The 288358-nt window shown below is 40.1% G+C and overlaps 2 protein-coding genes and 1 non-coding gene across 4 annotated transcripts; 2 read left to right on the top strand and 1 right to left on the bottom strand.

Annotated features, from left to right (window-relative positions):
• Nucleotides 1–102979: 102979 nt before the first annotated feature.
• LOC131744303 (small nucleolar RNA SNORA70) lies at nucleotides 102980–103114 on the bottom strand. The gene has a single exon (XR_009332090.1). It is a non-coding gene; the product is annotated as a small nucleolar RNA SNORA70 (small nucleolar RNA).
• A 7519-nt stretch (nucleotides 103115–110633) lies between these two features.
• Nucleotides 110634–195040, top strand: LRP12 (LDL receptor related protein 12). Of its 2 annotated transcripts, XM_059042544.2 has the most exons (7): nucleotides 110634–111000; nucleotides 148921–148977; nucleotides 173533–173668; nucleotides 182175–182377; nucleotides 184021–185125; nucleotides 186634–186766; nucleotides 190990–195040. In XM_059042544.2, exons 1-7 carry the CDS (start codon nucleotides 110922–110924, stop codon nucleotides 191854–191856), a joined length of 2580 nt encoding a protein of 859 aa, XP_058898527.1. In that variant the 5' UTR covers nucleotides 110634–110921; the 3' UTR covers nucleotides 191857–195040. The 2 variants fall into 2 exon arrangements, with proteins under 2 accessions (XP_058898527.1, XP_058898529.1); XM_059042546.2 differs by lacking the exon at nucleotides 148921–148977 and having other exon boundaries at nucleotides 110838–111000.
• A 9583-nt stretch (nucleotides 195041–204623) lies between these two features.
• DPYS (dihydropyrimidinase) lies at nucleotides 204624–284307 on the top strand. The gene is made up of 10 exons (XM_059042548.2): nucleotides 204624–204915; nucleotides 217327–217485; nucleotides 222240–222419; nucleotides 223679–223868; nucleotides 236711–236867; nucleotides 238101–238242; nucleotides 240665–240807; nucleotides 271850–272057; nucleotides 282187–282308; nucleotides 283885–284307. Exons 1-9 carry the CDS (start codon nucleotides 204652–204654, stop codon nucleotides 282301–282303), a joined length of 1560 nt encoding a protein of 519 aa, XP_058898531.1. The 5' UTR covers nucleotides 204624–204651; the 3' UTR covers nucleotides 282304–282308; nucleotides 283885–284307.
• Nucleotides 284308–288358: the final 4051 nt, after the last annotated feature.

Raw genomic sequence — 288358 nt, 5'->3', positions numbered from 1 at the left:
CCCATACACAAAAGCTGTTTGCAAACCACAGTCCCCTAGCATGTAAGCATCATGAAGGCAGGAACTTTGTCCTGTTTTCTGCTGCCATGCCTAATGCATCTCTCAAGACAGAGTAGATTCTCCGTAAGATTTTCATGAATTTGTGAAATAAACAATCATGTTATTATTGTCAGTAACCAGGGTCACACGGTTAGCCGCCAAGGAACATCATCTCTAGACAACTACCCAGATCATTTTTATTTATTGTAACCAAGTTATTACAAGAGAGTGTCTTACCTCATTATGTTGCTTCTAAAGGATGCTACACTTGGAGAGGAAGTGAGAAACATTGTTCTGCTAAAATAGAGAACAGGAAAGGGTGCCTTCAATTTGAAATGAGCTCTTGTTATGAACCTAAGAGACCTGACTCAAAATATACCTCTTCTGGGATTCATGCTTCTTGGTCTCTACCCACACTGTAATTATGCTTGTCTCCACGCCCCATCACAAGACGAATTTACTCACCAGTGTGTATAACCCTGCAAATGTTGTGTTTTCAAATCTAGAAGCTTCTCCTGGACTGGAACCAGCTGACTTCTTCCTTCTCTCCCTCCTTCCTCCCTTCTCTCCTTTCTTCTTTCCTTTCTTTCTTTCTTTCTTTCTTTCTTTCTTTCTTTCTTTCTTTCTTTCTTTCTTTCTTTCTTTCTTTCTTGTTTTGGCAGTAATTTATATATTTTTTGTTTTTAAACAAACTTTTTGAGGCATAAGTGACAATATTTTAATGTAAATCCCTGACATTGTGTTATTTCACTCTAAATACTTTGAATTTTACCATGTTAAAAAAGACGTTTTGTCATACAACCACAATGCTGTTATTACACCTAGCAAAATAATAATGATTTCATCTAATACCCACTCCACATTCAAATTTCACTAAAAGAACAAAAATGTCCTTTTAGAGTTGGTGTGTTCAATTCAAGGTCCACCTGCAGCCTTTAATGTACTGAGGACAGAAACTTTGGGTGCTGTCACTCTACTTCTTGGCCTTAGTGCAGCAGGTACTTACTGTTCAGCAGGCACCCAGTGGAACAGACATTTTTCATGGAACAAATATTTATTGGCCCTCCATGTGCCAAACAGTGTCTTAATTGCTGGTGAGCCAAATATAAATAAGATATACTTTTTGTCCTCAAAACCTCAAAATTTGGGTGAACTAAAATGCATTTTTTTTTTTTTTTTTTTTTTTTGTGGTATGCGGGCCTCTCACTGTTGTGGCCTCTCCCGTTGCGGAGCACAGGCTCCAGACGCGCAGGCCTAGCGGCCATGGCTCACGGGCTTAGTTGCTCCGCGGCATGTGGGATCTTCCCGGACCAGGGCACGAACCCGTGTCTCCTGCATCGGCAGGCGGATTCTCAACCACTGCGCCACCAGGGAAGCCCCTAAAATGCATATTGAAGTAAATGAATGAGGACAATCAAGGTGAATCTATCAAGCCTAGTATCTGCTATTTTTCCTTCAGAGAAGGCTTTGGGGCAGAGTTTGATGACTTTTCCTAGTAGCAGCATCACTTTATCATTTCATATAACTAAAAATGTGGATTTCAAGTTCCATTGTGTGAGCAAGACCTCAGAAAATTTGCTGAACACACATTATTTTTTGTTGGTCGTGGTTCAGAGCTACTCTTTGTATTTAATTTTCAAAAAGAAACTGGATATTTAAATATTAGATCACCCTGCTCAATGACAAAGCCCATCATGTAGTGGCTTTCTGTCATCCACAAGGTAAAGGGTCACCTCCTTCAGCAGCCTGCCAGACCCTCTATAATCTGGCCTTGCCTACTTCTCCAGACTCATCTCCTGCCTCACATCTTAGGCTCCACCCAAACTGAAGAGCTAATTTACTCCACCCCAAAATCCTCCCGTATTCCTCTTAGGACTTATGTCCTTGGCCTCCTCCAGGCCTCTGCAAGGAATACTCTGCCTGCCCTTTTCATGTCCTCTGCCCCAACACCTGGGCCCTACACATTATTTAAAACTCAGTTCAGGTGTCCCTTCCTCCAGGAAGCCTTCTGTGACCTCCTAGGCTTAGTTGGCCACCCCTCTTTGGGCTTCTAGGATACCTTGTATAAATCTCATTTAGCACATATGCAGCATATTGTGCTGAAATAATCTGCTGACAGTCTGGCATCTTGCTTTTTCCCTCCCCGTAGACCACACATGACCCTCTCCAGGGCCGGGACTATGTACCCTACATCTCAGTTTCCCCAGGGCACAGCTGAGGCCTGGTAATCGGATGCCCTCAAGAATTCTTTAGGGAGAATTCCTAGAAGATGACAGTATGAATTAAGTAGAGTTACAAAATTTTAAGAGATAAAGATCGGGGCTTCCCTGATGGTGCAGTGGTTAAGAATCTACCTGCCAACGCAGAGGACATGGGTTCAAGCCCTGGTCCGGGAAGATCCCACATGTCATGTAGCGACTAAGCCCGTGCACCACAACTACTGAAGCCTGCGCGCCTAGAGCCCGTGCTCCGCAACAAGAGAAGCCACTACAATAAGCCTGCACAACACAACGAAGAGTAGCCCCCGCTCGCTGCAACTAGAGAAAACCAGCACATAGCAATGAAGACCCAACGCAGCCAAAAATAAAAAATAAATAAAATAAATAAATTTTAAAAAGAGAGAGAGAAAGATCATGATGTTCTTTTCAACAACTTCATGATGTTGGAGCCAGAAAGATGTAAGGGAATGTTCTAGTGTAAACCTTTTATTTGGCAGTAGAAGAAACCTAAGTAGAGAGGACATGAGTATCCATGGACACCCAGTGTCAAGTCCCAACAGAAAAGACACAAAGCCCTTGAGTAAAATAATTCCGAGAGAGTGTGTTTGTTTGACAAAAGGACTATTTACAAAAAAAGGGATGGGGTGTAGGGGCACCACAAGGAATCATTTAGTAACCTGAAGTTAGAAACAGCAGAGGAGTTATTAACCATTCCTAGGGTAGGGGAACCAACTTGTCCCTGTTTGCCCAGGACTGTCCCAGTTTTAAAACTCAAAATCGTATGTCCTGGGAACACCTTCAGTTCCAGCAAAAGAAGATGGTTGATCACCCCATCTAGTGCTGAGGTAGAAAAGAAAGGAATGGTCATTGAAACCTGGAAAGAAAGACAGTCCCCTTATACAAGGAAGCAAGTGATCTTCAGACAAGGCCACATTTAACTCAGAGTGACCTCAGACGGAGGAGGTCAGGGGAATCGAAACCCTGACGTCACTCTCCTCCCTCCTTCTAACCTCCTGCAGAGACTCTGCGTTGGGCTCCCCACGAGCCAAGGCCAACAGGAAGCCGGGTCGCATTGGCCAGCGTTCAGGGCGGAGAGCAGGATGCAGGAGAGTAGAGGATGCACGCAGAGCCACAGAGCACTCAGCTCACCCCACAGGCGCACAGAAGAGCCTGAGGAAGACGCCCAACTCCCCATCCAATAGAGGCCTCACAAGTCTTAATGCAAGTAATGGGATGGTATTACTCAAGCCCTCAAACCCTCTCCATGATTTCCAAACAGTTCCAACAAATGTGGGTGGGGGAAGGGTGCCTTTAAATTCTTATGCTCCCCTCTGGCTCCCATCTCTTCAATCTACTCATTGCCTTGCCATCCCATAGTCGTTATCTCTCGTCTGCGTTGCACAGATTCAGATGTAACTTGCAGCCCCTTCCTGAAATCCCACAAAAAACATTCATGCGCAAAGGCAGTGTTTGTGTTGATCAGGTCACTGTATTGGAGATTTGTAGGGAGACCAAACGATGAGTTTACATCTCCAAGAACTTTAGGTTGAACTTCAAGCATCCTTGTGCTTGGACTACCTAATGCTCGATAGTTGCTCCGCCTCACACCATGTCTTCACGCCTCTTCCCTCCCATCCACCTCTCCTCTCATATCCTCAATCAATAGCACAAAGAATGCCCCTTGAGTTGAACAGTTAGCCATTTCCTTCCAGGCTTCTGCAGGACCAGTCAATACCCAAGCCCTCCAGATCTCACCTTCTGCCCCATGAGCCATCCTACCAGCACCAGCTCCCTTCCTGCAATGAATTCTGCTGTCAGTTGTCAGTGGAGTTTTCATGTCCCGTTGTACATTATTCTAGAGGAAGCCACTGATTTTGGTGTAATCCTTTGAGAAGTTTATTAATCAACTTGCATAAAAGTCTCTATCAGTGGCTTTCTTATCTTGTGGAATCCAATTCTTCCTCTGAACACATCGCAGTGCATTACTCCGCTTAGATTTGGCACATTTGAGCATCTTGTAGTCGCTGAAGTAACACAGTCATGGCCTGCTGAGCTTGTCTTTTCCTTTCAAAAGGCTGATTCAGGCAGCTTAGGATCTCAGCTCTTTCAAGTTACTTTGAGATGAACCTTACTGCACACAAACTGCCAGTCCAAACATAATTTTGATTTCCAAATCCCATAGGTTCTGTATCTTAAAGGGTTATATTCAAAATGCCATCTGCACGCCCAAGCCTTTTACCAACTTTACGTTTGCCTCTAATGTAGGCAAACCATGAACAAAAGGCCAAGTCCTTTCAGGAAGGCTCAGAACGTTAGAGAGGAGTTTCATTTTCTACACGCGAGACTTGATACAGAAAGCCAAAGGGAAGTGGTTGGAGCCGGCTCAGAGCACTGGGCAACTGCTCCCAGTTTATGCTGGTTATTTTGCGGATAATAAGAGAACGTGCTCGCTCACAGCTTGACTTCAGGGTGGAGGAGTATCTAAAGGAGACCGGGACAAATTAAATTATTATTAAGTCATTTAAATCATAGAGTATGAGATTGCAAAGCTCTCACATTGTTTTGCCTTAATTCAAACTTCAGTGTTATATAGATATTTGCATCTTTAGGACCTACTCTCAGTCTTGCATTTGCTATCTTATTGGCTGGATTTGGTCAATTTTAAAGATTCTTGAAATTAAACATAATTTGACATTATGTCTTTTTCTATACTATTATCCATACATCTTATTGTTGAGTTGTAGAAGGAGTTTGTGTTTCTTTAACTTTATACACTACATATACAGAGTCAGAGAGGCATAAAGGAAGAGAATTCCTGTAGAGAAGATTCCTTGGCTTTAGCATTAGCTCTCTGAACTTTGGAGACTGAGCTTTAGTTGTTGTTAGGCTGTTTTTAGCTGTAGATTATGGAAACACCTACCACAAAGGAAACAATAAATGTCCTTATGGTTTAAACCCCTTTTAGTTGGGTTTCCTGTTATGTTATGGTGCTGGGTCTGGCATCTCTGCAACTTCCTTGAAGAGAGACTTAGCCCTCGTGGTTACAAGGTGGCTGTCACAGCTGCAGCCATCTTACTTGGCTAAAGTCAAAGGCAGGCAGCAATTGGGTAGCCAGGCGGTAAGAAAGTACTATCCTTGTATACTACTCTCTTTTTATCACTGAGGAAAAATCCTTCCCAGAAACGTCCTCACCCATCTCATTGGCCGGAACCAGGTCTAGCTTAAAGTGAGGCTGGGAAAGTGGGAAATGTTATCAAACTTTATAGTGGCAGATAGACAGGGGAGAAGGTTTTTCGACAAAACTGGGACAGATACTGTTCCTGAAAACTTCACAGTACCAAATGAGACCCCTCCTGGGAAAATGCTCTAGAGCTGCTCTATTTAAACCTTTTCCAGAGCTTCATGACTCTGTAATAATTCAGAAGCATATAGCAAACCAAGCAGTAACCCGCATAATTCACATGGTGACTATAAGGAAACTTTCCTATAAGGAAGTAATTCACAAAGAAAACCAGAAAATGGAATACAGAAGAAGGTTCACGAGTGCTTCAAGTTGCCAACCAAATGATATCCTAGGCCTTTCATCACCCAGGTGATCACTTACTAGTAAATCTAAAGTGGAGGAGTGAGCAGCAATTCTTTCACAAAATCACAACGTGCTCTGCATTAGGAATAGACTGTCCCGATGAATTTAAATCGGAAAACAAACTGGTAAAGGTCGCCTTTTCTGCCTTTGCAGAGCTCTCCCTGCCCTTTCCTTAGCCATTCCTGGACCCACTTCCTGAGCACAGTCCTTGCAGATTCGGATGCCTAAAGCTGAGTTAGTCAAGGCAGAAATTAAGCTCCAGCTTAACAATAAGCATTTGGTGACTCATCGAGGCATGCATGAGGGAAATGTCACCAACTTGGCAGACACAAGTGTCTGAAAGAAAACATTCCAATAGAATATACTGAAACACACAAAATCCGAGCACCGAGCCAGGCTTCCTGAAGCAATCTAAGCATATCCAGGGGGTGGAAAGATCAGAAAGATAAAAAAAAACTATAAGATACTTAGAGTAAAATTCCAAATTCATGCTTCTTTATTGGTATGTGGAAATGTCACATCTAGCATTGTGGGACATGGCACATCTGTGCTAAGCAAATTTAGGTTAGGTATATTCAGTAAATGCTTTTTTTTTTTTTTTTTTTTTTTTGGCGGTATGCGGGCCTCTCACTGCTGCGGCCTCTGCCGTGGCGGAGCACAGGCTCCGCACGCGCAGGCGCAGCGGCCATGGCTCACGGGCCCAGCCGCTCCGCGGCACGTGGGATCCTCCCAGACCCGGGCACGAGCCCGCGTCCCCTGCATCGTTAGGCGGACTCTCAACCACTGCACCACCAGGGAAGCCCCTGAATTGTACATTTCAAAATGATTTAAATGATAGATTTTGTTATGTGTAAGTGCTTTTTGATTGACGTGATAGGATTTTTTTTCTACCAACAAATATCCATCCGCTTCTCGACTTAGCCTGGTCAGAGATAATCCAATCAAGTCCAGGTGTCTAACATTTTCCCCTGCAGTTTAACAGCTACGTACACTTGCTGTTCATTTAGCTGATAGACACGGAATCAGAGAGCCACCAGGGGCCTGTCCTTGGCTTTCTTTCCTGGACACTGGAGGGAACAGAGCAAATGGAAGCAATAAAATGAGGGTATAGGGCTTCCCTGGTGGCGCAGTGGTTGAGAATCCGCCTGCCGATGCAGGAGACGCGGGTTCGTGCCCCGGTCCGGGAAGATCCCACGTGCCGCGGAGCGGCTGGGCCCGTGAGCCATGGCCGCTGAGCCTGCGCGTCCGGAGCCTGTGCTCCGCAACGGGAGAGGCCACAGAGGTAAGAGGCCCGCGTACGGCAAAAAAAAAGGATGAGGGTATGAGGGGCAGCCTCCTTAGAGGCAGGAATTAGCAAAGGAGAGGGCCTTGTGGAAGAGGCCATAGGGCGATCCCACCAGGCAGGGGATACCACAGCGGGCCAGCCTTGGGACCCCAGGAGCCTCCAGGCAGAGGGCTTGCAGCCCAGAGCCTCTGATGCCCTCACTCAGCCACCCTGGGAAACTGGTGACTGAGGGGCTGCTCCCAGGCCAGTGTAAGCAGAGTGGAGCCCGGAAACCAGTGGTTCTCAATCACGGACATTTTGTCCCCCTGGCAGGGCATGTTTGGCAATGCCTGGAGACATTTTTGGTCACCACAGTGCGGGTGGGGTGCCCTGCTGGTATCCAGTGGGTAGAAGTTAGGGATGCTGTAAACATCCTACAAGGCACAGAACCTCCCCCCATCCCGACAGAGAATTATCCAGCCCCTCGTGTCAGTGGTGCTCAGGTTGAGAAGCCCTGCCCTAAACAAGGAGAGAGGAAAGCAGAGGTTGGGAAAGAGGCAAGAGCTGCATGGGACTCACTTCTTTGTCATCAGCACTCAGTTAGTTACATTGAGTGTAATAAACTCATCGTAAACCCAGCTGTATCGCTAACATATTGTAAAAGCTTGAATTCGATCAAATCCCTTTATCTCGTTCTGTCTCGACTTCCTCACTTGCCCATTGGGGACAACAATTAGGATGGTAACCCTACCTAATGGGGCTGTTGTAAATAATTCCGATATTATTTTCTGAGCTTCATTATGCACTTCCACCAATATTATTTATCTCCCAGAATTTTTCAAGGACAAGATGAAATAATGCATGTGAATTAATTATGAAGCTTTAAAACACTATGCAAATAAAGGGGTAAAGGATTAGAAAGCCGCCGGTGTGTGCTTCATATATAACTAAATGCAAATATTTTAAGAGGGGAGAAAATAGTGTGCCCATTTCTTATTGACTGTTTTCTATTCATTACAGTTGGATAACTAAGTTACTTTAAAATGGTATTTCCCACTCTACTGCCCATATAAGAGAGTAAAGGCTTTTTCAGTTGTAATTTTAAAAACAGGGCTTAGTCATGGGACTTCTTTTCTCTGTCTACATCCATTTCCTAGGCGAGCTCATCAATATCAAGGCTTAAGTACCAGCCTACAACTATTTTCTCCAGTCCAAAACTTTCCTCTGAAATACAGACTCATAGGTTATCATTAAATATCCAGTTGGCATCTCAAACTTAGCATGTTTCAAACTGAACTCCTGATTGACCTTAAGTAGTAACTCCATCCATCTAATTGCTCAGATCAAAAATGTAGGAGTCATCTGCACCCCCATTTCTCAAATCCCACATTCAGTAGGTCAGTAAACATATCCAGCAGAATCAAAGGACTTGTTGCCTTGTCCACCGTACTGATCTTGATGAAAGCTACTGTCACTTTTCTTCTGGATTATTGCAATAGTTTCCAAATGACCTCCCTACAGCTGAATTTCAACAGATTAGTCAAAGTGATCCTATTACAGAATAAGTCAGATCTTATCAGCCTTCTGCTGGAATCCTGCAATGCTTCCCATCCGGCTCTGAATGAAAGCTCTGGTCCTACAGCATCCTCTGAGTCCTGCCTGTCCAGCCCCTCCCTTACCTATTTGGCCATATCTCTCACTTTTCTCCCAATTCTACTCTTCCCCAGTCTCTCCAGCCTTTCCTGGTGGCCTTTGCCTTTGCTGCTCCTTTATCTGGAACATTCTACCCTCACTCAAATCAGGGCTTATAGGTCACCTCCTCACTATTCTATTTAAAATTGCAAACATCCCCACCCCCAACCCTGCACTCACATTTCCTCTTCTCTGCTTTGTTTTTCTCCATAGTAATTCTTTGCATATGACAAGCTACTTACGTTACTTAATTATTGCTTTGATTCTCTTCCCCCACCAGAATGAAAAAAGTTTCAAGATGGTAAGAAGTTTTGTCTTTTTTGTTCATTACTTTATTCCTAGAAACTACCCCAGTGTTTCTTGCATAGTAGGCACTCAATATTTATTAAGTAAATAATGAATGCAAGGACTATTAGAACAGACACACACTCACCGCAATGATAAACAATAATTTTTGAAGGGACAGTCCAATTTTATGTAAGAAAAGGAAAATCGTTCACTAATGTTACCTAATCTGTATAACCTTCCCATCTGAGCAGAGATATGCCATTTAACACTGGTTTAGAGAGAAGCTTCAGTTCCCCTTAACTGGTTCCATTCAATGTCCTGGAACCTGCAGATACATAGAAAACAAGACCCATTATAATATCCATCCAGCCAAAACTTTATCCTCTACCACCTTCATTTGCAGAAAAACCTGGTGAAAGTCTATAGTTACACTTCTCATTTACTTTGGACACATCAAATTCTTTAGCAGAACGTTCTCTCCAATGCTCCCCGAACTCTTCGTCAGCTAAAGGGCCGTAGTGTAAGAATTTATTTTTAAGTTGTCCAGAGAAAGCATTCCAGGTGTTAGGATGGAAGGAGGGTTCTTCTAGATGTGTGTGATTTGGCCACAGCTCTGTTTATGTCATGTTTTTGAAATGTTAAGGGGCCTCCAGAGCTCACCTGCTGCAATCCAAACAGGTAAATTACATGTCCTGAGGCCTGTGTGGTTTGGTGTAATTATTCCAAGTTTGGTGTCAAGTTCCTTAATCTCTGGAAGCCTCTGTTTGCTCATCTACAAAGTTGAAATGGTAATACTATCTCAGTACCTGCCAGGATTGGAGATGGTTCTTTGTCTAGACTGAGCCTCACTTTATTTCTTTTAGTGCAGAGAGTAGGAAATTGCAGGACTCCAGAAGCCAGAGCCAAAGAAGTCTTCTGTCCCTTTATTTCCCATCCGAGAAAAAGCTATGGAAATTCAGATATTACCCTCCCTGGTCCCATCTCTCTGCCAAAGTTGAACTACTTTGCCGTCTGGCAGTCCCAAGCCTCGAGACTGGAACAGCTTCCTTGGTCAGAGAGAAAGACCCAGAGGAGTTTGTCTGCAACCCTCATACAACTTTGACACGATCTGGCAACTGCTTTGAAGGCAGAGGATGTTCTGGCCCTTTAATAGATTCCCAAGAGGAAATGGTGGACCAATGGAGACAGCCAGTCATATCTCTCTCCCATCGTTTGGGATATATTTATTTTTTGTTGTTTTGTCCTTTAATAGAGACATGGCAATCAAACTAGCATACTTTTAAACACAGAGACTTTTCCCAGGAAATTTGCAAACACTGCATGTTTTCTTTTTTTCCTTTTTTTACTACATATGGTCTATCTTCTGGGAAAGGACACAAGGATCTTTATAAGAAAAGCAACAATCGCCACAGCCTGTTAACTCTGCATTCTAGAAAAAAAAAAAAGTAGAAAAGAAAAAGAAATTACATGGTGAATATGTGTGTGGTGAGGATGCTTAAAGCTCATGAAGAGGTTTTTGCCACAAGAGCTAAATAATAATCACGTGTTTCACAGGAGCACTGTAAGGGTTTAGTGATAGCAGTGTACAAATTCATAGCACAGTGCATAAGCACTTTGTGCTTAATAGGTGGTAGTGTCCTTCTGCCGCTTTCCGTATATTCATATCAGAATGATGTCTAGTGAAGTTGAATACTTCACCAGCTCCCTAACATCTCTCACTGCCCCTAAAAAATGGGGAAAAACATGATGAGGCCCTTTATTTAAAAAGCAAGCAAAAGTGGGGTGAGGCAAGGGCTGTGGAAACAGGATTTGTTTTCTCTGTGGACTGGTTCCAAGGCATGCACATGGTGTCACATGGACAAGTTAGAAATGTAACTGGTGGAAATAGAGCTATTAAGACATTTTTGTAACTACAGAAATGATTAAATTATTCTTTACTGATAGAGGAGCAAATAAATGAATTATGATACATCCCTCCTTTAGAATACCAAGCAGATGTTACCAAGAATGAGATAGAGCTTGATGTAGAAATTTGATCTTATTTAACACATATATGTATGTAGACTATGTATGATATACATATATGGTTACACACATACATAATATACATACATGGTATATGTATGCTTATATACTTGTGGGATAAGTGTGTTTACCTGAAAGGCCACAATTCAAGCAGTTAAATAAAAAATATTTGATGAAAGGAGAAAAGTAGATATTCACTTCTTAGGCCATGCATGTGGCAGAAACATTTAATTCTCATCGACTCTTATTGGCTATCCATATGCTTCTCCAGTTTTCCATTTTCCCATGCATTTCAGTGGAATTGTGTGACTGGTTCCTGCCCATGAAACGTGAGCAAAAGAGACATACATCACTTTCTGTCTGGGATACTTAAGTTGTGAGTCCTCCAAGCAATTTTCCTGCCACAAAATGGAAGCAGCCTGGATCACTAAGTTCCCACGGAGGACTGTTTGCAGGGTACTTAACTTGAACTAAAGAAGCAGTGTGAGAGTGTGAGTGTGTGTACTGGGGGAGGGAGCTGATTGTGTAAAGCCACTGAGATTTAGGAGTTAATTAACATAACGTATTAGTTATCCATTGGACATAACCAATCTCCCCCCACCCCTCCAAGCTTAGCAGCTAGAAGCAACAAATATTTATAATCTCCCTGGTCAGGAACTCAGGAGTAGTTCTCACTGAGGATCTCTCATGAGGCTGCAATTCAAAGTGTTGGCCGAGGTGTAGACATCTCAAGGCTCTACTGGGGCAGGAGAATCTTCTTCCAAGACCACTCATGTAGCTGTTGGCAAGTCTTAGCTCTTTGATGGCAGTTGGCCTCTCTATAGGGTTGCTCCAGGCAAGGCAACTTGCTTCCTTAGAGTGAGAGATTTAAGAGAGAGAGAGAGAGAGAGAGCACAGGATCCCAAGATGGAAGTCACCGTCTTTTTATAACCTAATCTCCAAAGTTGTATCGCATTACTTATGCTTGTTCTGTTTGTTTGAAGTGAGTCATTAAATCTAGCCCACACTCGGGAGGATGAGAATTTCAAGACTGTGACTACAGCAGGTGGCTCACTGGGGCCATCTCGGAGGCTGACGACCACACATAGCATAGCCCAGTCTGCCCTGAAAAATGCACTATTCTCCTCCACTGCATGACATTTTTTTAGCCTGAGTTACTTTTATAATATAAAAACCAAACATTGAAACCTTCTTCTATACCATGTTAAAAAAAAAAAAAAAAAAAAAAAGCTACCCGGCTAGAATCTCAGTTCCTTTCCCTTTAAAAACTATAGTCGCCTAATGCGCTAGCCAGATGGTAAGATTAGCCATTTTGCATCTCCTCAAAGTAGCTCATTACTCTCCAGTTCTTAAACACGCATCTTGGAAGTGACTCATTTTATCCCTGCTTCATTTGTACTTTTGTCACACTCAGGACATCTCCTTCGCTACCATCTAAACTACTGGGAGGTCTCCTGAGCATTTTCTCCAGAAAAAAAATCTTTCCATTTCCTAGGTGTTAATTGTATAATGCAGCAGCCACTGAAGTGAAAAAACGAAGTGAACCAGATAGTTCTAAAGTCAGATCCCCAAAGCTTACACCAAGCTTTGGAATTGCTGCCCTTCAGTAATTAGCTTCAGATATGCTCAGGGCTGCTACTATATAGACACCTCACTGTTTACCCTCATCTGTACCACAGCTCTTCAAAATTCTAAGATAATAAGGCAACCGGGAGATTAAGCTAAACTGGGACCTGTCAGCTCACCAAGCCAGTAGGATTTGGGTCAGTCTTACAAGATTGTCACTCATCTCAGGTAACTGTCGTTCTTGATGAAACAGGAAAGGAAGAAAGTGAGTATAATTACATAGTGAATGCCTTGAAATAAATGGTAAGGATAAAAACTTCAAGAGTTTTCCTCCATATTTGGAAAGAGGCGAAAGTCCAGAGACATCTTTGGTGAGAGAAAATTCGGAGGTAAAACTAAGCTGATGTAGGAGACAGGATCTAGGAAATAAGATCAAATAGAATAGGAGGCCCTGGGGAGATAAGATTGGACCTTGATGGGGTTGTAGATTTCAACCTTCTAAATAGCAGTCATCAAATCCCACCCACGCCATTTTGAGAGTGGACTTGCTTTGACCTTTGTACTCTTTTTAAGAGCTGGGTAAGATTCAAGTGAATCTAACAGCATGGTAAAGTTGGCAGGTGAGGATAAATCATGTTTAATAGTTGCAGTTTGTAAAATAACGGATCCTGTGGGAAGAGAGTGAGGACATTTTACCATAGCTGAGTAATCCCTATCATTTCCTCGATTTTCCTCTAAAAATCCCACATCAGCAATGTAATTGTCTGCCCCACTGTCTCCCTTCCACCCCAGATGGAAGAGAGAGAGAGAGTGTTGAAGAGAATAATAATGTGACACCAATAAAGTGTTCTCGGCAAAGCCCTGGGTCGGGCTGAGGAGTGGGGTGGAATCCAGAGGAGAATGGAATACAGCACCACTTTTGGGCGCCGTCCTGGATTTCAGGAGGCCAGAGCGCCTCAGCAGAGCCCCCCAGGGCTGGGAGAGGGCAGATTTACAATGCTGGACTTAGTCACCATCCTTCTTTCAGAGCATCTTGCTTCATGTTTATTTGACTTACTGGCTTTCACTCAGGTTTCATTTGAAAGAGCTTGGAGGTGAAAAAGGAAAAACATGTTTTAAAGAGAAATTGTCTGGTGGAAAATCCATCGAAGCTTGACATAGGAAAGGGGAAACTATCAAAACTAGAACCAGTAACAGGCTCGTATTCTGATAATGGCTCAGGACCTTCCAGGAGACATAAAAGCAGTTCACCTGGGCTTTCTGTATTTGCGTTGGTCCCTCAGGTCTTCTAGCCTCAGAGTCCACGGATGAATAAGGATTTCCTGATTGTATTAGGATTAAATGAGGCTGCATGTGACGTATCATCTACTAACAGTGGTCTGAACAACATAGAAATATGACAGTTCCCCAACGCCATTAGGGATCCATGTGCCTCCCAGACACTTCTCCACCATCCTTAGGGTCTGGCCTGCATCCTAACTCCCCACAAAAGTGACTAGAGCTCGAGGACCCAATCTGGTTTTCCAGACAGCAAAATAGACAGAGGAAGAGAGGACACACACCAGCTGTTCTTTCAGGAGGTTGCCGGGGCTGCCTGTGTCGGTCCACTGCTCCACAATGACGCTGTTTCATTCCTCGCGCACCCCTGGCTCTCTGACCTCAGCTGGGCAGCGGGTGATTCTGCTTCAGACGGCAGGTCTGGCCAGGCTTGCCACCACACGGCAGCTCGGACCCAGGTCTACGCCGTGTGTGGTCACGCCGTGGCACGGGATCGACAGAGTCGCCAGCTTCACAGGACATGCGTTTCCCACGGTGGAGGTCAAATGCTCCCAGAAGGTCAGATAGAAACATGCAGTGCCTCTTAGGGTCTCAACTTTGAGCTGGTACAAAGTCACTTCTCTCCATATGTCACTGGCACGTCACATGGCCCAGTTCAAAATCAATCATATGGGAATGTATACTCTTCCCATGAAAGTTGAAGGAGAGCAGTAAATCTTTTCTCAATAATAATATTATATTATACTATCTGTGCTAGGGGTTCCCAAGATCACCCACTGATTTGGTGATTCACTAGAAGGACTCAAATGTCATTATACTCGGTTACGGTTTATTATGGTAAAAGGATACAGAGCAAATTCAACAGGGGGTGAAATCCAGAGGACCCTAGTGCTAACTTCCCAGAGTCTCTCCCAGTGGAGTCCGCTGGGACATACTTAATTCTTCCAGCAATCGGTCGTGACAACCCATGCAAAGTGTCGTTAGTCAGGGAAGCCTGACTGAGTCGAGGGGTCTAGTGTCCGTCAGGTAGGCCTATAGTGCCTGTGGTACTAATTGCAGTCACTGAAGCTCCAGACCCCAGAAGGAAATTGTTTGTACAAAATATCTAGATGAGCTGGTACTGTGTGATTGAAAGCCCAGAGCATACAAAACACTCTTATCAGTCAGAGCATTCCAAGAGCTCAATTCCCAGGAACCAGCCAAGGGCCAGGCATGGAGCAGATCCTTCCTGGGAATGCGCAAGTTCTGAGCAATTTGGCGCTGCTCAGTTAACACTTTCCGGCACACCGTCCTGTACAGCTTCCTCTGATAAAGGCCGAAACGTAATCACATTGGCCACACTTAGTGCAGGGGAGTCCGGGAAGGGCAATGTTTACTCCAGGTGAATATACACCAAGCTAAGAAACAGGACTGCTACTCTCAAAAAGTTGCAAAGAGACTTGGAGGTGCCACATGGACCACTTGAGATGAGCTGGAAAAGTGGAAGTAAGAGACAGATCAAAGTCAGGGAAATACTACTACTTGACCAATGACAATAAAAATAATACCATATTTTACATCAGCTAAGATGCCATTCATTATGACACGTTATGATTTTAATACTGCTAAGAAAAGGGAGAAATGCTGCCAATTAAATAATGACATAATGCTTTCACTTTACCTGTTTATCGAAAAGCATGAAACCCATAAGCATAGCTCAGTGAATTTTCATGATGTGAACACACCCATGTAAACAATACTCTGACCAAGAGCTAGAATATTGCCAGATCCCTGGAAGACCCTTAGGCCTGTTTTCAGTGATCCCTCCCTCCAAAGGTAACCATTATCCTGGCTTCTAACAGCATGGATAATTTTTAGTTAATTTTGAATTTTATACACGTGGAATTGTACATGATGTGCTCTTTTGAGTCTGACCTGGTTCGCTCTACATTATGTTGATGACATTCACCCATGTTATTGTACATAGTTGTAATATAGTCATTCTCATTGCTGTGCAGTATTCCATGCATGAACGTACCACATTATAATTATCCATTGCATCATGAATGGGTGTTTGGGCTGTTTACAGTTTGGGGATACTACAAGTAGTGCTGCTGTAAACATTCTTAGATGTTTTATTTGATGGACATTTAGATGCATTTCTGTTGGGTACATAGAATCCCTGGAGGGAGAACCATGAAGTCAGAGTAGGTATGTAGCAGATACTTTGCCAAAACAGGTTCCAAAACGGTTACCCAACTTACAGCCCCACCAGCAGTGTGGAAGGATTCCAGCTGCTCCATAACCTCAGCATATGATATTGTCTTGTCTTTTTTTTTTTTTAACCATTCTGGTGGGTATGTTGTGTTATTGATCATGGTTTTAATTGCATTTTCCCGAGGACTAGTACAGTTAAGTCTTTTTTGTATGTTTCTTGACCACATGATATCCTAATCTGAGATATGGCCATGCTTTTGCCCATGTTTCCATTAGAATATCTGTCTCATTATGGATTTGTAGTTCTTTTATTATCTGAAATACAACCCTTTGCCAGATACTCATAGGGTAAATATTTTCTCCCACCTTGTAACTTGCTCCATCATTCTTTTAATGGTTTGTCTTGCTGAAGAAAAGTTCTTAATGTAGTCCAATGTATTTCTGTTTTTCTTTAGAACTAGAGCCTTTGAGGTCCTGCTTAGTAAATATTTCCCCAACCCAGGCTCATGAAGATGGTCTCCTGTGATATCTTTCAGTAGTTGCATTGTTTTATCTCTCACACAGATGCCACAAGGCACCTGAGGTTGATTTGGATGATAGACGGAAGAATGTGGACATCCCAGTGACAAATGTTCACATCCAATTGATTCAGAACATTTTTTATTTTTATTTTTATTTTTTTATTTTTGCGGTACGCGGGCCTCTCACTGTCGTGGCCTCTTCCTTTGCGGAGCACAGGCTCCGGACGCGCAGGCTCAGCGGCCACGGCTCACGGGCCCAGCCACTCCACGGCATGTGGGATCTTCCCGGACCGGGGCACGAACCCGCGTCCCCTGCATCGGCAGGTGGATTCTCAATCACTGCGCCACCAGGGAAGCCCAGAACATTTTTTAAAAGGCCATCACTTTCCCACTGTACTGCAATGTCACCTTGTCATAATCAGCATTTAAAAATTGTTTTGTTATTGAAAGAGCTCTTCTAGAATTATGTTTGATAAAACCTATTACATATCACTGTTTTGCATTTAAACAAAATGCAAAAGGAAAACAAAAGCAAAATAAATAGATTAAAATATTCCTAAGACTTTCACTCATTCAGACTATGACCATTTAACTTTTCAACTCAGCCATTGGTGACTGTTCTTCCACAAAATGTGGTCCTCTGTGCCATCAAGAATGCTGGCAATGCAATAAAAGAATGCTCCATTGTTGCCCCAGGATTTTTCTGAACACTTTTATTTCAGTGTGCAGAAAATGACATTAAACCATGTTAGCCAAAGCCACGGTGATTTTAAGATACATCCTGATTTCAGAACTGTTAAAATGTGAAAATATGGGTGGCTTAAAATCAAAGAAATATAGTTTTTGTCTTGGGTCAGCCTACCAGAAACCTGAAACAGACATTCAAGTGCATGTGAGGAAGTACTTTATGGAGGAAGTGCTTTTTAGGGAGAAAAAATATCCCATAAGGAAGGGAGAGAAGCAGGATGGGAAAGGGAATGAGCTAAGCAAGAATGTGATCTCGAGAGAAGTTTGTCTCTTGCCTGCTCCATGCTGGGAGGTGACGGAGGGCAAAGGTGGCAGGGACGGCCTGCAGCCTTTTGTAACCCATGTCAGTCAATCATTGGCTGCCAGCAGCAGAGAGCAGGGTGTGTTGCAATCCCCCCTTCGCGTTTCCTCTCTCTTGACAAGAGCAAGTCTTTAAAAAGGGGATTAATTGTGATCTTTCAGCATTAACACTGAAAGCAGCTGGAGGATGGGTACATGGTAAAAGGAGTATAGGCTGGGCACCAGTAGTGTTCACTACAGTCATAATACCTAAAATTAACTGAGTACTTACTACATACATAACAGGCACTCTCCCCCTCACCTTTTTTAAAAATAAATGTATTTATTTTTGTCTGCATTGTGTCTTTGTTGCTGCATGCGGGCTTTCTCTAGTTGAGAGAATCCAGTTGCAGCGAGCAGGGGCTATCCTTCGTTGCAGTTGTGCAGGCTTCTCATTGCAGTGGCTTTTCTTGTTGCGGAGCACGGTTTCTAGGCAGGCGGGTTTCAGTAGTGTAGGCACATAGGCTCAGTAGTTGTGGTTTGCAGGCTTAGTTGTTCCGCGACATGTGGGATCTTCCTGCACCAGGGATTGAACCCGTGTCCCCTGCACTGGCAGGCGAATTCTTAACCACTGCGCCACCAGGGAAGTCCCACACTCTCCCCTTTTAACAAATGAGGTAACTGGAGTTTGGAGAGGCCAAAGGTGATGATAAATGCTCACCATTAAAGGTACATGGTGAAGTACCAGGGTCACACAGCTAGTCAGTGGCAGAGTTGAACACAGGCAGTTTGATTCCAAGGCCCTTGCTCTTAATTTCTATAATGTATTGCTTCTAAATAAACTCAAACAGGCAGATAATCAAGTGCATTATTTACATGGTGGAAAGGAGAAGCCCCTTGGGCAGTCAAAACTGGCCAAATAAGCAAGACAGAAAGATTATATACAATTTTTAAATGCTGATTATTTTTCCAAAGTCACAATTTTGTTTTATTCTCAATCCTGTTTTCTTTACATTTCCAGACAGATTCTCATCTCATCTTTGAAGCCAAGGGAGATTGATAAAAGTAATTAATACTTTACCAAGTACCTCTAATTGTAAGCATTTATCATCACCTTGGGTTTAGCCCTCTTGGACAGTTATGAGTTGCCCTCCAATGTTTTCCATGTAGAAGGAGCAGTTAAGGCTTTGTCTTGGGATCATGGAAGATCTTTGCAATTCACACGACTGATTTTCTTATTGTGGCAATGATTACTCTGGTTGTTTGTGATTTTAGTTTTCGTGAGTTCCCTTTGACATTCAAAGCCATTTTCTTCCTACATTTCTTCAACAGCTTTAAATAACATTTCATAGGCACAGACAGAGGAAAGCTAAGAATCACCTTTGTGTTTATTTGATGGACTTGCCCTCAAACGAAGCACAAAAGTTGGGTCTTTACAAAACTTCTTAGTCCCATATTAAAACACTCATCTCATTTTTTGGCCTCAGCCATTGCCGATTCATCTTCCTTCTTTCCCATCCCTCCCTACCCTCCATAACCTCATCTGGAAAAAGAAGGCAGCACTTTAAAGTGACAAGCCTCATGTAAACCAAGTCAACATATAAATCTGTAGCCTGAAATACAAACCAGTGACCAAAGAGGCTTGCATTCGAATCCCCAGATCAATTCCGGGGTACCCCAGGCTTCTCTTACAATGAGCAATGCTAGCTCAAGATTATCGGGGCTCTCCAGGGATTGTGCTAAATCCCAAGGTAGCTCTTCTGGTTACAGCTGGTAAAGATCCAGGCCCTTGTAACTAAGTTCGTGCTTCACAACTGAGGCAACTGCTAAGTAATCTAAAACCCCCAATGTTTCCTTGATAGCACATATCAGAGGGAAAAAAAATGGTGCTAAATGTTGGCAGGAATGAGCACTGGCAGTCATCTGCGGGCAGAGTTTCATAAAAGCCAAGTCACTCGAAGGGCAAAACTGATCTCCATCTTGAAAATTCTGTTTAGCTTTCAAATGGCAAGTAAGACATCCAGAGAAATGTTAACAACCCACGTTGGTGCTTCAGAGCCTGCTGTTCAGCATTTTTCACCACGCTTAGAAAGAGTCAGGGTCGGGGCAGGAGGGATTGTTGTCTGCAGGACAGCTCAAGGTAATGATCAGAGGGGATAAGCTTGATCTCCAGGATCTTCTCACTTCCTCTTTTTAAGTGATTCTTTTCTTTATGCAGCCAGTGCCTCTAATTCTCAAGGGTCACCTGGTACTCTGGACCTCATTTTCCCCTTTCTTTTGTGTGACAATTCAAAGAGATTTGAGCAGAAGTTAATGCCTCAATATAAAGAAATAGAATCCCTGATGGTGGTTTTGGGGGCCTCCTCAACTCCTACTCATACTTCTGTGTTTTTCCAGCTGCCGCTGTCGTGTTTCTTAATCTTGGTGGGAAAGAGGGCAGCTGAGGGTTGGATTTCCTAGCTGATGAATGTAGACCCATAAGAGTACAAGGGGGCTTCCCTGGTGGCTCAGTGGTTGAGAATCCGCCTGCCGATGCAGGGGACACGGGTTCGTGCCCCGGTCCGGGAAGATCCCACGTGCCGCGGAGCGGCTGGGCCCGTGAGCCATGGCCGCTGAGCCTGCGCGTCCGGAGCCTGTGCTCCGCAGCGAGAGAGGCAACAACAGTGAGAGGCCCGCGTACCGCAAAAAAAAAAAGAGTACAAGGATTTGCTTCCGGGTGTAAGGAAATGGAGCAGTGTTGAATTTTTTCACAGAGATTCAAATGAATCTGAATCTAAGTGTCTTTGTTTTGTAAGCTAATAAACGAATCCCCTTAATCCTGGAATAAATGATTCCAATATTTATAAAGCACTTAACAAAGGGCCTTTTCAAATATTTTCTCACTTATCTTTCCCTAACTCCGTGAAATAGAATGACCTGTGTGTCACCATCCCCACGTAGAGATTAACTGACAGGCCCACACCTATGTAAGAGTTAGTGCATCAGTCAGGGTAAGGCTCAGTCTTCTGGCTTCAAGCCTGCAGTCCTTCCGCCAAATCTCTCTGATTTGTGGGGTAACATAAGGACTCAATATTTGTGCTTCTAGCTGTGATTCTGAGATTTAAGCACATACTGAAATCTGTGACAGCAGTTACTTCATCTTCTGTTTTTACGAGCTTGGTTTTAGAGATTGGTTTGTCGACCAGTCTATTCAACTAATTTCATGGGTCTCCACAATTTTTCTTCCTAGAGCTATTGGTTTTTGCCTCAGCTGGCTCAGCTGATTCCCCCTGTCTTCTGATAAAACACACAGATGAATGATCTCCTCCACCTGGGAAAGCAGTAAGGTGAGACATTGAAATGACACAAATGAGATACAGCAAGAGGAAAACAGGACAGAAAATCTTTTTTTTATTACCTACAACTCAAAGGAGACTGCTTTTATGATAAAGCTACTCTGAATAGCTTCTTTAAAAATCCTAGTGAACAACAGTGAGAGATTATTTTGGTGAAAGGGCCATTTTGAAGAATTCAAGAGCAGACATGCAAAGCAGAGTCAAATCCAAGGAAGAATATGGTTGTTATGGGAGGTAAGCTGGATAAGCCATCCTTTCCTTCCTGGAACTCCTGACTTAGCTAATAGTTAGTATAGAAAACAAGCGTATTCTATGCTTCATCAGTAGAATCGGTGCTTCACAAACAGAAAAGAGAAACATCCCCACCCTCAGAGACAGACAATGAACCAGAAAGTAATGAATAATTCAATCTGATAGTGTGTTACTGCTGTGGAAAAAGAAAAAGCAGAGCAAGACATGAGGAATCAGGAATGCTAGTATTTACGGCTTGCAATTTTAAATAGGGTGATGGGGTAGGCCTCAGTAAGAGAGTGATACTTAAGTGAAGACTTGAAGGTGTGATGGTTAGCCAGGAAACGCCAGTGCAAAGGCCCTGAGGCAGGTTTGAAGAAGAGCAAGGAGGCCAGTGTGGCTGGAACAGAGAGAGCAGGGGGAGGTGGAACAGCAGGTGAGGTTCAAGAGGAAAAGAAACCTGCCTTTGCCGGGCCTCAGAAGCCATTGCAAGGATTTGGGCTCTCACTCGGTGAGAGCCACGCCTACATTTTTCTGGGGAGACAAGAGGCGCAGTTGCCCCAGATCACTCTAGTGGATGTATTAAGAATACCAGGTGATGCAAGAGGAAAGAGATATGGGAAAATATGTATATGTATAACTGATTCACTTTGTTGTAAAGCAGAAACTAACACACCATTGTAAAACAGTTATACTCCAATAAAGATGTTAAAAAAATTTTTTTTAAAAAAAGAATACAGGGAGAAAGGGGAGAAAGGATGGAACTAGGGAGACTGGTTTGGAGAACACTTAATGAATTCTTAATATTTTCTTTTGTAGTCTAGATATTGCTGATACAACAAGTTTTTATTACTCCCTTTTACAAATTTTTCAAAAATGGTCTAACATCTGCCTTAGAATGTGGAGATACTTGGAATCCACTGTTCTCAGCTTTGGGACTTCAGACAAAACCCAAGACAGAAAAAGTCCCATTTTAACCCCCTGCTCCACTCACCTTATGTTGCTGGAAAGGGCTTCTCCTCTGGGGCCTGGCTATCCCAAGGGCCATTGCCCCTAATGTGTGCCAGCTGCAGGGGTAACCAGGTGATTTCAGAGTCAGCAAATCTCACTCTACACAGGCCATAATCAACAAGGCCCTAATTGCATCTCACTTGTTGCCTATTGGATACCAGGACCTGTGCTAGGGATATTTAAACACCTCCCTCACCAAAAAAAAAAAAAAAACTCTGATCTTTAAGAGACCATGGTCTAGTAGAAAAAAACAGACCTGTAAGTAATAACTACAATAGCAGGGGAAATGGTGGGTATGTATGTCAAGCAGTGGATGAACCAAGTGCTATGGGAACAGAAGGTGGGGTGTTTCACTCTGCCTGGCTGACGGAAGAGGACTCCTCAGAAGAGGCAGCATTTGAGCTCTGCCTTGGACGTTCCACTGGGTTTAGACAAGTGGGTGTGGGGAAACATATTCCAAGAAAAGGAAACAGTTTGACCTGAAGCATGAAGGCTGGCCATTGGAGAGCATGTTCAAGGGGAGGGGTCTCATGGCTGCCTTGTTATCAAAACAAGGGCTGAGATGTGAGGAAGGGTAAGGGGGCACAGGATGCGGGGTGGGACTGGGAGGTGTGCTGGGTGTGGGTCGCTAGGGACATGGACACAATGCCAGCAGCGGGGAGCCAGCAGCAATATTTAGGCCGGGGAGTGATAGAATCACATCTCAGATTTTAGGAAATGATCTGGAAAGTGAATAGGAAAGGGGAAAAGAACCCCCAAATGGCATCATTTAAGATAAGTGATAACAGGAGACCACCGCTGGGGCGGTGACCCAAGACGGGAAAGGAGGGGACAGAGTCAAGGGACATTTTGCAGGTAGAATATAAAAAAGCTGAAGTATGGTCATCATGTAAATGACAGAGAAAAGAAGAGATATGCAACAAAGTGGCAGTGATACCACTAGCAAGCTAATAAACACTAGGGAGGGAAGTCAAGGTCGATGATCATGGTTTTCTGCCTATTAATACTATTTTCTTCTCTTAACAAATGCTTATTACTGTGCAATGTTTCTGTACCACAAACATATCATGCTACCAGACCTTGAATGTAAGAAACCAGATGAGTAGGCAAGCAGAAAGAAAAGGCAAAACTGAGAAGGTGTAGGCAGGTCAGAGGCCACATGCAGAAATCGGTTACGATCTCAGGAACTTCTAGAAATGTCCTAGGCAAGCAAGGTGGGAGTCCAGAGTCTGTAAGACCCAGCTGAGCACGTGGAAATGTTGCTCTGGGATCTCAGGACAATGGCCCTGTGCCCCTGTTTTGTTCCATGCTGTCCACGGAGGATGGAGAGCCCTGGTCAGTGGGTGTTCGTAGCAGCAGAAAGGTCAGAGCCTGGGATGGTTCCTACCCTTGCCTGCGGGCTATCCCTGCTCCTAAGAAAGATACTTTCTACCAGACTTGCTCTTCCACGTAAATCATATTTTGTCATGCAGTGAAACCAGTCTTTTCCGTTTTGAATATTTTAAAACATATCGGCGCATGCGGAAAATACGATACTGCTTTTTAATTACAGAGCAGCAACTTCCTCTGATAATGGGCCCTAGAGAACACAGGGAAGAAGGCACTCAGGCTGTGGAATTCCCTTACTGCCCCTCTTTGCTCTTTCTTGTCTTTGGAGAGAGAGGTGGAGACAGAGAGAGGACGAAGCATTTCAGGGAGAGAAAGATGTGGGCAGATTAAAAGGAGGGTGGGAAGGCAAATGGGGAACGAGTCAGGAAGGGGAAGGGGAGAGAGGAGAGAGGCAGTGCTGAGGCCAATTAAAATGCCTCAGAGCAAATTCTGCATGAAAATTAGGAAGGAAGGAAGGAAGAAGGAAGGGAGGGAGGGAGGGAGGGAAGGAAGGAAAGGAGGAAGAAATAACATATGACATAACATAACAAGGTGGGAACTCGGGGTGTAGACCAAGCTCAAAACCAAACTGCAATTCTACGTTTCCGTTCCACATGAGGCTGACCTTGAGAGTCTACCTAGAGCGAGTGACAGAGGTAGAAACTGCATCTCATTTTGAACGAATTGTGCCTGGAATTAGGCAAGACAGATGTTGCCTTATTTATTGCCTGATTTTAGCAATTTCAAGCCAGCATTTCCACTGCACATATGCCTCCCCTTTCTCCATTAGTTTAAAAGCATCAGCTTGCTCTTCTGCCACCTCGTCCTCTCCTCCTGTTTCCCTGAGCCCTTCTCTTCAGGCCGACTCCTGTGTCCCAGGTGCAGTCCACTTCCGGACCATTGGTGTGGCAGGAAGAGCTGGCAGACACATCAAGATCACGGTCCTTGTTTGCTCTCTGTCTTTCCATCGTCGCCAGTAGCTTGAGATGCCAGCTTTGTGTTTTGGACATAGAAAAACTAGCAGATGCAGTTATGCCTGTATGACTTTCTCACCGAGGTTCCAGAAGGTTGAGACTCTGGGGTTCTTACAGGTCTGTGGACAACTCCCAGGAGGCTGTGCTGGGAGCGGGTAGTTTCTCTGCAGCCGGAATGCCCGCTGGTATAAGACTTGTTACGTTGTGGCCACGTCCTTCATCTCTCTCGGCCTGATCTCCTCTCCTGTAAGAGAGGAGATAACGATGCCAAGGCTCCTTCTAGGATCAGATGGGTTAGAGTATGAGGAAGTGCTGTGTAAACTGTAAATGCTCAACCAGGGATTTTTCATTTGTGTTTCAGGAAAGCCTGGGATTCCTCAGGAGAGCCTCGGCGGATGAGGAGAAATGACCGGTCTGCCTTCCTAGCAGCCCACCCCCAGTTCAACCAGAGAAGGTTAGCTTCTGTTTGAGTTTTGCATACAATTTAATTCACAAAAAAGCATTCAGTAACCTTAAAAACTGGAAAACTGTTCTACTCCACAAATTATTTCTTTTCTCCTACTTTTTCCAGCAGTCTATCCCTGGTTGACACAAAGCCTTCCCTCACTCCTGTCCGGTTTTTTGTTTTTTGGGGTTTTTTTTAACATCTTTATTGGAGTATAATTGCTTTACAAGGTTGTGTTAGTTTCTCCTTTATAACAAAGTGAATCAGCTGTACATATACATATGTTCCCATATCTCCTCTCACTTGTTTTTCCCTCCCACCCTCCCTATACCACCCCTCTAGGTGGATACCCTGTGCTATGTGGCTGCTTTCTACTAGCTATCTATTTTGCATTTGGTTGTATGTATAAGTCCATGCCACTCTCTCACTTCATCTCAGCTTACCCTTCCCCCTCCCCATGTCCTCAAGTCCATTCTCTACACCTGTACCTCTATTCCTGTCCTGCCCCTAGGTTCTTCAGGACCTTTTTTTTTTTTTTTAGATTCCATATATATGTTAGCATAAGGTATTTTTCTCTTTCTGACTTACTTCACTCTGTATGACAGTCTCTAGGTCCATCCACCTCACTACAAATAACTCAATTTCGTTTCCTTTTATGGCTGAGTAATATTCCATTGTATATATGTGCCACATCTTCTTTATCCATTTATCTGTCGATGGACACTTAGGTTGCTTCCATGTCCTGGCTATTGTAAATAGAGCTGCAGTGAACATTGTGGTACATGACTCTTTTTGAATTATCATTTTCTCAAGGTATATGCCCAGTAGTGGGATTGCTGGGTCATATGGTAGTTCTATTTTTAGTATTTTAAGGAACCTCCATACTGTTCTCCATAGTGGCTGTATCAATTTACATTTCCACCAGTAGTGCAAGAGGCTTCCCTTTTCTCCACACCCTCTCCAGCATTAATTGTTTGTAGATTTTTTGATGATGGCCAACCTGAAAGGTGTGCGGTGATACCTCATTGTAGTTTTGATTTGCATTTCTCTAATGATTAGTGATGTTGAGAATTCTTTCATGTGTTTGTTGGCAATCTGTATATCTTCTTTGGAGAAATGTCTGTTTAGGTCTTCTGCCCATTTTTGGATTGTGTTGTTTGTTTTTTTGATATTGAGCTGCATGAGCTGCTTGTAAATTTTGGAGATTAATACTTTGTCATTTGCTTCATTTGCAAATATTTTCTCACATTCTGAGGGTTGTCTTTTAGTCTTGTTTATGGTTTCCTTTGCTGTGCAAAAGCTATTAAGTTTCATTAGGTCCCATTTGTTTATTTTTGTTTTTATTTCCCTTTCTCTAGGAGGTGGGTCAAAAAGGATCTTGCTGTGATTTATGTCATAGAGTGTCCTGCCTATGTTTTCCTCTAAGAGTTTTAGAGTGTCTGGCCTTACATTTAGGTCTTTAATCCATTTTGAGTTTATTTTTGTGTATGGTGTTAGGAAGTGTTCTAATTTCATTCTTTTACATGTAGCTGTCCAGTTTTCCCAGCACCACTATTGAAGAGGCTGCCTCTTCTCCATTGTATCTTCTTGCCTCCTTTATCAAAGATAAGTTGACCATATGTGCGTGGGTTTATCTCTGGGCTTTCTATCCTGTTCCATTGATCTATATTTCTGTTTTTGTGCCAGTACCATACTGTCTTGATTCCTCCAGCTCTGTTTTTCTTTCTCAAGTTTGCTTTGGCGGGCTCTCCTGGTGGCGCAGTGGTTGAGAGTCCGCCTGCCGATGCAGGGGATATGGGTTCGTGCCCCGGTCCGGGAAGATCTCACGTGCCGCGGAGCGGCTGGGCCTGTGAGCCATGGCCGCTGAGCCTGTGCGTCCAGAGCCTGTGCTCCGCAACGGGAGAGGCCACAACAGGGAGAGGCCCGCATACCACAAAAAAAAAAAAAAAAAAAAAAGATTGCTTTGGCTATTCAGGGTCTTTTGTGTGTCCATACAAATTGTGAAATTTTTTGTTCTAGTTCTGTGAAAAATGCCTTTGGTAGTTTGATTTGTTCCTAGGTATTTTTTGATTTCCTCTTTGATTTCTTCAGTGATCTCTTGGTTATTAAGTAGTGTATTGTTTAGCCTCCATGTGTTTGTATTTTTTACAGATTTTTTCCTGTAATTGATATCTAGTCTCATAGTGTTGTGGTCGGAAAAGATACTTGATACGATTTCAACTTTCTTAAATTTACCGAGGCTTGATTTTTGACCCAAGATATGATCTATCCTGGAGAATGTTCCATGAGCACTTGAGAAGAAAGTGTATTCTGTTGTTTTTGGATGGAATGTCCTATAAATATCAATTAAGTCCATCTTGTTTAATGTATGATTTAAAGCTTGTGTTTCCTTATTTATTTTCATTTTGGATGATCTGTCCATTGGTGAAAGTGAGGCGTTAAAGTCCCATACTATGATTGTGTTACTGTCAATTTCCCCTTTTATGGCTGTTAGCATTTGCCTTATGTACTGATGTGCTCCTCTGTTGGGTGCATAAATATTGACAATTGTTATATCTTCTTCTTGGATTGATCCCTTGATCTGCCCTGGTTTTTGAAAGGAGGATGATAGTCCTTCCTTAACTCCAGCCATGATCCATCACCTGCCATGGATCTCCCTTTCTTCTGTGTGACCATCAGAGAAGGTGGACTACAGGGGTCCCCACCCCATGCGAAGGGCCCTTCGGTGTTCCAGAATGTTCATCCGGTTGCCCTTCAGCTCTACCTCCTCTCAGCAACATCGCCCACCTCCTTTCTTCTCCCGTCGAGGTATTTCACTGGAGCCCTTACACTGCAGCTCCTGCCTGCCCACCTGCTCCCTCCTTGAGTGAGCAAGCCAGCCAGAGAGGGGTTACAAGGCTGTGTCCACACAGAAATGCCACAGAGTGAACTTCAGAAGGGCCTGAGAGCCAAACACAGGAGGGGTTGGGGAGGAACCCGTAAGGAGGGTGAGGACAGAAAGAGTAAGAGACTTGAGAGGGATGGAGAATGGAGGCGGGTCGGGGGGAAGGCACCCCTCCTGAAACAGGGAACCGCCCCCCCTCCTCTGGCCATCCTCTCTTGATGACCACCTCTCCTGATGGGACACTACCCCAGGACTGGGCAGGCAAACGAGCAAGCCGTCTCCTCTGCCAGATACCCGCCCCCCCCAGCCTCCCCTCCCTGGGCAAGGCCCTGCATGAATTTATAGTTTGATGCTTGGCCTCCCTCGCCCTCCCTTTCTAATCCCTCCCCCACAGCCTCACCTGTCCGGATGCATTCATGATGAGGTGTTAAGTGGCTTAATGAGTTGACTCTCTTGAGAAAATTTGTACTTTTAAAGAGGCAGCTCTAGCTCGGCTAAGCAAACATTCAACACAAGGGATACAACATGAAGACTTAGATGCCAGCATTAGGCCAGCAAGGGTGGTAACTGGCTGCTTAAAATCACAGCCCTGAGAATTCTGCCTTCTCTACCTAGCGCCTGTGACACCTGTACCTGACACCAGTTCTTTGGCTGACAACTCTTTCTGTATATTCGGTTACCCACCAACATCCCCCTCCCCCGGGCCTCCTTCCTAAAAAAATGACCTAGCCCTTCTTAGGGGTGGGGTGTGGGAGTGTAAGGCCCTCTTCCACAGCCTCCCATCTGTCCCCCCTTTTCTGTCTCTCCCAGTCATGCCAGGTTATGGCTAGAAAGCTGCAGCCTCTGAAAGCATGTAACGAAATAAGACCAAAAAATGGGATGTCTTGGTTGCTACTTTGATGAGCGTGCCATTCTTCCAGTACACAGAACTGCAGAAAGCATTTGAACACATTACATGACCTTCCATCCAGCCCCTAGGATAACAATATAATTAACTTGCTTGGCCACCCGGATTCCCCTGAAAAAAATTTAGAACTCTGGTCTATGGGCATATTTATGGCCTGTATTCCTTGGAATAGAGAATTGTTATTTTCCATGAGAATTGCAAACATCTTTATGTTTATTTTAAGCTGTCTATTCTCTGCATTCATAATTCTTTAAGTATTAGTTATGGCTTGTCTGGGATTGAAGAACAAGAAAAGAGGCTACTACTCCGAAGTAAATAATGTCATATGTAAAAAGCTCTAGCTGGGTAAAGAAATTGTAAAGCTAAAGAATTCAATTCAGTTTCCAACTCCCTCTGGGCTATGTACCCTTACAAACCCTTTGAGGCAAGTTTCGGAATTCCAGCAGGGTTGACTGGAATATTTTTTAAAACATTGCTTGAATTTTGTGGGGATGGGGTCCCCGGGATTCCACAGGAGATAGTCCAAGGTTATACTATCGCTTTCCCACAAGCAAGTGTCTTCTGGATTCAAGAAATAATCCATCTCTAAATGAATGAATGGTCTCAATCTATTGAAGAATCCCAAGAAGTCAGTTTTTCCCCAACCCAGTTTCTTAATAGAGCACCCATTGCTCGTTATCATTGGAGCTTAAAATTTAAGTCCATTTAATGTTTTCTGTACAGACTTGCTCCAAGATGCCTCTGATGACCTAAATGCTGTGGTCACAATCCACTGTTGTCAGTTATCTGGGAAGCTCCCAACACAGCAAAGTGAGGACAAACACAGAATTCTTTCAGACAGTCATCTGGAAGGAGAGAGGAGGACCGTCCTGTCTCACAGGGTTGGCGCTGTAATCTGGCATCTGCACTGTAAGCCTAGCTAAGTCTCGCTGCCTTGAAAGATGCCTAATGAAGTGGCCAGAAGTGAAACAAAGACAGTTCTGCCCTCCTATGCCTTGGCTGTGGTTGTGAATACCTCTCTACAGGAGAAGAGCTAAACATATTTTCAAAGTGATAGTAACTCCTTGCCCCTAAGCACAAACACATTGCCTACAATATATGAGCTACCTTACTGTCATAACTCCTGCATTGCTGTTTATGCTGTAATGAGAACAAGGTCTATTCTCATACATTATTGTATTCAATCCTCATGATAAACGCACGAGGGCAGGTGTTTGACCCTTATTTTACAAAGTGGTTGTACAAGTTCATACAACTATTAAAGTAAAGTGAGGCTTGGAACAATGGATTCTCATTCTGATTCTTGGTTTTGTGCTACTTTTATTACTATACATTGCTTCCTAGCCTGACTTTGCAGTAATCTCCTTAAAAATCCAGAGTCAGGGGATAGGACTCTTTGCACTACTGCTGAGGATAGGGTTAACCAAAAGGGAGAAGAGAGTTGGCCAGATGTGTAAAAACCCTTAAGGGCTGAAGCGAGTTATATTTCTAGATGCTCCGAAGGACAATTTGCCTAAACGAGTGAGTGATTCACTGTCTGTTAGATTATGGGATTCAATACAGATTAGGTGCTGACAGAGAGTTGCAAACTTGGAGACTAATCAAAATAAAATTAATCGCTTAGGCTTTCATTTTAAGGCATACATTTTAGGATTCTGTAGGATTTCGTGTTTAAGGGTAGTTACATTGGATGGCTCTTAGGAGATAGATTGGACAAGTCACAATGGACTGGCCAGGTTCAAAGGGGATAGGGATCCCATTATTTGCTTCTAATCTTACCTTTATGGTGTACAACATAAAACCGAACCTAGGAATTTCCACTCATTCTAACCTAGAAATTTTTACTCCTGAGACTTTTCCATTATTTCAGGCAACTGTTTTTAACAGAAAAGGTTAAGGCAATTACTTTCTAATAAAAAAAAAAATCTTTGTAAAGTATAACACATATACAGAAAATTGCATATCATATGACAGTATATGACAGAATCCTATCATAATTACGGGAGTCAATTTTCACAACTGCACACTCTGTCACCAGCACCCAAGTCAAGAACATTATCAACACTCAGATTTCCCCCTCATCTTTCCTTTAAATCAGCACTCTTCCTGCAAGGGTCACCTCTCTCCTAACTGCTAGATTTAGTCCTTCCCTCTGAAATAAACAAGCTAAGCTACTGTTAAAATATTTCATTTTGAAACACTTCTCATCTGTGTGAAAGATTAGAAAACCTCAAATCATTACCAAGTTACAGCAGACTGCTATGCTAACAACTAGTCAGTATAGTAAAACCACAGAAGACCTATTTTCTAAGGCTTTTTATTCTTCATAGAGATCACAGGGTAGAGACTCTGACATGCTGTATTTGGAGACAGTCAGGCCTGACATCTGAATCTTCGACTTTTTTACAGAAAGAATTCTTTTGTAAGATGATAAAGAAGAGTAAATATTTTCAGAATGTTTCAAGAAATACTTTTGTAATCTCTCCTATAGGAGGTTAGGTCAAGCTCTGCATTTCTATCCATCTTCATTCTTTCTGTCTGTTAAAATCTTGATCTATTGTTCAGCACAAGGATTATTCCCCTGTCAAACCCAGAGCTGCATACGTGTTGTTAGAAAAGTAGTTAGTATTCAAGACACCAGGAGAAGCCCTTTCTAAATTAAATGAAATTTCAGTATGGTGATATAATACCAAATCAGATTGTCTGATTTTAACAGAGATTTGGTTAAACTCAATTTTATATGTAATTTTCTATTTGTAGAAACTAATAGAAGGAAATTGTAATAGACATGAAAGAGAACAGGAATCTTACAGAGTTTGTCATATTCTGCTATGTATTAAAATGATAACACTGATTTCATGGTCCACTATTTCATTAAATTTCCTGCTGTCATTAATGCTTTTATAATTAAAATAGCCTTAAATTTAATTCAGAACTTACTACATATTTACAACTTTCACCTAACACTTGGCAATCAGATTTTAGAGGGTTTTCCCCTTAAAGGGATGTGATTAACCTTTGCCCCAGAGCCTGTATTTGATTTTGGCAGCCCCCAAAACAGGAAAAAAGAGCTTATTTGATGGGAATTTTGCTTAAAATATTTCCTAGTAGGTAGGATTACATATCAAATAAGGCTTAGTGTGTTTAAGGGATTTTCTTTTGAATTATTAGTCTGTTGGGGGCTATCTTTTCATTGAATGCAGCACTGACATATAATATACATACATATATATATATACATATACATATATATACATATATATAATATACATACATATAATAATATGTATGTGCATATGTAAAAACATACTGTATATAAACATATATATATGTGTCCCTTCTCTATTTACTGTGATGTTTCCTTTATTATAAATGTTTGTGTCTATAGATACATATGTATATATGTATATATATATTTGTATGTATGTGTTATATGTATGTATTTGTGTATATGTACATATACACACACGTGTATTTGTATGTATATGCATTGTATACATATAAATATACACATAGCATATATATCATGTGTACATATGTATATGTACAAATACGTATATATACTATATAGATACACAAACATTTGTAATAAAGAAACTATCACAGGTGACTAGAGAAAGGAAGCACATGGGTTTATATACAGTATGTTTATATATAGTATGCTTATACATACACACATACACATACATATAATAAGCTGACTTCTTATAAGTCAAAAGCACTTTTTCCATAAATCAACCCTACTTACCATATTTTTGTTGGTGCTGACAGATCTCTTTTATTTATGGTATTAAATAGCTATTATAGTTATTGTCAAGAAGCAGGCAAGGTTTAAGATTGTACACTTAAATTACAAGCCAATATGCCAGCCTGTTACTCTTTCATGAATGCTGTCAGAAGACACAAGAATCCTGGGTCAGACAAAGAACTGTCCTCTTCATGGTAGAAGCAGTAGCCAGCATGTCAGCATTATGCTCCTGTGACCTCTCCATCTCCCCAAGGGGTGAAGCAAAGGGCTCAGCCTGGGTGACGGCACACACAGCGGGCAGCAGCGACTGGAGAGGAATGCTGAGATTGGGCTGTTCTCCACTCGAATAGTAAGCAGGAGGAAGCCTGTTTTTCCCCTGGGTAGAGATGTTATCTCATCCCTCAAAGTAGCTTACTGCAAACCCAGGCCTGAGAGCTGGCCAGAGTAAAGCATGGCCAGGCCAGGGCCTTGAATTCTTGGCATCTCCAGCAAGAATAGGCATGGACACTTAGGACTGATGGTGGATTGTCTCTCACAAAAGGTGTATATGAATGTCCTTGGGTTTTAAGTACTTGTCTTATATCCAGCAAATTTACTGAACTCATACTTTGAATGGCTTTTCAATTGATTCTTTTGGATAAGGTACAGTCATTATTTCCTTTGTACACTTTTTTTTTTAACTTATATGACAGTGTGGTCAAATAACATGGTCAAGGTTACCTAGCTAATAAATCCCATGTCTGGAATTTAAACCCTGGTATTCCAGCTTCAAGTGCTTAATGTTTTCAAAATAAATTTTCTATTTTATTTGAAAATATATTTTTTTATAATAGCATTTACATCGCCATATAGTATTGCCATCATCGGTTTATATGTGTGTCTCTGAACTTGGATTCTAAGCTCTTTGAACAGAGGCTGAGTTTGTTCATCCTGTCAGCTTGGTGTTTTGTGCAGCGCCAGGATAGATATGGATGAATGGATGGATGGATAGATGAACGGATGGCTCAGTGGATCGATGGCTCAGTGGATTGATGGATATATGACTGCTTCTTTGATCTACATTTTCAGTATATCTAAGAATGCTTCTTTCTTTGTCAAACTTGTTCTAAAGAAATTCTCTGTCTAAATATTATTAGACGGCATCTGGATAAACAGAAAGCAATAGCATGAATTTCTAAAGTGGCCCGGCAAAGGTGAATAGATCTGTTTGATTTTAATGAAGACTATGATGTTGGACGGGGCTGATAAATGTGAGTCCTCACATTTGCTTTTATTTAATTAAAAAAATGCAGCAAAGTCAGCATACTTTAAGCACCATAGTCTTAGCTTTTATTTCCTGATTACCCATGACCTTTATATAAAATGAAGACCAAAAGGGCCTGTCCCTCAAAGAGTTTACAATTTGCCTGAGCCTAGTGCTGATGTGAACTGTCAAGGTGAGTTCTCAGAAATGTACATCTGATCATGTCACTCCCCTCTTTAAGGAGGAAATACACATACATCTTTCAGAAGTTCCCCTTTGCCTTCAAGATACAAAGAGCTTGACAAGAAATCAAAGCCTCTTTGATCTGCCCACTTCTCAAGCTTTGCCACTTAGCACGACATATCCCGGAACCTAAGCTTCAACAATGTTACAATGATTGGAGTTTCCCAAGCAAGTCCCGGCCCCCATGCCTTCGCATACCCTGCTTCGTCTATCTGGACCATCTTTCCATGTGCCACTCCCTGGCCACTATTTAGTCATCTTTCGAGATTCATTTCAAATTTCACATTTCATAGAAGACTTTCCCTGAATACTCCTCACGGGAAACTCACCATACTCATTCTTATGTCTCCACTGAATATAATCATACTCCATTCTGAGCACCCATAACACTTTGTTGCAATTACTAAGTTGCAAATCTGTGCATTCCTACTGTGTCCAATTCATTGTTTTGTCTCTAGAGTCTAGTACAGAACTTGGCATGTGGTAGGTACGTATAACTATTGGTTTCTCTTCCCTGCTCCATCCTTCCCTTCATGGCCAAGGTCTTATTACCAGTAAGGGTATTCGTGAGCGTTCAACTCTGAGACCTACTTCCTGTGAAAACGCATAAAGAATTGGCATCTTCAAGTAGCTCAGTGTGTTCTGTTAATGCTCTTCAGCAACCAGGAAGTCTACAGAAAAGGCATTATACGTTATATGTGACAACACAGATCCTAGGGGTGTGGGGGGAATGGGTGCCCACGTATATCACAGGATGTAGAGCAACAGTGACTGCGCAAAAGCAGAACCCACCTTGGGTGGATGCTCTGGTGTGCTTCCGTATACCTCCTGGGGTTTGCGGGACTGATGGCTCAGCTGCTTGAGTACCTCTCTGGAAATTGCCACCATTCTGAAGGTCAGCCCAGTTCCTTAGCTCTCGTTAGGATTGGCTGAGGATTTCTGCATCGTCCCAAAGCACTGCCTTCACTCCCTCACTGGGGTGTCTCCTCCGGGCACTCCCCAATAAACGTCCTGCTTGGAAGTCTCCATCTCAGAATCTGCTTCCTATAGGAGCCCCACCGTAAAACAGAGGGCTTAGAATGTGGTAGAATTCCCCATTTGTGAGCTCATGGAAAGTGCCCTATCTCAAATATTTCTCCCGTTGCTTTGTGTTTGGAAGGTTTTGGAATATTTTTAATTCTGTTATCTAAATGCTTCCCGGGAGTGATATCTGAACCTCCTTTTAGCTAAAACAACCAAATGAATGAGCAAATGGACCCTGTTTTCAAACGTTTTGTTTCTTTTCTGTTTATCTATTTATCAACAGTATAACTCCAGATCATAACTTCAATTCAACATGAGTGAACCAGTGTTTAAAAAAAAATGAGCTGAAATACTTATTACCCCAAAAAAACAAAGAAACATGATTTTTCTTTTGTTAGGTCATGCACTTTTACTGCAAAATACGTATACGATGTTTAGTCCTGGTTTCTTATTCAGTTACTGAAAATAGCACATGGTGCCCCACTACCTTCATGTGCCGCAAGAATGGAATCGACTCTAATCTCTTCCTTTTAGTCTAAGAAATAAGGAAACTGAAAAAGGAAGGAACAGAAGCCAAAATTATGATGCTTCATCACCAGGACCTCCATCCATGATTATCACACGTACAGGTAAACTGAAGTAACCTGCTGATGTAAATAAATGCGCTTGTGTTCTTTTTAATTAATTAATTAAGCTCTCTCTTCTCTGACATAAACTGGTTCTTAATTTAAACCAACAAAATGTCAAGGCCAGAGGATCCGTATCAACCTGTTGACTGGCTTCAACATTTGAAGTGCCAGAAGGAAAACAAAGTCTTCTGCAATGGTTTTATGAAACTGTATGGATACAGATGGCTTTGCATGAAGGCGCATTTACACTGACACAGCTAATTTAGAGCAAAGCTGTAAGGCAGGCAAACTGTTTTGGGAAGCCTCCACAGCCTTTAAAAAAAAGATCCCCTTTACCTTCTTTCTAGAATCTTCATTCTTCCAGAGGACCCAGTACAGATCTGCTACTTTGCCCTTCCTTTCTTCCTAGGAAGACAAGTCAGACATAGAAGCATGTCTGGGGGGTCTGTAAGAAATTCCCAAATCATTCAAATACCTAAAAAGCTTTGTTATAAATACAGATGTAGATTCACATCATTAGATATTCCAACTCCTCCCCAGGTCTGGGGTGAGGCCCTGGAATCTGTATGCTTAACAAGTACCCCAGGGGCTTGGGATGGTCAGTGAGATTTGGGAACCACTAATAGGTGGATTTCATTCTTATCAAGCATCTAACACTTCATGATTAGCCTTCTTGAAGGATTTGCCTTTTAAGGAGCATCTTAGAGAAAGGCGGTGCTTAACTCAAGGGAGTATCAGAGCTAACAGTGGAGAGGATATTTGGGGTAACTGGACAATCCATGTCCAACTTATCAAATCAGACCTCACAGAAATCATCTACTCCATCTGCCTTTTGAGGTCCACTGAGGTCATTTGTGTCTGTCTCAATGTCCAAGATAAAGGAGAAACAGAAGAGAATAGCTGCCTCTGTTTGCCCCCCCCCCCGCAGCTCTCCTTCTTCCTCTTTACCCTCACCCTTTCTCCCTTCCTCTCTCTCATTTCAGAGATTTATGTACTAGTCCTTTCCTTCCTGAAAAAAGAAAAACAATCATCACAAGATGCTGTAATTTATAAAGGAATTCAAAGGACAAAATTAAAGAGCTCAAAATTAAACTGTATACTTGAGGACAGGGAACCCAAAATGGCTTGGTTATAAAGGGCTGCCAGAGGAGGTGGCAGCCACTTCCTCATGACTAACCCCAGACAAGTGGCCCCCATGCTCTGAGATTGCGTGCGTGTGTCCTCGCTGCCCGCACTCTGATACAGGCAAACAACACTAGGTCCTGGTACCAGTTGTTAAAAATAAACTGGGAGCTCTCAGAGGAAAGACAGTCTTTGCGTGAAGACACACCATGGGGTCCGGCACAGGGAACAATCTCAGGGGACACAACTGGCCCAACCCCCCAGCCAGCCCCTGAGAAAAACGCAGCCAGAGTTTGCTGCTTCAGAACCTTAAAAGGGACGACAAAGAAGCAATATTATCAGTTCCCTCTGTGATCGTCATTTTTGTCTCGGGGTTTTAAGGAGAGACCAAGCCAGCCCTGACGGGGGTTAGGAGTCAAGCGTCTGTAATTTTCTTGCATTTGACACATGGGTTCAAAAAAAGTCCCCACCATTTTCTGAGGATATTTTTCTCTGCATCTTGAGCTCATGGGTAGTTGAAGGGAAGATTAATCCAAGGGCTTGCTTTACCTTGTTAAAATATTACATTGGAAGACATGTTTAATGCCCAAGAATCCTGCTGGTCCTCTTTATTAAGCTCTTTAAAGAAATACTTTAAACAGTGAGCAGAGCTGAATATTACAGTTTGCATTTAAGCTCAAGCTTCACTTTACTGTCAGGGTGCTTACAATCAAGGTTGGATGATCCCTGAGGACATTTACACACAGGCTCTGTAATCTATATGTCATCCCGAACTTTTCCAAGAATAGAGAAATGGGAAGGGTCTGTAGGGAGAGGAAAACAGCTGAGTTGCCCTATTCTCTTCTCGACCACACTAAGTGTTCCTTAGAACAGGATAGAACCCAAACTAGCAAATGTTTATGAAGTGCTTATTATGTTAGCACTGTTCTAACTCATGTAAACCAACGATATTATGAGGTGGGTGCTACTGGGAACTCTGTTTTACCGATGAGGAAACTGAGGCAAGAAACTTGCCCAAATAACCTGCCCAGGAGCCACTGAAGTCCACCAGATGGTCATTCAGGGTATCGCCAATTCATCAGATCTCCCCCAAGGCCCCTCCAGCCTGAAAGGCACTACCTAGCTTGTTGCCAGCATGCCATCCTTACTGAACTCTAATCTCTTGCCCCTGCGCTCCCTCTTTGATCTCAAAGCCACGTATGATCCAAAGGGAAGTCAACACATCCCAGAAGAAAGAACTTTCCTTGCCTTCAGAAGAAACTGCTCTTTTCCTGGTTTTTTCCTGAGTCATCTTGGACAAGTCTGAGCCTCCATATTCTTATTTTTAAGGAGGGTCGTTATGAATCTCCCATGAGTTAACATACGTGAAAAGCAAACTGTAAATTGTGAAACGTTGACCAGCATTGGTCATAATTATTAATAAAATGCGAGACATGTTCAAAAGCAATGAAAGAAAACACGACTGGGTCTAACACAGTCAATATATTTGGTGGAAAACCAGGTTACGTTGACAGTTAAATAAGGTAATAAAACAGACTAGGATATAAATATATTCCTAGGACCCCCGAGTCAGTCATATTGAAAGTAGGTAATGAATAAATCTTCGTGATCATCATAAATTATATCTGTATACTACTTTATAGTTTATAGAGCTCTTTGATGATGGCGTTTACTTTATTATATGAAGTTATGTAATATAGGCAGAGTATTGTCAAGTGGAATGTGTGAGCCAGGAAAATGATTGCTGTGGGCAGACACGTGCAGAGAAACATTCACTGCAGTGGACTAATTACAGCTCCTTGGGGCATCCTGAGCCCTTAGAGTAACCTGACTGACTTTTTGAAATATTATAGTAAGGGAATGAGCATACTAGAGGAATCTTAGAAATATTTCCCCCATTCTCACTCCAAGCCCTCATTTTCAGATGTTTTTGTGAGAGATTGGTCCTCTAGGAACTATATGTGTACTAATTCCTGCTGTCTGTGTAACTCAGCAATCACCAGGCTGAAAATAAAGGCATGGCAAGTTCACAGCTGGTTTCCCAGGACGCTTTATGTGTGGACTTCAGGATCCTTTACAGGAGAAGGGGTTCCAGTGAAGGATCCTGGGAAAATAGGATTCATCCCACGATGGGAGGATCATATATTTTATTTTATTTTATTTATTTATTTATTTTGCGGTATGCAGGCCTCTCACCGTCGTGGCCTCTCCCTTTGCGGAGCACGGGCTCCGGACGCGCAGGCTCAGCGGCCATGGCTCACGGGCCCAGCCACTCCGCGGCATGTGGGATCCTCCCGGACCGGGGCACGAACCCGTGTCCCCTGCATCGGCAGGTGGACTCTCAACCACTGCACCACCAGGGAAGCCCTTTTTTTAAAAAAAAAATGTATTTATTTATTATTTTAAGATCATATATTTTAGGGGGTGCAGGCTCGAGCCTGCTTCCTGAGGAAGTCTCTCGAAGACCCCTAACACTCAGAAAGAACAAGGACCAGAGAGTGACAAGCATATCAGTTAGGGTGTTTTCAGCTGCAAATAGCAGAACACTTAACTAAAAGGTGTGGTTCAAACAATACAGATATTTATAATGTCACATAATCATTAAATGTGTCTGGTACGTAATAGGCTTTGTAGAAATATTAGTTGTCATTACTGCTGGTAATAACAATAATGATTACTATTATTACCATCATTATAACTTACCTTACTTATAAGGTAAGTCAAGGCAGGGAAGTTCCAAGTTGGGTGCAATGGCTCAGGGACCCAGATACTTTTCTTCATTGTGCTCTGGCACTCACAATGTGACATTGATGCCTCCCCTCGTGACCCCGAAAAGGCTGCAATGGTTCCAGAGGTCACATGCTGACAAATCATATACGGAAAAGAGAAAAGGGATGCTTCTTCATATCTAGGAAGAGAAACCTTTTTCCAAACTCTTAGCAGACATTTCTTCAGGTCCCATGGGTCAATATTGAGTTACTTGCCTATGCACTAGTTGTAAGGGAGACTGGGAAAAGAGTAACTGGCATTTCCTGTAGTAGGAGAAGGGCTTGTCCAATTAGGAAAGGGAGAGGGAAGAGCCTGGAAAGGCGAATAATAGTGTCAGCCACCCATTATATTATGTTAGTTCTCCCCTCCAAACTGCTCAGAAAGGGTAGGGGAAGCTGACAGTCGTGTAACACAGGGCCTTTCTTCGGAGGTAGGTAATTCCTAAGAGAGAAAAAAAAATGCCTTTGAACAACTTGAGGTTGGCATGAGGAGCTTTATAATTTGGAGTCAATCTTTTCCCTTCTGTCTATGTTAGGAAAGAGATCATCATAATAGGAGGAGCAAAACCCCTTAGGAAATGTCAACTTTTGTAACGGAGGCGCCTGGAAACAGAGCAGACCACTTCCATCACAGCACCCACCAGAGCCCATCACACAGACAGCCATGCAGGGCAGCAGGACCCCAGAGGAGAGGGCCTCAGCAGGAACTCACCACCACTGGAGGACAGGGAATAATCTATGGGAGCCCCTCTGACCACACCCTTCACTGCCCCATTGCCTTGTAAGCCCTGATGTCCAGAGAAAAAGAACAGATGAAATGGAAGAAATATACCAATCCCTAGGACAAAACATTGCTTTGTGGAATCATCCCACGGCAGAAATGACTGGACATTGAGGCAAACTGGTTCGGACAGGTTATTTTGAAGAAGCAGACATTGGGGTTGAATTCCTATGACTCTGGAGTGAAGTGCTACTCTAGTTTATTTCCACAATATTCACCCTTAAGGTGTGTTTATCAAGGATTTGTCTACAGTCTGCAAACTAATGGGGAGTCTAGGCCTCAGGGAGATCCAGGCAAGCAGTCGACTCAATGTTAGCCTCAGTGCCAACTACCACAATGTAAGAAGGACTAAGTCACTGGCCTATGGGCATCAGAGCACATGGCCCCTGGTTAAGAACGAAGCCTCCAGTATCAGATTACGTGTCAATTCCCATTTATTATATGTGTGAATTCTGGCGGATTACTTAACCTCTCTAAGGCTTAATGTCCTTACCTACAAAAAGAGAATAATGAATATACCTTCCTTAGAGGGTTGATGAGATGATTAAATGAATTAACACATGTACATTTCTTAGAATACTACTTTACATATATAAATATTAGTGACTCATTATTAGAGGGCAGGTGAAGAGAAGACCTATAACCAGTCTGAAATCAAATAACGAATAACTGACTTGTTTGTGGTAAGTCAGTTAACCAAAGGACCTAATGCGAGGGGGTGGAAAATCTTGGGGGTACAACATTTTTTGCCTGCGACATACGTTACTGTTGTTGCATTAACGGGGCTTTTATGAGGCTACTTCCCTATGTTGGGGATGAACGTCAAACCTCTATGGAACAATTTGGAATGTCTCTGCGATGTGCAGGGCAAAGAAGCTGAGCTGGAGAGGGTTGGATCAGTTGCAGTGCTGACACAACTGCCAACCTGAATGGAGACAAGGCATGTGTACCTTTTAACCTCCCTTATGTTTCCTTGAGGAACAAGACCTGTGTAATGTAAGGATGCACATGGAAATGAGGAAAGCAAGAATATCTGTGGAACCTGAAGACACCTGAAAGATTAGGCCTCCCAGAAGAGGAACAGAGCTCATGAGCTGGGAGATTGGCTTGGGATCTCAGGCAATTCTAGATCCCCATTACCTTGTACCCCCTCAGCCCCTGAAGTTCATAGAATTCTACTAGTATAATGAGTCAGCTTTTCACTGTCTCTCCTTGAACCTCTCCCACTGTGACAAACAACTACCTGTGGCATCTGGTTTCCACTTACTTGTCACTTTGGTTTACTCAGGACTTCTGCTTACCTACCATTTCTGTTATTCACGATCTTTCATGGCCCTTCTGCCCTATGAATTTGCCTTCATTCTCTAGGTTTCTTTTCAGAAGTTCTGATTTGTTCAATTTAGTCTCCATTGTTCTGGTTGAACAAAGTTCTTGCTCCACAGCCTCATAGCTTATGGATTGTCTTTGGCATAATGGCCACATCTGGTCTAGCCATCCATGGCCAAGAAGACAAGCCAAGGTCACATGGTGCCAACGGGAACATATTTGCCTGATGAACTGCCTAGCACCTTTCTTCAGCAAGGAAGGAACGTGGCCTCTGAAAGAGGACCCTAGACTTTGCAGGCACCCTGAAGCTTAGGCTATCCTCCGCAGCAAGTTTCTCAAACTAGAAATTAGAACTAAGTAGGAAAAAAAGCATCTGAGACCTTCAAACTCAGAAAAGGGTTGAGTTTTAGTGCAGTAAGGACTTTGGCATTTGGCTGAGCATAAAAGGACCTTCTGAGGGCCAGGAACACAGACAAAACCAGACAATACCAAACCAAGCCACCTAGGACACTAGGAGGGAGGAAAGCCATACCTTGGTACCAACTTTACATTAGAATGAAGATCTCTGGGAGTTTCGTGAAGCATGTTGATTACTTCTGTTGGCATAGGAGATAGCAAAGCTGTAATTCAGAGAATTTATTATTATTGAGTTGTTTGTTTTTTCCATATATTTTAACATTTTCTTATTCCTCACTTTTTAATCTTCACGTGTGAAAATTACAGCCTATCTTACCAATGGTGAGGGACAGACCAATGTAAGGGAAGAGAGATACACACCCAGTGTGAGAGTCACACGGAGAAGGCAAATCTCAGGACCTGTGTCCCTCATCCTAGAATTTGTTCTTTGGGGCTTTTATTTGTTTTGGGTTTCGTTTTACACAGCCAAGTGTGGCCTATAGAGACATGACAACTCAATATACTATGGTATCCTGGATGGGATCCTGGAAGAGAGAAAAGGCATTTGGTAAAAACGAAGTAAATCCAAATAAGCTATGTACTTTAGTTAATAATGTATCAATATCGGTCCAATATTGTTACAAATGTACAATATTCATGTAAGTGTTAATAATAGGGGAAACTTGGTTTGGAGGTGGTGGGGAGAGGCATATGAGAACTTCCTGCTTGAACTAGCTGTTCAATTTTTCTGTAATTCCAAAACTGTCCTCAAAAATAAAGTCTCTATATATTTTTTAAAAAGACCCATCCCTAGCAATACATAATTTAGACACTTATCCAGTTCACTTGAGTGGCGAGTGAGTCTGGACACTGCAAATACTTCTGTATAAGGATAAAAGATGAATTGTGCAACGAGCAGAGGATTGTGAGAGAAAACGTTAAGATCATCATTTGTTGGGCCACGACTTGACCTCGTCAACCATCAAGTATCCAAACTGCCATCCTTTACTCTTCAAAATGCAACCTTAACTTACTCACAGAAAAACTTAATCAGGAGAAACAGCAGGCTGTAATTCTAATGCCATGACTCTGTGCTTCAAATCCTCGCAATGGGTTACTTAAAAAAATAAGAGTAGAACGTGCCAGACAGGTGGTACTGGATGGAGGGCTGGAACACGACAGTGAGTTCCTCATAATGAGAAAGCTTCTAACAAAAGCTGTTTCAGACATAATCAGCTCAGGAAAGAAACTCGGCAGAACAGAATGAACATTCTAATTCAATTTATATCATTATATTGATGACGCAGTTATACAGTGCTTTTTTTCACCAAGGCTGTCAAGCCTATCAGGCTAAGTTCTGCACAACAGAATTCAGAATGTTGAAAAGGAGAGCTGCTCTGTAAAATTCCTCACCGTCAAAAGTCTTTAAGGAAACACACAAAAACCACATTTTTGGGTAGATATGACTCAGGAATTGCAGCCGCCCCAGGAGAAACGTTGATCAAGATTTTACTTCTCGTTTTTTTCCAGCTGGTTCTTGAAAGAGAACTGCCGCTCCGGTTTCCCAGTTGTTGTGGCCAAGGATGAAAAAGTAAAAGCCCAGCTCAGTGTTGGACACGCTGGTGAGCCTCGCACAGAGGCTGAACGTGAAAGTGATGTGTTGATGGCAGCCCATGCAGAGTCCGTTCTGCTGCCCTGCCCTGCTGCTTGTTTCCGAGTATACTTTTCTGTCTTTATTAAGGTTATCCCAATTAATATAAGCTCTCTCCAATCCTAGGGTAAGAGGGATTCTTATTTTAAAAAATAAAACAGACAATTTCACAGATGTTCTAAAAGCCAGAAATGAAATAGTCAGGCCACGAAGGAACAGGAAGTGGCGGGAGAGGGGGTGATAGCAAAGCTATGCCTTCCATTCCCCAGTGGATCCCTCGGTCTCTCAGCTCTGTTCCCCTCTGGCATCTGCCTTCCACCCCCTCCCTCTCTGCAGGCTGCCTCTCGGGCCTTTTTCTGGGCCTGTCTGCTCTACCACAGTTCAGCCTGTGTGTGACTTTGGCTGGTCCGATGCTAACTCTGGATTCGGCTCTGCACAGCTTTTCGACTTAGGCACTCACCACGTGGCTGAGACTTTCAGTGTCTCAGTTCCAGGGCCCCGGGGGAATGTCCCGGATGGCTGGGGTCCACCTACCTTGTTCAGGGACTGAGGGTAAGGAGAAGGTGATGGGGAGAGTAGGGTCCCTACGAATGGAATGTGAGAGGGCAGGAAGTGATTGACTTATCAGGGTCCCCATCTCCCCTTTAAAACCTTATATTAGGGCTTCCCTGGTGGCGCAGTGGTTGGGAATCCGCCTGCCGATGCAGGGGACACGGGTTCATGCCCCGGTCCGGGAAGATCCCACGTGCCGCGGAGCGGCTGGGCCCGTGAGCCATGGCCGCTGGGCCTGCGCGTCCGGAGCCTGTGCTTCGCAACGGGAGAGGCCACGACAGTGAGAGGCCCGCGTACCGCAAAAAAAAAAAAAAAACCTTATATTATTTTGCTAATCACTGGCATTCCTTATATAAAAACAGAAAACTAAGATAAGCAAACATATTTTTAAATCCATCTAATCCCAGATGGAACTACTGTAAACGTTCTGGCACTACTTTTCAGAATGCTAAAAATTCTATATTTCTGTGTATGAATTCATATACATGTTAATATTTTTATAAACAAAAGCAAGACCACTTTCTACACACTACTTTAAAATCTGCTTTTTCACTTAAAATTATATGTGAGTATATTGAATATATATCCGTGCTCATGAATATAAATCAATAAATATCATTGTTAACTGCTGCATAATATTCACTTTATGGATATGCCATAATGCAAACGGGAACTTCTTGTTGATATTTAAGTTGTTTCCATTTTTTCCTTGTTATTAACAATAACACTCCAGTCAACATCCTTATATCCAGATGTCTGTACAGTCTTCCGAAACTTTCCTTAGTATAAATTCTTTCAAGTGGATTTGTTTGGTTAGAAGACATACGACATGTGACCTGAGTATTTTGCACAAATGTGGCTCTGATATACATCTCCATGGGTACTCTATCTATATGATGTACCAATTTCTCCATATCCTGAGTACTGTCTTTTTCTTTACCTCAGTTTCTCCTTAACTGGCTTATTTTTCCCCTCATTTGCCATCCATGTGGCAACTCCGTCTAAAGTCATATGGGTTATAGGTCCCTTTAGACCAAGGATACCGCATCTGTGACTCTCCGTGGCCAGATGTTTCATTTGAGAAAGGATTATTTTTAGTCTGAACTTTCTCTTTCTCACTGTTTTTGTAACTTGCTAAAATATTTGTATTGAGCATCTGCTTTTCCTTTACTGGCTGAGATGAATCCAGAAGTATAGCTTTCCTTCTCTATTTAAAGCTGTCAAATATACCATTGCCAGGTTTAGCTCAGAGAATTTACTGAATGTTTATCTTTGGTCAAATAGCACAGGCATACCTGCTGAAAGAAATTGACAGCCTGGTAAATTATCTGAGGGTCTTATACTGAATCAGGCTTTGCCAAGATGGTATCTGCTTTTTGTTTAGGGGAAATTCATTCATTCATCTACCCATTCACTTACTTATTCATTTATCCATTCATACTTTCCAAGGAGGATTAAGCTGTAAGTCTCTGGACTCTCTTAGGGGATACTTTTTGACAAAGTCATCTTCATATAGATCTTTTAATATTACATAGTTTACCAACAAGGACAAATGAGAAACAGGTATTTATGCAACAAATTCATGTGATCAATGACAAAATATTTTAATGATTTTTAATAAAAGCAAAACAAATATGAGAAAGCAAAAAAAAAAAAAAAAGAATCATCTGTAATCATATAATCCAAAGATAATCAACAGGAACAACACATTTCTTTCTATTTTCTGAATCTTTATCTTTAACAGAATCCCAAATAATAGCTGCCAAAGAATCACTTCCAAAGGGCTTCAGGATGCAATTGAAAATGTCTTTAAATTGGTTGTTTACATAAAATGAATGATAATTACCCAGCAGGAAGGAAGAACAGTGGGTGTCTGGGCAGAGAGAGAGAGAGAGAGAGAAGGAGGGAAGGAAGGAAGGAAGGGAGGGAGGGAAAAGAGACAGGGAAAGGAAAGAATATAAGGCCAGAGAGAAGTGGAGAGGAAATAAACTAAAAAAGTTATACACAAAAGGATGAAAATTGCTGGTGGCTTACAAAAGCAAAGGAAAGAATGCAGAAGAGGGCTTCCCTGGTGGCGCAGTGGTTGAGAATCCGCCTGCCGATGCAGGGGACACGGGTTCGTGCCCCGGTCCGGGAAGGTCCCACATGCCGCGGAGCGGCCGGGCCCGTGAACCATGGCCGCCGAGCCTGTGCGTCCGGAGTCTGTGATCCGCAACGGGAGAGGCCATAACAGTGAGAGGCCCCCGTACCGAAAAAAAAAAAAACCCTAAAAACATAGAAGTGGAGACAGGAGCCAGCATCAGAGCAAATCCTTTTCTTAATCAGAGTTCTTTTAAAGGTTGCTAGTGATAAAAACTCGATGTGAAGTAGGATACACAAAGAGCGAAGATTATTTGGAAGCATACTGGTGTATTTCTAGCAACCGAAGAAAAGATTAAATAAACAGTCCATGCAGAGTTAAGCTGTGCCTCCCGAACAATAGGGACTGGGGACTCAAACCCACTAGGATTCTTAAAGCTTTTTTTTTTTTTTTTTTTTTTCCCGGTACGCGGGCCTCTCACTGCTGTGGCCTCTCCCGTTGCGGAGCACAGGCTCACGGGCCCAGCCGCTTCGCGGCACGTGGGATCCTCCCGGACTGGGGCACAAACCATGTCCCCTGCATCGGCAGGCGGATTCTCAACCACTGCGCCACCAGGGAAGCCCTCCGCTAGGATTCATGTAGTGTATCTCTTATCTTTGCTTTTCTCCATGTATCACATGTACCTTTTGCCACTGCAGACCATCTGATCCCATATAATAGAAAACATAACTGCCAAGAGTTGGCAAGCTTCCTACCCCAAGCCTCCTACAGCCTAAGAGCAACTCACTCTCTTTCCTCAATTCCAGTTAGGAAAATCCCAGGAATTATTTTGAGTTGCCCATTTTGGATAATCGGTGCACACCTGAACCATCAGCTGTGGTGAGATAGGTGATGTCAGGTAAGAACATGGCAGCTCCCTCTAGAACCACATAGCTAGAATGGAAGGAAAAGCAGTTCCCAGGAGAGAGTGGGATTGTTTCCAGAAGGCTCTGGACAGACAGACTAGTGTTGCTCACTACTGTTCTCAAAGCAGCATGATTCCAAACCATTTGGAAGCAGTTTAAAATGTTTTTTAAAATATTTATTTATTTATTTGGTTACACTGTGTCTTAGTTGTGTCAGGCGGGCTCCTTATTTGCAGCACATGGGCTCCTTAGTTGTGGCAGGCGGGCTTCTTATTTGTGGCTCCAGGACTCCTTAGTTGCGGCATGCGAACTCTTAGTTGCAGCATGCATGTGGGATCTAGTTCCCTGACCAGGGATTGAACCCGGGCCCCCTGCATTGGGAGCACAGAGTCTTATCCACTGCACCACCAGGGAAGTCCCTGGAAGCGGCTTGAGAGATAAGAGCTGATTATGGTAGCTTTCTGTCTCCCTAGAAAGTGTAAAACAAGTAGGCTCCTCCATGGGTCACCCCACCAGTGTCTGGTTTGGGGGCTCCATTTAATGCCTGGCAGATGCCTCCACAAAGCTGGCACAGTTTCAAGAAATACCGAGCAGCCAGGAAGACAAGTTCCTCCAAGGCCAATGTAAGTGTTTTCCTGTTCAAGAGCCTTTCACAACTCTCAAACTTTTGAAACGGATCCCTGAATACTACAGTTCATGAGTGAGCCAGACCAGTAGAGGGCGTCTGTGAGGCGTGGAGGATTGGGCGGGGACATCATGGTTGCCGGGTAATTCCCCTGCGTAAAGGTTATGCCAAAGCCCCAGGGAGTTACTCATGAAGAGCTGGGGGAATGGGTAGGAAGTCAGGGAGACGTTGGAAAGGAAGGGAACCAGCCTGTGAGTCAGGTCTTCACTGTGAAACAAGAAGCCCTTGCTTTTGGTGACATGGCTCTAGGAGCGTTTCATTTACCCTTAGAAAACACTATGCACCCTGGGTTTGGGTTTGTTTGTCTTTTTGTTTCTTTTTTTCCCCAATCTCAGACTAGGCTCTTGTTATCCCTTCATTTACCTGGTACTTTATGAGTAAGTAAAGTAAGATTTTCCTTCAAGGACATTCCAACTGTCTCTATTACCCAATTTTTAAAAAACAGACCATCATTCTAGTCCATCTGTCCTGCTGGATTATAAACTCCATGAGAGCCAGGGATCTGTTCAATATCATTTGTACTACTCTCTCTTCTACCTTTCCAGGCTCTTGGTGAAGTGTGGCCAGGAAGACTCAGTAAATATTTGTTCAATTGAATCAATATACAATCATATAATGCTTTGACGTAATAACAATGCCTACATTTAAAGGAGGCTTACAACATATTCTCTATAGCAGATTTTTCTAGTTCACCCTTTCAGTTTTAAAATCTTATTCAATTCACTTCAACCAATGTTTATTGAGGGGCTTACTCTATATAAATCATTGTACTAGACACCCACAATATAGGTTCAGTGAAATTACTGCTACATCTCCAAAAAGATGGATGCTCATAAAGAAAAGTCAGACTGCTACAGAAATAAGGAGTAGGCAGACTAAAATGTGACCACTATTTGCTGTCAGGGTGTGGGGGATGAAGCTGACAGCTTCAAGCTGGCTGCAGATCTCAGCCTCCTTCAGCAGCTCTTGCATCAAGAAACCCAGCAGCTAAACCCAGTATTTTGCTGCTGCTCTTGTTGCTGTTTTAAGAACAAGCTGGTGAGTCAGAAGGGCCACGTTTTTTTTCCTCCAGTGTGTTCTCCAGAGAAGGGCATGGAGAGTTACTCCATTTGAAGAGTCACAATTAATGCGGAGCCACTGCCTTATATTAACTAGATTATTCAGGAACCGCTTTGCAGACCGCTTAAAACTCTGATGCACTTAACTGCACAGTTGGATGGTTAAGAACATGGTCTAGTTTTATTTTCTTTTCCTTATGTCATTCCCTTTTGGGGAGTTGAAACATTCTTTTTCCTTTGGGCCAAAGCCAGTTTTGTTTTGTTTTGTTTTTTAATTCAGTGTCATATGCATTGCCAAAGAGGGAGTGCTTTCCCTTCTCTCCAGAATAGGAGGCTCCCAATGTTGAAAAAATTTCAGGGAAAAAGTAGCAAAGTCAATTCAAACCAGAAACCTAAACATCCCAGACCATCCAGCTCCAGAAATGCCATGAGATTGAATTTTTGCTTCTTAGCCATCCTGGGAATAAATGAGTATGACACAGCTATGACATTAGGAGGAAAGATACAATATTCAATAGACCTATCACAGGTCTTTCATCACCCTGACAGATGTGGGACCCAGGGAACAGTCACCAGAAATGTTACTCTGACCATATCTCATTTCTCAATTCTGCCGCTACATCTCATGGAGGCCTGGCCTCTTTTTGCCTCAATTATATATTGATACAAAGGAACAAGTAAGTCCTGCATTATCTTCTCCTATCCTTCCATCAGAAAAAAAATAATGTCAAATACCAGATAGCAGTTGAGATTTATGTATAAAAATATATTATATATACACCTAAGTATTACGTATATTTGTGTGTATATATGTACTATGTATATATAACATATGTGTATGGGTATGTATGTATATAAATGTTTTATTTCTCCGATTGGATTGTGGACTGCTAGAAGCCCCTAATTCAAGCCTCAAATACTTTATTCCTTCACACTATTCCTTGGCTTTTTTCCTTCACTTTCCTCCCTGTTCTCTGGCTCTCTAAGCTTTAGTCATAATGGCCGCCTGTCAGCTCCTACACCAGACCAGGATGCAGCTCTCCTCAGGGAATAACTAACTACGCCCTTCTTTCTGACTGGGATGTCCTTCTTCGCAGCCCCTGTCACCGACCTTTACGTATTCGCTACTCTGCTTCATCGTTGCTTCATACCATTTCCTCAAGAATCTTCTTCTGGAGTCCCTCACACTCTGTCTTGGTCTGTGAATTTTTTTTTTTTTTTTTCAGTACGCGGGCCTCTCACTGTTGTGGCCTCTCCCATTGCAGAGCACAGGCTCCGGATGCGCAGGCTCAGTAGTTGTGGCCCACGGGCCCAGTCGCTCCGTGGCATGTGGGATCCTCCCAGACCGGGGCTCGAACCCATGTCTGCTGCATTGGCAGGTAGATTCTCAACCACTGCGCCACCAGGGAAGCCCCAGGAAAAAAAAAATTTTTTTAATAAATTTATTTTATTTATTTTTGGCTGTGTTGGGTGTTCGTTGCTGCGTGCAGGCTTTCTCTAGTTGCGGCGAGCGGGGGCTGTTCTTCGTTGTGGGGCACGGGCTTCTCATTGCGGTGGCTTCTTTTCTTGCAGAGCACAGGCTCTAGGCGTGTGGGCTTCAGTAGTTGTGGCTCGTGGGCCAGTAGTTGTGGCTCATGGGCTCTAGAGCGCAGGCTCAGTAGTTGTGGAGCACGGGCTTAGTTGCTCCACGGCATCGTGGGATCTTCCCGGACCAGGGCTCGAACCCATGTCCCCTGCATTAGCAGGCGATTCTTAACCACTGTGCCACCAGGGAAGCCCCCCAAAAATAAATTTAAAAAAAAATCTTAGTTCTTAAAATTTATCCATTTATTTTTTTCTTTCATTTGCTTGATTTTTATAAAGCAATAACTTTGTCCAAGGCACAGCTGACACAGCTTTTGGTTTAAGATCATCCTTATTAGTCGAAGAAGTGGTCACCATGATGATACTTAATATTCCATGTGAAGCAAATTTTTATCCTTGATTCCTGCAAACAGAATACATTATGAGTCTTTCCTTATTTTACCCTCCAGACATATCCTCTATGATATTCTTAAATAGGAAGATTTTAGCATCTTTGGTCATAGTATAGAAAATAAGTTTGAAATGTGGCTAGTTACATTAAAATCAGTTCTACTGATGAACATCTTTGCTAATTTTGCACTAACAACCATTTAAAATTAGATATAAACTAGCCCATCAAAAAATAGAGTAAAGCTTTCTAACATACTAGCAGTATATAGTTCACAGTTCAATGTTTCCATTCAAAATAGTAAGTATTAAGATTCAAAATCTTAATTTATGTTTCCTACTATGTACAACGCCTGGCTTTGTTGGCATTTGTTTGTTGGATTTTATTTTTATCAACTCTTCATCATCTGAATAGTTATTTACTTTTCAAGTTTGATCATAAAAGAAATTATTTGAAATATTGCAGTGAGTCATTCAGCAGAACAGGCCTTTCATATATTTCACGGAAGATTGCTATGTGTTTGGCTCTGATTGTCAAATCAAAGTGGGATATAGCTCTAACCAATACAATAATTATTATATCCCATCCTAATTATGAGGCCCAGGAATACAATCATCACTACATAGAAACTTTTAACAGTTTTTCTCAGCACTGAGCTTTCTGTTAACGCCATTACAATTAAATGGGCTTAATCTAGCCCTAAACTCAGTGATAATAGCTGATTCACAGCCTTTGTAGGCAACATAAAGGATTTCTGAGCCAATATACAGCAAACAATAAAAGTAAAAGAATGCAATCATCTTGTGACCTGGTTTACTAATGGATTTCGTGTTTCTCTTGCATTCACCAGTGATCATTACCATTTCCTGGATAAAAGAAAATGCCAATGTCTTGGATGTAGCAACTTTACAGGAATATATGAAAGACATATAATATGGAAAACTTATGGAAGAGCCAAGTCCCAGTGAGAATACATGCTAAAAGAAATGGTAAAGATAAGATATGATAAAAACCCGAAGAGGAAATCCATGAATAGTAATAAAACTCATATTTTTTGAGAGCTTACCACTTTCTATCTTCTCAACAATCCTATGAAATAGGTCTTAGTATCTTCATTTTATAGACAAGGCAACTGAAAAATAGAGAGTTTGTGTAACGTTCCTAATATTATATAGCTAGAAGCGGGTGAATCTGGGACTTGTACCCAGGCAGTCTGCTTCCAGGGGCCAGGCTCTAAACCCCTGCATACACTGATGATGATTCTACTCCAAAATGAAGTTGTATGCACGTTGCTTTCCATGGAATTTCATGTTCTCTAACCCAGCTGCCTCTGGTAACTCTAAAACTGACCTACACGACCTGAAAATGATTATACTGGTGTGAATGGACATGTGTGTGGAATTATATCATCTTCTTTTAAAAATTCTTTGTTTGGTGATTCTTCTAAATTCTTCTTGTAGCCTGCTTTTCACCTTTTGCTTTTATCTGGCTTTATTTCTATGAAATACCCATGCTGGTGGTCTATTTAACTAATTAGTGAAAGAGTGACATACTTTCATGATTATTGCAGTAGTCGTAGTCTCTTTTATGTTGTACAGTTGTGCGATCAATGCACCTTTTAAATTCTATGGAATGTGGTCCTCCTCCTAATTGCAGTAAATCGGTTCCACTAATCACTTTGAGCTGTTGGCCAACATAGTTATAGATTTCTACCAGGTGTTCCACCAGAAGATAATCACTTAACAGTACAGAGCATTTCAACAGTGCTGAGTCTAAAACAAATCCAATGGTAATTCCAAAAGCTGGCTTCATAATTCATTCATTTATTTATTCATTCACTCACTCAGAAAAATGCATTGTGCATTCTGTGCATACCAGCCATTGAACTAAACATCGGGAAAATAAAAGGCATAATATGCACTCCCCTCTCTGCCTTCAAGCCTCTCGCAATTTAGTGGACATTATAATGAAATAAAGTATTTTATGGCCCATGAGAAAAAAAGGATATATAAAATTTCCCACAAGAGCCCAAAGGAGTGAATGACTAACTCTGCTTCGGAGTTATGAACTCAGAGTCAAAAAGGAGATAATGACACTTGAGCTAAATTTTGAAGAACGTGTAAGAATTTGCCAGTTGTTCCTGGTGCAGTTTCCAGGAACATCAGCACACTTTATGTAGTTGACATATGGGGTGCACACGGGGGAAGGGCTGTAGACAAGGCTGTGGGGTAGAGCCGATTTATATTGTGAGGGATCTTTTATCTTAGGAGACGAATTTAAACTCTTGTTCTTAATAACAGTAAAGAAATATGAAAAAATTTTAATCGGACAAAATACATAGCACATTGTCTTGTAATTTTCAGGGTCCAAGTCTTTCTCCCTCACTAGACCTGTCACAAGGGCCTTCCCATCATAGGTGCTCCATAAAAGTTAAGTGAATCCTGAGTGGTTGGATTAATAAATTGATGGGGCTTTTTTAAAAGATAATTTGGTCAGCCATGCAAAACATAATTTGATTAGGGTCAGTTAGAAGGCAAGGAGAACCATTTAGAAAACTTGTATTTGTGCAGCTGTGACATAATGAGAGACTGAGCCAAGCCACGACAATAATAAAAAACATGCCAAGCCATCAAAGCACTGTAGTGAAATGGGCCGCCAGACACTACCAAATGACCCTGAGAAATCCTATGAACAGGTGTGAGGACATCCTTCAGGCTGGGAATAATATCATTCCAGTTACCCAGCTCATTGAGGGGAGGGCACTTACCTGTTCTTCCACCACCTCCTTAATGTCCCATAATCTTGTTTGGGGCCAAGGCTGTCAGACCCTTCATAAGTAAGTGAACTTCCTTGAACTTAAAACTGTGTCCCTTGATGTAACCCACATTTTCAGAAAACACTTTAGGTATAATCACATTGCTTTGATATGATGCTTATCTGAGCTGTCAGAAATTCAAACTATGTCTTTTCTTGGTCTAACAATAGTGACTTCCAACATCAGCACGATTCTGTAGCATCAGTGGCAACGGTAATACTAAGCCAAAAGGCTTATAAATAAGAGAGAGGCTGAGACTTGACAATACATGGAGAATGTAGATGAGAAACTGTAGTAAGGGCTTGGTGCACGTTTAAGTACCATGCTTTGTAGCCGGAGCAGGAACCTTTGATGGCCTGAAGAGCTAAGGGATAAACAAAACTATTGCAAAGCAAGTGCTTAGGGAATGTAATAGACCGATATTAAAAACCATTACAGGGCTTCCCTGGTGGCGCAGTGGTTGAGAGTCTGCCTGCCAATGCAGGGGACGCGGGTTCGTGCCCCCGGTCCGGGAAGATCCCACATGCCGGGGAGCGGCTGGGCCCGTGAGCCATGGCCGCTGAGCCTGCGCGTCCGGAGCCTGTGCTCCGCAACAGGAGAGGCCACAACAGTGAGAGGCCCGCGTACCGCAAGAAAAACAAAACAAAAAACACATTACAGAAGGCAAACTACCCTCTTACCACAATACTATTAGGACTGTATATTTATACAGATGAATAGAAATTGTTCTTCACCTGATTCTTGGAAGCATCTCTTGAAACAAAAGCAGTAGAAACATTTTTTTTAAGCCATGCTATTTTCACTCTCTAAAGTTCTTCCTATGGACTCAACTTGTTCTTGCTTAAAAACTTTTCCTCCCCAAACTCAAACCAGGAACATAAGCAACTATTTTCACCATTGCCTGTATCCCCCCATCATCTTTAGAAGCCCAAAGGGCCTCGAAGTCATACCATTACTAGGTAACTTGCCAGGGACAAGTGAAAATTATGAGTGGAAGAAATCAAATGCTAAGAAGTGAATGTCTTTCCATTTTAAGCACAAACATGATTAATTCTCACATCACATACTCATAAAGAAAAGCGTGATCAATATTAGACCGGTATGCTGAGACAGAGGCAAATGACGTTTGAGAAATCATCAAACTTGGAACTGAAAGAAGAAACCAAGAGAAAAGAGCTGCTCTTGAAGGGAGATGATGAGTTTGGCCTCAGGCAATGCTGGTTTTGAAGGAAGGAAAATACTCATATCTTGATAAATTGTCTTTCCTCATCCTCTATTTCGTTTTAGATAAGAGTTTAACAAAATGCAGAATAAAAATTAAAATGCTTTTATGTTTTTAGTTGGCATTTTAAGAAATTAAATAACCAAGAGTACTACAAAATAATTCCGTTCAAAATTGCGATTTTTTTGTAGATGACTCTTGTGACAAAATTTCCATTTTATCGCTTGTTCTTAAGATCTACAGCTTGGTATTTCCCTCATCAGAACCCCACTCTTGAAGAGTCACAGGAAACAGGACATTTTCCTATTTAAAACTTAAAACTCACCAACCTAAACACATACACTGTGACAATCAGAATAGCTCCGTAAGTTGATGAATAAAAATAGGAGTATACATCTGTTCTAATTGGCATTTCCATCTCAACTGACTCATTTCTGGGACCTGACACGCTGTGGTTTGCCAGTAGGTTCCCATGCCAGCGCTTGGGCCAAGGTGACACCACGTAACCTTTCTCTCCATGGAATCATCAGCACCGTCAGTTTGAACAGACATCCAGAAATAGGTTAACAGATTTTCTTATGAAGACCCAGCAGAAAATCATATTATTTCCCAATGCTTGTTAGCATCAAAACATAATGATGCCTTTAATTATTTGGGGGGGAAAGGGTCACATTGATGGGCCCACACATTGGCTTGTTAGTTTTTTTTTTTTTACCAGTGAATCAGTTGATGTGGAATTGTTGCTTCATTTAAGTAGCTAAATGTCAACAAGGTACTTAAAAATACCAAGTATTCACACAAATCATCTCTCTCTCTTTACTTCACACACACACACACACACACACACACACACACTTAAAAGTTCTGTGTGTCTGTTTATGCATGTGTTTAAGAAAGAGATTCATTTCTGAGTGAGTTGAAGGTGTGAAATCTAGCTAAAGACGTCAAGCAAGTGGGGGAACGTTGGGTCTGCAGTCAAGGAGGGAGGTTCCGTGTGTCGATAAACGGCATAGCATCAACACTGAAGATTTGTCATTGAATCAAATCACAAATGGAAGAAAAAAGTGCCTCCGTGAGTGTCATTATTCTAAATTTTATGTTTATTTCAAGTAAACTGATTGAGTTACGAACGTAGTGAGCATTCTTCTTTGGTTTTGTTTTTGGAGGGAGGGTTGTTCGTTTTTGTTTTTGCCTGGTCAGAATCCAGTCTCCTCTGGGGATCAGGTGGCATAATACCTCCCTTTTCTGGGTGAGCACACCTGCAGACTCCGATCTGTGCCAATAAAAGTCAGTGCGAAGACTTCTGTTATCAGGAAAGATCATCCACTTCCAGCTACTAAGCTGGAAGACAATGAGCCTGAAGCTGTTATTCAGTCTTATCTTCTCCACCCCTTGGGGAGAGCTTGCCTTGAGATGATGTTAACACGGAGGAAAAGAACAGAAAGAGACGGAGGGACGGCTTCCTGGCAGCGTCATTTGGTCTATCTGATCAGGGCGTGCCTGAAGCTGAACTACCTCTGAACCTATTCAGCGTACAAAATAAATTAATAAATAAGAATAATGAAGAATTTTTAACTACCCATAATCTTACTAAACCAGAAATAGCATACTTAATATTTTTGGTGTTTTTCCTTGCAGTCTTTTACATATATGCATACATACAATTGTATATATGTTTATATAACATATGGTCTCTCTTTTAGGACAGTGTCAGAAGTTGTGGCATCGATTCATTCATGGTTAGCAGTGTGAAATGTAAGACATTAAACCAAGACTGTAGTCAGGGAGAGGTCTGAGAAGATTTAATGAAGAGAAAAAGTGAACTTTATCAGCTGCTATGAGGGCCGAGAGACCTTCCAGAGAAGTGATACATAAATCTTAGGAAATTAATTAATTTCTTAAACAGTATCTGAGACAAGAAATAAAAAGAATAGGAATAAAATTTTAACATAAATACTTGGGAGAACATTAAATTTAGGGAAAAACAAAATTTCACAATCAACAAATTCCTAACTACAATACTTAAAGAAAAGGAGCTCAAAGATAAATACCATATGATTTCACTCATATGTGGAATATAATCAACAAAACAAATGAACAAACAAAACGAAACTCATAGATAACAGAGAACAGATTGGTGGTCATCAGAGGGGAAGGGATAGGGCAGTGGTTGAAATGGATGAAGGGAACCAATTGTATGGTGCCCGATAGTAAGTAGACTTATTGTGACGATCACTTTGTAGTATATACAAATATTCAATAACTGTATTGTACACCTGAAACTAATATAATATTATATACCAATTTTACCTCAGTGAAAGCAATTTTTTTTTTTTTTTTTTTTTTTTTTTTTTTGCGGTATGTGGGCCTCTCACTGCTGTGACCTCTCCTGTTGCGGAGCACAGGCTCCGGACGCGCAGGCCTAGCGGCCATGGCTCACGGGCTTGGTTGCTCCGCGGCATGTGGGATCTTCCCGGACCAGGGCACGAACCCGTGTCTCCTGCATCGGCAGGCGGACTCTCAACCACTGCGCCACCAGGGAAGCCCAGTGAAAGCAATTTTTTAAAAAAGGAAATCATCTTCTGTGCCTTATCCTATGGGCCAGGCACTGAATTAGCTGCTCTCCTTGCAAAACTTTTGCAAGATTGGTATTGGAATCCACATTAAGTCTTAAGAGGATAAAAGAAAAAAACTGCTGAAGGTTACAAAGCTATTAAATGGCTGGTAGGCTTTGAACCCAAGTCTCTGTCTCCAAAGTACATATATAATTCAAATCAGTAAAGATGAACTCTTTTCAAAAATTGATTGGCATAAGACTTTCATTTTTTAGGACTTAAATATGATGATTTAAAACTTGACTTCTTTCTTGACTTTTAAGCAAACGTCCCTTAGGCCCATCCTCAGACTGAGCACTCATTCCCAGCACATAAACACAATCTTCCTCAAGGTCAGAGGCCACATCAGAACGGAACATCACATCTTTGCCGATTAGTAAGTATCAACGCTGGGAGCATTCAGCCTGGGTTTGCATCCCTTCTCTAATAGCTGTGAGGCCTAAGCAAGTCACTTATTCTCTCCGAGCTTCAGTTTTCTCATCTGAAAAATGAGGATAATAGTAGTATCTCTTTTTAGATGTGTTTGAAGATGAAATTAAATGGTATTAAAACAATTAGCCTAGTGCCTGGTAAATAGCAGGGTTTTATCTGGACCAGTGTATGTAGTCATCTACAGGGATACAGGAGTTAGATCATTTTTTAAAGCAATCTACAAATATCCTACATTGAGACAGAAATCCCCAGAATTAGTTCAGGTTGATTTAATGTCCCAGGAGTTATGAGTAACTACTGAGGCTGCTCTGGTGTCTTACAAACCAACAAAGCCTGTAGGGACTTAGATAATGATCACTTCATGTTGGGACTTGGGCACTTGTTTAGACAAATGCTAAAAGCTAATTACACCCACCTTAGCAGGCTGAGCTGGAAGGACAACACAGCAGCTGGCAAAAAGGGAATATGCCGCTATGAATCTTCCACTCTCTGTGACTGGGGCCACTGGGGCCTTGGCCTTGCCGATCTTTCACTATTTAAGGATCAGAGTCATGCTATTTACCTTAGTCTGCATCTTGAAGAATATGCAATAATACATCCAGGCACTGTTCTAGGGACTGGGGATGCAAAGATGAATAAGACAAATAAAGACCATTCTCCTAAGCAGCTCCCATTTCAGTTAGAGATACAAATGACTAAAAAATATGATTTTGAATACCAAAGTTACGAAGGAAATGAAATAGGACTTTGGAATAGAGAATGATGGAGGGGGCGTCTAGAGCCATCTTAGGAAGCAGATCTGAGGAATAACATCTGAGATGAGACCTCAGTACTTTAGAAAGTACGTGGTGATACAGGAAGAAAGGGAAGTGAACATTAAAAAAGCGAATTACATAAAAACCACTACAAAAGCCCCTGGAATGGCTCAGAGATATTTATAGGATTGCAAAATTAATGCATTTAAATACATTCATAATGAAGCATCTTATATCACAGATGGAAAGTTAACTATAATGATGTGTCCAGTCCTGAAGCATTTTGTCTGGACATAGCATTCTGTCTGTCTGCTTCGATTTCCTTCCATCTCTGTTAAAAACCAAAGTATTGTCCCTAAGTGAAAAGGACTTTTACATCTCTAAGCCTCTGTATTCTCATCCATAAATGGAAATAATAATGCCTCAGACTTGTTCCATGGACTTGTGGTGAGGACAAAAAGAGAAACTGTGTACAAAATACCTAGGCCAGAGTAAATTGATCAACAGTGGTAGCCATCTACAGAGCATATGCTTCCCATCCACCTGAAAAAAAATGACAAATTTGTGTGGCTTTGAATAACATGGGAGAAACTCAGAGCTATGTGATGTTTTTTTAATGTACCCATGTGGGACTTTTTTCATAAAAGTTTAAAAATCTGAGATCTTTATAATAACAGAAATATAAGAACAGGAAGGCCAAATAAGAAAAAGAAAAACAGAGTGGGTCAGGAAAGAATGAGGAGAATAAAAAATAGTGACATCAAGGCTCCAGAAAAAAAGAGTGCAAGTCCCAGAAGGATCTTGATGCTGCCTTGCCATCCAGGGAAAGCGCCACGTTCCTGAGTCATAGAATCTCACAGGACTTGTTCCTGAAAGAAACATCAAGGAGCCTTACTAGAAAAACTAAGAGGCCTGGATTCATGATTTCCCATACACAACATTGCTCTCCATCTCCTTTGAATTAAATTAGTTTGTATGTTTTATGAGCAGAAGCATCGTAGCAAAGCATTCTGGGAATTCGTTTTCATTGATTCCATTATGGGGGTTAGTTTTCATTGATTCCATTATGAGGGTTAGTTTTCATTGATTCCGTTATGAGGGTTAGTTTTCATTGATTCCACAAACATCTGTTGAGCCAGCTATTGTGATAATTATTATTATCATTATTACTATTATTATTATTATTATGTGTCCAGTATCATAAAGGGCTCTGAAGTTGGGAGGGTTGGAATCTTCCCTTCATTGACTCTCACCACATCAGGGCAAGTGCCTCTGGGTGTGTATTCCTGGTGGGATAAAATCGGCTTACACAGGGCTTGTGCACTAGTTCCCAAGTGAATCGTGAATTAAAAGAAATGGAATATTAAACCATTGCTGTAAATAGTGAATTAGCATATTCCCTATGGAGTGTGAAAAGGAGAGTGAGAAGCCTGGCTAATTCTCAGCCTCCCAAAGGAGCTTCGACAAAACTAGTCAGTTATCTAACAACTTAACATTTTTCAGTGCTGTTTAACATTCAACGACTGTAAAAGGAAGCCAGCCCTGGCTACTACTAAGTAAAACTAACAGAGCACAATCGAAAAAGATGTATGGTTTTAGCATCATCGAACATGCATTCCCAACAAAAATCAAATGGAAATAAAGAAATGCTATTTGCGGCTTAGCAAATACTTTGGTATCATCTATAATTCACATTACAAAACCTTTAAAAACATAGAGCAAAGCAAAAAGCAAAACATTCACTCAGTAGTGAAATCAATATAGCATATACCATTTCAACATTGTGCATTACAAATACCTCGGCTTTCTTTCCGATGGTTTTAGCGTTTGCATTTTAAACGGTTGTGTTTTCCACCTGAGCCAGAGTTATGCATCTTTTTCCTAATTAGTCTTTGGTAAACTTCAATTTCCCATCACTGCCACTTGTTTTGCTCAAATAAATCTAAACTCAGGTAACTACTTAAAAATAAACCTTTCGGGGGGAGGGGGTAGAATCTTATGCGCAAAACATGTAACAGAAAGTTTCATTCAGGTTTGAATGAGGGAGTCATATACACAAAAGCATAATAGGTTTATTTATAACTAAGTCACTTTCATAGAACTTTAAAACAGAAATTAAAATTCTGTGCATCAAGCACAACAGTAGATTTAACCATATGGTATTTCACTTGGTCTTTAACAGTGGTGTTGGTACTGTTATTCCCACTTTACAAATTGACAAAACTGACAAGCTGAGTGCTTAAGTAAATTTCCCAGGTCGTTTATCAGGAATTCAAATCTATGTCTGCCTGGCTCCAAAATCTATGTATACTGGACAATATCATGCTACTTATATTATCGTGGCTCCCTTTCAGTCTTCCCCATGCAATGACACTATGGCACAAACCGAATCATACCCTATTGTCTATATAATTTCTCTAGAACTAAAGAACTGGAACGTTCTCTAGAAATAATCTGATTAAGCATTTGATATCAGATAAAATTATGGCATTTATCTTCAGTGCTCAGAAGTGATAGTAATATCACTGAAATTTTCAATCATGTAGATTCTTTTTCTAAAATGTAGAAACCTTTGATTTATTTCAAAAGCTAGGTGATCACATATAATTAATATGATAATTTTGGAAGAGGACTTTAATAACACATTTTTAAAGGAAATATATATATATATGTATATGTATATAAACAGATCTATAAGAGAAAGGAAGTGTAATGAAAAACACCCCTGAATACAACTTCCGGAACAATGTTCATCTGTGTGAATGCGATTCCCCCCCCCCCCCGCATTTACCAAAGGATAACTCAAGAATACAATAAATGGTGCTCTCAGGAGTTAGACAATAGAGTAGCCCAGGATTAAGCACTCCAGGCAAAAGGAAACTCTAAGCGGAGTAATGAGTCTGAAACACCTGTAGAGAGAAGAGAAAAACGAAGCTGTAGCAGACAGCTCAAATTACCAAGCTTAGATTTTGCTAGCAGATCTCAATGTGTTTTTCTCCAAAAGAGACGTGACAGATAACATTCTCGTTCACGACACACTCCTATGGGCATACCACAATTCGAAGAAGCCCAACTCTATAATAATTCACAATCACCTTTTCTAATATCTAACTATCAGCACATTAGGAAAGGTAGTTGCTTGCAGAAGGTTGCAGCCTACCTAAGACAGGCCTCAGGTTATGTGCAATTCCCCAAGACTGACTTGCAACACTGCACCTTTCATTTCTGCTCAAGAAACCACCTCAGATGCAAGAGAGACGGACAAACTATGGAGAATCAATCTGCTCTGATTCATATTGAAAAAAATAAAATGCTTCACAAACTCCTGCACTTTATTATGAGCACTAAATTACATGAGACACACCTAAATGTGACTGCACGCACAGAGTTGATTGGGACACACCCGGATGTTGACTCCACATCAGACAGCCTTACGGCAAGTAGTACAGTTCCGAGAAGAATTCTTTTTTTTTTTTTTTTTTTTTTTTTTGTGGTACGCGGGCCTCTCACTGTTGTGGCCTCTCCCGTTGTGGAGCGCAGGCTCCAGACGCACAGGCTCAGCGGCCATGGCTCACGGGCCCAGCCGCTCTGCAGCATGTGGGATCTTCCTGGAACGGGGCACGAACCCGCGTACCCTGCATCGGCAGGCGGACTCTCAACCACCGCGCCACCAGGGAAGCCCCCGAGCAGAATTCTAAGTGTGTTTGTTAGAAAGGGAATTACATGATGCAATTCATGTTTTAGAAAGTCCCCTTTGACGATAGTGAAGAGGATAATGTATATCCTGTCCCAGTCCCAGCCTGACATTCCAACCACCATGCACACAGCCATTGACCAATAGACATGAACCACAGATAGTCCTCATATGTTCCTCACATGATCACCCCCTGGCCTAGTTCTACCCAACTCTAAATTCTTCACTCATCCCCCAACTCTGAACCCTACCTTTGGCACTTTGACCTTGGTATTTGGACTCTCCAACATCTAACTCTCCACACTCCCTGGTGGACTCATATTTCAATGCGCCTATTTACTCCCTTCATTTCTAGACCACCTTTTGCTGGAGAGTTTGTGCTGGCCTTGCCTTCTCCTACTCAATTCCCACCACTGTCCCCTTGATGGAAATCCCAACTGGGTCAGCCCCAGGTCCTCTCTAAGGAAGTGGCTGCAAATGATGAGATAGGGGAAACAGAAACTGGAGGCAAAACAAACAAAAAACGAGTGAGAGCAGCATTACAAGAGTTCAAATCAGAGACAATGGGGGAATAAACTAAACTTGGAAATGTAACACTACACAGAAAAGGGCTGAGTTGATAATGACTAATTCCTTGCTGAGAAATGAATTGTGAAAGTGTACTGAAGCACTGACCTAGGCAAATATATACTACATACACACAGAGAATAAATAACATAGAATGAACTCCTGGTATTAACTCTAATCCCCCCACATTTGGGAACTTACTGAAAAATAACAACAAAAAACTCTTAGCCACACATGCCTTTAAAATATGATTCTGAAATAGTCTTTTTTTATCTTGCTTGCTTCCATGAGAAAGAACAATTTGTGGTTTCAGGGCTTTTTCAGTCATTGTAGAAACTTCTTACTGCATGCAATTTCTCAAGTTCAAACTCTAAGCACATGATCTTAGAGGTCACAAATCGACCTCCGTGTGTTTTATAGGGTCATTTTTTCTCTTAGCTCAAATTGTATCTTAAAGGGCATCATAACTTGATGGGTGTTGTGCTTGGTGGCAATAAAGACACCAATATCTTACTTGCAGCCTGCTTCACACTTTTGTAGCAACCTCCTGGTCCCTGTTTACATTTATGTTATTTGCTTGGCTCCTGTATGCATTTCAGTTTACTATCTCCAATATTATTTTCAGAGCTTTATCTATATAGCTTTCTTTTTTTTTTCACGGTACGCGGGCCTCTCGCGTTGCGGAGCACGGACGGGCAGGCTCAGCGGCCATGGCTCACGGGCCCAGCCGCTCCGCGGCACGTGGGATCTTCCCGGACCGGGGCACGAACCCGCGTCCCCTGCATCGGCAGGCGGACTCTCAACCACTGCGCCACCAGGGAAGCCCCTATCTATATATCTTTCCATCTGCTACTACTCAGACCTAGACATTATGGGATTTAAAACGCCTTCACTCTCCTCCGATTCTCACTCTCCAAAGCTGTCTGCTGCTGTCTTTTATCTAGGAATTCTCTCCCCGGCCTCCTCTCTCCTCCCTCTCCCTCCATTTCTCCCTCCCTTATTCCTTCCCACAGCTTATTCAAGGACTATAAAGTATTTAGACTGAGCACTACCTGGTTGCAAACCCAGGACCCCACCTTGCTCGCCGGGTTACAGCATAAGGTACGAGACCCCCAACAGGGTCCTGATCAACAAACTCACCAAAGGACACAATTCAGTAATTTCATGGCCTCCCATCTACAAAGCCTGAATGAAACTGTTTTCCAAAGAGGCTAATTCACTACAGCATTTGAAAACTCTTTCACGCAACTCAGTTCGTTTGTAAACCATGTGACTGTGCAGGATTAGCCACGTTTGTAATCAAGCATCTAATCTCATCATATCCCATGTACACCATCAGCATCACAAATTGTTTATATTATTTATCTTCAGACATAACCTAATTTTTTAAATGTATCTCTCAACTTGGGCAAAAGAAAATGTAGCAGCACTAATAACATTTTTCGTTTGGGTGAGGGTGAAACGGACACGGCTCATTCTGGCAATCACCCTACTCTCCTGGTAACAAAGGTAATCATCATAAAAATCAAAATTAATAAACTGTAGTTGCAAACCTAATAACTGGTCATCAGCACATTAATTTCCCTATACGCCAAACTGACCGTATTGTTTATTTGTTGGTGACTCTGAATGAAATGGGTTGCATTAAGGCAACCATCTGCTCTGTTTAAGTGGAATTAAGACAAGAAGCAGCGAGTTTATAGTCGGTATGACTTAAACTTATGTAACAGAAGGCAAATGATCTTCCGTTTGGAAGGACGGAAGAATATTCTCTTAAATTCTCTTAAATCCATTCTCTTTAAGAATATTCTCTTAAATTAATTAACTTAAATTAATGCTTTTTCCATAGCAATTCAAGTCGTATTTTTCATCTGTCTCCAATGGACATAATGAAGGCTGAATATTCACACTTTAGGGACTTGAACATTGGATTTGTTGCATTTCATCTCTCTTCCGTGCTTCAACTGTTATAAGAAGCAGCAAACATTATATAAAGCTTTCTAGGCCAGTTGGGTCATTCAATAATTATTTTTACTTTCTGCTCTGTGCAGACTCTTGATGGCATCTTGTTTATACAGCTTCTTGTTGACTGGATACCTTAGGGGATTCTTTTGATTCTTTCATGGCAGAAGTGAGGCTGTTCCCAATTTTTAACATGAATGGCCATCCTCCTGCGAGCTCACTAAATAGACTGTCAGTAGTCATTCTGGCAGAGGTAGAACGTAAAAGCACTAGGAACTAGCTGGAACAAAACAGAGAGCTCTCAGAATCAATACAACTCTGGACAAGATGTGCTGTTGTTCACAAGGCATTTTTCCACGAGAGCCAACAAATTATTAGATGCTTTATGTATGTACACACAGACCTTCACTATTAATATGGTTTCATTTCTTAACTAGTTACACTTTTTCTAGAGCTTTAAAAATTATGTCTTTTTCCACTCTTATGGGTAATTCCCTATTACTGCCTGCAAGAGTAATCAAATTATTTTTATCACTTCTTCCAGGTCATTAAAAAGGACAGCCAGTGGAAGTGGCCTCATAATAATTATCCCACTAACTTTACCCTAGACAACTTCCTGCTGTCCCAATTCACAGCAGCACCATCTTTCATTATGTTTTTTGTGCCTTGCCCCCTGCACCATCCATTCTCCACACAGCAGTTCCCAGCAATCTTTTAAAGCATGTCACTCCTCAGTTTAAAACCCTTTATGGGCCTCCCATTATACTCAGGAAAAAGTCCAAAATTTTTAACCCTTCTCAAGGGCCCTCCATGACCTTGTTCCTACTCAAGTCTCCAGCATCACATTGTACCAGTTTCCTTCTCATCTAATAGTCTAGGCACCTTGGCCACCCATTCGTTTTTAAAACATGCCAGGGCTTCCCTGGTGGCGCAGTGGTTGAGAATCCGCCTGCCGATGCAGGAGACACGGGTTCGTGCCCTGGTCCGGGAAGATCCCACATGCCGTGGAGCAACTAAGCCCGTGAGCCATGGCCGCTGGGCCTGTGCGTCCGGAGCCTGTGCTCCACAACGGGAGAGGCCACAACAGTGAGAGGCCCGCATACCGCAAAAAAAAAAAAAAAAAAACATGCCAAAATCTACTTCCCCTGAGCGTCCTTACATGTACATGGGGAATGCCAACTGCATCCTAAAGCTTAAGCTTTATTTTACATGTATTTCCTCCTTTTTCCTCTGAATTTTATCATAACATGCGACACAATTTAGGTAGTTATTTGCCTACTGTCTCCCCAGTTTTACCATGAACTCCATAAGGGCAGACCTGTGTTCATCCTGTTTACAACTACAGCCTCTTCTACACATCGTAGGCACTCGATGAATATTTATGGAATGGATAAGTTTTTCAAGAATAAGCTGACATCTGAATCGTTTAGCATTTTATTGTAGTTTTTTTAAAGGTAAATAATACATTGCTTGCACTGTTGTATGTCAAAAGTTTTACTTCAGAAAAACATAGCTCTTTCTCCTTTTCGGTCCTCTGAGTAGAATGTACCCCCCAAATTGACACTATATAGAGAATATGTTTGTGACACAAAACCGTGAAAGTTTCAAGTTTGGGTCATACACTGAAGGGACAGTTTCATTTTCCCTGTCATCTGCCCACACACGTGATAGGTTCTGCTAGGTCATTTTTCATCTCTCATGAGGTTACAAAAGATGTAATAGTTTGTGCAGTCTTTGAGCATAGAAATACTGAGTTAAACAGGACTGCATCCAGTGATAAACTAGTAAATGTTGAACAGCCAGCTGGGTACAGGGTGAGGAGAGCTGTGACTTGTAGCACTTGCTAGTTTCTGGGATGTAAATGTTCCCACCCTGGCTAATTTCAAGCTGTGCTTCATAACCGACTTGCAAGACTCCTGAAAATGTAACAATTGGCTCTTACAAGCCCATACAGCATCTCTAGCGCACCACTGGCTGTCATGCTGTAAAATTACCCTTCTTTCACGTGTGCCCGTGCACACCCACCCACCCTCACACACACACAATCGCATAGGATACAAAATAAATTTAATTCACTTGCGAAAGATAATGTTCTTGTGATATAACATAGAAGATGAAAAAAGAAAAATAACTTGAAGCTTATTCTGTCAGTTTACTGTGATAACGTTTCTTTGTAATCATTTGATTTCTCCATCCTATTTCCATCTAGTGTCTGCCCCAAAGCAGTTTCACAGCTGAGACCCCATGTGTTTCACTTTATTCTACACTTTAAAGTAGTCCAGTTGCAAGGGTTAACTATCACGATAACACTCTCTTCCTAGTTACTGGGAACAATGGCTGACCCTTCTCTCTTCTCCCCCCACCCACTGTCCACTCTAGGTCATTTATCATGGAGGATACCTGAGTGTTTACCGTGAGCCACTTGCTGGACTGATGGACTTTGGGGAATCTGACAGGCAAAGCCACGAGGTTCAAGGAGCTCACAGCCGGGTAAGGAGATGGGCAAGGACAATCCCAGGCAGGAAATCCTAGGGCAGAGGTAACCACAGGGGCCTAGAGGATACAACAGAATGAGCATGTAACATCACCAACATTGAAGAAGCCAACATTGAAGGTGGACTTTAAGGATGAGTAGGAATTGGCTATGGAAAAAAGGAGGGGAAAGGCATTCCAAGAAGAAGGACGAGCAAGGACAGAATTATGTTTGGGGGAGGTGCAGTCATGATGAACGTAACTGAAGCACAGAGTGTGGGAGGAGGAAGTGAGGAATCCTGAGGCTACAGAGACAGGCGCCAGTACAGGCCGGGCTTCTAGCATCCTGGTGTGCCATGCAAGGGAACTTGGCTTTTAACCTGAAAATAATGCAACAGGGAGAATCTAAGACTTTTAAATGGGTAAGTGATGGGCTTGATGCTTTAGAAAGATTATTTGGGCCACAGTGAGGACACTGGATTGGAGTGGGGTGAGAAGGAGGTGGAGGCCACCTGTTAGGGCCATGCCCTCAGCCCAGTAATCGGCTTTCCTTCCATCACTGTTTGCCCCCGAGTTCTCGGTTCTTCTGAACTCTCTGCAGCTCCCAAGTTGCTTCTTTTTATGTTGAAGAAAAATGGTGCCACTCCATTGTCTCCTTTGGTCCCTAATTCTCTTTCAGGCCCACTTTCTCTAAAACACATTACTCAACATGAGTCAGCATTTTGCATAATAAACTTCAGAGAGGAAAAAGGCACAGGCCTCACAAAGTAAAAGATGCCCAGCTCAAACTTAAGTTTCACCAAGGGAGTATCACGGCTGTTTCAGTTGTCTACAGCTAGTTCACGAAACAAGCCAAATTTCGTGGTGTCGGGCGACGACAATCATTATTATCTCTCACAGTTCTGAGGGTTGACTGGATTCAGCTAGCCAATGTGGCTCCGGTCTTCATGCTGTTGCAGTCAAACGGTGGCTCGAGTGGAGGCCCCTCCAAGGCCTCCTTACCCACATGTCCGGTGGTTGTTACTGACTTGTTGGTTGGCATCTTTTTTTTTTTTTTTTTTTTCTGGAATAGACACACACTGTTACTGGGGTGCCTGGCACCCATGCCATTGGCCCTTTCCCGCTATGAATGCCCAACGTGAGTCTGTGATACTTTGTCCACAGAACATGCAACACCCTCCGACTGCCATGTCCTCTCCCTTCTTAGTGCGCCTCCATCCAAGTTGAATACTGGCCTAGACATAAATCTCGAGCTATAAATCAGCAAGCAAGAACAGGCCTTAGAGAATCAGCCCCATACTAGAATGGGATCATGTGCACTTGAGAGCACTCATGAAGCCCCCCCAATGCATTTTGCAGTGTGCTCAAAGGGCGGGTCACCCCCGGTCCCACCCTAGCCAGCTGACCACAGCTCTGTTCTCAGAAGGAAGGGAGTGAGGTTGGGGTCTTTTTTTTTTTTTTTTTTTTTTTTTTTTTGTGGTACGCGGGCCTCTCACTGTTGTGGCCTCTCCCATTGTGGAGCACAGGCTCCGGACGCACAGGCTCAGCGGCCATGGCTCACGGGCCCAGCCACTCCGCGGCATGTGGGATCTTCCCGGACCGGGGCACGAACCCGTGTCCCCTGCATTGGCAGGCGGATTCTCAACCACTGCGCCACCAGGGAAGCCCAAGGTTGGGGTCTTGAGAGAAGCTGTCAACTAGGCCTCTCTATAGGGCCTAGGCTTCCTCAGAACATGGTGCTGGATTCCAAAGTGAGTGTCCCAAGGGAGAAAGTCAAGCCTTTTCCAACCTAGACTAGATTTCACAGAGAGTCACTTCTGCCACATGGTATTCTTTAAAAGGGGGTCTCTGTGGCCACTCCACAGGGCAAGGGAATAAGCGTTCACTTCTTGACAGGAAAAGTGTCAAAGAATTTACAGATGTGTTTTTAAATCATCACAATCATTTTCATGTGTTTGACCAATGCAAGAGATATCCATTTTCATTTTGGTGTACCAGGCGGGAAGTGAAAAAAATATAACCATAACCAACAATTTCTAGAATACATTGAAAGGGAGCAAAACTTCCCATATATGCCCTCCGATAGAGGTTCAAGTCTTAAGAGACTTGACTGAAAGATAAAGACGCAAGCAAAACCTGAGACCAGGTCCTAAGGGTCCCTCTCAAGAAGCAAACACATAAGGGGCTGTAAGAAGAGAATCCAGGACTGCTCCCTCAGCATGGGAGAAGGGCTAATTCAATTTCCAAAGTGAGAAGAAGCTAAAGACTGACAGCATAATCTTTTTACTTTGAGATAGACAGATATGTATAACAGGTTGTAAATACTTGTCATTATAGACTATGGGTTGAGTAATCCTCCAAAAATTCCTCTTATCACCTTCACAAAGGTGATAAAGAACACCTCTAGCTGTTATGTATATAGATACTTGGATCCCAAAGTGGACAAAATGAGGTAAGAAGCTTTCCTAACAGAATTTTCTGTCAACAAGATTTATTTCTGTCCAGATGTGATATACTTTACACGGCTACCTTATAAAATGAAGAATATTTAAAATTCACAAAGCTTACAAGTAGGTTAAACTCATGTAATTTACAATATCTAAACACCCAACAGTTCTGTTTGTTTTTGTTTTTGTTTTTGATTCTGAATAGAACAGGAAAAAAGTGAACACACTAGTTGTGCTACGTTAAAGGCCGAAGGGAGCTGTTCCTTCTACCTAATTTTGACAGTACAATTGGGCAATAAGAAGAAAGCACTTCTATTCTTACCCTTTTATAGATTGTCCAATTTCTCAATCTGTTCTTCAAATAAGGTAATTTGGCTTAAAAGAATAGAATCAGAGACCATTCCTAAATTCACCAATATTTGGTAGCCCTATATTGATTGATCTAGTAATGGTAATTTTGATAAATGGCTCTCAGATTTTAAAGCTCATAAGAATCATCTATGGAACTTATTTAAAAATGCAGATTCCTGGGTAACATCACAAAGATTCTGATTCAGCAGTACGTTTGAGATGAGAATTAAAATTTATTTAAGTACCTGCTATGTGCCAATCAATGTTCAAGGCAGACGGGATACAGCCATGAACAAGAGAAAGTCTCTGCTCTTCTGGAGCTGACATTCAAGACAGGGAGATGAACAATAAACAAATAAATATATGATATGATTTTAGACCATGATGTGCTATAAAAGAAAAATAAGCATTCTAAGCAGGTAAAGAGTAGTGAACCATAATATCTTATTTATTTTAAATGGAAGTGTCTTTATTTTTCATCATAAACATTAACACACCTAAAGAAAAAAGTAAAACACTGTATGTATAAAATCAAAAGTGAAAGTTCCTTGAGAAATAATAATTATTAAATTATGCTCACTTCTCTATCTTGTTTCTTCTGAAACATTTGAACATAATTGTGCAGAGATCCTAAGATTCATTTGTCCATTTAGCAATTATTTATTGAACACCTATTATGTGCCAGCCACTGTTCTAGGAGCTGGGACAAGCAATGAGGAGGCAAAGACTCTAAGGCTTACAGTCTTTCAAGTGAGAGATTGTGATAAGTGCTCTAAGGAAAAATTAAGCAGGGACGGTATTCAAGGAGTGGTGGGGGATAAATGGAGACAAGAATGAAAAGAATTCTTGGCAAATAAAAGCAAGAAATTTTATACCAGAAACAACAGAGAAAGAGTAGGACTATAGAAATCTTAAAGTGAAGAGAGAGAACTGAGCGTGTGCATGTCTGATGACCCCGCCTTTCTCACTGCAGGAGAAGGTCTTTTCCCAGAGAGTTGATAAAAACTGGAAATAGACCTGAGGAACCTGGGGTGAAGGGTCAACTTTGAAAAGACTGTCAAGGAAAAGCTGATTAAGAGTCAGCAAGTTAGGAATCAAGAGATCACTAAAGAACAGAAAAGCTCTGGAAAGCACCTCCAGCCTTGAAAACTTGGTCCAAGCTCCTGCCATCTCTCTCTGAACCACTCCCATCTCATGTCCCCACAGCCCTCAAAACCTCCAACCTCATCTCGCATAGCCACTCCTTTCCCTTCTCCACCCTGCAGCCTGGACCATGTGTCTTAGTTTGTGTCTTTTTTCACCCATCAGGCTGATCTCTCGCCGAGTTCTTCCAATCTGGAAACTCATGGCCTTCAGCTCTGGGGAAACCTTTCAAATTATTTCTTTGACAGTTGCCTCCCTCCATTTTAAAGTCCTTTTTACTGTGAAATATAATATCAAATAAAAACCATAAATTTATAATATGACATATATTCGTAAGTAAAGGCTTCTCTGTCCACTACTCAGGTCAAGAACTAGAACACCACCATCATGTTAGAAGCCTGGGGAGACTAATTCAGATAAGACGGCCAGGGAGGACGTCTCTGAGAGAGAACATTTAAAGAGAGACTTGAATTGAACTTGAATATCTGGGGGGAATGGCCTTCCATGCAGAAGGAACGATAAGGATAAAGTCTCTGAAACAGGAAAAAAATTTGACATGTTCCAAGAACAGCAGGAAGGCCCATCAGGCTAAAGGAGAGTGAATGAGAAGTGTGGTGGGAGATGAGCCCAGACTGAAGCACAGAGCAGACCATAGGGAATCACAGACCATGGTAAGGATTTTGGAGTTTATGTTGCATATGATGGAAACCACTGGAAAACTTTTGAGTAGTATATTATATGATACGATATACTACCTTTCAAAATGATCATTCAGTTTATTATGTGGGAAATTGAAAGAGGGTACAGTGGGGGATGGGAGAGACAAGCCAGCAGGCTATTTCAATAGTCCAGGCAGGAGATGGTGGTGGCTATAGTGGGAGTATTGAAGATGAAAAGTGATTGGACCCTAAATATTTCATAAGACGAGCCAATAGGATTTGCTCACGGATCGGCTATGGAGTATGTAAAAAAAGAAAAAAAAAGATGGCTCTGAGTTTTTGAACCCGAACAATTAAGTGCATAGTGGTACCATTGACCGAACTGGGGTACCCTAGGGGAGGAGCAGATCTGAAGGAAGACATACGCATAAGAGTTAAGTTTGAAATGTGTATTAGATGTTTAAGCGGAGATGTTGAGGAGGCAGCTGAATATTAAAGACCGGCGTTCGGGGTAAAGGTCAGGGGGACTCAAAAGTGGAAAAGTTCACCTCAACAGTGAGACCAGATTAAGAAAGCAGAGGAATGAACTTTTTGGTTTTCTGCAATTGATAGTTAAGGAGCAAGGGAAAAAATCAAGGAAAAATAAGCCACTTCAGTAGGAGAGAAACCAAGTCAGCATGTTGTCTCTGAAGACAGTGAAGAAAGTTTTTCAAGAATAAGAAAGTGATCAGGAGTTCTCTCGTGGCCTAGTGGTTCGGATGTGGCCAGGGTTCAATCCCTGGTTGGGGAACTGAGATCCCACAAGCCTCGCAGCCCGAAAAAAAAAAAGAATAAGAAAGTGATCAATAGGTTAAAAGGCTGCTGGAAGGTAAGAACTGACCACTGGGTTCGACAAAACTGAGGTTATTAGTAACCTCTGTAAATAAACTTTTCTTGGAGGAGTGGGAACAAAAGCCTGATTGAATTTGACCTGGGGAAGAATGAGAAGAGAAAATATAGAGAGATTTTCAAGGGGGGTTGCTGAAAGGGGATTAGAAGTATATGGGACAGTATGGGAACAGCAGTCTAGAGAACAGATTTAAGACTGGAGTTAATATAACACGTTTATATCCTGAAGGGAATGATCCAGTTGACAGAATTTGATGATGCAGAAGATTCAGGGGGATAACTGTAATGAACAGTTCTTGGGTGGGTCAGAGGTGATAAAATCCAGAACGCAAGTGGAAGAACTGCCTTACAGAGAAACGGGGACAGTTTCCTCTATTGTAACAGCAGGAAGGGCACAGGAATATAGATTTTTCATGACCCTGGGTGATTCTGATGTGGGTGAGCCCCTAACCACATTTTGAGTAAATACTAAGCACTTCTTATACAAGGAGGGAAAATGGATTCATGTGCCAACGGGAGATGAGGAGTGGGGCAGGAGTTGGGAAGAGAAAAAGTGACTCTTCAAAGTGGGGCAGTTTCACTTTCAGTGCCACCTGGGCTGACAGTATCACCCCTAAAGTGGAGATGCAGCTCAGAAGAGGAAGGGGTTCCGTGAGAGTTTGCTCTCACCACTCAAATTCTATGGAGAGCCCAGTCTAGCCCCCTGCCCACAATACCACCCCCCAGAACAGTGCCAAATCCCTTCCCAGTTGCTCCAGACCAGCAACACTTAGCTTTCTGGAGGTCGCTGACTGAAGTGAAGTTCTAATGAAAGTTTTGAACCTTCTCCCCAGAAAAAAACTTAAACAGTCACTAGAGCTCTTTGATCGCAAGTCACAGAACCACTTTTGATTGCACTGACAAAAATAATTTATGGAATCATATGGCGAATTCACAGATACAGAGGAGAGGCTGACAAATTGACTAAAAATTAGGAACCAAGCAGTTCTAAAGGGTCCCAGTTAGAGGAATTGCTCGGGCCCCTCTGCTACAATGAATAAATACCAAATGATTTCAGTCTTGTATTACCTGGTTCATTATTCACATTAGAAAAATGTGATAGTTTAATTAGTTTCACATGGGTCATATGCCTAGGCGTGGGCTGGATATGTGTAGGGCACCTTCATTAATAGCCTACCAGAGTGTTTCTAATGAGGAAGGAGTTATACACCAGAAGAATATAACTCATCAATGGGGGTGATGTTATTACTGAAAGAATGTGGAGTGCAGCAGACTAGAGTACCAAAAAAACTAATGTTTCAACTACTCATAAATACAAAATTTTACATATAATTTTGGAAGGTTCACAGACCTTCTGAAACCCATACATGAATCTTCTGGGATTCCAGTACCCACCGGGTCAAGAACCCTTAGTGTAGACATAACCATTGAATATCCTTGGTTATCACTTTGCTGAATGCATAGACTACTGAGGTATTCTGGAGAAAATAAAGTGGTGGCTTTTCTCCCTATCTCCTCCCACCTCTCCCAGTCGCAAGAGCCTGGGTTGTCCACACCCTTCTGAAGGAGGAAGATGGCATTGAACTGCTGACAAGACTTTACTGTAGCCCTGCATGTTACAAGAAAAGGGCTCAAATTCTGCAACAAGAAGACATGGGTTTGAAGCCCATTGCTGTAACCTCAAACCAAGAGAACCTCTTTGAGTTTCAGGTTTTGCCCTTAAATTTCCCTACTTGCCTCAACATTTATTATGTGGTTCTGTGTAATTATCTCAGAATATATTTTGTAAACTATAAAGTTAGGAACAAGTTTTAGATATAATTTGTATATCTATATGGATATAGATCAATAGATTATAGTTAGATATAGATAGATAGATAGATAGATAGATAGATAGATAGATAGATAGATAGATAGATAGACAGATAGATGATAATTTCAGTGGTTGTCAAGTCTGTTTAATAACAGAAACATCTGGGAATTTGTTTAATTCAAATACTCAGGTTCCTTCCCAGACATATTAAATCAAAATCTCTAGGGGTGGGGATATATATGAAGACATATATGAAAGCATCTCACAGTATTCTGCAGTTAGCTAGATTTAGGGTCCTGCCATATTTCAAATCAGAATTATTCATTGTGATCTGCTGTTTGTTGACAATTCTGAAAAAAGTCAATATTACTTTGTGAGGCTATCTAGATTTTGACTAGGTAAAGAAATATACTATTAACTTATTCTGTACCATAAGACATAGACAATCATATAGAGTCAGGGACTCCAGCAGCCCCACTGAGGAAGTGCCAGTATAGCAATAACTTGCTTAGAACAAATTCTGCTCTCATTTATATGCTAAGAATCATTAAAGTAAGATTTTACAGCTTGTGATCATTTTAAGCACCATCAATTTATGAGTATGGCTGTTTCCACCATTTCAAAAACTTTGCAGAGAAGTCGATAGCTTCCTGCAGTCCTTTAGTATGGAGATGATGTAATGTATTCTTCAGTTGCGGAAAAATGAGAGAAATTAATGAGAATGTAAAATACAAAATAATGGTGCCAGGCTTATCTATAACAACATTTTTTAACATCAGAGGTAGTTTTATAGTTAAGGTATGAGAATTCATTTTTTTCCTTCAGTCTTCCTTAGAGGAGAAATAAATTGCACGAAGTATTTAAAGATCAAGGCAGAGGAGACCTTCCGTAAATACCTTCAGTTTCCTCAAACTTCTCTAGTCTCAGCTTTGCACTGTTTTATACTAGATCTTAATAATGTCCTCATGCTGTTTCACATTTTTAAAGATGTTAACTCTTATAACATAAGCCATAGATAAGCATGACAAAGGCCCTGTCATCTTTCTTGTAGTGAGTATTAAGTTTTCTTCCTGAAGGCGATGTTGAGTTCAGTTCTATTTTCCTGAGAAACTAAAGGCAGCATGTTTCCACGGAGTGCTTTGCCTGGGTGGCTGCTTCCAGAGAGGAGAACCAACTCCTTCCTTGCTAACATCTACTAGACAGAAGGCCATCTTAGACATGCCAGTGTGGAGTCAGGAATACTGTAAATCGGGAGGCTGATCCTTGAATTAATCAATACAAATGTTTCAAGTTTTAACATTTTAAACAAATCTGACTACAAATGTAAATGGAGAAATGAAAATACCTCCTTGCATAATTAGGCTATCTCCCCTTACAGGTTTAGGTACAAAAGACAACCCCCGGTGCTGCACCATGCAGCACCGGGACACCTTCATCACAGATTAGAAAGAGTTCAGTCTCTCCTCCTCCCAGATCCTCCTCTCCTGAATGTTCCAAAAGCCCCCCATACTGCTTTCTAGAATCCAAAGTTCCATCTGATCTAACCTTAAGTCACATCGAAGCCAAGCTCCCTTCAGGCTGATGGAAGCTCAGCATGAAGTTTGGGTTTCTCCAGAAGTTAACACAATGCTGTTTTTGCCACCATCACCTAGACAGCACATTGGCCCCTGATGTTATCACTAATTGCTGATGCTGTCACCACTACAAGAGCTCATAGTCGCCACCTATAGAGACCTAAAGGGACACTCCTGGTGGTTTTGACCCTGTTGTTAGACCCTTGAAGCTAGAGGATTCTACCACCTCTACCATAAGCTGGTTACTCCAAGTTAGTGGTTCCCAACCTTTACCTTTGATCAGAGTGACTTGGAGGACTTATTAAAATACAAAATGCTGAGCCCCACCCTCAGAGATGCTGATTTGGTAGGTCTGGAGGGAGACCTTAGAACATGCATTTCTAACAAGCTCCTGGGTAATTCTAATGTTGCTGTTCCAGGGACCACACTTCCCCAGAACAGCGGCCTCAGACAAGCCCCTTCCCAAGACTGTCTGAAGCAATTCTCCATTTGTTTCTGGTGTTGCTTCTCCAAGGGGATAAATCCTGGCTGGTTCACCCCAAAGCAAGCAGCTGAGCGAGCTACCACCGTGGCAGAGACTCCTGACAGGTCTGCACTAGTGCTTCTTAGAGTGAGAGAGGAAGAGCCTTCTCTGGCCTGGGTTCCTTGCCTTGCAGTTTTAGAATCTGCTACTCAGACACTTCCCCAGCACTCAAGTCTGCCATCTGGATGCAGGTATACATAGGTTCTGGTGTCTACTGCCTCACTGGCCCCAGAAAAATCATTGTGCTTTAACCATCTGTCTCGTTACCCAAGCCAATCCTGTAATTTTAAGTCTTTTTGCCTTTTACAGTAATTTTATCTCATAATTTTATCAGTGAAGTTTCTATACCTACTCTAGCACTAGACCTTACTCAGGACCAACAGCTCTGCCTCAGTAGGTTTTTATAACACTTTTTTGTGACATCTCAATCCTTTCTGTCCTAGAGGGAACCTGGGTTCCTAATGCAATTTAGTTCACCCCTGTCTTAGCAAACTTTGAGCTCCATGTTTGAGATGCTGGAGAGAGACCAAGGGTAGCTAAGGGCTTCTAATACATTTTATCTCTTTAGGTGATAATCTCTAATTAATACAGTACATTTTTTGTGGAGACACGTGTGCATGTACATACACACACACACAGGAAAAAAGAAATTACAGAACAAAGAAAAAACATGCAGGGTTTTCCTTTGTAATGAGATTGCTGTACACCCTGGCAGTCCCATGCATCATAGTGGATTGGGCATTAGGTTATAGAGGAATCAATAGTTGTCAGCTGTATAACACATCCCAACCCCTGACACTTAGTAATAAGCATCGTGATGTCGTCACAAATATGAGCATCCTTACCAAGTAGATAAGTAGACAGGTAAATCTTTTTTCATGATTGTTGGCCTTTGTTATTTCAGCATGGCGTTTTATTATATATACACCCCTCGTAGGCTTGGAAATAAATATTAATAATAACAGAAGCCTTGCATTCTGGCCAACATTTCCTTATTTGATATGCATAGAGTTTTAAATGAGTTACAAAGGCAAAATTTGTTCAAGGTTATTCACTATCAATGTTTACTCTGTAAAGTGCCTTAAGGCATTCTCAGCATAAAGGGTATTCTATAAAATGTTACTTTCTGTTCTTGTCGCTAATCTAATAGAATACCTTCTGGTATGGCTTAAGGTAAGAATAAATCCCTCGAGGGAGGGAGACGCAAGAGGGAAGAGATATGGCAACGTGTGTATGTGTATAACTGATTCCCTCTGTTATAAAGCAGAAACTAACACATAACTGTAAAGCAATTATACTCCAATAAAGATGTTGAAAAAAAAAGAATAAATCACTCATCATCATCTTTCACACGTAAACAGCAATGAGGTAGAAAATTAAAAATTGATAAAATATAAGATTTTTCTATTGTAGATAAAAATCAAATTTGTATTTGATAATTGAAACATCTTAAATGCAAGATTAAAATCTCATCCACAACCTTTAAAAAAATATTTTGAGTAGTAAGCTTTGATTTTGTTTTCATGCTACTGTACAATTAGTACTCAATTATGCATAGGTTGTGCTTCTACAAATTTTTTTCTTCTGTGAAATACAATACCTATATGCACAAAATAATAATGTGGAGTTCAATGAAGCATCACAAAGGGAAGATCTATATAACTATAACCCAGGTCAATGGCGACTGTCAAGATAGGGGGATTATTCTGCAAGTCAACAGACACTGCCAGCACCCCAAAGCTTCCTACCCATCCGCTTCTGAGCACTAACCCCAGGCTTCTAGAGATAACTACTATCCTGACCTGTACAGCCATCACCACTCTGCCTGTTTTCAGATGACCACCTGAGCTTGCATCCCCTAAACCCTAGGGTATATATAGCTTTGCCTCCTTTTTGAACTTCATATAAATGGAAGGACACACCATGTGTTCTTTTGTGTCTGGCTTCCTTCACTTATCACTGTGCAATGCACCTATGATGAGTATGCAGATACAATTCATTCATCTTCATTGCTGTAAAGTATTCCATCATATGAAGTAACACAATTTACATATGCATTCTAGTGTGGATGGACATTTGAGTTGTTCACAGTTTGAGACTGTGAAACACTGTAGGTGTTCGGAGGAGTATATTTTTCAGTAAATCAATAGCAGTCAGAAATGTGGTACAACACTTCCCAACGGCAAACCCTCAGTGCTGAGCTCTAATGAGGCTAGCACAAATGTGAGCGTCATCACTAAGTCTATAAGTAGACAGGCAGTCCTTGTACATAATTCTTGTCACAAGCTTGCTAGCATTTCTGTTGAGTTGTACCTGGGCGAGGAATTTGTAAGTCACAGGGCGTGCGTGTCTTCAACTTCCCATCGTTTATGCCAAAGTGTTGTATTAATATGTACTTTCACCAGCATTAAATAAATGTTCCGGTTGCTCTTCATCCAGGCCTCAGCTCAGATTTTATCTCCTTTAAGCATCCATTCCTGGCCTTTCTAGTTAAAGTAGCTGTCTAGTTAAAGTACTCCTCACACCCCCATGCCCCTTACTCTTTTGTCCAATACTCTAATTTATTTTCTTCCTGCCACTTCCCAGTATCTGAAATCATCTTATTTTTTCCGGCTCTCCTCTACTGGGAGGTAAGCTCCATGAAAGAGGGACTTTACCTTGCTAGTGTCTGGCACATAATGTCTGGAACATAATAGACTCTTGATAAATATTTGTTGAGTGAACAGTTGGGAACTTCCCGTATTTAGTAAATATGCACAGTAATGCCAGTAGAAAAGATTTTACAGAATATAAACTTCGCAATCCTTTTTGAATAAAAGTTTCACGCTCCATGTAATATGTTTAATAGCCAGTGTTCAGGAAAATAATTGTCCATTTAGATTTTCCCATAATATGGCCATCATGACACGGGTTGAATAATTTTTCTTTTCTCACGAACACAGTGGACACCAGCATTTCATATCCACTGTGAGAAAACTGATGCTTATAAATCAAGGCTTCCTATTTCGTTGAAGTACAGTCCATAATAATCAATTGATGAGCCTGCTATAAATAATAATGCATGGTTTCTCAAGGAACCTAGCATGTAACTGATGAAGAAGCTATAGGCCTGTGGTTTTTTGATATCTATGGAATCATTCAACCAGCTTTATTGTCTTGTTTTTAGCTAGCACTTGAAATAAAGGTTCATGAATCTTTAATGTGCATCCAGCCTCTGTGGAATAGAGAATTAGTAGTGTGTGACTCTTGGAATATGCTCAGCCCTATCTTTACATTTCTACTGTAAAGCCATGGTGACAAATACCCAGGGAGGTAGCCAACCATGAGCTTTTTCTGTGTCCAGAGCCATCCTCAAGTGAATCCAAATACTTGAGGCAGGCAATGATGTATTAGACTATATTTTCACAAATACAACACATACACACACACACACACACTAAATGGGCTATCCCCAAATCACCAAATGCTCAGCTAATGCGGCTATGGATCAGAGAGGGATGTTTATATTCTAAGTTCTTGACTGGTCCATGGTTTCTTTTTTTAAGGAAAGCTGACCTTGTGACCTAACTACTCTGGCTACAGTGAATTGGAACAAGGATGGGTAACAGACGCAAGGCTGGCAAGGGACATGTGAAATGCATGAGAGCTCTGCTAACAGAGCTGCTATACCTGGGAAAGTCACCAACTAAATAAGTCAGGTTATCTCTATTGTAGAGTTTAAATGCAGGGCATGTGTAGCGTTCGAGGGAGATGGGGAAAACGTGACAGACTATGTGATTTTAAATACATAACTTGGGAACTATAAATCACAGTTGTATTTCCTCTATAATCCTGCAAAATTATTCATGAGCATGGAAAATAAAAATGAATAAGAACTATGAGCATTATCTCATGCAGAGATCTCCTAATCTCTGATTTAGGGCTTTGTGCAACTTTCTCCCAGACAATGACAAAAATATCAGTTGAGAGGAAAGGCAGAGCAGACAGAAATCGAGAGAAAAGGCAGGAAGCACAGGTATGAGACGATACAAGCTATTAGGTAGTAGAAACCATAAGTGAGCAAAAATCAATAGGTAACAAGTAGGAGAAAAGAGAATACTAGCTGTAAGGGCTACAGAGGTTGTGACTGAGAATAAAAAAGCAGAGTCATAGTGGTGACATATTAAGTAACAATACTGCTAAAGAGGCAAAAACTATCACTAGAATCACGACTCACAAAAGTTCTTACCATTTCCGTAACTCCTGATCATGTGGCTGCAGTGTTTATTGGTCTTCCCTTCATTAAAAATTTCTTGTACTCAATAACAGCCTGAGGGGCTTCCCTGGTGGCGCAGTGGTTGAGAATCCGCCTGCCGATGCAGGGGACACGGGTTCGTGCCCCGGTCCAGGAAGATCCCACATGCCGCGGAGCAGCTGGGCCCGTGAGCCATGGCCGCTGAGCCTGCGCGTCCGGAGCCTGTGCCCCGCAACGGGAGAGGCCACAACAGTGAGAGGCCCACGTACCACAAAAAAAATAAAAAATAAAAATAAAAAAAAATAAATAAAAAATAACAGCCTGAGGTGGGAATTCACAATCTACTACCACCAACCCCCAAAAGTTTCTGATCTAGCAGCCCGGGGGCATGACCTAGGAATCTTCATTTTATGTATCTGAGCCTGATATTTCAATGACTCGCCCCTTAAGAAACATTAATCTAAGATATCCTGAAGTTGTATATGTTCCTCGAAACTGGAAAGAAAAATCTGCCTAAAATAGATCCCACGTGTGACTTTAATTTTGCAAAGATAACCCAGAGTTGGAGCATTTAAAACACATTACTGTGTTAGTTTTGTGATTATTTTCACATTAAATCTTACTGCTAGAAATGTTAACATTTCAAGTATTTCAAGTTAAGTCCCTCCCCATCTCAATCTCCATGGACAATATCAGACTTGTCTCCCTCTATTCCCTCGAAGAACTCTGCTCCAGGCAAATGCACTGATTCCCAAACACAGATCAGTATTTTTTATGTCTGAACCCACTCATATTCCCATCTACCCTATCTGCACTTAGGAGAATAGTGAGGAAGGAGCTGTAGGGTTGACCTGTGTGGAATACGGGGTAAGGAGAGTGTTAGGTCCCACAAGACTGAGTTTGGGGGTTGGAATGGAAACTAGAACTTCCTGCTAGAGACAGGCCAACAGGCCAACAATCAAGACAATAGTCAAGTCAATATCTACTGGTAAATACTGAGTTTGAAGACTGGAGAGAGTAAATCCAAAACCAGCGCAGAAGCTGGAGTCAGGAATCAAGGCAGAGTCTCAGAGCTTAGAAGGATAGAACGGGCAGAAATAGAGTCTAAGCACCGAGAAGTCTAGTCAGATGGCACAGGCACCACTGGGTGGTTGTGACTTAAATTCATGGGCTGATGAAAACATGGTGAATGGATGATTCAGGCCAGAGTAATGACCCTCGTGTATTAAATCATCTCCTAACAACCTACTTAAAAGTCTCAGATCCTTGTAGGGCTAGATGTTTGCCAAGACAGTCTTTGCCCAGGTACGGGTACTGTTTGTGGGCAGGATTTCTTTATGCCATTTGACTGGTAAGCAACATCTGCGTGTAGATTGGTGTCTCAAAATCTTCTCCTGTAAAATGGGAATTATATTAGTACCAAATCTATACATTAGTGAGGATTAGAAGAACTAATATAGGAAATTAGATCATGTGTATGTGCCTGGCACTTAGCAAACACCTCAAAATTATTGATTACTGCTGCTGCCATTGTTGTTTAACTGTCATTGTTGCTATAATTAACTATTATCTATGTACAGTCAGTTATCTTGACATCTCCTTTATGCTAGATCTCTTGATACTGACTTCTTGCCAAGATTATGTCACACATTGTTGGCTGTTTCCCTCTAGATGCTATATTACAGACTGAACTCCCTCCCAGCAATTTCCATGTCTGATCCTGGCGTTTGATCTATACTATGGTCTGAATGTTTGTGTCCCTCAAAATTCGTATGTCGAAATCCTAAAGCCTAATGTGATGGTATTGGACGTGGGGTCTTTGGGAGGTGATTAGGTCATGAAGGTGTAGCCCTCATGAATGAGATGAATACCCTTATACAAGAGGCTCAAGAGAGAGCTCCCTCACCCTTTCCAACATATGAGGATACAATGAGAAGTCTGCAAGCAGAAGAGGGCCCTCACCCGACCATGCTGGCACCCCGATCTCAGAATTTTCAGCCTCTCAAACTGTAAGAAATAAATTTCTGTTGTTTATAAGCTACCTAGTACACGGCATTTTGTTTTAACAGCACAACCTAAGACAACCCACTACCTACTACTTCCTGAGAGTGTTACCTGTCCTACCAGGTAACAGGCCATTCCTAATCACATCCCCAGATAATACAAATTCCTTCTCCCTTACGAGACATTTTTGAAGCCCTAACTGAAATACTTCCTTCTTCAGAAAGCCTTACTAACCTAAAGGGTTCTCCCCACTCTCTGGAATGCCTGCTATATGTAGTCTGAATAATTAATCTGCCAATTAAGCACTTACTGCCTTGTGAAATCTTTTCAATGAGTCTCTCAAATTGTTATTTAAATCATGTATTATTATTTAATTTATCACACATCTGTCTTGTGTACCAAATAAGACAGTACCCTCCTTAATGATAGCAACTATATCTTATTCATCTTTGTACGCCCTACAGCTAAGCATCATGCTTTGCACAGAGCTCAATAAATATATGTGATTTGATTTGAAATGCTTAAGTTAGAATACCATAAAAGACTACGCTGTTCCACACACTGAGGAAGACATTAAGAGTTAAAGAGGCCATTAAGGACTAATCCCATAACTGAGAGGAGAGTAAATTGCTTACTTTTAGGCAGATGTGCTAACTTTCTGGGCCACTAAGTTTCTATTTAAGCAATTTACTAAAAGTAAGTTACCAAATGGATCCAGGTAGCTCAAAAAGGTTAATACCTGTTACTTCCTTCTAAGAAGTAAGCTATGCATCCCTTCTCTGCTCTGAGTAACCTCAGCCAAGTCCATCTACTGACGATAAGATATTAAGAATTACATTTACACAAAGTAACCATTTGGACTGAACTTACATAGCTGACCAGAGCAGTTGTATAAGCTGCCTGATCGCAGTGCACTGCTGCTACCCAGTTGCTACCGACTTGCCATGATATAATCACTCTTCCCTTCTTACCTTGTATTCTAAAAAGCTCATATGTAACATGCGAGAAAAGGAAAAAGAACTAAGTCAATTGATGCTGGAATTGCACTCAGGAGTAGGGATACAAAGAGATTTAAAACATGAAAATGTCATGCCTGCTTTGGGGAGCTGTCATCCTATTTGAGGGTGAAGAGTTGGGGAAGGATGTCGATAGGAAACACATAAGCAATTATGTACAATGTGGTACATCCTGTAAGAGTGATGCTTGCAGTGCATTCTGGGAAGAAGAGTGAGGAGGCCTGCCAGCCTTAGGGGACAAGTGAGAGCAGCAGATATCTGAGAGACGTGCACGAACAAAGAAATGGTCTGATTAGGAAATGGCAAGAATCATGGAAATGCAGGATAGAAAAAGACCTTAGAAATACTTTAATCCAAGCTGGGAATTTTAGAGACCGAAAACCAAAAACGAGCCCACGGGATGTTAGGTGATATGTAGTTATACAATTAAGAATGGCAGAAAAACTAATCTTGAACCTGCATCTGTCTGACCTATGTTAACTCTAATGTGCAGTCTACCTCAATAAGCTGCATATTTCATAAAAGTTCAATGCAAAACCAAGGATTGGTAAGTGAATGCTGATCAATTGGATGGACGTTCCCCACCAGCTGTGTTCGTTCATTCACTTACTCATTCACTCAACAAATATTTATTGGCATCGACTAGGTGCCAGATCCTCTACTAGGAGATAGGAAGCTCGCACCGCCATAGCAACCAAGCCAGTCAAAAACCAGGGCTTGAAGAGGCAAGGAAAGGATTTTCCCCCAGGGACTCTGGAGAGAGCACAGCCTTGCTGACTCCTTCATTTCATCCAAGTGATGATTTTGGACTCCTACTCTCCAAAACTGTGAGAGAATAAATTTCTGTTGTTTAATCCACCAAGTTTTGTGGTAATTTGTTAAAGCAGTCACATACACCAATACAAACACTGATATACATCTTTTCCCATAGAGATTGTTTTGATTTTACTTCTGGCAATTAATACCTTTGGACAGATTCCTAGAAATGGAAATATGGGTCAAAATATATGACCGTTTTTTCGCTCAATGAAGATTACTAAATTGATTTTAAAAAACAATTTATATAAACACCAATATAGTAGGAGGACATCTATTCACTGTACCCTCTCCATCACTATTTTCGTAAATTCTGATGTATGCTATGTTGATATGCGGAAATAGCACTTCAATCTTGTTTTAATTTATATTTCTTTGGTCGCTAATGAAGTCAAATATTTTGCCATATTTGTTTATCGTTTTTTTTGCATATGTGAAGGTAATTTTTTAGAGAGATTTGTATATATTCTTTCCTTAGTAAAGATATTAAACTTTTGTTTCTTAAAGGTGCTAAAAATATCTTACTCTATGGCTTGTCAGTTTATTTAGGTATTTGTTTTTTAAGGGGCTGTGCACTTTTAGCTACACGAATAAGACAAAGCAGTTGACCTTTTCCATGGTGCTTTCTTCTTTTGCTTGTAAGCTTACAAAGTCCACCCCTTTCCAGAAGCCCGATAAAAAGTAAATCCTATTTTCTTTTAGATTATCCATGAATTGACTTTATATTTACCCTCCTGCCTGAAATTTACTCTTTTGTATGGTGCAGAGTGAGTAACTAAATTGACTGTTTTTTCACAGTATAACAATGCCAATTGTTGCATCATTTATTGACGAATCAGCTTGTTCTCCACTGCTTTGCTATGCCTCTTTTGTTATGCACTAAATTCTTATATATAATGGCATCTGTTTCTGGTCTGCATATTGTGTTTCTCTGGTCAGACTGTCTATCATTGCATCTGTATCATAGAGTCTTAAACACTGCATTTTGAAATTTGTTTTCAAACATGATAGGTCTCATCCCTATCCATATTACTTCTGTTTTTAAAGTATTTCTCTGCATTGTTAATCTTTCAGTAACTTTTCAAAAACCATTCTAAAATAATTTTATATTCTTTTGAAACAAACTTACTCTCTAGTTTTCTCCACAACAAAAAATAGAGTCACAAATCCATAATAAGTGCTTAAACATACTAGCTGTTATTAATACCACTAAACAACAATTTTCATAAAAACCCACTTTTTGTCTATCTGGTTTCTGTGCTATGTAGAGTAGTTTTTCCTTTTGGCAGTTAAAAAACAACCAAGTCTATGAATTATAGCCAGTCTTCTTTTAGTGAACAAAATTATTGCTAGCATCCCTCACACACACACACACACACACACGCACACACGCACACATGCACGCACACACACATACTTGCTAAGTGGTATCTGTTTTAAAAGACTTTAAAATATATGATTAAGAGAGTGGTTCTCCTCACAGTAGGCTGAACTGACCCAGAGTCTTTTACAGGACTCTTCTCAAGTTTCTAAAACTGCTGAGCTGTATTTGCCCCATAAGCCCTGAAACCACATGTGCACTTTAATAAAAATTAGGTTAATGGTGAAGTTTGTCTAGTGTGAGAAACCACTCACTTCTACATACTACTAAACATCTTGCAATAACTTTCAAAATCTAACTATGCAATATGCTTATTAGAGATAGCTGGTCTCCTAGACTCCTCCTGATCATATCTTGCCATCCAGGAGCAAAGCTAATCACTTAGGGATCATCTATTTGTGCAGTTAAATGTTATTTCTTCTACATTTATTTTTGTCTCATATGAGCTAAGTGCTGGAATACAAAAATTAATTAGCAAGAGAAGTAGACAAGTAAACAACTACAATGGAACTCTGAGACAACAGCTCACTTCCTTTCAGTGGAGTCAGCAGGTTTTTTATCTTGAGAATAAGGCAGGGTGGAAACCACAGGGATCCCTCTCCTAACCGCATTTAGTTTTCTTTGAAATAACTACTGCCACCTCCTATAATGACAATACAATAGGACGCAAAGTATGACAATAGACTACAGATGAGATGATATTTAAATTGGGCCTCAAAGAATAAGTAGGAGGGGGGTTTTTTTGTTTTGTTTTTTTGTTTGTTTTTTTTAATGTGGAAAAGAATGGGAGGCATTTTGGGAAAATGGAACATGAGGATGAGGGGGAACATGGAATGTTCTGGGAAAAGGAACTACTCCAGGATAGCAAATGTGTAAAATGTCAGTTATAAACACATATGGAGAAGATAAGATATATCATAGAGGCTCAAGTCTTAAAAAATAAGTTGGAGATTGGTTATGAAAATCCTTAAATGCATTTGGTCTCTATATTCTTGTCAATGAGAGTCATACTCGGCTCTAAAGTAAGAGAGTAAGACAAGCCATCAGCCCAGCCCTTCTAGCTTTCACTGCCCCCACTTCACTAAGGCTATGTAGAGCAGTTTCCATGTGGCAGATAAGTGGTTTTAAAAGTGTTAAAAAATATAATGCTGATGGACATATAGAAGGTTGATTAGAGAGGATTAAGACTCGTGGCAGCAGTACCATTTGGGAGACTGTTCCCACAATTAAAGCAAGAAATGCAAAAGCTCCGAAAGAAGGAATTGGCAATGGTTTACTGATTATAAAATTATTTACAAAAAGAGATAAATCTGTGATTTGGAAAGGAAGGAAGGAAGGAAGGGAGGGAGGGAGGGAGAAAGGAAGGAAAGCAGGAGGTAAGGAGAGAGAGAAAAGGAGCCAGAGGGAGGAAAGAAAGGAGAGACAGGCTATAGGTAACCAGAAATGAAGGGTTTGATTGGGTTTGATTTTCGGGAAAACTTCACATAAAATTACATAAGGATAGTAGCTTCTGCTTTTATAATTCTTAAAGACTATAACAGAAGAACTTCTGTAAGCAGACATTTGGGATTTGCCTTATGACACCAACGCTCACACAACTGAGAGAATTAAGGCTGATCATTAAGGCTGGCAATCAGGGTTTTTCAGCTCTTGTGGATTTAATAACACTTAATTTGCAAATGCTTGTGCCAGAAAGACTGCATCTTCACAAAAATCAAAAATCAACAACATGAAATCATAGCAAATAAACAAGCACAAATATTTGATTAAATAGCTGAAGAAAAACAAAAACCTGAAGAAAACACTCCAGTGATTCTGTATATCCAAATAAAACAATCAGGAAAATGCTGACTAGAATGCTTTGCAGGATGCTTTAAAGGATTCTTGGAAAAACTGTGGCTGTACCTAATCTCACCTTCTCCCTCAAAGTCTCAAAGAAAGAAGCATCTTTCTGGGTTTGGGTTAACCTCTCTGCCTGGGTTTCTGAATCCATTTCTTCCCATCTCCTGAATCCATTTCCTCTCATCTCCAGGAACTTGCTGTGAAGGTATTTCCTCTTTCTCCTGTATTTCAACATCTTGTTCTCTCCATAGGTTCCTTTCAGAAGGCTAAACCAGCTCAAGTTTCCATTTGAAAATATTCACTCCTTGGCTTATTCACTCCACCAATCTTTGTCCCTTCTCAGCAAGCTTCCCCAAAGAATAGTTTTTCTTCCCTTATTGATTCTTCAGTGAACTCTAGTCAAGTTTCTGCCCTTCCTACTCTGCTGACTCTGCTCTGGCAGAGGTCATCTTTGACATCCTAACACACTGATCTCTTTTTATTGGAAATCTTGACCTCTGTGCATCACTTGACACCTTCCTGCATGGAACAACTCTTCCTCTGGTCAACTGGAAATAGCTCTCTTGAGTCCCATGCTAATAATCTTGCCACTCCCCTTGATTTATTTGCCGTATCTCTTTCCTCTCTAGTCCTCTACTGGTGGTAATTGCCAGGGATGACTTCTCTATGTGATCTTATCAATTCCTGGAGCTACAAGAGCTTGACACCTACCTGCCGGTAACACCCAAATCCAATGCCACTATATCAGACCTCCCTCCTGTGGTCCAGAAATACCATTTCACTGCCTGGATTACTCACAGACATCTCAAAATCATCTCAAAGCTATATTCTATATTTGCTTTTCTTCTGAACTTTCCTCATTGTTAGTGAATAGCTGACCCTCTGTCAGGTCGTTCAAGCCAGGAATCTAGGAATCAGTTTCGATTCCTCCCTGTCCTTTATTCCAATCCACAGCCAAGCCCTGTTGATTCTACCTTTTCAAAATCATTTTATCCAATCTGTCTCCTTCTCTCCATCCGTGTGGCTACTGCCTTATTCAGTCCCTTAGAAACAGTTCTCTAAGGTTCTCCCTGCCTCCAGTCTAACGTCCCTTTTATCCCTCTACTGTGTTATGGTCAGAATGTTTTTTCTCAAACTGCAGTTCCTCTAAGGCCTGCTTCTTTATACTTCTGTGTCTGCTCACCCACATGCCTTGGCCTTGAGTGTCTTAGTCCTTGTTTACTCACAGAGCATTTACTCACTTTTCAGGCACATTTCAAGGATGACTTTTTCCATGGAGATTTCTTAACCCTCCCAACCCCATAAAACTGATCACCCACCCCTATGCCTCTGTCGCATGCTTTGCCGACATCTGCCATGCCACTCCGAACACTTCATTGCGTCGTAAAATAATTCTGCAGGATTCTAAGTTCCTTGATGTCAGAACCTACTTTAATGTATTCGTCCTTCTACTCCCAGCACAAACACACTGACAACAACATAAGCTTTGCCGAATGAGTGAACAGCCTTTACAGTGTCAGGAGAATAAACCTCTCACCAAAGACAGCCCTTCTGGTCACAAAATGGCAATAATATAACACATTAAAAGTACACTACATCAACACACATCCCTACCTCAAAATTTGGTTCTGCCTCTAAACTATAATACAATCCTAACTGTAACAATCATGAAATATTAAATTCTCATTGAATAATGTTTTACAAGGCAGGCGGCAAGCGTGGATTTTTATGATTGCCTGGAGATTTGCTGTACAATCCAGTAAGGCCCTTCCAGTAACTGCAGACCCTCTGCCGCTGCCCCACATAGGAACAGTGTGCCCTTGCCGACCTTCGAGTGCTTCCTCCGGCTACAGTTACACAACTGTGGGCCCTGAGCCACCAAAGTGCTGCTGGTGGATAAAGTGCGGACCGCAAAGAGCAGGGGCAACATTATTTTACATGGGCACTCTGTGCTTTTCAAGGCATCCCTGGGCTGGAGTCAAGCTCACACCAGGATTCTACTGAAAATGTTATCCAGCACTCATGACCTTGCCTTCCTTAACTTTCTCTTCCTTCCTCAATCTAGTTTGACTACCTGAATCCAACCCATTTCTTGCTCTGACTTTTCGTGCATTCTCAGGGTTAATTCCAGGAGGACATGTACCACTTTCTATAAGCAAAGGGAGAGAGCAGCTAAGTAAGAGAGAATTCATTGAAATTTGGCAAGAATACAAAAAAAAAAAAAAAAAAAGAACCAGAAATGGGGGTGCCCAGTTGCAGAGATCAGAGACCAAGATTTACAAGGAGCTACTTGCAGCAGTGACCGTTTTGCAAAGTATAGAAATATCAAATCACAAGGTTGGGCACCAGGAACTAACATAGTGTTATAGGTCAATTGTACTTCAACAAGCAAACAAACTCATAGAAAAAGAGATCAGGATCATGGTTACCAGAGGCAGGGGATGGGAAGAGGGGGAATTAGATGAAGGTGGTCATAAGGTACAAACTTCCGGTTATAGGAGGAATCAGCACTAGGGATGTAATGTACAAATGATTAATATAATTAACACTGCTGTACATTATATATAAAAGTTACAAGAGTAAATCCTGCGTTCTCATCATAAGGAACACGTTTTTTTTCTTTTATTTTGTATCTGTTTGAGATGATGGATGTACATCTTAAACTTACACAGAGCTGTACGTCAGTCACATCTCAATAAAACTGTAAGGAAAAAAAAAAACAAGGAGCTACTTGCGGACTCAGTCTAATCTCAGCTACAGTTCCTTGAGAAATCAAAGATAACATGATCCAAGGGGGAAATTCGTTGGGAAGCGCTTCAGAAGTAGAAAAATGTAGAGTAGATCTATCAGAACTAGGCAGAACGTTACAGGAACTGGCCTAACCCCCAAGTACAGGCAGGTGTGGAGTCATTACAGGAGCCCCACTGTTGGACTCCCAAGCCTTTGCTTATGGGGTGAACACCCTGAAGCTGCAAGGGTTTTGGTGAAAATCAAAGCCAAGGTACATCAAACACCTTGCTTAGCATCCGGCACATACGATGTGGTTACTGTTCATACTGCTATTATTGTCTCACACTTGACCGCACAAGGTCATCAGCCACTTTTTTCCCCCGAGCTTTATTTCAATTGGTTCAACATTTTGCCACCTGAAGAAGCGTTTCATACTCTTTAAACCCTAAAATTTCATCATGTTCACGTTTCTTACAATTTTTAAAAGATGTTAAAAGATTAGTCACTTTTTCCTAGGGAATTCCACTGTGAAACTTTCTCTGTGTAGAGAATTTTCTGGTATACTCAGCCTTTCTCCAATATGTTTATATAATGCCACTGTGATTTTAAAATATGGTTCTCATTCTTTGGTGACTCCATTTTGCTTTGTTTTGATGATAAGTTCCCGGACTCTCTCTGGATACACATTCTCAACCTCAATGGGCCTCTCTTCCTCCACTTTGACCTTTAACTCTTAGAATTCCAACACGGATCCTCCTCACACTCTGAAGAGTTGAGATGTATCTTGTTAGAGGCTTAGTAAACTTTTTAAATATTATTTCTTAAACGGCTAAACATCCAGAATGGATCAATTCCAACACTTTTTCTACTAACATGCCAATGAACTGTAGCATGTTTGTTTCCTATAAACATACACCCAATATCACACATAAAATATATTTTATTAGCATATTTGATAAAACCAAGAGATGCATTTACAAGATGGATAATCTTACTAAAAATAATTGTCCTGTCATAAGAACGACATAAGGAACGAAATCAGCCTTTAAAATTTTGTTATACTGACACAAAGACATGTACACACATTCCAAAGAAGCTTAGAAGAGATCAACAGGGGAAACTTTGTTCAGTTTTCTTATGGTTGTGTTTTGAACTTCACAAAATTGATTCTATTGACACATAGAAACGAAAAGATCAGCAATGTTAACACACTCTGTGTCATATATATTGTCACTCAATAATACTCAATTATAAATTTAGCAACACAGAATCCTTCAGAGGAGTAACTGCATTAATATTTTACCAAACTGATAGTCCTTTTTAAAAAATTGTTTATAATACTTGGAGATTCTGAAGATTGAAATCTGAAATCCTGTAAGAGTACACATTTCTTTGTTATTATTATTATTATTTTTTTGTCGGTCTCAAATTTTGCTCTTGTTCTGTGTGACGTGTGCATGAATGAGGGTAGAGTTTCTACCAGCCTGGACCACGGCTACTGGAAATAGCACATTACCCAAGTAACCAGGACTCAAATCAAGTGCCTAAACAATAATGCTTTTATTGCTTAAACATACTGTTGATAGTAAATAGTTACACTCACTCCTAAAAAGAAAAGAGCTAGGAAGAACGTAGAGTTCAGAAATGGACTCTTTTAGGTTCTTACAAACTTGCAACTCTGGATTACAAACTTCATAGCATTATATTAATGAAGTCATGATTGCTTGCATTTCAAATGTTGAAAAAGCTGACCAAAATGTTTAGTCTATTGAACGTGGAGAAAAGAGAACAAGAAAGATGTAGACTTAAAAGGTTATACTTATTTCACAGATTAAAAAATATCTTTGCAATTGCTAGTGACATTTGTTTTCAAAGAGCAACCCAATTTCTGATTTCTACATGCTTGGTTGGACTGTCTTTTATTACTGTTTCTCAACGGTCCACAGTTATCTTTCATGGTATGAAATGGTTCTTCAGTGTTCCTAGTGGGTTTCCTCTGCATCCCTCACTTACATTCACTTCCTTTAAGTTTTATATATAGTAAATGCTTAGAGTTCTCACTACACAGCTCTCATATCTTTCAAGAGCCATTAAGAACTCTAATTTTTAAAATATAATTTTTATGACTTGTTAAAACCATGAAACATGAACCTACAAGACCCAATTTTGCCACTTACCAGCTTTGTAAACATGAACAAGTCACGGCTCTCTCTGAATCTCAGTTTCTTCCTCTGTAAAATATGAATCATAATGACATCTCCCTTACTTATGCAGCCTCCACCAGAAAGTGGTTGTTTGATTTGGGTGCATTACTTAACCTCGCTGAGCTTCCATTTCCTATTTTACAAAAAATTAAGGGTAATAATATTACCTATCTCATAAAGCTGTTTAAGGATTAAATGAGATATTACATGCCAGATATATGAAATTGGTACACGGCAATTGTTTGTAAAAATGTCAGCTCTGGTTATTGTTAAAAAGATAAAATGACAGCATGACAGAGTTGAAAGAGGAAGGGCTTCAGAGTTCAACAAATTTGGTTTCAAATCATGCTCTACCATTTATTGGCTGTGACATCTTACATAAGTTACTCCACCACTCTAAGCCTTAGCTACCTTAACTGCAAGATTCAAAATTATAAATATTAATAATAGTAGGCATAAAGGGCAGCAGGAGTATTTAAGAAACAGCAGTTATTATGAGTATTATGAAAAACTAAATTGCAAAAAAAAATCGTTACTCAAATAGTACTTATAAGAGAATAGTATCCAGAGATACATGAAGACCATATCTCAAGCCTTAGCAGCAAGAGTAAGAAGAAAGCCTATTCTAAAGAAACAGGAAAAACAACAACAATGAAATGGAACAAATCTGTGACCATAACAAAATAAAGAGTATGGCAGCAAAATTTACAAAATGAAGAGAAAAGTTCATTGGTCTCACAAGCACAATCTTCTGCTTGGTAGGTTTGCCAAATAGTAACTGATACGTTATACGTATATTTCTTTCTAAGAAAATCAGACTTAATCAATGAGTGACCCTCACCATAATCATAACAAACACATTTACTATCCAAAGCTAAAAAGGGAAGTATATATGTAGCATAATGTAATTCCAAAAAGTCAGGGTGGTAACTTCTTTTGGACTGGTCTGACATGCTAGGCTAGGGTAGGGGTTATATAGTGAGATATCCAGTCCTATTTGCTGTAGTAAAGTTGGTAGAAGTAGGATCTCACTTTAGCAATGACATATCTGTCTGTCCATGATGGAATTTATGGTGACATAGGAAAATTGTTCATAATTATTTCCATTGATGCTATAATTAAACTCAAACACCCAGTATTCATTACCACATATTTTCCTAAAATTGTTTTTATATTTTAAAAACAGGAAGTAGGGAAAATACAGAAGTATACATATTCAATGAAAAGAAGCATAGAGGATTCATCTGTTCTATTACATGTGATATACACCTTGTTTAATGTATATATGTAGTATAAGGAAAACTGAGGCAAACTGCTATAACTATTAGACAAATATATTCAACATATATGGCTAGAAGGTCAATGACCACGTGCTCTAACAATTAAAGACCGTGTTATACCTATCTGCTAGGCTACTTTCGTTCCTGATTCTGAACCCAGTCTTCATTCCTATATATCAGGACAATAAAACTCTCTAGTTAAGCAGCTAATTGACCCAGCATTAAGTCAAACTGAATATGGGGTGGATGTCTTTCTCACTCCCCACTGCGGCTTCCATGACATTCTTCCTCTCTCTTCCATTTCATTTTCCTCTTTGAGTCTCATTTCTTCAGACTATACCACTGTGATGTGTCAACTTGGCTAGGCTATGGTACCCAGAGATTTGCTCAACCAATCTAGATGTTGCTGTGAAGGTATTTTTCAGATAAGATTAACATTTAAATCCATAGATGTTAAGTAAAGCAGATTACCCTCCATAATGTGGGTGGGCCTCAACCAATAAGTTGAAGGCCTTAAGAGAAATGATGAGGTTTCTCCAGGAAGAGGGAATTCTGCCTCTGGACTCCCTTTGGACTCAAGCTGCATTCCCACTCTTCCTGGGTGTCCAGCCTGCCCTGTGGATCTCAGACTTTCAGCCAGCCCCACAGTCACATGAGCATGAGCCAATTTCTTAAAGTATAATCTCTCCCCACCACCTTCTCTCTGTCTTCCTATTGGTAAAATTTCATAAATATTATCTGATTCTCTGGAGAACTTGTGCCCAGCTTGGAGCACATGATTAAGTCACGTTTAGTTTTGTTTGAAACCAACCAACCAATTCAGATACCTATTTGCATTTATCTCAATAATGCATTTCCTTCCTCAATAGATGGTCTCTCTCTCACTCCCCTGTCACAAGATAAGTTAGAAACTCCAACAAATTGTGTTCTCCCTATCCTCCCTCAGCTTCCCATTTCGCTGAGAAAATAGAAGCAACTAGAAAAGAAATTTCTCAAGCTCCTACCACCAGAAACTATCCACCCAATAGTGTATGCTATTGTCCATATATTCTGCCCTCCTCCCAGTGTACTCCTGCCTGAGATCAACCCCTCCACTTATCCACTGAACCCATCCTCCTCACCCGCTCCAAAAATTCTCCCCCTCTCTCCTGCCTCATTAAGTTCTCCCATCTCCTTTGGCTCAATAGCAACAGCATAAAATATGCTGTCATTTCTCCCACTTTAAGAAATAAAAAGTTTTTTAAAAAACCTCTTTAACGCTACATCCCCTTTCAGCTAAACATTTCAGTTCTTTGTTCTCCTTTACAACTCAGCTCCTCAAAACAGTTGTCTGTACTTGGTGTCTCCAACTCCTTTCTATTCTTCTGTGATCACTCCCTTCTGGTTTTCACCCCACCACTCCACTGAATCTAATCCTTTCAAGGTCTCTGAAGGCCTCCATGTTGTAAATCTAACGGTCAAGACTCAGTCCTCATTTTAATTGACTTACTAGAATCTTTTGTCACGGTTAATTGTTCTCTCCAACTTGAAACACTTCCTCTTGGTTTCCAGGATACCAACATTCTCCTGGCCTTTTTCCACTGGCTCCTCCTTCTCAGTTTTCTTTTGCCGATCGATTCCTCTTCTCCAGAATAAGGCTTCAAGGACAAGGAGCCCTCTTTTCCTTGCCGATCCTCACTTCCCTGGGGAGGTCATTCAGTCCCCTGACCCACAAATTTACAACTCCAGCCCTCTACACTCTGGCCTCGTATATACACATGGCTCATTCTCTCACTTCTTTTCATTTTAGCTGCCTATTCGGCAGGGCTTTTACTATATAAAATTGAACCTTCCTCTCTCCACCCTTCCCGGACTCTGACAATCCTTATCCCACCCTTCTTTCCTACTTTATTATTCTTTGTAACATTTATCATGATCTCATATACCACATTTACCTGTTTTATTGTGTATCCTCTTACACTAAAATCTACATTCTATAAGAACAGGGATCGATTGTTTTATGCCTATTGTTCTATGTCTATGTTCTGTGTTTATTGTTTTATGTCCAGACCCTAAAGTATTTGACCCATTATAAGTGCTCAGTATGTTTGCTGAATGAATGGTCTCGCCTAGTTTTGTTTCCCACTTTCCCCAAAATGGAGGAACTGAAATTCCTTGCTTAGTCTTCCTACAAATTGGGGTTTTCAAAATTTGTTGATAGACTTCTCTGATCCTGAACATGCTCCGGCCACCTCCACTACTTAGTGGCCTGCCATCTGGATTGCATAAGTTATGTATACCTTTTCTGTGTGAATGGGCTCTTCTGAACATTTTGTTAATGGTATTCATTTCTGTCCTGAGGTCGGAGAGTTACTGGTTTGTTCAGGGAACAACCAGGTGGCCAGTGGGGGGACGGAGATGAGGTCAAAGTGGTAACCAAGGGGCAGAGAGGGAAGATACAGATCAAGAAGCAGGTTGTATATGTATAGCTTAGAGAACTTTAGCTTTTTCTTAGAGTGAGTTGGGAAGTCCTTGGACATTTTGGATGTAGGTGTAACATGATCTGACATGTTTTTAAAAATTCACTCTGGCTGCTGGTTGAAAATAAAGCACTGTTCAAAGTCATTGAATTTTTCTGTACCTCAAGCGCAAAACCAGTGAGTTAGATCAGAGATCATTTTAGGTTGCATCAACTTTTTAAATTAATTAATTAACTTTTGGCTGCATTGGGTTTTTGTTGCTGCATGCGGGCTTTCTCTATTTGCGGCAAGCGGGAGCTACTCTTCTTTGCAGTGCACGGGCTTCTCAGTGCAGATGCTTCTCTTGTTGTGGAGCACGGGCTCTAGATGCGTGGGCTTCAGTAGTTGTGGCTCGCGGGCTCTAGAGCGCAAGCTCGGTAGTTGTGGCGCACGGGCTTAGTTGCTAAGTGGCATATGGGATCTTTCTGGACCAGGGCTCGAACCCGTGTCCCCTGCAATGGCAGGCGGATTCTTAACCACTGAGCCACCAGGGAAGTCCCTCAACGTTTAATAAATCATAAAAATATGAGTGGAAAATGATTTTTAAAAATCTTTAGTTGAATTAAATGTTTTGTGATCGACAACAAACAATAAATCAATTGCTTAACTTGACACTTTTTAAATAAGTACTTGTCAACAGTTAATTCATGATGATCTAGGCTGCTCATCAAAGTTCCCTTCACATTCTTAGATTCTCCTATTTGCCAGGGCCTTACAGATATTTTCACATGTGCCAACTGAAACTTGGCTTGAAGAGCTCCTGAAAGGAAAAAATGGCAGAGATTCAGCAGATGCAAAATTTACTGTGACTCATATTTGGATGAAACTAATCAAGTCTTGGCAAGAAAAACTGAAGTACAATGTTTTCGGATGTATTGTTTTCCTGATAACACTTTAAAAAAATTCCAAATGCTACCTATCTAACCAGATCAGGCTAACTGAGATACTGAAGATTTTTCTGAATTTGATTCTCAGTGTGAGAATAGGCTATGTATATTAGTCGGGGTTCTCCAGAGAAACAAAACCAATAGGATGTATAGATAGGTAGATAGATAAATATTTTAAAGAATTGTCTCATATGATTGTCAGGGGGTGGGGGGCTGATAAATCCAAAATCTGTAAAGTAGGCGGCCTGCAGGCTGGCAATTCAGGCAAGAGTTGATGCCACAGTCCAAATTTCACAGGGTAGCAGGATGAAAACTCAGGCAGAATTTCTATGTTGCAGTCTTGAGGAGAATTCTTCCTTCAGGAAACCTCAGTCTTTGCTCTTAAGGCCTTTAACTGATTGGACAATGCCCACTCATATTAGGGAGGATAATCTGCTTTATGCAAAGTCTACTGATATACTTGTTAATTACATACCAAAATACCTTCACAGCAAAATCTGGGCTGGTGTTTGACCAAACAAACCCCAGATTTGGCACCATCACCCAGCCAAGTTGACATGTAACATGAACCGTCATACCATGTTAGCCCTCAGTTCAAAGACCCTTCACATGGTAGGGTCTCAGTAAATGCTGACCTGAATAATCTTCATTTTCAACCACCCAGATTATCCCACCCATCTGAAATTTTGCAAGATATTCCAATTACTTTGTTCTTTACTTTTCTCTTTTTGCTGGAAACAAAAGCAAGAGCTACAATTCAAAGTTCTATTATTAGACGCATGCATGAGAGTAATCAGTAGTATTGAGGAAGGAAAGGACACATTTTCTTCTAATTCTCCATCCCTATAATGCCAATATAAGTTATATTTGAGAACTGCTCAAGTGAAATCTCTAGATTAGGTTCATTTACTAACTGTGAAAGTTACCTGATAATGCAGAAAAGTGTTCTACGTGACATTGGGTCTGCAATGTTAGAAGTGACTAAGTGTATTTTCATGGGACTTGAAGCCCTCTTTCCCTCACAGCTGGAGCCACTGGATTTCCACAAAGTAGAGTTTCTTAGAAAAATCCTTTCTTAAGAGGAATTAAGGGAGTTGTATCCTAGCATCTTGGAGCACACCATTTGTCTATTTTGCTTCTATTAGGTCTCACCCTGTGCCCTGGTGCTGAGAATCTCTCTTGCTCTAAAGCTGCAAATACACATCTTAAACATCCTGTTAATTCAATGCTGATTATATATTTTAGCCTAATTGGCATCCCAGTTACATATCTTTCTGGGATGGAAGCACTGTCTTGCTCTTGGGAAGCTTCTTTTCTTTCCAGGGATGGGACACCCGCCTCTGGATTGAAGATAAATAGCTAAGGTGCGAGTTACCTGCTCAGGATTCACTACCTCCTCAAATTTTTCAGTCCCAACAGCTGGCCTCCAGTACCAGCTATGTGCTATCCATCTGCAGAAATAGTCTTTCTGCCTCAGCTTTTCCAGCTGAAACTCCTTTTCCAAGATACAGCATTGTCTCTGTTGCTGTACCCTTCATATACCACGTCCTTCCCATGAGATTGGGCTTACTTTCCAGAAGCCAATCCTTCTTTCCTTCCGCATCTCCACCCAAGTTTGTCGGTCTAGATCTAGATCCTCATTATTTCCAGGTTGCCTGTCCTCTAGCAGAATTCACAGAGTGTTATCACCCTTGTATAAATGAGCCTGGGTTTTCTCACCTGTAAAACTAGGAGATTATATTAGAGATGACCCTTTCAGCTCTGACAGTCTTATGATTCTATAAATGCCTCTTTGATTTTAAAATTTATTTATTTATTTGTTTTTATTTTTTGGCTGTGTTGGGTCTTCATTGCTGCACGCGGGCTTTCTCTAGCTGCGGCGAGTGGGGTCTACTCTTCGTTGCAGTGCACAGGCTTCTCATTGCGGTGGCTTCGCTTGTTGCGGAGCACAGGCTCTAGGTGCATGGGTTTCAGTAGTTGTGGCACACAGGCTCAGTAGTTGTGGCACACAGGCTTAGTTGCTCCATGGCATGTGGGATCTTCCCGGACCAGGGCTTGAACCCGTGTCCCCTGCATTGGCAGGCAGATTCTTAACCACTCCACCACGAGGGAAGCCCCGCTGCTTTGATTTAATGGTCCTTGACAGCAACTCAAGAGAAAATAAAACCACACCAGGCTCTAAGTAGATTATTTCTATTCCTACATATCTATGCCTAGTTCTTTCTTTTTCTCATGATCAATTTCTCACCATTTCTTTGGAGTAATGTTTCTATTTCTTAGAGAGTATTTTTCCTTAAATACTCTAGTTATTATCAGACCATTAAGGGGTGTGTTAAAGATCTCCTATCTGCATTTCTTACAAAACATAAATTGAACTTAAATGGAAAGCACTGCTAATCTACTGCTTCCTGTCCCTCAGGAACTTGTTGGTAAGCTTTCTGGCTGGGACCCATACGTGCCTCTGGTACTGGGCCTTTGCTGGTGAGGAAATGTTTGGACTTGTCCACTTCCTCCTTTCTCTTTGTAAGAGAATATTTTTACACAGTGTATTTATTAGGAACCTTGTTACCCAACCAAGGCTTAAATATAAGTAGAGGATTAAGAGCTTTTAATTAATTGACATGAGATACAAACATATCCATGAAAGCATAACACATTTTAATGATATACTGAGCAAAAGTTAATATGGTTTTCCATTACATATCAGAACAGGCAAATCCTCTTGTCACTTATCTTTACTTTTAGAAACGAAGTTCATAACAATTAAAGTTTTCACTTACTGAGCTACTCTTTTTTTTTCTGATCAAAAAATTCAGCAAAGACATTTTCAGGAAACATGGTATCTATATCATATGCATAAACTGAATCTTAAAAAATGATTAATGAGGGCTTCCCTGGTGGCACAGTGGTTGAGAGTCCGCCTGCCGATGCAGGGGACACGGGTTCGTGCCCCGGTCCAGGAAGATCCCACGTGCCGCGGAGCGGCTGGGCCCGTGAGCCATGGCCGCTGAGCCTGCGCGTCCGGAGCCTGTGCTCCGCAACGGGAGAGGCCACAACAGTGAGAGGCCCTCGTACCGAAAAAAAAAAAAAAAAAAAAATCAATACGAATATGTCCTCTATAGACTTGAACTTGTCTGTCCCAAACCACATTTGAAGTTATTCCAATAGCTCCAAGCAAAATAGTGACAGAGTAATTGGCATGAAACAAGATGAAGGATATGTGTGCCTTGGCTATTATGTTAGCAACTAAGTACCTTGAAATACTATCAGCCAAAAATATAATTTCCAAAAAGAACATCACTGATATAATAAATGTTTGTGACCTTTCAATCTTCTAAAGGTTTAGTATGGTTCTAGGAGGAAAAATTAGGCATGCTTGCACCGCCGTATCTTCTACTTTAAGCAGGGGTTGCTTCGCAGTAAGAGGTCACCTTACAGGGGAATCAGGAAAACCTCCTTGGCCCCAGATCTCTCCCTCATCCACTGACATTCCAGCCCAAAACATCCACCAAGGCTGTTTAACATTTTCTCCCTGTCCTCCTGGGAGAGATACCATACCTGGCTTCAAGACTTATTTGCTTAAAAAGTTCTTTCCTGAGGATCACTTTTGATGGAAGAAGGCTGAGGGTCAGAAAGCACGAACATGTCATGAGTCTGAAGTCGGGAAAAGAGAATATAAGCAAAAGGCTCAGGAGGGGAGAAGGGAAATTAAGGAGTATTGGATGGTGAAGACAAACTTCATAAACTTCAGTGTTTTGTGTCTAGGGTCCATGTGAACTTAGAAATTCTTAAGTTTAAATTCTAAATGGATAATGATTAGATAGAACAGACTGAGGAAATAACAATAAAATTCTTGAAGATACAGGAACAGAATATATAGATCACCAACAATTCAGCTGTGATCTAAAATAAAGGCTAAACAGATATCTGTAGAAATCTTTAGATAAGTACACTAGACTTTCTTGTAGCCAGTTATATTAGTTCCTCTTCACATTTTGGCCCTCTGTTACTTGAGCTTTCCTCGGCACTGACAATTTTTACCTCTCCTTTCGACCTTTTACTTCTCCTTTCTTTGTAAAGTTCTCTGTGCTTGGTTTCTGTGACACCAGGCTTTTTTCTGCATTTCCTCCTACCCATTGGCCATTTCTTTTCATTCTCCTATTGCTGGTTCTTCTACCACCACTACTCTATGAACTACTGATGCCTTTCATATTCTCTAAGGGAAAATTCATCCTCTCCAAAAGTAGTCTTATCAATACCAGTAGTTTTCTATCTTGAGCCCATTTTTCTCCTCTGGGATACATGGTATTGGACTTCTCTGCCTGAATGTGCTCCTCGAAGTTATACACACCTTTTCTCTCCACTTCACTCCCTTTCCCATATTCCATATCATAAGGAAAGGTATTACCATCCAATTGCTCAACTGAAATCTGGGGGTCATGGATTCTTACCTTCTGATCAACTGTTGATGGTGTTACCTACGCTCCATTCCTATTGCCACTAGGCACCCCTACGTGCAACCCATTCCTTGCTACTGCAATATCTTCCTGACAGGACTTCAAATCCCTTCCCCTCCCATTCCAGGCTCCATCATAGATGGAACAGGACGCCACGCCTCACAATTCTTTCAAGGTTCCCATCTCCTGCATCTCACAGAATAAATTCTACACACATTTATGCATGTCATTTATTTATTTATTTTCAAGAAAGTAGGGTTTATTGGTGGGCATGGGTAGGGAGGGGGCAGCGCCAAGGCTCTCACGAGTGCAGGGCCCGCCATTTGTCCAAGGGGCCACGATTAGGGATGTACTTGACCCCACAGCTATCTGGGATGAGCCGCTTTTCTGCCACCATGTTTTCAAATTCATCTGCATTAAACTTAGTAAATCCCCACTTCTTGGAGATATGGATCTTCTGGCGGCCAGGGAACTTGAACTTGGCCCTGCGGAGGGCCTGAATCACATGCTCCTTGTTCTGCAGCTTGGTGCGGATGGACATTATGATTTGTCCAATGTGGACCCTGGCCACTGTGCCCTGGCGCTCTCCGAAGGCACCACGCATACCTGTCTGGAGCCTAGACTGGGGACAGCATGCCAGTCATTAATGTCCACTGGAAAGGGCTGTCTCCAAGGTCCCTTAGGGCAACCCATACAGGCAACAGGCTGCATACACTACCGAGGAGGCTGCTGTTTGCAGCCATTGTGCACCGGGCCCCCATGGGGGAAAGAGCACAGTCGGCTTACGTGGCTGCAATATGCATGTCATTTATTATGTAATTTATGATTGTACGTTTGTTTCCTCACCACCTCAACACACACACACACACACACACACACACACACGACACACACTACTTTTAAACCAGCAATACAAACTACGTTCCCGGAACACAACATATTCTCCTTTCCTATTTCCACTTGATTTCTTTTGCCTCGAATGCTTTTCCATCACCCCTTGCCTACCTCCTTTTTTATTGTCAATCTCCTACTTATGCTTTGTTTCTCAAATCAGATGTTTTTCCTCTCTGAGGCCCTCTCTGATTCTCCCCTGTGGTTCTTTTGTATCTTATGTGCATGTACCTCTGCCATGGCAGTTGCCATGTTTGTTCACTGAGCGGCCCCAGCATCTGGAAAAATGACTGGCACATAGTAGACACTCAATAAATATTTGTTGAATGAATGAATATTGCCTATACTTCTTGGTATATCTGTTTACCTACTAGATTATTAGCTCCCTTATATCTGTAATAACTGGTCTGACAGAGTAAGACCTCCACCTTTAAGTGAGTCAGGTTATCTGAATTTCTACACTTTACAATCTTTAGCATATTTCAAGTATTCAAAGACATAAAGTGAATTATTACTAAAATCCCAACAATATTCTAGTTAATTTTGAGAGTATTTATTTTATTTTGCTGAACAACCAACTTTAGCAAGTACATATAAATGGAGAGAAGACAATATTGATAATAGCAAATGATAAAAAAAAAAAAGATAATTTACTTTGGAATTTGGAAAGTACTCTTTGTACTTACATTATAATATGGGACTGACTGATGACCCAGAAATTCAAAATACATTCAACAAATCTTGAATTCATACTTGAATTCATACTGGCCACCTGGGTTTCCTTCTCTGCCCTCTGATCCTGACTTCATACTGGACACTGACTGCATCACCTCTTAGACTGATATTAAGGAACAGTTTAACTTCATAGACAATGGAATTGGAATTTCTCTGCACACCTGAAGCAAGGCATTAGTTCACAGCTCTCTGAAGAAGAACGTTTTAAAAAGTCTTCTTTTCTAAGGGTTTCTGCTAGGTTAGAGAACAAAGGGCCTGTTTATTTTAATAGTCAATAAAATAAGTAGTACCCAACTTATAGATCATTTAAGGCCAGCTGGGGCCATAAAAGTCCATTTAACCTATAGTATATTGGAAATATTAAACACTGGCAACAAAATTATAGAAAACTGGCTTAAACACCAGAATATATTTTTTAACCTCCTCATTAAGGTTTGGTAAACCTCATTAAGCAATACCTTGAGTCTCAGCACACAAGGTTATATGGGTCTCATCGTGCAAGTGAGGTTTTTGGCTCTTCCTAAAAGACCAAGAATCGATGGTTCTCTCCATTTTTGCCTAAGCTCCAAAGCAAGCTGCCTTCTCTGCAGGCCATCTGGGCACTAATGACAGGACAAGCATGGGTCCTTTCTCCTCAATATGACACTGACCAACAGCTTTGCTTCTCCTTTTTGCCCAAGGATCTATTTCATTTCTGAACTCCCTATTCATTCACTCAGCAAATGTTTCCTGAGCATCTACTGGGAGACAGGCCCTCTTCAAGGTGCTGAAGATACAGTGAACACAACAGATAAATGACTCTGTCTCACTGGAGCTTTCTCTCATTTCCTTTATCCACCTCCCTCAGTGAAGATGGGAGAATCTGAATATGCTTGTTCTACTCTTCAGATTAGCAAATGTGTCAATCCAGGGGCCATAGATGGGATAAGTAAATTCTCCCACATTCAGAGGCTGTCCCAGGTCTCAATTCTGAGTTAACAAGGGGTACCCATTAAGTGGTTTGCCAGAACAGGTCTGAAACCTGTACTAGGAATCTCCTGAGGGAATAGGTCAATGGTTCTGGTGAGGATGGGTAACACTGAGAACAGACTTCTTGGAATATAGCATCCTCCCACATATCCTGGTCCCTGGAGTTACTGAAGGTTATTACTGCTGGGAATCTGATGCAGAGAGCACAGTCAGCACAGCTGCTCTGGTACTGTGTCCTTTTTCTCATTCACGGGCCCGCTAAAGCAGCTGCCATATAACTTGGTCTCTACCTGCCAATTGCCATTAATTGCCCTTAAGTCATACATTTAAAGAGCTAAAGTATTTTATACAATTTTATATATGTATTTATAAATTGGGGTTTCCATCTCAGGAGTGTCTATACTTAAGCTGAGCTAGTCATAATGTGGAAAAAAGTTGTGGTGACTAGAGTTAACTGCCCTGGTGACCAGAACCAACTGACATAATGTTCTGAAGTGTTTAACTTTTTTCTGCAGTCACTTAATTCATTTTATTGAGTATGAGAATAAAATTTTTATATTGAAATGCTTTTTGATACCGTTTCTTTCACGTCCCCTGCTGTGCAAGTGAAGTAGTAGACTACAGAAATTGAAAGGATTAGACTGTTCTTTTCCATCACAGCTGGTACATATTCAAAATGCAAACCTGCCTGGGTATTTCCAAGGAGAATATTCTTTTCATGATGACGCTGGAGTAATCTATTCTTTAGTAGAAATGACCTGTTTTCATGGCCTGATAACTGAGCAGTTTCATATGATTTGATGTATTCTTCGGGATCAGAAAAATCTGTCATAGATCTTCTCTGAAGATTAGGGCAATAAGCAACCTAAGATTCTCCATTCTTCAAAGGAAACTATAAATAATGACTACAAGGTCACTGAAAAAAACATTTTAGTACAAGCAGCAAAAAAACAGACTTATATTTCATCTAACTGATGCTTGCTTCATGTTTCCCAAAACTCAAGGAAATAAAACTTTAAAGATTGACTTTTCTTTTTAAAAAGAAATCTAAAAGTGGCTTATGTCTAACTTAAACCAAAATCAGGGGAGTGTCAGCTACTTCTAGGAAAAAGACAGAAAATTACTACTTACACTGCATTTTTAAATTGTATGAGATTAGAGAATAAGGACTGTTTTGCTTATGTTATTTATATGTTTAGTAACAGTAGCTGCCATTTATTGAGCACCTACTAAGTGCCTGGCATTGTATTAAGTACTTTACACGAAACGTGGTAGAATGATTAAAAGTGCATGTTTGGAATCACACTGCCTGAGTTTAAATGTTGACCGTTTACTATTTGTGTGTTCTTGAGAAACCTTCTGATGCTTGCTTCATGTGTTCCAAAACTCAAGGAAATAAAACTTTAAAGATTGACTTTTCTTTTTAAAAAGAAATCTAAAAGAGGCTTATGTCTAACTTAAACCAAAATCAGGGGAGTGTCAGCTACTCCTGAACCTCTGTCTGTCTGTTCAGTTGAAACATGGAGCTAATAATTGTATTGACATCATAGGACTGTTTGAGAACTAAAGGTGTAGCATACTGTAAGTACTCAATATATGTTAGCAATTATTATCTCACTTAAGGCATGCAGATAATTTAATGAGGCCCCCATATTTTCCCATTTTTTGGTGGCAATATGAAGAACATAAGGTTAGGTTACTTGACCAGGGTTAATCACCTGAGTCAGGCTCAGCTCTGTTAAATTCTCAAGGCCTATACGTTTAATAACTACAATATACTATATTGCCAAATAACACCGGGAACCTCAAATCCTTTTTGCACTTGGGCAGAGTACAAACAGTTAAGTTGTATATGCCTGAAATTAGCAATATAAGAGTACTTGGGTTGCCATCACAGTTGCTAAATTCACTTCTGATGGACTCGTAGGGAATAAGATTCCATCCCACAAGCATTTCCAGTTCATAATCTCAATCAATCACGGGAAGAACTTAAAAAACACAGTTATGTACATTTTGAAACCTAGCACTTAAACAACAAAACACTGTTTTATAAAAGCCAAAGTCCGTAGTTAATTCCCCTTTCCCTCCTTTTTTCTTGGTAGGTGCAACTGATTCATATGGCTACAAGAGACAGATGTTGTTAGCCCTGTAAATTCATGCAGGCTCTACGATCAGGTTTTGCAGTTAAGAAGTTGAGTTCATGAAGGTCAATCTGTGTGGACTGCGGATGTTTAATTTATAGCCAGGATTATGTCTTTGACTACTTGGTACAATGCTGGGGTATGCTGTCAGAGCACAGAACATAATAAATAATAACCACAATAAACGTGCTAGGAAACTGGTATAGAAGTTGCGTAGATTGATGGATCTCATTTGCTACCCTCTATTATTCACCTCCAGTGGAAATTACAATTTGCTTGTAAAGATCTCTCATTTATTTAACTTCAATCTTTAAAAAAATTTTCTCTCTTAGTTATTTATATGTGTTTATCAAATTTGTTTTTCTTTTTAAAAATAATATTCCTTTGAGGGGGAGTTAAAAGAGTCAGCTTTTCCTGGCAGCATGCCAAGTAGAAAAACCAATACCATCCATTTTCTTTCCAATAAAAGATGATGCTTAGTGGTAGACTTAAATTCCCAGTCTAACCTCACTGGGTGTGGACGAGGTTCTCAAAGGCTACTAAATGGAGCAGGGTCTACTCCAGGAAGGAAGGAATTTTTATTAGTAACAAGAGTGAAAATTAAACCATCATATATGGTGATAGCCAAATAGGGAGGAAAGAGAAGTGTAAAATCAAAACAGAAGGATTATTTAAGGGCACATCTCCATAAAGTGGAGGAGAGCAGGTGGCTCTTTTCAGAGTATGTCAAGGGGAAAAGAAATAGTCCATGAACTTGTCCTCTCCCAAATGCATGTACCTGAGGAGTTTGAGAACCATTTGGAAAACGATTAAGAAGCAACTCAAGTAGTTACCTCATTCCATTTTTCTTAAACATTCTTTTTAAATGATTGACACAGCCCTTCAAGACTCTGCTGAAAATAACAAATCTTCTGCCTATAAAAATACATGAGCACAAAATTTCATACAATTTCAGGATCCTTGAAACACATCTACAGATCCTGGGACCCCGAGATTAAGAACCACATGAGTCTCAGGAGAATGCTTTATGCTTTATGGGGTGTAGATCAGAATGCTGGCTAAGTTAAATCAGCACTCCAACTGCAATAGAACTGTTAAAAATACTGACCACTTTATATAGTTTTATAAACTTCTAAATGCTTTCTCATATATGAGTTATTTGATATATTAGCCTAATAGTAGACATCTAGGTACTCAGCTCAATAGATTAGGTAATAAAAAGGGTAATACTGAATACCTACTAGGTGCCCTGCTGCTTACCAATGTCTGATATTCTGTTAGGATTAGATTTTGTATAAATAAAATGTTCCTTCGTGAAACATAAATACCCTTGGTTGGTGAACACTGAAGTGCTCAGCTTCTAATACCTTAGAATGAATATTTATCAGATTTTTTTCCAACAAGAAACAAAATACTTAGATTTTTGAAGGTGTTAAGATAGACACCTAGATGAACAGTTCTCAACATTTTATCTGAGGACCTTGGGGAGGTACATGACGTCCTCTCTTTGCCAATTATCAATACATATCTTTGTGAATCTGGATTTTCTTCATATACTTCAACCAACGCAACATATTGCAACAGATTGGATGCAAAAGCAGATATGAGAATCCAACTGTCTTCTATTACGCCAGACATTAAGATTTACAAAGATGGAAACAATGCCACACATTTCACTAAATTTTTTTGTTTGGGAAAATAGAGATAATCTGTAATGAATTTTTTATTTTAAGTAAATTTACACATATTTTAAAATTGTTTTAATTTCTAAATGATAAATATCAGTAGCTATGATCCACATAAACAAAAGCTCTTTGGAGTCCTCACCAAATTTTAAGTGTTTTTAGAGGGCCCCTGAGACCAAAAGGTTTGAGAACTCGGTAAGTCTCAGAAGACAGGTCTGGGTGGATGAGCAAGTGCAAGGGTAAGGGGTGTGAATACAAGAGTCAAGGGACAGAGGACAGCAATGTGCCTCTTGTCTTGGGATTGGGGTTCCTTGACTGGTACTAAAAGTGGAGAGAGAAAGATGCCATGCAGTCTTTCTTCATTTCGTTTGTGACCTGTTCTAAACACAGTGGTCATGGCAGCCCAATTTCTGGAAACAGATCTCAAGAATCAAGCAAGTAGAATTTCAAATCCTAAAATTAGGACAGACAACTGCTGATTGTTAAATGAAGTACACTGAAGCTCCTCCTTTTTCTCCAACGAGGGTACAAAACATTTTTGGAGCTCTCGATTTTGTTTGTTTGTTTTGCCAAATGATACAAGATTTGTTATTATTGGGTTTTGCATTGTTTATTTTTTCACCGTTTGTAAAACCATCTCCTGGAAAAGAAAATCTAAAAGGGGACAAATCGGTAGCGGATAGAGGGAAAGACTAATGTACCTGCAAAGAAATTCATCTTAAATTTTAATATTTACCTACTACGCACTAAGCATTGTGTTAGAGTACACTGCAGCAGAGAGGAAACAGCCTTGAATTTGGAATAAGAAAAACTGTTTCAAACCATTCATTTGTTACACTATTTTGGGTAATGTAACTTGTCTCATTTTCTCATCTATAAAATATGGATAATAATATTTATCTCACAAGGTTGTTAAGAGATTAAAAAGAGATAACCTATGTCAATTGGACAGCATAGTGCAGTGAAGGTCTTCCTTGAATAGCCCGGAGAGTGCATGTACAGGCCAACGATAATCTAGTAGGGGAGATGAGACGTGTCGACAAACCCTTTACAAATACAAGGCGGAAGGTCTGACGTGCCAGTGTCAGTACAATTGTATTTAGAAAGTGCTACGGAGAGGTAAGGGAAGAAGGAGTCACACTTCTTGGGATGGAGAAAGATGTTTAGAGAAATCACGGGTCGCTGAGTGAACCCCTCTCCCACTTCCCGACCCCCGAGGTGGCTCCAGCCGAACATCCCGGCTCAGCTCAAACCCCCCGCGGGATATCAGAGCCACCTCCACGCCAGACTGGAAGTGCTCCGGACTCCAACCTTGCCCGGCTCATCGCGGGCACCTTGAGCGTAGGCGTCCAGCCCCAGCTCCCCAGCAGGCATTCACAGCGACCAGCTGCCGGGGTCTCGGCACTAACCTGCGCCCACCCACTCAGAGCCCCGCGCGGGTTAAGTGGAGGAAGGGAGGGAGGGGTAGGGGAGAGTAACTCCCAAGTTCCCAGCCTCCGAACACCCACTCTCCTCGCTCACGCTGCCACTCTCCGCCACCCACCACGTCCTGATACAACCCGCAGGGGCAGCCCCGAGACTTCGGACTGCAGCGAAGCGCCGAAGCCGGCCCCCACTCCCCAGCCCGGGGGAACCCATCGACCCGCGTTCTCTCGCTCGCTCATCTATTGGCACTGCCTTGCTCCTCCGGCTCCTGTCGCGGGGAAAGTAGCCCTGAGACTTAGAAGGGCCAGCGGAGCGCGGGGTGGGAACCAAGGCAGGCGGGCCAGGGGATTGCCGATCGCACGGATGGGCGCGGGTGCCGGCTAGCGCTGTCTGGCGGGTGGCGGCGCCGACTAGCCTATGCGGCGCGTGGCTGGAGCCGCGCGTCCGCCGCCCCCTCACTTCGTACCAGCGCTGGCTACCTCGGCTCCCGGGAGAGCCGTCCCGTGGAGGACTCTCGCGCCGCCGCGGGTGGGAGCCGGCGAACTGCTGAGTGGGGTCCGGAGGGAGGCAGAAAGAGGGAGGGAGCGCGCGCGGGCGGTGGCGGAGGCGGCGGCGGCCCCTCCCCCTCCCGCCGCCGCGGAGAGCGCAGGGAGCAGCCGGGGGCTCGGTGGCGGCGGCGTCTGGCCCCAGCTCCTCCTCCTCCTCCTCCGCCTCCGCCTCCTTCATCTCCTTCTCGCTCGCTCCATCTGCCGTGGTTATGGCCCGTCGCTGGAGCACAAAAGAGTCTCCGCGGTGGAGGTCTGCGCTGGTCTTGCTTTTCTTCGCCGGGGTGTACGGTAAGTGTCCTGGTCCCCGCGCCCCTCTGACTGAACAAAGCTGGAGCGACCCCGGGCCCGGAGGCCTCCAGGACAGGGGGCTCCCCGAGGAACCGGCGGAGACCCCGGCCGCTGGCGGGACAAAGACACGGCGAGGGATGGATGTAGCGGAGGGGGTGTCCACACACGAAGATGCTTTGGTCCATTCGTCTGTCTCCAGACCCTCGGGGTGTTTGTTGGAGGGTGTTTGGGCGTCCCGGACCCGGGGAGCCCCCCGGGAGCTAGAGCGTGGCGGACGGACTTCCCGACCTGCGCTGGAGGGCCACGGTGGCCGTCTGGTTCCTCGAGGACTCGTAGCCCCTTGAATAACCCCCCACACACAAAGATGTAGGACTGTGGGGGAAAGAAAGGGAGGTCGCCCCCCGCCGCTGGCCGGGACAGTCCTGCCACCCCCGACCCTCCCGGGGCCAGGAAGTTCACTCCCCAGTGGAATTCACACCGCACCGATCCCTCACTTTCCCCACTCCCTGGCAAAGCAGCCCACTATTTCCTTCCCATCCCTGCACTTCGGGGGCTCTGCTGATCCCGGGCATGCAGGATCCTGCCCCTTGCTCCGGAGCAGCACGCGGGAGAAGGCCAGAAAATAGTTTACAGCGCTACCTCAGTCTCTCCCTCTTAGGGCGTACATGTCTGCTCTGACTCCCCGTTCGTTTGGCATTTCATCCATCATTGTCCGCTAATGTTGTCACTGTAGCTTTATTCCGGTCTGTGGGTTGTATTACATATATTCCTTTGGGGTTAAGAGAAGGCTGAGGCTATGAGTAAGGACCAGTCTTTACGTGTAGTACACAGGGGTCAGAACAAGAGCTAAATGGAATTAATTGGAAAGAACATTCATTGCTTGAGAGACTTGAGTTCCGCTTCTGACTTGACTGTTTTTGGTCATCAGTTAAAAACATTGTATAGTTGTTTCAGAGAACACAGTTAACCTTTACTTTTGGGAGTGGTGCTTTGATTTCTTCAGAAGAAAATAATTAGAAGTTATCATTCTTTGGTAAATTTTACTTCTGAAAAGTCTAAGTCATTTGCCACAAACAATTCCACTCGTGGTGGGGATGGAGTTCAGTCAACATGTAGTTTACGAGCAAGTATTATCTCTTTTGAAAGCATTTATCTACGGCATTGAATGTCACGGTAACTTTTAAAACCTGAGAAATTATACGAAATGAAGAATTTAATGAACTGAAATTGACATTTACTGCCAACCAAGAAACAGTTTTTCTGTGCGGTTCAGAATGTATTGCTCCCTGACCTGATTAATATATTTTTATTTTTGTTTGGGAGGAGGTGGTCCACACTTGATGTGGTAATTGCCAATGGTGTGCTTATTTGAACAGAAAACCCAGTGCGTGACTTCTGTTAGTTGCATCAAGTGGCTGTGATCCCTACTTGCTTGGTGACTTGTGGGTTTGGGTCTGCACCAGAGATCAATAAGCTATTATGTGTTTCTTCTAGCCTGAAGGTGGGTGTAGTTCTGCTCTAGGTTTGGTGTAATGGCCCAGGAGAGAGCAGAAAGCTAGAGACATCTTTAATCTAGGGTGATTAAGAATGTCCAGCTTTGTCCTCTACTATAATCAGAATTGAGTCTTAGTGATGTCTGATCAGATTGCATAAATAAACAGGTTCTTTTAGCTCTGCTTTCATTAAGAGCTATGTCATTAGTGTTTGAACTAAAATTCTTTTTGCCTCTAGGGATAAGAGGCTGTGAACCCCCGAATTTGTCTTGGTGCATCCTTTTGTACTTGTACACAAAATGACTTTCTGGTAGGTGCTTATCAGATATTTATGTTTTGGGAATTTGTGTTTAGTGAGGAATTGTTAGTAGGCAAAGACTGAAGCTCCTTTTTCCAACAGTGTGGGGTCACATTATAAAACTTGCAAGTGATTATGCTAAGGGTTGATATCTCAAGCCACACAGCAAGTTTCAAAGTATAAAGAAAAAGGAGGTAGTGAGCCAGGCGGGACACTAAACTGTGAGCAGAGATTAAAGGAACGCTTCACTATGCATTTGGGGAAATTCTCTTTATTGCTGCACTTTTTGTCCTCTTCTGTCCTGTGTGGATTTATATTAGAGAAGCAGCAGCTATAATAATAGTATGTGTGTGGTGGGGTGTGTGTGTGTGTGTGTGTGTGTGTGTGTGTGTGTGTGTGTGTGTGTGTGTGTGTGCTTTCATAACAATAGTGGGTTTGTTTTACTTGAATATGCAGTAGTTGTGATGAGGAGTGGATGTGTCCTGAGAAGTACCCATCACCTGTTCTGAGCCTTTAGAACAAATATACACTGTAATTTATGAAACTGTCCCTTACTCAGCAAAATGTGTGTTTTTTTCAAAGTGGCTTCAAAAATAATGAGAAACCTCTGTTAATGCAACTGAATATTCAGAGTAACCCTTACCTTAGACCCAGTGAAAAAAATGCAGGTTGATTGGCTGATATTTGGGCAGTTCCAATACTAACTCTTCACAGAGTAACTCTTTCTTATCTATTAAACTAATATTAAATGGCTGCAAGTTGTGCCTTGAATCTTTGAAACATTTCAGATACCTTAAAAGTAATCTTTTTATTTTGGTGCTTAGTTTCTTCACATGACCATTTTAGTGGACTATGTGACTAATAAATGTGACTGTTTTAGTGGAATAGTATGACTGTTTTACTTCCAAGTTACTTTTCTGAATGCCAAAGCCTTATTTGAAACTCTGGATTATTATATGAAATACAGTTAATGTTTTCTAGGAGTAGTTGTTCAAAGACCAACAATTATCTTTCAGGAGCTGCTGTAGCTTAACTGCACCGAATCTTCCTGAGAGTTAGGAGCAGGTAAAGGTTGACCTCTGCCGTTGGAAGTTTGAAGGGATAAGAACAGTTAGTGGGGGCAGCCATGACCTTGCTGGGCATGTGTTAGGCCTGCTGTAAAAGGAGAAGGTGCTTCTTCATATCTCACGTGGGGATATCTGGCTGTTAAAATGTGTGGAGGTTTTCCAAGCTGTCTCCTAGTCAGTAGAAGCTGTTAGTCTTGCTCACCTCCCGAGCCATAGTTTGATAATTATGGCAGTTCCATTGCTTTATCCTTTTCCACTGTTTGTCTCCCAAATCAGTGTTTTCTAATCTTTTTTAGAAGATTAAAATAAGTAAAATACATTTTATATTACTCCCAGTATACGGAACAAAACAAAGTTCATGAAATAATACTTGCTGGTACTACCTGTGATGTACTCTGATGTTTTCTAGTCTATTTCACCTCCCTTCTCTCCTGCGTTCTTTTTTCGTGTACTGGTTTGGACTCATTAAAGTAATTTTGGACCCACTTATAGAATACAATTATTAGTTTGTAAAAGCACTGCCCTAGATGAAGCCTTAAAATGTAATTTTAAATGTTTGTTGTATTTGTATATCATTTTACAGTAGCCTTGAAGAGTTGTAGGTGGTAAAGTCTTCGGTTACTTGCTGCTAGAGCTTTTGGGAGCAGTAAGAACACTCTCCCTGACATGTACTGACTGACTTATGACAAGATGTATCTTTAAACTGGTTTTCAGCTTATTATAGTCAAAAGTTCTTTCTGTACACGCTGCTGTTCTAGATGTTGTGGGAGCATAGCATATTCTTTTTACTCTTGAATCTTATGTCTAATGAGTGAGTCTTTCTCTGTGAATTTTATGGAACTTTCAGTAGGATTTTATAAATTTCCAGTTTAAAGATAGGCTTAGAAGTTCAAATTTTAGAAAGGTTGTAGAAATAACTAGAAATGAGAAAAAAAATCTAAACCAGATTCCAATTACTTCTAAAAAAGTCAACCTTGATTACATAAAATATGTTGAATAAAACTGAATTAATTGCTTAATACAAACCCTTCCTTGGGTTTAGAATCTAAATTATATCCATATCCTAGGGAGAATCTAAAGTATGCAGCACATTCCACAAAATTCTAGGTGGTTACCAGGCAGAAAGTGTTAAATGACCACTTTCAGAGTGGTACCTGTGTTCCAGGGAGAGTATGGAGGAGATCTGAATGATGTATGGTAAATGATTTAGAAGGTTTCTAGAAAGTAAAATCTCTGAAGAAAACATAAAAATGATGTCAGGCTGAAAAGTGAGCAGCAGTTTAAAAAAATGTTTGAGAAAAAAAGGACTTAATTTTTGTGGTTAGAAAATTTAAAGCTTATCAAGAAATTAAGGCAACAATGAGAACTTTTTTGTTTTTCTGATGTGAGGCATTTTTGTATTTGCGGGGTTTTTGTTTTTTTCTTACATCTTATCAATGAAATTACAATTTAAAGAATGAAAGGTATAAAGGAGGTAAATACCTTTAATATAGGTGAGATGTATGTAGATTTAAGCAAATAGAAAATGTTTTATTTCAGAATTTCCGAATGAGTACTAATTCTGTTACTGCTACAAGTCTATAGGTAAATGAAGGTTGTTCGAAACTTAGGAATTGAGGTTGAATTAATGATTTGTAATTTCTCAGGTTATCTTTCCATCCTGTTTCTTGGTTTCTCTTCATTTTCTCCTCACTCCACCCCGTCCTTTGTGGAAGGGGTGAGTAAGATGTATACTACTTATTCCCCATTTTCTAAGGTGTCCGATTGGATTAGATCCTACAAATGCAAGTTACCAATTTGTTCAGTTGCATGTCATTAGTCCTTTTAAGTAGATGCAACAGTAGATGTGTATAGAGATAGATAGGTCTGTCTGTCTGTCTGTCTGTCTCTCTATCTCTAGTTTCAATATGAAATTAGCTTAGGGAATTCTCACTCTCCAAACTATAGAAGGAAGGGAAGGAAACTAACATTTACTCAATTAAGTCCAGATACTGTGGTTAGTCTTCATTCATTGCCTGTTAATATTCATTAGGTCTTATTTAGAAATCCTACAAGATATTTATTCCTTTTTTTATGGAAGAGAAACATTGAAGCTCAGAGAAGTTGTCACTTATCTCAGATCAAAGCACTAGGAAGTAGTACAGCCAGGACCGCAACCTAATCCTGTCTGTCTCTTCACGCTTTCATTTATTTAGCAAATACTTGTCGAGCGCTGGCTTACGTCTGGCAGTATGTAAGGCACGACAGCCTGGTGGACGTGGTTTCTGCCCTCGTGGAGCTTCCAGTCTAGTGAATAACTTGTAGTAAGTGCTTTAACAAAAAACAAGCAGGAGACAGCGATAGTGAATACCAGGCACAAAGTAGTTAGAGGAAGCCTTCCTTGTAGAGGAGAATGAAAGACGTGAAGGACAGCTAACCATGTTATGATTGGGATAAGGGAGCCTTGCACATGGGGGCAACATGTGAAAGACCCAGAATTAGGAAAAAGCTGATGTGGAAGAGCTGGTGTGTTGCAGGTAAACAAATAAAATCAGTAGCCGGAGCACAGTGGTCATAAGAGTGACAAGGTGAGGCTAGAATCTTAGGCAGGAACTCAGGGCTTTGCAAACGATGGTAAAGAGTTTGGATTTAAGTGTAACTGTTGACACAGTTTAAATGATGTAATGTGAGCTTTGTTTTGAAACAGTCACTTTTGCCACTGTGTGGATTGTTGAGAAGTAGGCAAGTGCAGAGGTGGGCTGATAGGTTTCGGCTGTAATGCAGGTGAGAGACACTGAGGTGGCAGCAGCGGAGGTGGAAAGAAGAGTATGGATTGCCCCTTTGATAGGGAAGAAAGGGGTGCCTCCTCTCCCATCACAAGAGGTTAAGGAGGAAAATACTAGTTCCAGTGTACTTAGGTCTGTAGGTTTTGTAGTAGGATGATGGAGAATTCTCAAAGTGATAGGACATGAGATCATCAGGTGAGAGTGAGGAAAAGGGCCTAGAGGTTGGGTGATTTCTGTTTTCATAATTCAGTAAATCAGTTTAGACCCTTAGGAAGTTAAGTTTCTGTTTATTTTAATCTAGAAAAGAGAAGGTTAAGAACACTCAGTTCAAGAAGGGATATTGTGTGTGAATAGTTGTATAGCATATGACACAAAGGAGTGGGGATTTAAGTTACAAGCGGGGAGGTTTAAGAAGGGTTCTGTGGAGAACTCAGTTCTAAGGACTATTCATTTTTCTGGATGAAATAAGTACAGAACAAAACTTTCTACAGTGTTTTAAGAGTATTTAAGGCAAAAAGGAAAGGGTGGAATAAAAGTTAGATTTCAAGGACTTTTTGCCCAAGTTAAATGCTTTCTACTAAATGATCAATTAAAGATTGCTCTATATCTTAGAAGAGTCAAGAATGCATTGGCGGATTAGAGAACTTCAAACATTTTTGGAAAAATAAAGTGACCTTTTACCTTTCTTCCCTGGATTGAATAGTTTATTTACAGAATATATAACTTTAGAAGGTCCCAAAACTTCAAAATAAATGAAGCCAACTGAACAGTTTATTAGTTCTCTTGAATACTTTATAACTCACTGCCCTGCCCTGCTAGTATCAGTTCGGTGAAAAAGTGAAATCGTTTTACATTCATATTTTTACCATTGAATGAGAGTAACTTCATACTTACCTTTAATTTAACTTGAATTTCAGTTTTGAAAGATGGGGTATGGTGTTAATCTTTTCATATCGAGGTTAAATGGAGCACAGTGAGATGTGTTGTAGTTGGAATTTACCATTCAAATGTAATTACCTGACTTAATTTCATTGATTGTTAAAGTATCTTACAGGTTTTAATAAGTTGGAGAAGATATGACTCTTTTATCTGGCATATTCTGAAATAGAATGCAGTTTCTTGGAATTATTATTGCCTGTTCTAGTGATACTAAAACCTTTTACCAAGAGTTAGAATACACAACTCCTTTACAAAAAGATGCTTTTCTTAAATCCTCAAAATAATTCTGAGGTGGGTATTATTAGAAGAAACTGAAGCTTTGAGAGTAGTGATTTTGCCTGAGGTTTGCACCTCTCTGCTGCTGTTCTGTTCATGTAAAGGCTCGTTAGTTTTTAATCTATCTTATTGTGACAGCCCCAACTAGTCTTGACTCTAGTCCTGGTTCACTCACATCACATAGAGGAGCAGCAGAGTGACTCTTCTAAAGCGAGGATGTGATTATGTAACTTTCTTGCTTAAAACCAACAGTTCCCTATTTTTAAAACAAACATCACTAGGCCCTTCACGGTGTAGCTAGTTTTTCCCTTTCTTGTCTCTTGTCACTCCCTCCACCATGCACTTCCCCTCCACCGTGTTTGGGCCATACTGAACACGGTTCTCTTGTCTCCTGGCCTTTGCACACACTGTTCTCCCTGCCTGGTTTTACCCTCCTCCACGACTTTCTTCACTAGGCTAACTCCTGCCATCCTTCAGCTTTCCTTTACATGTTACCTCCTTTGGGAAGTCTTTTCTGGTTCCTCAAAACTAGGTGCCTGTCTCCTAAGCATCTCAGACTGTTCTTAGTATGCACATTTGGTATTTTCCTGTTTTACCTCTCTGTATTTCCCCCTGGAGCATCGCCGCCTAACAGATATATATTGTGAGCCTCAAATGTAAGTCATATACTAGTTTTAAATTTCATAGTAGCCGCATTAAAAATTTTTTTTAAAGGTGAGATTAATGTTAGTAATGTATTTAACCTGATATATCTAAAATATTATCATTTTGACATATAACCAATACAAAATTATTAATGAAATATTCTGTATTATATTCTTCATACTAAGTCTTCAAAATCCAGTGTAAATTTTTTTTTTTTTTTGGCTGCATTGGGTCTTTGTTGCTGTGCATGGGCTTTCTCTAGTTGCAGTGAGCCGGGGCTACTCTTCGTTGCGGTGCGCGGGCTTCTCATTGCGGTGGCTTCTCTTGTTGCAGAGCACAGGCTCTAGGCACCCAGGCTTTAGGAGTTGTGGCTCGCGGGCTCTGGAGCGCAGGCTCAGTTGTGGCGCACGGGCTTAGTTGCTCTGTGGCATGTGGGATCTTCCCGGACCAGGGCTCGAACCCGTGTCCCCTGCATTGGCAGCTGGATTCCTAACCACTGTGCCACCATGGAAGCCCTCCTGTGTAAATTTTATTCTTACAGCTCATCTCAGTTAGACTAACCACATTTCAAACGCTTAATAGCCACTTTGAAAACAGTCAGTATCTATTAAGGCTGAGTGTAAACATGCCCTGTGATCCAGCAGTTCTCCTCCTGGTATAAACTCAGCAGAAGTGGGAACGTCACGTGCGTCAGAAGTCACGTACAAGGATATTCATAGCATCCTTGCTTGTTTTAATTCCAGATTAGAAAGAGCCCATATGTCCATCAGCAATAGAATAGATGAATAAATTATGGTATATGGTATATTCACATAAGGGAAAACTGTACAGCAGCAGTTCTCAAACTTTTGGGATGCAGGGCTCCACAGTTATTGAGGGATCCAAAGAATGTTTTTTGTATGACAGATATATATGTTTTTAAATATGGTAAATTAAAGTTGAGAGATTGTTAAAATATTTATTAACCCATTTTAAATGACAAGAAACCAACCCCATTATGTGTGACCTTAAGTAGCATACGTTTTAAAAATATGTAAAATGACCACTAAAATTTCCAGGAAAAAAAAAGTTTAGTAATGGCATTGCTATACATTTTTGCAAATCACTGTAATGTCTGGCTTAATAGAAGACAGCTGATTTCTCACGTCTGCTTCTGCAGTCAGTCCATTGTGACATGTTTTGCTTGAAGTATAGGAAGGAATCTGACTTCACGTAGACAATTGTAAAGGGAGAAGAATTTTAGTAGCCTTTTCAGATAAATGTGAATATTCTTTGATGCTACACCAGAACTTGACAGGTAGTTTTTTAAAGTTTAGTTGCAATGTGGAATCTGAAATCAAATCAGTGAGCTTTCTGTAGTCTATTAAACTCTGAAAGGGTGTTGGGAATTCCCAAGAGTCCACTGACCACGTTTTGAGAACAAGGTGCTCTCATTACAAGGTAATGGAAAAGAACAAATTTTTAAAAAATAAGGAAAAAACCCCAAAGTACCGCTGCAGGTAGGGTGGGTAAATTTCACATGTGGATCAAAAAATGTTAGGCACACAATTATAGCTACCATATGAGTACAGTGTTAGAAGTTAGACTAATGTAGGAGAGCAGTTGCCTCTTGGGGTTGGGTGGGGGTGGGTAGTGATTGAGATGGGTACCATGGAAGCTTCTGGGCTGCTGGTCAAATCTATATCTTGACCTAAGCGGTGGTTTACACAGATACGGGTTTTGGGGGTGGTAACTCATGGAACTATAAACTTGCAATTAGTGCATTTTTGTATGTATATTTCAAATAAAAGTTATTAAGTAATAACTTTTGAAAAAAAAAGAATAGAATAATGTTAAATAATAGTATCCATAGAAGGTTTTCTGATAATGTAGATTCTCTCTAGTGTTGTCATTTAGTTTTTGTTCTTTTTTGCTTGATTTTTTGCCATTGTGTTTGATAATTAAAAACAATTTTAAAACTTTGTACTTTGGAAATTTCAAGCATATTCAAAAGTAGAGACACTAGTATAATTAACCTGATATACCCTACATCCAGCTTCAACAAGTGATCATTATATGGCCAGCCTTGTTTTATCCACTCCTCCACCCACTCCCGAAACGCAAATGATTTTGAAACAAATCCCAAGTACCTAATCTAATAATATTTCAGTATGTATCTCTAAGATGTGAAGGCTTCAAAAAACAAAAACAAAAAACAAACCTTAAGTCCAATATCACTATCACACTTAAAAAGTTAACAGTTCCTAATTATCATTACATATCTAGCCATATACACATTTCCCTGGTTGTCATATAAACATGAAGTTTTAGAAACTATTTGGATCGGGATCCAGATAAGGTCCATACTCTGCAGTCGATATCTGTTAAGTCTTTAGTTTTAATGGTTCCCAGCCCCTTTTTTTTCAAAATTTTAAGTGTGATGTTTGCTTAGGTTTCTGATATTCTTAATCAAATTGGAACTATTTCATGAGTTCCTATATAAAATAAGTTTTTGATAATAGATATTTAATTTTGACACATAAGTGTTTTCATTTCCAAGATGATCATAAGTTATTTATGAGGGCCAGAATTATGTGAGTGAATCATACCTAGCATCATTGCCAGACAGTATTTGTTGAATAAATGAATTCATTTATCCACAAATGCAGTAAATTACAGTCACGTGATTCCTTATGTTGAACTACTTTTGCATTTATGGGATAGACCACAACAAGTTGGTAATGATATATTATCTTTTAATCTGCTGGAATACATTGACTAATTTTCTTAAGGCTTTGTGTTTGTATCTATGAAATCAGTCTGTAGTTACTGCCAGCTTTCTAACTCCCTCCACCCCTTTTCTTTCTCTCTCCTGTGACCTGACTTCCTCTCTCCTCTTCCCAATTTTCATATCTGTTGATCTGTTCTTTTAGATACACTTATAATACATACACCTTTTAAAATTGATTTCAGTGGTCAAGAACAGTGTAAAAAAATTTATTGTTCCAGTTGCGATTATTTTGCCTTTCAGGTTAGGGAAGGAGACTTGTATAGCTACAGTTACAATAAGAAAGAAAAAATGAACAGCCTTGTCCTGCTGACAGGAGAAATGTTTTCATTCCAAGTGAGGATAAACTTTGTTTCACTCAGCAAGGTAATACAGATGAGCCTGTCAGAAGTAAATTCCTCTTATGAATGGGCCTTATGACCAAGGAAGCAAATAAGATACCTTAGTGGAAATGGACTGGTTGCATGAGAAGTAGAATTCATGTCTGAAGGAGGCATCTGTGGAGTAAGATGGAGATGCTAAATGAAGACTGAGCTCAAGTCCAGGGGAAGGACCACTGTGTTCTGCCACCTGGGCACTTCTAGTCTGTTGAGGATGATTATACTTTAAGACCACACTTATTTGCTCAAAAGGTAGCAGCCATAACCAAAATATGGCCCCAGTACTATGTAAGGTATGACCTTGTGTTTTCACTGACATGATTACTTGTACGTAAGACTATTCACGCTGGTTAGAGGGTAGGAGATGGAGGGGGAGCCTACTATTTGTGCAACTGGAGTGGAATAACTACACACAGTTTAGCTTCTGATGTCAGTGAGTAAGGCTAAAGTATAGTTCTTTTAAAATTCTCTGAAATCACCTTCAAGTACAGTATACATGTTTTACAGTATTCGGTGCTGAACAGCGTCCTTTCATTAAGTACAAAACATCCAGTTTTCTCTCTAGCGTTGGTACAGAAGTTTTTTGAGCACCAGATAAAATGGTTGTATTTAGGGGCCATATGAAAAATATGAGTGAGCACAGATAAAATTGCATAAATTCAGTATGAATAGGATTCAGGTCCACATTACTTCTTCCACTGCATTACAGTAAGGAACTGAGTGCTTGATTTGATTGAAGTATGTGGGTGTTACAGAGAATTCGAATTAGGATACATGATTTATCCCTGCTTTTTATTTATTTTGTGTATTTGTTTTTAATTTATTCTTTTGTTCCCTGTCCTAAGTAGGGGGCTCTCCACAACAAAATTTAAAATAATAGAAGTTACGGTTTTTTATAGGTTTTTTAGAACTCTTCCCTGCAACTATAAGGGCATGGTACTTTTGGGGAATAACTTTATCTTTTCAATTTCTACGTCTTTGAGCCAATTTTGTTAAAAATACTAAGTCATATTTTCCTAGAATATTGTGATTTCATTTCTATTTCCACATTTGCTTGAAAGTTATAAGTAATGTGCTCTCAAACATATTTTCTATGTGTGATAATGTCACGTCTGTCATTCCTAATACCTGTCTGTCATTCTTTTCTTGAACACACTTATCACAGTTTTCTCTATTTTAGGTTTTCTTAAAGAATCAGCTCTTGGTTTTATGGTCTACTGATTTTCTTGTTTTCTATTTTATTAATTTCTTCTTTGCACTTTTTTTTGGGTTTATTTTGTTGTTTTTCTAGCTTTTAAGATGATTGTTAATTTTTTAGTTTTTATTTTTAAAGATATACAGTAGAATTAATTCTTTTTCCTTTTGGTGTTCAGGTCTATGAATGTTAACACATTACAGATTTGTGTAGCTACGATGCAAATCAGGATACATCACCAGAAAAAACTCCCTCCTGCTATCTTTTATAGTCACATCCTCTCCCCACCCATAATCTCAGATAACCACCCATCTATTTTTCATTACTATAGTTTTGTCTTTTTCAAATAAATAGAAGTGTACAGTGTGTAACCTTTTGAGACTGGCTTCCCTTACTCAGCGTAGTCTTTGCGATCATCCACCCTGTTGCACAGGACAGCAGTTCATTATTGCTGATCAATATGCTATTTTGTATGGATGCACCACAGTCGGTCACTTCACCTGGTGAAGGACACTTGAGTTGTTGCCACCTTTTGGCTCTTTAATTAATTATCTGTGAACATTCCTCTACAGGTTTTTGTGTAGATATGCTTTATTTCTCTAGGATAAATAATTAGGAGTAGGGTTGCTGGGTCATAAGTTATACATATATGCTTAACTTTATAAGATACTGCCGAACCATTTTCCACAGTGGCTGTACCAGTTTGCATTCTCACTGGCAACGTGTGCAAGTTCCAGTGGCTCTGCATTCTTGCTAGCGCTTAGTGTTGTCAATATTTTCTGTTTTTGTCATTTTGTTAGGTAAATAGCAGTATCTCATCTGATGTGAATTTGCATTTTTTTAAATGACTAATGATGTTTAACATCTTTTCATATACTTTTTTTTTTGCCATATTTGTATCCCCTTGGATGAAGTATTTAAGTCCATTGCCCATTTTTGGCTTGGTTGTTTATTTTTTAACTGTTGAATTTTGAGAGTTTTTATATCTATATAGATATCAGTACACACACAAACACACACACACACACACACACAGCTCTATAGCTTGTCTTTTTATCCTCTTGACAGTGGCCTTGGCAAAACAGAAGTTTTTTTAATTGATAAAATTCAGTTTATCAATTTTTTATTTTATAAATTATATTTTTGGTATCAAAAAAACCCCACAACCCAATCAAAATATGGGCAGAGCACCTAAATAAACGTTTCTCCAAAGAAGACATACAGGTGGCCAACAGGCACATGAAAGGATGCTCAGTGTTGCTAATTATTAGAGAAATGCAAATCAAAACTACAATGAGGTATCTGTTACCTTACTCCACTCAGAATGGCCATCATAAAAAAGTCTACAAACAATAAATGCTGGAGAGGGTGTGGAGAAAAGGGAACCCTCCTACACTGTTGGTGGGAATGTAAATTGGTGCAGCCACTGGAGGACAGCCTGGAGGTCCTTAAAAAGCTAAAAACAGAGTTACCATATGATCCAGCAATCCTACTCCTGGGCATATATCCAGAAAATACAAAAACTCTAATTCGAAAAGATACATGCACCCCAGTATTCATAGCAGCACTATTTACAATAGACACGACATGGAAACAGCGTAAATGTCCATCAACAGATGAATGGATAAAGAAGATGTGGGGTGTGTGTGTGTGTGTGTGTGTTTATAATGGAATATTACTCAGCCATAAAAAAGAATGAAATAATGCCATTTACAGCAACATGGATGGACCTAGAGATTATCATACTAAGTGAAGCAAGTCAGGCAGAGAAAGACAAATATCATATGATATCACTTATATGTGGAATCTAAAAAAATGATACAAGTGAACTTATTTACAGAACATATATACACACAGACATAGAAAACAAAAAAGATGTTAAAATACTTCCCCAAATTACATTAAAATTTGCATCCTCTTTCTCAGCAATTATTTTGATTCCTTAAGTTTTATTCTCCCTCTCCCTTACCATTTTCTTTGTCCCATGTCAGTTTTCTTGAAGTCTCTAATTAGATTGATATTTCTATTTTGCTGAAGTGCATTTGTGTATATTATCCTCCCCCCTTAAGAAATACGTATTGGTTGTATATATTCTTAGGTGTGCACAGTTGAAATTGTTTCTTTATTTTGCCATCACACTTGAATAATGGTTTGGCTGTGTATAGAATTCCAGGTTCCAATATTTTCTGTTCAGAATTCTGTGTATTTTACTTTATCATCTTGTAACTTTAAGTTCCCATTTTGATTGTAATTCCTTTCTTCCTTTGGAAGCTTATCATAAATTTCTTTTTATCTTTGGAGTTTACCATTTTCACCAGTGTGTGTTTAGTATGTATCTTCAGTCATTGTTACTGTTTGGTATTTGGTGGGCGTTTTATCTGAACATATGTAGTTGTATGTTCTAAAGATATTTTTCTAAAATACACGTGCATGTACATATATGTGTGTGAATATATGCACATAGGTATGTATATATATATATATATATATATATATCGTGTGTATGTGTGTATATGTATGTATACCTACGTATATGTGTTTTAAATGCCTTTTATCCTATGTTCTCTACTTTTAAAACTCCCGTTAAGTGAATAGTAGATATCCTGGCCGTATCTTTTTTCTCTTAGTTTTATATCCTTGTGTTTTTATTCTAGAATTTAAAGATTCTTCAATTTGGTCTTCTAAGTTGTAATTTTCTACAATATAATTGTCTATAATATAGAATTGTCTCATTCTTCAGCTTAGTCTTATAAGTTATAATCATTGTACATATGTAAAATAGTTGCCTTTACAAATAATTTTTCCTTTTTATAATAACAATTTTTTTTTCATTTAGCAGTGGAACTGATTTGTGTCTTTGTCACCTCTCCCACAAATTCTCTTACTCTCTACCTGCTCTTTCCCCTACTTGCTCCCTCAATCGTGAGAATATGGTAAGAACTGAACATAGGTCCTTTCCTCAGAAACTAATCCACGTATACACAGTCACAGAAAATGTTGTATGTGATAATGTGTGATTCCAGAACTCCTTAAAGCTCATTCATGATCCCTAATAGTGCTGTTCTTGAACCAGCTGCATTGGTACTACCTAAGAAGCTTGTTAGAAATGCAGACTCTCAGACCCTGCCCCAGATACTGAATTAGACTCTCCATTTTAACAAGATCCCCAGGTGATTTCTTTCATATTCAAGTTTGAGAAGGACTGCTGTGTGAAGTTAGAAACTTTTACAGTTGTGGTATATATGATCTATATTGATTGCTTTATTTTCTGTATCTGTGAGCTTGGAAATACATATATACACACGCATATATATATATATTTAGATTCCACATATGAGAGATATCATATGGTATTTGTCTTTCTTTGTCTGACCTCTCTCACTTAGCATAATGCCCCCAGGTCCATCCATGTTGTCACAAAAGGCAAGATTTCATTTTTTATGGCTGAATAATATTCTATCATATATATATAATATATATACCACAATTTCTTTATCCATTTATTCATTGATAGACATGTTTCCATATCTTGAATATTGTAAATGCTGCAGTGAACATGGGAGTGATTATATCTTTTAGTGTTAGTGTTTTCATTTTCTTCAGATAAATGCCCAGAAGTGGAATTGAATAGATGATATGGTAGTTCTAATTGTAATTTTTTGAGGAACCTCCATACTGTTTTCCATAGTGGCTGCACCAATTAATATTCCCACCAACAGCACACAAGGGTTCCCTTTCTCCACATTCTCACCAACACTTATTTCTAGTCTTTCTGATAAGAGCAATTCTGACAGGTTTGAGGTGATATCTCATTGTGGTTTTTAATTTGCATTTCCCTGATGATTAATGAGGTTGAGCATCTTGTCATGTACCTGTTGGCCATCTGTATGTCTTCTTTGAAAAAATGTCTATTCAGATGCTCTGCCCATTTTGTAATCTGAGTGTTTGGTTTGTTTTGCTATTGAGTTGTTTGAGTTTTTTGTATATTTTGGATATTGGCCCCTTATCAAATATATGATTTGCAAATATTTTCTCCCATTCAGTAGGCTGCCTTTTCATTCTATTGATGGTTTCCTTTGCTGTACAGAAACTTTTTAGTTTGATATAGTCCTGCTTCTTTATTTTTGCTTTTGTTGCTTTTGCTTTTGGTGCCAAATTCAAAAATTGTCACCAAGACCTGTGTCAAGGAGCTCACTGCCTGTGTTGTCTTTTAGGGGTTTTATGGTTCAAGGTCTTATGTTCAAGTCTTTAATTCATTTTGAGTTAATTTTTGTGTATGGTGTAAAGATAGAGGTCCATTTTCATTTTTTTGCTTGTGCTATTCAGTTTTCCAAACACCATTTATTGAGGAGACTATCCTTTTCTCATTATATATTCTTGGCTCCTTTGTTGTAAATTAATTGACCGTACATGTGTGGGTTTATTTCTGGATTTTTTTTTTTTTTTGCGGTATGCGGGCCTCTCACTGTTGTGGCCTCTCCCATTGTGGAGCACAGGCTCTGGATGCGCAGGCTCAGCGGCCATGGCTCACGGGCCCAGCCGCTCCGCAGCATGTGGAATCCTCCCGGACCAGGGCACGAACCCGCTTCCCTTGCATTGGCAGACGGACTCCCAACCACTGCACCACCAGGGAAGCCCTATTTCTGGCTCTTTTGTTCCATTGATATATGTGTCTGTTTTTATGCCAATACCACACTGTTTTAATTACTATAGCTTTGTAATATAGTTTGAAATCAAGGCGCATGATGCCTACAGCTTTGTTGTTCTTTCTTGAGATTGCTTTATCGTTTGTTTGCTTGTTTGTTTGTTTTTAGGATATTATGTCTGGCATCAGAGGCACTTTAAAAAGAATCATACCTTGATAACCCGAATTGTGCATAGCTAATTAAAGTAGGAATATTTTGAAATAGTCACAAAACAATACAGTATTTGAATAGCAAACTATGCTATACAAAGTAGTAGGAGACAAAGAGGGATCGATTTATAAACTCATTTTTGTAACAATAGCAAACATACAGCAGTTGCTATGTACTAGGCAGTGTTCTAATCACTGTGTGTTTGTGTATGTATATATACACACACACACACTCATGTACCTCTCATAGCAACCCTGTCAGCTTAGATACTATTATTATTTCCACTTTACATATAAGGAATCAGAGACACAGAGAAGTTAAGTATTTTAGCCAAGGTTACATAATTAGTAAGTGGAAGAGCTTGTATTTGAACCCACAAAGAATTGGTGCTCTTAACCATTACACTATGCTGCTTTGTAGTCTTACTCTGAGACTTCCCTAAACTCAGTGCAGCTTATATGCAAACTGATTAATTCCTGGTATATTTGCTTTTTAAAATTCATTATTAGAACTCATCTGCTTGTGATGCTGATAGATGAGCCACAGATGCCAGATCATTAGTGTTTTCTGAATTAATTTTTGTTTGCTATTAATTGAGATTCCTAAATGGCAAGATGCTGGATTATTGGATTTTATGCTGTGCACCCTCAAGGTTTGTTGTGAACGTTTTAAATAACTTATGCAAATACTTTCTATATAAAATGTTAATTTTCTTTCTTCCTCAGTAGATGGACAAAAGATAATTTATAGAAATAGTAATTGGATAGCTAATAAAATTAGAAACAAAAATTAACTTCACAAAGAAGTGCAAATAGATACCACATACTAATTTAGTAAATATGTAAAAGTCAAACTGTTCTGTTAAGTGTTCAAAATGTTCAATAAAGGCATACAAATCAAAATGTGGTTAGGGCGCAATGAAATAAGCGTTCATACTTGACTAGTAGAAATGGTATCTTTGGCTGATGGGTTTATTAGTATTAATTGACATATATCTTGGGCATTTTTCCATATCACTTTTTCTTCATAAACTGTTTTCCTAATGGTGACCATTAGATGTTTACAGTTTTGTTCACATTTATAAATACTGTAATTGACATGCTTTTGTTAATTTTTATCTTAACTTTTAAATTATTTTCTTTATGGTTAAGTCATAAAAGTGGAGTTACTGGGTCAGAGATTGGAGTATTTTCAAAGCTCTCAATAAAAATAGTACGTGATTGTTATCAAGTGCTTACCATATGCTAATCATTACTTTTAATGCCATATATATGTAAATTCACTTAATCTTTATATTAAAACTGTGAGATGGACCCTGTTTTAGTTCCAGTTTACAGAAAACTCAGCCGTAGAGGAATTAAATAATTTCTTAAGGTCACACAGTTAGAGTTAGGGTTTGTTTTCCAGAAAGGGTATACTACTTTACTTCTGCCCATGAATTCAAGACTATATATATATTTTTTAAAATTAATTAATTTATTTATTTATTTTTGGCTGCTTTGGGTCTTGGTCACTGCACGTGGGCGTTCTCTAGTTGTGGCGAGCGGGGGCTACTCTTTGTTGCCGTGCACTGGCTTCTCATTGCAGTGGCTTCTCTTGTTGCAGAGCATGGGCTCGAGGTGCATGGGCTTCAGTAGTTGTGGCACGTGGGCTCAGTAGTTGTGGCTCACGGGCTCTAGAGTGCAGGCTCAGTAGTTGTGGAGCATGGGCTTAGTTGCTCTGCAGCATGTGGGATCTTCCTGGACCAGGGCTCTCTCCTGTGTCCCGTGCATTGGCAGGCAGATTCTTAACCACTGTGCCACCAGGGAAGTCCCAAGATTATATATTTTTTATACCCTCATCAGTGACATGTTGTAATAACAGCACAATAGTATTGAGCACAACTGGAACTCTGTCATCGTAAATACCATTCCTCACTGACAGGATCCAAGGGTCATGGGTGAATGGCTGATTTCAGTCTGGGGCAGAAAATACCAAAAGATGAGCCTGGGACATTCTGTTGTATCAAAAAGCAAGGAACTCTCAAAGACTAGTTAGTGGTTCGTGCCAAAAGGACACAGGGACCAATATAAAGAGGCTCCCATTGGCCAAAGATGAGAGAACTTAAGTATCAGAAAGAGTAATAAAGATAGCTGGTTGAATATAGAAAACTCCTTGGTTCATAACAACAGACTTGTAATAAGAAACACACACACACACATCACTTCAGCAAGTTACCAGATAGCAGTGGTAACAAATAGGGCATTAACTCCTACTCTGAAAATAAACAATCATAAGGAAAGAATTAAGCATTTATCCTCCCTTTTTTCTGTATGAACTGTGTTTCAGGGTAAGTAAATAACATTTGTTGAGGGAAAGTTCTTTGCACAAGTTTAGCTAATGAATGTATAAAGAATGGCAGGATTAGAAAATTATTTTTCCACCCCTAATGAGATAATTTATTCAGGCTATGATCATCAATAAGTGAAACTGTTAGACAAATGGTTGTGTGGGAGGTTACAGTAGAGGGATCAGACTGCTCTATCTGGACCTATTGATTAATCTCAGACTTATAAAAAGTAGGGCAAGCTGATAGTGAGCCTGCAGGGATACATATAAAGCAAACAGCACCAGCTCTGAAGAAGAATTCCAGCCAAAAATGTTAAACCTGCATGAAATCAAGCTTCTGCAGCAGGAGCTGGCAAACTATGGCCTTTGAGCCAAATCCAGCCCACTGCATGTTTTTTGTTTTGGCTTTTTCATAATGTTTTATTGAAACACAGCCACTCTGATGCATTTAAGTCTTTTAAAAAATATTTATTTATTTAATTTATTTGTTTTTGGCTGCGTTGGGTCTTCGTTGCCATGCACGGGCTTTCTCTAGTTGCAGTGAGCGGGAGCTACGCTTCTTTGCGGTACCTGGGCTTCTCATTGCGGTGGCTTCTCTTGTTGCAGAGCACGGGCTCTAGGCATCTGGGCTTCAGTAGTTGTGGCTCGCAGGCTCTAGAGCGCAGGCTTAGTAGTTGTGGTGCACGGGCTTAGTTGCTCCGCGGCATGTGGGATCTTCCTGGACCAGGGCTCGAACCTGTGTCTCCTGCATTGGCAGGCGGATTCTTAACCACTGCGCCACCAGGGAAGCCCCTGCAGTTAAGTCTTGTCTATGGCTCCTTTCACGTTACTGTGACAGAGCTGAGTAGTTGTGACAGAGACCATATGGCCCACAAAGCCTAAAATATTTATTATCTGGCCTTTTACAGAAAAAGTTTGCTGACCCTTGAGCTAGATGAACAAAGTTAAGTGACACCAAAAGGAAGTGACACCACAGAATATGGGCCTCTTACAGGACAACGATCTGGTTTCTGTAACAAGTCAGTGACATGGAAAATAAGGGAGTATCACTGTGGGTTAACAGAGACTGAAATACACTCACCAAAGGAAATGTGGAGACATTGGATCCTGCTTCAAATAAGCCGATTGTAAAAAGTCATTTATGGGACAGCCAGGGAAACCTGATAATGACCTGGCTATATTAAATGATAAAAAGAATTACTATTAATTTTGTTAAAATAGGAGCATTGTAGTTGGTAAGAGAATGTTTATATTTTTAGAGATGCATATTGAAGTTTATAGAGGTGAAATGATATGTGGCATATACTTGAACATGCTTCACAAAAAGAAAAAAAGAAAGAAAGAAAGTAAGTACCAAAAGCAGGAGTCAAACTCAAGACTGATGTCAAGGTTCATATACTTTCCACCACGTCATCATGCTGTCATATACTATCTATAATAGATTTTAGTATGGTCTTCTGGGTTGCTTTTAACAGCTACTGACCTATCTTTTTAAACTTCCCTCATCTCTTGGAATCCTTGTCAATCTAAGTACAATTCTTGGTTTTCTTCTATTCCACTGTATCTAGACATCATTAACAGAGGAGCATCTATTAAGATTAGATCTGCACTTTTTGGCCTTGGTAGCAGAAGATCTGGTATTCCATACTTGACTGTACTCTCAATAACTGAGATTTAGTCCTATCGATTTAACTGCTGAGTCTCAACTTCCTGGGCCTTAATATGGGAATATCAATTACTCTTGGAATTGTTTTAAAATGAAAAGATACGTATTAGGAAGGTGTTTTGCAAATGATAAAATCATTATTCAAAATATGACCCATTTATATTTCCTAAAGTACAGTGAAGGAATTAAATGCATGATCTGTGTAATGATACAGACCTAAGTTTGGATACTGTTTCTTAGATGTTTCACCTTGGGCAAGTGGTTTACTATTTCTAAAGTTTAGTTTTTTCAACTGTAAAGTGGAGACAATACCTACCTCAAATATTTGTTCTGATGATGAAGTAAATTAAAATTTTTGTAAGTTCATAGTATAGCAACAAAATACACGCTAGGTAAATAAATATTTTTCTCTTTCTTCACTTGAGGAAACATACCTATATAGCAAGGATAGGTATACTTACATTGAATAATTGTTTAAAGATATGTGAAAAGGATAATCCTCAACTTCATATATGATACTTCTATAGGAAAATGCTTAGTTGACAGGATAAACTTCAAGGTACAGTTTTAAGATTCTGTGAAAGAGTAGTTAAGTTATGAGATGAGCTTCAGTAGAGGTAGGTGAAAAGCTAGCTACTTGCTCAGAGAAAAAAAGGGAATTCTTTAAATATATTAGGTTGATGGGCTATGAGCTGTTAAGAACCCAGGAGTCATTGAAGATCAAAAATGGTAAAAGCATCTTGCCTTTGGCTTGGTATCCTCTCTTGTCCACCAACAAGTTGCTAAAGCTAATGCAGAGTAGAGTCCCTTACAGTATAAAGACTGAAGCTGCTCAATAGCTTTGAATAGTCATTTACCAATATTTTACATTTTGAAGGACAGTGATAAGAAATAGCTCTCTAAAGCCTGTTGTGCAAGTGGACAGTTGGATCCAAAGTCTCTCTTTCCCCTCGTGGCTTTTTAACTTCATTCACTGATGAAAGAATGCCTATCTTCCTCTCTATATTTCTTCCTCCTTTTCCTTCTTTCCTCTTACCCTCTGAGCAAACTATAACATGAAAACCAAATGGCTAATTGTATGGAGGATGTTCCATGCTTAATCTTAAAATCTGGTAATTTTGATCCTTTAACTCAACAGTTACTGAAGTTTCACTCTGTGTCAGAAACTGGGAGATGGTTGCTGGGGACTAGGAAGGCAGGGAGAAAGAGAGTGAAAAAGAAAGAAAGAGAGAAAAAAGGAAAGGAGGGACAAGACTTTCTTTGCTCTTAGGACACTCAAAATTTGCTGTGGAAGATGGTCAGTTAAATTAATAACCCAAAACAGGATGCTAAGGACTGTGGTAATGATATGCTTACAGTTCAGTACCGGTGTGATGTCCTGTGGGACCATCAAGGAGGACTCGTAACTCATCCTGAGATGGATGGAGGTCTGTTTCCTGAGCTGAGTTGAAGGAGTTCAGTGGGTAACTAGTGGCAGTGTGCTAGACTGTTCCAGGCAGAGGCAACATCATGTTCAAATCATCACAATTTCAGAAACTGTATATACTTGAGCTGTGTTGAAACCAGAATATATGTGTATGAGGTAAAAGCAGACAAGGAGTATTAAATTTAGGGGCGAGGAGATACAGAAGAGCCAGATTATAGTGGGTCTCAGAGGCTCTTAATACATATAAGGAGTTGAACCAGTTACAGATTTATAAGCTGAAGATTCATATCAGATATGCCTTTTACAAAGATCTCTAGTAGCGCTATGAAGAATGGATCAGAGAGCTGCAAGACCAAAAGTACAAAGCTTGCAAGCTAATTCATTTATTCATTCATACATTCAGCAAATATTTATCAAATGTCTGCTGTGAACCAAACATTATTCTACACTTCTGTCCTTGTGGAACTTACGTTTAATGCAGTGAAACTGGAAAGAAATATCAGTGACATGAAGGAAGGAAATAGCAGGTTTGGAAGGAATCAAGAGAACTGACTATATAGTGCAAAGGGGAAGACGGGGATGGTAAAGAATGACTTCCAGGTTTCTCTATGGACAAGTGGGAGATGTTGGTGTCATTCACCCAGGTAAGGAATACCAGACGGGGAGCAGATTGAGGGTAGATAAAAGGAGTTCCATCTCACACATAGTGAGTTTGAGATAGCTAGGTAATGTTAAGGTAATACCGAATTCCTGTTCAGTAGGAAATTAAAAGACAACTTTTAGGATGGAAATAATAATAGCAGCTCCTTCGTAGGGTGATTATGAAGATTAAATGTGCTGAAGCGTGGAAATTGCTTAGACCATCATCTGGCACATATTCCAAACTCATTAGTTGCTGCCCTTGTTATTTTAAGAGTAAGAGCTTTGAGCTAGACAAATTTGCCCAAATGCTGGCAATGCCACTTACCAGTTGTGTGGCTTTGAGCAAGTCTTTTAACATTAACCTCTTTTGAGTCGAAATTTCTCTGCATGTAAAGTGGCGGTAGTATCTATTTTATAGTGATGCTGTAAAGATCAGTAATAGTATATGAAAAGCACCAACCACAGTGACTGGCACAAGATAAGTGCCCAGTGAATGTTGGGGGAGATGGGTGTCAAGTAAGAATTTGCACCTCAGAGAAAGATTCTTATTATGGGTAAAAATTTGAGAGATATCAACGTGGAGGACTCGAGCCTTTAAACTCGAGTATATGCTGAAGAGTTTCTAGAAGGGGAGGGGATAATATGCCAGAAGATCTCTGAGTGGTTCGCAGGGGAGATAATTTACTAAGTATTGGTCAAGGAAGTGGTTTGGAGGCTCAGAGGACTAATGTATTTTTTGAGGGAATTGGAGTTAGAGCTGAATAAGTCTGTATTAAAAGGTTATACTCTAGTAATAAATATCCAGATGAGATGAAACCATCGATTTATCGTGACACAGTTCACATAGTTACATGATTTTCTCCTGTATCAGGAAATTGGATTCAGGATTCAGAGTTGATGTTTGGGGGGACTGTGTTTTATAGGTAGATCTTTGGTAATCTTTGCCCCATGAGTTTCAGAAATGCACTGGGGGTAAAAGTTCAGGAACAAATGATAGGTAAGGAAGTTCCATTAGTGAGTGTAGATTCTTTCAGAGAGTTTTTGGCTGAGAAAGTAAATACCAGGATAGGAAAGCAGAAACAGGGAGGTACACTGGCAAAAAAGATTTTATTTTATGGATGAGAAAGGCCTTAATATATCAAGAGAAAACAAAGGAACCAGAGAGAAGAAAGATCTTAAACGGAAGGAAAGAGAGGGGCTAATGAGACTGCAGGATCCAAAGTGCTTTTAGACTTAACTGTTCTTTGGGTCCCATGATAGAGCCTCTGATAAACTTGAGAACAGTCTTCCCTACCAACAAAATACTTAACCATTCACAACGTCATGTTCTCTGGACGTTACTAGAAGTAGAAACAAATTACTTATCCTTCATAAATAATAAAGGTAGGAAAAACACAACAATGTGGACATTTAATGCAAAAAAAGAAAACATGGGTTGAATGTCAAGAAAAACATAAGTCTACAAATGGTATTGACTATGATTTTAACAGTTTAGTGATTTCTTTTAAATGTTGGTAAAAGTATACTTTAAACATTTCGATGTTTACTGGTTTTAAAATTCTGCTTTCTTTAGAATTTTACGGTTAAAAAGCTCTTTTCCTGCAGTCTAATACAAATACATTAAGAATCATTTATATTTGTTATTATTGCAGAAGCAACACTGTTTCTGTTGTGTGCTTTAGTCTGTGCCTAAACACCATGGTGTTATTAGTGACATCAGCAAGAATATGAAAGTTGCAGCCACAAATTGGTCTTCTCATCATTGGATCTCATGTATACGAACATTTTTTAAAGTGACCTGCTGCTATATAACAGGGCAATGAATGTTTTAGTATTTATATTAAGTGATAGTTCTTGTACCATTTTGTAAATAATATTAAGAAAAAAGATATCATCTGTAATCACTTTTAATTATAATTATTATCAAGAAAAACTTGAAACTGTAGCTATAGAATTTTATGTTGTGTTAATTTTTTTTTCAGAAGGTAACATTTTAGTTCATAATATCAATCCATGTGAGTTAACTTACAAAAGTAATACATACTTTAATAAAGTCAAACACTATAGAAATGTATCAAGAATGAAAGCTAATCATTTCTGTCCTCCCTTCTTCCTACCTTGGGGATGGGGTTAAGGAAGTAGGGTGAACATTTTTAGCAGGGTTTTTTTGTATCCTTTCATATATTTTCCTACACATATAACTTGAACTCAAAAAGTACACCGCAGATCACAATTTCAAGTATTGACAAAGACCAGGAAAGTGACAGAAATGAGCTAAGAGGGCATTGGCTCAGTGCCAGAACGACCATAGAAGGTAATGGGGCTGTTGGGCACCTAAAAATATACATACTTCTCCTAAAGGAAGCAAACTCAGTAGATGTGCGAAGACAAATACTTGTAGACAGTTACAGAAATTTTTTTCAAGGGAAGTAAAGAAATTCCGTATCTTTTAATTAAAACTCAATTTTTAACATTGGAATTAGGTAGATATGGATTTGAGCCTGTCCCTAACCGTTTACTAGCTTGCATGATTTAGTTGGTCTGAGTCAGTTTCCTCATCCATAATGTGGGGATAACTATCTATTCTTAAGACTTTAGGAGGAAGATTAAATAGTATATCATGGGTTCAATGCAATGCCTAATGCTTATAAATGATGACTGCCTATGACCATTAATTGTCTAACTTTAGAAGTATGGGAAAGGGATTGACTGCAAAGGGACCCAGAGAGCTTGTTTGGGTGCTGGAAATGTATGTCTTGATTGTAGTAGTGGTTGCAGTACCACACGTGCTTGTTAGAACCCATCAAACTGTACATTTTGGAATTAATGAATTTTTTGCATGTAAATTATACCTCAACAAAGCTGATTTTTAAAAAGGTAACCGCCTTTCCCTTCTCTCTGTACTTCAGCTTCAGCAACTATTAAAATAGAGTTGATACAAAAAATCCAACGTTTTTTACCACCTGGCTTCTCCTACTGTCTCTTCCCAGCCCCAGTAACAGACCACCCACACATTGCAAAAGATTTTGCCTGTTGGGAAACCAAGGAAGAAAAATGAAAACCACCTTTATTTGTTACACTTTGTTCCTGTACTAAGCTGACCATGTAGGTACTGTGCCTGATACATCATTTGAGTAAAACAGGTCACTAGTCACTTTCCAGAAATGTTATAATGTAATCAGCAAACTAATAACATACAGTTCAGTAATAAACTATGAAATTTAATCAACCAAGAAGAAAATTAGAAGCAAAAGCAATATACTTGGTATTTCCTTAAATGAGAGTAAAATACATAAGTAGCAGCACAGTGTGTGTGTGTGTATTTGTGTGTATATATGGATGGATATACATATACTTCACAAACTCACCCCAAGTCATTCTTTGAGGCCAGTACTACCCTGATACCAGAAAAAGAAAACTACAGACCACCAACTTCCCTTACTTATGTAGATGCAAAAGTCCTCTTAACAAAATACTGGTGAACCAAATCCAGCAGTATATAAATAGGATTGTAAACTATGACCAAATGGAATTCTTCCTAGGAATGTGAGGTTCAACATAGGACAGTCAATGTGATACACCATATTGATAGAATAAAGGACAAAAATCACAGGGTAGACACAAACATTTGACAATAGCCAATACCATTTCATAATAAAAACACTCAAAAAATAAAAGAGAACTTCATCAGCCTGATAAAGAGCACCTGCGAAAAACCTCCCAGCTAGCATCATACTTAATGGTAAAAGACTGAAAGCTTTTTCTCTAAGACCAGGAGCAAGACAAGGATGTCCATCTGCTCTCACTACTTCTGTTCAATATTGTATTGGAGGGTCTAGGCGGGGCAAATAGACAAGGAAAACAGGCATCTTAATTGGAAGAAGTAAAGCTATCTCTGTTTATAAACATGACATACTTGTATATAAAAAATCCTAAGAAATTCATAAATACCTTTGAGAGCTAATAAATTCAGCAAGGTTGCAGAATACAAGAAAAAATGTATATACTAGCAATGAACAACTGAAAATCAAGTTAAGAAAACAATTCCATTAACAATAGCATCAAAAAGAGTAAGATGAATAAATATAACAAAATGTGAAACTAATACTCAGAAACTACAAAATGTTGTGAGAAAAAAAGAATACCTAATAAATGGAAAGACATTGCATCATATTTATGTATCTGAAGAATTAATATTGTTAAGAATTAGTATTGTTTATACCCCCCAAGTTGATCTACAGATTCAGCACAATCCAAATCAGAATTTCAGCTGTCGTTGCAGAAATTGACAAGCTGATTTAAAAATTCATTTAGAGGGAATTCCCTGGCAGTCCAGTGATTAGGACTGCACACTTTCACTGCCAAGGGCCTGGGTTCAGTCCCTGGTCGGGGAACTAAGATCCTGCAAGCCGTGTGGCATGGCCAAAAAATAGATAAATAAAATAAAATTCGTTCAGAAATTGAAGTGATTCAGAATAGCCAAAATAATATCAAAAAAGAAGAATAAAATTGGAGTACTCATACTTCCCAATTTCTGAAGCTACAATATCAATATCAGTATGATATTAAGCTCTAGTAATCAAGAGTGTGTGGTACTAGCATAAGGATACACATTATAGATCAATGGTATAGAATTGAAAGTCCAGAAATAATGCATTTATGATCAATTGATTTTCAGAAAAGTGTGAGGATAATTCAGTGGGGAGAAATAATCTTTTCATCAAGTTGTGATGAGACAACTGGTTATCCATATGTGAAGGAGTGAATTTGACCCTTATCTCACACTTTACAGAGCAGTTAACTCAAAATGGCCAGAGACCAAATGTAAGTGCTAAAACTATAACACTCTTAGAAGAAAACATAGAGGTAAATCTTTGTGACCTTGGATTAGGAAATGGATTCTTAGATATGACACCAAAGCATAAGCAACAACAACAAAAATAGGTTAATTGGATTGTCTGAAAATCAAACAACACTTGCATCTCAAACACTTATTTCAACATCAGAAAACACCTTTACATCAAGAAAGTGAAAAATTAAGCTACAGAATGGGAGAAAATATTTGTGAATCATATATCTGATAAGTTTTTACAATATGTAAAAACTCACAACTCAACAAAAAGACAATTCAACCAATTAAGAAATGGGCAAAGGATTTGAATAGACATTTCTCCAAAGAATATACATAAGTTCCCAATAAACACACGAAAGGAACCTCAACATCATTACTCATTAGGGGAATGTAAATAAAACCACAGTGAGATACTACTTCACACCCACTAGCTGTAATAAAAAGGTGGACAGTAACATGTTGGTGAGGATATGGGGAAATTGGAACCCTTACACATGGCTGTTGGGAATGTATAAATGTACAGCCATTTGGAAAACAGTTTGGCATTTGCTCAGAAAGATAAGCGTAGAGTTACCAAAAGACCCAGCAATTCCACTCTATGAATATCCTCAAGAGAATTGAAAACATGTCCACACAAAAACTTGTATACACAGATATTCATAGCAGGATTCACAAAAAGGTGGAAACAACCCAGATGTCTGTCAGCTGATGAATGGATAAACAAAAGGTGGTTTATCCATACAATGGAATACTGTTTGGCCATGGAAAGGAGTGAAGTACTGATTCGTGGTACAACATGGATGAACCATGTAAACATTATGCAAAGTGAAAGAAGCCAGACACGTAAGATCAGATATTGTATGATTCCATTTATATGAAATGTCCGGAATAGGAAAAACCCCATAGAGACAGAAACTAGAATAGTTGTTGCTAGGGGCTGGAGGAGAACAAAAAGAGGAATAACTGATAATAGGTACACTTTTGGGGGGCGGGTGATGAAAGCATTCAGGCATGAGATAGTGGCGATGGTTGCACAACTTTCTGAACATACTAAAACACTGGATTGCACACTTTAAAAGGTGAGTTTTATGTTGTGTGAAGTATATGTCAGTAAATCTCACTGGAAATACAGGAGTGTAATTCTGTGTTTTTTTTGGATTTCTGAATCCCTTCAAACCTTCATACGTACTCTTGTGAACCACCGAAGTCACAGGTAGGAACCTTTGAACCCAAATAGTCTTTAGCTGAGCCCCTTTCTAGTTTGTTTTGTGGGTTCTTACATCAGTGATTCACGCTGTTTTAGAATAAAGAAAATTATTTCCATCTGCATGAACATTGTCACTGAGATACTCACCAGTGGGATTCATAACTGTCTGGCATGTCCTTTCAGGGATATGATTCATTCTCTGAATACTGGGAACTTGTGTGTGTTTAGTATTTGTACTTTGACTAATAGTTCATTGTCATCATGCCCTTAGTTGAAGACATTTCCAATGTAAAATCTTACTAACATAATATAGGAAGTCTAAACATAAAAACATTGAACTACCAAATGTCTTTTAAGAATGTGGTTTGAAAATTAGAATGTTTATTTCCATGAAAATTAATGTTGTAAATGATCATTATTATTTTTAGTGGCAGGTGGGTTCAGGCCAGTTCATAAAAGTCTATTAAATCCATAATGAATGCCTGCAGTTAAAAAGCTGTAGAAGTAATACTTTTAGAATACCAGTAATTAAATAAAGTAGGAAAATAAACTCTGTCTCCAAGGGACTTCTTAACCTTTTTTTGCACGGAACGTCTCATTATAGGTATTTGTTAGACACTATGAAACCTGTTTTCAGAAGAATGTACTGAATTTTTCATACACTCTCAAGGCATTCACAGACATCTTAGTTCAGCTATGACCTGGGAAAAGTGTGTATATTAGTCTGCTTGGGCTGCCATAACAAAATACCACAGACTGGGTGGCTTAAACATAAATTTATTTTCTCGCAGTTCTGGAGGCTAGAAGTCCAAGATCAAGGTGCTGTCATGGTTGGTTTCTGATGAGGTTCCTCTTCCTTCTCACTGTGTCCTCACATGGCCTATTCTCTGTGTGCAGACTGAGAGAGAGATATCTGATATCTCTTAAGGAAACCAGTCCTATCGGATTAGGTCCTCACCCTTATGACTTCCTTTAATGTTAATTATCCCCTTGAAGGCCCTATCTCCAAGTATAGTCAATTGGGCATTTGGACTTCAACATATTAATTTTGGGTGACACAATTCAGTCCCTAACAGTGTACTACTCTATACCTTATTTGACCAGGTAGAAATAACTATATTATAATCACTTAAAAAAAATGAGATTGGGAACAATCAGAGCTTAAGACCTATAGATTCTATATAAGTTGATATAGCCACTATGGAGAACAGTATGGAGGTTCCTTAAAAAACTCAAAACAGAACTGCAATATGACGCAGCAATCCCACTACTTGGCATATACCCTGAGAAAACCATAATCAAAAAAAACACCATGTACCACAATGTTCATTGCAGCATTATTTACAATAGCCAGGACATGGAAGCAGCCTAAGTGTCCATCAACAGATGAATGGATAAAGAAGATGTGGCACATATATACAATGGAATATTACTCAGCCATAAAAAGAAATGAAATTGAGTTATTTGTAATGAGGTGGATGGACCTAGAGTCTGTCATACAGAGTGAAGTAAGTCAGAAAGAGAAAAACAAATACTGTATGCTAACACACATATATATGGAATCTAATGGTTCTGATGAACCTAGGGGCAGGACAGGAATAAAGGTGCAGACAGACGTAGAGAATGGACTTGAGGACATGGGGAGGGGGAAGGGTAAGCTGGGACAAAGTGTGAGAGTATCATTGACATATGTGCAATACCAAATGTAAAATAGATAGCTAGTGGGAAGCAGCTGCATAGCACAGGGAGATCAGCTCGGTGCTTTGTGACCACCTAGAGGGATGGGATGAGGAGGGTGGGAGGGAGACACAAGAGGGAGGGGATATGGGGATATATGTATTTGTATAACTGATTCACTTTGTTGTACAGCAGAAACTAACACACCATTGTAAAGCAATTATACTCCAATAAAGATGTAAAAAAAACCCAAACCTATAGATTCTAAAGTAATTTAGAAAAAAAAATATGCCTTCACAACATGAAAATCTGGAATGTCCAGGGATGTTACTAAGTTCTCAAAAATGATTTCTGGTTATTAAAATCACAAACAATCCCAAAAAGGAATGAATGGCAAAAAATTCTAAGGAAATCAGTGGTTATTCAATGACTTCACACTAATTAAGAACATCTCCCCAAGATTAAAAGGATATTTAACCAAGAATAAATTATAAGTATTACTAATATAGAGAAATGCAAGATTGAGTTCAGCAAAAATACCAAGGACAACAAAATGGCCTTATAAACATTTCTTTGTAAAATAAAGAATAACAGAAAGGTTTATAGGGCTGTTGCTTGGGCAGATGGTGTAGCACTGGTGATGTTTATGTCCCCACTGTCAAATATGCTCTTCAAACGGAAAGGGTGTAACTATATCTGAAAACCTTCTTGAAGGACATATGTGCAAAGATTATAAGAGTTTATTCAGGTATTCTAAATAAATTAAAGAGTTCTGACTTAGGTGCTAATACTTCCAAGGAATGAGGGAAAGAAAGATCAGATGACTGGAAACAGGAAATGCAATTTTGATTTTCCAAACTGGGGCAGGAGGGATGAGAATTCCACAAACCAGCAATTAGTGATAATGGCTCTAGGGAAGATTATACAAAAGAGAAGAAGTGGTTTATGAATACCTAGGAAAGGAAATAAATGTACCAGCCATATGAATTTGTTTAGAACAATGTTAGCAGACCTTATTTCCTTTACAGATTGATGGTAGAAATGTCAGAGGCAAACAAATGCTTAATAGCTTCTACAAGGGTCTAACAAATTCTCTTATACCCTTTGCACAATTTAGAAAAATTTGGTGTGCATACTAGAACAACATCTAATACAGTAACCATCCTAACCAGAAATGACTACTTTTTAAAATTCCTTTGGTCAGCATTTTGCATCCTTTAATGACTAGCACATAAAAAAAAGGAATTTGAATGAAAAGGAATGAAGATAGTTTAAGGGATGTATGGGACAACATCAAGCAGACAGCTGTATGCATTATAATTAAATTATAAAAAGTTAAAGAGAGAATCTTAAAAGTGGCAAGAGAAAACTTGTTACATGCAAGGGAATCCCCATAAGACTATTAGCAGATTTTTCAGCAGAAACTTAATAGGCCAAAAGGGAGTTTGCATGATACATTCAAAGTACTGAAAGAAAAAAACTGCCAACCAAGAATAGTTTACCCAGCAAAATTGTCCTTCAGAATTGAAGGAGGGATAAAGAGCTTTCCAGACAAGCAAAAGCTGAAGGAGTTCACCACCATACCACCTCACAAGAAATGTTAAAAGGATTTCAAGTTGAAATGAAAGGGTGCTAATTAGTAACAAGAAAACATAAAGTGTAAATCTCACTGGAAAAGGTAAATGTATAGTTAAATTCAGAATACTCTAATGTGTTGGGGGTGAGTAAGTCACTTGTAAGTCTAGTATGAAGGTTAAAAGATTAAAGTATTAAAAGTAACTGTGACTACATTTGTTACGAATACTCAGGGTGAAAAGATATAAATTGTGACATCAAAAACATAAAATGGGGGTGCATTCAACGTTAACAGCTTAAAATGGACTGTTATAGACATAAGATATTTAAGCCTCATGAGAACCACAAAGCAAAAATCTATAGTAGATACACAAAAGAGAGAAAGAAATCTCATCAGACCACCACAGAAGATCATCAAATCACAAACGAAGAGAGCAAGAGAAGAAAAAAGGAACAAAGGAATTATAAAAAAGCCAGAAAACAATGAACAAAATGGCAACAGTAAGTCCACTGTGAATTTCTTTCTATTCTGTTGGTTGGGACTGCCTGTTGTCCCGTGTCTGAATTTTTTTTTAACATGTTTTTTCCAGCTTTTTCAGACACGGGACAACAGGCAGTGTAAGACTGATCTCTGAGAAAAGGGAAACAAATTAGAATGAGTTCTTTTATTGCACTAGCTTTCTACCTGGAGAAAGCTGGTCCATTACCCATTGTTCCATCATGACCATCAGTAGGAGTTCTGTGTTTGAATTTTTAAAAATCTTTTTGTTGCTACTAAGAATTGTGTCTTCTGTATCTTCTGACTGGCCATTGGTCGTATTTACAAAAGCTTTTGATTTTTTGTATGCTTATTTTATATCCTGCTACTTTACTAATTTTCATATTTATAACTTTTTCTTTTGACTGTCTTGGGTTTTTAAAATAGATACACAATCATATCATCTACGGATAGATGTAGTGTTACCTCTTCTTTTTCAATCCTTATGCCTATAATTGTCTTTTCTTATCTAATTGCCCTGGCTAATATCATGATGGGCACTCCTATCTTCCATTCCCGTTTTTAGTAGAAAAGCCTCCCACTTGAGTAAGAAGCTTGCTAATTTTAGTTTGGTTTTATATTGTTTGCTTCTGCTCCAGATGTTTTAAATGATTTTCTCAATAGATTATCAACTCTTTGGTGGTAGGGACTATGCCTCTTACTTATGTACATTATCAACCTACCATTCATTCATGTGTTTGAGCAGATATGGAGTATCTTCTGTGCTAGTCACTGGGTTACAAAACAAAACAAACCCAGTTATGTCCCAGCACCACATCACACTTCTCCACCCCACCTTCCCCCACCAAGATTAAGATCTGGTGGGGAATATAGACATTACACAGATGACAGAAGTGTGATAAATTTTCAAAAAGTGATAGTATTAGGTACTCTAGGAACCTATAACAGAATGACGTAACCTAGTATGGGGGAATCGGGAGATGCCTTCCTAAAGAAAGAATATATTAAAGAAAGGTCCAAAGGCAGGAGAGACAGCTGACCCTTTTCTGAAAGAAATCTAATATTTCTGGAGAGGAAAATAGAGTGGGAAAGTGAATCACAAAAGATGAAGCTTTTGGAGTAGTTGGGAAGACTCGAAGGGTGGAGAGTTTGGTAAGCCTTATTAGGATTTTGGACTTTTTCTTTAAGTGTAAAGTAAAATAGAAACGATGTTGGGGGTGTATATATGTGTGTACATATTTTGATGTTTGATACCTGTTCTCATTGCACAGTGAAAACGAGATTGTAGGATGCTGAGCATTTAAGTTACTTGTAACTGCTGCACATTAACTTTTAAACCAGTGGTCTTCCCCCGTAACAAATTGGAATAGCTGGTGGCAGGTGGGTTTTAACTCTGAAAGTTAAGTACTATTTCTTTTACAAGCAAGAAGTATATTCATGTCTAAATTCTTTTTTTTAAAAAAGTAAGGAACACAAACTTCTTAATGACTGTGAATTTGAATTTTTAATCCATCCAATTACTAGCTCTTTGAAAAACTTACTAAGTTGCTATAAGCTGGTTTTCTCACCTGTAAAGTGAACTGTTGTTTTAAGGATGAGCTGAGGAAAGCCTTGTGAGGCGTTTAGGATTTGGCTGGTAAGTATCTATCACGTCTTAGCTGTATTTATCAGCTCTTATTTAAGAACTTTAGTTCTTAAATAAAAAGAACAATAAACAGAAAGAAAGATACAAAGCAACAGGGACGCAGAGACCATAGATTTAGACATCCTATTAATGATGTTATTCTGATTATGCAGGTGAGCAAACTAAATCTTAGGAGAAATCGTTCAGTTAAAGTTCATGACTAACTAAACAGCAGAGCTGAGGTTTGATTCCACAGAGTCTGGTTCCAGAGCTCAAACTCACTACCCTATGGCCTCTTTTCCTAAAACAGTACATATCTCTTTTAGAAGATTCTCTCTTGTATTGCAGTAAAAAACTACAAAACCATGTTTCAGCTTGGCAAGAATAATAATAAATGGGGACAATTGATTACCTTTGATATTTGGTTAGTAGGACTAAAAAAGAGTTAAGTCGTAAAAAATTATTTCCTGATTTAGGTGATAATGAAACTTTTTCTTGTTTTCTAGGAGTTCTAGTTAATTAGCTGGTCTACTAACTAGTCAGCTGCTAATGCATAGTTATAGAAGTAATGTTTTATCAGACTGTATATTTTTCCAGTATATGGCACCTTTAAAGGGTGACTTCTATGAGAATGTCTAGCATGGCTGCAATGTAGTTAAAGTCAAGAAATAGTGTGTGTACATCCTCATATGTGTGGGATTTTCTTCTCTCAGGAGTTGGGGGTGGGACATTAGGGAAAATATAATGAGCTTTATATCAACAAAGAAGTTTGGGGTGGTGCTCTCTGCTTATAACATAGAAATAATTGTATTTTGTAAGTGGCATTTTTGTAAAAATGGCAGAACACCTAAATTAAGTAGCCCAGATTCTTCATGTGATACTTAGAATAAGAAATATCTAATAATGTAATCTCAAAGAAAGGAATAGTTATTTGGTGTTATTAGAAATTATCATCGATTTTTTTAACTTCTAAATCCGATTGTTTTTAAATTAGAGTAAATGTGTGGGAAATTAGCAATAGTATCATGTTTTATGTCTTAAAGTACTGTTATTTCAATTTTTAAAATCATTAATAATACTTCTGAAATTATAATATTTTATTTCACACAGTATTTATCAGACCTCTTTAGCATGACGGGGAATGAACTATAGTCTCTTCGCCTGTTTTTTTTAATAATATGAATAAATTTTTTAAAGAACTCTGTGCCTGGTGTAGCAAGTTCGGTCAGTGCTGAAGTATACAAAGGAGGCCTTCCTCTCTAATTTCAGTTTGTATACACGGTTAGACTCTTCTGTGTGTGTGTGTGTGCAAATGCATGTACATACATATATCATATGCCTGTGTAACATATGCACAGAAACTATACAGACATTATTTAAAAGTTAAAGTTAGAGCATATGCTAATGTTACTCTGAAACATATTTAACTCCATGTGTGTATCTTTCCAAGTGAGTACATATAGAATTACTTAATTCCGTTTTTTGAATATTTTATTGTAAGGCTGTTTTTAGTTTATTCATTTACATGCTGACGGAGATGTAGATTAAGTTCTATTTTTTTCTATTATAAAGAATTCTACTAAGCCCTGTAAGATAGGTATTATCTGCTCTGTTTTTGAGGTGCAAGTAAGACACAAAGAGGTTATGTAACTTGTCCTAAATTGCACAGCAAGTAAGAAGTGAAGCTGGTGTTAGAATCCTAGCGGTCTAGTCCAGAATGCACAGTCTTAGATATGCATTATGTTACTGTTTTCCTCCTGCCCGTCTTTACTCTGTTTACTGAATTAGAATAAAAATTTAATGTATAAAATATATCTAATATTAAAACTCTCCTGAGGAGAATTTAATCTGCCACCTTAAGGATATTGGAAACCTTAGGGTCACAAATTACACAGCTTTAATTTGGAGTGGTATCTACTATAGAAGTAGAAGGTTTAAGCCATTGGCTCTCAAATGTTAATGTGCATACAAATCACTGGGAGTGGGGGATGATCTCGTTAAACTGTAAATTCTGATTCAATAATCTGGGGTAAGGCCTGAGACTCTGCATTTCTAATAAGCTCCTGGTAATGCCAGTACTGCTGATATACTTGTAAGTAGCAAAGGTTTAGGCAACTTATACTGATCTTTGGCAAATCTTGTTAGTTGTTTTATTGAATCAGTTTCTTATACCATTTTGTTTAGGATACCAATTTTCATAAGTTGTACACATTAAAGAAATAATGTGGGAGCTTTCTAGTAGTTCATTTCTGTGTAGCATTTAACATTGTTAGGAAAACTAAATTGTGGCTTCTGTGGTACTAATGCGCAGTACTTAAATAAATAACTCTAATCAGATTTATTTGTGTAATCAATATAGCGTACACACCTTTGTCATCATTTCCACTGTATCATTTTTAATGGAGGGAAGCATAACACTTCTTCTCATTTTGAAGGCTGTAGCTGTAGTTGAACTACGAAGGTTTTATCACTATTATTTTATTCTTTAGTAATAGTAAAAATATATTTTACACAGTTACAAAAATGAATTCCTCTTCAGTGCTGTGTGTCAGGCACTATATCAAGTGCTTAATTGGCATGATTTCATTTAATCACCATGAACTCCCTCATTTATTCATCATTTCTTAGCTCTTTGAGCACCTGCTCTGTTCTAGGAACCGTGCATACAGTGATGCGGCAAGTTTACACAGATTCTGCTGTCCTAGAACTTAGTGCATTGGGGGATGCTATATGGTAATCAAGCAACCATAGAAGTGTGATGGTTGTAAAAGATAAGTTGTAAATTATAATATTTGCTATTGTCTCTACTCTTTCAACCATCAAGAGAATTCTGCTTTTGCCATCAGAGTTTCTCCCACCTAGCTTCCTCCCCTGCCCCGCTCCAGGGAGAATTCTTTCTCTGTCAGCTGGATTTCTGAACTGTTGTGTTGCCAAATTGACCTAATGCATAGAGAGAGAGAAAACTTTAGAAGTAAAAATGAGCAACTTGTAGAAAGAAAAGAAAGAACAGAGGTAGATGGAAATAATTTATAATAAAACTAAATTAAATTTTTAAAAAGAACAGCTGAGAGACACTTTACTAATTTAAAGGAGTAAATAATCTCTACTTTAAATGGGAGTCTTTTTAGAACCACTTTTATTTTACTAGGTGACACTTAGTAACTCATTTCAGTAAGTTACTTGAATGCTTCCATTTGCCCAACTTTGTGGTAGGAGGTGTAGAAAATCAGGGGCTACCAAAATAGGGTATAATCATGTCCCTACTCTAAAGACTGAACAGAGTTGTTGATGCAAAGATGTTGAAGGATTTAGAAGGCAATGCAAAACACAGGACATGGGACACACATGTGTGACCCCAGCAGTAAGCACATTCTGGACTAATTAAGCATGCTTTTAGAGGAATGCTGTTTTTAAAAAGTATGTGATTGTCTCTTTTCTGGTAATAATACTAAGTTATCTTTTGATTGTTAAGTTGATAGAAAATTCTTTCTGGTATTAATCAGATCTATATATTCGGCCTTTATATTACACTACATTGTTGTGATTCCAAAACGTTTTGATTTCCCTACTATTATAATTTTGGGCTGCATAGTACTGTTTTGAAGATTATTGTAAGAGACTTTAATTTCATTTCTGGATCTTACAAGTAGCTGTATGTACCTGTTTTTCTATTAGAGGGAGAATCTGAAATTTTTTTTAAATTTTATCTTGGAAATTAGTTTATTCATTATGTTTAATTTTAGGAAATGGTGCTCTTGCAGAACATTCTGAAAATGTGCATATTTCAGGAGTGTCAACTGGTAAGTCATTTTTTGTAATGTTTAAATTTCATGCATGACTTCTGTGGTAAATATTGACAGCCACCTGGTATCTTATGAAGTGATATTTGGCTATAAAAATTATTACTGCTTTTTGCAGCATGTAATAAGGAATGAAGTAACTGGAACATGGAGAAATTCTCATAAGATAAAATTGATACTTGCATGCCCATGGATTGATTATATTTTTCCAAACGGACTGCATAATTATTTTTCCATACAAACACCAAGCCAAGAGAAAAGTTAGCTCAAGTTGAATTAGTGTTTTCTTTACATACAAAGTTATATGAAATGAAATTTATTAAAATGTAATTTTGAACGCTATTCCTAGCATTAGAGCCTGAGAAATTAAGCATTTTGCTTGATTTTTTAGATTAAAAATATTACTATGCATAAAACTGTAGTACTTGAGTGCACAATTTATATGTTATTAAAAAGCAACCCAACAACGTATTTGTGTGCATGAAATTCAGAAACTTGTTGAGGTAAATGCATTTTTTCCACTCATCTAAGCTTTTATAACTTAATTACTTAAGGGCCCATAACTATTAAAATGTTCATTCTTAAATATGTAAAATAAAAAACAAGGAACTACTATATAGCATGGGGAAATATATTCAATATCTTGTAATAAACTGCAATGGAAACGAATCTGAAAAAGAATATATATACACGTACACACACACACACACACACACACACACACAATTGAATCACTTTGCTGTGTACCTGAAACTAACAAAACATTTTAAATCAACTACACTTCAATAAAAAAAAATTTTTTTTTCCTTCTGGGGTGACTACCATAACTTTGATACCATTTTTGCATTATCAACTACAATTAGTAGGAGAGCAGAATCTTTAATTTTTTGCATATATGGAAATTGAGTTTCTTACTATTATTTTATTATTTCCCTATATTCTTGATAAGTTTTATGTGATTAAAAAAATTGCACGTGGTATATTTGTCAATTTATTGATTGATTTCTTCGTGTCTTCTTGGAATTTTTTGGTTATTTTTTTCTCATGAAGGAAAACTGAATGTTTTTCTGTTTTGTTTTATGTCTCATTTTATATTCAGAAAGTGAATAGACTTAACAAGTACTCTAAGAGTTAGTCTGTGCTAGGCCAAACAGATTGACAAGGCTGGTTTCCTGAAAATGAAAAGCAGGTGCTTTTGCAGCCTGTGTTCTTTTACAGTGTGTTTCCCCATTTTCACATGCTTTCAAATGGCATACAGTTGTGTACATCAAGTTGAAAAAGGTTCGTTTAGAGTTGATCTTAATTTTCTCCCTTTTTCTACTTTGGATAGCTTATGAAAATTATGATTACTTTTCCAAGTTGTAATTATGAAGTAAGAAGTTGTGTAGAAACATTTAATTTACACAGCCGAATAGTTAACTGTCTAAGTAGTGATTTTCAGATTTTTTGTTCTCAGGACACCTTTTAAGCTTTTAACAATATCAGGGACTGCTCAGGCTGCCATAACAAAATACCAAAGTCTGAGTGGCTTAAATAATAGATACTTATTTTCTCACAGTTCTAGAGGCTAGAAGTCCAGGGTCAAGGCGCTGGTGGGGTTGGTTTCTGGTCTGAAGACCTTTCTTCCTGACTCGCAGATGGTGCCTTCTCGCTGTGTCCTCACATGACCTTTCCTCTATGTGCACTCAGAGAGAGAGACCTGTGGTGTCTTTTCCTCTTCTTATAAGGACCGCAGTCCTACAGGAGTAGGGCCCCGTGCTTATGAGTTACCTCCTTAAAGTCCCTAGCTTCCAAATAGTCACGTTGAGGGTTAGGCCTTCAACAAATGAGTGTGGGGAGGACATAATTCAGCCTCTAACAAGGACTTCAAAGAGTTTTTGTTTATGTAGGTTATAGCTACTGATAATTACTGTATTAGAAATTAAAACCGAGGAGTTGTTTAAAACTTCTTAATTCATTTGCTAATGAAAGTAATGTCAGTTGCATGCTTACATCAATAACATAATTTTATTAAAAATGTATTTTCCAAAACAAAAATGTCAGTAAGAAGAATGGTATTGTTTTATAATTTTGCAAACTTTTTAAAGATTGGCTTAAAAGGAGATACCTGGATTCTCACATCTGTTTCTACACTCAGCCTTTTGTAACATATTGCTTTGTTTGACAATATGAAGACAATCCAGCCTCACACGGTTGTGTAATTTGAAAAGAGAGGAGTATTTCCATAGCCTTTTTCAGATAATTGTGAATATTCTTCTTTGGTACTATACCAAAGCTCAACAAGTGGTGGTTTCTTAAAGGTTAGTTGCAAGTGGGATCTGAAACCATATCAGTGAACATTTTGTTCTCTGTTTTACAAAAATCCAGTGGCCTTTCTTGCCCTTTAAATGGGTTTGTTTTTCACCATGTATCATTTCGTAATATGAATTAGATATTTGAAAATATTGGTTTGCTGAATTATGGGGATTTACAGGTTTATTTTCTCATAGTTCTGGAGGCTAGGAGTCCAAGATCAAGGGTATTAGCAGGGTTGGTTTCTTCTGAGGCCCCTTTCTTTGGCTTGTAGATGGCAGTCTTCTACCTGTTATCTTCATGTGGTCTTCCCTCTGTGTGTATCTGCGTCCTGATCTCTCCTTATTAGGACACCAGGCATATTGGATTAGGGCCCACCCATATGACCTCACTGTAATTTAGTTACCTCTTTAAAGATCCTGTCTCCAAATCCAGTCACATTCTGAGGTACTGGCAGTTAGGACGTTAACATAGGAGTTTTGGGGTTGACACAGTTCAGCTGGTAACAAAATGAGTGTTTTAATTAAATGTATTTATGTGTCAATAAATTACTTAATTTCAGAGCTCAGTTAAACCTTATTTATGCCTTATTGTTTTTCTGAAGGTTGGTCCTATAAAATCTTTTTTCTATGGAAAGAGAAGAATAACATGAAGTCTATTCCAGTCATGCCATTAAAAATATAAATGAATGCTCTCTTAAAAGGTGCTTTTGGATATACAGATTCATTGCAAGTTTTCTTTATTTAGTCAGTATGGAACTGTAGAAGGTGTAATGCTTGGTACAGTATGAGCCTTCTGAATTCCTTGCATCCCCAGTTGAAATGAGAGTCCTTTCAGTGCTGGTGTAAATGGAAAATGAGCTTTGGGAAGAATCTCTAAACATAAGACTTGCTTTCTCTTGAGGCCAGCAAGCAACAGAAGTGGTGAGGTGGCTCTGTCTGTGGTACTGCCTGCGTCTGCTCCTCACCTGCTCTTTTCACCTCTGCTACCTTCTTTGACAGTGCCCAGTGCCTTAGCTCATTCATTCTTTGCATTCTGGAAATGTTAATGACATTTTAGAAAGAATTTTAATTTACATGCAGTAGTATTTTCAGGTAATTTGTGGTCCACATCAGGACACTTTGAAAGCAAAAGGGTGTACTGTTTTTAATCATGCTGATACCACAGGCAAAACCAGAACTATCCTGGACAGTTTGGGAGGTAGAGCCACCCTATCTGTAGCAAATTAAATTCATTCAGCGTGTATTAAACACCTGATGTGTACCTTGTGCCAAGAAGGGTGGGAGTTAGCAGTAAGTAAAATAGTACTGCCACAGGAACTTACCATTTAATGGAGAAAGTAGACATGTGAAAAATGCCCCTGTAATGTGGCCTTAATGTAGTAAATCTTGTGGTAAATAATGACCACGTTAAGTTGGATCCTGAATTTATTTAAAAGGTCTCGTTACAATGTCTGGTGTGTAGTAAAAGACTTAGTATTTTTCTTACTTTAATTGTGAGTAGTACTAAGTACTTGATTTTGTTTATTCATATAATTTTTATGGGAATTAACAAATTTTGCTTGATAATATAGTTTGGGTTCTTATGCTTAGGTTAATTTGTTTATATTTCTAACGTTCTAGTCATTTTCATCCTCCTCCTCAAATCTTTGCTTAGAGATATGTTTTTGTCCTTTTGCTGGTTCTTATGCCATAGGAATTGTCGTAAGACAATGTAGATTATCTAAAAGTATACATCTAGTGGTTGTATAATGGAAAAGTATGATTGGATAAAGTATTCTTTTTTATATATTTTTTTCCTTAGAACTTTTCATGGTTCGGAAATTTAAATCTGCTTTCATTTATAAAATAGAGAAAGGAGAAAAGACATGGTATTTTTGTAAATCTAATAATATGTGAAAATCATTATGAAATTATATCATAGAAACTGCAAGTAATATAATTGTATATATGAGACAATAGGAAGGCTATTTTAATGTTCTTTTAAAAAATGTCTAAATTAAATGCCTCATGTTCTCTGTTAAACGTCTAAATTTGTAAAATAGCTAATGTATTGCTCATCTGCTATGTGGAATGAAACATTTTTTTAAATCAGATTGATTTATACACATTGAACAAATATATTTGATTTTTAATATGTATCCACTTTAATTGAATTTTACTCTATAATCTATATTTATTTGAGTCAGAATAATTCTAGATTTAATAACCTATAATGCAAAATAATCTGAAAAAGAATAGATATATACATATATACACATGTATAACTGAATCACTTTGCTGGATACCTGAAACTAACACAACATTGTAAATCAACTAGACTTCAACTTTTTTTTAAAAAGTGTAATTCTAGATATAATTTAATTATGTCCTCATTACTCTTGATTACTTCCAAATCAGTTTTTTACTTGTTTTCACAAATTCTGTTTATGCATTATACAAGTTTCATTAAACATTTAGAAAAATTGGAAAAAGAGCAAAAAGATTATGAAAATCACCCATTAACCCTGCATTCTTAGTATAATTAATAATATTATAATTTACTTCATTTGTACTTTTTCTGTGTATACCTTAAAGGTAATTGTATATGCATTTGGATTGTAACTAATTTTATCTCCTGCCTTTTCTATTTAACATTTTATAGAGTATATATTTTTCATAGTTATTTTAATGCCTGTATAAAATTTCCATCCTGTGGCTATATTGTAATGTTCTTAAACATATCAATGGATTCTCTTCCAATGGGTTCTCCCTAGTCTGGATTATGTTGCATGGAACATATTAATATATATTTAGCCCTTTTTTAATTTCTGAGATTATTTCTTTAGCATAGATTTCTAGAATTGGAATTACTGTATCAAACGTCATAAATAATGTAGAGACTTTAGAAACCTTTTGTCAGATTACCTTCAGAAAGGATTGTGTTGATCTACACAGCTATCTGCAAGGTATGAGAGCACTTACACTGCATATAATCTTGTTAACTGTTTTCTTACTATGTTTCTATTAAAGTCCCAACCTTTTATTTTCCCCAAACTGTTCAGAAATGTAACTGTTTATTTCTCTTTTTGATTCATGGCCTGGAGTTGTGACATTGCAAAGAATAAAAGAATAGAATTGGCTTTTATGGTTAGGCAAAAACTACCCTGAAATTTAAAAAAGATTTTCTGGTTGCTAGTAGGAACAGATGTTGGGGCATGTGCTTCTCGACTAGAAAGTTTTTATGTATAAAGTTTAACACGTTATTCCCAGTTCACCAGTGATACAGCTGCTAAATGTTCATACCTCATAACATCCTTAGCTAAAAGCTCTACCTGAGGTTAGCCTGATCTTGAGTCTACTTTACATTTGACTTCAAATCTTTTGTCAGGCAAGGCTGAATTTTCTGAGTGTGGAGAAGGAGAGTTACCTGCTTGGGAAATTTCTTTCTTAATCCTTGTTCATATTAACTGAATTAGCAGAGTATAGAAGATAGTAGTTGTTAGGCGTTGTGCTTCCTATGTTCTGTCAGAATTTTTATTTCATCAAAATCATCACCCTTTCTTGCTTTTGTGTTTTTTCATTTTATAGTTCCTATTCTAGTACTCAAAGGCCTAGCACACTGCTGGTCCTATAAGCCTTTTTAAACTAATAATTTAGTTGTGGCCTTTTAGAGTAGGAGATATTATTTTCTAAATTGCAGTAGTTTGCTTACAGATTGTTTAGCAACATTTTACGGAAGTGTGGAGCACTATCGTAAAATGGCTTTTGTTTTAACCACAGTTAAATAATAATACGGTATTTTGAACTTTCTGTGGAAGAACATCGAGTCTGGTAATACTTTTATTATCCTAGAATTTTCAGATCTTCCAAACAAAAAGTCTGAAAGGAAATGAAGCTTAAACTATAATTATTTGATAGCAGTTTACAGCTTTTTCTTAATATAGAAAAGTTGCATGAATAAAGCAGCAGATGCAAGTGGCCCTTTGTACCTTTCCTGCTATTTTAATGTTATTTTCAATTATTCAGTTAAATACCTGGACCTCTTGCTAAACTTATGAAAAAGAATTTCACCAATATAGTGACAGACACTGTCCAATACAGTGTCTTTTATCCATGTTTCAAACAGGGAGAAAAAAAAGAAAGCTTATATATTTTCGGGTTTTTAGGATTTTAGAATATAAAAATAGAACTTAGTGTGAACCCAAGAAACTGTCCTTCAAATGAAGAAAGTGAGTGGAGAATACAAGACAGAGTACATTTTTTTAAAAAACCAACAACATATTAGTTTAGGAAACTATTAACTTTTAAAGGCATTGCCTGCCTTCAGAGTTTATTTTTGAGACACTTCAGCTTTTGGAGTAGATCATTCCCCATAAGTTTTAGAAAAGAAAGTAATGGTAGTATTATATAGTACTATAATATATAGTATTATAATGTTTATATAATATAAATGTTTATTATATTATATAGTATACTTTTATATGTAATATATGCTATATAATTAAATATTGTTTATAACATTATATTATGCAATATATTTTATGTGAAGCATTTACATAGACATAACATTTCATATGTTGTCACATATTTACTGAACAATTACATATTTATAGCAAGATTGTTATATCTTATAATTGTTTATTACTATAATAAACAATAAATAAACTCAACAGCAGAGCATTAAATGTACCAGGACCATAGACAGAACAGGTTGTAATGTGACAGAAGTGTGCGATGCTTAGATGGTAGAAGTGAAGTTTATCTGCTCAAGTGAGTGGGCCAGATCCATTGAAGGTAAAAAACAAGTTGCATTCAAACATTTGACATTTTCTTTTCCATTCTTTAACTTTGAGAATAAACCTTTTTTTACTTTGAGAATAATTCTTCAGTGTGAGATCATGTTAATTTTTTGTACTTTTGCTAAGGCATGGATTTAAAGATACTATGCATCTATTGTACAAAAGCCAGTCACTTAGCAGGTAGGCAAACTGAATTTTGGTTTTCAAGTTGACTAACAGACCAATACAAGTTAGGGGGTGATTTGATCTTAAGCTGCAGTGATAGAAATACAGTATCCAGAACAAAGTCCATCGTAGTTCTCTACTCCTCCCTAACAGAGTCTGATATTAGGTTTGTTTCTGGGTATCACTCTTGACAGAAGACACCAAGACTGGAACACTCTCAGAAGATGTGAGTATACTAAAAACGATATCAAGGCTGATAGAAATGACTTAGAAAATTGTGAACTCCAAGGCCAATTTATCTTTGCTCATGTGCCGATTCTGCCTTACCTCTTCTATGTTTCCAGCAAGAATCACAGTAAACTTCAGAAATTAATAGTTTTTCCCACTCAGGAAATAGAAGTCGTAGTTTGCTTAGCATTTCATTCACCCGGAGTGCTTAAATTTAGAAAATGTAAGTAACGTATCAATCGTTTTTATGCTCTTCCAGGAAAAAAATTGCCCTTTTATGTCTTTTTTTAAAAAGATATAAAAGGTTGAATCTTCCGTATTCATTTTATCTTATGCTTTGCTAGCAAAATTCAAACTTATTCTTGCCCTTAGAAATTTTAGGATAAAGCTAGTTAGCTAGTTCCATTAAGAGTACTCTTCTGATCTTATTCATAGTGTGCTGTGACCCTATTAGAACTAAAAAAACTGTTTTTTTCTATTTTTCCTTCTATCTTTCCATATTTTGTACCTATCTTGAGTTTTTAAAATATATATTATTTTACGGCCATGTAGCCTCTGATTATTATTTGTTTGTTCTGGACATTAGTGAGCTTTAAGAAAGCAAGGAATTACCTGCCTTGAATAGAGTTGAGGACCAAGTGAATATTTTGGTTCTTAAAAAAAATCACTGGGCTTCCCTGGTGGCTCAGTGGTTGAGAGTCCACCTGCCGATACAGGGGACACAGGTTCGTGCCCCGGTCCGGGAAGATCCCACATGCTGCAGAGCGGCTGGGCCCGTGAGCCACGGCCCCTGAGCCTGTGCGTCCAGAGCCTGTGCTCCGCAACGGGAGAGGCCACAACAGTGAGAGGCCCGTGTACCACAAAAAAAAAAAAAAGAAAAAGAAAAAAAAAAACACTAAAAATAATAGGAATAAAGATATTGCTGTGTTCATTCTTAAGTATCTGTACTAATACAGAGGAATGAATATCCATTTAATATTCATTCTGGATATAGGATTTCCTGGCTATAGGATATCCTGCTTGCCGTAGAAATCTATGATTTCTGGAAATAAGTCTGCAAGTAATGAAAGAGTCTCTGGAGTGTGAGTGATAAATTAATATAAAGTTTTCTGCTTGCACTGATTTTTAACTTTTATTTATTTATTTTTAATTTAAAAAAATTTTTAACATCTTTATTGGAGTATAATTGCTTTACAATGGTGTGTTAGTTTCTGCTGTATAACAAAGTGAATCAGCTGTATGTATACATATGTCCCCATATCCCTCCCTCTTGCGTCTCCCTCCCACCCTCCCTATCCCACCCCTCTAGGTGGACACAAAGCACCAAGCTGATCTCCCTGTGCTATGCATCTGCTTCCTACTAGCTATCTAATTTACATTTGGTAGTGTATATATGTCCATGCCACTCTCTCACTTCATCCCAGCTTACCCTTCCCCCTTTCCATGTCCTCAAGTCCATTCTCTATGTCTGCACGTTTATTCCTGTCCTGACCCTAGGTTCTTCAGAACCATTTTTTTTTAATATTCCATATATATGTGTTAGCATATGGTATTTGTTTTTCTCTTTCTGACTTACTTCACTATGTATGACAAATTCCATCCACCTCACTACAAATAACTCAGTTTCGTTTCTTTTTATGGCTGAGTAATATTCTGTTGTATATATGTGCCACATCTTCTTTATCCATTTATCTGTCGATGGACACTTACATTGCTTCCATATCCTGGCTGTTGTAAATAGAGCTGCAGTGAACATTGTGGTACATGACTCTTTTTGAATTATGGTTTCCTTGGGGTATATGCCCAGTAGTGGGATTGCTGGGTCGTATGGTAGTTCTATTTTTAGTTTTTTGAAGAACCTCCATACTGTTCTCCATAGTGGCTTTATCGATTTACATTCCCACCAACAGTGCAAGAGGGTTCCCTTTTCTCCATACGCTCTCCAGCATTTATTGTTTGTAGATTTCTTGCTGATGGCCATTCTGACTGGTGTGAGGTGATACCTCATTGTAATTTTGATTTGCATTTCTCTCATGATTACTGATGTTGAGCATCCTTTCACGTGTTTGTTGGCAATCTGTATATATTCTTTGGAGAAATGTCTATTTAGGTCTTCTGCCCATTTTTGGATTGGGTTGTTTGTTTATTTGATATTGAGCTGCATGAGTTGCTTGTATATTTTGGAGATTAATCCTTTGTCACTTGCTTTGTTTGCAAATATTTTCTCCCATTCTGAGGGTTGTCTTTTCGCTTCCTTGATGGCACAGTGGTTAAGAATCCGCCTGCCAACGCAGGGGACAAAGGTTTGAGCCCTGGTCTGGGAAGATCCCAAATGCTGTGGAGCAACTAAGCCTGGGCGCCACAGCTACTGAGGTTGTGCTCTGGGGACTGCGAGCCACAAATACTGAAGCCCATGTGCCTAGAACCCGTGCTCTGCAACAAAGAGAAGCCACTGCCATGAGAAGCCCGCGCACCGCAACAAAGAGTAAACCCCACTCGCCACAGCTAGAGAAAGCCCACATGCAGCCAAAAATAAAAATAAATAAAATAAATAATTTTTTAAAAATTCTGTTTATGCTTTACTTTGCTGTGCAAACGCTTTTAACTTTCATTAGGTCCCACTTGTTTATTTTTGTTTTTATTTCCATTTTCTCTAGGAGGTGGGTCAAAAATGATCTTGCTGTGATTTGTGTCATAGAGTGTTCTGCCTAGGTTTTTCTCTAAGAGTTTGATAGTGTCTGGCCTTACATTTAGGTCTTTAACCCATTTTGAGTTTATTTTTGTGTATGGTGTTAGGAAGTGTTCTAATTTCATTCTTTTACATGTAGCTGTCCCGTTTTCCCAGCACCACTTCTTGAAGAGGCTGTCTTTCCTCTATTGTATATTCTTGCCTCCTTTATCAAAGATAAGGTGACCATATGTGCGTGGGTTTATCTTTGGGCTTTCTGTCCTGTTCCATTGATCTATATTTCTGTTTTTGTGCCAGTACCATATTGTCTTGATTACTATAGCTTTGTAGTATAGTCTGAAGTCAGCCTGATTCCTCCTGCTCCATTTTTCTTTCTCAAGATTGCTTTGTCTATTTGGGGTCTTTTGTGTTTCCATACAAATTGTGAAATTTTTTGTTTTAGTTCTGTGAAAAATGCCATTGGTGGTTTGATAAGGATTGCATTGAATCTGTGGATTGTTTTACGTAGTATAGTGATTTTCACAGTGTTGATCCTTCCAGTCCAAGAACATGGATCTCTCCATCTGTTTGTATCATCTTTAATTTATTTCATCAGTGTCTTATAGCTTTCTGCATACAGGTCTTTTGTCTCCTTAGGTAGGTTTATACCCTAGGTATTTTATTTTTTTTTGTTACAGTGGTAAATGGGAGTGTTTCCTTAATTTCTATTTCAGATTTTTCATCGTTAGTATATAGGAATGCAAGAGATTTCTGTGCATTAATTTTGTGTCCTGCAACTTTACCAAATTCATTGATTAGCTCTAGTAGTTTTCTGGTAGCATCTTTAAGATTCTGTATGTGTAGTATCATGTCATCTGCAAACAGTGACAGTTTTACTTCTTCTTTTCTGATTTGGATTCCTTTTATTTCTTTTTCTTCTCTGCTGTGGCTAAAACTTCCAACACTATGTTGAATAATAGTGGTGAGAGTGGGCAGCCTTGTCGTATTCCTGGTCTTAGTGGAAATGGTTTCAGTTTTTCACCATTGAGAACAATGCTGGCTGTGGGTTTCTCATATATGGCCTTTATTATGTTGAGGTAAGTTCCCTCTGTGCCTCCTTTCTGGAGGGTTTTTATCATAAATGGGTGTTGAATATTGTTGAAAGCTTTCTCTGCATCTTTTGAGATGATCATATGGTTTTTCTCCTTCAATTTGTTAATATGGTTTATCACATTGATTGATTTGCATATATTGAAGAATCCTTGAATTCCTGGAATAAACCCCACTTCATCATAGTGTGTGATCCTTTTAATGTGCTGTTGAATTCTCTTTGCTAGTATTTTGTTGAGGATTTTTGCATCTATGTTCATCAGTGCTATTGGCCTGTAGTTTTCTTTTGTTGTGGCATCTTTGTCTGGTTTTGGTATCAGGGTGATGATGGCCTCATAGAATGACTTTGGGAATGTTCTCCCCTCTGCTATATTTTGGAAGAGTTTGCGAAGGATAGGCGTTAGCTCTTCTCTAAATGTTTGATAGAATTGGCCTGTGAAGCCATCTGGTCCTGGGCTTTTGTTTGTTGGAAGAGTTTTAATCACAGTTTCAGTTTCAGTGCTTGTGATTGGTCTGTTTATATTTTCTCTTTCTTCCTGGTTCAGTCTTGGAAGGTTGTGCTTTTCTAAGAATTTGTCCATTTCTTCCAGGTTGTCCATTTTATTGGCATAGAGTTGCTTGTAGTAATCTCTCATGATCCTTTGTATTTCTGCATTGTACGTTGTAACTTCTCCTTTTTCATTTCTAATTCTATTGATTGGAGTCTTCTCCCTTTTTTCTTGATGAGTCTGGATAATGGTTTATCAATTTTGTTTATCTTCTTAAAGAACCAGCTTTTAGTTTTATTGATCTTTGCTGTTGTTTCCTTCATTTCTTTTTCATTTATTTCTGATCTGATCTTTATGATTTCTTTCCTTCTGCTAACTTCGGGGTTTTTTAAATTCTTCTTTCTCTAATTGCTTGATGTGTAAGATTAGGTTGTTTATTTGAGATATGTCTTGTTTCTTGAGGTAGGATTGTATTGCTATAAACTTCCCTCTTATAACTGCTTTTGCTGCATCCCGTAGTTTTTTGGGTCATTGTGTTTTCATTGTCATTTGTTTCTAGTATTTTTTGATTTCTTTTTGATTTCTTCAGTGATCTCTTGGTTATTTAGTAGTGTATTGTTTAGCCTCCATGTGTTTGTATTTTTTACAGTGGTTTTCCTGTAGTTGATATCTAATCTAATAAACATTGTGATCAGAAAAGATACTTGATATGATTTCAGTTTTCTTAAATTTACCAAGGCTTGATTTGTGACCCAAGATATGATCTATCTTGGAGAATGTTCCATGAGCGCTTGAGAAGAAAGTGTAATCTGCTGTTTTTGGATGGAATGTCCTATAAATATTAATTAAGTCCATCTTGTTTAATGTATCATTTAAAGCTTGTGTTTCCTTATTTATTTTCATTTTGGATGATCTGTCCATTGGTGAAAGTGGGGTGTTAAAGTCCCCTACTATGATTGTGTTACTGTCAAGTTCCTCTTTTATGGCTGTTAGCATTTGCCTTATGTATTGAGGTGCTCTTATGTTGGGTGCATAAATATTTACAATTGTTATATCTTCTTGGATTGATCCCTTGATCATTACATAGTGTCCTTCTTTGTCTCTTGTAGTAGTCTTTATTTTAAAGTCTGTTTTGTCTGATATGAGAATTGCTACTCCAGCTTTCTTTTGATTTCCATTTGCATGGAATACCTTTTTCCATCCTCTCACTTTCAGTTCGTATGTGTCCCTAGGTCTGAAGTGGGTCTCTTGTAGACAGCATATGTACAGGTCTTGTTTTTATATCCATTCAGCCAGTCTGTGTCTTTTGGTGGGAGTAGTTAATGCATTTACATTAAAGGTAGTTATCAATATGTATGTACCTGTTACCATTTTCTTAATTGTTCTGGGTTTGTTATTGTAAGTCTTTTCCTTCTCTCGTGTTTCCTGCCTAGAGAAGTTCCTCTAGCATTTGTTGTAGAGCTCGTTTGGTGGTGCTGAATTCTCTTAGCTTTTGCTTGTCTGTAAAGGTTTTAATTTCTCCGTCAAATCTGAATGAGATCCTTGCTGGGAGAGTAGTCTTGGTTGTAGGTTTTTCCCTTTCATCACTTTAAAATATGTCCTGCCACTCCCTTCTGGCTTGCAGAGTTTCTGCTGAAAGATCAGCTGTTAACCTTATGGGGATTCCCTTGTATGTTAATTGTTGCTTTCCCTTGCTGCTTTTAATATTTTTTCTGTGTATTTAATTTTTGATAGTTTGATTAGTATGTTTCTTGGCATGTTTCTCCTTGGATTTATCCTGTATGGGACTCTCTGTGCTTCCTGGAGTTGATTGACTATTTCCTTTCCCATATTAGGGAAGTTTTCACTTATAATCTCTTCAAATATTTTCTCAGTCCCTTTTTTTTTCTCTTCTTCTTCTTGGACCCCTATAATTCGAATGATGGTGCCTTTAATGTTGTCCCAGAGGTCTCTGAGATTGTCCTCAATTTTTTTCATTCTTTTTTCTTTATTCTGCTCTGTGGTAGTTATTTCCATTATGTTATCTTCCAGGTCACTTATCTGTTCTTCTGCCTCAGTTTTTCTGCTATTGATTCCTTCTAGGGAATTTTAAATTTAATTTATTATGTTGTTCATCGTTGTTTGTTTGCTCTTTAGTTCTTCTAGGTCCTTGTGAAACGTTTCTTGTATTTTCTCCATTCTGTTTCCATGATTTTTGATCATCTTTACTATCATTACTCTGAATTCTTTTTCAGGTAGACTGCCTATTTCCTCTTCATTTGTTTGGTCTGGTCGGTTTTTACCTTGCTTCTTCATCTGCTGTGTATTTCTCTGACTTCTCATTTTGCTTAAATTACTGTGTTTGGGGTCTCTATTTCACAGTCTGCAGGTTTGTAATTCCTGTTGTTTTTGGTGTCTGCTCCCAGTGGGTAAGGTTGGTTCAGTGGGTTGTGTAGGCTTCCTGGTGGAGGGGACTGGTGCCTGTGTTCTGGAGGATGAGGCTGGATCTTGTCTTTCTGGTGGGCAGGTCCACATCTGATGGTGTGTTTTTGGGTGTCTGTGACCTTATTATGATTTTAGACAGCCTCTCTGCTAAGGGTGGGGTTGTGTTCCTCTCTTGTTAGTTGTTTGACATAGGGTGTCCAGCACTGTAGCTTGCTGGTCGTTGAGTAGAGCTGGGTCTTAGCACTGAGATGGAGATCTCTGGGAGAGCTTTCACCATTTGATATTATGTGGAGCCGGGAGGTCTCTGGTGGACCAGTGTCCTGAACTCGGCTCTCTCACCTCAGAGTCACAGGCCTGACACTTGGCTGGAGCCCCAAGCCCCTGTCAGCCACATGGCTCAGAAGAAAAGGGAGAGAAAGGAAGAAAGGAAGGGAGGAAGGAAGGAAAAAATAGAGTTATTAAAATAGAAAAAAATTAGTAAAAGTAAAAAAGTAATTTTAAAAAAGAGAGAAAGAAAGAAGAGAGCAACCAAACCAAAAAGCAAATCCACCAATGATAACAAGCGCTAGAAACTATGCTTTAAAAAAAAAAAGGACAGTCAGAACCCTAGGACAGATGGCAAAAGCAAAGCTGTACAGACAAAGTCACACAAAGAAGTATACACATACACACTCACAAAAAGGGAAAAGGGAAGAAAAAAAATATATATATATATAAAATTTTAAAAAGAGAGCAACCAAATTAATAAATCTACCAATGCTAATAAGCTCTAAATACTAAACTAAGATAAACATAAAACCAGAAACAAATTAGATGCAGAAAGCAAACCCCAAGTCTGCAGTTGCTCCCAGAGTCTACCTCCTCAATTTGGGATGATTCGTTGTCTATTCAGGTTTTCCATAGATGCAGGGTACATCAAGTTTATTGTGGAGATGTAATCCGCTGCCCCTGAGGCTGCTGGGAGAAATTTCCCTTTCTATTCTTTGTTCGCACAGCTCCCGAGGTTCAGCTTTGGATCTGGACCCGCCTCTGCGTGTAGGTCGCCTGAGGGCGTCTGTTCTTTGCTCAGATAGGCTGGGGTTACACGAGCAGCTGATTCGGGGGCTCTGGCTCACTCAGGCCGGGGTGAGGAAAGGGTACGGAATGTGCGGCAGAGGCAGGTGTGACGTTGCAGCAGCCTGAGACACGCCATGCGTTCTCCCAGGGAAGTTGTCCCTGGATCACGGGACTCTGGCAATGGCGGGCTGCACAGGCTCCCGGGAGGGGAGGTGTGGAGAGTGACCTGTGCTCTCATAGAGGCTTCTTGGTGGCGGCAGCAGCGGCCTTAGCGTCTCATGCCCGTCTCTGGTGTCCGCGCTGATAGCTGCGGTTCGCACCCGTCTCTGGAGCTCGTTTAGGTGGTGCTCTGAATCCCCTTTTCTCGAGCACCCCAAAACAATGGTCTCTTGCCTCTTAGGCAGGTCCAGACTTTTCCCCGGACTCCCTCCTGGCTAGCCGTGGTGCACTAACCCCTTCAGGCTGAGTGCACGCCGCCAGTCCTCTCCCTGCGATCCGACCGAAGCCCAAGCCTCAGCTCGAGCCTCAGCTCGCAGCCCCCGTCCGCCCTGGCGGGTGAGCAGACAAGCCTCTCGGGCTGGTGAGTGCTGGTCGGCACCGATCCTCTGTGCAGGAATCTCTCCGCTTTGCCCTCTGCACCCTTGTTGCTGTGCTCTCCTCTGTGGCTCCAAAGCTTACCCCCCACCCCACCACCCCCCGTCTCTAACCATGAAGGGGCTTCCTAGTGTGTGGAGGAAACCTTTCCTCCTTCACAGCTCCCTCCCAGAAGTGCAGGTCCCGTCCCTATTCTTTTGTCTCTCTTTTTACTTTTCTCTTTTGCCCTACCCAGGTATATGGGGAGTTTCTTGCCCTTTGGGAAGTCTGAGGTCTTCTGCCAGCGATCAGTAGGTGTTCTGTAGGAGTTGTTCCACATGTAGATGTATTTCTGATGTATTTGTGGGGAGGAAGGTGATCTCCACGTCTTACTCCTCCACCATCTTGAAGGTGCCCCCTGATTCTTACCTTTTAAATGATAATTAAAAGCTTTCTCATCTTAGACTAGTAAATATTGCTGTTACAGTGCTACTACTTATTTCCCTAAAAAGAAAAGTTGTTTGCTGACTTCTTGAAAAAATTAGAATGAAATTTGGAGTACTTCTCAGGGATAGTATCACGTCTAACCTCTGTCTCCTTCTGGCTCAGTCCATCCTTAGTGTGTTGACTGTTCTGACATTTCCATTATGACAGCTCAGGTATTAAAGGAGTCTGGACAACAAGGTTGTCAAAGAAATCAAGACGCTAAGTGTGAGCCACAAACCCAGTCAAGTTGCAAGAAGGGGATTTTCAAACGGAATGAGTTTCTTCCTGGCCAAGACTTCTTTGGTTCCCTGTTGAGTTGCAGGGCTGAGCTGTGTCATACGGGGCACAGCCTGCCAAAGGACCACTCTTGTACTTCCACGTCATTCATCTTGCAGATTCTGATACTCACTTGGTACTTTCCCTGTGTTGTCAGTGACCCATGTAAACTCTGACCAATCCGTCCAGTATTCAGCATCTTTAAGAACACAACCACTTTTCATTAATTACCCAGCCTTCTCCACTTTCCTCTTCTCTGTTTCTCTTTCCTTTGAAATAGGTCCCTCAGCATTCACTGCATACCCTTCTTGCTTCTATTCTGCCCCATTCCATAATCAGCTAACCTATAGTTAATGTATATATATGTACGTTTTATTATTAAAGGAAGTTCTAGAATCCTGTTTACAAAGTCATTTTTTTAATTCCAAAGAGACTAAGAAGCAGTTTCCTCCTGCCTGCAGTCCCCACATAGATTTGTAGCAAATAGGAATCAGTCTTTAGAAGCTTTAAATCTAAGTATACCCTCTTTCTCTGTGTTATCATAGATCCTATACGTTTTCTCTCCACATTAATATAGGACCAAGACATTTTTTACCAAAACAAACCGTTTTTATCTTTATTGAAATTCTATTGAGGCAGCTTTCCACCCACCCCCTGATAATTATTCCAGGTGTCATAGGGAGCTCCCTAGTGGGCAATAGTGTGTCTTAGTGGTTAAGAGTGTAGCTCTGAAGCCTACTGCCTGGGTTCCAATCCCAGCTGTGACACTTACTTTTTCAGACCTTAGGAGAATAACTTAACTTCTCTGTGCCTCCATTTTTTCCTCATTGGTTAAATAGAGCTAATAATAGTAAGAATTAAATGCGAAAAGACACAAGAAAAGGAAGTACCTGATAGGCAGTAACATTATCATCAGCCACAGGACCCACCGACCTAACCACACATGCCTCACTTTGAGTATACTCATGGGCCTTGAACTTGTGAACCATAAGCTTCTGACTTGCAACAAAAATCTCATCTTCAGCACTGTGTACCATACTTAGCCATAAGTTTTCAAACTGGTGCCCTTCTCTTAAATTAACAGTGGGCCAGTTGGTATCTGCTTTCCATACTAATCATCTACTATACATTTAAATTTTCCCATGTCTTGGTGCCTTTTATTGCTTACATAGGTACAGCATTTTCCATTTATTGCTTGATTCACGTATTACCCTCAGAATCATTCATACTCTCATCCCACATGGCTGTTCAACAGTCACCATTTGCTTACTAATTTTTTATTTTGAAGATGGTATTTTATTAATTTCATTTATTTCCATTGGAATCAAACCCTTCTTATTTGTATTTTCAACATGTGGAATTGCTTTTGTATTTAATAGCCAAATGGAGTTAGTATTTATAAAACACTCTATACTATGAAAAAGGAGATGGACAAATGATAGTGGCCACTGTTGACTATAAATGCTGTCCTTTGCTTGTGAACAGGGCGAGCGTGCTTTTGTTTCATACTGAAACTTTCATAAAGTAAAATTTTACAAGTAGAGGAGCTTCTGTATTTGCTTCTTAGCTGATCTCTTTGCCTCACCAGTTTCCCTTCCCACAGGTTACAGTAGAGCAAAGTAATCTTCACAGAATATTTGTATCATATCACTTCTTTTAGCAGTAGTCTATCTTGCCTTAACTAGTATCTATAGAATTGAGTCATTAAATTCTTCTAATTTGGAATGTGATCTTTTTACTTCTTTTCAATGAAAGAAATACTATGTTAATAGTCGAGTAAACTTAACTTACATAATGCAGGCCCAAATGTAGGACTTATTTTTTCTGTTTTATAATACCCCATGCCCTATGATGCATTGCTTTAAATTACTTTATGCATTATATCATTTAGGATCATATTGTCTTATATGCTCTCATACCTGTTTATATGTTTCTTGGATTCAGTTAGTAAGCATAAATCATTTTTACAAAACTTCAGTGTCCACGAGAGCATTAATTTTCTTCATTCTCCTCTTTTGTTCTTTTCGTATTGTGTCTTATGTACTTGAGGTGGTCAGTAAACATAGCTGATTTTTACTTACATTTCAGTTTTGTGGTTTGTTAAAACCAAAGGCACAAAGATTTCAGGTCCCTTTTAGTCATAAAGTGCCAACAACCCTTGTCAGTTTTGAAAAGAAACCCAATTCTTCATCTGTGGAACAGGAAATTGTACTTTTCTTTTAAAAGTAGCTCATTTCGAACCATAAATTTCCTTGCATGCCTCTTTTTTTCAAGCTTTAAAAACCATGAAATCTCAAATTGAAGGGCAGTTTATTTGACGTTACTTTGAAGTTACCCTCTTCTCTTCCATGTAGCCTCTAAAGTAGAGGTTGTTTGAACAGTTTATTTTTTTTAAATGGTTGCTTTAAAGATAATAGGTGTGGTGTACTAATCTAGTTTTAAAACCATAGTTATTTGCTTTTCTGTGGGATTATTGAACTAGTATCAGAATAAACATGAAGTCTTGAGTGTTTCTCAATCAGTTTTGTCCTGTTTTCTAAACTATACAGTGGAATCTTTGTGTTTTAAACCCAGAAATTATCAAAATCTTATTAAGAACTCCATCAGAGAATCTCTACCTATTTATTCTTCAGTTAATTCTCCTTTTCTTAATTGAGAACATACATGATAAATTTAAAACTGTATATATTTAGTTTAGCCTTTTAGTACATTTTAACCAGTAGCATTGTAATAATGCCATTTTCTTTTATTTTTCATTCCAGATGTCCTGTACACTAGATTCACTACAAATGAAATAGGCTTTTGGGGACTAATCAGATAACCTAATCACTGCATTCTCCTGTGAAGAAGTCTCTATCCAAGTTGAAAGTTGCTACCTTTTTTGAATGAATGTTTAGAACCCTTTTAATTTGGGAGCTTCTGTTTCTGGAGTTATGGGAAATTTATCAAAAGTAGAGTTACATATCATCATCATCATCCAGAATACATGAGCATTTGTTTATATCGAAAGATACTGACTAAAGTAAATTAAATAGATTTTTTTTTGGTAGATATTTGTGTTCTGAGAACAATAAGTTGATACTGGTTATTAAGAGATATATTAAGGAAGCAAAATGAACAAAGACTAAAATACAGCCATTCCTGCCATGATGCCATGTGTGTGTTCCTGGAAAATCTTACATTCTGCAAAAGTGAACACTAAACTAACAGGGCTTATGAGAAAGGTAGTGTTGGTACAGATTGCTTCCAGCTGTATAACTTTTTATGTATAGCCCTACCAAGTAAAATATCGATCCAGATGGCAGCACAGATATCTTCTGACATTTACACCTAGACCCAGTCCATACTTTGCAGCCATGTACTGTGGAGTTCATACTTCCTCCTTGAAGAGATTTGCTTCTAGTGGAGACCAGTTTAATCAAAACTAAAAACATAATTCGGAGGTACCCTTCATCAATTAAGGTGTTTTGTTTTATTTTATTTTGATAGTGGGGAAAGGTGTTCACATCTCCGTCTATACTTGCAGCCTCCCAAGATAGCTTAATATAAAAGAAAGTCAAGTAATTCTTTAAACCAGTAAAAGTAACCACTTCTTGCAGTAAAGGAAGGTGCTTCTGTAGGGGTTTTCTCCTGCCCCTGGTTACTTCAAATCATTAATATGCTGGGAATAAGATCTTTCACAACTTTGCATTATACTGACAAGATTCCTCTGTTTGCCAATTACATATAAACTAACTCTATTGAAGAAATAACCAGACAGTAGCTATTGATAAAATAACTGTGTAAACAATAGAGAAGATACAGCTAGAATAAATGGAGGTACGAGAAGGTCAGGTTTGGTACATCCTAAATTGGAGTATAGCCAAAATCTAGAAAGATGAGGTTCAAACTAGCAGAACTGAGTAAAAATTTTCTTTAGAGCAAAAAGAAATTCATTCCATAAAGCAATGTTTTGTGAGTATGTATCCCAACCCATGTCAGATAACCAGTTAATTGTGGCATAATTTCCCATTCTTTCAAGAGTGTAATGGTGCCCAGCACATATTAAATGAACAATCACTGCCCTCTTTCCCATTTAGCCTGAACACTGCCTTAGCAGTACCTCAGTCCAGGCATTACTGCCAATCTGATTTGGCATATCTTGTGACGTTATTAATTAACAACTTGCTGTAATCCAAGCAGTGTGCTAATTCCTTTACCAAAATAATTGTATTTAATTCTTGCAGCACTCTATGTGGGTAGGCAGTTTTTTGAGGAAGTGGATGCTTAAGTATTATCAAACTGATTGCAATAATAAGTCACTTCAAATCCTTTATGGAAAAGGGTATAATATGAAATGAATAATAGTATAAATATAACAAAATAAGAAAACAGTAAAATTACAGTTGATGGTAGATACTTAAGCTGAAGTGTTATTATAAGTTGGGAATGGGAAATCATTATAAGATACTGAAATAATGGAAAAATAGAGGACTCAGAAAGCCAGTTGGAAGATTGGGGCAGATGTATAGGAGATAAAGCAAGCCTTGATTTAAGAGGTGGTGAAGGCAGCCTCAGGTTCTGATTTTGAGATTTCTATTTTTAGTTGCTCTGAGCTTTATTTCCTATGCTTAAAAAATCCTTGAGGTTGCTTGTGGTATTCTTAAAGTTAGCTTTTTTTTTACTTTAATTAGGTGAAATGACTATTCCTTTTGCCAAATATGATGCCTAAGATAATAACGGTTCAGAATATAGAATGAAGAGAAGGATTTGAGAAACACACATTTCTGATCATGTTGAATTTGAGGTTGGAATGTCCAGTGGGCCCTTGATTATGCAAAATCTCTGGGTTAAAGATTTTTAAACTCATGAACCATAGATCATAGTGGAAATGTAGGAGTGAATGAGATCTTCCATAGAGAGTGAGAAGAGTAGAAGGCTTGGGCATGAACCATGAACACCAATATATCAGGAGCTGTCTGAAGAAGAAGGATCTAGTGCTAGAGAACTAACACTGAAGAGTCAGAGTTAGAAGAACCAGAAGAGTGATGTCAGCAAAGTCAAGGTAGTACAGTATCAAGAGGAAAAAAATCACTGTCAGGTGCTCTGGAGAGATCAGGCACCATTGGGAGTGAGGGTACATTTGATTTGGTGGTGAGCTCAGCATGGCCTTTGCTTGCTAACACAGTTCTTAAGGGGTAAAGGTAAGAATTGGAAGTGTGATCTCAGTGGGTCAAAGAGAAAATGCAAAGTGATGAAATACGAAGAAAATGTATCAATGCATCCTGATAAGTATCAGAAATATAGTGGAAATATATTATGATGACGAGGCAGGCTATACTTTAGGGCTGAAATAGACCTTAGAGATATCCAAACAGCAACTCCTTATTTTAACACATGAGGAAACCAAGTCTTAAAAAGGTTTAGTAGTTTATACTGTGGCAAAGCTAATAGTAGCAGTTAGAACAGATGGCATCTAGGTCTTCTGATTCCAAATCTACCAGTATATATAGGCAAATTCTAAGCTCAAAAGGGAGGGAAATTTTTTTATGATTTTTAATGTTTATCACACTGAGCATTTGGATTTATTCTTTCTCATATAAAAGAATAAGTTATGGTTCTGCTAGAGTATATTAATTTACATGCCCAATGTGTTAATATTGTACATATAAAAATGTTGATAAAAAGCCACTGGCTGGATCTAAAACAAAATGCCAAACTCAGTCATGTTGCAAAATTTAAGCAAAATGTGTATTCATAACCCATTAAGAGAAAATAATTTTGTTTTTGATTGGGGAGAATCATTAATATTTTTAAATAATGTTATAAAAGTACTAAGTGAATTAGAAATGTAAAATACTGAATCTTAAAATAACCACTCTTATTTACGAGTGGTATGTCTTATCCTTTGGCAATTGTGTGAAAATAAAGTATTCACAACAGTATTTTTGAACATCCATACCAGATCATAATTTCTTTAGTCTTTGGTATAAGAGCACCACCTATGGGTTTCTCAGATGTTTGGGGAAAAAAATTTTAAGCAAAACCTAATAAAATTATTTCTAGTTTTTCCCTATAATTAGTCTCTCCATCTCCACTTATTTAAAGGTTAAGAGTTGTTTGCTTTATCATAGATTATTCTCACCCAGTTTTTGGATGTGTCTCACTGCTGTTAGATCAGCTAATAAGTATTTCAATACTTATATGCCATTTACAGTGTTATACTTGTAAGTTAAACACAGTTTAACTCAAAATTATATTATTCTCTTTAATGTAAATGAATCTTTTAATGAAAATGAACAGTTTTCTACATCCTGGGAGAGAGATGATAATAGTTTTTGCCAGTTTATTTGTATGTTTGTATCTTCATGAGCTTAAGAATTTGTTCAGTATACTGCTACAAAATGCTTTGGCAAGAGGAGGTAAAGAAAGAAAAAACGTCTTATAAATGATTTAGGGCATCTTTTCATTAATTATTGTGATAATAACTCATTAGAACAAGGTTGGAAGCAAAACTCTGGCACTTCAGTGTTAATAAGCCCAAAATGGAATCACATTTGGATAAATGTAGTCTGTTTCTAAAGTATCAAATTACACTTTTTTGTAAGGGAAATTTTACTCTTAATGAAATTTAACAAAAAAAAATTGGAAGCTTTGTGTGTGGGCAATAAGATGTATGCTAGGCTCTTGATATATTATATCCTTGTGTTTTATGCCATGAATCTCTGTGTTTGAAAAGTGATTAAAATCAAGATCGCTTTGGTGGTATACCCTACTTCCAGGCTAGATGCATTTTAGGCATGAACCTGCAGAGGTTTAAAACCTCGATTGCATGTTTTTTTCAGGGAATGGGTAATTCTATAGAAATAAGTATTGACTCTTTGAGCAATATAGCGTGCTTTTATTTTGATCATTAGGGATACAAACTTTGTAAAATTACTTCCTAGCATAATTACCCTAAGTTGAGGAGACCATAACCTCTATTACACACACACATACACACACACACACACACACACACACACACACACACACACACACAATGGTCATATTGGCAGCTGCTCTCCCCACTTCTAATTGGCTCCTTCTAATCCGCTCTTACTTTAAAAATAAGCTAATCCAGTTTGTCAAAATTGTATCAGATAAGAGGTTCCAAGATTTTACATTTTCCTGAAGGTTTAAACATTCATTGCATTTTCTTGTAACCAGTGACTCTTTTATAAATTAAGGGAGAATAAATTGTCAGATTATCAGGTGAATTCTGGATTGGTAAAATGTGAACTGTGAGAGTCCAAGATAATGAAAGGAGAATAATACAGGGAAAGTGTTGGTAGTACTTTGAATTTATTCTCTATTCTAAAATATTTATATATCTAAGCACATCATGCTACTTTAATCACTGACTGTTTCAAGCCTTTATTTTTTAAATAATTTAGGAATCATTTATGACCCTGTAATAAAGTTTCGAAGTATTCATGGAATGAATTAAAGAACTGCTTTGAAGTAATTCTGAAGTCATGTTTTACTGTCTTTATCCAATCATCCACTAACTTCCTAACAACCCAGCATCTTACTAATATGTGCTTTCCTTTAATTATTTTGTTCAGAAGACTATTTATCTGATTTTTTAAAATTTAAAGTGTCCAAAAAGTAGTTCAGTAAAGTTGAACTTTAGGTAGTTTATAATAAAATAAATTTAAAAGTGAATTTTGAAAAAAGATAGATGGATCAACTGATCTCCATGGCTAACGCTAGCAATCTTAACAATTTTAATGTTATTCAGAGATCCAATTTGAAAACTTCCACACCTCTCTAAAACATTGTATTTAATTAGAATAAGATACTTTGACTAAAAGGGAAGAAAATAAAATAATTTCATTAGAATAATAAAAGCTTTTTAAGGTCAGCAATACTATATTTTATTGTATATGATTTGATGTGTGAAGTTTTTTTTAAAATAAATACTGATTTACTTAATGCTTTGTTTTAAAGTATAATAATTAGCTAAGATTCCTTTGACTATCTTCCAGCTTGTGGAGAAACTCCAGAACAAATTCAAGTACCAAGTGGTATAATCACGAGCCCAGGCTGGCCTTCTGAATATCCTGCCAAAATCAACTGTAGCTGGTTCATAAGGGCAAACCCAGGGGAAATTATTACTATAAGGTAATTCTGATACCTTCCTGTATTATTGTATGATATTTTATTACAAAGTATAAGTTCAGTTTCTAAGTATCATTGCTCAACATGCAGTAATATAAAAAGATGATTTTTCAGAAAATATAGTAAATTATATTTATCAGTACCATCTTGGGGTAGGAATAGCAACCCGTTCTTCCTCTTTTATTAGGGCATGTGTTTTGAATATTTTCTATTGGCGGTAATGAGTTTGCAGTGAGCCATCTGTATTCTTCCAGGCAATTTTTTAACAAAAGGTACACATTTGCAAAACAGCTTATTAGGATCAACAGTGTAATCTTTGGCCATTAGACAAATAAACAGGACTCAGTAATCCACTTGGAGATCTAACCCATAATCTTGGTCTTGTTAGTAGAGTCCTCTACCATAATGAGTTAAAACATGATTGTAGGCTATGTCTGTGTATAAAACTTGAAATAAGCTGATGATGGATAAATACTGTGTCTAGAAAAATCTTTCTTTCATAGCACTGAGACAATAGAACATTTGTTAAGAATACAAAATGAAAGATACTCCTAGGGGAAATAACCATAAGTTTAAGATCCTAAGAATAAATATGATGTAAATCAGAAAAATTAAGATTATTTTACAGACATTTAAAATTGCAGAGAAAAACTGTGGGAGTAAGATGTTAAGGAGGAAACATTCAGTGGAACTAGATATTGCTTGCTTAAGGAAATTATATCAAAGCTATTAGGAAAAAAAAAATTTGCCTGAAGGGGAGAAAAAAAAAATAGTGTACCTAAACAAAGAACCATGACACAGTTAAGAATGCCATTCCTGTCAGAGAGACACGGCGCAAAGGCATCTTTGACATTCTTTCATTAATTACATTTTTATAGGTAAGGATCATGGAATTTTAGATTTGGAAGAGACCTTGCAGATCATAGACATATATCCCTTAATTTTACAATTTTTTACAAATGAGATTGTAAATTTAGTCTATTTTTGAATCTTTCCATGTTCCTTTTTTATATTCATTAACTAATGAGAAAACCCGTCTCTTGAGGAACACAATTGTAGTCTATCCCCTTTTTTCTGTGGAAGCCGTGAAACAGGGACATATGGTATGTTTTCCTTTGGTTCCTCTCTGCCCTAGGCCACCTCTTTTGGAACACTGGAGCTGAGCTGTGGAAGCGGTAACACTCCTCTGTGAGAAGTATGATCCCTTGCTTGATGGATTGTTAGGATGTACCATTAAGGTTATCCTTCTGCAGCAGTACCAATGTTAGAATCTGAACAATATGCCTATTTTCTGTTACTTGTAACATGACTAAGTACAAATGTGTTTACAAAGGAATATTTTACCAGAGGGATTCCAAATATTTTTTAAACATAAAACTAGACTTTTTGGAGATTTTTTTTCTTTTAACCTAAAAATCCAACCCCAAATTAAATTTGCAGCCTACCAGCTCAGTTATGTAAAACTTGGAAATTCTTGCCAGCACAAAGGAGGTGACAGGGAGTACTGCCATCTGGTTCTGATCATGTGTTGGATCCTTGAGATTTCACAAAGCTACGCTAAAAACCAAGCAAAATAGTGAAATGCAGAACAATATTGGAGGTGAGCTCCACATCTAAGGGAAGATTTCCTAAATTCTGGATGGAGTTAACAAATTTGGATTTACACAGCCAGCCTCATAAAATCAGAAAGTAATTTTAGTAATTGTCCTAGTTCTTATTGAAACCATTAACATGGTAATACCAAACTTTAAAAAGATGACACACCCACATAATACACAAAGAAAGTCAAGTTTCACTTGTGAATATTGGTGTAATATCTTAAATATATTGTTCAAAAGTAATTTATACCATAATCAAATTCAGCTTATTTAGATACACAATTGAGTCAATATTAGGAAATATTAAATTAATTTACCATATTAACAAGTCAGAGAAAAGGTATATGATTATCTAGACTAGACAGATGTTTTAAAGCTTTTTGGTAAAAACAAAATCAACATTCGTTCCTGAGTTTAAAATAATTAAAATCTAGATAAAAGAGAGAAACTAAAATTACCGACTCTAAACAAACAATATTTAGACCTCTCCTTATAAAACTGGTTAAAGATGGTGATATATAAACATTTTTATCCCTTCCCTTTAAATCTTCCCAAATCCACAAAGGCCAGCTTATCCACAGTAGGTAGAGGATTGGATTCTGGTTCCCTGCTTGAAGCCAAGGAGTAGGGTCAGGATATTTTGCTCAAGAAAGGAGGCTGAAAACTACTAACCACTGCTTGAACTTTCATGGGGCTGAGAGCTTAGAAAGGTAGGAGACATACCATAATAAATAGGAATTTAGCTAAGTCCCCACTGACTCTGTGACAGGGTCTATAATACTACTCTGAACCACTATCTTAGGACTGGTTTTGGAATGGAGACCTAAGTGAAGGTAGCTACAAAACAGATGCCGTGGGGGATCATAGGAGGAGATAAAATTTTAAAAACAAAAACAGCACCAAAAATCTTTCACAAAAGTGTGCACCCCAAATTTCTAGAATGTTTAAAAAACTTTAATACTAACCAAAACAGCCAACAAAGTCAAGTTGGAACACAAATTTACTACAGATGTTGTACACTTTAATATATTGGGGGTTTTTTATTAACCTTTTTTATACCACGAACACTTTGGTAGTTTGGTGAAACCTATAGATCCTTTCTCAGAATGTTTTAAAATTTATAAAACAAAACACATAGCATTACAAAGGGAACCAATTATTCCTGAAATATAGCTATCAGGTATTTTTACAAATTTATAATATGATAGTACATATATGCTTATTTATTAGTGAGCAAGCCATGCTTTTAACAATTACTATAATTTCAGTGGTTTTGAGTGTAAATAGTTATTCTAGATCTCTAAATCTAGAGATCTAGAAACTGAAATGTAAGATGAAATTATCTGTGATTTCTATTGGTAACAGTGTGAGAGGTACTATAAAAACTATTCATGGGACTTCCCTGGTGGTGCAGTGGTAAGAACCTGCCTACCAATGCAGGGGACATGGGTTCGATCCCTAGTCCGGGAAGATCCCACATGCTGCAGAGCAACTAAGCCTGTGTGCCACAACTACTGAGCCTGTGCTCTAGAGCCTGAGAGCCACAACTACTGAGCCCATGTGCCACACCTACTGAAGCCCGCATGCCTAGAGCCCGTGCTCTGCAACGAGAAGCCACTGCAATAAGAAGCCCACGCACCACAACGAAGAGTAGCCCCCGCTCACCACAACTAGAGAAAGCCCACATGCAGCAACAAAGACCCAACGCAGCCATAAATAAATAAATTTATTTAAAAAAAAAAACTATTCATGGTTTGTTGTTTATATTCATAAGTGAAGGAAATGTTAAATTTCAGTTACAGATGGGTGAAAATAAAGTTGTAAATTTTTCTACTGAATTTGAGAATTTGAGAGAATAGAAACACTGAATACTCTTACTTGGACTTTATTAGACCAAAGCAGAGGGAAAGAAACTTTTTTTAAAAAACCCTCAAAAACCTATTAATACAGAAGAATACAGGAAAGGAGGAAAATGAGAACCGCACTCCCAACCTCAAACAGAAAAGCTATTCAATCAAAAAAACTCACTTAACCTTTAAAAGATAGACTATCCAATCAGGTTTATTGGTTGGTTGATTGATATGATCCCTCTCCAATGGGCTTGATAAGAACATACCTAAAACGGCACCAACAGAAAGTCTAAAAAATGAGGATAGGAAAAGATAAGCTATGGAAGTACAGATAGGAGAGAGCTAGTGCAGGAAGGTTAACATCAGTTGTAATTGACCTTAAGACACAAAGTATTAGTAACAAATGGAATAATCCACTAGGAAGATATAATCATGGTTCAGCATTGTGTAGCTAGTAACACAGCATAAAACACAAGCAAAGCAGACTGTGGGGGGAGTTACCAAGTTTGACCAGGTTTGACTAGTGCACAATTCAGTCGAAGTTTCTAAACATATGTTTTAATCTGAATTTAATGCATTAAACAGGAAAACAATTAGTAAAAATGGAGGAGATTTGATAAAACTAACAAGCTTGATTCAGTAGACGCATGTATTACATAGGCGTGTAATGTTTATACCTATTTCAGTGAATAGAGAATACACATTCCTTTCAAAGACATACGTGACATTTATTTAAAAATTGATTATATATTAAATAAAGGAATTCTGAATGTATTTCCAGACTTCACATCCTTCAGATTTTCTCTGATCATAATGCAGTTAAATTAGAAACCAACAATTTTTTAAAACCCATATGTTCAGAAACGTATTCCTAAATAACTTCTGCATTAAAGATGGAAATCACAGTGAAACTCCAAATATTTTTAAATAGCCCTAATGAAAGTATTAGATATTAAGACTGTTGGGGCTTCCCTGGTGGCGCAGTGGTTGAGAGTCCGCCTGCAGGGCACACGGGTTCGTGCCCCGGTCTGGGAAGATCCCACATGCTGCGAAGCGGTTAGGTCTGTGAGCCATGGCCGCTGAGCCTGCGCGTCCGGAGCCTGTGCTCCGCAACAGGAGAGGCCACAACAGTGAGAGGCCCGTGTACTGCAAAAAAAAAAAAAAAAAAAAAAAAAAAAATGTTGGAATACATTGAAAGAGTACTTAGAAAATTTTACAGCTTTAATGCATTGATTTAAAAATTATTAAGATGGAAAATAAATAAGCTCAGCATTTTCTCAAGAGTTTAGAAAAAAAACTACAGGGTAAATCTTCAGTAGAAAAAATAAAGATCAGAAAATAATTAAATAGGAAAAATAACCAAAAACTGGTTTTCTGAAAGAGTGAGGAAAATAGACAAAGACAGATCTGAAGGCAAGAGTGAAGAAAAAAGAGGAAGGGTACAAATAAAAATTAAAAAACAAGTGTCTATAGTTATAAATACAATAATAGAGATTTTAGAAGTCGTAAAGGAATATCATGAATGGTTTATACTGATACTTCTATACAATTAGAAGAAATGAATCATTTTCTACATGTGTTACCAAAATTGATTCAAGAAGAATTAGAAAACTAATGAATGCAATAGCTACTAAAGAAATTAAATCAACAGTCAAAATAAGATTCTACACCCAGATAGTTTTACAGGCAAGTTTTGCCAAATGAATAGAGAAGCAATTTCCTTAACCTGATAAAAGTTATCTGTTTAAAAAATTTAAAAATCAAACAATATTGAAGTTAATTTTAGCACTAAGGACCAAGACAAGGATACATGCTTTCACTGCTTGTACTTGAACCTCTGTCAATACAACGTTCCAACAAATAGAGGTTAGTGGTATAAAAAAATGAAAAGGAAGAGGTGAAAAGTTCCTTATTTGCCAATACTACACTTACCTACATAGAAAATCCAAACAAATTTAAAGACCACAGATATGAAAATTTAAACAGTTGTATGAAAGTACTATGTAAAGCTTTGCAATGATAAATTATACTTTCAAGATAAAGTGATAATTTCTAAGAAAATTTAAATGATCAAAACTGACTTAATGAGAGTTTAGGAAAAGCTGATTAAACCAAAAAGCATGAAGAAATTGGAAATCTCTACCCTAAATCATCTGTACTCTGAAGAGGCACAAGGCACAGGTTTGTAAACTGTCTTTGTTACATAAACTATTCTGAAATATAAAATAAGAAAAACTGAAAACTACTTTCACTTGTAAATGTATTTTAAACATCCTAAATGAATATTAGCAAACCAAATCCCTAGTAGTGTATATGTGAAGAGATATTTATTGATTATTTCTTTTGTTCTGTATCAGGTCCCTGATTTCATGCGTCTTAGTTGATTAAAAGTTGGGAGTTCCCTGGTTGCCTAGTGGTTAGGATTCTGGGCTTTCACTGGCATGGCCCTGTTTCAGTCCCTGGTCGGGGAACTGTGATCCCACAAAACCACGAGGTGCAGAAAAAAAAAAAAAAAAAAAAATTAAAGGACACTTGGATTACTTCCATATTTTGGCTATTGTAAATCATGCTGCAATGAAATTTGGGGTGCATGTATCTTTTCTAATTAGTGGTTTTTTTTTTCCAGTAAATACCTAGGAGTGGAATTGCTGGATCATATGGTAGTTCTATTTTTAATTTTTTGAGGAATCTCTGTACTGTTTTCCATAGTGGCTACACCAGTTTACGTCTCCACCAAAAGTGCACAAAGGTTCCCTTTCCTCCACATCCTTGCCAACATGGCTTTGACAGTAACCATTCTGACAGATGTGAGGTGATATCTCATTGTGGTTTTGAGTTGTATTTCCCTGATGATTAGCAATGTTGAGCATCTTTTCATGTGCCTATTGGCATCTTTGTGTCTTCTTTGGAAAGATGTCTGTTCAGATCCTCTGTGCATATTTTAATTGGGATGTTTGTTTTTTTGATATTGAGTTGTATGAGTTCTTTGTATATTTTGGATTATTAACCCCTTATTGGACATATCATTTGCAAATATATTCTCCCATTCAGCACAGCCACTATGGAAAACAGTATGCAAGTTCCTCAAAAAATTAAAAATAGAATTACCAGACGATCCAGCAGTTCCACTCTTCATATCCAAAGAAAATGAAAAAAAGTAATTTGAAAAGATGAATGCATCCCAGTGTTCATAGCAGCATTACTTATAGTAGCCAAGACATGGAAGCAACCTAAGTATCCATCAACAGATAAGTGGGTAAAGAAGATGTGATATAATAGAATAGTTCTCAGCTATAAAAAAGAGTGAAATTTTGCCATTTGCAACAACATGGATGGACCTACAGGGTATTAACGCTTAGTGAAATAAGTCAGACAGAGAAAGGCAGTTTATATGGCATCTGAAAAATAAAACACATTAACGAATATAACAAAACAGAAACAGACTCACAGAGATCAAGGAGAGGGACAAGATAGGTGAGGGGTATTAAGAGGTACAGACTACTATGTATAAAATAAATAAGTTGCAAGGATGTAATGTGCAGCACAGGGGAATATAGCCAATATGTAATAATAACTTTATATGGTGTATAAGCTGTAAAAATATCGAATCACTGTGTTGTACACCTGAAACTAATATAATATTGTAAGTCAGCTATACTTAAAAAAAAAAAAAAACTCCTCAGTAAAAGATACCATTAAGAAAGACTGACAGCACCAACTGTTGGAGAGAATGAGGGCTTGAGTGGATCTACATATATCTTGTGTAACATACATGCCCCAAATAGATACATGTTTATACTATATAAAGAGCTCTTAAATAAGAACAAATTGTAAGGTACAAGGATATAACAAGGCGATTCACAGAAAAAGAAATAGAAATAGCTAATAAACATAGGAAAAAGTGTTTCAATTTCAGTAAATAAGGAAATGCAAACTAGAACAATGATAAATTTATTTTATCCACCTAACTGGCAACAAATCTTTAGAAATAAAATGTTTCATTTTGCCAGAGTTGTGGGGTATAAGGTGCTTTTTCATACACACTTGGTGGAATTGTGAGTTGGTATAAACATTTTTCTCAGTGTTGCTATCAAATTTAAAGTGGAATTGTGTCTTTTGACCTAGCAATTCTACTTCTAGAAAAATTTGTCCTAGAGAAATACTTGTGTGTGTGGAGAGAACATGTATGTATAAGGATTCCAGCATTGTTCATAGTAGTGAAAAACTGGAAGCAGTCAAATTGTCAGCCTTTGTTATAGTTACTCAGAATATTTAAAGAGGAAATATCCTAGTATAATAATCCTTGGATAATTAACTTTATCATCACTTGGCTTAAGGCAGCAATCTCACTTTTCCGTGAGACATGTTAGTATAAAATGTTATTTTGTTTTTTCTCTTTTCATAGCAGTGGCTAATTTTGTATGTGCTTCTTATTTGACTTTTCTGCCCTTTATTCATGCCCATATTTTATGAACTACAAGATAACATTTGGTTATAAGTCATTTATGTAGAAAAGTATTCCCAAACTCAGGGACTTTTCACTGAAGAAGTTTTTTTGTTTGTTCATTTTTAACTTTTTTACTTGGCTCCCGTTTGTGCTCCTGAAAATGTAAGCTGTAAACTCATTAAACAAACAGATGAACCAGTCTAATCGAGAGAAGGCAGACTTCCTCTGTGTCTTTCAGTTCATCGGATTATGGAGTGGTTCAAACAGAGAACAATTTAGGGTGCTAAGAATTAGAAGTGGTCCTTCCTAAACACACACAGGGAGAAGAAAAAGAAAAAAGGTGCCAACTGTCTCCTGTTTTTTTAGCGTTATTTTGGAATTTCGTGTTACTTATGAAGAAGTATTGTTCTGGAATCTGGGAAAGAGATATAAATGTTAGAAACACAGAAGCAGTATTATTATTTGCTGATGATATAGTCATGGGCCTAGAAGATCCAGGAGAATCAGTGAATATATGGAGGCTTATAATAAAGTCCCCAGTTACTTGGTATTATTAATGAAATTTTTTTCCAAAATTTCCTCTTCAGTCGCCTTTTCTGACTTTTTATTTGTAGTTTTCAGGATTTTGATATTCAAGGGTCCAGAAGATGCAGTTTGGACTGGTTGACGATAGAAACATACAAGAATATTGAAAGCTACAGAGCCTGTGGTTCTACAATCCCACCACCATATATTTCTTCACAAGACCACGTCTGGATCAGGTTCCATTCCGATGACAGTATCTCTAGGAAGGGTTTCAGACTGGCATACTTTTCAGGTGTGTTTATAAATAAGAAGAAAGATACGGAACAGAATTCTATAGTATTTACTGCTCAGTCACTTCGGGACTCGCCTTCTAAACAATGTCCAATTAATTGTGACTCAATCTCAAGGCAGCTGAGATTGAGGAATTAGAGGCTAAAGGTTCAGGTACCATAGATCCGGGTCTCCAAAAGGCATTTTGTATAATCCTAATAAAATGATTAATTTTACAAACTAATGTCAGTTTTCTTTTTAAATATTTTGAATACGTTTATTTTAAAAGGAACTTTTTCCCCTGAAGTGTTTACCAGTATCCTGCATGTTACTTCAGAATGTATTTTTGTGTGTGTGCATTACTGTAACTTGTCTTTACACCTTCAAAGAAAAGACATAATCAATTTCACTTCCGTAGTTTGTAGTATCAAAAGTCTTCTTTCTCTCCCCTCCTCTTCCTCCCCGGCTCCCCTCCCCCAGCCTCCCTCCCTCGCTCCCCCCTCCTGTCTCCTCCCTCCTCCCTCTCTCTCACACACACCCCCGCTTGGGCACAAATTAAAAAAAAGAAAAAAAAATAAAGTCTTCCTTCTCTCATTCTTAAACTTTATCCAAAAAGAGTGAGCAGATCATACAGATATGAAGAACTCAGAGGATTAGAGTTATGTAAATTTTTGCTGAAAATCATTTTACATTTTCTGAAATTACATGGTCTCCTTTAGCAACATATGCTACTTTATCTCTTTTTTATTAAAAGCACAGTCTTTGTAGTATTTACTTAGGTTCTGAAGCACATTTTCTGTCACCTATTTGCCAGTAAATAAAGGTTGTTAATGGAGAGGTAAGCATTGGCCGACATCATCAGTGTGGACCTATGCATCTAATGTTTGGTTTTCTTTCCCTACCTCATTATTGTTATATATTTAAGATAGCCTACTAAGATAATCATAATTCTATAAACATTTCAATTCTTTTCTCTCTTCTTCCCCCTACTGTTTTGTTGAGTAAATTTATACCTTTAGCTCAGATTCATAAAATATTTTGCAGTTGTATTAAAAAATTATAAAATGGAAGTACCGTGTTGTGGTTAAATGAAATGTTAGAAATAGAATAAAGTTAACTTATGATAATCTCAGCAAAAATTTGAGTCTAAATAATGGGCTTGCAAAATATGCTATGATTCACATAGCAAAATATTGTGTGTATGTGTGTGTATATATATATATAATATATATAAACAACTCAAAAAGAATATTAAAACTGGATTTGAAAAGGTGATTATTATAGAGGAGTTTTTCTTCATTGCAAAATGTTTATACAATAGAATATTTGAAATTCTTAGGCAGTACATCCTACTGACTTATGTATCTTACATCACTTTACTAAATGTTCTGCAGTAAAATAGCTTCTGCAAAAACAGGATTGGTCTTTTCTCTTTAGATCAGCTGTAGAGATCTTCATGGAACAAATCATAAGTGTTTAATAAATTGTTGAGTAATCAGTAAGCCAATATTAATTTGCCATTAGAGTTAACCTATTTTTTGATCAAGCCCAACTATCATTTGGGCTAATCAACATGTATGATAAAAATGCCACTTGCTGTTACCTTTAAAGAGTATGTTTTTTCCTCCTTATCTCTCCATCTCCCTCCTGCTAATGTCCTCCCAGGGAAATCTGAGGAACCAAACTGTGCTTGTGACCAGTTTCGTTGTGGTAATGGAAAGTGTATACCAGCAGCCTGGAAATGCAATAACATGGACGAATGTGGAGATAGTTCTGATGAAGAGATCTGTGCCAAAGAAGTGAATCCTCCAACATCTGCCTCTTTCCAACCCTGTGCTTACAACCAGTTCCAGTGTCTATCTCGGTTCACCAAAGTTTACACTTGCCTCCCCGAATCTTTAAAATGTGATGGGAACATTGACTGCCTTGACCTTGGAGATGAGATAGACTGTGATGTGCCAACTTGTGGTCAGTGGTTAAAATATTTTTATGGTACTTTTAATTCTCCCAATTATCCAGACTTTTATCCTCCCGGAAGCAATTGCACCTGGTTAATAGACACTGGTGATCATCGTAAAGTCATCTTACGCTTCACTGACTTTAAACTTGATGGAACTGGTTATGGTGATTATGTCAAAATATACGATGGATTAGAGGAGAATCCACACAAGCTTTTGCGTCAGTTAACTGCTTTTGATTCTCATGCGCCTCTCACTGTCGTGTCTTCTTCTGGACAGATAAGGGTACATTTCTGTGCCGATAAAGTCAATGCTGCCAGGGGATTTAATGCTACTTACCAAGTAGACGGCTTCTGTTTGCCATGGGAAATACCCTGCGGAGGGAACTGGGGGTGTTATACGGAGCAGCAGCGCTGTGATGGGTATTGGCATTGCCCAAACGGAAGGGATGAAATCAATTGTACCATGTGCCAAAAGGAAGAGTTCCCGTGTTCCCGGAACGGCGTCTGTTACCCTCGTTCTGATCGCTGCAACTACCAGAATCATTGCCCAAATGGCTCCGATGAAAAAAACTGCTTTTTTTGCCAGCCAGGAAATTTTCATTGTAAAAACAACCGTTGTGTGTTTGAAAGCTGGGTGTGTGACTCTCAGGACGACTGTGGCGATGGCAGCGATGAGGAGAATTGCCCGGTAATCGTGCCTACGCGAGTCATAACTGCAGCCGTCATAGGGAGCCTTATCTGTGGCCTGTTACTGGTCATTGCCTTGGGATGTACTTGTAAGCTTTATTCTCTGAGAATGTTTGAACGAAGGTCAGTATCAAGACAAAACTATAGTGCTTATGCTCTCTGCAGTAAAAGCATGGCCCGGATATTTACAACACATTTTTAAATGAGATTAGCAATATATTTTTGTTATATTGTTTAGAAATAAATACTTCTTATGATTTATAAAATGACTATGAAAAGCCTATGACTCAAAAGCCTAATAAGAACATTAAAAAACAAATAAATACTAAGAGTTATGAGGTGAGAAAAGCCAATCTGTATTTATCAGTTCCTGTTTTCAGGTTAATCTGTCTTATAGGAATTCTGCAAGCTGTAATTCTCGGTTGTTACTCTTTAACCTCGGTTTTTATAAATATTAATTCAACAATTCCAGATATTTGAGAACCTATGTTGAACGCATTATACAGGTGAATAGAGAAATGAGTAGGAGTAATTTCATGGGCAGTTTACAGTTAGAAGGAAGGAATTGGTGGGTAGAATTAGATGACAAAAAATATAAATGTTGTAGGAGCTATAAAAGTGGTATAAAAGTCGAAGGATCTCAGTTAAGTAAGAAGTGGTTCAGTGTTAAAGAGTGGCCTTCAGGGAGAGCTGTCTTTCGTGTGGTAGAGGAGAGACTGGACCTGGGAGAAGTTGATGGCAGAGAGGCCTTCTAGAAAACTCCTGTGGAGACCATGACCGTCGGTCCCAGGAGAATTACAAATGATAGATACAACAAAGAAGTCACATACCAGACAGCTAAGAATAGATGCACAGTATCACAATAACCAAGTGCGTCTTATCTTTGATTCAGTATAAATGGCCAGAAAATGTTTTACTACGTTGCAACATAAGAGTACAATGAAGACCAGAGGTCTTGAGTTTAAGAACAAGTTATTCCAGGGCTTCCCTGGTGGCGCAGTGGTTGAGAATCCGCCTGCCGATGCAGGAGACACGGGTTCGTGCCCTGGTCCGGGAAGATCCCACATGCCGCAGAGCAACTAAGCCCGTGAGCCATAGCCGCTAGGCCTGCGCGTCCGGAGCCTGTGCTCTGCAACGGGAGAGGCCACAACAGTGAGAGGCCCGCATACCGGAAAAAAAAAAAAAAAAAAAAAAAAAAAGAACAAGTTATTCCAGAAAGGGTTTTGGTGACTCGTTTCACTCTTTTCCTTATGTGAAAAGTAAATGTGTTGGACTTGCTGAATAAAGTGTCTTCTAAGAATTTTCAAATACTTTCACCTAAAGTCTCAAGCCCCTATGTTCTTAGGGGTTTAAAGATCTAGTACTTTTATCTTTTACGGGGATATCTAATTTATTAAAACTTAGTGATCCAGGCCCCTAGTGTAAAACCGCATGAGGCTAAACTGTCTGCTTCATCTTTGTGTTCTCAGTGTAGGGTAGTATAGATACTCATCAAATGTTGGCTAAGTAAGCTTTATACAAATGAACAAGTATATTAAAATTCAGATTGTTTTAATTGTTGATAATTTAAAAATTACTGTTTTGGCTTGCCTTTTCGTTTAACCCTTTTCATCCCCCTGTTTCTCTCAAAGATCATTTGAAACACAGTTGTCCAGAGTGGAAGCAGAATTGTTAAGAAGAGAAGCTCCTCCCTCTTATGGACAATTGATTGCTCAGGGTTTAATTCCACCAGTTGAAGATTTTCCTGTTTGTCCACCTAATCAGGTATGTTACAATTTATTATTTCTCTTTCCATACCTCTTAAAATGAAATCTATACTTGTATATAATGGTAAAGTATCCTTGACTGGGTCAGAATTTTTGCAGTCACGTTAAGAATTAAATATATGAAAAAAAAGAATTAAATATATGGAGGATTTGAAATTATACAGTTGAGCCCTGAACGAGGGGGCTAGGGACACCCACCCTCTGTGCAGGTGAAAATTCACATGTCACTTTATAGTTGGACCTCTGTGTCTGGGGCTCAACATCCATAAATTCAACCAACCATGTATCATGTAGTACTATAGTATTTGCTACTGAAAAATATCCACGTATAAGTGGACCCGTGCATTTCAAGCCCATGTTGTTCAAGGGTCAACTCTGATTGTTTCATTGTATTTTAACAAGTACAGAAGTATACTTTTCATTCTTTACTTCTGATTTGGTTAGGTGATTCTTAAGCATTTTACTGTTTAGGATAATTTAGTGTGTCAAAATTCAAAAGCAAAGTTTGACAACTTATTTTCTACTTGAACTATTTCAAAGATTTAAAAAGGAATACTAAAGTTGATATGCCTAGTAATAGATTAGTAACATGCTAGATTAAAATAAAAGTTGAAATTAAGTTAACATTTCTACCTGACTTGAGAGAAAACTTCTTCACAGCTGGATTTTACAGTGCTTAAAAATTCATATCATTTTCTTTAAATAGTAACTCATTCTTTATTAATGTTTCTGAATTCTTTAAATTTTTGTGAGCGATTTTTTACTTCAGGTGTACAGTAAAGTGATCCAGTTATACATATATATTTATATTCTTTTTCAGATTCTTTTCCATAATAGATTATTATAAGATACCGAATATAGTTCCCTGCAATTTCTTTTTTAATATCTTTTTCAATGCTTACAACTGTGCCAGGGCTCTTAAGGGCATTAAGGTTTCTACATTTAAAATGTAAGTTTATCCAGAAACATTTCTAAAAATTGTTCCCAGTATCAGAATTAAGAAAAATTGATGAACATTGTTTTCCCAGTAATTTAATTCTGTTCAAAATGAAAGACCATTTCCTTTTTGATAAATAGGTTTCCAATTACAGTCGGTCATCTTATTTGAGTCTTCTAGGAAATCTTTGCAAGAATTTGATGTAATTTGCTAAGTAAGTAATTCAGAACTTCCACTCGTTGGAATTTTGTGTACAACATAGGAAAAACCTACATTGTGGCTTTTATATATTGTTGTCCCTGCCATGGGGAAGGGTTCTTTTTAGGTAGGAATTCAGAGGATGGTTAATTCCATCCACCCGCTCTACCATCTATCACCCCACCCCTATACCCTGAGGCTACCTTCAAGAGGTTAGTCAACTGTGAAGTTAGAGGGAGCACAGTCCACACAAGACAGCCCTTACTTCTAAAACCAATTTTAAGTTCAGGGGCTCCCAAACCATCCTCAGGCTTGATAATTCACTAGAAGGACTGAGAACTCATTGAAAGCTGTTTTACTTAATAGTATAATCTGGTAACTATTATTGCTGGGAAAGGATCCAGATTAAATCAGCCAAAGGAAGAGACACGTAGGACAGGGTTCAGGAGGGTACCAAACATGACCCTTCCAATTGTCTTTTCCCCATAAAGTCAGGACAGCGCTGTTCTCTCGACACAGGTTTGTGACAATATGCACGAAACATTGCCAACTAGGGAAGCTCACCCAAACTCGGGGTCCAGGGTTTTTATTGGAGCTCCATCACATAGACATGATTAATAGCACACGTGGCTGATCCCAGTCTCTAGCCTCTCCAGAGGTTGGCTGATTCTGCTGACTCAGCACTCCCATGCTACATCTCATTGGTGTGGCTCAGAGCCTCCACCTAAAATGCAGTGCTACTCTCTGGCTGGCCCAAGTCTCCATGCAATGACACTCCTGTCAGAAATGACATTCCAAGGTCTGAGGTCTCATCCCAGAAGTAAAGGGCAAAGGTCAGACCTCACTTTGGGTAAGGTTTCAATTCTTAACTACCTACTACAGCACTTTTGTAGGGTTATAATTTACCCTTGTGAGGGAATTCTGCTTCAACAAAGTTTTAAAATATGTTTGCAACTGGTAAACTGGATTTTATTCAGTTAATGAGATTACACTCTTATGTTTGAAACTTTGGGTAATAAATTATCAAATTTCTTTATTTGTTTTTAAAAAGAAAAATAATCTGATTACCAACTCATTCAAAATAGCAATCCTTTCTGAAGAGTGCTTTTCTTCTGCTTCATAAACTGAAGAAGTATATAAAATTATTCCTAAAACAATCATGAGATCCCCTTGTAGAATCTAATGTTAAATTGGCAATCATTTAATTAAACAGACTTTGAAGCCAGTAGAGAGCTTCATCTCACTGACAGACTGGACTGTTAAAGTCGGCGTTGAAGTGTGCTGAAGGCATTGTGGGTGGCAGCTGCATAAGAGGGGAGGATATCTGAAGAGCCTTGGATCCATTTCTGGATTTAATGACAGTGCTCACACAAAGCCTTAGAACGTGAATGCCAAACGAGGAGACCAAATCTATGGAGTTCATAGGGATGTGAGCCACTTTTTTTTTTTTTGTCAGTTACTTTATAGTTACATTCCCAATTGGTGAAAAACCTTACTCATTTATATAGTAAATTTTATGTGCTGATATTCAGATTTCTTATTGACAATCTGTTATTTACTAAGGCTAGACTATGAAATATTCCTGTGATAGTAGCTTCTTAGCTTTCTGTGAATTATATTCCAGGGATTATGTTCAAAGGGTATATGTGGAAATCACAAATCTATATGGAAAACTTAAGGCTAGCTGTACGGTATCAGCTTGGATTTACTTCAGTACCAGTCACAAACAGAGATGGAAACACATGTTATCACATCTTATTCTCTTCCCTTCTTTTTCTCTGTGGGGGGAAAGGCAAGAGCCATTCATTCTGGCAGAGGGAAACTGTATCACCGTTTGAAAGGGAGTATATCAATTCGCCATTGTTTCTTGGAAATTCTGTATTGCGGGCCTCTCACTGTTGTGGCCTCTCCCGTTGCGGGGCACAGGCTCCGGATGCGCAGGCTCAGCGGCCATGGCTCACGGGCCCAGCCGCTCCGCGGCATGTGGGATCTTCCCGGACCGGGGCACGAACCCGTATCCCCTGCATCGGCAGGCGGATTCTCAACCACTGCGCCACCAGGGAAGCCCCGGAAATTCTGTATTTTAAATACTAAATGCCAGACTGATGAAAGCTGTGTTTGTTCCAAGTTTGATTACTCCTGTTTATAACCACTAGATGGAGCTTAAAGACTGTTTTTGTAAATACTGTAGGGTTTTTTTGTTTGTTTGTTTTTTAATTCCAATAGTCATTCCTAGAAAAAAGAAAAATCTAGATGATTTTTCTTTCCGTTGGGCAACATGGTCACCTCCCATATGCACTAATTAAAAATCACCAATTTTCAAAGAATAAGGTTATAATTTATGTTTAACATGAAGCTGTAGAAAATAAGACTTAAATCTTTAAGATTGAGAAGGAACCCAAACGTCTCACATACCATTGAATAGTGCTATAAACAAATTAATTTCTTTGGCTTTTTGTTTCCTGTGCTGCATTACAAATACAGTAATTCCTTTGTTTATGACAATGTAAATAAATCCTCAATATCCACTCATTCAGCAAATCCTTGAGAACCAACTGTGAGATAATTTTTACATGTTTTGGAAGGTTTCAGCCTTGTAAATCAAGTCTAACTTGTTCTGTGTTAAAACAAAAAACAAACAAACAGCCTGGTTTTCACACTCCTTTAGGTCATTTAGAGAATTATTGTAGAGATTCTTCTATCTTCCTAGCTAAAGAAGTATCAAATAATTTTATTTTCCATCTTTGGTGCATTTCGAGAATTGGATTACTATGTGAAGTTTTGAAACAAAATTGCTGTTGTGATTGGCATTAAACATCATTTTAAAGTTCATATATAAAATGAAGTATCAAGAAAATCTTAAACACAGTGAACAGTGGTTCAAGTCATAGGTTAGATTCTGGAGTGAGGTGAACCTGTATCGATGAGAATTTAATTCATCCTCCGTAGACCATAAAATGAGTAATAGAACTTTCGTCCTCCACAACACATGCTGAATAGAAGGGTGTTTTCCATCTTAATACCTCGTTGTTAGCTGTCTTAAGATCTTTTCTTTCTTTCTTTCTTTCTTTTTTTTTGTTTTGCAGGCTTCTGTTTTGGAAAACCTGAGACTAGCTGTACGGTCTCAGCTTGGATTTACTTCAATCAGACTTCCTATGGCAGGCAGATCCAGCAACATCTGGAATCGTATTTTTAATTTTGCAAGATCACGCCATTCAGGGTCGTTGGCTCTGGTCTCAGCAGATGGGGATGAGGTTGCTCCTAGTCAGAGTACCAGCAGAGAACCCGAAAGAAATCATACTCACAGAAGTTTGTTTTCTGTGGAATCTGACGACACAGACACAGAAAATGAGAGAAGAGATACGGTAGGAGCATCTGGCGGGGTTGCAGCTCCTTTGCCTCAAAAAGTCCCTCCCACAACAGCTGTAGAAGCAACAGTGGGAGCAAGTGGTAGTTCCTCCACTCAGCATACCCGAGGTGGTCACACAGAGACCGGACGGGATGCGACAAGTGCGGAACCCCCAAGCGTGAGTCCGGCGCGCCACCAGCTCACAAGTGCGCTAAGTCGTATGACTCAGGGGCTACGTTGGGTACGTTTTACATTAGGGCGATCAAGCTCTGTAAGTCAGAACCAGAGCCCTTTGAGACAACTTGATAATGGGGTAAATGGAAGAGAAGAAGATGATGATGTCGAAATGCTAATTCCAGTTTCTGAAGGAGCTTCAGACTTTGATGTGAATGACTGCTCCAGACCTCTTCTTGATCTTGCCTCCGATCAAGGGCAAAGGTTCAGACAACCATATAGTGCAGCAAACCCTGGAGTAAGACCAAGTAATCGCGATGGCCCCTGTGAGCGCTGCGGTATTGTGCACACTGCCCAGATACCAGACTCTTGCTTAGAAGCAACGCTGAAAAATGAAACGAGTGATGATGAAGCTTTGTTACTTTGTTAGGTACAAGAATCCCATCAGGGAGATTGGATGCAAGTTGGAGCAATATCCATTCATTGTTTTGTAACTTTACAATTAAACTAGTTTTAATTTAAAAAGAAAAAAAAGATGCAGGGCGATTTCTTACTATCATATGTTAGCCTGCATGGTTAAATTAAACACCTGTAACTCTGTAAACTTTAGAGTTTACTATTTTAGCAGCTAAAAATGCATTATGTACTCAGATTGTTCAATAATGTTCTTCCATTTGTTTCCAATTGTTTTCATCCTGGTACTATAGTTCGCAGTAGAGATATGGCTGCTGAAACTCATTTGACTGTCAGTTTCTATCTATCCTATGTTAAAAAGTTTCTTTGTTCAAAATAATACCTTCTTTTAATGGAACCCTTTATGCTTTTGCCAATACATCTTGTAACTTAATATACTAGATGTTAAGGTTGTTAATATAAAAAGAGAAAAAGTCCTTATTCTCACCTGTTTTTATTTGTATAACATCTGTCTAAACATTATTAAATTTCATAATATGAGCTTGTCAAAGGGAAAAAAACTTTGTCTAAAATTTTTTCTCTTATGTTTAACATGCGATGATGTGAAATTTAGATAGAGTTAGATAAATTAATGGCAAAAAACAAAACTCTTTTATAAATTTTCTAATGTTGACTTTAATACTCTAATATGGTACAAACCAAATGGTAAAAAGCTCAAGTCATTTCTTTTTTTATCTCTATTTAAGGACAGAATTAAGCGGATGAAGATATTCTACTATGCATTAAATCTTGAACTTTATAAAATATGTACAAACCTTGTACAAGATAAGTTCCAACTGGTAATGTCTTTCCCTGATACAGGGTTATGCTCGTATTGGACCCTAGGGATTTGCACTAAATCATGTCAAGGTCTCAGATGAGTTTAGTGCAGAAGCACTATCACTTTAAATACTATTATTTGCTCTCATAATGACTATATATTTCCATAGCTTATGGGGGGAGCGTGAGGGGGCATTTTTATTACAACTTGAGGTTGCTTCGCTGGTTTCATATTTATTGGTTGTATTTAAAAACTGCATTATAGTAAGAAAGTGATTTTTTTTCAATATATTTTATTCATAAGGGGAGGACCATGCTACATGTCGAAAAGCAAATTAAGAAATCATTCAGATCACCTCCCTTTTTTAAGTAAAGTGAATTGCAAAACCCCGCATATTTTTTTATTGTCAATTCCCATTTATTTATTCTTTAGCTGTCTGTTTTAGTAGCTTAATGTTTGAGTATGAAAAATGTATTTGTGTGTGATTATTGCTATTTATTAAATTTTAAATACTTTGCTGAATGTCATTTTAAAGCATGTTTGAGGTCTTGTGTATTTGTCGTGTTATGCTGTCAGGAAGAACTGACTGAAATGTTTTAATATGTATCAAAAATTAAAATGACTTCTTTTTTTGTATTGCCTTGAGGTACTTTTTAAATCAAAGTTTCTCTTTATTTTTGTTCATTTGGTGCATATACAAATTCAGGCCATGAAATATGCAGTGTGTCTAGAAGAAAAAGAGGGGATGTCTTTCTTAACTCCCTTATAGTAAAGTAGTAGCTTACACCAGTTGTCAAGGGTAAAAAAATCCTTAAGGACCTGGACATGATTTTGCCTTTGAAAAACCTGCCTTTTAATTGATATGTCTTATAAGAGTCAGTAACTCTATCATTTATCTTTTCATATTATTTTCAGATACAGTTTAGACCCCTATACAATATTTTACTGGCAGAATTTGGCTTACCAAATTAACCTTGTTTAGGTCCTACTAGTTATATACTATTATGTATAGGTTTTTTGGTTTTGTTTTCTGACATATATTTTAATTTCTTTGTTTAATTAACTAATACATCTTCTTGATTCAAACAGTAAAAAAATTAAGCCTCTCCCCTATCCCTGACAGTCATCCTTTAGTTCCCTTTCAAAGAAACAGGTACCAAGACCAAATTCTTGTATACCCTCCAGAAATACCATATAGATACATAAATGTATCTATATGTATAAATGCTATATGATGTAACACAAATTGTAACATACTATGCATTCTTTTTCTGTACTTTTTTTCAAGGGAAAAAGTGTATCTGCTACTGTTTGAATGTTAAAAGTACAGTTGGGTATTTCTGTTATTTGACTTTTCACATTTAAAAATTTGATCTATCCTGAATTTAAGGCTCCAGTTTTTCTTCCTAGGTAACTACCTAGTTACTGCAAGGCTGTTTATTAAATCTGTCCTTTCCTTGCTATTGGAAATGGCCCTTTTATCATATTTCAGATTTTCATATTATGTGGATATATTTCTAGACTCTAATTCCATTCTCCTTGACTTGCCTTTCTTTTTTTGTACCAGTCCTATACCTGTTTTAATAACAGTAATTTTTAAATGTTCAAATATTCTTGCTTATTTTTCCATTTGAACTTTAGAATCAACTCTTTGTGTTCCACAAAACAAATCCATTGTACATTTTTTTTTGGACACTTTTACTTTTTTATAGGTCAACTTGGGGAAATTTGACAACATTATCACGTTAAAGCGTCTATCTAAACCATGGTGCCCTATCCAAAAATGGTTCCCAATTTGCTCAAGTCTTTTGTTGTTTCCTTCACAGATGCTTCGCATTTTACTTTACAGAGATCTTGTACATGTTTTTCAAGAGTTCTTAGAAATTTTATTATTTTTGTTACCATTATTAAGGAAGTCCTTTCTGTTTATAATTTAGTCTGATTTTAGTGTATATAAAAGCTAATGACTTATTTATGTTAATTTTCTACCCAGCTACCAGACTCTCATTTTCTTATGGTTTGTAATAGTACTTCAGTTAATTCTTTTGTGTTTTCCAGTTATACAGTCATGTCTTCCAATTTGCATACCTCTTTATGTCTTGATTGCATTGTCTAGTACTTCTAGAATAATGTTAAAATATATTGGCTATAATGAACTGAGTTGAGATATACACATTTAATCATGTTAAGGAGTATCCATTGATCCCTATTTTAAAATAAATTAGTCAAGAATGCATGTTGAATTTTATCACATGCCTTTTCATTTTCTATGGAGATGATCATACGATTTATCTCCTTTGACCTTTAAATATATTTTGTCATTTTGAACCATCCTGGTGTTCCTGAAATAAACTCTACTTGACCATATGTATTATTCTTTTAATATATTTCCAGATTATGTTTCATATTTTATTTAATATATTTGCATCTGTATTCATCAGTGCAGTTAGTCGTGTGTGTATGTGTGTGTTCACGTGCATGCTATCTTTAAGAAGTTTTGTTATTAATTTTATGCTGGTAAATTGGAAATGTTTTTTCCTTTTCCTGAGTTCTGGAACAGTTTGCACAGCGTTGGAATTTTCTCTTCCTTAAAATTTCAGTGAAATTATCTGGTGTTGGTGGATGTTCGGCAATAGCTCTCTGACAGCTCTTTTAGTATCTGTTATGGTAATTGGTCTGTGTAGTTTTTATGTCTTAGCTAGGATCATCAACCATCCATTTTGTCCATGTTTTCAAGTTCATTTGCCTAGAGGTGAGCAAAGTTACCCTCCTCTTTTCTGCATATGGCTTTTTCCCCCTTATTATGTATTATGCTTGCTGCCTTGTTTTCTTAATTAAGATAGCTAATGGTTGACCTATTTAGTTGTTTTTGTTTGCTTGTTTCCCCCAAGTGGTATGCTTTGAACATCTCTTCTGTTATTCTTCTGTTTTCCAATTAATTGATTTCCTTAAATTTCCTACTTTTTGCTTTCCTTAGTCTCTTCTGTTGTTTTTTTCCAACTCCTTGAGTTTGCATTCAGTTTAATCATTTTTATTTTTTCTGAATTATTAATATGAGATTTAAGGTGTGGACTTGAGTACTGCTTAAGCTGAATCACTTAGGTGAACTAGTGTTATCATTACTATTATATTCTAGGTGTTCTGAAGTTTCAGTTTTTATTTCCTCCTTTACCGACAAGCTGTATAAAAGAAGGCTTTTTCCCTTTTTCTTTGCTGTTTTTTTTTTTTTCCCCCAGATAATGGCAGTTTGGTGTGGGTAGTGGTTTTGTTTTCTAATTCTTTTATTAGTTGTTTTGTTTTGGCATCAGGATCAGAGAATGTTATGTGTATTATATTTACTGTGGGGAATTTATTGTCTTTTCTTAATTTTAAAATATTCCAGGATCACTTTCAAAAAGTATATTCTCTGTTTACAGGATATGGGTTTTAATAGATATTCCTCAGGTTTATCATGTTTCATTTAGATCTTCCCTCCTGTACTTTGTCTTGTCTTATCCGTCTGTCTGTCAGAGCTCCAGTGTTGGTGTAAAGGAAGAGAGGGGGAACCAAGGGGCTGTGTCAAGACGACCTCTGGGGGCGACAGCCCTGCCTCAGCTCGTGTCACTCACTAGGACTGAGAACATGAGCACGTGATGAGGGGAGTCTTCCAACAAGCTGTTGGGGGTTTGGCTGCTACTCCTGCTCACCACTGGCATCCACCGTTAAGCTGGAAATAAATGCATACGACAGGTTAAAAGAATAAAGGAAGAACGAGCAGATTGAATTCACAAGGCGTTTATCGAGTCCCTACCACAGACCCAGAAATGCGGCCAGCGGTGACCTGCCTGCTGCTCTCCATTCAAGCTGCTTGGCCATTCCCTCTCACCCTGCTGGATTCCAGGCAGAAGATGACAGCGACTGGATAGGACTCCTTTTACTCAAGTGAGCCCTTGTTTAAAAATCGATAGACGTCTCTGCAGAAGCTTCTTATGAGCTAGTCTCCGAGGGCCCAAAATGTCACTTACGTCACATTCTGTTGGTCAAACGGATCACTGAGGCCAACCCAGATTCCATAGAAAGAGAAACAGACTCCACTCTCCATAGTAGATGTAGCAAAGAATTTGTGACATCTGTAATCTACCCCAGGACAGTACCTGATACATAAGAAACACCAAGTTGCCAGAATTAATATTTGAAGCAGAAAAACAGTGCTACAGTCCCAGTAAGAAGCTCATTTGCTAAAAGGTTATCAAATTAGCTCCTCTGTCACGTCATGTACATTAATTGTGCATATCTTAGTTGATTAGAAATACAATTTGCTTTATCATGTCTGAACGAGAAATCACAGCATTGATGCAAATTTAGATAAGCATGTTTAGGCATTTGATGAATGTTAACAATTAGCAGTTATTTTTCAACTAAGTTGATTTCAACATGTTATCATAACCTGTAAAGTATTTTTAAATTTATTAGAGGCAACATCGTGGATAAAAACAATGGAGCCACATTGCCTGTCCTGCCCCTTCCTATCATGCAATCTTCAACAAGTCTCTTAATCACTTTGTACTTAAGCTCTTCATCTATAAATGGGGATAATAGGGCTGTTAGAAGATAATTAATGTATGTGAAGCTCTTGGAGCAGTGCCTGGCTCACTGTAAGGACTACATCTTTGCTATTATTGTCATTGTCTGAATGTTAAACAGAGAACATCTCTGAAGCTTGAATTAAATCAGATCTTGTATGTGAAAAGTCCAAAATGATTCATGGTTTCCAAAGATCATGAAGATGTGCTTCCCAGGTGCTTCCCCTGGGATCATCACGGAAGTGAACCGGCAGCTCAAAGTCAAAAGGGGAGCAAGAAAAGGGGGGGAGAAAACAGTGGCAGCCCACTTGTGATGAGTTGAAGGGAGCTCCAAGACCCAGGAAACAGGATCGTGCTGCGCTTAGGGCCTGAGGAAATTACCACAGTGACTGAATCTGGAGAAAAGTCTTCACAGGTCTCCTAGAACCTAGTAATTTTTCGATCACTTAGTTCTTGCATTGTAGCAAACGTGCATCCTTAACATCCAGAGGGAGAGAAGCCTCGTTTTAAGGGTTTGGGGAAAGGATAAGAGAAGCCTGAGGTGTCTGAGCAACTGCACCAGCCTTGGCCTGGCTCCCTCAACGTCCCAGTCGCACGAAGCAAGGGTGGTAGGCTTGTCCGTCACCCACGGAGTAAGACATGCCTCACTCATGGGCGGGTTCTTAAGTTGGGAATCACAGCAGTGGTTAGGAGAATTAAATGAGAGTTAATGAGGGTTAGTGAGGTAAAATAGTGACAGTTAAGGGCAGCGTGAGTGCTCGGTAAACGATAAATGTGGCTACAGTTGGTGATGGCCGGCTTATACCAATGCACTGCTCACCCTTCTCTCTTCCAGCAGCAACTCTTATGTCTTGGGCTTTCCTAGAAGATTTCATTTGAACAAAGGGTTTGGAGAGTTAATAAAATTTAGAAACCAGTGCTAGAACATGACTAGACTAAGTTGCCCTATGCTAATCTAGGGCACAGATGGTTTACTGATCATGAAGTACCTTGAAAAGAATTTACGGAGTGATTTCAGGTAAGGATACTGAGATGTCAATTGGAGTGGATTTTCCCACGTGCTGGAGGGAGGCTAAAGCCCAGAGAAGCTTCATATCCTCCAAAAAAGGGATATGTAAGCTTTACTAAGGAGAAATAATAGAGTGTGGTGGGAAAGCATGGACTTTGAAGTCAGACACATCACAGTTTGTCTCCTGGCTCTGCTACTTTAGGAGTTTTATAACTGAATAAATCACTTGATCTCACTAAGTCTTGTGTCATCTGAAAAGTGAGCTAACATCCAGGCTTAAGGGTTACTCTAAGGATTAAACTAGAGAAAGAAATAAGAGGTTGAACTAAATTTTAATTGTGATTATTACACTCATTTTCAAATAAAAATGACCTTTTTTTCGAGCTCCCCTCCACTGAGTGTTATGCATTTTGTATATTAGTAGAGCTTGCTTTTTTTTTCTTTTTTCTTTTTTTTTTTTTTTTTGCGGTACGCGGGCCTCTCACTGCCGTGGCCTCCCCCGTTGCGGAGCACAGGCTCCGGACGCGCAGGCCCAGCAGCCATGGCTCACGGGCCCAGCCGCTCCGCGGCATGTGGGATCCTCCGGGACCGGGGCATGAACCCGTGTCCCCTGCATCGGCCGGCGGACTCTCAACCACTGCGCCACCAGGGAAGCCCTAGTAGAGCTTTCTTTAAGAGCATATTTCTTATAGTAATCATTGTCCTGTTTTCTTGATTACAGGGCAACTTATGGCTGTATCTCAATGAAAGGTAGATTCACTAAACAAAGGTAGAGTGGCATCTTGGCACAGACGTCTTTATTTTATTATTAAAAGGCCAAAATTGTGAACTTCCATAGAGCCCCAGACCAAGAAAGATGTGGCTACATGCTATGGACTTCATAACATATGTTGAGCGAGTATAAATAAAAGAAATACAGAGCAGTTATTTCTATTAAAAAATTATAGTAACATAAACAATATTCAAAAACTTTTCTCAATTTCATTACAGTATCAAATTTCACTTGTTTATATTTCATCTGCTGAGCTCTGATTTCAAGGAACATAGAAATTCCTTATCTAATTTGGCTTTTAGATTTAGTTTTTACTTACCTTAAATATAGACTTTGTTATTGTGCATTGTGTGAATTTCAACTTCACTGGGTTCTTATTACTTTCCTTGGGTTGGAACTTAACATTATTGCTGTTTTCGATGGAGATTTCACCATACAACATAATTTCCATTTCTCTAGCTCATGAGTTGCCATTAGACATGTTAGCCAAGTGCACAAAGCAATTCTCCGTAACCTTTTCCTAGGTTTGGAGTGAAAATAAGCATCCATGTTTTGAGTACTTCCTGAGAACCAACCACAGTACTAGATATATCACACTTTGTTTACCCATTTATCAAATGATGTATGTTTGAGTTATTTCTACTTTCTGACTATTAAGAATAATGCTACTATAAACATTCATGTACAAGTTTGGGGGTATATACCTAGGAGTAGAATTTCTGGGTCATAGGGTAACTCTATTTAACTTTTGAGGCACTGCCAAATCACTTTCCACTGTAACTGCACCATTTCATTCCTACCAGCAATGTATGAGGGTTTCAATTTCTCCACATCCTTGCAATGTGAAAATATAATACAGCAAAGAGTCATACTGCTTCCAGTCCCAATGAGAGAGGCACTTCCTGAAGCTTCTGCTGATGTTTGAGAGGATAAGACCTACCCCACAGATTTGTTCTGAGGATTAGAAATGAAGTACGTCAGGTACACAGTGAACTCTTCTTGGACGTCACCATGGTCTGTGATAGGTCTTTGAATACAAAGATAAATACCATGCAGTTTTCATTTTCCAGAAGCTCACAGATTAGTGCCCTTAAGTACAGTTACACACAGATGGGTAGTTGGTATTATCCTTGACCTTAAATCACATTTTCACTGTGCTTGCCTTGTCTAATACTAAATACCCCTCACAGCAAGCAGAACAGTAAGTTTCTCCCAAGACTTACTTGTTTAAGATGAACAAAAGTTTTAATAAAAAGGAAGATGTACAAATCTAGTCCCTTCCAGTTATATTAGAGAAATAAAGTGTAAAATGAGATGGCACAGACAGTGCAGAGACAGAAAGGTTCTAATTCAGAGGGTGTGGGCCCAGGTGGGACAAGGACAGGTAAAAGGGCAGCACCTTGACTACTGTCTCTCTGTATCTTATGGTCTTCCTTTTACACTGATGCCTCCAACATCTGGGGCATCCGTCTCTGACACTGTCCTGTCTACATAACTGTAAACAGTGTCATGAGGGCTCTAGAACGGCACCTGCTGTCCCTGCTTCAGCCCCAACTGTGGTCACGCCCAGGACCTCCCAGGATTCCTGGAAAAGTTGAGGTAAATCCTAGTAAGGTCCGCCTCTGAATCTTTTTAGCTTTAGACCTTGACAGCATCAACAGCAGGGCGTAGGAAGAGTTTTACTAAGTTGCAGAACCGAAGTTGAACTCTCCAGAAGATACCCTGCAACTTACTTTGTTTCCATGTCTCAAGTCAACAAAATACAAAAGAATGAAAGTAGATCAGTGGTTGCCAGGGGCCAGGGCTGAGCCGAGCCTGATGCTCCTAGGCCATCCCTTGAGAAAGCAGCGTCTTTTTGTTCAAGGGGGAACAATGATTGGCATTGTCATAGGCTGAATTATGGGGCCTGAAGATACCCAGATATCTTTCTAGTCCCTGGAACCTGGGAATGTTACCTTACATGGCAAAAGGGACTTTGCAGATGTGGCAAAGTTAAGGATTTATTGAAATGAAGAAATCATCCTGGATTATCTAGGTGGCATGTCCTGAAAGTTTTCCCCCAAGGCAGGTCAGTATTGGTATATTAGATCTGGACTCACTAAATTTGTTAATTTGTTACAGGATGGAGCACTTTTTTTAAACCCTCAGGACATTAGTTATCTGAGCAAAAACATAGACCAGCTCCCCAATATTTAGATAACGATCTGAAGCAGCTTTGCAGCCCCGTGTCAGAAGTGCTAGAGGTATGAAGAGTGATGGATGTAAGAGTTCATTCCGGGATTATGCTCATCCATCTAAGTAACCTGAGGCCCAAAGGCAGCCAGGATTTGAACCTGGCTTTAGAGTTTGGACTCACATAATGAGTAAATTACAGGTTCCAGAATGAAAGGCTTACCTCCAGCATTTACTGTTAGGTGACCTTGAGCAGGTCATTTTACCTCAAAAGGCTCATCTGTGAAACAGGGAAAGAGTATTTCGCTCAAAGAGGTGTTGTGGAGGACGAAGTAAAGTAAGGCATGTGAAGCATTTGGCCCAGTACCGACTTGATTCAAGTACTCAATAAACCTTACCTCCCGCTACTGGTATTGTTATTCAGGGCTATTATTTCCTCTTTCTGCCTGGGAGGTTCAGGGAAGAGTGCCCTCTGGAGTTGTGCAGTGGCCAGCTTCCTCTCTCCGGTCCTACAGAGACCACTTCCGGCTGCCGGAGAGGAAGATGTTGTCCCTGCTCATGACCGAAAGGTGCCACCGAGCATCGTCCCCCGATGACCTACATCTGGATTTACACTCTGTGCTTGGCACCCTTTCCAAGCACGTCCCCTCTGCCTCAGCGGAGGGACCAGAAATCAAAGAGCCCCAAATCTAGAAGGCAAGTCCTTCTTGGTCTCCAGTTTGCTTATCTAGACCTGAGAAGAGTTCAACTCTAGGAGTGTGGCAGGCACTCTGTGCACGGGGGTCTTGTCCCTGTTCACAGAATCACAGACTTTTAAAAGTGCAAAGGCTGTGTCTTACAAGCTCTTGTCAACTTAGCTCGTCGTTTTTCAGTCGAGGAGATAAGAGGACCTAAGAGTCGGTGGCTTGCCCAGACTCACACCAGAAGTTTGCATCAGAGCCAGGGATTAGACTCCTAATCCCCATGCATGCTGCTTACCCGCCTCTTCCGTCACTGATTCAGGTATAACCTCATCACCCTGCCAGGGACTTTGATCCCAATGAGGGCCAGAGGACTGGGGCTGCCCCCAGCCCCCAGCTGGGGCGTATTGGAGACGCCCGGCTCTGCCCCCTCTCTCCTTGCTCACTCTGGCTCACACACCCTTGTTGTCTGCTCTTTCTGCCCCGTGGACGGCTTTTCCTCCAGAGGAAGCAATACCCTGAAATCCCCTCATAGCCACAGGGGCCTAGAGTAGGGGTAGGTGTGGGTTAGGAGAGTAGGGAAAGCAAACTCAGTGACTCCAGGGCTGCGGAGGACTTAAATACCCCTGAGCCTGGTGGATTTGTTTCCCCCAAACCCTGAGCCGCTCGGTGAAGAAAGTCACCCTTTTCTGCTCCGCCTTTCGATCCCTTTAGACCATCAGTCAGGGCTGGGAAGGCCTTGCTTTTGAATTGCTCTCACCTACACTTCAAAGTAGATATGTTTCTGTGGGTTAAGTTTTCACAACCTCTGTAGCCCTCCTTTAAAATGAGTCCTCTAAGGAGTAATGGGTCCTCAGACACACTTTGGTATGTTAGTCAATCAAACTGATTCTTTCTCCAGCAAGAAGAAGGCAAAGCAGCAGGAGACTTGCTTCCCGCCTTCCTCCAGTGCCAAGATCATCGTGTCTAGGATTACTTGTTTCATGCCCACTGAGGGCCCGTGTGTCTAGGTGCAGAGGTGGCTGAGTGGGGCAGAGAAAAGGGAGGTGAGGGGTTTCTGAGGACAAGCTTCCCATCTGAGCACGTTTGCTCGCCTCCCACCCGGCAAGCTAGCGGACGACATCCGGCATCTAGACTGTGGTGGCCAGAGAGGGGCCAAGACACCTTCTGCGAGCTGGCTTTTCTCCTTAAACTTACCCAGCACTCTCTTCTGTGCGGTCAGTGAATCTCGATGAGCTATTTCCTCCTGCTTCAATGACATTCTACAAATCCCCTTTTCTGATCAAGTTTGAGTTAATTAAACGTGGAGAGTTTACGCTGCATTGTGTTACAGGGCGTTTTGTGAAATAAAGTGTCTGGCATAAAGAAACCTTTGAAATCAACATCTGAGCTTCAGAAAGGATGTCACAACCACCCTGAGACCCAATCTTACTCTCCTAGAGTGCTGTTATGTGTGGAGCTTGGCGGAGTTGCATATTTCTTCTTCTTCTTTTCCCCTTTACACAATGGTCTTTTGACAATAATTGCATAACCTTCTCGGGCTTCTTGTTCCTGGCTTGACAGCCAAATCTATGGCACTTTATTGATGTTTCCCCATTTTTAATCATTTTGAGGTTTGTGTGATCTGAGACTTGAGGAAATTTGATAATAATTAACACCTTGCATTCCACTATTAAAAACGCCATCTCTCCGAGGTCACATGTGACCACCTACTCCCCAAACTCAAAAAAGTCCCTTCCCATCCTCTGTCAGATGATGGCTGAAAATGACAGAAGAACCAAAGTAAACCAGCTGAAGCAAACACTGGAGAGTCTCAAAGAGGGGACATCAGGCATGGTTGGTTTCAGGAGCACCAACGGTGTCATGAGAACCCAGTCCCTCTCCATCTCTCCTCCCTGTTCTCTGTGTCGGCTCTGTTCACAGGACTATTCCCTTGTTGTCTTTTACTCCCTCCAGGATTCAAGTCCAGCCATCAACCTTCTCGGTGCCTTTATCCGGCCTGTTCACTCACCCAGAACATCATCTCTCTTCCCAGCCCCCACCTCTCCATGTCCATGTCCTCTGTGTCCCAGTTCAAATACCTCTTTGTGAATCTTCCATATCTAATTTCCTTCAAGGCAGAAATAAAACTCCCCCTTGCCTCTAAACTCGTATCTTTAGCCTCTCCCGAAGGTAGAATTTTCTGGTTTATAGATTGTTATCCATCGAAATATGTATGTGTGTCACTGTTGGCTCGTAGCTCCTTGAGGACCAGAATGTCATTTATCTTTGCCCCTCGCATAGTTAAGAATATTTAAAAGGAAATTCAGATCAAGTGGTTCTTCGGGGCGTTGGTATTTTCATTGTTGCTGGTGGTGTCTGTCTGTCTGTCTCCCTCCCTTCCTCTCTCTCTCTGCCTGTCTCTCTGCGTTTTGGTACAGACACACTCTTCATAAACGGAAGAAATGAGGTGGATTTTTTTCCCCAAAGTGCCTTTTCTTAGAAAGGAAAACAAAGGTCCCTCGTCTTTAAAACTACCTCCAAGATTTTTCCCTTCAACGACTGGAAGGGAAAAATCTCGGTGTACACCCAGGGTCTGGACGTACACCTGGATTCAGGGCGGCAGAACTTTCAGGTCTGAAGGCCGCTGACCTCGGGGTCCGCCCCAGCCTTTCGCGCAGGCCCAGCGCCGGGGGTGGAGCCGCTCCTCCCCCACCCACCCGCTCGCAGCTGGTCCTTGATAAACCCGGAGCCGGCCCGGGCGTCCGCCCCGTGCCCCGGGGAGGAGGGCGGCCCGCGGCGCGTGCGCCCCTCGCCATGGCGGCGCCGTCGCGGCTCCTGATCCGCGGGGGCCGCGTGGTCAACGACGACTCCTCGCAGGTGGCCGACGTGCTGGTGGAGGACGGCGTGGTGCGGGCGCTGGGGCGCGACCTGCTGCCACCCGGGGACGCGCCGGCCGGGCTGCGGGTCCTAGACGCCGCCGGCAAGCTGGTCTTGCCCGGAGGCATCGACACGCACACGCACATGCAGTTCCCCTTCATGGGCTCGCGGTCCGTGGACGACTTCTACCAGGGCACCAAGGTACCCGCCTCGCCGCGCCCTGAACCCCGGGACGCCCGCCGAGTCCTCGGCCGCCTCCGAGCCTGCCCCCCGCCCCGGGGTCTGGCCGGGCCGGCTCGCGCCGGCGCCGCGCGGGGGGCTGGGGGGGGGGGGGGCGGGAGCGAGCCGCGGAGACCCGAGCTGGGTCAAGGCGCCCACGCGGAGCTTCCTTCTTCCAGGGGGCCCTCCTTGGTGGCATCAGCCCGGCTTTTGCGAAGCCGGGCGTCCCCTCCTCTCTTCGGGTAATTGGCAGGTTTATCTGCACCCCTCCCCCCGAACCCCTCTTTTTCACTGGGTGTTCTGTGGAAGTCCACAAGTCCTCCAGAAAATCGATAGCCTCTTTTAAGTCGACACTCCCAGCCGTTTGTCCCCATCATCCATCCCCAGCCCAAACCGAGTGAAAAATCCATTCACCTAGAAGTTACTGCCGTCACTCAAACGTTGGCAGTGCGTGGAGGGTGATAGTGATGAGCCCACGCGTCCACAGTCTTTGCCTCCACCCACTAGCCGAAAAAGGACGCCGCGGACAAGGGTTTCCAAGAGAACTGTTGCAGAAATGGTCTCCCAGCACTCGCACTTGACCTGTCCCCACCACCTCTCCGACGTGCTTGCCCCGGGGACATTAAACACAGACCCTGATTCTTGCTGTTTGAGCACCTGCATCTTTACTGATGGTGTAGGAGGATAAGATCACAGGTCCCCAGGTGAGGGAGGCTTGGGTTTCTCGAGACACAAAGGCCTAGAGGCTCAGTCTATGAAAAAGAACCTTAAACTCCCGAAACCAAGATCAGGAGATGAACAGGGCAGCCGTACAGGAACATAAAGTTAAAACTGCCCGCAGCACTTTGGCTGGAGCCAAACCTACACCCTCCTTGAGGCTTGCGTTTGGGGATGTGGTGGGAGAAACGGCTCCTTGCAAAGTGGAAGTATCGATACCCTTAAGGTCTAAGCTGTCACTCACGGATACGCGGGTTTTTTCCTGGTGGGCCACGCCCTGGTGTGTGTGAAACAGATCGGGCTGTTTAGTGCAGGTACAGGCTGCAAACACTTTCAGAGCAGTTTTGAGGATATATCCGTTACCCAACCGATTTCTAACAGTTTTATTCTCCCTGCATCTCTCTCCTTCCACGTTGCCCAGTCCTCTAGGATAGACCAGAATGTTTCACAGAAAAAAGAACCATCTGACCCAGAGAGAGGGGTCTGGGGCAGGCTGCTGACGCCAACATTTGCAAAGCGTCCTCCTAGTTACTTATTATCAACGCTTATCGTCAGGACAATGGTCAAGGTCGTTTGTAGGAAGGATCGTTATCTGTTGTGAAGAGTATTCATTTTTCTCTCTTGCCAAAAAACGTGAAACTTGCTAAATTTCAATGGATTTATGTTGACATTTAAAATACGTTTTTTTAGATCTCCAAGCAATACACGATTATAGACAATTGGAAAAAAATAATAGGAAAGTAGAAAGAGGAAAAGTATTACCCATAATCTCCCAGTCAGTGACAACCAATGTTTTAGTGTATTGTCTTTATGGTTTTTTCATATGCTTTATTTTACATAATTGAGGTTGTATCGTGCATGTGTGTATGAATGTGTGTACCTGTATTATAAAAGTTTTGTAAACTGTTGTATTCAGTTATAGTGCATGCACTTTCTGTTATCACAGACTGGTCATTCACTAAGTGCATTGCTGCTGGCAGGGCATTCCACTGACACCCCCATTTGCCAAGTGGGGACCTGCTGCTATGGCTGACCATCAGTCACCAGGCCCACTAGCATTATTCCCCCTCATTTCCCTTTCTCTGATCAGGGTTCCAGATGAAGCAGCCAAGAAGAGGGGTTAGAATGTTGCCAGGGCAGGACACTCCTTCTCATTCTCTTATCTGTGCATGCCCCAAGACCCTGGGAGGTGGTTCTTAGTTTTCTATCTGTTCTTGGCCATTCTGGGATTCCAGTGTGGAGAGATTTACGATTCCATACTTAGAAGGCAGGTTTTTGTAGCATAATATATGTAGTCTGTTCTCACCATTTGAAAGAACTTACTCACCAGTTGATTCTCTAGGCGTTTATGTACTTAAAGGTTGCCAAAACATTAAAGGAAAACATGTTTTTCATGAGCTTAGGATCACAAGCCAAAAATGATATGGTCCGAGATAAGGTCAAAGATTTAGCAAAGACTAAATTCACGTGGAACATTAAACAGTACTCACAAAAGGGCCAAGTTGCAAAAGTCTACTGCAAAATTGGTTGGTCGAATTCCAGGACATCCCCATCCCACAAACAGATGAGGCTCCGTAAAATGGAACCAGCCAGGTAAATACAGATAAACATGAGCATTAAAGTATTGGCCTGAGTTCTGAAAGAAAGGCATTGTGGAGTTATTTTGTCCTCTTTTCTAGAGTCTTCACGATAATTCCCAAGGCAATGTTGATGGAGTTTCTGGTTTGGGGAAACAGGGACAAAGAAGTCTTTTGTAAATGCTCGTCATATTATATACCAAACTTGAAAAACATCTTATGAATACTGGTTTTTGTTTTGTTTTGTTTTGTTTTTTTTGTGGTACGCGGGCCTCTCACTGTTGTGGCCTCTCCCGTTGCGGAGCACAGGCCCCGGACGCGCAGGCTCAGCGGCCATGGCTCACGGGCCCCATGTGGGATCTTCCCGGACCGGGGCACGAACCCGTGTTTCCTACATTGGCAGGCGGACTCTCAACCACTGCGCCACCAGGGAAGCCCATGAATACTGTTAAGTAACATTTACTTTATCAAGTCCGTGCCATGTACTAGACACTGTGCTAAGCTGTGCATTGTCTTCCAACGGTCCCAGGTGCCACTGTCTACTCTTCACAATTGAAGAAACTGAAACTTAAGTCACTTGCCCAAGGTCGCACACCTGGTAAGTGGCAGAGTGGCTCTTCAGATTCAGGACTGCCTGCCGTCCCTAGAGCTCTTACCTACTAGGTTCTCTTCCTTTCTGAAATGATGATTGAAAAAAAGTCTAATGTTTAGATTCGTCACAGTGGCAGTAGGTAGATGAAAAAGCTGTAAAATGTAAGGTGTGTGTTACTGTGAGAAGTCTTCTGTCAAAGACAGAGCAAAGTCATCTTTCAGAAATACACTAGCCCTTCTTTACCTTCCCGACACTGGAGGCAGTTAAGGTTGTCAAAATAAATACACATCTCACGGTGTGGGTTTGTGAGACATTTATACATGCATTTATGGCCACATCATCCCTAAGTCTGCAGAAATGGGTACCTTAAGTACAGAAAGCCATCAAGTAAGAATGATATATCATGCTTTCAGGAGATGGGACCCAAAAGGTTAGACCAACAGCTGTGTGCTTCCTGCAAGCATAATGCTGATCATTTATAACATCTGACAAACAGAAGGGATACTATTTGTGGTGTTCTATGTATTGATCACTAGATTGTGATGGACCCCGGTTTTAAAAATGAAATATAGGTCAACTAAAGGTTACATATTTTGGAAATCTATTTCATGTCAGAGGTAGGTTTAAAGCTTATAATTGATTTACTTAATTACAGGTAAAAGCTTTCCATCTGATGTAAGTAATGGAAATAGCGTCCTGCTTTAAAGAAATCATATTTCATTTTGTTGGTCTAGAATAGATTAACAGTGGTCTTCCAGTAATTCAGTATCCATTGTGAAAGACAATGGGATTTTTTATTCAAATGGGTATTAAAAATTAGATAAACTTGAAGGAAATATGACTTTGCTTTTACTACATCCTGTGATAAGAGAATGAATTAAAAGAACCTGGCCAGTCTTCAAATATATGTATTTGTGTTCAGACATAGATACAGCTTGGAGTGGATGGACTCACATTAAAAACCTGGCAGCATCAGTAGCTGGCAAAAGGATCTTTTTTCTTTTTTAATTGAGAAAATGCAGAACACTTTTTTTGTAAAGGACAAAAAGTACTCAAAATTATCAAGAGAGAAAATTATACTTTGCTCTGGAACATTTTGGTAAAATGCCATGGAGGTGATTACTTATAATAAGGCAGTGGAAGGTATATGATTAAGCACATATTTATGGTTGTATTTATAGAGCTTCCTCACCTGGTAGAAGAGCTGTGATTCAGAGAGCTTAGTTACAAACCAACTCCCTTTTTCTGTTTCTTGCTGGAGCTCCAGGATGGTTTTCAGAAGCTGTGCATGCTGACTGCATGACCTTGGGCAAGTCACTTCCTCTACTGGTGTTGTCAGCATTTCCATATCTGTAAAACAAGGCAATAGTTAGAACATCTTGCATTAATTTTTTTTTTAAGTAATGAAAAATACATATATTTATCATTCAGGAAAATGCTGGAGCATTATATTCGCTTATCATACATAGTTGAATGAAGACACTGCTTTTTTTTTCAAAGGAAAATACAGAAGAGTATAAAGAAAAATAGTATCTAAATCATCTATAATTTCAACATTTTGCTTTTAACATTTTCCTTTCAGATTTTTCTTTTTGGGGGCACATATAAACATTCTTCCTTCTACTAAATGGTGCATACACTTTGGAATCAGCCTTGTTCGTTCAACCTTTCCCCCACGGCCTTCACTGTTGTCAGAGAATGTGATTTCTGTGGCCTGTTGACTTCTCCGAGGCTGAGTCCCAGATCTTTCTCTCTGGTCTTGTATCTCTTCCGCATCACAGCCAGGGCTAGCAATATTTCTGAGAAACGAAGTCTCACGTGAATATATGCAACTTGTGCAGCTTTGCCACTTTGCTGTTGGAAAAGTGAGCCATCTTAATTCTTCCATCTTATAATTTCTGGGAGAAATTCATTGGTCTCTCTTCCTTTCTTCCTTAAACATTTAAAGAGTATTTATGTACCAGGCACTGTAACCGGCACAGGGCATATGGAGATGAAGCTATCTCAGCTAAATCAGCATCTCTGGGGGACAGGATAAAAGTTCCCTAGACCATGTCAGTTTGCAGCCAGGGTTAAGCGATCACTGGACTAGGTCGCGAGGGGACAGGGAGAGAAGACTATGGGTGACCTGTCTCTCTGAGGTGGAAAGGAACTCAGATCGTGCAGGGCTTTATGGGCTGTGTAATAACTGTTTTCTTCATCCCGAGAGAAGAGGGAAGTGCATAACAGATTGGAAGTGGTCCAGACTAACTGGTCTAGTCTAGTCAGAAGATGAGGGTTGCACAGGGCAACTGAGGTGCAGATGCAGGAAGTATGGAGGCTCATGGAGTAGGTAGGGGAGGGGATAGGTTGCTGATGGATTGGATTTGGGGATGTAGGGAAGGGGACAGGAAGACGTCGAGGGTGCCTCTTGAGTCTGTGGTTTGCACAGTGGGATGGGTGATGGTGTGATTAATGTTTCACATTTGGGGAGGCAAGCAGTGTGGAGAGGCACTGTGGAGGACATCTTTACAAAGCTGGATATGCTTCTAGAGTTGGAACGTAGACTGGGATCATGAAGTTTGTTTTCATAAGTCTTAGTGACTATGAGAAATCTGAAAATTCAGCCACGTGTTTTTCTCCCTAAGGCTCAAATGTACTGTTGGATTTCTTTTCGTTTTATTTGGGTCGAGCAGGTGCTCTGATAAGTTTTAGTGAAACAAAGTCACTTGTTCTCGGATGAGCTTAGAAATGAAAATTCAGTGACCCCATAAAAAGAAAGAAAATCCTTGGGATGCTTTCAATAATGATTTACAACCTAATACAGTCTTAAATAAAATCTTGTGTTCTGTCATATTATGACCCCACTGTTGGTTAAGAGTTTATCGCAATTTATGTTCTATCACGTTTTCACCTAAGACAGCACATCCTCTTTTCCGCTCAAGAGAAGGTTTTAGACAAATTGGAAGGTTTTCAAGGGAGAACAGCCAAAGTAATTAGGAGCCGAAAGAACTGATTTATGAGCCAAGATTAGAAAAGGCAAACGCATTTTTTTCGGCTAACTGACAAATAAAGGAGAAGTCAATCAGCAATAAATACGAAGGAAACAGTTAGGTTTTGTATAAAAATAGGAAGGAAATTTTCACCCTTTACTGGTTCTCCCTCCCCTAAACTCTCTTCATTCTTCAAATGTTGATCCTGGTGAACATTTTGTGAAGTGAATCTAGAAGCATCTGATGTTAAAAGCAATTCAATGAATACTGAAAATATCCAAGGTGAGCTAGGAATGAGATGTTCTAATGAGTTGGTTTGCTGGAATCTCATGGCTAACAAGCGTGTGGAGGCCAGAAAGCACTAATATGGGCCTTTCCTTGTAGTGACTCTTTTAGGGGCGCATTATTTCAGTGGCAGCTGTCGCGGTGACGAGCGTCACAAGAGCTTAATAAAGTTGCGTCTCATTTGTGAATTTACAATTTATAATTTGATGGGACTTGTTTCGTTTTGGTATGGCTTTGGGTTTCCTACATGCTTGATTCATTTTTACCAACCTATGCCTTTCTCCAAGTAATGATTCACTGATGACCTTGGGGCAACAGGCTGGAGGTCATATCCCGCTACATGGAAGATGGGATAAGGGGCTATGGCCTGCATAGGGTTGAGGCCCGGAGTAGGCTGAATGTAAGACCTCCTGCTCAAAGCTGTATCCTCCTCCATGTTCCCAATGAGAATTTACCAGCTGTGAGACCCTGGAGAGTCATTTGACCTCTCTGAGCCTCATCATCCTCCACTGTAAAATAAGAAAAAGCAATTTCTACCTCTCGGGACTATAGCAAGGCTTCATTCAGTGAGCTAATGTGTGTAAGATGCTTAACCCAGGACTGGGCATTTGAACAAGCTCTTCTTTCAAGAGGCAGATACTTCCCGGGAGGGGCAGGTCTCCTTCACACCTCCTGGTGTCCCCTCTAATTGGGATTACAGAATTGCAGCTCTGGCACGTGGCTCCCTGGATCCAGTGGAAAGAAGGGAACATTTCAGATCTTGAGATAATAGTCGGGGATTTGAGATAACTTTGGGCAGCCAAGGGACCCTGGGTAGCCAGAGAGAACCGAAGAGGCGGGAGGAGGAAAGAGGTTCAAAGGAGGCTGGGGCGCTGACAGTGCCCGGCCACTGTTTGCCAGGTCCCAGGGTAGCAGCCAGGATCCCTGCGGCAGGTGGATGGATGAAGCCCCAGGTGTTTGGAAAAAGACAGGTTCCGTTTTCAATCCATTGCCTAGCGTTGGCCCAGGCTGTCCTGCCCCTGGCACTAGAGTTTTTCTAGAGCTGTTCCCATTTTGAGGCTGAGGAGAAGGAGGAAATTAGGGAGGAGACACAGAACAAGAAGAAACCAAAGAAGGCAAGTGGCTGCTCCTTTTCTGTTCATCAGGGAGATAGAGCATTTGTGATAAATCCTTATTTATGGGCTTTGAGATGATAGTCCCAGGAATTTCAATTTGCTGTAGTTTAAAAACAAAAAAAAAAAGAGTGGCCGTTGGACCATCACATCTTCAGTCTCATAAGAGGCCCATCGAAGTGGAGCTACTTAATGTATATGGCATATCCATGCATACCTGGATTTGTATCACATATATGTAAAATCTTTATTTTTTCTTCTTTTGAAAGTTAGGCTTTGTTATAGAAAATGTAGCAACTATTGAAAATAAAATTTAACTAGAGGAGAATTAAAAGGATCTGTAGTCACTGCACCCAGAAGCGGCCACTGGCTCAGACCTGTTTTGTTTTCTCGCTAAGGGTTGGTATGTTCTGGAGCACGTTGCCGCGGCTTCTCTCTCTCTGGTTATTTCCCCTGACCTCGGGACCCGTCTGGCACCCTCTGCAAGGTGGCTGCCGCATCTTTCTCCTGCGTTTGAGTGCTCTTCAGCCTCAGGGCTGCGTTTCTCTGTCTGCAAACACACAGAGTGGGCGTGTGCCCGAGCCCCTCACACTCGGGCTGCTCGCCGCAGAATTCACGCTCCCTCCAAAGACCAGATCGGCTGCCCTCCTCCGTCCCCTCGTCCGCCACCTCTTAGTCAGTCCAGTCAAAATCGGCTCCTGGACTCCCGCCACCCCCGCAGCCAGCCAGCCACTGCCTTGCCTTCTTCTGGGAACCATCGCTTCACACGTCCCAGTCTTCTGTTTCTAAAGTACAGCTGGTTTACAGTGGTGTGTTGGTTTCAGGTGTACAGCATAGTGAGTCACTGTTTTTGCAGATTATACTCCATTACAGGCTATTACAAGATCATGGGTATAATTCCCTGTGCTGTACGGTGTATCCTCGTTGCTTATCTGTTCTACGCATCGTTGTTTGTATCTCTTAATCCCATACTTCTCATTTGTCCCTCCCCATCTTGCTTCTCTCCTTTGATAACCACACGTTTGTGTTCTCTGTCTGTGAGTCTGTCTCTCTTTCGCATGTACATTCTGCCCTTTAGCACTTTTCTACGGATGCTCCCTCACGGACCCTTTTCTCAGAGCTTCCCCCCTGCTGTCACCTGTTAGCAAAAGCCCTGCCTCTGGAGCCCAGTGACCTGGGTCCAGTCTTGCCTTTGTTATTGTCTAGCTGTGAGATGTGGGGAGTTATCTCATGGTGCTGTTCTCAGTTTCCTCAGCTCTAAAAAGGGGTTAATGGTACGACCTGCTGCAGAGCTCAGGAGATGGTTAAAGCACTTAGAACATCAGAACAGTTCCTGGCACATAATAAGCACTCACTACAAGTTAGACACTATTACCCTTATTGGCAACTGCACATTTCTGTCCTAATGCTAATTCATTTTCCTTTTTTTTTTTTTTTTTTTTTTTTTTTTTTGCAGTATGCGGGCCTCTCACTGTTGTGGCCTCTCCTGTTGCGGAGCACAGGCTCCGGACACGCAGGCTCAGCAGCCATGGCTCATGGGCCCAGCCGCTCCGCGGCATGTGGGATCTTCCCGGACCGGGGCACGAACCCGTGTCCCCTGCATCGGCAGGCGGACTCTCAAGCACTGCGCCACCAGGGAAGCCCTGTCCTAATGCTAATTCAAATCCCAGCTTCCTCTGATCTGTTTCCTTCCTCTGAATCCTCAGGAGCCTTTTCCTCTTCTAGGGAGCCTAGCAATTTTAACTTCCCTTTAGCACTTCCTGTACCACATTTACTATGGAAGTGTACTTGCTACCTATGATTACCATCTGATTATTTTATTATAATTGTTTGTGCATGTTTCTGTCTCCCCCTCTAGACGGTCTGATTATTTGTATGTGTCTGATTATTAGTGTGTCACATGGTGGAGTGACCAGGTGAGCCACTGGGGGGTCCAGTTTCTTCCATTTAGTCCCTCAGTCCTTGCTCTGTACAAGGTCAGGAAACGGGCAGATCAAGAAATGGGCCATGTCAAAGCACAAGAAACTGGTGATGTTGGCTGCTTCCTGGAAGTCAGAATTGGAGAGAAGACTTTTCATTGCATTGTGTGTAACAGCTCACTCGCTCCCTGTAATGGCTTACTTGGGTAGACATTTTTTTGGTAATAATTTTATTAAGGTGTAATTGATGTGCAATACCAGTTAGCCATTTAGAGTGTGCCGCTTAATGTTCTTTAGTATATTCACAGAGCTGTGCAACCATCACCACAATCAATTTTGGAACATTTTTATCTCCCCAGAAAGAAGCCCAGCTATCACCCCAGCTTTCCCCAAGCCCCCTGGCTCCAGGAAACGACTGTTCTACTTACTGTCTCTATGGATTTATCTCTTCTGGACATTCCATATAAATGGAATCATATGATATGTGATCTTTTGAGACTGGATTCTTTCACTTAGCATCATGTTTTCAAGGTTCATCCAAGTTGTAGCAAGTGAATCAGAGCCTCATTCCTTTTTATGGCCAAATAATACTCCATTGTATGAATATACCACATTTTGTTTATCCATTCATCAGTAGATGGGCATTTGGGTTGTTTCCACTTTTTGATTATTATGGATAATGCTGCTCTGAATATTTGTGTACAAGTTTTTGTGCGGACATGTTTTCATTTCTTGTGGGTATATACTTAGGAGTGGAATTGATGGGTCATATGGTAACTCTATGAGGAACTGCCAGACTCTTTTCCAAAGTGGCTGCATCATTTTGTGTATATTTCTACCAGCACTGACTGTATTTAGTTTCCCCACATCCTGCATGCGATAGACATTTAATATGGAAAGAATTGCTCTTTAAGCTTGATTTTCTAGTTCAGTAGACACTAAAAGAGTACTTTCTTCCAACACTTTAATTAACAGCACTTTCTATTAGAAAAATGCCCTTCGGCCTCAAGGGATATCTGTGAGAAGACATTTTAGAAGGAAGAAGGTGAGAAGGTGAATCTGCATTGAAATAAAAATGTAGAGCCTAAGGAATTTTTTCTGGTATAGTCATTATACCAATAGGGATTTCTTAAGAAATGCAAATATGTATTGTTTTGCCATCATAAGGCAATTGTTATCTAAAGTACAGGATCCTGTATAAATAGTGAGATTTTTGAGAGCAAAAAGAGTTGGAGTGGGACCAAGGGACTTAAGGAAAAATAAAAATCCATTGAAGTAAGCAAGAACAAGGAGATAGAATGGAGCTAATGTAGCAGCTGGGACCTTGGGAGCACTCGGCATGTCTGGGGGGCTGTGGGGGGGGGAAGGTGACAGGGGTGCAGACCTGGGAGGGAAGCTGGTGGCACTCCCTTCTTTGTTGTAACATGACCATGTTTCTGGTGGTGAGAGGAGTCAATGTTTGAGAAGCGGGGAAATGCCTGATTCTAAAGCAGTGGTGCAGAGGCTCATCGCATTGTGGGCTGAAGCTTATGAAGCACTTACCGTGAGTCAAACACGGTATTAAGCACTTCATATACGTCACCCCAATTTAAACCTCCCAACAACCCTATGGTGCAGGTACAGTCACTGTCCTCACTTTACAGGTTAGGAATCAAAGGCACACAGAGGTTAAGACACAGCTGTGTACACTCCCCTGTTCATTGCAGGACTATTCACAATAGTCAAGATATAAATAAATTAACGTGTCCATCTGTGAATGAGTGGATAAAGGAAATATGGTGTATGTACACAATGGAATAGTATCCAGAAAGAGGGAAATCCTGCCATCTGTGACAAAGGGGATGGACCTTGAGGGCATTGTGCTAAGTGAAATAAGTCAGACAGAGAAACACAAATCTTGTATGATCTCACTTATATGTGGAATCTGAAAAAGCCCAACTCAGAGAAACCACGAGTAGAATGGTGGTTGCCAGGGGCTGGGGACGGGGCGCATGGGGGGAATGGAGAGCTGTGGATCGAAGGACACAGGCTTCCGGTTATAAGATGAATAAGTTCCGGGGATCAAATGTGCAGAATGTACAGAACAATACCGTACAAGGAAAGAAGGAAGGAGCGAATTAAGGAAGGAAGGGAAGGAGGAAGGACGGAAGGAAGGAAGGAAGGAGGGAAGGAAGCGGTTAAGGAATTGCTCAAAGTACCATAGCTGATAAGTGCTGACTCTGAGCTGTGCCCTGGAACCAATACGCCTCTTTGATTGCTGCCCTTAACCAGGGCACTAGTATATCCCTGCCTGTGTTGTTTTTTTTTTTTTTCACCTACATTGTCTGAACACAGCAGTTAAAAACACATTTAACCATCTTTTAATCTTAGTTTAAATAAAATCAAAGTCAGTAATTAGTCAAAGAAGTGATTTAATAACTTAATAGTTTTAAATCCAGTTGTAATGTAACATAGTGTAATATGCCAGGGAAAATAGAAGCTTGGAGGCAGATCGTGCAAGGCCTTGTAGATCATGTTAAAAAGATTAAATGCTATTCCAGAGGCAGTGAGAAGCATTCAGTTTTAAGTCTTGGAGTCAAGGGGTCACATCTGTGCTTTGGAATTTCCCCCTAATTGCAAAAAGGGGTTTGCATTGGAGGAAGTAAGAGCAAAACCGGGGACACAAAGATCAAGCTGAGGGGTGACATTAAGACCAGAGCATTGGAGATGGATTAGAGGGGACAGCTGAGAATTAAGGAGAGATCAAGGAGTCACCAGTTGGTTGTGGGGAATGAAGGTGAGGTGGGAATCACGTGAGTCTCCCAGGATTCTGTGTGGAACACAGTGTAGTTAGAGATACAGTTCACCAAGATTGATTCTAACGAAGTGGATTGTACAATGATGTTTTCTTGAGAAGAAAAATGTTTGAATCTTCTCCGTTTTTCCATTTTGGTTTTACTTTACAGCCTTCACTATTTTCTTTGGTCAAAGCCATTTTCATTTCATCAGACGTGTCATTCTTCTTGCAGAAGCAATTCCAGCTCTTTTAATACTTCAAACGTTAATTTATGGAACATCTGTTCATGTCTCTCTAGATCTTTTAAACAGGCAGCATCTTTGTGCAATTTCCTGGACCCATCAAGTTTGCCCAAGGGCTTGCAGATGCATGTTGTTCAAGGAGATAAATGACTCAAGTAGAAAACTGTTGGCTAACCTGTTGAAATTCTTTTGTGATTCCAGGCTGCCCTGGCAGGAGGCACCACCATGATCATTGATTTTGCCATTCCTCACAAAGGCCACTCCCTCATCGAGGCCTTCGAGACCTGGCGAAGCTGGGCTGATCCCAAAGTCTGCTGTGACTACAGCCTTCATGTGGCGGTGACATGGTGGAGTGACCAGGTGAACCACTGGGGGTCCAGCTGCTTCCATGTCGTCCTTTAGTCCTTTGCTCTGTGCCAAGGTCAAGGAACAGGCAACGTCAAAACATAAGAAACCGGTGATGTTGGTTGCTTCCCGGAAGTCAGAATTGGAGGGAAGACTTTGCATTGCATACTCATTGCTACTGTTTGAATTTTGAATCATGTGAGGTATTGTCAGCTTAGAAAACTAAAAACAAATTTAACGCATATGAAAGTGGTAGGGTAAATCCCTTATACTCATTCACAAAAGACTTTCCTAATATTTAATTCATGAGTTGTAAATACTTTAAATGTAATTTTTAAAAGCACTGGACTTCTCAACTTAACAATACAGGACACTTTTAAGCAGTCTTTTCCCACAGATCAGAACTTTAGTTACAAATGTTTTTAATATCGGGGAAAAAAACCAAGGAAGGGACAGACTGGGAATGTGTTCAAGGCCTTCTAGCTGTGCACTAACCTGGTGCTCTGCTAACGTCAACACGTGGTCAAAGCATTTCAAAACAGAGCTTACACAACCTTCCGAATCTACTGATTATTTAGGTCATGGCAGAAATGATAACATGATTCAGACAGAAAAGACAGTTTTGAGAGATGTTAAAATATGTTTATTTTTTTTCCCGTGAAAACATGTATGTGTACTTTGGAAGAAACTTTTACTTGTGGTTTAAATCAATAACATGTTTTCCCACATTGAGCTTAATTCAGAGCTCGTTTTGCCAGAAAGGGCTCACGGGGTGACTTTATTTGAAGTTACCATGTAACTTATGTCATTCCTTCCTCCCAAAATTTGGACTGTAGACACCAAGTTAATATAAAACAAGTAATCAGTCTTTAACAGATAGTTCAGCAAACGTAATAGCAAAGTTTATGGTCCAGAGAAAAAGCTAATTTTTCCCCAGAAATGCCATTCTAACTGAGGCATCTGATCTCTTTCATGCTTTTAGGGTCTTCCTACCTTCCTACCTTCTCTCCCTCCCTCCCGGGGTCCTTCCTCTCTGTCTCCCTTCCTTCTTTCCCTTCTCCCTTCCTCCTTTCCTCCCTCTCTTGTTTAATAAGATAGAGCAAAGGTGAAGATGTTTGCCCTTACTTACCAGTGTTTCTCACACTTTAATATGCAAATGATTACCTGGTGAATATTGTTAAAACACAGATTATGTTCAGTAAGTGTATCAGTTTGCTAGGGCTGCTGTAACAAAGAACTACAAACTGGGTGTCTGAGACAACAGAAGTGTACTGTCGCACAGTTCCAGAGGCTAGAGGTCTGAGGTCAAGGTGCTGGTGGGGTTGGTTCCTTCTGAGGGCTCTGAGGAAGAATCTCTTTCATGCCTCTCACCAGCTTCTGGTGGTTTCCTGACAATCTCTGGTATTCTTTGATTTGTAGGAGCATCACCTGAATTTCTGCCATCATCTTTACGTGATGTTCTCTGTGTGTGTCTGTGTCTAAATTTCCCCTTTTAATAAAGACACCAATCTTATTGGATTATGGTCCACCCTGCTGACCTCATCTTAATCAGTTACATCTGCAATGCCCCTATTTCCAAATGTTGACCTGAAACAAATAGACTGCTGGGTATTTCTCCAGCAAAGATGGGTTTATTTGGGATCAGCAGAGAATTGCAGTTCAGGGTCTGCAAGCTTGGCGAGCCACGTGCAGGTCCCCGCAGGGCAAGGGAAGGAGCAGGCTCGTGTGAATCTGGGGGGACACAGTCAACGCATAGCAGTAGGTCTGGGGCAGGGCCTGAGAGTCTGCATTTCTAACAAGCTCCCAGGTGACGCTGATGGTACGAGAGCAATAACAGTATAGTGAGACTTACCCATGGATATGGATGTGGATGACAGGGATGTTTAATGAGGTCACCTTCAGAAAGGCTCTTCTACTCAGGGAGTAATAGGTATTTCATCTGAGCAATGCAGCTCATCACTCCCTTTGGGAACCCCATCGTGTGAATATTCCAACAATGTTTAAAGCGTTTTTTTCTGACTATAAAAATAATAGAGTCATGGTAGAAAATGCGAACTTAAAAAGAAGCTTAAAAAAATGAGGCACGCTATCCCAAGTCCTGCCCTTGCTGCTGTCACTTAATGTATCTTGGAACCCATTCCATCATTTCAGTGATGACCGCTCTCAACGTTTTGATTTTGCCGTTCCTTTTCATGCATTTATTCATTCATCAAAAAGCTATTGACTGGCCACTATGGACCAGGCACTATTCTAGGATATAGCAATGGACAAACTGTACAAAGACCCTGCTCTTACGGGGTGGAAATTCTAGAGGAGGAGGCAGGCCATCAACAAGTAACTATATGATATGCCAGGTGACAAAGCGCCATGGAGGAAAGTAAGGAAAATTAGTAAAGGAATAAATAGTGATGGAAGTGAGTAACTTAACATGTGATATTGTCATTTTTTAAAACTTTGCTGATTCAGTAGGGAAAAATTGCGTTGTTTTATTTTGTACTTTTTAAAACAGTAAACTTATTTGTTTATTTATTTATGGCTGCGTCGGGTCTTTGTTGCTGCACGCGGGCTTTCTCTACTTATGGTGAGCGGGGGCTACGCTTCATTGCTGTGTGTGGGCTTCTCATTGCAGTGACTTCTCCTGTTGTGGAGCACGGACTCTAGGCACGTGGGCTTCGGTAGGTGTGGTTCGCAGGCTCAGTAGTTGTGGCTCACGGGCTCTAGAGCGCAGGCTCAGCAGATGTGGCGCACGGGCTTAGTTGCTCTGTGGCATGTGGGATCTTCCCGGATTGAACCCATGTCCCCTGCAGTGGCAGGCAGATTCCTAACCACTGTGCCACCAGGGAAGTCCCTATTTTATACTTTTTAATCAGTAGGAAGGTTAACATTTTTTCCATGTTTATTACTCATTTGTATTTACTGTTTGAACTGTAACATTTTTTACCTAGAATGTTAGGGTTTTTCTTATCAAGTAGAAACAGCAATAACTCTCTTTAAATTTTTTATTTACTAAGAGCTATAATCCTATGTCTGTTATATATTTTTATGTTTTGTTGTATATTTTTGTTTTATATTTTATGTTATATATATATTTATTTGTATGTGTGTGTGTGTGTGTGTGTGTGTGTGTTTTAACGTGTAGAAATTCAAGCAATTTTATTTGATCAAGTCTTCTGACTTTTCCTTTGAAGTTTTTCGTCTTTGTTGAGACTAGAATTGGATCTGCAAGGACAATTACTAAGCTAGTTTTGATCATAACTTGTCCCTTACCGTTGGTGTGATGTTACGGTTTATAATAAGAAAAGCATGTCATCCCCATTTCTGGCACAGAGCCCCTAAAACCCTTGGAATTTCCTAAGTGATGAGAGCAACAAAGGTGTCTTTTATTATGTTAAAGAGGTGACTTTTAGACCCCACCTAAATATGGGGGCTGATTGACCCAGGAGCCAACTGTATTATTAGAGGGTTGAAAATTTCAGTCCCACCCAGCTGACCTCCGGGGAGGGGAGAGGGGCTGGAGGCTGGATCAATTGCCAATGGCCAATGCTTTAATCAATCATGACTGTAATTGAGCCTCCGCCACAACCTAAAAGGATAGGATTTGGAGAGCTTCCAGGATGGTGACCGAGTGGAGATTTGGGGAGAGTGGCGTTCTCAGAGAGGACATTCAAGCCCCGTGCCCTTTCCCCATTCTTTGCCCTATGATGTACCTCTTCCATCCAGATGTTCATCTATATCCTTTATCGTATCCTTTTATCATAAGCTGGTGATCCAGTGAGTAAAATGTTTCTCTGAGTTCTGTGAACCGCTTTAGTAAATTAATTGAACCCGAGCAGGGGGTTGTGGGAAGTTCTGACTTATAGCCAGTTGGTCAGAAGTGCAGGTGACAACCTGGACACCCCATAGCACTGAACCCTTAACTTGTGGAACCCGGTGCAGTCTACCTGGTGCAGGTAGATAGTGCGAAAATTGAGTTTAATCGTAGGATACCCCCCAGCTGGTGTCCGGAGAGCCGCTTGGTGAGGGTGGGGAACCTCCCCACCTCCACACATTGGAATCGGTGATCAGAACCTTTTAGTTGGCAACCCAGAAGGCTCCTGAGGCTTCTGACAGGTCCAGAGTCACTCAACTCCCAGGAGCTGCCACTGGCTCAGTCTGCATCTTCCCCTACCTGCATCTCTGAACTCATCCTGTAGGTTTCAGATTTGACCCCAAACCCTTACTTCACATTGGCTCTGATTCCTTCTAGAGACACAATTGCTTCTATTGCTGCCAGTGGCTTTGTTTTCATGTTCTAGAATAATTTCTTCTCATCAGGAGATAGATGCTGAGAATTTCATAAGCGTGACAATGAAGTGTTTGGGGGAAATACTATTAACTCTTTCATGATTTAAAAGTATCGTAGGGACTTCCCTGGTGGTCCAGTGGCTAAGACTCTGCACTCCCAATGCCCGGGGCCTGGGTTCGATCCCTGGTCAGGGAACTAGATCCCACATGCCGCAACTAAAGATCCCGCCTGCTGCAACTAAGACCCAGCGCAGCCAAAATAAATAAATAATTTTTAAAAATAAAAGTATCGTAGCAACAGCAATTCATCAGATGAAATGAGGTCTAACCGAGGGGAAGGATCAAGACCTTAATTACATTTTTCTGGAGTTCCGCTGATGTCCTTATTTTACTTCATTTTCTTCTGAATGCAAGATTTTGGAGAATGCTGATATTATCTTTAAATTAAAGAGTGACATTTTGTTGTGGTTTTTGTGCCCTTTTAGGTTAAAGAAGAAATGAAAATCCTTACCCAAGATAAAGGTGTGAACTCCTTCAAGACGTTTATGGCCTATAAAGATCTGTACATGCTGAGAGATGTGGAGCTGTACAAGGTCTTCTCTCGGTGCAAGGAAATTGGAGCAATTGCTCAAGTTCATGCAGAAAATGGAGACCTAATTGCAGAGGTAAGTAACTGCCTTCCAGAACTTCCACAGAAATGAAAATGGCCATAACTTAAGGTGAGGATGACTGGCCCCATGTAGGTAAATTCATTTAATGGATTGGAAGAAAGGAAATTCAGAAACTAATTTTATGTGGCTTGGAAACTCTTGACTTGAATTACTTGCTGTGTGGCTCTGGGTTTTTTGCAAGGTGGTATATGTATTGGAATGAGGAGTTCCCTTTTTCACATCAGTTATTAGATCTCAGACAAGGTTTATTCTAAAAACACAAATATTTTTCTTTGTGTCCCCAGCATTTTTTTTTTTTTTAGGTAGCTCAAGCTGCTGGTTCAGAATGCCAAAGTATGGACATCGGTGAAATCTGATGACTAAGGCAGTGCATTAGGTAGCTGTTTAAAGCCCCATTCTTTTCAGAAACTAGGTACTAAAACATGCTGTGGAGGAATCTAGATGATATTTCTCATGTTAGTTCCATTACTAATGCCCGAAGGGTACACCATCTGCAAGATTTAAAGAGCTGTCTCTTACCCTTTATATTAGCTGATCTTTCTCTCTCCCGGGGCTCGGTTCCCATTAAAGTCAGTGAGATGGAGGCCCCATGGCCAGGATGAGGGGGGGCGGCGGGCAAGGGGGGTGATAAGAGGAAAGCATGAGCTGTAAGCTCAAACACACCAGGTTTAAACTGGACTCTTCCGCGTCCTAGCTGTGTGACACCAGGCGAGTCATTCTGACACTCTTGAGTCTTGACTTCCTGCCTGTTTTGTAAGGAAGGAATAACACTTTTGGAGGGAGGAAATACTGGTTCAGTGTCACTCCGTGGAAGGGGGGAGAAGGCAATGAAGAGAATGAATCAGTAAAACGTAGAACTAACTACATACTAGCATGAGTCGCTTCATCAAGGATATAACATGGGGGACTAGAATACTTTGTTTTATTATATTTTGTTCTGAACCAATAAAAAGTCTTAAATATGGACACTACTTTTCAAAGACTGTGATTAGAACAGACCTCATAGCTTTGTCACCTTTTCAGTCAAAATAATTTGATTGTGAAATATGTATATGAAAAATAAACATATGCTTTGAGAGTAGTAGATTATTCTTACCCAAAACACACACTGTCTACGCACACATTCACACACACCTATACCTAATAGATCTAAAATAAAAGCCTGGCAGTGCATTCGTTTCACAACAAAATTATGGGAGTTGTCGTTAATAAACCTTTCTCACTGGTGTGTATGTTCCTGCTGCCTTTTTTAGGGAGCAAAGAAGATGTTGGCTTTGGGGATAACGGGTCCCGAGGGCCATGAGCTGGGCCGCCCAGAAACGGTGGAGGCGGAAGCCACGCTGAGAGCCATCACCATAGCCGGCGCCGTGAACTGCCCTCTGTGCGTCTTGCACGTGATGAGCAAGTCCGCAGCAAGGGTGGTAGCAGATGCCAGGAGGGAAGGTAATTCCTGAACTGTAGCCTCGCTTACAGCTAGTACTGTTAGCTAAAGAGTAAGGTAAAATAACGCCAACCCCTGCTTTTGCTTATCAGAAAGTTGCCCATGAATTACCACAACTTTTCTTTCTTTTATATTTTGAATTTTTGAATTTTATTTTTTTATACAGCAGGTTCCTATTAGTTATCTATTTTATACATATTGGTGTATATATGTCAGTCCGAAGCCCAACGTTTCTTCCTCCCTTTTTATTAGCATCCTTTCTGTGTTCTCGCAGTCTTACACGTCTGTGTCTGCCCTCTTCAGCCGCAAGCCCCGCCCTTCACACCACTACCTGCCAACTCTCCAGTGAACTTTACAGAAGCTTCCCTGGCTCTTAGGCACCTCCACTAGCCCTTCCAGTAACTGAATCAGGGTCAGGCAGGTCACACAGTAGGTGCTCCACAAATTTCTTTCGAATTGAATTGATTCGTCTCACAGCAACTTGATTGTTGACGCGATTGAAGCAATTATCCAAATAGTGTTTTTATGACAATTATTTTATTTATTTTATTTTTATTTATTTATTTATTTATTTTGCGGTACGCCGACCTCTCACTGTTGTGGCCTCTCCCGTTGCGGAGCACAGGCTCCGGACGCTCAGGCCCAGCGGCCATGGCTCACGGGCCCAGCCGCTCCGTGGCATGTGGGATCGTCGCGGACCGGGGCACGAACCCGTGTCCCCTGCATCGGCAGGCGGACTCTCAACCACTGCGCCACCAGGGAAGCCCCTATTTTAATATTTTTAAAGCAAAGTTATGTTAACTGCAAATTGCTTAATTGCCTCACTTTTATAGTGTAATTTTATATGTAAACAGTCATCTTAAAAGAAAGAAAAAATCTCCTATTTTTGATAAGAATTGAACATGGAAATAATTTTATTCATTGGCCAGTACTGGGAAAGGAAGAATGAAAAACAAATAAGGTGTGTTTTATTCAGTAGTTTAGACCCTCCTGGGATGTGGTAGTGGTTTCTATCTCTCACTTTTAGGAACCCAGATAATCAGAAATAGTTGTGTAAAGCATCCTGGCTGTGTGTTTTTTTAAACTGAAACTGGCTGCATTTTTATAACATGGATCTTAAAAACTATGAAAATAGATTTGGCATGTCTATAATTGACACTAAAATAAATTTTTTCAAAATTGCTTCTTGCTTGAGTTTCAATAAGGATTTTGTGCTAGCTAAATGCATTTTTAAATGTAATATATCAGTATCGTGTATTAAGAGTCACCTCAGTTTCACACAGGAGTTAATAAGGTCTTACTACCAGCCATTTCTGGTTGCTTTTTTCCCCCACATATAGAATATTTTCAGTATAAAAGAGCACACCGCTTCAAAAAGAATCTGTACTTCAGTTTTAAGTTACAGCTTTAGGTTTTGCCACCAGATGGCGCCGTTGCTAGCTCTATGAAATCGGTTTCCTCTATTTGCTTTGCAAGTGGTGTACCGTGTCTCATAGCCTGTCAGTCAGGTCCGTTATGTAAGAATATGGTTTAACAAACAGCAAAATCAGCAGAAATGGTCAATCTTAACCCACCAGCAATCTGTGATTTTTGCCAGTTCTGTCAGGAAACAGTTTCTCGATTTGAGTATTTATTTTGCATTGGGATAGAATTCCATTAGCAGCGGAGTAAGTCTAGGGAAGGTTTTAGAATGTAAATCGTAGGCAGAAAACTATTAAAATTAAATATGAATATTTTAATTTTATTTTAAATTATTTTAAATATAATTTTTTATTTTGAATATGGAAAACATTTACCTGGCCCCAAAGTCAAGGTGATATATTAAAAGATATAGTCTCAGAGATATCTTGCTTCCTTCCCTAGCTTCTTCATCACATACCCCATAAGTAATTATTTTTATTAATTTATTTCTGGCCTACCCTGTAGTGTCTCTCTTTATGAAAAAGGAACATATGTATATTCTTATTTCTCTTTCTTTCCTACTTGAAAGGTAAAATCCATAGTGTTCTGTACTTTGTTTTTTCCTACTTGAAAATATGTCCTAAAGGTCATCTCATATTAGGTATAGAGAGCTTCCTCATTCTTGTTTACAGGTGCAGAGGACGCCACTGTATTTGTTCAACTAGTCTCTAATTATGGATATTTGGGTCGTTTCCAATCTTTAGCTGTTACAAATAAAACCACAGTGATGTCCTATGCCTATGCTATTTCATATTTGTGGAAGGTGTATTAGTCTCCTATTACTGCTGTAACAAATTACAGCAAACCTAATGGCTTAAAGCAACACAAATTTATCATCTTATAGCTCTGGAGGTCGGAAGTCTGCAGTTGGTCACACTGGGCTGAAACCAAGGTGTTAGCAGGGCTGTGTTCCTTCTGGAGGCTCTAGGGGGTATGCCCTTCCTTGCCTTCTCTAGCTTCTAGAGATCAGCTACATTCCTTGGTTCCTGTCTCCCTTCCTCCATCTTCACAGCCAGCAATGGTGGATGGAGAACATTGCATTATGCTGATCTCTCTTCTACTTTAAGGGTCCTTGGATGACATTGAGCCCACCTAATTAATTCAGGATAATCTCCTTATCTCAAGATCCTTAATTTACTCACATCGGTGAAGTCACTTCTGCCAAGTAGGGTTAACGTATTCACAGGTTATGGGGATTAGGACATGGACATCTCTGGGGCGCCGTTATTCTGTATCCCACAAAAGCGTAGCCTCAGGGTAGAGTCCTAGAAATGAGAACCTGGAAATGGTTCAAAGGGCAAGTGCATACCTACTCTTTGGACGTTGCTAAATCCCTTTGCAAAGGGGTTGTAAACATGAAATACTGAAAATGTCAGCCCAAATGCTCTAGTTGAGTCAGATTTACCATAATAACACTTGTGAAAATACTCTAACGCGCAATTGTCAGAGGCAGCAGAGGTCCAGAATAAATTAGCACGAGAGATTGTTCCATCGCTGGCATGTGACCTCTCACAGGTGGTCAAGCAGTGTCAATCCATTCACATGGTGACTGCATCAGCCAATCCAAGGGCAGATCCATGGGGAGTACAAAGTGACAAGAGCTGGTGGACACACTGAGCTTTTACAGAAGATTCCTCTACTCTGTACGCATTTATTATCTAACGTAATTTCTGAACATAAAAGAGCAAGATACATCTATTCATTGTTACCTTGATTAAAGAAGAAAAAATTCAGCCTTATAGATCTGTAATATGAACATCTGTAAATACCTTTGCCAGCCCATTCCATCATCTAGGGCGTTGCCACTCAGAGTGTGGTCCCTGGAACACAGTGCTGACATCCTATGAGAGCTAGTTAGCGATACAGGTCCTTCGACCCCATCCCAGATGCGCTGACTCAGAATGTGCCCTTATAACTAGAACCCCAGGTGATTCCTATGCGTATTGAATTTGAGACTCACTGTCCCAGGAGGCACAAAAGATACCCAATTAGTAATTGTCTCTATTGTAGTTGCCTAGCAATACAATGCTCTTATTACCTTGGATTTTATTGTTGAATTGCCGACTATATACCCCCAAAGATAGCGACCTGAGGGTTAATGATTATAACATCTAACTTTGTTGAGTGCTTAATATGTGCTTGGCACATATTTTAATATATCTTTTATCTCATTTCAAGTTTTGTTATATATTATCTCATCAATGCATTGTAATATACAATATTTTTTAAAATTGTCATAACAACGCTTCAAGGTAAATTTTATCACTGTTTTGTGACTGATGAAATTGAGGCTTGGGAAAGTTTAGTAAATTAAGCCCAAGATCACTTTACTAGTACGTGCTAAACCTGAACTTCAAGTCTATCCAACTCCAAAGCTCACATTTTTTATAACCCTCCACTCTGTTCCAGAAGAAATCAGTTTACAGAGTTGGGAAATGCAGATACCGAGTTTATATTGAATTGGTTTTGTTTATTGGCCTTACATTTCTAACAAATTTATTTAAAATATTGCCATCATTTTGTTATTTTTTTATCATTGTTAAAAGAAGAAAACATTCCAGAAATGGAAATGATCAAGAATGTATTAAGTGAAGAGTAAACATCTTCTATCTCTCAGCTCAGTCCTTGGAACTAGCAATTTTTAACCATGTCTTTTTTTTTGGTGGTTTCCTTCAAATTTCTAAACCATAAATTTGTAAGTAGTGACTTATAAATTTTTGACAGTATCACTTGACTCTGAGTGATGAAAAAAGAACAGTCTAGCCTACATAAATCTTACCTCTCACCTCCTGAGTTTTGTTAGTAGTAAATGTTCACTTCAGGTAATATTACTTAAATTTATGTGTTTTGGCTATTTTTGTGTGTGGTATCTCTTTTTTCTCTACTAGGCTGAAAAGGAGTTGAGAGGCCCAGCATCACCCTCTCTGCCCCCACCTGACTGCTTTCAGCTGGATTACTATCTTTACATGGACAGGGGTCACATCGTTTTCGGTTGGCTCTAGGACTAGAATCAGGTCTTCCAAGCCTTGTCTATAGGTTAGGTCTAAAATTTAGAACTGTTATAAAGTAAGATTGTGGGAATATTCTTCTTGGTAGAAACAATTCAGGAGAAGAGAACCTCAGAGGAATTTATATCACTAACTTGAGAGTGAAAGCTAATGTCGTTTAACTCTTGGAGAGGCCATCGCCACGTGTCAAGGTGAAGTGGGTTTCCTTTCCTACACTCCCATAAGATTAATGGCATGCCTTATTTTAGTTTGCTACATATGTAGACCATTCTTGTCTTGTCTTTTTTTTTGGCTTGGAATTTTTCCAATTAGCTCTTTTTAATATAGGTTCAGAAAAGAAGCATGTATACCTTCTTTACTATATCATGAAGATTTTCCAGCTTCTATCTCATACCTTCTATTGAATGGAATCAGCTTCTGTTGAAATGAATCAGCTCTTCTTGCAGAGATATTTTTTTAGGAGGAGAATCTTTTGGCTTTCTGCTTTATTTTTATACTTTCCAAGCTGTAGAGATGCCATCCTTGGATTTCTTTTCACAGAATCCTAGGTTGGATATACCGTTTCTTGGTTCCCATCTCTCCCCTTTTTCTTGAATTACTGTGAAGATTCTCATGTGATTTTTTGAAAAAATATTTATTTAGTTAGTTATTTCGCTGCATCGGGTCTTAGTTGCTAATGCACACTGACTCCAGAGTGCTCGGACTTAGTTGTCCCGCAGCACGTGGGATCTTAGTTCCCCCTGTGTCCCCTACGTTGGAAGGCAGATTCTTAACCACTGGACCACCAGGGAAGTCCCTCTCATGTGAGTTTTAAAGGAAGAGTGTTAGAAGGTAAATTTTCTGATTCTTTGTCCATGTCCTTTAACTACTTTCACCTTTAAAAGAACCTGATTTTTCCTCTATATTTTAGGAAAGGATTTTGTTTACTTCTTCTTTCCTTCTAATAAACTTTCATTTTGGTAATCATATATTTATTTCCAAGAAAACACTTGTTCTCTGATAGCTCTGTTTTTTCCTACAGTTGCTTACTTTTTAGTTTTTTTCCTTCAATAGGTGAGGTCTTTTTGACCTCATTAGAATATTAACAGATTTTTTAAAAAAATTCTGTTTCCTGGATTATCTTTGTTTCTTGTTGAGTTAATTTTTCAGTTTTTTTTTAAAACATCTCGGCCCTTCTTTTTATGTTGTTTGCTTTTTCTTGAAGTGTCTGGTGATCTTGGGCTGTCTGTATTCATGACTGGACAGTTCAGGTGATTAGAGTAGGTAGCTGGTGTGGATTCCCTCTGCTGTTGAGCAGGCCCCGCCCCCAAATGAGAGCACCACCAATGACACTATGAACTCTGTAAATGAGCTTCACTCTGCAGCATCAGGACCACCTTAGAAAGCTTTGTTCCCCAGGCAGAGGGCGGGATGAGGGCAAACTGCCCCAACCCATCCCTTCCCCACACCAGGAGGAATGTCTGTCATGACCGTTCTGCTCGTTGGAGTTCAAGCTGTAGCTGCCTCTGCTTTCCTTAATAAGCATTGCCATCCCATCTGCTTTCTCTTCCTACAATCTATCATAACCTCTGGTCGGCCATGGTTCCTCTTTTATTCTCAGCACAGTTTGGGATTTTGTTCCTCGGTTGTACATCTTCCCCAGGGTTTGCTGTGAACTGGGAAGCAAGAGACGGGAATGCATGTTCAGTCCATCACCTTTCTTTCAAAGCCTGCCGTTTCCCTACCATGATATTTCCTTTTAGCGTTGAGCACCAGCAATAAAAAGTGAAAAGCAGGTTACAGGGAAGAGAAGAAAGCTTTCACGTGCAAGCCATGGAAAGCTGAGTTGCCTTTGACCCTTTGCAAGGAATTTCAATTTCATGCTTATTTCAAGTCTCAGTTAATCTACGTTGAGTAACTAGGTTAGTTCCCATCTTTACTGTGAGAAGCCACTTTTGCAAAAATGAGGCAAGGGAATCAGAAGGCTGTCCCTAGAGTGTTATCCTTTTCTTCCAGAAGCAGAATCCCCCCTCCCTTGCTCCATACCCCCAGTATAAAGTTGGACAAACCAGCTGAAATTGTATCTCATATAGAAGTTGCCACCTACCACTCTCAGACCTGTCTCACTCACTGTACTCTAGTCTTTGTCCAAATAGTATATGTGTCAATATATGTCATTTGTCTCAGTGACGGAGGTACTTTTTACTTTGGTTTGAGTAGCTCTGGGTATCGATGTTCCTTTTCTGCCGTGTATTGACATATGGAATTAACAGTGTTTAAAAAAACATATTGTTCACCTCTCCTTCCCACCTCCCAGTAAAACTTGCATGCACATGGATTCATTGTTTTTCTGGTGCTTTGCTTAGAATGGTGGCAATTTCTCCCAGCAACTTACTTGATGCTCTCTTTGGTGTATATCTGTTATAATCAATTTGTTTACCAATTAGTGACTGAAATTTTCAAAACTTTTTTTTAGTTCCCTGTTTAACTTGTTTTCATTTACCTTAATAAAGCTAATTCTATTTTATATCCATATTCGTGGCTTTAGGGTATAAATATGACTCTCACTTGAATTTATTAATAAAATGTTTTCTTTATGCTTTTCATAAAAAACCAAGTTATTGGACACCTAATATATGCTTGGCACTGTGCTCTTGGCATTGGATTTGCAAAAATGATTACGATAACTTTGGTTCTCAGGTAGCTTACAGTGAACTGGGCTACATGATGGTTGGGGGTTTTTTGGTTGCTTTGCTTTGCTTTGGTTTTGGTTTTCCATGTTGTAGAAAGCTTTATTTTCCAGGCTTATTGCTGTAAAATATAAACTTCTCTTACAGGGAGGTTTAGGTGTCCTATTTTCCATTTTATTTAAACTCTGCCCCCACCCCCCCGGCGTATTTCTCTTGTATTTGGGGACTAACAGGGAGAAAGGGCCACACAGAGGCCACTCTCTGCCCATGTGGTCACACTGCCCCCTGCTTGTTGGTGCTGAACAGAGAAAACCAAATCTCACGCAAGTACCGTGAGCTGATGCTTGGTAACCAGTGCTTTTCCTAAGAAAGGGTTGCTGTGTGCCCGAGTTAAGGTGGATTTGAATCTCAGGCTTCCTTTTTTCTTTTGTGCATGAACATCCGAACATCCCTCGTCCTTTAAATTTAGAACAAGATGATTTACCTTATGTCCAACTGCAAAGCAGTTCAAGACTGCCCATTTTAAAAGATTTAAAAAAAAAAAAAGAATTGTATAACCAGAAGGAAACTAACATTTGTAGAATATATTTGTTTGCTGCTCTAAAGAAGTACCACAGACTGGGTGGCTTAAAACAACGGGAATTAATTTTCTCACAGTCCTGGAGGCTAGAAGTTCAAGACCTAAGTGTTGGCAACATTGGTTTTCCTGAGGGCGCTGAAGGAAGGATGCATGCGCTCCAGACCTCTCTCCTTGGCTTGGAAGGGCTGTCTCCTCCCTGTGTCTTCGCACTGTCTTCCCTCTGTGTGTGTGTGTGTGTGTGTGTGTGTGTGTGTCCAGATTTCCTCTCCTTATAAGGACTCCAGTTGTATTGAGTGAGGGCTTACTTCTAATGACCTCATTTTAACCTAATTACCTCTTTAAAGCACCCTATCTCCAAATACAGTCACATTCTGAGATACTGGGGGTTAGGACTTGAACATGTGAATTTTGACAAGGGACACAATTCAGCTCATAAGATGAAGTGACTCCAGGATCCCAGGAAGATGCTAGGTATTTTCGTACATGTTAAGTTGTTTGATCCTCACAAAATTGCCACACTAGAGGGACGCTATGATCCCATTTCATAGATGAGAAAAACTGAGACCAAGAGCAATGACTCATCATGCACAAGGCCACCAACTAAAAGCAAAATCAGGATTTGAACCTAAATCTGTGTGATCTACTTTATTATGCGGCTTCTATGTATTTTTCTTCTCAATTATTTTCTTTCTTTGTAAGTGGAATATTTTGAATCCAGACAAAGCCCAGGAAGTTTCTACTTTATCCTTCTAGCTGGGAGAAATTATTTTTATAAAAGCGTTTGGCTTTCTGTTCGGCAGCCAGTGCTTCCACTCCTGGGCACCTATGCCAGCTCCTCTGCATCTTTCAACCTTTTCTAAAAGATCCCATGACTTGATTAAATGCCACTCCCAAATTCAGACAAGATGTTAACATCTGCTCTATCTCTTTCATCTAATAAACAGTGGGCTGTCTGGTCACGGATGGGGGTTAGTTTTGGTTGGCTTGACATGTTTCACTATTTGGAAATCGTAACAATCTCTCAGAGAGCAGAACTCCTTTAACTGGGAGACTGCATCATAAGTGAAGATTCTTTTTTGGTTTTGAGCTAAAGGATGGAGAAAGAAGGAGAGAACACGTATGGGGAGACAGGATACAACATAATGTGAAACTTGCTGGGACAGTGGGAGGATATTAATGTTGGGTATGTACTATCTCCCAAGAGTTGCTGAAATCGTCTGGTCTCGAATGTAATCAGGAGAGTATCAGACTAGGACAGATCTAGGACTTTTCATTACTACCCTGTTAAGTGTAGTAAATCAAACCAGTAAGTGAAATTGGAAAATTGCTTAACCACGCCCACAGATCTTATGGTTGACTTTTAAAAATACATGCTCTTTACCAAGAAATGAAAAATGATACTTTTCCTGCTAACATACTGTATATGTATGCCATGTTATCAGTATACTAGGATTCTAATTCTAATGAACCACTCACTACCCCTGTGTCGTAGACAAATTAGTCTTATTGAGCGTCAGTTTCTTTGTCTGTCAAACCAGTGTTTGGGTTGCCATGAAGGTCAAGTAAGATATATGATCTTCAAGCTATATTTGCAAACTCTAGAGTGCTATACATACGTTAGATATGTTTATTACTACTTTATTTCTGGCCCAAATCTAACAGAACCTACCATTATGCTGAATTAATCTAGTTTGATTCTTCAATTTATGTATTATCCAGGCCCCTTGTTTGCTTTTTACAGATTGCATGCTGTTTAGTCCTTTGAAAAATGTCTTAGAACCATTGTGAAATACAGGGAAGAATAGTTAGGAATTTTTACTTTTTTATGTTTTCATTATTTTAAGTACTTACAGATAATTAATGGGGAGACAGTTGAAAATAACCCTGTTAACGAAGAGCTGCTTGTGAAGAGCTGCTTGTATATACCAAAAAAGTGGCACATCATATTGTAAAGGTGCTAAGCCCTTCCAAGGAAATTACCTGTCATCTGGTTTGAAAACAGTCCTGGCAGACTCCTGGTAGATGCTGACACTTTTAATTTTTCCTGAGAGCTTTTAAAATTGTAGAAATTTTGGAACTGTATTCCCATACCACCTTGATGGACCAAATGATTGAACAGAACATGTGATAAGACTCTTTCCTCTGTAATGAAGTACCAGGAAAAACCCTGAGTTGGCAACTTGTAAAGTGATTGCAGATCAAGAATCTGAGTTTTTCATGGTCCAAGCATCCGTAAGAAGTTCTCTTGAAATAGGAAGGTCTCTTTGTACCTGCAGATAAAATACCATGCCTGTCCTGGTATCTCTCCAGTAAATAGTGCATTACCTCTTAGTTCATGTTAAAAGTGATTGCGTCTTGTTCGATACACTAGAAGGAGATACTAACGTCATTTCCTCTTTTCTGGGAATAGGACAGTAAGAAACAGGGTGTGGGATTCATCTAGTGTGTGTATATCATGAAAGTGAAGGATATTAGCCGTGGCTAAGTTCTTGTAGAATAACTTTTATTAACAATAGTTTGATGCTAGGTTTCATAAGAGGCAAAGTTGGTTAGGCTTCAAGCAGCCTTGCTTTCAGGGTTTTTCAAATCCCTAGGCTCACTGGAGGAAGATGGATCATTTGGGGGAGAAATGATCTGTGAGGTAATAGGGTGCTACGTTCCAATTCAGTATGACTGAGGCAGCTGGTGGCCATCCACTGTCAGGACTCTGAGGAAATCAGTGCATTTCAGTTGTCTATCAGGATTTTAACTAAAGTCTGGCATCTGGTTAACCAGAGTGAAGTAATTGGGATGCCAGCTCCTCCTTTCTGTGCACTCTCCTTCATGACTGCTTGGGTATGAGCAGGCTGATGCCAAAGAATCTATTATGCTGACAAATGCTAATCAGAGATAGGCTCCTGATTTTAAATTCAAATTCACCACAAGCTATTAACTTTTCTAACATTGTGTGCTTTTGATGGCCTCATTTGCATGATTTTATAAATATGCATTTCTGGCTACAAATTTATTATCTGAGTGTTATTTTATTTAATATAAGATTTTGGAGGAGGTTTATAACTTAAGGGTGTGCAGAGCTGATCAATCTACTTGCAACAGAGATATAGTGTGGTTGGAGTCCGTATGACCTTATGATCATTGTGATCAGGATAGTATAGTGTAGAGGTTAGGACCACTCAAGTCAAAATGCCTGGATTCAGACCCTACCTTCTCCACCCCGTCTATGCTGGTCTATGCTGAGTGCATGTAATTTAACTGCACGAAAGTTACTTAATCCTATAAGCCTTAACCTCATCTTTTTTTAAAGTTGTATCAGTTATTTATTTATTTCATTGAAATATAGTTGATTTACAATGCTGTGTTAGTTTCAGGTGTACCGCAAAGTGATTCAGTTATACACATATATACATGATACATATATATGTATAATATATACATATATATTATATATGTTATAATATATAATATTATAACATATATTATATATAATTATATTACATTATAATTATATATAACATATGTTATAATATATAATATATATAATATATTATATATTATATAAATATATAATATATAATATTATATATATTACATACCATATTATATATGATATATAATATATATTGTATATAGTATATATAATATATAACATATATTATATGTAATATATTATATATAGTATGTATTTTATATATACTATATAGTGTGTATAATATATAATATGTATTATATATACTATATATTATATACTATATATAATATATATAATTTATAATATATAATATATATAATATGTATTACATTACATATGTGTTATATAATATATAGTATATAGTATATAGTATATAGTATATATTATGTATAAAATAATATGATATAATAATATAATTATTATTATATTATTATAATATAATAATAATTTATATTATATTATATATAATATATATTATATAATATATAACATTATATATATACACATATATATATTTTTTAGATTCTTTTCTCATATAGATTATTACAAAATATTAAATATAGTTCCCTGTGCTATACAGTAGGTCCTTGTTGTTTATCTATTTTACATATTTTACATATTTTACATATAGTAGTGTGTATTTGTTAATCCCAAACTCCTAATTTATCCCTCCCTCCCTTCCCCTTTGGTAACCATAAGTTTGTTTTCTACGTCTGTGGGTCTGTTTCTGTTTTGTAAATAAGTTCGTTTGTATCATTGTTTTTTAGATTCCACATATAAGCGATATCATATGATATTTCTCTTTCTCTCTCTGGCTTACTTCACATAATATTTGATAATCTCTAGGTCCATCCATGTTGTTGCAAATGGAATTATTCCATTCTTTTTTATGGCTGAGTAATATTCCATTGTATATATGTACCACATCCTCTTTATCCATTCACCTGTTGATGGACATTTAGGTTGCTTCCATGTCTTCCATTTAGGTTGCTATTGTAAATAGTGCTGCAGTGAACATTGGGGTGCATGTATCTTTTTGAATTATAGTTTTCTCTAGATATATGCCCAGGACTCATACTTTAATGGAGATAATAATAGATTTTCCCAGATAGGGTTTTTGAGAAGATTCCATTAGAATGGCACATATATCAGCCAGCTTTTGCTAGGTTATGCTACAGTAACAAATTAACTGAAAATATCAATGGCTTACAATGGCAGAGATTTATTTCTTATTCATACTCAAATCCATCATCGGTTGGCTCTGCCTCTGCCTCTGCTCTGTAGTCTCTTCATTCTGAGACACACCTGAAGAAGCAGCTTCTACTGGTCTCATGACAGAGGGAGAACTCGTTGTGGCTTTAACAGGTTCTGCTTGGAAGCAGCACTTCTTACTTCTATTCATATATAATTGGCCAAAGGAAGCCATGAGGCCAAGCCTAATATCAGCGACTGGGTACAATCATCTACCACAACATGCACTGCACACTGACTGGTGCATAGTAAAGGCTCGGTAAACAGTAGATTTTACTTTTCAGTCCTGATCAGAGAGGTAAATTGTAGTTTAGGTAGGACAGAGAAGACTAATATTTATGTGTTTGTCAAATGGCTCTCTTAACAGCAAATTGAGGTGCTGAACGCTTCCCTTTGAACTTTCCAGGGAAGGTGGTCTATGGAGAACCCATCGCAGCAGGTCTCGGCACAGATGGCACTCACTACTGGAATAGAGAATGGCTCCATGCAGCCCATCACGTTATGGGTCCACCCCTACGACCGGACCCTTCAACGCCTGACTTCCTCATGAATCTATTGGCTAAGTAATAGTTTAGTAGATGATTGTAAGGTGTATTGCCAAAAGAAGATGTTTTGCTGGTCCCAAAACTTGAGTGTTTTGAGTGTAAGAGATCTTGTCCTACCATCTGGACCTTCCATGGACCTCCCAGTCTTCTGTTCTACTTGACCTCACAGGCTCTGGGGAATCCTTCATCTGGAGACCCAGAAGCATTGGCTTAATTGTGTTATGATGTGGTGCATAATCTCTCCTGGCCACAGAGAAATCAGATCATTTTTACTGAAATTTTCCTCTGCTCTGGTTTTTTTGTTGTCTTTTCTATCTCTTGCTGCCTAGGACCAGGTCTCTTCAATATGCCCTATTTTTATCATACAGAATCGTCTTGAATATTTTTCTATGCTGATATAACCCAGGAACCAGATATGCTTGTTGTATAGTTACAAGAGATGATGATCTAGGGCAGAGCCACTGGAGAGGTGAAAGGCAAAATCCTACCCTCTGCTCAGGTTATCCAAACTATTTTCAGATGCTGTTCTGGGAGACATTTTCATCATTTTTTCCTTGAGAAATGCACCATTCGTGGACATTCAGACATTCCCCATTCACGGATACTCAGATCCAAGTTAACAAAGAGCTTTTCACCACAGACCATCCAAGGGTTCACTCGCCCTCTCCTTTCAGGCTCCTACCTCCTTCAGCCTTCTCCATCCCCGAGGTGACTCACAGGTCAAAGCACATTTCCTGTTGCTCGTGACCTCATCATCCTCAGCCAGTGTCCCACCTCGGCTTATCACAACGTTGCCATGTGGCCAGGGGCTGCCTCTGTTCGTGTGGATCACCCTGGTTCATCTTTGTGTAGTTCTGTACTCGCGAGACATTTTCACTTATGTTATTGCCGGTGACCCTGAATAATTGTCATCCAGTATATATAATTACCCATTTCTAGATGAGAAACTGAGCACTGGACAAACTCATAGTCATATAACCAGTAGGTGATGGAGCCTAGAACCCACATTTTCAGACCCAAGCGTGATCCTTCATCATGCTTCATGTAAGAGTATTATTCTCCAAAAGTGTTTCCTGGGATAGAGACAGGCATGGGTGAAATATGTACTTGAAAAAGCTGTTCATTCTCCATTGCAGTTTTCTGACTATCAGTTGAGAATGGGGTTCGGAGACCAGGGAAGGCTATGGTAGCTTCCTCCTGACATAGTCTGTCTACTCACCCCTATTGTTCTTGTGTGTTTCTCTTTTACAGTGGTGATCTAACCATAACAGGGTCTGACCACTGCACTTTCAACACCTGCCAGAAAGCTCTTGGGAAGGATGATTTTACTAAGATTCCCAATGGAGTGAACGGTGTTGAGGACCGGATGTCAGTAATATGGGAAAAAGGCGTGGTGAGTTTCACAGGATTCAGTCTGTTTTGCCTGATTTTTCAGCCAGAATCTGGCCCATTTTAGGACCAGAGTGGCAAAAGCCTTCATAGAGAAGTTTTTTGATTGTTTTCACTAGAGTGGAAACTGGGCATACAGCAGTATCACCACCACCACGCCATCCCCCAAGATAATAATGAAAAACAATTTTCTTCTCTGCATGGTTTAGAGGATGCTTTGCACTGTGATGCAGACATTAGGGGATAAATTTAGATTGGGTCCCTAGAGGATTATTCTTGAAATTTTTGAAATGTAATAGCACTTCTACTTGATTTCCATGTTTTTGAATCCTAGCTCCTCATGTGTCACTGATATAAATACTTGGAACGATTGAAAGACCTGAAGAATTTTTATTATGTTCATACCTCCTTTTCATATAAAAATGTAGCTATCCCTTTTAAAGAACTTTTGCATATTATGTTTTAAAACCTGCTGTATGAGGTTACATAAATAATAATCAAAAATATAGAAAGAGATTTTTTTTAATTTCATGATTTAAAAATTTCTACCTGAGGATGAAGAAGAATCAAATGGTTAAATGTTCATATGTTATAGCCTATGCAGCCAGCTGACAAGTGTAGTTGTAAAGATCAGCAGTGGAGACTTGCCTGGTAAGCCCTGAGGTCCCCCTTGTCATATGCCATTCTCACCCATCTCTCAGAACCCCTCCCTTCAATGGAACTTTAATCACACCTCACACCTCAGAATCCCTTACACAGACCCCTCACTTCTAGCTCTAATAGTTTACCAGGTCTTGCCATTTTTATTTCCAAAATGCCTCCTTATTTCCACCATCATGTCCACCATTCTACTTTGAGGCCCATGTCTTGTTTGGACTATTGCAGTAGTCTCACAGCTGGTGCCCCTGCCTCCACTCTCTGGCTTGCTACAGTCTATCCCTGGTGCCTTTCAAACACCAGGATCTGTTCATGCTACTTTCCTCTCTAAAATCCTTTAATTTTCAGCATTATTATTTTATTTTTTTTTAAATAGACCATGAAGTATTTTTGTTTGTTTTTCATAAATTTATTTATTTATTTATTTAGGGCTGTGTTGGGTCTTCGTTTCTGTGCGAGGGCTTTCTCCAGTTGCGGCGAGGAGGGGCCACTCTTCATCGCGGTGCGCGGGCCTCTCACTGTCGCGGCCTCTCCCGTTGCGGAGCACAGGCTCCAGACGCACAGGCTCAGCAGTTGTGGCTCACGGGCTTAGTTGCTCCGCAGCATGTGGGATCTTCCCAGACCAGGGATCGAACCTGTGTCCCCTGCATTGGCAGGCAGATTCCCAACCACTGCACCACCAGGGAAGCCCCTCAGCATTATTTATTGGATGATATTTGAACAGTTAATTTACATGCAAGGATCTTCAAAACATCTCTACAGCCCTGTCTTCTACCACTTGTCCTCTCCAACCCCTGCTACCTCTACCCTAATTCTAAGCATCTCAGATGACTTTTCTTCTCTTTTTCTTTGCTTAGACCTTCTTGATAACCGTCCAACCTTTCACTTTGAACTTGTGTGGATTACAATGAGTACCTTCATCACAGCAGATTTTCATAATACATAAAGTGTATAAATGGTGTTAAAGTGATAGGATACTTCTTCATAATATATAGGAGACTATGTTATTTTCTGAAACGTTCAGATGGTTTGTTTAGGGGAAAATTACTTTCAGGACATGGTTCTTAATGTTTTTATGAGATGGGGACCCTTTGATAATTAAATAAACCTTAAGGATGCTCTTGCCATGCAAATGTAATAGGGATAAATTCTCAACACTTAAAAACAAATCATTTTAGGGGGATCACATCCCACCGATGTTTGTCCATATTAAAATCTCTTACAGCAGAGACTGTCCATGACTGTTGGTTCATGTAAATTTCAGTAGCACAAAATTGAACCTCTTAGTTGATTTCTAAAAGCGTAGTCACCTGAATTATAGGTCTGTCTTATTTTAACTCTATAATATTCCATATAATGTCTACGTGATCATCGCATAAATCTTAGGCCCAGATTATAAATGTAGCAGGTGGTGGTAGTAAACTTTAAACAAGAATTGGAAATATTGTTACCAATATTTAGCTCTTGTCTGTGTGATTTTGGAAAGAATGGGAAAAATTAATGGGGCTGTTTTGTTAAGCTGATAGGTTTTTGAAAAATTATCTTCAGGCTTCCATATATAACCCCATTCATTCCCGTCAATATCATTATGGTTGTTTAAGATTGATCAGTATTCACAGGTGTGTTTGGCTTCACGACATAAGAAATTAGGTGCAATTTTATTTGGTTCTAAGAGCTAAAATTCTTGTACTTTGATTGACAGGAGATTTTTAGCATTTTATCATTTATCAGAAAAAGAAATGTATTTTCTTCCTTGAATTGTTTTACAGCACAGTGGCAAAATGGATGAAAACTGGTTCGTGGCAGTTACCAGCACAAATGCAGCTAAAATCTTTAATCTGTATCCAAGAAAAGGAAGAATAGCTGTGGGCTCAGATGCTGACATTGTGATTTGGGACCCAAAAGCCACAAGGTGAGTCTAAGTTTTTGTGTTGGCTTCTCCATGGAGAAAAAGCACTAACTTGCAAAGAAATTTTCATTGGCCTTAATCAGCCATTTCTTATGAGGCGATTTATTTAGCCAGGCTCAGGTATGTTGAGCCTATGCACAAGATCAAGGTTTTGATGTACAAACATTCTTTTGTTTTCCTCGGCACAGAGAGTGCAAAAGTTGTGTTGCTTCCCGTTCCCTGGAATTGCATGTGTGTATGAAACCAGTATGAATTTCCCACTTCAGTGCTTGGCAAATGCCTGAGTTCACATGGAGGAAAGGTGCAGAGCAATGAAGAAAAGGAAAGGCTTCGTTTGAAAAGGGCTGCATTGAAAACTCGAAATAATTACAGCCTTTTTACAGATTCCAGATAGAAAAATTCCAGCACAAAGGATGTCACTTTTAGTTAGCCAGATTTTCCAGCTGAGTTCATCTTGAGCCTGTCATTCCCGGTAGGCTCCGGCTTTTTGTTTCCAATTGCCATAATTCTATGTGAGTATCACAGGTTTGGCTGATTCCACCAATTCAGAAACGTATTCAATAGAAGCTGAAGCTTTGTTAATTTTTCCTTATAGGATGTTGGCACAGACAGCACCTGCATCCTGATTTCTGTTTTTCATAAACTCTGCCGCTGCAAGGGAGAAAACCCCACATACTTTAACATTGCATGTGTGTGTGTATGCACGCGTATGTGTGCAAACAGGGATACGATAAGACCTTCTGCCTTTACTGAATAGGCATTTATTCAAAGTCTATTAAGGGTTATGTTGTAGTAAACAGACGTCTATGTAGGCATACCTTATTGCACTTCACAGATACCATGTTTTTAACTAACTGAGGGTTTGTGGCAAATCTGCATGGAGCAAGTCTATCAGCACCAGTTTTCCAATAGCTTTTGCTCAGTTTGTGTCTCTGCATCATATTTTGGTAATTCTTGCAATACTTCAAGCTTTTTCAGTATGATTACTTTGGTTGTGGTGATCAGTGATCTTTGATGTTACTATTGTAATTGTTTGGGGACGAACTGAGCCCCTGTAAGACAGTGAACTTGTGTGTGCTCTCACTCCTCCACCAAACGGCTGTTCCCCCATCTCTCTCCCTCTTCTTGGGCCTCCCTGTTCCCTGAAACACAACAATATTGAAATTTGGCCGGTTAATAACCGTACAGTGGCCTCTAAGTGTTCAAGTGAAAGGAACAGTTTCACGTCTCTCACTTTAAATCAAAAGCTAGAAATGATTAAGGCAAGTTGAAAGCCGAGATAGGCTGAAAGCTAGGCCTGTTGCACCAGTTAGCCAAGTTGTGAATGCAAAAGAAAAGTTATTGAAGGAAATTAAAGGTGCTACTCCAGTGAACACACGAACGATGAGAAAGTGAAACAGCCTTATTGCTGATACGGAGATAGCTTTAGTGGTCTGGATAGAGGATGCAACCAGCCACAGCATTCCCTTAAACCAAAGCCTAATCCAGAGCTTTAACTCTTTTCTATTCTATGAGGGCTGAGAGAGGTGAGGAAACTGCAGAAGAGTTTGAAGTTAGCAGAGGTTGGCTCATGAGGTTTCAGGAAAGAAGTCATCTCCGTAACATAAAAGCACAGGGTAACGCAGCAAGTGACCCAGAAGGTCTAGCTAAGATCATTAATGAAGGTGGCTACACTGCACAACAGATTTTCAATGTAGATGAAATAGCCTGATATCGGGAGAAGATGCCGTCTAGGATTTCCACAGCTAGAGAGGAGAAGTCAATGCCTGGCTTCAAAGCTTCAAAAGACAGGCTGACCCTCTTGTTAGGGGCTAATGCAGCTGGTGACTTGAAGTTGAAGCCAGTGCTCATCTACCATTCTGAAAATCCTAGGGCCCCTAAGAGTTATGCTAAATCTACTCTGACTGTGCTCTCTAAAGGGAACAACGAAGCCTGGATGACAGCACGTCTGTGGATATTGCTGAATATTTTAAGCCCCACTGATGAGAGCAACTTCTCAGAAAAAAAGATTCCTTTTGAAATATGACTGCTCAGTGACTCTGCACTTGGTGACCCAAGAGCTCTGATGGAGATGCACAGCTGACCCAGCACCCATTCTGCAGCTCATGAATCAGGAGTAATTGCAACTTTTAAGTCTTATTATTTGAGAAATACATTTCATAAGGCTATAGCCGCCATACATAGTGATTCCTCTGATGGATCCGGGCAAAGTCAGTTGAAAACCTTCTGGAAAGGTTTCACCATTCTAGATGCGATTGAGAACATTCGTGATTCATGGCAAGAGGTCAACATATCAGCATTCACAGGAGTTTGGAAGAAGTTGATTCCAACCCTCATGGATGACTTTTGAGGAGTTCAAGACTTCAGTGGAGGAAGTCACTGCAGATGTGGTGGAGACAGCGAGAGAGCTAGAGATAGAAGTGGGGCCTGAGGTTGTGAATGAATTGTTGCAACCTCATAAAAAAACTTTCATGGATGAGAAGTTGCTTCTCATGTGTGAGCAAAGAAAGTAGTTTCTTGAGAGGAAATCTACGCCTGATGAAGATGCTGTGAAGGTGTTGAAGTGACAACGAAGGATTTAGAATATTCTGTTAACTTAGTTGCTAAAACAGAGGCAGGGTTTGAGAGGATTACCTCCGATTTTGAAAGACGTTCTGCTGTAGGTAAAATTCTATCAAACAGTACTGCATGCTACAGAGAATTTTTTCATCAAAGGAAGAGTCCATCAGTGTGGCAGACTTTATTGTTGTCTTATTTGAAGAAGTTGCCACCCCCATCTCAGTCTTCAGCAGCCACCACTCTGATCAGTCAGCAGCCATTAACATTCAGGCAAGACCCTCCACCAGCAAAAACATTAGGACTTTGCCGAAGGCTCAGATGATGGTTAACATTTTTTAGCAATAAAATAAATTTTCAGTAAGGTATATATATATTGTTTCTCTAGGCATAATGCTACTGCACACTTAATAGACACAGTATAGTATAAATGTAAGTTTCATATGCCCTGGGAAACCAAAAAATTCATGTGACTGGCTCTATTGTGATATTCAGTTTATTACAGTGCTCGGGAACCAAACCTGCACTGTCTCCAAGGTATGTCTGTGTTCTTCCAGATTCATTATTCTGTGGAGGCTCCTCTTAACCACCCCTTCTATCCCATTTCTCACATTCTGCAGTTTTCACACTGAAAAAGATGAATAAGGATAGTGTAAAACATTCTGACGGTGGCTTAGAGAAAATTCTTAAAGGGTTGCAGAAGCAAGATGTAAGTCAAAGAAATCAAGAGAGGGCTAGACCATTTCAACACATCCTCCCAAGTAAAGATAATATTTCTCCGTGTTTCAAAAGGACATTAAAACAAGAAAAGAAAAACAAAGAGGTCTCCAGTTTTTTAAAAGACTCCGAGAGTCAGAGAACTAGAATCCTATGGTTCATCTGCCTCCAGCCCAACTAGATAAATATAAAATAACCTTAGTGTTTTGTGTAACACTTTCTAAGGTTACAAAACATTTTTGCACTTCTCATGAGATTCTAACAAACACCTTCTGAAGTAGGCATAAAAATCATTAACATCTCATTTTACAGATGAGAGAGTGGACGGACATTCAGAGACCTTAAATGACATGTCTGGGTTCTCCAGCTTGGCACTGATGAGCTGGGAACAGGATCTACACATCAGGCTCTTGAGCTGTGCTGGTTTTCTTTATGCTTAGCGCTTAGTTATACACAATAAGCAGACATCAATAGAGAAGACTCAGCACTAGTAATCACATGCCAATATGTATTATTTTCCTAAAAGACACATATATAAAAATTTAAATATTTAATTTTCTGATATCATTACTGTTACAAAGTGAAGGACAGATATTATATAAGAAATACTGGAGAACCGATGAGCGAAAGTGATAGAAACTTAAAAGCACAGAGGCTTTTTAGCTTGACCTTAAGTTAGTTATTCTTAGGCTAGAAATGAAGGAAATTAAGCAGGTAATATAGAGATCTTAAAAAAGAATAAGAACTAAACATCTGGATCATTAAGGGCTATTCTGAAACAACTGACTAGGAAAAGGAGGACAAAGAATGTTATAGAAATCAGTAGCTAACACTGGTGAGAGAGTGGTCTAAATTTATATAGTCTGAAAACATGACTCAAAGAGACATAATCACAGCCTATAAATATCCTCCAAGCAACAATATATGTGATAAGTAAAGGAAGTGAATTATTCACAACCTTGAGTTCAGGTCATTTTTCTTTGTCCAGTTGTCTAAGGAAGACAGTGCTTTACACCTGAGCTGGTGTTGTCCTCAGACTTTACAACAGCGGAGGAGACTAAGGCTGGTACCGCTGGAGATACCCAGGTGTAGGGTTAAAAAGAAGATCCACAGGGAATGGCCTTTCCATGGCTCTCTACCTTGCTAGGAATTAGACCGTGCAGTTTGAGTGTTTTCATTTCTCCCTCACCCTTGAAAAGGAATACATATTTGAACAAGGAGAAAGTGCATGTATCATAGTTCACATCAAAAGAGAGAATTCGGGGAGGGTGGGAGAGAGGGTGATGCAAGAGGGAAGAGATATGGGAACATATGTATATGTATAACTGATTCAGTTTGTTGTAAAGGAAAAACTAACACACTATTGTAAAACAATTATACTCCAATAAAGATGTTTAAAAAAAAAAAAAAAAAAGAGAGAATTCGACAGAAACTGAATGCTAATCCCTTAATCCAGGTCAATAACAGCACGAGCCTTCTCTACTCTTGGCCTGCTTGTGGGGAGAAAGTTGCTCATCTGAGCTGGCAGTTCCAGGCCAAAATTTATGCTGATGACCTCAAGGAGGACCTGTGTGGTGCGAGACAATATTTTAAGCCTTCGCTACCTGTCCGCACGCCACCCACAGCATCCCCCTGTCGCCAGCCACTACCCCACCGCCGTGACGGCCTGCCTCTCCTTGCCCCGCAGACTGCGTTCTCTGGAACGCCGCACGCCCACCCACCACGCTGCGTCACAGCCTTTATTCCCTGTCTTTCTCCCTCGTTAACATTCTTGAAGTCTAATTCCATTTTTTAAAATAAACGTGTTGTTTCAGAATAGTTTTAGATTTACAGAAAAGTTGCAGAGTTAGCCCCGAGACTCCCAAATGCCCCACAGTGGGTTGCCGTTACGATGATCTTTCATTACTCTGATACATTTGCTACAATGAATGAACCAGTTTTGATATGACATTATTAACTACAGTTCACACTTTGAGACTTTCATAGTTGTTGCCTAATATTCTTTCCCCATTCCAGGATCTCACCCAGGACACCACATGACATTTAGTCATCATGTTTCCTTAGGCTCCTTCGGTCTCTGAGAATTTTTCTGACTTTATATTTTGATTGAAGTACAGTTGATGTACAATGTCGTGTTAATTTCTGCTGTACAGCAAAGTGATTCAGTTACACACACACACACGTATATATGTTCTTTTTTATATTCTTTTCCATTATGGTTTACCACAGGGCACTGAATATAGTTCCCTGTGCTCTACAGTGGGACCTTGTTGTTGATCCAGTCTGTACATAACACTTGGCATCTGCTCACCCCAGCCGCCCACTCCATCCCTCCCTCTGGACAACCACAAGTCTGTTCTGTATGTTTCTGACTTTATTTTTGATGACCTTGACAGTTTTGAGGAATTCCGGTCAGGTATTTTACAGAATGTCTATTTCCTTTTTTTTTTTTTTTTTTTTTTGACGTTTCTCTCATTATCAGCCTGGGGTTATGGGTTTGGGGAGGAAGACCATAGAGGCAAAGTACTATTTTCATCACAACCTTTCAAGGGTACCTGCTATCAACGTGACTTCTCACCGTCGTTGTTGACCTGGATCAGCTGCGTCTGTTTTCTCCACTGTACAAGTAGTCCTTTCCTCCCCTTTCCATATTGTACTTTTTAGAAGGAAGTCACTATGCACAGCCCACACTTAAGGAGTGGGGAATTATGCTCTAGTTTTATGTTTTAATTGATTCTACAACCCCAGAGGCTGACCCAGTTCAGCACCGAGTAGAAACACAATAAATGTTGAAGGGGTGAGTGAGAAGGATACAGGTTCCACACTGTATGGAAGATTGATGTGATTAAGACATGGCATAAACTCTATTGTATACTTGGAAGTTGCTGAGAGAGTAGATCTTAAATGTTCTAACCACAAAAAAGAAATGGTAATTATGTGGCATGATGGAGGTGCTTTGGCAGTAATCATTTTGCAATATGTAAGTGTGTATCAGATCAACACGTTAGGGACTTCCCTGGTGGCGCAGTGGTTAAGAGTCCACCTGCCAATGCAGGGGATGCGGGTTTGACCCCACATGCCGCGGAGCAACTAAGCCCGTGCGCCACAACTACCGAAGCCTGCACGCCTAGGGCCCGTGCTCCGCAACAAGAGAAGCCACCACTGCACTTTTAACATATTGCAAGTTATCAATAATTGTTGAAATGAATAAAGGAGAAAGGATTCTCTAAGGAAAGAAGAAAGAACTGCTTCATTTTTGAGGTTGGGGCACAGTTAGCTTTTAAAGCAGCTCTTACAATAAATAAGAGAAGAAAATGAAGTTAACAGAGAGCTCTCTTCCTGGTTCTTTCATTCAGTCATCAAGGAGCATCGCTGAGAGCCAGGCATGAGGGTCAAGGCTGTACAAGAGCCAGGCCCTGCCTTTGGGAAGCTGACAGTCTATGGAGAGGAGATAAGAGATAAAGTCAAAGGATCTCAGCCTCAGGGGGAATGTGTTAAGGATATCACGTGGGAGGCAGAAACAAGGTGCCACGGAAGCCCAGGGAGGAAAGATCATTCTTGCACTAGTGCAGTCGTTGGCATAGGACCTAGGGTCACATTACAGAGGAGAGGAAATGAGGCTTCTGACCTTGAGAGTCAAGGCTAAACATGGAGGTGGGGTAGACTGAGGCATTGGTAGCAGGGTCTGGGTGGAGGCAGTTAAGGCCGGGGGTTACCAGCAGAAAGAACAGGTTCAGGCTATGGAAGGGAGTGGAGGATGAGGAGGTCGTGGGCTGCCTATTTCCAGTTTTAATCTTGTTCATTACAGACACAGGCAATTTTAAAGAGAGCTCATCTAGTGAAGAAGCATCATTTAATCAAATGAACAAATAGATATATCTGCAGGGTTATTTTCTTGCAAGATACTCCTTTTAATTTTACCCATCTAATTTTAATGTTAGCTAAAGGCTGGCGATGTGAAGGCTTTCTGTCTGACCACAGCATTAGAGTTTGAACAGAATTTTCCTTCGAAATTTCCTGAAAGGTTTTTAGCAAAAGCAATTAATTGCCCTGCTGACTAGTTAGTATGTCAAATGACAGCAGTGTGCATTTCACCCCAGAGCCTGAAGGGGGCGCCCACAGCCCACACTGAGCCAAGGACCCCAACCAGGCCATTCAAGCTTCTGGTTATGCAAGAAAAAGCCAGCCTCTGGAGGATGGATGCGTTTACTAATGATGGAACATAGATGTTTTCCTTTCTTTCTTTTTTTTAAATTCTCATTACTTATTAATGGCATGTAGAAGTATGCTTGCGACACAATCTGTAACCTTAAAAATGGACTGCATTAAAGTTGCTGAAGGAGATCAAGGGAAAGATAGGCAGTGCAGCCATGTTTCTTTTTCTTTTAAACTTATAAGAAGCCGGATAATTCCAGGGCGAGGGATATGACATGTGGTGCTGGATGCTGAGAGAGGATTGGGAGTGGGTATCTGTAGAGAAGGTTTGGACACCCTGTTGAAAGGTTACTTAAGACGTTACTGGCCTGTAAAAAGTTCCTGCAAAAATCAACTGCAACAGCTCTTCTGTGTCATTGCACAATCAAAACAAACTGCATTTGGTGCATGTGCAGTGTTCACCTTTTTTGGACGTAAAAAGAATCTGCTGTATTCAGTGTGACGGCCCATTGAGCCAGTGCCTATTGCTTGTGACAGAGGTATGTGCCCTAACACATCACTACTCGGGTCAGAGCTTGAAATTTAAGGACACATTGCCCATCTAAATGTTTGGCCCATTTCTGTAGGATATCTTGGAGCTTAGAGTCAGGAGGACGAAATCAGGATTATGATTTTCATGTAGTGTCAAGACAGAATCTTGTGGTATCATGTGGTAAGTACCGAGACCAGTCAAATTGGCCAACTTGTTAAAAACGTTATTAGAGACGATGGCATGTGAGTTACTTGCAAGCCTATAGCAGCAGCAATAACTCATGTTCTGGCAATTTAAGAGTATCCTATGAGCTTCCGTTCTTCTGTATTCATTAAATAGCACTTAGTTACCATGGCAACTGTCCCTTTTCAGTATTTATGAGCGGTAGAGTATCTCACAGAATCTCAAGCACACAAACACACAGCTAACACACTGTGTGCACTGGAACATTTAATGAAGACTTCTAGGCTGGACTGTATTTTGCAAAGCAGGCATACGTTGCTCACAGTTATTTTCGTTTATTATTTTTAACTCAATTATGGCAGGCTTCGACCTTGAATACACCATTCTTGAAGGCATTGTGCTGTCTTTCCTGCTTAATTTCCTTCCCGTTCTCATTGAAGACAGAGATAAATGAATTTAACTGTATTCAGAGAAGAGTAATGACTTGCAGCTTAATGAAAGCGCCCCTCTGAGTTCTAGAGAGGGCCTTGTGTGTGAAAAGGAGAATAATGACTATTTCATCCTTGGTTAGTGGGGAGTGTGGGACGTGGGGAAAAAGAAGAAACAGAGAGTAAGGTGCCCTTTGGTGGATAGTGATGACTGTGGCTGATTATTACAGCTACGTTATCAGTGACTGTTTCACGGAAGCTACTCATCATTTTCCCTTGAAGTTGCACATCGTGTATCATTTAACTAATTTGGACACTATCATCTTCCTTCTCAAAAGAAGCGTTTGCACACACACATGCTAGCACGCACTCACACACAGGCACATAAACACAACCACCGGGTCTCTGCTTGTAAATGTTGGTCAGCCTGAAACTGCTATTTTTTTTTTTTAAAGAAGATGTTGGGGGTAGGAGTTTATTTATTTACTTATTTTTGGCTGTGTTGGGTCTTCGTTTCTGTGCGAGGGCTTTCTCTAGTTGTGGCAAGCGGGGGCTACTCTTCATCGCGGTGTGCGGGCCTCTCAGTGTCGTGGCCTCTCTTGTTGCGGAGCGCAGGCTCAGTAGTTGTGGCTCACGGGCCCAGTTGCTCCGCGGCACGTGGGATCCTCCCGGACCAGGGCTCGAACCTGTGTCCCCTGCACTGGCAGGCAGATTCTCAACCACTGCGCCACCAGGGAAGCCCGAAAACTCTGCTTTTAATGCCTGTTTCCAAGACTGTTTACACCGCACTCCTCTCCCAGTCCCCAAACCCACACCATCGCATCATGTGGGAGGAGGGGAGCGAGACCCAGGCCTTGTACCATGTGCGTGGCTGGAAATGAGGACGCTTTATGCCATGCTTTTTCACCGTGTTGTGTTGCAGGCGTTCATGGGGGCAGCATGGCGTCAGGTGAAGGTTGACCAAGGCTCTGCTTTTGCGCAGCTCTCCAAGGACCCGTCACAGAGTAGTTACCACAGATTTATAGAGTAATTTTGACAATTTTCTGGCAAATGATAGCAAAGTTTCTTTTTTGTTGTTGTTGTTATTTTTTTAACATCTTTATTGGAGTATAACTGCTTTACAATGGTGTGTTAGTTTCTGCTTTACAACAAAGTGAATCAGCCATACATATACCTATGTTCCCGTATCTCTTCCGTCTGATAGCAAAGTTTCTTGAGGAATAAATGACTTTTGCTAATCCACACAAAATCCAGCCCACCTTCTCAGCTGCTGGGGGCAAGAGCGAACCAGAGCGTAAAGAGAAAGGCTTTGGGGTTCAATTCCTACTCTGTCTGCCACATACTAACTGGATGTGACCTTGGGAATGTTATTTAATTTTTCTGAATTTCAGTCTGTTTATTTGTAAAATAGGGATGATGATGATGATTGACGTTTATCTGATAGCATTGTTGTGTTTAAGATAGTGGGCGTAAAATGCTTGGCATCATAAATGAAATAAAAACCAAAATATTCGAAATGCGTGGTACATAATTAATGTTCGGTAGTGCCTGGCGTGCAGTAGGTGCTCAGTAAGTAGTCGGTGGTCAGTGGCAGTAGATGGTCAATTGATGAAATAAGTGGGAGCTATTATTAACTATAATTGTGATGCAAAAGCAGTAATGACTTACTTCAGACCAAACAGGACTAAAATTATATTTCATGGAAAAGCTCCATCTCTTGTGTTTCTTACACACCTGCAACTTGCAGCAAGAATGACTAAAATTAAGGAGCTTAGTGGATTCTTTAGGCTAAGATAACTTGATTAAATCAGAACTCATGTGCCCCCAGAGTTGACTCCTTTGAAAAATTATTTGCAGTGGAACAGTTTCAACAAACCACCTAAGATCCATTTTGTGACCTTCAGAGGACATTTGTTTTAAAAAACAGTTTTGGACCGTGCATGAAAAAAGTTAGCTTGCTGATTACGTACGGGTGAAAATTTAACCACTATTTATTCCAGGTTGTTTATTTAAACATGTTCTTACGCAGCTGAACCTTTCAAGTGAAGTAGAAATGATTTCCAAGGACTTCACTACTAAGAGCTGCAATTTTCTTCCAATGATACAGGAAAAGCGGCTTAGGGACAGACCACAGTAACCCATATTCTATCGTTGACGATTTGCCTTTGCCAGAGTAAGCATAGTTTATTTTAAGCGTTGGGATTTGGGTAACAAATAAGCACCAAGGGGAGGTGGTTGTATGAAAGGCATAGGCTTTTCTAACCTGCTATATTTTTCTTCCTACCTGACATATGTTATACATTTTTCTGTCTTTGGCATTTGCCTGTCTTATTTACAGCTGTATCCCTAGATACCAAAACAGTGCCAGGAATATATAGCAGCTCAATAATTATTTATTGAGTGACTAAACCAGATATTATTTGTCTCGGGCCAGTGAACAAATGTGATTTTAAAATTTTGGTTGGGCTTTGTTTATCTGCTTCGGAAACACGTTCAAGATCCAGGTTTTACATTTTTCCCTCTGAGCTGAAAAAAAAAAAAGAATTCTTGGCACTTCTTCCTTCTCCTTCCCCAGAGCAGTACTTGACAAGGATACGTTCCAGAGTCAGTGGCCAGTAACATTGCCAGACCTGGCCTGGCCATGAATGTGGCTTAAGCCAGATTGGATCCTTTTGTGGGTTAAAAGACTCTGTGTTTTGGTCCCAGGCTCACTTCTAATTCTGGCGAGTTATCTTAAAAACATGGGCCCTTGGTTATGGAGGGGTCAGAAGATGGAATGAAAATGGATGGAGGGAAATTTAGTATCAGTACCTGAAAAGAATCCCAGTGTCCTTGTATTCTTAAAGCACAGCAAAGAGCATGGCTTCCTACAAAGGCCTTTGGAGAAAGCATCAGTTACTATGCGTTGTTCTCTTTAGAAGACGATCACACTTGGAAGTCTGTTTGGAGGCAGTGAGTAATTTAGGGAAGCACAGTCTTTTCTTTTTTTTTTTTTCATGGTATGCGGGCCTCTCCCTGCCGTGGCCTCTCCCGTTGCGGAGCACAGGCTCCGGACGCGCAGGCTCAGCGGCCATGGCTCACGGGCCCAGCCGCTCCGCGGCATGTGGGATCCTCCCGGATCGGGGCACGAACCCGTGTCCCCTGCATCGGCAGGCGGACTCTCAACCACTGCGCCACCAGGGAAGCCCCACAGTCTTTTCTAATGGCCTGAACAAAGCTCAAAAAGCAAAACAAAAACAAAAAACCTTAATGTAAGCTAATTTACCTTTTTTTTTTTTTTTAAGAACAGGGGTTCTTGGGACTTCCGGGCAGTCCGGTGGTTAAGACTCTCACTCCCAATGCAGGGGGCACGGGTTCAATCCTTCATCGGGGAACTAAGGTCCCACATGCTGCATGGTGCGGCCCAAAAAAAAAAAAAAAAAAAAAGAAGGGGGCGGTTCTCAAAGTGTGGTCCCTGGACCAGCAGCATCAGCTGGGAATTTATTAGAAATGCTAATTCTCAGGCACCTCCCAGAGCCTGCTGTCTCAGAAACGCTGAGGGTAGAACCCAGCAACCTGTGTTTCCACAAGCCCCCCAGGGATTCTGTTCCTCACTCAGGTTTAAGAAGCACTGGTTCTCATAGTGTGAGAGAAGACTATGGAACTCAAAGTCCAATGAACTCCCCAAACAGAGTTCTTTAGAGCCCTGCTTGATTAGTACTAGTTTTAGGAAACTTACTACCTAACCAAACTGTTCAGTCCTTCCTGGGATGGTTGTAATTGTTAGGACGTTCTTACTTTGGTCGCATTAAAAATTCCCTCCTTCCAACTGCTAACATGTTTGGCCTCTGAAGCTATGAGGAATGTATCTACATTCTCAGATAATAGTTCATTCACTCATTCAGTGAAACATTTGAGGAAAGACACTGGCTCCAGTACGTTATCCCATCACCAGATAAGCATCCTCGGGTCCCTCAGTGGATCCTTAGGTCCATGATTAGCAGAATCCCAGTGTCCTGACCTGCTCACCCTTCTCTTGACACACACTTGTCCACACCCTCCAAAGACGCAAGTCCCAGAACTGGATCCGATTCTGCTTGTAATACCACGAGAGCAGGAACATGTGAGGCGGATTGGTTTTACAACTAAATGCAGAAATTTGCATTTCCTTTATGACATTTTTTTCTGCGATGTACCGTATGAAATTGCCATTTGTAGGTTAAAAATGTGAAATGTGAGCAATTGCATGGAGTTCTAATAGCTTGTCACATTTATTCAGTCAATAATATAAAAATTTACATTGGGCCTTCTCTGGTGTTTATGTTAAGATAACAGGATTATGCTAAATGATGTTTCTTTCTTTCTTTCACACTTTTAAGTCCATTTGAGCAGATAGTAATTTACAGTGTCCATAATTCTTCAAAGATGCAATATTTAATATAAACAAAAGTCACAAAGAATAATGCAGTTAACATTTGTGTATTAACCTTCCCAAGCCCATCTCCTACCCTCCCCCCAATAAATACCTTGGATCCTGGATTTGACGTTTATTACTCCCATGCATTTCTTCCTCTTTGTACGATATATATATATAGGTGCATTCCCAAGCACAGTATATGCACAATAAATATATTTTGTGTATTTTTGGCTTTATATGGATTGTATTGTACCATACATGTTATTGTGCAACTTTCTCAATATTATGTTTATTGGCACCTAACCATGTCGAAATGTGTGTAGGTGTTTCAATCCTTTCAACTGCTGTATCGTACTCTATTTTATGAATATAGCATGATTGATTATACATCTTCCTATGCTGGTGGGCATTTAGGTTGTTTCCAGTCTTTCACTGTTTCAGACAGTGTGTACATCCTTGCATACACGTGTGAGAGTTTCTATAGGACATCTGTCTAGTCCCTGATTTGTTTTACATCAATTGCTGTCAAATTTTTGCCAGTAGAAAGATAGAAAATTGCTCGATTCTTTGTAAGTAAATGCAGAACTTCCCGTTTGTCTCTATTACCTCTTATCGTGTCCCGCATTCATTTATTCAGTTGTTAAGAACCATATATTGGACCCCTGCCATGTGTCAAAGACCACAGTAGGCAGCTGAAGACACAAGTGAGGCATAATCTCACTCCTCACTTGGGTGGCAGGGGCGGGGTTAGTGCAGAGGTGGTGGCTTTTGCTTTTTGGCTGCAGTCATTGTTTTTTGAGCTGCGAGTCTGACATTCCGGGGATCAGCTGTCACTGACAGAGTGGGATGGAATGTGGAGATGGGGTGTGGGTGGTAGGCAGTGGGGTTAGACAGCTTGGGCTTATGATCCCTTCCTGTCCCCTGAGGTGACACAGCAAATATCCACCTGTAGACCTGGCTTTGTACCTATTTTGTTATTCTAACTGCATCCCTGACCCCTGAAATACAGAATATTAGCATCAAACAAAGACACATGAACACAGACATATAACGGTTTCCTATCCATCAGGGCCTCTGGTTACAGCCTCACATGTTTTGCATGTTGGCCCTGATTTCCCCACTTTATCATGTATAAACGGAGATTAAGTTTATATGAACATATACACACATCTATATGTGTGTATATATATAGGTTCATGCAGAGAGGTGAGCTGGGGGTGCTGAGCAGGGCACCCCTGAATCCAACGTCAGAGCTTCCTCGCTGGGCCGCAGGGCAGCAGACTGCGTGCTCTGTCCTTGGTGACAAGCGCGCACTTGGCATATAGGTCCCTGAAGATCTGCCAGCGCTCCTGGATCTCACTTCCCAGCACATCCTGCTGGCTGGGGGATTCTTCGGACACCAGAGGACAGTGGACATTTTCCGTTTAAAAGATTTCCTGTGCCTGCAGAACACCTACTCGGTGCCCTCCCAGAAGAGTGGGCTGTGCAAAGCAGAGAGCTGGGGAAGGAGAGTGAAGAAGGTGCATTACGTTGATTTTGCAGCTGCAGCTGGAGTTGCGTTAAACCTATCGCCTAACTTCCTTTGTCTAACTTGATTTATTTTGGGCTGGAAGGGAAATGGAGCAGCATTGCTTTTTGTGCCGAGATTATGTTGCCTGAAGGAAATTTTCCATCAGTTCCCTGTGCCTGACTTCAGTCCTGTAATTGGGACTGGGCAGCGACCTCCCTGGAGGCCTTCTGGAGGGGGTCACACAGGCTGCCCCTCCACACAGAGCTTAGCATTTGTGCCAGGCCTTTCTGCAGGTTTCTCTGGCCATACTCTAACATAGACAGCTTCATTTTATTTATTGTTTTCTTTTCTGTAAAGCCCTTTTCTCCCTACCTCTTCTCTATCTCTTTTCCTATATTTGGAATGCTCTCTGTCTCTCCAGAATTTCTTTTTTTATTTTTTGAAATCTTTTTTTTAAAATTTAATTAATTTATTTTTGGTTGCGTTGGGTCTTCGTTGCTGCGCGTGGGCTTTCTCTAGTTACAGCGAGCAGGGGCTACTCTTTCCTGCAGTGCACGGTCTTCTCATTGCTGTGGCTTCTCTTGTTGCAGAGCACGGGCTCTAGGCGCGCGGACTTCAGTAGTTGTGGCACGTGGGCTCAGTAGTTGTGGCTCACGAGCTCTAGAGTGCAGGCTCAGTAGTTGTGGCGCACGGGATTAGTTGCTCCGTGGCATGTGGGATCTTCCTGGACCAGGGCTCGAACCCGTGTCCCCTGCATTGGCAGGCGGATTCTTAACCACTGCGCCACCAAGGAAGCCCCATCTCCAGAATTTCTTAAAGGTGGTTTCTTTACATTTCTGATATAATATTTCCTTCCTGTCTCCCCTCCTCCCACCCCACCCCAATGTGATTCTCCCCCACCCCTTTTTTTAAAAATCACCAATCAGGGACATGTTTATACTTTGCTCTTGGTTCTATTCTCCTACCCAGGCATTTAAGGAAAGCTAAGAGTCTGGAGGCAGAAAAACGAAAAGGCAGTTTAGCCACACACAGAAAATAGGAGCATTTCTCTGTGCGGAAGGGTTGCTGAGTTCCTCGCATGGTGGGGATGAGAGGAGAAAGTATTAACCGGTTACCTACAAACACGTATTTATTGAGTGCTCACTCTGTATAAGAAATAGCGTTGCTGAGTGCTGTGAAGGACATAACTGTAAGATGTAACACCTCCCATCAAAGGGGCTGCATTCTGGTTGGACAGACAAGATAGAAACATGGGAAAGGCTAAGATAACTCTTGGAAGAGGAAAATTAGAAGCGCTCAACACATCAGTTCAGGAAGTGGGGAGGGTCTCATGTGCCTGGCTTCTGCCAATGAGTGCTCCAAATAACTGTCCTGAGTTGAGGTCATCAAGCCTTCACAGAAGACCGGGTTGGGCTTGGGAAAGGGCTTTGACCTAGCTGAATCCTTGGGGACGGTTCTGGATAAGTAGACAGGGGGCAGTAAAGCCCTCCAGATGGCGAAGTCAGGGATAAATGAGGGAAAATGGAAAAGATAATTCAGTGGGCGATCAGGAGGCAGTCCTGGCCAGGCTGCCAAGGGCTTTGAATGGTAGTTTGAGTACAGAAGATTTTCTCTTAGGCAGCACGAGCTATTGAATGTCTTTGTGTGAGGATTTGAATTGATCTAAATCTGTACCTCCCTATTTTTACATGGCATACGTAGAAAATAGTTATTTGTAGAGTACACGGCACTAAAGAGAAAGGGATTTGGAGACTGGGAGGACAATATAACAAAACCAACTGTCCTGGTTTGCCTGGAACCTTCCCAGTTTTCCCATAGCACTGAAAGTCTCATGTCCAGACAAATCCTCAATCTCGGCCTACACCAGGACTGCTTGTCACCTGGGAGAATACTTTTGATCAAAGGTGACTAGCCTATGAGCTCTGCCCACACCTGGTCACCCTGGGATCTCAGAGTTTCAGTCTTGCATCTGGGCTCATCAGTTGGGAAACCTTGACTAAATAGTATTTTCGGGTTATCAGTGGGCAGGATGGGTTGGGGTCTGGAAGAATGGTCAGGAGGCTATTGGTGGAGTCTGGCTTGAGGAGATAAGGCCTCAAACAAGATGATGGCAAGGAAAATGGGGGGAAAGAATTGATTTAACACATTTTTCCCCCCAGGAGGAAAAAATTCTCCTGACAACCAGGAGAAAGATTGAAAATTTAATGAGGTAAAGGAGTCAGAAATGACTTCAAAACAACTGCAGCTTTGTTCACTTATGACCCAAGCATTTATTGAGTGCCAACTGGGTGCAAAATATCATACTCAAAGTTGAGTGAGAAATGTGTTCCCCTTATATAACTTAGGACCTAATTGGACAGATTATATAAAATAAAATAAAAAACTCTTCAGATAACTATAATATAAGGTAAAAGGTCAGGGTGTGTGGCACAGTAGTTAAGGGGCATGGGATTCAGAGCACAAGTGGGTCACTAGATTCAAATCTCAAATACTAGCTGCATGACCTTGGACAAGTTACCTTTTCAATTCTCAGTTTCCTCTCAGACGCACAGTAATGTAGATATGCTAGTCATAGTGCCAAGCTCTGGGCCTTGTTGGAAGGAGATAATACCTTCAACATGGTGCATGGCATATGGTAAAACTTTAAGCAACATTAATATCATTATCATTATCACACACAAAGTGGGAAGACACGAGAGATTTGCTACCTAGCAAATCTAGGAGGTGTCAAAGTAAATAACTTTTATAAAGTGAGAACCTATAGAAAAAAAAAAAAAAAAGCTTAGATGAATCAACAATAGTTCCAGAATTCCAGTTTGTTTTGTCAATCATAGTTTCACCCCTGTTTATGCATATCCACTTCCTCACATTTAGTTTGTGATTGGCGTGTCAGTGGGGCGCAGTTGTACCTGCAGTTTAGGTAAAATGCCCTTTAGATGTCACATTGCAAAGGGCCATTAATCAGTGTTGGATGTTTGACCCTGTGGGGCAGTGGTCTCCAGAGAAGGGTCTCTATATAATTTCTTTATTTTAGTTGTAACTTGGATCACTTTTTACAGTTCAAAAAAATTTGTTTTCTTTTGCTATTTTAAATCCAAATTTTTGATTATTTCTATTGGATGAGTTACTAAGAGTAGAATTACTATATCAAAGGGTATATGCATTTAAGGGTTCTCTGCATATGTGGTTACCTCCTCATGGTTCCTCACCAACTCTGGGTACAACCTTTTTTTTTTTCCCTTTGATTTTTGTTACTTTCTCTGGTAAAAATTTTTACCTTTCAGCTACAAATTGCATATATTTGAGCACTAAGGAAGTTGAATATTTTTCCATGTTTATTAGTCATTGGGTTTTTTTCCTTATGAAGAAATATCTGTTCATGCCCTTTGTTCATTTTTCATTTGGTAACGTGTTATTATTTGTCTCTTCATTTAAAGGGGTCTGTCTTATTTCTTGCAAACTCCCCAGGTTCTTTTGAGAAATAAATGCTATAGTTACATGAAAGTGTTTTGCATAAACTGTAAGGACCTATATGCATGTTATTATTATTGAAAAATTGACCTATATGCATGTTATTATTATTGAAAAATTGACCTTGTTCGTATGTTAGAGTCATATTTATAACAAAGAGGTCCTTGCAAATTCAGAAATGGGCTTGACTAGAGTGTGAGCTCAATTCCCGTCAGGATTTTTGTCTGTTTTACTCACTGCTTCATCCTCAGTGCCTAGAACAGTGTGTGGCATGGAGTAGTGATCAATAAATACATGTTAAATGAATGGAATATGAGATAAACACATAGATGGATAGAGATTTTCTACATCGTTCCACCAAGTTGACTTCATTTCATATTCTTTTTTTGCCTCAAGCTGGAAGCAAATAGAGTTGCGTATGGCTGGTAGGTCAGAGCTGTGAAATAGTGTTCTCATCATTCTGGACTTAGGACACTCATTTCTTAGAACCTAACTTTCTTTAGGGTAACATTGTGAGCCTAATTAGTAATTCTACCTCATTTATTTAAGTGATGAACCAGAGACAAGAAGAGTTTAGTGACCCAAGCATGGCTTTCAGCAGCATGATAGAAGACCCAAGTTGTCGTTCTATTTTTATGTAAGAGCATTTCTAATTCCTAAATATATGACAAGCCTCCTAGTCTTTCTATGCCTCACTTGTGGTTTCTGGCAATTATGAGAATAAATCGTACACAGGGTCTAAAAGAAAACATGACAGTTATGCCTTAAAATTGATTCATTCTTTGGTTGCCTATTTTGTGGGAAAGGTTTTGCATAGAAATTTATGCTAATGAGTTTAATCTCCTGTATAGACTTAAATTCAACTACCCACAGGTGCATGGTGCCAACTTCTTTTCTAGCGTTTCTCTGCTCTGTTTTTATCCCTAATTATCCTACCTCACATTATGTTTTCCTTTTAAGGTGCTTTAGTGTTTCTGGAAGAAGATGGGGTAAAATTTCATGTCAATGTGCATTTTGCTCCAGACTTGTGTCCTGGATGGGTCACTGCCAGTGGGAGGCAGTACATGGTGGTTAAGTGCTGTGTTTTTGCGGCACATAGACTCTTATTTACGATCTTAGGTGAGTTACTCAGCTTCCCTGAGCCTCAATTTCTTCATTTATAAAATAGGTATTTAAAAAACCCTGCTTCCATTGGATTGTAAGGATTAAATAAAATAATGTGTGAAAAGATGTTAGCATTGGGTTTGGCACATAAGCAAGCAGGAAATAGAGGCTGCAACTGAATATTATTATTTATTATTGTCATGTTCATCATAGATGGCTTGGCCATGGCTCTTGGCCACTGAGGTGCTATTAGCAAATGTAAGAAAAGCAAGTGAAAACGTCGAAGCAAGAAGGAAAGAGAGATAGATGCCTGCAAGAAACAATCCCAGAAGCAACCCATCCAGGATATATCAGTCAGGGTTCAAACAGAGACGTGGAACCACCTGGAGATACAGATATAGATAACAGATACAGATGTATACACACATGCACCCATGCATATATACATATATGTGTGTGTGTAGATATATGTGCACGTGTATATATACATAGATATACACATACACGCATGTATATATGATGTGACCTTTCACAACTGTAGGAGCTGGTTGATCAGGGTCTGCAAGGCTGCTGTCTTTGCACCTGATGCTGGAGCTTGAAGTCCAGCGGTTGGCCATCGGAAGGGGCAGATGGAGGTCAAGTGGGAAGTGCAGAGGCGAGGTGGAACCACAAGTGCAAGCTGGGCCCCACAGGGAGGACGGAGTGACACCAGTGCCCGTGCTTGTTGCCTCTGCCCTTGGTGGTGTGGCGTGGATGTCAAACTTTGGTCATCAGGACAAACACACACCGGGCCCAGGGCTCAGAGCGGCTGATGGAGGACCCAGGGGAAGGAGGAACTGACTGAGCCCCGGTGGCTTCTCACACCAGGTGAGCCCGCAGATAATTTGAGCTGCAAATTGGTCGCTGCTTCACTTCCACCCTTTGAGGCCTAGATGTCATTATCAGCGTGGTTATCTGTTGGAAGGTGAAGACACTGAGGGGTACAGAGAGGTTATTCATTTGCCTCCGATCACACAGCTGCAAAGGGCAGAGCTAGGATTCAGAGCAGGCCTGGTTGACTTGTGTCGAATCTCTTTTTTTTTTTTTTTTTTTTTTTGCTGTATGCGGGCCTCTCACTGCTGTGGCCTCTCCCGTTGCGGAGCACAGGCTCCGGACGCGCAGGCCCAGCGGCCATGGCCCACGGGCCCAGGTGCTCCGCGGCATGTGGGATCTTCCCGGACCAGGGCACGAACCCGTGACCCCCGCATCGGCAGGCGGACTCTCAACCACTGCGCCACCAGGGAAGCCCTGTCGAATCTCTTAAACACCGCAAAGTTACAGCTGCCCAAAAAGGCAGGGAGGGAAGGCACACCTACCGCACAGAGGTTAACCTGTGGTCTCTGGAGTTTGTAATCTGGCCTCTCCACTCCCTGACAGTGTAACCTGGGGCAACTTACTGAACCTTGGCTTGCTTCCATTTGCTCATCTGTCAGATGGGCCTGATTATAATGCCCATGTCACAGGCTGTATGTAGAGCATTCATACATGTGGATTCTCTGCCACAGTGCCCAGGGCTGCAAGCACCCCATGAACGTCGGCAGTTCCTACCCCGGTTTGCTCAAGTCAGCGGGTTTCTGCCATGTCTCTCTGCAGTGGCAGGTAGCTTGTCGGGCCCTCCTTGGGTGTCGGCTCCCTTTCCGCGCCTCATTACCGGTGAGTTGCCCTGAGGCTGGCTCGGTGGTGTAGCAAAGTCAGTTTCACCGGCTGCATTTCCGCATCAGCACCTTGGAGTCTGAGCTTCATGCCCACTCAAGGCAGACAGTGGTGATGTAGCAGTGACCACGGGGACCCCGGCGCCTGCCCCTGTGACCCAACAGTGCTGCCTCGAAGCAGCTGCCTTTTGGGTCCAGTCAAGTTTGAACTAGACAACCGTATCGCTGATTGGGACTTTGGGGCTGTGCTAACTCTGGCAGAGCCTCCAAAAGGCTCTGTTTTCCGAGGGTCGATGAAACGCTGCAGTGCATCAGCATGGAAACAGATGATTAGGTGTCACCAGAGTTCTTGCCCAGATGGAAAGCAGATACTCACTATTGCAATTCCGAGTGTTCTGGTAACCTTTTTAATGAGTGAAGAATGTAGTGCTTTCATCCTTGGAGCAGGGGGTGCTCACGGATGGTGGAACGTGGGGAAGGAGGGTGGAATGGGGGTTCAGCCTGCCCGTGTTTATTTCCTCCCAACCGCGTACTTCCTGTGTAACTCGGACAATTTACTCAACCCCTCTCAGTCTCCATTTCCTCATCTGTTAAGTGGAGATAATGAGTTCTTGAGAGATTCGGTGAGGCAGTGCACATGGAAGAACCTAGACTATAGCTTCATGGACATTGACCCCACCTGGAACTTGCTGGGCCCCTAACTGAAGTGACTTGGAAATAGAATCATGTGATGTTCTGTTTGCCTCATCACTTTCTCGGGCATGCTGGAGGCCAGGGCTCTGTTCTTAGGAGTGCAGAGCCGGAAATTCCCTCTGACTTTTGAGGAGGTGCTGTGGCCCGTCCTGGTGGATTTCACACAGGTCATTGGCCGCCTGTGTCCACGGATCTCTTTCCTGGCCACAGACTTTTGCTCTTGTTCTTCACTAACACACCTCACTCCCAATTGTCACGAAGTTATTTTCCAGTGTCAAACTACATTCCATCTGCCAGCGTTTCTGCTTACTACCTCTTTTTATTTTCCTCATCAGGGATGGAGGGAAACTAGGTCATCTTTTTCCTTTCAAAAAAAGAAAAGTAAAGTTTAGATGTGCCCCAGACATTTCTGTTATCCAGCGTTCTCTTTTCCATCCCTTTATGGAGAACCCTACTGACTTCCCTTTATATTGCAGTAAGTCTTCTTTCTTCCTAAAATATGGTATTAGAGCTGAACATAGTCATAAATACCTGGCCGACTCTGATTTGCGAGAAGGATACCGTGTGAATTTTACCCAGTGTATTCCTGTGTAGAAAACCCACATCCTTTTCTGCCCGAGTTGTGCCCCTAGATAGTGTGTCAAACTATGTCATCTTGCCCAGGGCAAGGCAGCCTCCCAGGAAGGGTGACAGCATAATTACAAGACCAAGTCCACACCCCACCCCAGAAAGTTATTTCTAACTCTTACCAATATGTTAGGCCAACAGCCTCACCTTCCAAAAGCTAATAATCATACCTCACCTATAAGAACTTACCTGTTTAATATTCAAAGGACATACATCCTAGTATCATGCTAGCTTTTGCTGACTCACATTTAGCTCCTCTTCCTTCGAGACACTAAATTATTTTTAATTCCCCACTTTCTGAAAACGAGTATATAGAACATGAAATATTTATGTTAAGTAGTAATGTCAAAATTTGCTAATAACTTATTTTTAGATAAACAAATATGTATGTAAAATGCCTTCTCTTTGCTCAGTGCTGTGCAGGGCACAGGGGGTGAAAGATGTGGGACCTACTTCCAAGGTCAACTTTCTAGAATCTAAATTCAGTTTATCTAACCATGGTCTGTACCACCATCCATGACCTGGATGACATAACTCCAAGGACAAAATAGCCGGCTTGCCTGATGAGTTTATTTCTTAAATTCAGTGTTTGGGCAGCATTTTTATGAATCTATATTGTTTTGTCGTCCACGTAGCACCAGTAGAGTTCCAAGTTATTGTCCCATTTAAACTGAATAATGTGGCTGAAGCAGTTCCCATTTTCTCTTCTGTGGGAGGCGTTGCAGAAGTCTGCATAGAGGATGGAAGATTGATGCGTGCCGTGAGCAGCAACTTTGCTTAATAATGAGAATGTACTTGAAGTAGCACCACTTAGCATTTCCAGAGATGTGGTTGCTTTGCTCCCCATTTATATAACTTGTCACATCCAAGAAATTGACAGAAAAACTAGTCTGAAAGAGTTGGAACACACGTCAAAAAAATATTTTCCATCATGATCACATGGAGAATGACCAATTTCAGTTTAAGGAATTTTTAATAGCATCCTAAACCCCTTGCCTCTAAACAGAAAACAGACTAAGAAACACTAGGAAGTAAGGAACGGAGCTGCTTCCCATTTGTTTTCTGGTGGATGAAGAATGCTTTCACTGACTGCATGCTTTCCAAGTAGCTTCTCATAGAGCTTCGAGGGGCAACACTGTCTAGCCGTTAGGAGCCCAACCTTTTATCTCACCTGAGCTGCATGAACTTACTAGCTGGGTAACATGGGGTGAGTTATTCACCTTTTTGTGTCTCATCATCCTTGTCTATTGCACGGTGCTGTTGGGAAGCTTTAAATGGTTACTATTCCTTCATGTTGAATATACAAGATGTCACATGACACAATGTAGAGAGATGAGGTATATTTTTAAAGAAGCCACTAATAGACCTGATATGATTCTTTCAACTTTTTTTTTTTTTTTTTTTTTGGTTCTCATGGCAACCTGGTAAGGATCCATCCATGCCATGGACAAAGTGGCTGAGTTTGAGGAAATATAACAAAATACCTAAACAAGTCATTTCTCTGGGGTCAGGAAGACCCACATTGTTTTAAGAAATTCTCTTCCTTTCCCCATTGTTCTCTTTGAAGGGCAGTCTCCCGCAGGCTTTTTTGCTTCAGTGATTTTCTCATCTGTAGGAGCATGCAGCTCTTTGATAGGAAGATATTTGCAAAGGGACAGAATGTTTTTCTGCAGCTGTGATGTGAGTGGTATCAAAGTTATTGACAAAGTTGAAAAATAGCTTAATGTTATCTTCAAGGCTTCTGCTTTCCTGTCGGCTTGAGCCGTGGAGATGTGTATAATTGGGGCTCAGAAAGACAGCCTTGACACCCCTCTGCAGAGAGATGTGGCGGTTTGATACAGGCTCAAAGCGAGTTTGACAGAGCAGCTTTTCCCTTGGGGCCGGGTGACCACGGAGAATCTGCTAATGAAGAGTTAATGGCCCAGGAACCCCAGCTTCACTTACCAGATGGGAAGGCTTTAATCATTCCTATCCTTCCTGTTACCACCAGGACAGGCCAACAGCCTAGCCATCCAATCAGTAATTAGAGAGAAGGTATTTCTCTCCTCTCCTGAGCTATCATATTGTTAAATTTGAAAAATATTTGATGATGAATCTCACAGCTCTTTGGTTTTACTTATGAGTGGAACCAGAGCACCGCTCCACGTTCGCGTCTGTTCTGTGGACAGATTTGGTGGAAAATAGTTTCTGGTTTCTTTTTGAGTCACCGACCTTTTGAACTGTGCCTCAGAGACATCCATGGGCTCTTCATTACAGTAATTACTCTCCAGAGGACAAGGTCTTTATCAGTCAGGGTCTTTGGTTGCAAACCATAGCAACTAACTTACACGCAGATGAGCAAAAACACACTCTGTGAGAAGGCCATGGGGTGCTCACAGACCAAAGGAATAGTCAGTGCTCCAGGCTTTGAAAGAACAGGCTCCAAGGCAGCCCTGGACAGCCTGTAGCAGGAATTGCTCTGTGTTCAGGGATGCACCCTCCAATCACTTAAAAAAAATTTTTTTTTTGTCATTATACCGAAGATTCAAATTCCTGGGAAACAATGCCGTTCCCCCTCTCTTGGCTAGGGAAGAATAGGGCACCATGGCTAACCATCTTGCCAGATATCTCCAATGGGGGAGAGACGTTTCTTAAAGAAAAACTGGGGGAATGCCGAAACCAGAGGAAGGGAGAGTGTATGCCAAGGGATGGAACTACAGTGCTTGCTACCCTGCATTTCTCAGAATAGGATCACGTGTGTGGCTGAAATGCACTGCAAAGCTCCATGTCACCTGCTCCAATTTATCTCACAGTGTTGCTGAACCTTAGGACGAGTACATGTTAGCCCATTGACTGAATCCCTTCTAGTTAGAGCCCAGATGTGTGTTCCTGCTTTCTTCTAAGATGGTTGAAAGAAAAAGATGGATCAGGCAGGGTTCTTAGCTACAACCAGGAGAAATCTACGCTAGGTGGTTAAACAAAAGAGGAATGTATTAAAAGAACTGAGTGGCTCAGAGAATCTCCAGGAGGGCCAGAAGACCAGGCTGAGAGGCTGTGTAGCCAGGACCAATGCTCCAGGCCTACCATAGGACAGTGAAGAGCCCCAGTGCTGCCCCTGGGCTCAGTTGCCACGGATCACTTCACGGAGGCAGGGCTTGGACGCTAGTGCTAAACGCCTGTCACAGCTGGCCTGAAAAACAGGATTGATCCATCTCTACCTTCACCAACGTGGATCCTGCGGCACCTGCTTCCTGAGTCACCAGCTTGCCATGCAAAGTATGGTGCTGGGGCACCATTTTGGAGGAGGCCAGGTCACATGACTGGGCCCCAGCTGCAAAGGGGTCTGGGAAGGCATGTTCTGGCTTCTGCCTTAGAACAGAAGGCCTCTGCCTTGGAGGAGGCATGTTCAAAGGAACAACAAGTGTCCTTAGAAAGGCAATTGTGTGACTTTGAACTTGTGTTCATTCCACTAATGGACCACATCTCCCATACCGCACTAGTAATGAATAGATTTTAAATACATTTTGTAATAATTTTGTAAACCTTATGATGATACTGCATTCTATTTTTTGTTGAAAACAGATAGATATTGAAAATGTACCACAATTTTTTTAATCTTCTCATGACGGGGTTACAGATATACCAGTATGCTCAAAAAGTGGCAGTGATTCCAACCTCTCAGAGGTTCCTTCAATATCAAGCTGTATAAACCTTGGGCAAACTCTTACACAGCTGTATTTCAGCATTACCATCCAGGACATGGTGTAATAGTACTTAGCTGCAGACTTAATCGTGTTGATAATATTGGTATTGCTAAGTATTTTTAGGTATCAATAAACAAATGTTTCATCTAACTGGATAAGATACAATTAAGAATGATAATTATAACAATGTTCCTTTATTTATTTATTACTAATGAGCTTGTATAGTTCACCAGAAATGCTAAGTACACAACAGAACTTTAGGATTGGATGTTTACATTCCATGTAAGTCAGTGTTCTGTTATTTCCAAAACACTGTAATTATCAAGATATCATTACAATTGATTCAGATAATGCTACAACACAGAGGAAAATGCAAGGTTTTGCATTTGTCATGCTCAACTTCTAGGAACCAGAAGCGGGTCCTTCCCTTCTCTTCCCTTCCCTTTTGTTTCTGTTTCATTTCCTTTTATTTTCTCTTCTATTTCCTTCTCTTCTTTTCTTTTCCAGCTTTATTGAGATATGATTGACATGGGACCAGGATTTTTTTTTTTTTTTTTGGGGGGGGGACCAGGAGTTTTGAGCAGAGTCTTGGGGCAGGGAGGGGGCAGATCTGAGCAGTGAGAAGGGTACCCAGGAAAAAGGAAGACTCAGAAGTGTGGAAATTCCTAAAGAACTGGAGACTTGCAGCTCTGGCTGGAAGGAAAAAGTTGGGTGAGGAATGACACCCTGTCAGACACCTTCCAATGTGAAAGTGGAAGCACAGTCTTTTTGCTGCTGGTGATAATGCCGAGAATTTACATTTTGTGTTAATTTGACCTCATTGACATAATGCCTTATTATAGAGAATCATTTAGATGTTGCCTAATTGCCTTCTTTCTCTTGCTAACCCCAACGCTGAGAAAATAAAAAAAAAATGACCTTTGTTTTGGCTGCGGCAGAGAAATCTGATTTGATATTTTGTTGTCACTGATCTTTTGCTTTCATATTTATTTGTTTTTTCCTAGGCCACACAAGCACTTTAATTTGTATATTCCTTTTGCATTTGTCCACATGCATATGTATTTTCCCATGCTTTCTGTAATTTTTTTTCTATTTAAATTATATAATTATCATTTTTTTTTGCTTCCCCAGTGTATTCTTATTTCTAGTCTTTCACAGAAGCCCAATATTGCATTGAGTAATCATTGGAAAATTGTTATGCTTCAGTTTTTCAATAGTTTAGATATCGTAATGGAAATTTTTGTGTATAGAACTTATTTCTTCTATTAGATTATTTTCCTAACAGCATCTGTAACCCTTAACTTCCTGCTTGGAAAAATAAAGTTTTATGTGTTAGGGTTTTCCCTTTTTTGCCTCCCATTCTTGTATGTAAATAACCATTTCATCACGAATTATTATGCATTTTACTTTCTCTGTATAGCAGCCTTACTAATACATCTGTCCAGACATGCTTATATAACATTGTACAGTATAAGCCCAAGAGCTTCTGCCATCAGTGTAACTGTGATATGCAGGAAAGCAGTAGCCCAGACTATGGAAGTATCGCAGAGAGATTGTGATGGTCATAAAACGACACTCTAGTCTGAAGGTCTAAATCTCTTCTATGTTGTTTCCTAGATTTATTTTCTTTAACTTTGTGTCTTTCATCACCAACTCATAACTTAGCATAACTCATTCTATACCTAGTAACCCTTTAACTATTTTCTTCATTTTCTTACTTTAATGACATTGCTTACTATTTGATCAGTACTCTTCCCTCCTCCTTAGTGTTTGAAATTATTGTTGTTGTATTTGTACCTACCTCCTATTCATTAACCTTTTAAATGTTTCTCTCTACCAGTAAGTTGGTTCCTAAGGATACTGAAAGCTCTTTTTGTGTAGCGTACACTGGCCATATGACCCAGTGATGCCACTCATGGGAATTTATGCTAAGAAAAGCATTCACACCAAACATGTACATGAATCTTTATAATATCTGTATTCATAATCATCAAAAACTGGAAACAGCCCAAATTTCCTTCAGTAGGTGAATGGATAAACACTCTGTGGTGTATTCATACACTGGAATACTACTCAGCAATTAAAAAGGAATGAACTATTGATACACACAACAACTTAGATAAATCTCAAAATAGTTATGCCAAACGAAAGAAGTCAGCTTCAAAAGGTTACATACTGTATGATTCCATTTACATGACATTCTTGAAAAGAGACAGCTCTAGAGATAGAGAACAGATCAAGGATTTCCAGGAGTTATGCGTTGGGGAAGGTTGTGACTACACAGGGATGGTATGAGTTTTGGGGGGCGATGCAACTGTTTGTGTCCCGAATGTTGTGAGGATAACAAATCTATCCAGGTGTCCACATTCATAGAACTAACACTAAAAATGTAAATTTTATTGTATGTTAACTTAAAAAATATGAAAAGATTCCCGTTTCATCAGAGTAGTCATAGGTCCTTTGATAAGTTATTTAACCTCTCTAAATCTCAATGTATTTACTTGTCAAGTGTAGAAAATACTCTCTACCTTGAAGAGGTGTTATAAAGATGAAATAGAATGTCATAAAGTATCCACCTGACATACAGGAATATCTTCTTTTTCTTTTCCATGCTGATATTTCTCACTGGGAGCAGATTCTTTTTCATGATTATTATTATCTGGGCTTTTTTTACAGTTATTTGTCTCTTGGGGAACAGACTGGAGGGTTTCAAGCAGAAAAGTGACCTGATCTGATGTTCATTTTTAAAATATCATTTGAGCAGCTTGGTGGGGTGATGGTAAGGAGTGTAGGAGGGTAAGAATGGAAACATGGTGGCCAGTAAGAGGTGTTGGGGGTTGTCCAGATGAGAAATGATGGTGGCGTGGACTCGGTGGGAGCGATGGAGGGGGAGAGAAATGAGCAGGTTTGGGATTTATTTATTTTTTTTGGAGGTAGAACCAACAGACTTGATGATGGTTTGAGGAGTGAGGAGAGGTGGCTGGGGGTGTCATTTACCAAGATGAGAAACTCAGGGGAAGAGCAAACTCGAGTGTGTGGGCTGGAGTCATCATGGAAAATCAAGAATTCTGTTTGGATGTGTTAAGGAGTGGAAACCAAACAGATAATTAGGTACAGTATTCTGGAAGCCAGGACCAGGTCAGCGTCGTGTCGTTCATTTCCACTGGAGGTGGCACTGTGAGTCTCCCAGCTCTGCCCCTCCAGATTAGGGGTGCAGGGGAGCTTTTAGCTGCTATTCCTTTGACCTAGCCTTGGGATATTTAGCAAAGCACTTCTCTTTAATCCATTCCTGAGAGCAAGCGCTTGTAGAAACTTCAGATTATGCTTGTATGATCTACTGCTGCCAGATTTTCTTTTTTCCTTTTCCATTTAGTGTGCTTTAGGGAAAGGCGAACACCCAGTATTTCCAAATATCCAGCTTAAAAGTCATTAGTCATATTGTGTAAGATTGAAAAGTATTAATAAATTACTGAGAATGCTAATGAATATGCAAATTCATGACAAAATATGCTGAGATTATACTCAACATATTTTGTTATTTTTATTGTCCTCAAGTTTCCAGTTTTGCCACAGACAAGGGAAAGAAATTCAAGATATAATTTTCCTTTTCAAGGCATAATTTTTTTTATGTTGAATTTTTTAAAGTTTTATTTATTTTTTTATACAGTAGTTTCTTATTAGTTATCTATTTCATAAATATTAGTGTATATGTCAATCCCAATCTCCCAGTTCATCACACCACCACCCCTCCCACCCCCGCTTTCCCCCTTTGGTGTCCATACGTTTGTTCTCTACATCTGTGTCTCACTTTCTGCCGTGAAAACCGGTTCATCTGTACCATTTTTCTAGATTCCACATATATGCGTTAATATATGATATTTGTTTTTCTGTTTCTGTTTTCACTCTGTATGACAGTCTCTAGGTCCATCCACATCTCTACAAATGACCCAATTTTGTTCCTTTTTATGGCTGAGTAATATTCCATTGTATATATGTACCACATCTTCTTTATCATTTGTCGATGGACATTTATGTTGCTTCCATGACCTGGCTATTGTAAATAGTGCTGCAGTGAACATTGGGGTGCATGTGTCTTTTGGAATTGTGGTCTTCTCTGGGTATATGCCCGGTAGTGGGATAAGCATCATAAGAGACTACTACAAGCAACTCTATGCCAATTAAATGGACAACCTGGAAGAAAAAACAAATTCTTAGAAAGGTATAACCTTCCAAGACTGAACCAGGAAGAAATAGAAAACATGAACAGACCAATCACAAGTAACAAAATTGAAACTGTGATTTAAAATCTTCCTACAAACAAAAGCCCAGGACCAGATGGCTTCACAGGTGAATTCTAACAAACATTTAGAGAAGAGCTAACACCCATCCTTCTCAAACTCTTCCAAAAAATTTCAGAGGAAGGAACACTCCCAAACTCATTCTACAAGACCACCATCATCCTGAACCAAAACCAGATAAAGGTACTACAAAAAAAGAAAATTACAGACCAATATCACTGATGAACATAGATGCAAATATCCTCAACAAAATACTAGCAAACAGAATCCAACAACACATTAAAAGGATCATACACCATCTTCAAGTGGGATTTATCCCAGGGATGCAAGGATTCTTCAATATACGTAAATCAGTCAGTGTGATACACCATATTAACAAATTGAAGAATAAATACCATATGATCATCTCAATAGATGCAGAAAAAGCTTTCGACAAAATTCAGTACCTGTTTATGATAAAAAACTCTCCAGAAATTGGGCATAGAGGGAACCTACCTCAACATAATAAAGGCCATATACGATAACTACCAATTAACGATTGCCTCTGGGAAGGGAGAGACGGATGGAATTTGAGGGACAGGGAGGTATTGAGGAAACCTCAACTGTGTCTGCAAAATGTTAAAATTCTGTAGAGTGGGGTATTGAGTCAGCGTGTTCATCTTACTCATCTATGTTTGAAATATTTTATAATTAATATTTTGTTCTTTAAACATATACATAAAATAACTTAAAATTATAAACACAAGAGACAATGCCCTTCTTCCACTCACTCCATCCTCATTAATCACCGTAAAGAGTGATCTACTGGGTTTTTCTCTCAGAAAATGTAATTACTTTGCAATAAAATGTTAATGCTATATTCTATTCTTAAAGTCACTTGTTCCAGTGGTAAAGCTATGGCTTAATAGAGTTGCTAAATTTTCTTCTAAGTCATTCTTTTAATATTTCATATTTGTCAAATGAGCTGGTAATGATCAGGAACATCTTTGTTTTTACATCAGGACCATTTCGGCAAAAACTCATCATCAGGCTGTTAACTTCAACATCTTCGAGGGCATGGTGTGCCATGGGGTGCCCCTGGTGACTATTTCAAGAGGCAAAGTGGTGTATGAAGGTGGGGTTTTCAATGTCGCAGCAGGAGACGGGAAGTTTATTCCTCGTAAACCATTTGCTGAATATATTTACAAACGGATCAAGCAGCAGGACCAGGTGAGTTGGTGCTAAGTGGGCTGTTAACATGGGCTGGATTGTCACTTGCTCCTGGATGCTGGTGATGGCGTTGTCACATACAATTGGTTAACATATTCACAGGGTGTTAGAAGAGGTTATGAACAAATACAGCTTTCAAAGAAAAAAGTCATTATTGGATGGATGCAGTTTCTTTTGAAGATTGGTGTCTATCCAGGGTTTCCTAATGGACCAAGTCAGGTTTTCCCAGGCAAGTGTAGGGCCCCTGTGGGCCTTTTGACAATTGCTGTCAGTCAGGGTCCTCTGAGAAGCAGCCACCCAGATGGATAAATGTGTGAGCCCGGGAAAGGCTGGGAGAGCTCTCAGCCTGCAATTCAAGCCTGGCCCCAGTGAAGGAGAGAGGGAGAAAAACAAGTGGTGGAAACGTCCTAGATTACTATACAGACCAAGAAAGGTTGAGCAAGGCCTACAAGCAGACCTTGAGCCATCTCCTGCATCCAGCCACGTGGCGTGCTGTCATTGGCTGAGAACAGCAGTGGCAGGCATGTCCTCCAACGAACAAAAGGATGGAGTTCAAACTCAACTGCTGTCCCTTGAAAGGTCAAGCTCCCTGTAGTTGAAGGTCTGCAAGGTGTTTCTAATGACCGTCAGAGCAATGGCGGAGTTTGAGGTCAAGGTAAATATGGATTCTACCTTGGCTTCCCTTTTCCTAGCTGTGTGGCCAAGAACAAGTTTATCATCCTTGGTCTGTTTCCTCATCTGGAAAATGACAACAGTGTTTTCTCCCCAACAGATTGCAAGAGTCAAATGAGATTTGAAAACACAAGGCACTAGTAGGAGGTCAATAAACATCAGTTCAGTCTCTTTGCTTTCCCCCTTTGGTGACCAAATTTATAATAGAGGCCTCCAAGTCTTTGTTATAATCCAGTTGTTAAAAAAGAGGTGTTTGTTCTTTTAATATGTCTTGGGTTTTCCAGTGTTTGTTTAGCTCATGCAGTGTTTTAAACAGTTTTAAAAATTCACTTCACTACATACAGTAATATATCAGAATTTTCAGACTAAAACCATCTAAATTGCTGGGTTTGGAGCAAGGCGGGGCACCGTGTGCCCTCAATCCCACACGGTAAGACCAGGCTGCAGCCGGATGGCCAGGCCCCACAGAGGCAGCCTTTCTGATTTTCACCTACAGGCTTCACTCATTAATGTTCCCCACTTGGCCGTGTAGCCATTAGAATGTGTAACCCTTGGGTTAGTTCTAAGGCTTCTGTGTCTTCTTTCCATTTAAAAATATACTTCTCTTTTTCCAAAGTTCTCTGGCTGTTTTCCGATTCATTTCGTTTGGGTCTTGTAGTCTCTTTGATTTCTCCTCTAATATCTTGTGAAAATTTTTTCCTTGTGGATTTTCAGAGTTTGTTAGATAAGATTCATCCTTTTTTTTTTTTAACCACTTCCTAAAGCTTTGATTAAGTAAACGAGTGCTCTAGAATGCTTTAAATTCTCAGGATGCTACAATTCTTTATGTACTGTATTTCAGTCAAAATATTTAAGGTTGCAATTTATTTTGCTGGGAGTTAATTTGTAAATATTGACACTGACAGGTGACAGGAAGGTAGAGACTATAAGGTTTCCATGTATTTCTAAACATCACGTGGTAAATAACAGCAATACTAACATTTACTGAGCTTTTACTGAAGGCAAGGCCCAATGCTAGGGGCTCTGTCACTGTAACAACCCTGTGAGCGAGGGAGTATTATTTTCCCCACTTTAAATGTTAGGAAACTGAAGCTTCAGGAAATTAAGAAACTTGGTCATGTCACACAGCTAGTATATGGCAGGACCAAAACATAAACTCCGGTTATCTGACTACAAAAGCTATATACTTAAGCAATAAACCATATAACGTAAACCATAAAGATTGAGTTAAATGAGTTAATGGGAGATAAATTATTCTGAACGAGGTTTGGGGAAAAAAATCTAAATGAGAGGCCATGATGGCAGCTAGTTCATTCGTGACACTTGTAGTAGTAATCCAAGGGATGAACAGATAAACATTGACTTAGAAGAGATAGTACCGACAGAACTGGGTAATGAATCATGTGACGCTTGAAGTGGGTCCAGGACGAGCCCGCTTCTGGCTGTCAGTACCAGTTGCCCACCAGCAGGGACACTAGACTAACTGGGAACCCCTGACAGACTGTATTTAAAGGACGGACTTTGCCTAAGTCTTCCTCTTATAGAGAAAATATGCCGAAATCACTGAATGACTCGCTTCATCAGCTCTCCTTTTCAAATTGTTGTTGAGTATTTTATTGGCAAAACTAATGCCAACATCATTTTTTAGGAGTTCACTATCAACTTTTTGAGTTATTTTTAGTTTCTCAATATTTTCTTCTGATACCAACTTTTTAGGTATTCTAGTGCATTATTGTTTTTACAGTAGCAATAAGTAATAGTTGTATTATAATATATTGTTCTGAGCACTTACTATCTGCCAGGCAATGTATTTGGTGTAATTTATATTTATTATTTTACCTAACCTGAACAACAAGCCATGTGGGAGATATTATCATCCCCATTTTACAGAATAGAAAACTGACTCTCAGCAAGATTAAGTAACTTTCCCTGGGCTGAGCAGTAAGTAAACGTTAAGAGCCAGGGTATGTGGTAAGGCCTTTCTGATTCCCGCTGTACATGAGACCTCTGTAGAGCAAGAAAAGAGAAGAAAATGATTGTGAAACTCAAATCACGGGGAATGCATTATTTTAAAAAGTGTTGATGTGGAAAAAGTATCAAATAAAATGAATAAAATGAGGTTTGGGGACTGTGTGGAGATGTTTCAGACCTTTTTTCCCTCCATTAGGCGAAGATAATTTTATAGAAGAAAAGTATTATGCTAAAGTTAAGAAAAAGAGTTGTTAGGAATCCTAGATTTTACATTCACATGAGGTAATTAGAGCTCTTACTTTGGTTTTCATTTGAGATATTCAGATTTCTTTGTAAGTGAGGATAAGAGTTTGAAGGCAAGCAGGAAAGGCCCATACCATTTCTCCTGCTATCCTGTTATCCTTCCCAAGAAAATTAATCACTTACCACTCTGGACTCCAAAGCACAGGTTGTAGAGACACGCCAGTATCTGTCAGTCCCACAGCTCAGCTGGTCTCCTGGCTCGAATGTTAGTTCTTTGAGGAACTTACTTTTTTATTCCCAGTAATTCCTATGTAGTAGGTGTTTGATAAAGAAACAGATTGCAAATGGAAGGAGCAAAGACTGTAGTTTCAGAGGTCATAGCAAGGACGTGACATAAATTTACACAGAAGATTGCCTCTTGCCTCATCCCCAAAGTGGGGTTGTCTGCGAACTTCATTCTTACCCACGATTTTATTACTTAGTGAAACTTGGCATCATACTGTGCAGAGCTATCACTGTTAACAGGTATCGTGAGGAATTTCAAAGGAGAGAAATGACATTTTAATGCAATTTGACAGCTTCAGGGAATTGTTACTTTATTTTAATACTTAAACGGGACCCTTAAGGGAAAAAATTTAAATCCTAAGATGAAACATCAGAATGTATATGATAAATGTTACGTAATAAAATACATATTTCAATTCAGTATAAAAAGTCACTTAAGGAAGAGTGTTGGGGGATTCAGGAAAGAAAAATAAAAGAGAAAGGAAAAAAAGTACATGGTCCCTCGGTATCCGTAGGGTTTGGTGCTCAGTATCTGCAGATGCCAAAAGCCAAGCTGCTCCAGTCGCTATACTGTTGGCCCTCTCTATCCATGTATTCGACCAACTGTGCACATGGAGGGCCTCTGCAACAGCAACTTGGGTGTTCAAGTACATTTTGAAAGAAGAAAATCAACTTACATGCTATTCATTCTTTACCAAAAAAACCAAAACCTTTTAAAACTCAAATGGTTTATTATTCCTAGGATTTTTCTGTGTTCAGAGTATTATAATTTTTACCAAAATTTGGAAGCATAGACATTCTTCAAGTCATCCCTTTTTCTCTTTTTTCAGTAATAAGCAACCCAATCTATTTTGGAAACTTAGGGTCACATTGCATTTTCTAGAGAAGCAGGGATAACTTCATGGAGTATTGCATGGTTTCAGAATACTGCTGCCAAAGCTTTTCAACTGGCTTGTGCCTTTGCAACCATAAGCATAATTTGCCTTTTAGATAAGATAAAATTAAATGGATGGCTGATCTAGTCCTTGAAATAGGTGTTCTCCATTTCCGAAATAACAGTTTATCAATGTCTTTCTCAATGTGGTAGCTCAGAGAAAATAATTTCATATCACCAGCTGCCATGTAATTCTAATTTCCCCGGATTGATTGCTAGTAATTGCAAAAGGCGATACCTATGTTGGAGCCAGCTCATTTTGGCTTATGAGAGACACTTGTATGTATCCCTTCCCGACTCCTCATTCACTGATGTCAGTAGCTTGAAATCAGCCATGGTGAGAGCATTTACACAACAGAAATAGGCACGTGTGGGGCTTCCCTGGTGGCGCAGTGGTTGAGAGTCCGCTTGCCGATGTTAAAGGACACGGGTCCGTGCCCCGGTCCGCAAAGAGCCCATACGCCGCGGAGCGGCGGGGCCCGTGAGCCATGGCCGCAGAGGCTGTTTGTCCAGAGCCTGTAATCAGGGCTTTAGGAGTGATGAGAAAGGGGGAAGGTGGGTTGTCAATATTTACGGGTACATCACCGTATACAGGGACTTTGTAAGTACTCTCTTTTCATGTTTTATCAAACCATTCAATGTGCATCCAGTAAATACTTATTGATGACTAATTATGTGCTCACATCGTTCTTGAGAAATAGCTCACAGGGTATTTTGAGGATTAAATGGAAACATTTGGTGGATTGTAAAACATTATCAAAATGCACCTCTGTTGAATCTAGTGATTCACAGTCCCCTGGAGAGCTCAGTCCTGTGAGGACCTCTAAGAACCTTGAAGTTCACCAGGTACTGAATACCTACCTCCAAATTCACCAGCCTGGCATGGATTTCATTCTCAGGGTGTCGCTGCTCATTTGGACTGTATGGTGTTAGGTCAGTGTCCGCTGTTTGGTATTTGGAAGTTCTGTTGTCTTTATCGCTATTTTAGTATCTTCGCCTCCATGATCAACATTGTATTAGTAACTTCTTGGGGTTCAGGATTCTTGTCTATGGTCTTAAAAATCTCAGAAAAATCTAGCATCCTAGCATTTTACTCTCTGCAGACAATACAGGTAAGTGTTCTATCAATTTTAAGCTTCCTCTTTTCCCTGATCAGCTAACCAAAACCATTTCTGCAATCATGCGGGTATAGTGATTGCAATTAATATTTATTCATAGCACTTCATATTGCGATATAATTCTCATTTTTGTCTATGAACTCATCACAGTGACAATCATCATTAAATACTATGAACTCCAATTGAACTCCCATCTACCTGAGTAAACCACCAGCAGCCTGCTGGGTGAGGTGCCATCCATGTTTCCTGTATTACTTAGGATAGCCTCTCACAGTGTTTTACCCTTGAACCTTTCTATTTGATTGTGAACCCACCAAGATGGGAAGAACTGCTGGCCGGGTGTGATCATCTAATTTTGGCCAGCCTGTACTGGGGGAAAAAATGTCACCACCCAGATCACTCTTCCGAAGGTATGCGATCAGGATCCTAGTCTCTTTTAGGTGCTTCTCAAGAAAGCTTTCAAGTGACTTTAGATAACGCTACCCTCAGGTGATTCTGTTGCCCAATATCATCTAAAAAGTTCTAAAAAGTCCTACAGTCAAGAAATCTTTCATTTAACAAATGTTTGTTAAGCACCAGATACAAATCCATATTCCAGGTGCTGGGGGTACAGGTGTAACTAAGACAGCAGTCCCTGGGCTCAAAGAGCTTTAATCCTACTTCTCTTTCAGCTATAGTTTGTGGTGCTTAAGTTCTAGTTCTGTTTGAGATGCTGATTACACCTCCCTGCGAAGAGGTCAGTTAGCCACTTGGATAAAGGAGTCCGGAAATTGGGAGGCATTGGGGCTGGACATAAGATTTAGGAATCCTGGCATCTACATTTATTTAAAAACACAAGTCTGAGGCCACCAGAGAGACTGTAGACAGAGAAGAAAGGGGACTTGAGAAAGAGCTCTGGGGCTGCCCACCTTCAGAGGCTGAGGAGAGGTGGAGGGGAGGAGCCAGCAAAGGAGCCTGAGAAAGCTGACCAGTGAGATCAGAAGAAAACTGGGAGAACACGAAGGAGAGAAGAGACCTGCTTACTTTGTTCAACCCAGAACCCTCTGATACTTCATCCTGGTCTTTCTGTGAGCTTTATGCTGCATTAATGTCCTCTAAGAAGTAGGTATGCAGGGACTTCCCTGGTGGCGCAGTGGTTAGGAATCCACCTGCCAATGCAGGGGACACGGGTTCGAGCCCTGGTCTGGGAAGATCCCACGTGCCGCGGAGCAACTAAGCCCGTGTGCCACAACTACTGAGCCCACGCTCTAGAGCCCACGAGCCACAAGTACTGAAGCCCGTGCCCCTAGAGCCCGTGCTCCTCAACAAGAGAAGCCACCGCAATGAGAAGCCCGCACGCCGCAACGAAGAATAGCCCCCGCTCGCCGCAACTAGAGAAAGCCCGCGCGCAGCAACGAAGACCCAACGTAGCCAAAAATAAATAAATAAATAAAAAGAAAGAAATAGGTGTGCATTTAGTTGGAAGACTCAGGATGGTGCCCCTGTCATCACTGTACTCATCCTGGATACCTGGGAAAGAAGCCCACTTTGGACCCAACCACTAGGATAACCTCTGAGCATTATGCACTGGTTGCACCAGATGCTGATGCCCATGTCAGGGCTGGGCACGTCACGCTTGAGATGGAGATTTGCCATTTGCCACCGGAGAGAAGCCACGTGACTACTTTTCCTGAGAGCTGCAGGGTAAGTCTGCTTAGAAAACCTGTGCGGCCGAACTCTGGAATAACGCAGGGAAGGCTTAACATTCTGCAGAACGAGTGCCGTCACCTTTCCATTTCGCCACAGTGAACATCTACTGAGGTTCTAAAATGTATATAGAGTACAATGCCGGGGGCAATAGACAGTACCGAGATGGACAAGACCTGGGTCTAGTATTAAAGAGCTTATGTAATCACATCTAAGGATAAGAGAAGATTAAAAGGTTGAAAGTACTGCAAGGCTCGAGACCAGAACTTAAATTGTCTTTGATTCCTGTCGACTTGTCTATAAAAGGGAAGACTGTGAAGTGTGGGGCAGCAGAAGCCTCCCCAGAGAGGGCCGGTCTGTGTCTGAGGCTGCGGGGTGGGCAGGAGGGGTTGACAGCCCACAGCCATCCTGGCGGGAAATTGGTCCCTGCCCGTCGCGAGCCTCAGCAGCAGATGAGGAGGCAGGCTGTGTGCACGTGAGACCTGGCCAGTGAGGTCAGAGACATTTGACGGTCGCCGTGACCAGAGTGACCAGCCAGGCTGGGAGGGGCCTCGTGGCATGGCTAGTACAGTGACTGAGCAGCCGGAAAGGGATTCTTAGACAAGTGCAAAGGGCAAGTGCAACCAAGGGGAGCAGGTCAGTGGTGAGGCAGAGCAAAAGAGGATGAGGGAAACGGAGTCAGCTCTGGCCAGGATCACTGACGCAAAGAGGAGAGGAGCTCAACCAGGGGTCGCCTTCCCACCAACATCCTTCCACCCTTAATAGGAATTTATCAAGTATTTACTGAGTACTTGTTTTGGAGAAACAGAGCAATAGACCAACCCTGAGTCTGCTGGAGGAGATAGATAATTACAGAAAATGGTGAGCACGATACTGGATGTGGCAGAGCGGTCTAAAGCTTCCTGGGCTAATGATTGCCTCGGCTGAGTTACCGAAGATCCATTGGAGATATTTAGGTTAAAAAAAAAAAAAAAAAAAGAGGGTGGGCATGCCGTGATGGTTGAAGGCATGGCCCTGGCAGAAAGCTGCTAGGAAGGATGCCGATTTACCTGGTTTGAGTCACCCCTGAGCCTGCGGTTGGGTTCAGGGAAGGGATCCTCCGAGGGACCTGCCGGCTTGTGGAGCAAGCCCACCCCCTGAATGAGGAGTTGGGGGGCCCGGGCTTGAGGGTCCCGCTTAAATCGCTGGTGTTGGTCATCAGTCCCCAAGAAGGAGTCCAGGAGACACAAAAAAGTACAGATGAAAGCCACAAACAGAAAGGTTTCGAAGGAACTGTTGGAACAGGGAGAGGGGGGTGCTGATGAGGGACACGCAGCACAAAGGCAAGTGGCACAAATATCTGCCCACTGGTGTCACTTTCTCCAGGGGCTGCAGAAAAGGCTGATGCTTGAACTGAAATATGCCACGGGTTTTGCCGAGTGCAAATCCCAACAGGAAAAGAGAGAAAAGCAAGACTCTTTACATTGTCCGCAAGAGAAGGGTTGAAGGAAAGTGGAAACAAATCCCGGTTTGCTTGGATGGTCCTGAATTTTACCTGTTAATTACGTTTAGTACCCTTTACACTCTCAGAAGCGTCCCAGTTTGGATGATAAATTATATGGCCGCCTTAGGTTTACGTACACACATGTAGTTGGGCTTGAAAAATAAGAAAGAAGAAAAGGAGAAGAAAAAACATGGAGACAAAAGACCTGAAACGGGGGGTGTGGTCAGAGAGTGAGGTATTAAATTAATTTAAAGCTTCAGGTGTGGACTGGCTCCGGGTAACTACAACGTCCAGGGGCCGGGCGGCAGCCACGGGAAGTTGGTGCTTCATTACCCTGTGTCGATGTTCAAGGTTGATGGCAGGGTCCAGGGTGAAGGAAAGGACTGAGTCGATCGATAGCGAGCCAAGATGCAAGTCCAGCAAAGCATCCAACCAGACACAGAAAGCGGACAGAGGCTTGGACTTGTGCACGGAGGGCAGGGGTCTTCCTGGTCACTCAGTGATCAGTGTGCTTCAAATTCCACTGTAGGGACACGGTCTCCGTCTTGTTCTCTGCTTTATCCTCTGTGCCTGGCAAAATATCTGGGGCTTGTGTGTGCTCAGTAAATATCTACTGAATGAATGAAGGAAATGCTTTGTATCTGGGAAATCTCGTGTGCCTGTGAGGTAGGTTTTATTCCTTGCATTTCATAGGTGAGAGAGTAGGCTCAGAGGAGCGTATTAACTTGCCAGTTTCCTACAGCCAGTAGATGGCAAAGCTAGAATTCAAACTTAGACCTACCTTTCTCCAAAGCCCACTTGGTTGATCACTACAATATATTAGTTTTGGTGGTCAAAATAAGACAGATGTACACAAACGTACACACGCACATATTTATTTTTCAAGAGCTTTTATGTGCTAGGCTTTATTCTAAATGCTTTACATATATTTAATCCTCACACCCCCCCCCCCCATAAATTAGGAGCTATTACGATCCCCAGTTTACAGCTGAAGCACAGTTTCAAGTAACATGCCCAGGCGAGCGTGGGTTCCAGAACCCATGCCCTTCCTCACCGTGGTTTACGATTACTTGACTTGCCAGTGAATTTGTGTCCACATTGACAAACGGTAGGATTTAGTTACTTCTTATGAATCCCTTTGTTTAGAAAGTCCTGATTTCAAAAGTCTGCTCAAGCACTGAATTAACTCTAGCTGAATCCAGGGTTCTGCTACACAGTTGGCCACCAAAGAGGTATAATCCCAGATGGGAGATTCTGTGGAAGGCTTGTTACAAGCGGGAACTATCAGGAAAATGAGGAAACACCCACACGGATTGCTAGAATCTGAAACAAAGAGCTGAAAGTCTTAGGAGAGGTACAAACAAAGCACTCTGGGAATATAGACACCTAGAACTGAAACTACAAGAAAAGGTAGAATGTTGGAAAAGCCCGTAAGGTGGTTATAGGACTGAATGTGTGAGGATATGGCCGAGGCCCCAGTGAAAGTTGCGGTGGAAGGAATGGTTGTTAGGAAGTGTTCCCTGGGCCTTTGTCTGATGCAGATCAACCCCAGTGAAAGAGTGGGGCGATGTGGGTACTCGAGGTCACCGGGAATTTCTGTGAAAGGGCAGGGCGTGGGAGGCATGTTAAATTCACAAGGCTCATTTTTGGTCTCACAATTCACTTAGGGAGCAGAACTTAGCTTTGAATTCAAGAAGTCAATGAGCCACAAGAGAAAAATGAAATGTTCTGTTTCAGACTTGCACGCCTACCCCCGTGGAGCGTGAACCCTATAAGGGAGAAGTCATCACACTGAAATCCGGAGGGACAAAAGAAGACTCCACACACGGGACCAGGAAACAGGCCCACTCCTGAACCAGGTGCTGTCAGTAAGGGATAGTGGGCAGAGAAAGTTTTCCTCCCTGACAGCATATGAAATTAGCATATCTCTTTCTTCCTTAGTGTTTAAAGAGTCCACGGTCAAGGTCAAAGACTTGAAAGTGACCTAAGACTCAAGGACAGTTCAGCCAAAGGGCAGGCTGATAAAAGACCTCTTGATGCGGAACACTTGGATAAGGCCTTGGGCTATAGCTGGAGGTTTATTCTCTGAGACGCTAGGAAACATTGCACAGAGGCCTAGAGAATCAAATATGAGCAAGAGGCCGCTAACACAGAAGGAAGCTATTATTGAGGAAGGTTGTCACTGCTGAAAACTGAGAGTGCAAGTTTATAGTCAAAATTTATAAACCGATTAGGACTTGATCTGGAAGAAATGAATCTATGTATTGTAAAGGCCACCATATTCTAGAACTTAGAATGGAATGAAAAAGGAAACATGTTGGGCTTCCCTGGTGGCGCAGTGGTTGGGAGTCCGGCTGCCGATGCAGGGGACACGGGTTCGTGCCCCGGTCCGGGAAGATCCCACATGCCGCGGAGCGGCTGGGCCCGTGAGCCATGGCCGCTGAGCCTGCGCGTCCGGAGCCTGTGCTCCGCAACGGGAGAGGCCACAACAGTGAGAGGCCCGCGTACCACAAAAAAAAAAAAAAAAAAAAAAAAAAAAAAGGAAACATGTTGCTTTGGGTATAATTTTTCAGGAAAATTATTTGATAGCTCATTTCACATAGTTTTAGAATAATATAGATATGGTCATTTAAAAAACATTTGAGTGCCTTAATCTTTTGACATTCAAATCTTTCTTTTTGAAGCATGTATTATCATCATCCTTGTCAATTTTCTTTTTCTGGGTTTTGTTTGTTTGTTTATTTTCCAGTTGTTTTCTGGTCCTGCTCTGCCAGGTACCTATTTCACCATGGCTTTCCTGGGATTTAAATATTTCTCTAACGTCATTACCACTGACTTCATGAAATCTACATGTTTTGCCAGTTTTGCAATTTCACTAGGCTCTGTGGCTTTGTTTTTTCTTTTTAATGTGTGATACATTTTCAGATGTTTCAGCACGTAGCAATCAGCAAAAGATTACAGAGGAGGTTGACAAGATGGACAGGGAGAGATGTTTGTGTTAATTAGGGACTGTCTGTCAAAGGACTCATTTTATACAAACGCAGTTCGGCATTGCAGGTTTTTGCATTATGATAACCTGTGCTTCCTTACATAAAACCTGAGACTTGTATAATGGGGCCCTGTGTACTCCCAGCTGTGTTCTCTTTCATTATTGAATGCTGTTAAGTTGTTAGTAATGCTGTACAGCCAGCAGATCCAGCTTGGTTGTCATTTCCTGACTACTGGAACTACTTTTCCAATCCAGGAAAAAAATCCGGGGGAAGATTAGCAAGAGGAAGAAATGTTATTGAATGCTGTTAACATGCTATTACCAGCATTTGTAGGAGCGGGATTAATGTTTACTTTGATTATAGGATTTCTTGGGGGTCAAGCTTGGGTTCTGCATCTCTTTGTGAGGGAGAATGTTACACTGGGTTCCTTTTATTCTGTTCAAAGGTAAAATCAGAGAAAAGGATGCTGCTGTTCCCATCCCAGTTAAACGTTGTCAGCCCGCGGAGAAGCAGGCCTTATTTCAACTCCCCAAGATCCTTTTGAAAAAATAATCGCTCTGGGCTTCTTTGATTTCCTTTCAGAAGCAATTGCCGTCTTTCTTACTGTGACTTTGTTGCTGTGTAAGATTGAAGATATAAATGAATATTACTGTGATGGAAAGTCTGTGTGAAAATTCACTGATGATACTTTAAAATGTCATCTTTGCTTGCACCAGATTTCTTACTTTGAATTTTAAAAAATCACTTTCTTGTTAAAGTTTTTTAATGGCTACATTTGTTTAAAAATAGCTAACTCTGTGATTTTACATTCTATTGTAATTTGTAAACATTTAGATCTTTATTGTAATTAATAAACATTTAGATCTTCATTTTGTATCCTGTTAGCCTGTCATCTGAGTTATGTGTGTCTTGTTTTAGCTAGTGGGATTGGGAGTCTGGGAGGGTTGGTTTGGATTCAAAATTTCCCGAGAGACATCTGCTTCCGCAACTCCTGGAAATCAGGTCCCTCAGCAAATCCCATGTAATCAAACTGCATACTCAACCTTAGAATAACTCCAAGGCAAATTATCCAATTACACTGATGAATGCAGGATTTGAGGGAATTAAATGGAGTCAACGTGGCTGAAAGATGCCGCAGTGATACCTTCCGGCCCCTATGCTTCCAGGTCTGTGCTCTGATCCTTCTGTGTGTGCAGAGAAGCCGAGTTTATATTCCTTCTCCTGGGTAACTAGGCCAAGAGGGATTTTAAAAACATGCAGTAAAATCAGGGCAATTATGTTCTCACTGCAGACACATCTGCCCCAACTTACTCACTTAGATCTGGGGTGCAGTCACACTTTTGACAAAGGATGGTAGGAATCTAGTTTACTCAGTTGTGATTCGTTTGTTTTTTTTTTTTTTAACATCTTTATTTGAGTTTAACTGTTTTACAATAGTGTGTTCGTTTCTCCTTTACAACAAAGTGAATCAGTTATACATATACATATGTTCCCATAACTCTTCCCTCTTTTGTCACCCTCCCTCCCACCCTCCCTATCCCACCCCTCTAGGTGGTCACAAAGCACAGAGGTGAACTCCCTGTGCTATGCTGCAGCTTCCCACTAGCTATCTAATTTACATTTGGTAGTGTGTATATGTCCCTGCCACTCTCTCACATCGTCACGGCTTACCCTTCCCCTCCCCATATCCTCAAGTCCATGCTCTAGTAGGTCTGTGTTTTATTCCCATCCTACCACTAATCTCTTCATGACTTTTTTTTTTCTTTTTTTAGATTCCATATATATGTGTTAGCATACGGTATTTGTTTTTATCCTTCTGACTTACTTCACTCTGTATGACAGACTCCAGGTCTATCCACCTCATTACAAATAACTCAGTTTCATTTCTTTTTATGGCTGAGTAATATTCCATTGTATATATGTGCCACATCTTCCTTATCCATTCATCTGTCGATGGACACTTAGGTTGCTTCCATGTCCTGGCTATCGTAAATAGAGCTGCAATAAACATTTTGGTACATGACTCTTTTTGAATTATGGTTTTCTCAGGGTATATGCCCAGTAGTGGGATTGCTGGGTCATATGGTAGATCTATTTGTAGTTTTTTAAGGAACCTCCATACTGTTCTCCATAGTGGCTGTATCATTTTACATTCCCACCAACAGTGCAAGAGTGTTCCCTTTTCTCCACACCCTCTCCAGCATTTATTGTTTCTAGAGTTTTTGATGATGGCCAAACTGGCCGGTGTGAGATGATATCTCATTGTAGTTTTGATTTGCATTTCTCTAATGATTAATGATGTTGAGCATTCTTTCATGTGTTTGTTGGCAATCTGTATATCTTCTTTGGAGAAATGTCTATTTAGTTCTTCTGCCCATTTTTGGATTGGGTTGTTTGATTTTTGGTATTGAGCTGCCTGAGTTGCTTATAAATTTTGGATATTAATCCTTTGTCAGTTGCTTCATTTGCAAATATTTTCTCCCATTCTGAGGGTTGTCTTTTGGTCTTGTTTATGGTATCCTTTGCTGTGCAAAAGCTTTTAAGTTTCATTAGATCCCATTTGTTTATTTTTGTTTTTATTTCCATTTCTCTAGGAGATGGGTCAAAAAGGATCTTGCTGTGACTGATGTCATAGAGTGTTCTGCCTATGTTTTCCTCTAAGAGTTTGATAGTGTCTGGACTTACATTTAGGTCTTTAACCCATTTTGAGTTTATTTTTGTGTATGGTGTTAGGGAGTGTTCTAATTTCATACTTCTACAGGTAGCTGTCCAGTTTTCCCAGCACCACTTATTGAAGAGGCTGTCTTTTCTCCACTGTGTTTCCTTCCCTCCTTTATCAAAGATAAGGTGACCATATGTGTGTGGGTTTATCTCTGGGCTTTCTATCCTGTTCCATTGATCTATATTTCTGTTTTTGTGCCAGTACCATACTGTCTTGATTACTGTGGCCTTGTAGTATAGTCTGAAGTCAGGGAGCCTGATTCCTCCAGCTCCATTTTTCGTTCTCAAGATTGCTTTGGCTGTTCGGGGTCTTTTGTGTTTCCATACAAATTGTGAAATTCTTTGTTCTAGTTCTGTAAAAAATGCCAGTGGTAATTTGATAGGGATTGCATTGAATCGGTAGATTGCTTTGGGTAATAGAGTCATTTTCACTATGTTGATTCTTCCAATCCAAGAACATGGTATATTTCTCCACCTATTTGTATCATCTTTAATTTCTTTCATCAGTGTCTTATAGTTTTCTGCATACAAGTCTTTTGTCTCCTTAGGTAGGTTTATTCCTAGATATTTTATTCTTTTTGTTGCAATGGTAAATGGGAGTGTTTTCTTAATTTCATTCTCAGATTTTTCATCATTAGTGTATAAGAATGCCAGAGATTTCTGTGCATTAATTTTGTATCCTGCTACTTTACCAAATTCATTGATTAGTTCTAGTAGTTTTCTGGTAGCATCCTTAGTATTCTCTATGTATAGTATCATGTCATCTGCAAACAGTGACAGCTTTACTTCTTCTTTTCCTATTTGGATTCCTTTTATTTCTTTATTTTCTCTAATTGCTGTGGCTAGAATTTCCAAAACTAGGTTGAATAAGAGTGGTGAGAGTGGGCAACCTTGTCTTGTTCCTGATCTTCGTGGAAATGGTTTCAGTTTTTCACCATTGAGAACAATGCTGGCTGTGGGTTTGACATATATTGCCTTTATTATATTGAGGAAAGTTCCCTCTATGCCTACTTTCTGCAGGGTTTTTATCATAAATGGGTGTTGAATTTTGTCAAAAGCTTTCTCTGCATCTATTGAGATGATCATATGGTTTTTCTCCTTCAGTTTGTTGATATGGTGTATCACGTTGATTGATTTGCGTATATTGAAGAATCCTTGCATTCCTGGAATAAACCCCACTTGATCATGGTGTATGATCCTTTTAATGTGCTGTTGGATTCTGTTTGCTAGTATTTTGTTGAGGATTTTTGCATCTATGTTCATCAGTGATATTGGCCTATAGTTTTCTTTCTTTGTGACGACTTTGTCTGGTTTTGGTATCAGGGTGATGGTGGCCTCGTGATTCGTTTTGAACACAGTAAAAAGGATGATGAAATACATCTACGGAAGAATCACAGGTCTCTTTTCTCAGGTAAGAGATACCTTAAAATACGACTTTTCTCCTCCGCTTTGGTTGATGAAAAAATTCAACAATAAGATGACTGAATCCTCTGAAAAGAAAGAATGAAATTGCTTTTTAAACTAGAAGCCAATTTTCACTCATCATTTAGAGTTCAGCTTAAATACCACCCTCACTCAGAGGCTTCCCCAGACCCAACACCATAGGGTTAAGTCCCACTTTCTGTTCCTCCATATCAAGGCCACCACATACCCCGTCACAGCACCACACCCCACTGTACTATATCTACCTGCTTTACTTGTTGGCCTTCCCCAGGAAACTGAAAGCTCGTTCAGGGCAGGGCTGTCTGGTCCACTGTTATTTCTCCAGCATCTACCAGAGCACCAACTGATGGGCATTCAATGGATAATTATCAGAGGACATGAAGGAGTTCCTGCTAAGCTCCTAAATTGATACTGATGAACTAAGTGAGAACTTTCAACAAAATAAGGATAAATTTTGTGGAGTATTTTAGTGTAAAGGGGCTTTAAATGAAGAATACTGATTCATTATCTAGTATTTGATGGATCTCTTTGGGAGAATGAAATAGCCTCAGGATTCTACATTAAACAAAATCATTTGAAATGAATGTGGGCATCCCTTCGTTGCTCTCCTTAGGCTTTGTCATGAAAATGTTTGTAGAAACATAGTTCTAAATAAATGACGTAAGGCAATGGAAAAACATGCTTCAAGCTATTAATATTTAATAGCTTGGTTTTCAGGATTGCCTCTGGTATACAAAGTAAGGGTCCCTTTGCCA

Source organism: Kogia breviceps, chromosome 17, assembly GCF_026419965.1.
Source record: "Kogia breviceps isolate mKogBre1 chromosome 17, mKogBre1 haplotype 1, whole genome shotgun sequence".
Taxonomy (NCBI): domain Eukaryota; kingdom Metazoa; phylum Chordata; class Mammalia; order Artiodactyla; family Physeteridae; genus Kogia; species Kogia breviceps.
The sequence above is the reverse complement of the archived record's forward strand: the minus strand, read 5'-3'. Positions and strand labels throughout refer to the sequence as shown.

Coding starts and splice junctions, on each gene's coding strand:
- LRP12 (XM_059042544.2), top strand. CDS start 110,922: ATGGCCCGTCGCTGGAGCACAAAAGAGTCTCCGCGGTGGAGGTCTGCG. Junction 111,001..148,920: donor TTTCTTCGCCGGGGTGTACG/GTAAGTGTCCTG, acceptor GTTTAATTTTAG/GAAATGGTGCTCTTGCAGAA. Junction 148,978..173,532: donor TATTTCAGGAGTGTCAACTG/GTAAGTCATTTT, acceptor ACTATCTTCCAG/CTTGTGGAGAAACTCCAGAA.
- DPYS (XM_059042548.2), top strand. CDS start 204,652: ATGGCGGCGCCGTCGCGGCTCCTGATCCGCGGGGGCCGCGTGGTCAAC. Junction 222,420..223,678: donor ATGGAGACCTAATTGCAGAG/GTAAGTAACTGC, acceptor TGCCTTTTTTAG/GGAGCAAAGAAGATGTTGGC. Junction 240,808..271,849: donor TGGGACCCAAAAGCCACAAG/GTGAGTCTAAGT, acceptor TTTTTACATCAG/GACCATTTCGGCAAAAACTC.